This window comes from Anas platyrhynchos, chromosome 10, assembly GCF_047663525.1.
Source record: "Anas platyrhynchos isolate ZD024472 breed Pekin duck chromosome 10, IASCAAS_PekinDuck_T2T, whole genome shotgun sequence".
Classification (NCBI taxonomy): Eukaryota; Metazoa; Chordata; class Aves; order Anseriformes; family Anatidae; genus Anas; species Anas platyrhynchos.
Window position 1 is genome coordinate 883005 of NC_092596.1, and position 288358 is coordinate 1171362.

General features: G+C 41.2%; 5 long non-coding RNA genes across 11 annotated transcripts in view; 4 read left to right on the forward strand and 1 right to left on the reverse strand.

Moving 5' to 3' along the window:
- The first annotated feature begins 67102 nt into the window (after positions 1-67102).
- Positions 67103-79883, forward strand: LOC110353173 (uncharacterized). Of its 2 annotated transcripts, none has more exons than XR_011811809.1 (5): positions 67103-67192; positions 72800-72919; positions 75185-75243; positions 75947-76061; positions 78850-79883. It is a non-coding gene; the product is annotated as an uncharacterized lncRNA (long non-coding RNA). The 2 variants fall into 2 exon arrangements; XR_011811810.1 differs by having other exon boundaries at positions 67105-67187.
- Positions 79884-82053: 2170 nt separating this feature from the next.
- Positions 82054-84336, forward strand: LOC140003327 (uncharacterized). The gene is made up of 3 exons (XR_011811813.1): positions 82054-82265; positions 82970-83058; positions 84310-84336. It is a non-coding gene; the product is annotated as an uncharacterized lncRNA (long non-coding RNA).
- Positions 84337-94326: 9990 nt separating this feature from the next.
- Positions 94327-225233, forward strand: LOC110353177 (uncharacterized). 4 transcript variants are annotated; one of them, XR_011811811.1, is made up of 6 exons: positions 94362-94570; positions 128611-128928; positions 131098-131220; positions 172000-172110; positions 172339-172542; positions 224514-225233. It is a non-coding gene; the product is annotated as an uncharacterized lncRNA (long non-coding RNA). The 4 variants fall into 4 exon arrangements; XR_002403356.4 differs by lacking the exon at positions 224514-225233 and having other exon boundaries at positions 94327-94570; positions 128611-130772; positions 172339-172789; XR_011811812.1 differs by lacking the exon at positions 224514-225233 and having other exon boundaries at positions 128611-128951; positions 172339-172789.
- Positions 151121-154477, reverse strand: LOC140003322 (uncharacterized). The gene is made up of 2 exons (XR_011811793.1): positions 154276-154477; positions 151121-151311 (listed from the first exon to the last, which is right to left on the reverse strand). It is a non-coding gene; the product is annotated as an uncharacterized lncRNA (long non-coding RNA).
- A 56208-nt stretch (positions 225234-281441) lies between the features above and the next one.
- LOC106017882 (uncharacterized) overlaps positions 281442-288358 on the forward strand; it is a 14114-nt gene continuing 7197 nt past the window's right edge. Inside the window, exon 1 of one of the 3 annotated variants that reach the window (XR_002403354.4) lies at positions 281442-281563. This is a non-coding gene — a long non-coding RNA (uncharacterized lncRNA). Of the gene's footprint in view, positions 281564-282237; positions 282422-288358 lie in introns of those variants that run through there. The other 2 variants (XR_001191625.5, XR_001191626.5) reach the window with 2 other exon arrangements.

Sequence of the window (288358 nt, forward strand, 5' to 3'; positions counted from 1 at the left end):
ATCCTGAACAACTGTATCACAGCCAGCTCAAGGGTGGACTTGCCTTTACAGTAAAGATCCTCTTGGGAAGCATGAGGGTTCACTGCTAGGATGCTCCCAAGTGTTACTTGGAGTAAAGGTACAACCACAAAACTAATTTCTCATGGACCATTGAGCAACCATTAGATGTTAAACATTTTTCAGTCCCTACCCCCAGACTGAGTTTGAACCATTGACCTGGAGGTGAAATGTGCTGCTGCAATCCTTTGGAGCCTGCGGAGCATTTGTGTTCATTCTGCGGAGTACTTTGTCCATATCAAAAAGTAAATTAATCTGTCAGTGAAACTAATCCTGCTGGTTTTACAAGCCAACACAAATTTCAAATGTAGAAGGACTATGAGAATTTTTACATTGAGTTTCAAATGTCAGAATTTGTTTTATCTATTTGGTTATGCTTTTCTGTAGGTAAAGTCAATCAATACTTTTGATCTGAGTAATTCTTACTCAGTAATTCTGAGTGATATCAGTAAGAAGGCAGCCAATGGTACTTCTCTCTGACAATGCAGGAACCTTTCCATTCATACAGGCAGGCTTCTCTCTCTCTCTCTCTTTTTTTTTTTTTAATTTAAAGGTGGAGCAGACAGAAAAGTTATGCCCATAAGTGCCATGCACCTTTCATATTGTTTAGTTTCTGGTAGACTGGACCTGCAGATGGACCCACTGTCATCCTGATCACTGGGGGCTTTGCTTCTCTTTCAGAATCTGCTGTTCCTTTTTGAGCAAGGGAAGACATGAGTAGACAGGTAATTAGAGAGGCAACTGCAATACAGAAGTCTTTATATCACCAGAAATGCTGACAGTTTTCAGCTGTTTTGAATTGTTGGCACTGCAGTCAACGTAGACACAGTTTATTGCATCAGTAGATTTGGTCCCATACTGCTAAGACTCCACCATGTTCTGCGTGGACACCTTGCCTGGCACAGTCTGTGGCTGAGGAACCTTGTCTTGTGAACACGGCCACATTTCTGAGTAGAGCATTGGACAGAAGCTCACTGCTAAGGGAATTCATCTCGTGATGTCTCTGGGCAATATAGGATAGAGAAGGTGTTTGAATTCCTGCAGTTTATATCAAATGCCCGTGATGACATCTGCATAAAAATAATTAGTTAAATAAATACTCAGGTGTCAATGCTCTGGCAGGAGATTTCAAGGGAATTATCCCTATGCAAAAACATAATTTAAGCTGAGAGCATCTACAGGGATGATCAATGCCAAATCTACTATTGCCATTGATTTAGGCATAATTAGTTTGGATGAAGACAAAATACAGTCATCAAAAGTAATAAATTGAAGCACAGCAGCTAATTCAACAGGCAGAAGCCTCCATCAGAGATGTTTGAAGAAGGTATTTTGATCTACTGTACTGATTATGGGCCTCGATGTGCTGGCTCTGGCTGGATTTGCTAGTTGGCTTGCTCTGCATTTGGGCACGGGTGTTGTGTTGCAACAAATCTATTGTCTCTTCCAGGACGCCATTAACCTGCTGTCTTGTTTGTGGTGTTATATTTGAAGAGATCTGTAAACAACCTTTCTGTTCAGTTACTGTGTTAGGATTTCATGTTTCCTTTACAACTTGGTTCTTTGATATTTGGATCTGCAACTAGTTTTTAAAGTCTCCTGTAGTCACAGTCACTCCTGGACTGTTCCTGAGCTTTTGCAGCTGGCTGAGAGCTAACCTCAATTTCTTGCTGTTGCCCTTTCATCGGTATGTAGTTTGAAGCTCTTTCCCCTTTCCAAACGGACCAGCCTTTCCTTGAACTCTGTTCTCCACTTGCCCTGCTGCTTTTTTGTCATCTGTAAAGTGTAGCCCGATGTAGTCCTATGGTCCCCTAATCCTCTGGAGAATGCGTGTGCCATGTCTGGGTTCACAGATGATGTATGTGTTATAGACTCAGCTACAATGAAGTGTCAGGCTTGATTCTTTCTTGTGCTATAGCAGTTTATGTATTTAGTAACAGATCTCCAGTTCCTAATTCTCCTGGTTATCCCACTAACACTTGTCTATTAAGCATCCAGTGTATGTACCCTGCTGTAGCTGGCTCTGTAGGGTGCCAAGCAACCCTACAGCTGGTAAAGCAGTAACTACTCTTACTAGAGGAAAAAAAAACAACCCACACAGTAGAAAAAGTGGAAGAGTGGCTGTGTGAACTAATAACCTCTTTGTCAGCAGGAAGAGCACAGCCTGCCCAGACACCTCTGTGAAAAGATGGCTGCAGAGAGTTGATCCTGCATGCCCAGCAGCACATTGTTGTGATCCACCTCCTGATGGATGCTGCTGCAAACTGTGGGCAGTCCAGAGAAACAACATGTGTGTAACTTGTATCTGTGATGTGTTTGTTCAGAGGGGAGAGACAACTAACAACATGCTGGAAAACCAAGTGGGGTAAAAAAGTGTTTGGGAAATAAAGGTAAGAAAGTTAAAATCAAAACTGTTCCAAGTGTGACCTTCCACTCTAACCATCTTCATTCTGATTGAGTCTCTGGTTTACCTGAATTCATCAGCATTTTCCATGTTTTTCCATGAGTTGCTGGCCCTGCACTCAATAGAAAGCATACCAAAGAAGCAGCAGCCCACTGACTTCAGCAGATCTGTATTGGTTTCTTATAGTGGCAGACCTGCCCCTGTGCTGGTTAGATCTATTCAGAGGACAGGTCAACTACCCTGATGCTGGCTGACCTGGGAGGTTCAGGAGCCCCACTTCAGGAGCAGGTCTGGTACTGGAACAACAGCAGGGGAGTGGGATGCACCGAGTGAACGATCCGCTCTTTCACTGTCAGCTCTTTAAATGTGTCAGATGAGCAGCAGCGTGTTGAAAAAATGTCCTTCAGTACATTGGCAGGGTGACTTTCTGTCATAGTCCCTGGGGAACAGCATAGTGGACTGCCAAAAAGCAGCACAGACTATGTGGAAAATGGTAAACAGGGATGGAAACGGCCAGAGACGACTGTTTAGTTGGGCAGCCTCAGCTTTCCAGCCAATACAACTCTCCACGTGAGTGGAAATAAGTAGTTTCCACCCTTTCTATGGATATTTTCTTCACATAATAGAAAGCCACCAGTTAGTTTCTGGCAGAACTGCTTCTAGGCTCGATAAATGTAATGTAGCTTTTTATTCCTTCGCATGGCTACCTCTTCCAAGGAGCACCTCTTTGCTGAAGAATGCAAAGGGGAAGATGAATGTGAGCACAGATGATCTGCTTGGGATTTAGTAAGCAAAAGGCCAGAGAAGGTTGTTCAGAGTCTGGCATGGTAAATGAATTTAATCTCTAAACTCTTGATTGGGAACTGGTACTTCAAATGCAATGTATCTGTGTAACTCACTGGTACAAGGATGGATTTATGCTGATTGAGGAGTTGGCTTATGTATATTTTTGATTTTAATTTTCATCTTGCCTCACTGTCTTTGAATTACGAATTAAACCGATATGAGACCTTTTAGGAGAGAGTCTGCATGAGACTGAAGAAAAATCTATCTGGATAAATCTGCTAGTTCATTTTCATAGATGTACTGAGTTGCAATCAGATCTTTTAAACGTCTATGTTTATCCAAGCTGTCCCATTCCTCCAGCTTACCTCACAGAAATTGGTTTTGTCCTCTTCTGGCATCCTCATTTGTGCAGTGTGTATGGGCACAACCAGGTGCTCCTCTACACTGAGCAAAAAGGATATGGGGGGTTCATGCTGTCCTCACTCCCACATGGCTCAAGGTTTTCTAGATAAGCATTAAAAAATGATCAATTATGGCTGTGAGGGGAATAGAAAATGTGAGTGAATTGGCTTACCAACTCCAGGACAGCATCTCGTCTCTTGCTGAGACTGAAGCAGTCTGAGGAATCAGAGAATTACATGATATAATATAGGTCTGAGGATGGCTGTATGCAGTGATGCTGCTCTGCCTTCTCCCTTGTCTTGCAGCTGTATGTCTTGCATGCCTCCTACAAAGCCAATCCTTCTGAGGGACAAAGAGTTAAAGATTTAAAAAGCAAAGATTCTACGAAATGCAAACAATGTGGTTTTATAATAAGAAAGTATAAATTAACTATGGAGAAGGAAATAGCATGTTGAAAACAGATTAATAAGGAGCACGCCTGTGGATGCCTGGATAGCTTTACCAACTAGTCAATTAGAGCCAATTATCATCTTTAAACTCCTAGCACTGTGTTTAGTATGCTTGTAGTGTGTCCAATTTAGCTTGCACTGTTTCATAGGTTTACAATTTTCTCTCTGTGTCTGAAATGATCTAGCTGGAGACACCATGAAAGTGCCAATCATTAAGTATATAACAATTGTAATTCTTTTGACTGAAACCTGATTTGATTCAGTTGAAAATGACTTTAGTGTATTGGATTTACGGTTCATTTAACAAGCGCTGTAGATGTCAATACATTAGTGTAAACCTGATGCAGGTAGTAATTTGGTTTCTAATGAGGTTCCCCAGCAGTATCCAACTATGAAAAATGGGACATTCTTCAGTGGAGCACAAAGTGCACCTGCTTGGTCGCAGATGTTGTCTGAGGCCCTGCCACTTAACTTCCCAGGAACGGTGCAGCGTTATGCCTTGCAATGGGCTTTAAAAATGCCTCGAACTGATAGAAAGTTAGAAGCACAGATTGGGAAGTATAAAAGATAGCTCTTGAGAAGTTTTGTTTTAATTATTGACTTAAATTACAACTTTATATCCTATAGTCTTAATTCTGCAGTTGTTGCAGATGCAAAATTCCAGCCAGATTTAATGGAACCTGCAGCAGCTGAGATGAAGAGAAACCTTTTACCTTTATGGGGCTGTGTGATACCTTCTCTTTACCTCCCCACTGTCTTCTGAATGATTCACATAACAATCCTTCCTAGTGAAGGATCTGTTTTGTTGTAAAAGTATGGGCTATGGTAGTTGGGGAAGCACTGGAGAAAAGCCAGGACAGAGAAGTCCATGATGTTCCCCCTCTCCCTTGACCCACCTCTTGCCTTTCTGGACATGAGACACCTTCCAGAAAAGCAGCTGTGGAGGACATAAGTGAGAGGAATGAGATACTGGGTTGAGGACAACAAAGCCTGGAGGATAAAGTACTGGTGTTGGTACCAGCTTTACCTCAGAAGTAAGATGTGGTTTTGGAGAGGCACTTACTGTAATATGCTTTTGTTGCCTTAGGATTTAGCTTTTGGCCCTGGGGCTGTGACCCTTGGGTCCCTCCTTGTGCAGCGGCCCCTAGCCTTGCTGTTGTGCCTGGGGGCCTCCAGGGGTTTGGGGCTCCACACACATGTTCCTACAGCTTGTCATCCCCTTTCTGGGTGATGCAAGTGACTGAAAGCATTGCTGGTCCTGCTCTCAGTGGCTTTTTTTTTTCCTGTGGGAAAGGCCCTTCCAGGCTTCTGTCACTCTTCAGTGAGTTTTTTGTCCTCACAAAATATTTCTAAACTTTTATATGCTGTGACCCAGCAGCTGGATTCTGCTTTAGTGTTAAGCTGATTTTCCCAGGTTGAGACATTACTGACTAACAGGGGTATGGAATGGGGTATGCAAGAGCCTGACCCCAGCAGACTGCGTTGGTGTGATTAAGTGTATGGAGAATATGTTCAATCCGACATGAAGCAGCCTTTCACTGTCTCAATTCGCTTCACGTCTCAGCTGAAATACAGCACCTTTCTGTCCTCTATGCTTCTTAATTTCCTTCCTTTGCTGTTGTTTAGCTGTTAAGTACTACGTGCTGCAGTAGATAGTGGAAGAAGCTGTTCAGAATGAAAATGACGTGGCATTTTATGCCCTTTTGTAAACTATATGAAATAAGGACGAACTTCCCTGCTTGTTCCAGACAAGGTACACCTTGCATTTGTGTGTTGGCTCCTGTGAGTCTTTAAGAAAATTATTCCAAAATATCATTTAAACAAAATGATCCAATTCTTTGTAGACCTGTTTCTTCAGAACCTAAGTGGCTAACATTTCTGTAAGCTCACTTTTCTCTTGAAGATTAATTAACCTTAATTGAATTCAGGTTATTTTAATTTTGAATGAATGTCCACACAAGGACTTAATGCAGTTTAACTGAACCTTTCAAATTGCGTTTTCAGATCTGATTAGCTTCCTTAAGAGCGTACTGGTCTAGGCAAGTCCAGGTTTTGTGTTCCTCCATTTCAGAGGTAGTTTTTCTCCTCAGCCCTGGCACTAACTCAGAGGATGGCTGTGCCATACTTCTTCGTGGTATCTACTGCTCGACCTTAGCTTCAGCTCGGCCTTTAGGTTTGCTGGAGAGGGTAAGATGCTGGACAGCATGCTTTAAATGTTTAATATTAAATTTAGAACACAAAACTGCAAAACTGCTTTGACTTCGAGAGTGTATTAAATATTAAGCTTAACATATCCAAACTACTTAACACGTTTTTCTGCTACTACGAAATAGCACATGTATTTATAGGTCTCCCAGGTCAGCTGAAGCCAGCAGCCTGTTTTTACTCTGGCATCTTAGTTGAACAGTTGTTATCTAGAGCTATTTCCAAACAAATCAATTTGAAGCACCTGCGAAAGTCACTAGGAGACCAATATCATTCTAGGGAGAAGATTTGCCATGTAATAATTTCAATGCAAATTTTTATTTCTGTGCCTAATGCCATTAACAGCTACTAATGATGTGTAATGCCACAGTGAGATTCATTTCAGTTAAGGAACTCAGTCTATGTCAGCAGTCATTTGGGATTGATTGTTTTAGCTGGTGGAAACTGCTGCAAGCTTCTAGAAGTGACATCTCACAGTTGTCTTGGCCTTGAGCTGGGAGAAGGCATGGGCCATGTCTTCACTTGGACTCTGCAAACGTGGGACATCTGTTTTTTATGCTACTGCAGATGACTAAAATTCAGCTGCTGGTGGGCAGGACTAGTGAATTTTACAAATTATCCAGTTTTCATTTTAGAATAGCTTCTGTTCCTAATGAATGTTTCAATGCCTTGCCTTCAAAAGGTAGCATAGGCATCTCTTTTTTTTTCTTTTTTTTTTTTTTTTTTCCCCCAATCTGTGTGGAATGTAGTATCACAGGCAAATTTCAGTGGCCTTCTCTGTGGCAGCCTGGTGTAATTGCACAAGAGTACTTGTGCAGGTCAGTGTGTCTTTTCTCAAGGAACAAATATTTCCTAGAATTTGCAGGTTGTTCCTGTATGTTTGTTTTATTATCTTATTTCATTAAACATGAGTATATTCATCATGTAGCAGATGTACAGATGTAGCAAATAGTATGGACATATTCATCTGCTAAATTAAAATAAGAAAAACTTACCTGTTGGAAGTTTGAAAGTTAGAGTTGGTATTTTAACAGCTTTTGCAGCTCATCACTCCTGCCTGGGATAGAGAGAGACACAATCCTGCAGCAGAAGGCTGCTCTTCCTGTCCATATAATAGTTCCCTTCAGGATTTGCAGCAAACTGCTTCTTCCTATCATCACTGCATGGTATCTGTATGGCCACCAGATAACAGTAACACCTGTACGCTGTTTTGTAGCAGCTCTGTCTTTGAGTTTTTTGGATCCTCATTCCTTTTATCTAGGTCCAAGCTTGCAGAACTGTGAAGATAGGACAAAGCAGAAGGTTATCTCCTAATGCTCCAAAACCAAGACTGGAGTTAAGAACAATTACAAGATTACAATAAATACATTCAGATGAAGTTATTTTTCTTGTCTTTGCATTTCTACTTTCATGATTTCTGATTGCTAGGTTTTTGGGATGCTACAAGAAAGTTGAATAGTTTTGGTCTGTTGAATATTTTGGTCTTTAATGATGCTGTGGGTCTGACCCAGTGCAGGTGTTTTTTCAGCACTGGAAATTTGGAATAAAGAGCCTTTTTCATATCTGAGAGCTGGCAATCATGCTTCTGTCCACCTGGTCCCTTTAATCATGCAACTTGATGGAAATGTTTTGTTTGTTATTTAAAAAAAAGTGTGTTTGTTAAAAGTTTATATATATTTTTTTGTAAAGGCTCATCCTTCTTGGTATTACATTAGCAATTATACTTTGTGTTTCTGTGAAGCAAGTTTCAGTTTACAGGTACATCTGCTTTCTGTTCCATGGCTTAAAGTCATCAGGAAAATCTTAAAACCTACTTAATGAAGCCTTTTAAATGCTCATCCTGCACTTTCCAGTGAAGTGCAATTTATATTTCATAGAAGTAGAAGCTGAGCTGCAAGCTGTAAGTAATTATCATATAATTAAATGTCTTCTATGAAAGAAATGAAAACTTGGGCTTCTTGGGAGGCTTCCATGACTGGTTTACGCAATCACAAGTTAAATTATTTCTTCACCTTGTGAATGTTTTGGAGGTACATTAACCCAGTTTGGAGAGGCACCTCTGAGGCTGCTCAGCTGGTTGGAGAGGGGAAGGAAGTTGATCAAACCAGCAAGCTCTATGGACTGGGAAGAAAAATATGTAAATATCTGTGACAGGTTTTGCAAATGTGACTGTTTGCCTTCTTGTCTGGGAACACTTAGAGCTAATAATGAAGAAAGCAATTCTACGTGAGCAGTAGCTTAAGTGAACTGCCCTGGTATTTATTAGGTTACTGATGCACTGCTGTGTGCCATTGGATGCAGTCATTCTCCACAGGATAGAAAAATCCTGTCAGTTTGCTGGGCTGGGTTGGATATCAGGAAGTCTGGATAAAGGAGTAACTCTTCATGTATTCAGACTTCCTGTGTGTTTAGCTGGGAAACCTGTCCACTACATGAGCAGGGCAGCCAGTTCATGCAACACATCTGGCGGAGTTCGTGAGGAGGAACCCCAGCTCTGGGTGTGAACCCTTCCTTTCCTTTCACAGAAGAGTAACTTTCATGCTGTTATTCCTGCTTCCTGAAAGCAGGAAAAGCTGAATTATTTAAATACAGGAAGCCCTGACTTGAAGCTGTCCTAACTTAAGGAGTTGCTGCAATAATAGTCTGCAATGGCCTTATGTAAATGATGAATGAAATGTGTTTGTGTGCTGATGGAATTAAAGAGCGGTTTCTGTATTACTTAGCTTAAAGAACAGGAAGAATAAATGTTTCATTATATTTTTGTAGCATATTGATCTTGCATGAAACTTTACTTGCATGTTCCTTTACTGCAAAAAGAGCAGATACAGCTGAGACTATGAGAAGTTGTGGTACTGTGCTGCTAAAGGGGCTCTTTTAAGGTCAAATGTTTCTAGACCACAAGAGCATCATTTTTATCTCCTCAAAAGAAAGTAAAAATCCTGTTGCCCCCAGTGCACAGCACAGTGATAGTTAAATCTCTGTTTGCAACTGTATACAAGGGGGCGATGACAATGTAATGGAATCCTTCATGGCATGCCAAGGGAACATATAATTGGTGTTGGCTTTTCTTTCCCTCTCACTTTTTTTCCTAAGGTTAACAACTTAACCTTGACTTCAGGCTGTATTTTTTTCTCATTACACTTCTCCATTATACATTATTTGGTTTGGTTACAGTCACTAGACTTTAACTGCTCTGACATATTAATTTTTAAGGGCATAAATGACTTCATTAAAATAATGTCCTTCAGATAAGTGCACTTGGCACTGTGATTGGAAGTGGACAAAGAAATATGAAACATCAGCTCCTCTATATTAATAATATATCGCGGAAACCAAAAACAGTACAATATATGTATGTAAAAAGCTTTGTACTTAACTTTTAGAACTTCAGTATATAGCCTATATCCTTGCATTGGTTGTGATTGATCATTTGTACAATTGTCAGGATTTTCTTTTGTAATGTGCTTTTAATCAGTGTTGTTTTATGTTTGGAGTCTTCCTTCATTTAAATGCAACATTGATTTCTTAGTATCTCTGCTTATTCTGCATTATTTCTTTGCAATAAATACCTGTTTGTTATGAATCTGAAACAAAGAGGAACGCTGTCTGTTGCATCCTGATATAAGAAGATTATTGGAAGTAGATTGGAGTTAAATTAGGCATTTGGGAGCCACATCTGCTCTACTGTTGCCACTTTCTTCTGTCTCTAACACAGAAGTAGCGTTAAATTCTGTTAAAAGGGGAGATATAGGCTCTGCCAGTGGGTGAGGTCAAGAGAGGTGGGGAGAGCAGGTAGCCTCTCCAAACTGAGCACTGTGAGAAATGCTCCGTAGCCAATAACTTAGGCTCAGGCGAAGATCTCAGTGAAGTAGTAATTTATTTGCGATTGCAATGGCGGGCGCCCCACAAGCAGGAGAGAGCGCATCTACTAGTTCCAAAACACAGTTTATATACCTTTTGATGGCAGGACCCTCCTCTGTTTCCCCACTGAGTGGGTAATCCAGGTTCACAATCTATCTGATGCTTCACAAACAATGCATGGCCTTCAGTTGCCGGCCTGTTAAATTTCAAATTTCTTTTGACATTTTTACTGCTTGAAGTGGTAATGTTTCTTCACTTATCTGACTTGATTTGACACCGTGATTTTCACCTAATTGTCCTAAGGAGTCTGGTTGTCTGCATTTTACAAGGTCGCCTGCTTAATTTTCTTATCACTGTAAGCATATCTCATACCACATTCCCCCCTTCTAAACAATGTAACTCTGCAAAAACAACATTTCTATTCCTACAAGCACTGTTCTTTCTTTTACAGAAGACTATTACACGCCCAGCCCAGAAGCATGTTGGGAACACTAACACACCTCACAACCACCCTTTGAAGCAAGGTAAGGGGGCTGATGCACAGCAGTTAGGGTGACTGGGCCTGAGTCCTTTCTGCCAGGCGCTGCTCCTCCGCTGTGCTTTCTGAGTGCTCCTGGAGGTGTCACCCCAGCTGGGCCAGATCTCTGAAGCTGCCTGCAGCCTCTTAGCTGGCTTTGAGGTGACCTGAATCAAATGAGTCTGTGCTTGAAGTTGTATCAGATGTCCTAGCGCAGCTGAACACTTTTATAGCTGAGCGATGATTGCTGCTTGCCCTTCTCCAAGCCTGTCTTTAGCTCGTGGAAGGGCTCTTAGCTTCCTTCATCAATCACCAGGCTTGCACGTGTGAAATGCCCTGAGACAGTAACTAGTCCAGTGGGCTTATGGATGAGCATGTTCTAAAATTCTGCATTATAAAGCAGTATTTGCGCTTCACAGCAGGGCTGAGGAGTACCTAGGCTGAACTGGGCACCCCCCATTCCTGTCCCCATTCCTGTCCCCATTCCTCGGGGCCTCACAGTTGGCTGCTGCAGGGCCCTGAGGCCTGGGCCGCTTCCTTCGCTTCCGCAGGAGCTGCCCTTCAAAACGAGACTGCGAATGCTGGGCGGCTGCAGATTAAAAACCTTGCCAAAGAAATAAAGTCAAAACTGAAGCTGACCTGAGGTAAAAAGCAATTTTCTGAGGATGTGGAGACATGAAGGGAAGTGCTTGAATGTGGTGTTAAATGAAAGATGGGTGGTGGGGTGCTGCGGGAGCCCCCATGCAAGGAGTGAATCTTGGTTAGACCAGTAAGCTTCATGTAGCCATTGAATTCCCCCTGTATAAATGGATTTTAGAAGAATATATATATATATATATATATATGTATTCATTTTTTTTTCCTAAACCATGAAGTCACTTGATAAGGTAGTAATAAATCTGTCAGACTTTCTACTGTGACCCAAGCTCAGCTGTGATTCAGGATTCATTTCAACACCTAAAGCCATTTTTGGGTGGGAAGAGACATTCCCAGCTTTGGAATCAATTTCTCTGCAACGAGTATTATGTTCTTGACCCTGTATCATTGCCTTTGAGGAGCAGCAGTATTTAAAATCCACTGTAATGCAATAAGCCTGCACTCCAGCTATGTGTGTGCTGTGCTGTTATAATGCCACGCTGGTGGTGGCTGCTGTTATGGTGTTGAAAATACATGAGGTAAACACAGGGCTTTCTTCAGGAGTAATTAATAATTTAATCTCTGTGAAGTAGAGGTGGCACTTCATTTATCCCAACCATTCTTTGATTTTTCTCTCCAGCCCATTTCAGCTGGCATCTATCCCTTCCTCCCCTTTTCACCCACGCAGGTTGCCTTTATAATAAGCTTTTTCAGTAAAGTCCAGCTTTATTTCTTTCAGATTGCACTAAGCTTTTATTGCTGGCAAAAATAATTGTAACCTACTGTAAAAGACACCCTGTGGCTGTACAGACCACTGGTGCAATGGAGAACTTCAGTCCCGGCTGTGGCTGGTGTGCAGTGGTACCCATGCTGCTCCTGGGTGAGACCACGGAGGCTTGAGTGAACATGCTGATACATCTGCATTTGTGTGTCAAGCTGAAGAGAATTACAGAAAAATAATTTGCTATTTGCTCTGCTGCCTGCTTTCAGGTCTGCCATGAAGCCTTGGACCTGGCTGGTACTAGAAAAAACTTACAGAATCATACATGTATAATCATAAAACGGTTTGGGTAGGAAGGGACCTTAAAGCTCATCTAGTTCCACTCCCTGCTATGGGCAGGGACACCTCCTACTAGATTAGGTTGCTCAAAGCCCCATCCAGCCTGGCCTTGTGTCTGTTGTGTACAAATGCTTCACAGAATCATCTAGGTTGGAAGAGACCTCCAAGATCATGGAGTCCAACCTCTTACCTAACACTAACAAGTCTTCCACTAAACCATATCCCTAAGCTCTACATCTAAATGTCTTTTAAAAACCTCCAGGGATGGTGACTCAATCACTTTTCTGGGCAGCCCATTCCAATGCCAAACAACCCTTTCAGTAAAGAAGTTCTTCCTAACATCTCACCTAAACCTCACCTGGCACAACAGCCCATTCCCCCTCATCCTGTCACCAGGCATGTGGGAGAACAGACCAACCCTCACTTGCTACAGCCTCCTTTAAGTTACCTGCAGAGAGCGATAAGGTCACCCCAAGCCTCCTCTTCTCCAGACTGAACAAGCCCAGCTCCCTCAGCCGCTCCTCGTAAGCCTTGTTCTCCAGACCCCTCACCAGCTTTGTTGCCCTTCTCTGGACTTGCTCGAGCACCTCCATGTCCTTCTTGTAGCGAGGGGCCCAAAACTGAACACAGTACTCGAGGTGCGGCCTCACCAGAGCCGAGTACAGGGGGACGATCACCTCCCTAGCCCTGCTGGTCACAGTGTTTCTGATACAAGCCAGGATGCCGTTGGCCTTCTTGGCCACCTTGAGCACACTGCTGGCTCGTATTCAGCCGATTGTCAACCAATACTCCCAGGTACTTCTCTGCCAGGCAGCTTCCCAACCCCTCATCTCCCAGCCTGTAGCTCTGCTTGGGGTTGTTGTGCCCCAGGTGCAGGACCCGGCACTTGGCCTTGTTGAACTTCATACAGTTGACCTCAGCCCATCGGTCCAGGCTATCCAGATCCTCCTGCAGAGCCTTCCTACCCTTGAGCAGATTGACACACGCACCTAGCTTGGTGTCATCTGCAAACTTACTGAGGGTGCACTCGATCCCCTCATCCAGATTATCGATGAAGATATTAAAGAGGCCCCAGTACCGAGCCCTGGGGGACTCCACTAGTGACTGGCCTCCAACTGGATTTGACTCCATTTACCATGACTCTTTGGGCCCGGCTACCCAGCCAGTTTCTAACCCAACGAAGCATATGCCAGTCCAAGCCAAGAGCAGCCAGTTTCTTGAGGAGAATGCTGTGGGAAGCAGTGTCAAAAGCCTTACTGAAGTCAAGGTAGACCACATGTGCAATATGTGCACATGTGCAGCTTTGGCAATTCATCAACCTAATGTCTTTATGCAGGGCTAAGTCTTTCTGGTGGTGTAGCTTGTCTAGATCTGCCCTAAAGCAAGATGAACCAAATCAGCCAAGCACTTAGAGATTTCTTATCGGAATCTAAAATGTGGCTTTCACTACTGCAACCAATATTTTTCCATAAATAACTTTATTCACAAAGCCTTGTTTTAAGAATTTGTATTCTGTATTTGAATTTCCCTTGTATATATGTAATTTTCAAGCCTTTGCCATGATTTGGATATTTCTAGCATTGCCCTTGTATGGACTTTTTGGTATCTATAAGGGGCAAAGTTCATGGTATGCCTTTTCTCTTGATGAAGATATCAGTCTCTCTTCACAGCCACTTAGATTCAAATACTCTGTATTACTTAATTTTGACCTCCATCATCTAAGCTCACTTATTAGTGAGGATAAACAGAAAGACTTACAGAATAAACTAATTTTTCAGAATGTTTGTGATTACAGAATAATCATAAAGAAGTCTCAGTATAAACCACTGGAAAAATGTATCTAGAAAGAGCATGGCTTTCTCTTTTTTGCCTATGTATTTTAGTAGGAGCCAGTGTAGGCAATAGCTCATTGGTTTGAGGTAGTCCTTCTGGATTTCCTGTGCTATGTGTTTTGTCAGTGGAAGATGGGATTTGTGAAAATCTTCTTGTAACAAGCCTGACTCTGCTTCTTACTCTTTTGACATCTGACTGTGGCAGAGACAAGCTGGCTGATGAGTGATGACTCTCAAATAGCCCCCATGGCCTTTGTCTCTCCACAATTCCAGGTGCAAGGCTGGGTGAGGTGTGAACATTTTGCAGCGGACAAAGGTTGGAGGCTGAGAGCAGGGGGCATGTTGCCTGGCAGTCTGCTGCTGCCCTTTCAGTTGGTCATATTTGGAGTCACGTTGATTGTTTCCATTAGCAGAATTTGATGAAAAGGCTCATTAATTTTTGATGTACCTTTTTTTTTTCTTTTAAAAGAACACATAAGGTTCCATTTTATTAAGCATGGCAGGAGCTGAACAGTAGGAGACGGACTTTTTCTCCATTCCCTTTGCATTTTTTAAGTCCTTCTTAGGCAATACAAAAAAGCCTCTAAGTAGCTGTTGGTGTTCATCCAGGATGTGTTCAAGTTTTCTTGTGCTTTCTCCCCGTTACCCTGGTCTCTGCTGTGTGTTTCTTGGGCACACAAGTCACTGTAAAGAGCAGCTAACAAAAAAATCTCCCCAACTATACTGGCTTAGTGTGACTTCTTTGGGCTTCTCTGGAGCGTCACCGTTGTTTCAGATGCCTACATCCACATGCAAAGAATGACCCTGCTCCCCAGAGTGAATAGGCATTTATTGTCTCTGAATAAACTGTTATATATCCGATACATGTTTTATTATATTTATTTCCAACCTAACATAATGCTAAAGGTTATTTAACATTTTTTTTAGCATTTCCTGTAATGCTTACTCTTTAGTAATCCAGAAATCTATTTTCAGTCTGAAGCCCTGCTGACATTTCAAAGGGCCTGAGCGATGCTTTGCTGACAGCTCATTGTGTGCTGAGCGTGCTGCAGAGGTCTGCAGGAAGGACTGCTGTTCCCTGGGGCTGCTCTATGGATCCAGATGCCTGTACTCAGGGTAAGGGCTATAGGACACCTCTGCTTGGACAAGAGGTTGTGGGGACTCTAACAGGTCCCTTTGGCATGGTGATGGTGACATTCTCCCCCCCTCAGCTTTTCCCCAGAGCAGCGCAAGGCTGTTGGTATGTACACAGGGAAGCACATTCCCTGTAGGTGATGCACAGCTCAGGAGCTACACTAGTGCTTTGTTTCAGCTGTAGGGAAAGTCTGCACCAAGCAGGTATCCCTGGAGTTGAATGTTGGGACAACCCATGACAATAATTCAGCATATCACCAGGGAGGCAAGGTAGGGAGGTGCATCCCTACTTCAATTTTAAACCATGACATGCAGAAAACTTATAAGTTCTAGCAGGTTCTGATTTCAGAGCTGCTGATGATTTTCTTCCCCAAATTTAATTTGAGCAAAAAAATTCTTTAAGTACTGCAAACTAAATTGGTTGTGGCACTGTCAAGTTGGCTTTAAGTATTGCTTTCCCCATTCCTGGTGGCTAGAGCAGTTGTGCTTTTGTTTTACAATTAATATTTTGATGAAACCTTGTAATGTACTGTAGGCATAAATATTTAATATCTTCCTCTCCATGCGTCTTTATTGCTGATCTTCGTGATAAGTTAGTAATTCAGACTGAAATGCAGATAAAACAGTAATGTGAACAGTTTAAATCTGCATTTTTCCAAAGCTCCTGTGGTCAAGATGACTGTGCTGCAGTAAGACTATTGCTATTTAAAATTGTTTACCTCTATGCTTCAGCCAAATGCTGCTGTACATGATAAATGAGGTAAATAAAGGTGCCTTTCGGGTCCCAATAACTGCACAAGAAACGTAATCATTCTCACTAACATAAAATAATTTAACAAATGGAATGGTGCCATAGCAGCCTAATAAGAAATTTCTGAGTACTGCACCACATATGGCCAAAGCCTCTTCAGGCATAATTCAAGCTCCCTCCAGCTTTATGGTAGGTTTGTGTGTTATGTTTAATGTGGAATAAAACTTTGCATGTGGCATCCACAATAACCCCACATTTGGCTTTTCAGAACTTATTTAATTTTTCATCTGGGCATGAATCATTATTATTTATTTTTCTCCCATGATAACTGGCACCAACTTCACCTTATGGGTAGAAAAAAATGATGGAATTCATGGCTCTTTTCATAAAGAAAAAAAATTATGCTTAAAGCATTAAGCACAGATTTTGATCTGTTTACATACTTAACAATGTAATTTAAGCCAAACAGAACAATATCTTTAAAGGCAGATGTGAAAACCTCTGCCCTCCTCCCTCTGCTGCCTCCATTCCTTCCTTCCCTGGCTGCCCCAGAAGAAGTAATTTCTGAGCAGATGAAGTTATTACTATTTAATAAGAGTAATTTTTGTGGAACACTGATAGGCTTTTGCTAGCCAAGACAGTGTCATTGGCTTTGTATTTTTAAAATGATATTGTTCTTAATGGCATTACCATTTGAGAAAGAGAAGTTAATCCCCTGCCTTGTTAGTGTGATCTGGATTATCTCCCATGGAGAAGCATTTGCAAGACTTTGGTGCATGTCCTCAGAGAGCTGGTCTGGAATTCGACTACCTCTGCAGCTTGCTTAAGCAGGATAAACATCTTGTGTCTCTGTCTTGAGTACACACTGGCAGAGATCACCAAGCAGACACTTAATAAAACTTCAAATTCTTCTCCAAAGCACAGTTTAGTTGCAGTTTGTGTTTATCTAAAGAGTCAAATAGTTCCCTAATCTTCCGCTTCCAACCACTCTGTGAGCCTTTGTCTTGCAGATGCCAAGGTATCTCATGTAGCAATACAAATAAAATAGAGCTGAGGAGAAATGCAACTTTATTAGAGCCTTGGGATCTTGAAGAGATGTTCATCCCCAAGTCTGCTGGTTAAAACAAACATAAGAACCATCTGTAGAAGTGTCTCAATTCCAGCTGTTTGAATCCAACCATTGCTTCAGATCTATGGATACCAGCATCTCCTTGGCCTTGTTATGTTTTAATTGTGGACGAGGCTGGGTGTTGTGGATGGGTTTTGCAGAGCTGAGCCCAGGAAGCCCCCAGCAGCTGTGGAGATGGGGCTGCCTTCAGCATCTGAGCTACGGGTGCACTAAAATCACTGCTGTGCCTTCAAGAAACAAGAGCTGCGTTTCATTAACACCAGCCTGAGCATCATGGTGGAAGCACAGATGGTGTATTTAAAAAAAAAACAAAACAAACAAACAGGAAACACTTTAAAATAAATGAGGAACAGTTATTCTCTCCTTTGGTGCCTATTGTAACCGAGTGTTAATGGGGTTGGGCAGAGGATGTGCAGGGCTAGATGTTCCTGTCTTTGGTGTGATGGCACTAAATGAAGACAAAATGGGAATTAATTGCAGTACATCTACCCTTCCCACACACAAATACTCCCATCTGGGCTTTCCCCATAATGCCCCAGAAGGGCAGAGTGGGACAGGCGCCATAAATCCTGACTCTGAGCCTCATCAAACTGCTGATGAAAGATAGCTGGCAGTCCCCAGGTAGGTGGGCACTGTAGATACACTTTTTGAAGACCAGATTAGGAATATCCTTCCATTATGGACCCACTGTTCAGCAGTGGGTCCATACCAGCATAAATACCAGCATAAAACAGAGAATGTTTTATGCTGGTATTTTTCTGCCAAAACCAAGCCTGTTTATGGGAAAAGGTTAGTTTCCATGAATTTTCCATTTTTTAAACAAGTTATTTTGAAACGTATTTTAAGTTGAGTGCATTTTATCTTGACATTTAAGTTACTTCATTATAAATTAAATCAAACTTCTAGGTTTACTTAAAAATAAAAAGTCCAAAGCATTACTACAAGTTCGTTCTAAAGCCATAGAAACCATTTTTTTTTTTCTCAATAAGATTCTTTCTCTTCCTGTATTTTTTTTCACTCAGTAATATTTTTCAGACTTCAGGCTTCTAGTCGAATAGACAAATAGAGAATTTTCTTTATTTCTGAGCTCAAAGCCTTGCAGACTGGCAGAACGGTGCCTGGGCACAGTGTCTCCCTCCCATCTTCTGCTGTGCTGGGCTGTGTCCCTTTGCCCTGTTCTTCAGCATGGGTTCAGCGTAAGCGTGCCCATTCCTCTGCGGGGTGGCTGCAGGTAAGCTTCTCCAAATGTGAGAGACATCCATCTGTTGAGATCCTCTTGTAGCTACCCCACGGAGTGCCTGTTGCTGTTCACTGGCCAATTTATAGCAAAAGTAACAAATGTATTTAGGTACAACTTTGAATTGTAGTTTTTTTGGTGATTCCCAGATAAAACGCTGTTTAGGAGCCACACAAGCCTGGCTCTGTGTGCAATTGTAATTTGTGGCTCCGAGCAAGGTTGCTGATGATTTCTGTCTGTGTGAAGGAAGGGGCTTGGGGCTGCTCTGCCCACAGCTCCCTGCAAGTGCCTTGCAACAAGTGGGTGCCCTGGATGGCTTTGCTGTCTTGCTTTTCATCACTGCAAGCTTGCCCAATCTTCTGCATGCTCCTTGGCCCAAGACATCCCATATAGCCTAGTAAAGATGAACCAATGGGATTTTCCCCAGCCTGTAAACTGTTTCTTTTACTTCTTTTTACTTTTATTAGTTTGTTTGGAAAGTTGAAAAGCTGGTGTAATCAAAAATAATCATTGGTGTCAAAACTATTATGAATTATTAAAAGAGGCACAGCAACGGGAGCTGCAGATAATTCCTCATTCTGAAAATGAGCACGTCTTATGTTATTGCTGCAGTAATTACCTAAAAATACCTAATACTTAATTACTTCCAAGGTGTCAATCTTCATAACAGTTTATTAGGAAATTCTAATGGATGGAGCAGCTGCTTCCACAAGCAAATCTAGTTGTGGCTGAACCTGACATTCTGCTCTAAATATTATTCCACCTTGATCAACATTATTTCTCCATATCTATCTTGATACAGCTGTAGCAGGTTGGGAAAGGAACGTTTATCCAGCTGCAGTGGGAATTGCTCTGATCACTCATGACTTCCAATTTCCAGCTGTTGGAGCAGGTAGAAGTGTTCAGGACTGATTTAAAATGAGGAAGAAGCTGGAATGATCAGTTTGTGACTCTGCTCTTGGCTTCTTGGTGTTATTTCAGCCGTACCAATGCCTGGTTAAGAACACAAATGCTCCATGTTTGGGGATGGTGCAGAGGGATGATGCTTGTCTGTCCCTGGGGCAGCAGGATGTGGTCAGCAGTACGTGGAGTCCCCTGCTCTTTATTGCTGCTACTCACAGCCCAAAGCACACTTGGCATTTTGAGCAGGCAGCTGCAGTCTGGAGCACTCGTGAGGTTATCCTAAGGAAAATGCAGTGGAAAATGAGAGTGAACTAGGGCAGAATGTAGCCCAAAATTCTAAGATCTATCCCTTGTTTTGTACAGAAATGTTTAAGAAGCCCAGAATTAATAAATACGCCAAAAGAAGCCAGTGAACACAATAATGCCTAATAGCAAGCTCTGCCATAACCTGGTTAATATCGAATTCTATAAAGCTGTGACTTCAAACTCTATTGTGTTTGTGTTGCTTTTTTTCTGTGCTTTTTTTTTTTTTTTTTTTTCCTTTTGGAGAAAAAAAGAAGTGCTAGATCAGGTATCACTAAGGTAAGCCTGAGACCATCCCTTCCTCATTTCAGTGGCAGGAGCTTTGTGCCTTTGAAGCACAAGGGTTTGAGTTTCATCCTCCCCATCTCTGCAGTTCCTTTGGAGACCAAGACACAATTAACATTTACTGCTTTAGACCTCTCCGTCATGTTTCATCAATGCCCAAACCCTATGTTCCTCTTCTGAGCTGTCCTTCAAGTATCCCTGCACCGAGGCTGGGTTGGGATTTCTCCAGGGCTTCCTCCGCACATGTCCTGGGGACAGCAGCAGTGCTGCCACAGCCAGGGGCTACAGAGCCCGTACTGTGCGAGGCAGAGCACAAACTTACAAACAATCTGGTGAGGATGCCTGCACTTATTTCTGATAGTTTGCCACTAATTCAGAGAGTAAATAGCAGGTGTCTGGAGGCATGAGGTTTGTTTGAAACCTGTACTTTTCATTTAGTGCTGTGGATGCTCATCTGTATGGCCATACTAAATCTTCAGAGCTGCTACACTTTATTATGCATGTATTGCATGGTAGCTAACCGGTATTAATTTAACTAAGTGTTATTCTAAAAAATCTATTGCAAATCTTGCTGTAGCAGGTGCATTGCAAGAAACAAATCCACAAGCAGTGTCAGCAAACTGAGCTGATTTTTGTGCAAGTTTTTCTGTATTATCTAGCTCTTGTGTTTGCAGAAAATAACTAAACCAGCACAGTGGTCATTCATTGGAAGGAAAATGAGTTTTTGTTAAATACATGTGTAAGGTTTGAGCTGGGTCACCCTGAGAAAGAAGCTGATATCAGATGATAAAGTCAGCCAGGATTCAGCAACAGCAAGTGGGTGAGGAGTTCAACTGACTTCCATAGGCTGTGCTGCATCAGTCAACATGCAAATCCTCGAGGTATGGGTAAAGGTGTAAGTACAAAGGTCTCAGGCATTAATTTTCATTTTTAAGAGAAATCGCATTTCTGTGGATTAACTTTGACATCTGTAGGAAAGATATGACAGGAGACAAAGCTTATGTATGGCTGTAAAGTAAACATAATCCCCAGACTGATACCAGACCATGCACTTGTGCAGGCTAAGATAGAAATAATCTTGTTTTCTGATGAATTCTGCCACAAGGGACCCAGGCCCTTGGGCTTTTATCCCGACGGAAAACTACAGCAAGCAGAAAGCAAACGCTTATAGCAGGGGATGCTTATTGATAGACAATCTTCCTGATCTTCAGCATTTTTTATTTTCCTCTGTACAATGCACTTAGATGCTAAATTTGTACCCTTTTGTAATTTTTATGGATACCTATAGCTATGGTACAAATGAAAGTAAGAGCAGTCATCAGTGTTGATGTCTACAAAATGCGTAACCCCAATGCAAGGATTTGCCTGAGGAGCTCTCTGGCTGTTGAACCCCGAGCTTTTTTTCTCCCTTTTCTCCCATTAGTGACTGAATCAGGCTTTAAGATTGGTGTCTGAATTACTTTTATGAATTAATTGTGGATTTTTCATCTGTTAAGAGTTTAATTAAACAGACTATGACTACTCTTCAGAGTACTCCAGGCAGGAGGAAAAATATTCTAACCACCCCCATTCCCCAAATCCCCCCTTTTATTCTGTAAAAGATTCAAAGTGGAGATATACTTTTAAAAAAGAAAAGAAAACAAAACTGTTCTAATGAATAAATTTGCTACTGAAATACCTCTTGGCATCCTGATCTGTATCAAAAAGGTCTGCCTCTTTTTTTTTGAATTTGGAAAATATTAAAATAAGAAGGAAAACAAATACAAAACAAAGGGATATAAACAGAGGAGCTTATAGCTTAATTACAGTTTTCTGAAAATTAAATAAAGAAAATGCATTGTGATGATTTTCTGGCTTGTATCTTATCTTGAAAAAAGGGGTAGCTATCATGAATCCTGCAGAAGACCCAGTTTATTCTCTGTTACCCTGAATAATGAATATGCTTCAGAAAAGATGCAAATGTTTTTTCTTATTTCCTGTCTCTAAAATTGGGGCAGGGAGTTTGTTTAAAAGGTAACAAAAGGATTAAAATGGGATGGAAAGCCTGCAATTATCTGTGATAAACAATGCTTTATGTTTTGGTTTGTGGGCTGTAAGTCTGTCACTGAAATGTTCCTCACGTCATGTAATATTTTGTGCAACTGCATTGCTTTTCAATTATACAGCTCAAAGGAAAGTTTCCACTGACAAAAGCAGTGAAAGCACATAGCTTTTAGTATTGGCTTTTGTCATTTTTTTTTCCCTTTTCCTTTTATAGGTCTCAAGTGCCTCTTCAAATATAAGTTCCAATGACAGGAGTCCAGGAGTTTGGAAGTTATTAGAGAGATATGGATATATGCAGCTAATGAAATACGCTCACTTACAATATATCAAGACATGCAGAATGCTGAGGAAAACTCAGCAATTTCAATATTTAATATAAGCTGGAGTTAAAGTATTATTATTTATTTTTTTTTGCAAATGCAGCATATGTTAATCTATTCCTGAGCATTCGTCTAGCAGATTCAATTTCCACTCATAATTTTTCATTTATTAGTTTCTCTTTCACATAAACACAGCTGTGGTATTCTGATCAGTGCTGGTGAGAGCTGACATGGTGCGGCATGTGGGGAGCCCAAGTGGTTTGCTGTGGTGAGGCAGTGGGCAGAGCAGGGGGGGCTGCAGTGTGTTTTCAGATTTTAAATATAGGCTCTCATTTAAATCCCTCTTTGTCAGGTTTTCACCCCAAACTCACCTCCAGTACATGCTACTCATGGTGTATGAATGAGTGTTGGGTGCAGCTCAGGCAGAACTAGCAATTTCTGCTATATTGGGCCCCAAATATCAATGATATGTGAATAAATCCCGTTGTGGTGCTGCAATACGTTGAGGATGGTAACAACCCAGCTGCTGCTGCTCTCCTTGGCAGCAGAGCACCTCATAACATGAGGCTTTCTGAGGCTGAGGGCTCCTATCCTGTAATCAAGAAGCTTATGGCTTCGAAGGCACAATGAGAGATAATTATTTTATTTAAAATGTAATACTGAGTCTGCCACTTGTTCTGGAGTGGTTCTTGTCATAATCATTCAAAAAACAGACAAGAAAGAAAGAAAGAAAGAAAGAAAGAAAGAAAGAAAGAAAGAAAGAAAGAAAGAAAGAAAGAAAGCTTTCCACCTCCGATGGCTTCCTTGCTGTGAAATATGTCTGTAAATCGATGTATTCCACGCTGAATTATCACACCAGGGCACCTCCTGTGGGTGCAGCAGCTGCTTTGCAGGCGCTGCTGTTCACAGGGCACCAGGGCAGCTGTGTGGCTGCTCGGGGAGGGCTGTTGGAGCTTAAGCCCAAACCTGCCTGAAATTTCCAAATGAGTTTCCTTTGGCCCACATGCAGTGTGGTTTTCCCGTGGCTGGGGGCCAGATCTTGGCAAGGCTGTGCGTTTCCTTTCTTTTAACATATAGTGGTTGGTTTAATAGCATCCAGTGCCCGTCTGCCCCGCTTATTGCTGAGCCCAGCCTTGTACCCCCTTCCCATGGGCTTCAGAGGCAAGCTCTGGTCAGAGAAATGCCCCTGGGCCACCTGTGTGTGCCTGGAAGCTGCTTCCAGCTCAGGCAGCCATGGACCAGCTCAGGTTGGAAGGGACCTTAAACCTCTTCTGGTTCTACCTCTGCCATGGGCAGGGACAACACCCACTAGATCAGGTTTTCCAGGGCCTCATCCAGCCTGGCCTTGAGCACCTCCAGGGCAGGATCCCTGAGCTGCAAGGATTGTGGGCTGGAGGAGTGCTTGGGGAAAGCACCATGTCCCTAAGCACCAGGCCCAACCTTTCTTTGAACACCCCCAGGGACGGTGACTCCACCACCTCCCTGGGCAGCCCATCCTAATGCCCAACTATCTTTCTGAGAAGAAATGTCTCCTCATTTCCAACCTGAACCTCTCCTGGTGCAACTTGAGGCCGTTCACTCGAGTCCTATCACTAGTAACCTGTAAGAAGAGGCCGACCCCCAGCTCCCCACACCTTCCTTTCAGGTAGCTTCCCCTCAGCCACTCCTCACAGGGCTCATGTCCCAGGCCCCTCACCAGCCTTGTAGCCCTTCTCTGGATGCGAAATTGTTGAAAGCAAGGTGGTGGGTTAGCTAAATCTTTGGGCTGATCCAGTGTGTCACTGCTGTGTTTGTAAATAATAGGCATGCTAAACACTGTTGCTGTTAATTGCACTGGAAGTCGAAATGATTAATTCTAATTACTGTTCATTATTTCTGTAGCGTGTCAAATGTGCTAGAAACAATATCTGGTAGGTACTGAGGATTAAGATATGGTTACAGTGAGAGATAACTGCTTATTTTTGCCTCTTCTGTGCAGCAGTGGGTATTGTAACATACTAACATGGGGATGTTTGCCTGTGTGACGTGATGCAAAGGCTGCTGGATTTTGGGGTTGGTCCTCAAGGTAAATTGCTTTATTTTGTGGCTGGTGGAGCTTCACTGTTTTACTCCCAGGTTGAACCTAGCCCCTGGTGTTGGGTGACTACTCACTTAGCTTTGGAGCTGCAGGCCCAGGGAGCAGGTTTGCCCTCCCAGGGGAGGTGCTGGTGGCAGAAGGACCTTCCTACTAGAGGCCTCATTAGATCCACTCTTGTCTACTTCTTGTGCTGTCGTTCTTTTGAGGGACATAGGGGTCAGCCTCCAAACGGGAGTTCCCTGTTGGGATGCCTGGTAAACATTGCCTGTTACAGCAGTACTGGCTTCACCTTGCTTATATTGCAGTGCTGGGAAGGTGAGGTGCGGGTTCTGAACTGGATGATGGTAGGGGAAATGTGGCTGCACCTCAGTGCCTATGGGGTACCTTGCTCTTCGCTGCTTTACTTCTCATTTGCTGCAGAGCCAGCACGTGTGTGACGGCTCCGGCAGAGCAGCCAATACACTGGAGGCATGCATTTTGCAGCACCAACTTCCTTCTCTGCTTATTCCTTATGATTTTTAAAGTCCATTTTAATGGGCCTCTGATAGCCCTGTGGGGGCTTCCCGGGGCAGAGCCCTGCAGGGCCAGCAGAGGAGGCAGCTGGTGACGCAGCCACGGCTTTCGGGCAGCTGATAATTTTAGGACCCTTAATGGGCAATCAATACAGAGAATTTTAGTCCTCATGTAGATGTTTTATGTCTCTTTTTACTTCCTCTGGCAATCTTGTCTGAATTAATATATAGCTGAATAGCTGCCGTCTGGAGCCACACAGGCGTTGGTTACGATATAATACTTGGCCTCTGGGTAGACCCACAGCAATTTTTAAACATTAGTTCGGAGATGGGGTGGTGAAAAACGTAGTCACAACTCAGTTACAGGGAACGTCTGATTGCAGCAGAATTAAAAGGGTGGATGGGGTAAGGAGTGTTTTCTAAATCCAGTCTCGCTGAACAGAATTAGCAAGATCATTAAACCGCCTCATTATTACTATGGTAATTACAGGATTAACACACTTCATTTCAATATCTCTAATTTGTTTTGTAATATAAGCAAGATGGGGAGATGATCTTGCTATATTCGAGGTGTCGGGACAGCTAACATCAGAAAAGAGGGTTTCTGGTGGTCGCAGAGTGGTGGAGGTGAGGTGGCCAGCCCGTGTGTGGGGTCTGGTGCTCTGGCGGGAGGCCCCAGCTTGTCCTTGAGCAGACCTGGGCCATTCACCCACAAACCCTCTACCAGAAAGGCTGAGGAATTGGTAGGTGTGTATCTGTATACAACTACACAGAATAATGCATATCAAGTAGATGTCAAAAAGCTACATATGCTAATATGTGAGGTACATGTGAGCGGCAAAGATCATTTACTCCGGAGAGCAAGAAGTAGGTGCTAGGCTTGATCAGAATATCAAAGGTACTCTGGGGCCTGTCAAGCGCAACTCTCCTGTGTTCTTCTGAAAACTTTAACATGAAAAGATGAGGCAGAAATGGGCCTGACATCATTAATGATGACAAGATCCACAGATCCTTTCCAGGCACTCCTTGCTTATTTTCCCTTAATGAGCTTTGGCAGGCCGGCCTCTGCTGCGGCGGTGCAGGGTGATGCTCAGCCTGGGTGCTGCCCACTCGTTATCCATGTAGACTCATTAGCGGCAGGGTGGGCAGCTGCTGGCTGGGACCACAGGAACCTGAGAGTTGTAACTCAAGCTCAACAGCAGTGACAGTGATCCAAAAAAGGGGCATCACGCGAGACTTTGGAGATGGCCACACTGGTGGTTTAGTTCCTTTGACAGCAGTGCCAGAGGAAGGAGGAGGCCAAGCCCTGCTGCATCAGCTTCTGCCTCCCAATTTGTGCCGTAGCTTTGGTGTTGGGCTGTTTTGTTCTTCCCTTCGTGATCACACTCATCTTAAGTTCATCTGCAAATGGAACAGAGCAGCCTGTTGTACCTGCTTGTTGCTGCACAGCTGCTGGGTCTCCTACCTCCAGAATTCATAAACCTGCACTTTGACTTGAATCCCTCTTTTCTTCTCCTATTATTTATTGCAATGATTTGTCTAGTATCCATTTATGCCTAGTTCCATACAATAGCCCTGTTATTTTAGCCTGGTTAGAGGAGCATTTTTGGACTCCTGTTGAAAACAGCCTCTGGTTTTGTTGAGATGCCCAGTGGAAGATGGTCGGGCCTGTGCAGCACGAGGCTGGGACTGAATTTTACAGTCCCCACGCAGGAGAAGCATACATGCACAAAAATGTAGCTGTGCCATATGTTCCTTTTAAACAGAAATGGTAAATGCCCAGAGCTGCTTCTTCCTCTGAAGACCAAAGCAACATGCCCAAGACTTTTTCAGCAAGAACAGAGCTATGTTTTACACAAACCATGGTGAAGCCCAGGCCTGGGAATCAGGGTGCACGGTGCTAGAAAGGAAAAAGCAAATCCCTTCTGAAACACTCTGCTCCTGCTTCGTTTCCTCAATCAAGGAAGAAAATAAATGCATCCAAACTGGAAGGAAAAATCCATGTAAAATAAAATTTGCCACAGATTGTAACAAGTTCTAGAAAACTGGGAGATGGTAAAAAGAAATATTCACAAGTTTCCAAGTATTTTAATATTTAGCTTGCTGAACTGGCCTCAACTATTTCCCTCCAGCTTTGGCACATTTCCCCAGGCTCTTGTGCTTCTCATGAGCCTGTGCTGTGGCCACTGGTGTCCTGCTGCAGAGGTGATGGGAATGGGGTCAGGGCAGTGTCCTGGGGGAGGAAAGGTCGAGGTGGGCCCTGTGTGGGCACCCATTCTCACTGGGGGGTGGCGCCTGTCCTGTGTAGCTGTGGAGTAACACCCAAAATGGAAAAGGTTCCCCTCTCTCATAAGGAATCTGGATTTTTTTTGTTGTTGTTGTTTTGTCCAAACAGATGTGAGACAAAATCTTGAAAACCTGGACAACTCTGCCAAGCACCTCGCCTTCAGTTCAGGATGGAGATGCCAGTGAGAGCTGCAGCAGCAGCACACCCCAAGCAGCATCCTTGCTTCAGCCCAGGGGCTGTGGCTGTTCCTTATCTAACATTTGAGCAGCAGATGGAGCACAGGACCAGACAAAAGCTCACAGGATCACTGTGCTCATAAAGAAGGAGAAGGCGGGGAGCACAGCAATGGTTTTGCTGTTCAGTATCGCAGCCCAGAGAGGACCGTGTATTCTTAGCCCTGCCAGCTTCACGTGTCAGTGCTTCCCTTTGGTGTGTGAAGTGCCCTCTGAGTTCACCTCTCCTTTGGTCAAACATCCACATCAGAAGAAAATGAGCCAAAATGGGCACCAGGTGCTCATCTCTCCCACCCCCAAGAGCAGCAGAGTGGGACAGGGCAAATAGGAGAGATCACAGAATCACACAGAATCACAGAATCTCTAGGTTGGAAGAGACCTCAAGATCATCGAGTCCAACCTCTGAGATGGTCTGTGGCTGACAGGTGGTCATTCCTGTGTATTTATTTATTGGTAAAGTTAGTGATTTTTGGATCTTGACACATGACTTAAATGTTTCTGTTCGGCAAGCTGAGCTGGAGTTGTTGCCATAGCCTTAGAATGGGTTAGGTAGGGATTCTACATGCTGAAGGATTTGATTCATATTTTATTTATTTATTTATTTTATAATTTAGGCAACAGTGAATCAGCAATGGATCTGTTCTAGTTGGTTCTGTTTTGAGGGTATGGGCCAGACAAGACTGATTTCTTGACTTTTCTTCCAGTCCAAGTGCACCCTGTGTCCTTCCTGCTTTAAAGCAGCTTCTTTGTGCCAAGAGCTTCTGCAGAAGGAAAAAAATATTGCTTCGACTTTCAGGTATGTTTGTAAGAGGATTCACATAATTCAAATGTAAATTTTCCCTCAAAATGAAAGAGAACAATTGCTGGTGCATTGAAGGGCCAGTATGGTCTTTTATTTTATATGCACACTCTTGCTCGTTAGATAACTAAGCGGCATGAAAGGTTATGATTTATTTAGGATAATGAGTCTGAAATAAATGTGAAATTTGCCTGAGCCTATACAAAGTACTACTGCCTGTCAGGTGTTTTAGAAAATATCCATTACCTACTTCAAAACAACCGCAAAGCTATATATTTTAAAATTATCTCCCAAACAGTGACGACTTCTGTGAGTTATTGGTTCATATCACACTTATTGTGTTATCACAATAAGTTATTTTTGTCTGAGCACCTAGATGTTTCTCTTGTAGACCCAATTGCAGTTCTCTTTCAACCCATTTATATTCCTATTAAGTTTGGCTGAAAGGTGTCACATTTTTCGATTTGCTTGGATTCAGTGCTGACAGTTATACCAATGAATTGAAGCAGCTATTCTGTCTGCAGTCAGGCACCCATGATATCATTCCCTGCTAGTCAATAAATTAAAAATGCTAAAATCTCTGCTTTGCTTTGGCTTGATGCCTGTCCTTTGAAGACATTTATTGCCATCTTCTACCTGAAGATTGCATGGTGCTTTGTCTTTGATAGTTTTCCCAATGCCTTGGAAAGATAGATAAATAATTTTTCCTTAATATTGCAGATGTAGTTCAAAAAGATTGACTTCAATAGATATGTGGGCATAGAGGGTCCTTACAAACCTTGTCTTCTCAGAAAGCTGGTGTGTCACCTTCCTGTCTGCGCCAAGTCCTTGTCTTTGCGGCCTGACGTGCTGATTAAAAGGCCAGCCTATCCCCTGCTTTATCTGTCTCTTAATGCTCATCTTTCATATGTGATTCTTTTCTCTTAAATCTTATGCTGAATTGTGTGACAATTAAGCATCCGTTAACATTTTCATGGCTGTTTTAATCATGTCAGGGCTCTCGTTTATGGGTTTGATTTGATCAAGTTAATCATGGAAAGGGGAAAAGTTCTCAATATTCTTTTTGCCAGATCGTCTGCTTTGCCAGTGACTTCATACATTTTAATGCGGCCAATTTGCTTGTTGAGTGTCATCAAGTGCTGTCAGGTCAATGCAATCCTCTAATCATTCTTAAGATTCTGCGAATTTAGCCCTTTTCATTTTTGTGAGTTATAACCTCTTTAAAAATCATTTATTAGTTGATGAAATTATTTGTAGAAATGTATTTAGGGCTGTGGGTTGATGAATGAAGATGCTTGGACTATTCATACCATGTTACTGCTGATAGTGCAGTCCTGATAGCAGACCACTTGACTGCTCTGCCTAGTAGCACAGGACTCACTTCTTCGTCAAGATTGGCATTAAAAAAAAAAAAAAAGAGAATTTTAAAGACCCTATGCCATGACAGTTATGAAGCAGCTGACTGTTACAGTAAATGTCATGGCTGTGTTTCCATCATGCCCCTCTTTGCTCTGCCCCAACCATGGGGCACATCTCAACACACATGGTTGAGTGAGGACTGTTTCACAGCCCTGACATGGCAGCATCCTTGTCCTGGTGGAGGAACTGCATCTGTGCATCTCTCTGTTTGCTGTTTCCTACTTAGCAATAATAGGTGCTAATGAGCTGGAGAGGCTCTGATCTGTGCATAATGTTGCCTGGTTTTCATTCAAATGTGTCTGAAGAACAACCATTCCCTAGGCATCTGTGTGCATACAAATCTGCTTGTGGAAATGTTTCCAGGCTGCAGATAAAGCAGGGAGATAAGATGGTTGGGCCCAAGTCTGAATTCAAATGAACCTTAGGAGAATGTATTTTAGGCTCTTGCCCTCTCTCTGGCCATCTTTCCAGTGCTCCCTGTGGGAAGACCAGGATATAAGAGAAGCTCCCCAAGAGCTCACTGGATGTGAAGCCAATGAGAGTTAAGTTCCAGTTCCTGCCTTTGGCACCTAACCCCAATTATAAATTTGCCCATTGATTATATGTACCTGTACCTGCCAGAGGCAGAAAAGCTATTCCTGCCCACACATGACTTGGAAAAGGAAATAGCCCTGCAAATATGATACAGCTGAAGGACAATGATCCCTCAGCCTTTCTGGTAGGCAGATTTCATTAACTTTCCAAAGCACATCACGGACGCTCTTGTCCGAAGCTACTGATGACATTCAAATAAATCTCGCATGGGTCAGAAAAAGCCAAACAGAGCCATTGTTACAGGAGGTGTGGGCAAATCCTGGGGGAAGGATGAATGGAGGCTGGCATTTTGTTCCTATTCTGGGTGAGCTGGAACTGACACCTCCAGACTGATGCCCTTTGGGGTGAGATTTATTTTGGGGAAGTGCTTTTGTTGTCCTTTAAGTCCCTCACACAAACCATGCTGGGACTGGCTCTCTATCAGTGTGGGCTGATGAAGCTTCTTGGAAGTTCAGGAGCTCCCTTGGTTGTTTAGATGAGGACACTGGAAAGAAAAGCCCACCTAAGGATGCTCTGATCCTACACGTAGGCATTTAAATGTTATTCCCACCCTGTCACTGTGTGCACTGGGTTGATTACTTCAGAGGTCCGGGTGCGGTAATAAAAATGTGCAGCATTTAATTCTGTTGCTTGGCACATTTTCTGTAAAGAAGATTCAGAGTTTATTTCTCAGTGTCATCAGCGGCCCTAAATTATATGGCAAGTGTCAGAAATAATTAAGAGAAATGATGGTGAACACCACAACCTCAGAAATAGACATTATTCGCAAATAAATTTCAGCTAAATTCATGAGCCTCTCCATCAGCAACAAGAACTTGCTCAAGTGGATGGGCTGTCATTTAGTGTTCTTAGCAGTGCTTGCTATTCCCTGGCCTTTGGTGTTGTGGGGAATCCAGAGCAGCTTCAGATGACCCTTTTGAAATGGTGTCAGTGATCACAAGAAGCACATGCTGGCAGGGCCCTCGCCTCCCTGTGCTTTTCCTCAACGTACAGGGACCAGTTTGGGTTTGTGCCAGTGAGCAGTTGTGCTGTGGCAAAGCTGTAGCAGAAGTAAAGCCCTGGGAGCAGAGTCCTGTGGCTCTTGGAGGAGCAGCACAGAAATTATCCTGGTCAGTGCTGATGGGCTGCCTCACATGCTTGCAGAAACATGTGGTGATGCAACCGAGGGCACAGTAATGCAACTGGGCTGTAGGGGGTGCTCGCAGCTGGACATCTCTGCAGCTGGGAGAGCTGCCCCCAGCAGGTTTATGGTGTTTTAATTGTAGTTGTCTGTATAGCACTTATTTCCTGAGGATCTGGAGAGCTGCCTTTATTTTTAGCACTGATGATCGCTAGATGGTAACAGGACAGATGTGCAGAACAATAAAAGCTAAACAAGAGAAGTAGGGTTTGCTGAGTAATTAAGGAAATGATGGAAAATAGTTACAGTTTTTCTTACAATCTCTTCTCTGAAATTCGTTCTTTTTCCCTGAAATGAAAGGGTTTAGGAAATCCTACCCAGGAGGTAGCAAAACCATCCTGCAGAGGAAGGACTGATCGATGTCGCTGTTCTCTTGTAAGAGCATGAGAGAGTCGGTGCCTCGGCTGGGTGGAGGTGAAGGTGTTATTGGCATGATATATTATATTGGCATGATTAGGGTGGTCTTCATGTTGTTTGCTGAAAGCCAGGCATTCAGAAGTGCCTGGAAAGTCTTCACCATGGAAATGAAGAGGAGTTTCCTCTCTTGGAGGAATGCGACTTCTTTGCCTTCCTCCCAACACCTCTGTCTTGCTCAGCCCTCTTGGCAGTCACAGACTCTCTTACCCAACTGTTAGCAGAAGAAACATCTCATCTGCTTCTTCTGAGGTTTCCATAGCTAATTCTTCTGCCATGAGCAAATGATTTCTGAATTCAGAGATGGCTGAATTCAGCATGTATGAGGTGAGATCCTGCTAATGGCACTGGGAGTCTGCAAGGGCTGGGGCTCAGAGGAACCCAGCTTTCATTCGACTCTGCAAAATAGAGAGTTTGGTCTCTGGATTTCAATAGGAATCCAAAAATCTTGTCCTCGTTTTTCTTCCAGTGTTTTGAATGTCTGTTCAGGGATTGATCCAAAGCCTCTCCCATAGGACTCTACTGTATATTTGGTATGAAGTGGATGCATTATGAAATAGCAATAGGAAATCAGGACTAAGAAGTCCCACTTGATTTCATGGTTCAGCATCTTTCTGTTGAATGGCTGAAAAGTGTTAAATCTAGGACATTTAGGAAGCAAACATTTAAACTGGATATTAAGGTGTTAAGAGGTATTGAAACAGCCTGAATTCGTTGCTCTTTGGCAGAGTGGCTGTGAATCATTTAAACATTGAGTTTTTGTATTTGATGTATTTTTCTGATGGATCACAGAGGGCTTTTAAACAAGGGCATAGTAATGCTAGAAACAAACTAATTTTCCACGGTCTCTTGTTGAAGCTTCTTAGAGCTGCTGAAAGGTGCTGTATTTACACTGCCCAAATACACATTCAGCAGAGAGAGGGAAATGAAAAGGATTTATTGTATAGTAGTTTATCAAAGGTCAAGTATATAAAACAAATTCCTTTTTATTTCATGTAGAAAGAAATAATCTGGGTAGTAGTCTGAACTTTCTTGTACGGAAAGACACTTTTTCTTCATGTAAAAGAAATAAAAATGTCAACTACCGGCAGGTGAGGAGTTTTTTCTGAAAAAAATATTGCATCAGCCTAGTATCTAAACAAGTTTGATTGTTAACTTTGTAGAGCTTTTTCTTTAATATAATCTTATTTACTTCCACCTTGTTCTGCAGGCCAGGGAAAAGAATAAAATGTGCTGCTCCTGTATTAATGCTCCAGTGAAACATTCTGTGGCACAGAGCAGTTGCACGATGCTTGGCAGTTCAGAAGAGGAGTAAATACCCTCTTCTGCAAGACAAGATGGAGCATAGGAAGAGCCATGGAGAAATGGGAATGCTGGCTGCCCAGTCATGCTTTGTACATGCTGGGACACACATCCCAGGACCCACTGATGAGCTGGGGCTGCTGCATGGCTCATGCTGGTCACATCCCCAGCGAGTGGAAGCTTAAGTCCTTCTCTTAGCTGGCGCTTACATGTGAATGTTGCTGGTCTGTAATAATAATATATATATTTGTAAAGGCCTTATGACAGTAGTGTTGGCAGCAATGTGTGCTGAAGTGATTAGGACTCAAATCTAATGTTTCAAAGTGAAAACTAATCATATATAACCATGTATAATTATTGAGCCTGAAGTGTGGCAAAGCAGCATTTTGGTATTACACAGTTACATAGGCAAAGACAATATAACTTCAAGTTCTCTTACATATCTCCTGAAAATGCATGATGATGAGAAAAGTTTCTTACGTTTGTTCACGTAGATAAACATATTAATGACATGTACAGCCTATGTGTAGGCTGTAGGATGCATGTGAAGCATAATTTCACTCCTTGTGCTCTGGTGTGAGCTCCTGCAGGGAACAAAGGACTCTGTCTCACCAGTCCTTCCTCATGTGTGAGGGTCCCCCAGAAGGATGTATATTTTGGTGCCTTTCCCTGCAACCCTTAAGATTGCACAGATCAGCTTAGGTATTAATGGCAGAAATGTATCAAAACCCTCAGCCTAACATTCCCCCCCTTATAGTAAGGGAAAGCTTGGGATTTAGTGGGCATGTGAATGCTACCGTGGCTGAAGAATTCTGAAAAATATAAGAAAAGGCAAATGTTTGCGTGTGTGAGGCTCCTTCCCACATTAGATCATTGCTCAGTTTTGGGCTGGGTCAAGTTTTAAAATTTATTTTGTTGCTTTTGTCTTCATTGCTGATGCAGATTTCTTTTCCCATTATACGCATGGTGTTCAGTGCCATCATACTGCAAACCACAAAAGTCAGAAGCTGGCCAAGAAACAAGGGAGCTTAAATGAAATACCAGTCCCCAGAACCCCTTGCAGGTAATGGCTGGAGGGGAAGCAGTGCATGTTGCTTATTGAAGCCGACCTGACTTTCCTTTGCCTGATTATTTTTCTTCTCAGTGTATACGTGTTAGAGCTGCTTGGGGTCAGTGTTCTCTGTGTGGCTTGGATCAGTCTTCCAGCTCAGAAAGCAATTACTCCTTTCATTTTGTTTGGGGTCTCCCAGCTGCTGGCAGGAGATGAAGTTCAGAGCGGCTCTGTCGAACAACTTGAAGGTCCAGTCTCCAGCTGGAGTCTTACTGGCACTGGGTCCAGGAGCCTGGCGTAGCCAGCGGTGCTCCTTGCTGTGGGTGATGGCACTGGTGCCTGATCTGGGGCCATGGAGCCCCACCTGCACCATAAGCCTGCCTGAAATTGCAGCTGGAGGAAGTCAGCTGCTTGCAGCACTGCGCTAGGCTTCTTGGCAGAAACAGCTTCTGAAACGGTCTCCGGAAAGGGAAAGCCCGTTTTGCAGTCGGATGTTTTCTGCCAGAGGTGTGAGTGAATAGTTCTTTGTGTGAGAAGTTTTAATGCTGGTTTGATCCACTGCAGGGGAATATGGAAAAGCCCAGCATGGATGGATTGACAGCTATTTATTCCAGGAGCTAAAATACGCATCTCCAATGTTTGTCAGGCATTTTGCCCCCTTCTTGGTGAAGATGTACTGTTTAATCAATAAAAATGAATAATTTAAATTCAATATCTTCCTGTCACTATCAATAATACTTTTGTGAGTGATGTATTACTATCATAATTCAATTTGTCAGACACCACCAGTTTTACGTGACAGTTTGTTAAAGTTTTAAACTTAATTTACTATAGGCAGTTGAGTCAGGCTGTTTGAATTACATTGAAGTTTTATTTTAAAAACATTGATTTTCCCTGAAGCATCTTCTCTGCCTTTGTGCTTATTGCATTAATTACCAGTGAGAGCAAAACTTTGGTGGGCAGGCATGGGCAGAGCTCTTCTCCCACTGCCCAAGCTGGCTGTGTCAAAGCAAGTTTTCTAAATTGCCAGGCCATAGCAAGTTAATTCACAGGGATAATTACTTCACACAGAAATGTTTGGACCTCTGGCTTTCCCTGTTTCTTCTCACTGTGTTTTCAGTGTTTTAATTTTGACCCACCTTTCTCCAGCAGCTGGGTTCCTGGTGATGTTACTGGGTGCGAGGTGCCTGCTCCTGCTCTGTAAATCAGGTGTTGTAGGTGGCCCATTGTATTTTACAGAGCTGCCTGGATGAATACAGCCCACCGTGCATATAAAAAATAAAATAAAATGGGCGAATGCTGGAAGATGAAAGAGCTCTCAACTTGTGCTCAAGCGTTTGGGGAAAACAGATTCTGTTTAAAGCCATTATGAATAACAACATATTTCATGGAAATAGCCACCTTTGGAAAGCTAAACTTAACTTCCTAAAACATTTGGTTAAAATGATTGATGTTTTTGTCCACTGCACAGAAAGAAATAATCAGACGATTACAGTAATCCTGATCAGGAGGTAGGAGGGACGGAAAGCATGGCATTCGGCAGCGAGGTCCTCCTCGGAAAGCCAAAGGCACAGCATGATCCCCGAAGGCATCCTTTGAGGATTTGCAGCATGGGGTAGCTCCCGTTGACTTTTTTCTCCCCCCACTTTGTTCTGCAGCCATAATGCAATTGGAGTAATTGCATCCTGGAAAAAGAAAGCAGAGAGCAGTGGTTTGATGGCTGCAGTGGTGCTGTGGGGCAGGTGCTTTGGTAACAAGCAGCTTTGTCTCTTTGTATGAAATGGGCATGCTGGGGGAAGCTCAGGCCCTGCTGAGGGCCAGCACAAGCTCTGTGCACAACTCACATTACTCCAGGCTAATTTTGCCTGTGTGTAGGTGGTTCTTGCTACCTCTGTGTGGGGGTAAACTTCCTCGGCTGCGTTCTTGCAGAAATCACGTTCTCCCTGGGAAGCTGAGTGCTCCACGCTAGAAACAGTTTTGTGTCTTAGTTTTACCCAAGTACAAATGGACCAAGTCCCACAGATCTTATTTCACCAAATATATATATATATATATATATTTGTTTGGCATGATGTTTAGGGATTAAAGGCCAGCAGAAACAGTGAGAGGTGAGTTAAGCAATCATACGCCTGTGCTTTTCGTAGTTCATCCCTGCTTATTAGTTGTGAGTGCTGCTCCTGGTGCCAGAGTGGTGCACTCTGGAGTGTTGTTCATGTACCACAGCCCCAGGGGACCAAAACATGCTGCGTGGCCAGAAGACATCCCAGGGCAGGAAACAGCTGGTGGATGTGGCCCTGGCAGCACAGGGAGGTGTGGGGCAGCATTACCCAAGTTGGGTGCTCTCAACCTGCTTTTTTGGGCCCTCTGATGTCTCCGAGGAAACCAAAATGGGCTGGGTTGAGAGAAGGAGGCTCAGGAGTGGCATTCAGAGTGAGGCAGCATGCTTGCTAGGTGTTGGCAGCTGCCTGTTTGGTTTCTGTGCTGGCACCCAGACTTCCTCCTGAGGACTCGTTGGTGGCTGTATGTTCTTCTCTATGCTGCTGCCACGGTCATTTTCACAGCATCCCGCTGTAGCTGCACAAAGAGGATTATGAGTTCAAGTGCAAAGAAAAAAAATAGCAGAAGTGGGAGCGGATGAACTTTTTGAAGACTGAAGATGCTATTTTTCATGCAAATGTTGTTAGTAACAAAGAGTGAAGGGAAAGGAAAAACAGCACATACATCATGCAGAAGCAAAATTGTTTCAAACTAGGACATTTTTCACAGGTTGCCAGGAGGTGTCAGCTGCTCTTTAGAAGTGACTTGGTGATGTACTGGGTGTCACTGCACTGAGTGAAAGCATGGGATGGAGCAATATCATTGTCTAAATCAGGAGACTTAATTGCTGCATCCCAGTTTCTGAGGAGGATACATGGCTACTGTCAGGTGACTGACATGAAAAGCAATCAAATAATCAAATCTCCCATCGATGTAATGAAAACTGGAGTTTAATTTCTGTGTCTCAGCAGTAATAGAGGTTTTACTCTGAAATAGGATGAAGGCTATTCACCATCTGTAGTAAGAGTACATTAAGACAAGGGTGACTAAAGGCTTGACTAGCTCTGTAAGTAAGGGATAATAATTAATATTTCACTAATGCCTTGTCAGAGTTTGTTGGAGTGAGTTCATTGTCTTGCCTGTTATTTCAAAACTGTGACATTCTGGACTGGAAGGTGTTTGGGAATTGAGATGTCCTATGTGCTGAGGGTCTGGATTTTCCTTTAGCGGGGTGCAGGGGAAGTGCAAGGTCTGCCACCACCCAGACCCTTGGGCAGCCCAAGCACTGGGGCTGTCTCTGTTTCTCCTTGCATTGCCTTGTTGGGTTGAACCTGGACGGAGATGGGATTGCGAGATGCAAAGGCATATTGCCAGTAAGCAGTTTATCTAGTAACTGGTGCTCTACAAAAGCTTAATTAGATGACAATGCCAATTTTGGTGGATTTTTGTAGAGTGGACTTTAAGTGTATGATTATTTCACTTACAAATATCTCTGTGGAAGTAGGGATCTACCCAGTCAAGGAGCTTTTATAAAGCCTTGGAAGTGCCTACTACATATTTATGTCTAAATATCTTTGAGTCTGGCCCTGTTAGAAAAAGCACAGCTTCGTGGTAGGAGTAGTCAAATGGAAGAGAGGCTGTTTTGGATGCACTGGTAATCAGATTTTTTTCTGATGTCATTAGTGAATTTTAAATGTAAACACCGTAGCAGTTTTAATTACTTTGTAATTTAATATGGGCAGGATTTATTGCTGTGTTTCATGACCTGCAATTTATTTAGTGTATTGCAGCATGCCTAATAGAAGATCTCATGGTGGTGCAGGAAAGAACATATTTTGCTACAGTAATTATATGCCCAAACCTTTAAGTCTCCCTGTCTTATTCATTAACTTCTAAGGTTTCTACTACAGCCCTTAGTGATGCATACATGAAAGGCACTGCGTCAAATTCATTGCAAAATTGAGCGTGCCTCGGGGCTTCAGCAGCTTCATCTCTGCAGCCTTCTGGTGAAGTGCCAGAGATGAGGCAACTGAGAGGTTCCTTGCTTAGGGCTCGCACCAGCATTTGGAACAGGCCCTTCAAGCACCTCTTCAGATCAGCAGACCTCTCTGGCAAGTGCTGCATCTTGAAAGAGCCTTAGCAGCACTTCAGCTTCTGCCCAAGGAGGAGGCTTGGTCTGTATGCATGACAGTGGCCTGGCCCCACACAAATGGAAGTATCAGTGCCCAGTGCTGCAAGGCCTGTCACAAGCACTGGGTTTCTTCATCGCTCTTCTGTGTGCAGATGGCAGCTGCTGTATTCAGGGAGGAGCGATACGAGCTCTGAGCTGGTTTTAGGATTTCTGTAGGAAAGGGTGGTGTCAATGTAGGTGAGAAGTAGCCCAGGGACAGTCTGGGCTCTCAACATTTGTAGCCATCAGCTGTGACTACCTGGCTATGGAAACAGCTCTTAAGCAGTTATTAATCTTGCTTTTAAACAACACTAGGAGAACTGGGGTATAAAGTGAGGCTGAGGGGGGATTATTTGAATTCTGTTATGATCAGGCATCAAAGAAGCTGTTTGTATTGATCTTGAGGTCAAAAAGAGAGGGTTTGATATCTTGGAGTTATGAACTAGTACTACTGACATCACGAGCCCTGCGGTTCAAATTGCTGATGTTAAGTTTTGTGTAGAAATGAAAACTATTCCAGAAAATGTCTGTTGAAATGATGGCTGAATATACAAAGCTGAACGTGCAAGGGTACTTGCGGGTGTTCCGTCTTCATGGGTCAGCAGGCCTTGTGCTTTCTTGTCGTGTTTTACAATCTGAACACAAACTGATTGCCTGTCTCCTCTCTCCTATTTCCCCCAAGAACCTTTTACATGTAGCACAGCTCCTCCCAGCTAGCAGTGGCTTCCCAAAAAACAAAGCAGTAAATGTGGGGTGCAATAGCCTTGAGCATGCTGTATTTAGTAGCAGCTCTTGTAGTAAGCAGGGTCCAGACATTGAGAGGCGAACCAGTACCAGTGATGGGTGTTCTATCATGTTCTGGTTGTTCTCCAAAATTTCCACTCTTATGAGAAGAAAAAAAATAAATCAGGACCCATAATTATTTTCATGAACATGCTTGGTTTTGCACTGTTCTAATTTTCTTTCTAAAGACATTTTTGGTGCCTGTGATTTTAACACTTCCCTTTTCTGCATTTTTCTCTCCCCATGTAGAAGACACAAGTGAATGCCCCTGTGGTGCTGCCTGCCTCATGCTGTGCAAGCCACAGCACTCACAGGACGCTTTCAGGGGTGCTTCCAGCCAGGCTGTGGCATAGTAAGACCGGGTGGGAGGGAAGGACATGGACCCTGGCTGATGGGCAGTGATGCAACCCCAAATCTGCAGCTGTTCCCTGTCTCCCCAGGGCAGCCATAGGGCCCAGGCATGTCACAGCCAGAGCTTGTGCTGTCACGAAGGCTCAGGCATGGGTGCATGAGCTCTGTTTCCTAATTCCCTTTATAGCTGCAGATCTAACACCAAGCATCTAGGCTTCATTTTGCTTTGACTTCTTTCACTCTGTCCAGGAGGCAGCAGTCCGTTGCTGTTACAAAGTTCTCCTGTGCCAACACAAATGCTTTCCAAGTGTGTTACCTTTGTTTCAGCACCTGTGGAATAAAAATAAATACACTGAAAGACACTGCCCGTCTCATCCCACATCTGTGAGCAGCCCTTTGCAGAGGGGATATGGCAGAGAGCTGCTCAGAGCCACGTAATCCTAAAGCTGGCTTCTGCTTTATGTCTTGCTCCTTGTACATTGATGTAGCCAATTTAAAAAACCTGCCAAGCCTTGCCTGTGTTTGAAATGGGACAGCAGAGGAGCATGTTTTTTGGGACATCTGGGTGGCATTTTATTTGCTAGACTGCAAAGGCCAAAGAGGATGAGGAGCTAGTATCGTTCCTCCCCTCCTTTGTTCAGGATGTTACACCGAAAGGCAGTCGGTGTGTGAGACACAGACGTGAGGAAAAGCTTTCTCCAACACCTTTTCCTTAACGCCCGTCATGCCACTCTTTGTTTGGGAGGAACAATGCCAACAGATAATGAACTATTTTCTATTCTAGGCTGCAAGTCAAATATTCGTTTCTCATTAATAATTCAACGTGACAAATTTATTACCTTGAAGGTGCTGTGAGGCAATTAGACAATGGGAAATTGTGTCTTCCTTTCAGCCCACTTAATTGGCTTTCAAGTGTGACATTCATCAAAACCTTGACTTTTCATGTAAACTTTTTATTCTGCAAGGCTTGGTTCTGACGCTGGAACTATGGCAAAATTCACCTGGGGGAGGGAGAACTTCACTTTTTTTTTTTTTTTTTTTTTTTTTTTTAAATAACAAAGAAAGCAGAGAAGAGAGTGTGAGAGCAAGTCCACAAGAAGCTTAATTAAAGTCAGTGGAGAAATTACCATCACTTGGTACTATTCACATGACAAAATGGCCTGTGGTTACAATGTAATTTTGGAGTTAGGGCTGTTTGCTGTCTCTTGTGGAGTGTTAGAAAATTGTCAGTAAAATTAACATCTTTATCCTCTTCTCTCCATTTTTTTTAATGTATTGTTTGGGATGGTATAGAAGGAATTGGTTTTAAATATCATCTTTTGTACTCCGGCTATTTTAAAGCACTTCACAAAGTAATGATATGTTATTAAACAGTGATAGAGAAGAGATTACCTTTCTAATAAGGACCCCTGGGCAAACAAATCATTTGAACGCTGGATTTCATATTCTTGGACTTCTTTTCCAATGTGACTGACTTCAGTGTTGACCTTTAAAAGACTGCCATATAAGCTCTTGAGTCTGAGGAGCGGCTTTGACTATAGTAATTTATTTTGCAGCTGTTGCATGTATGTTTTTCAGTTGCTGACATTCACCCTGAGTTTTTTGTTATTCACGTGGCTTTCTTTTGTATCCCGTAACTTATTTGTATATGGCTGCAGTCTCTCAAGGACATGCTTGAAAATGAAATTGTTAGTTTCAAAGGTCTGATTTGTCCTTGTAAACTTAAGCACAATTGAAAACAGCACGACAAGTAGCTTTAAGAATGTGCAAGGTTCAACAATTTTTTTGATTCCCTTACTTGATGATAATGAATTTTGTTTATTGAAAATGCTTGTCTCTCCCACCTACAGTGTACTTTTAAAAATAATTCGGAAAACTTTCATCTGTCATCTTGTATAGTCCTGTATAGTTTGTGTGTGTTCACCTTCTTGTTTCTTATGCTTTCTCCCCTGAAAATACTGTGATACCGCAATGGATTTTTCAGTATGAGCTGCATCTTGTTTCCTGCTTTCACTCTCCTAGCTTTTTGCATGCAGTGGCATGGTGTAATGTTCTGTCAAACAGTGAATACTGGGGGACCTACATTAAAATATGCTCATGCACAATCCACAATTTATGCCACTATTCAGCCAAATTCATGAACATCAGGCAGTGAAAAACTTATTTTACACACCTGTTCAGGTCTTCTATTGACCTAACAGGTTCATTGCCTTTACTAAGGTTTATTGATTTATACAAATTGGCACTTGGTCCAAGTTCATGTAATATGTTTCATGCTATGAAGTTTTATCCTTCTTTGAAAAAGTCAAGAAATTTCATATATGAGTATAGCCACAGTAATTTAAATGTTGGGTGAACTTAGAAACTAAGAAGGTCAGGCCCACCACCATTTGAAAATTCCAGTTGCTGTGGGGTTGAGTGAATGGATTGTGGCTCAATGTCACAATCTCTGTTCCTGCTCCACAGTAGGAGAGAGAACTGGACTTACGAACAGAGGCTGTGTTCATGTTGCTATTGTCCTGGGCTTTGCCTTGATACCAATGGTCCTTCTCACCCTTCGCAGCTCCATTAACATTTTAAAATTATTATTATTTATTAGTTGTTTTTCTGTGTGTTAAAGCAAAGAATGTGCTTATTTGTGTGCCAGAATGCTCCTTGCTGACCTACAAGGCACTAACAGCCTGGCTGAAGCATGGGTTAAGTAAAACCCCATTTTATTTTAGGATTATGGTAAACTCTTTTTCATACAGAGCAGAGGAGGAAAAGAACCTATAACAGTTCTATGGTTTGATCCAACATACAATAGCATCAATACAACTCTACTTATGTCAAATTGTCATTGAAACCAAAATAGACCCGGCAATTTTAAGTGTGATCCTGCTGTATGAACACATCACTTGGAGAAGTTTAAACCACTGAGTTGTCTTATTTGCAATTACTTGGCTATGAAAAGAATTTCATAAAATTGAGGTGCATTTCCTCTTACAGTCTTTACAAACCATGCAAGTTTTTCAGGCTTCATAATCTTTCTGCATGCAAACTGCCCGCATTCAGTATGACCTGTTATTGTTTAGCCCTCTTGGTCTTTATGGATTACTCAACAAATATGCAAAGCTTTTTTGTGAGCAGCAAAAATCAGATAAATTGTGGTCCTAGAAGATGATTGTGCTTAGTTTGCATACATAACATTATTCATGTGAGGAAAATTATTAGTAACATCTGGCTAGAACAGGACATAATAGGAGTTGATAATTGAAAAACATGACTGGTTCTTTTTAAGGACTTTTATTTTTTTAATTTTTTTTTTGGATTGTAAGTAGGTTTAGAGAGGAGTAGAAGAGAACTTGCATTGTGATAAAACAACAAGAAATAAAGCTATCCATAAGGGCAATGTTGACTTTGGATGTAGTTTGATGTATGAGATGTTATTCTATTTAGAAATCTAATTTAGGCTCTAGTAAAGAAAACAGTTAAGACTTTCTTTAACTTGTATTACTTCTTTGGAACTGTTGAGTATTTGGTGGATCAGAACCTTACTGAGACAATGGCCTTGTTTAATTTGAATTCTAAGAGAATACAAAAAAAATCTTTAGCATATGGAGCTAGTGCACATGTATATCTGGCAGGTGTACAATAACACGTGAATTACTGGACCTCTGAGTACTGGCTGGTAATACGTTCCATTGGAGTGAAATGAAGTAGTACATTCCCAAGAGAAAAGCTGAATATTTATTACCAGCTTGACATACCATTTTATTGCTATGAAGCCAATTTTTTTCCTTAGTGATTCCAGTGAAAGTCTGGAGTAACTGCATTGTCTTTGATGGAGGTGCTACATGTCCAGAGACATTAAACAATTGCACTAACAGAAAAGATGGTAAAAATATTGCTACACTCAGCAGCAACTCTCCCAGCCCAGATTGGTTGGTAGATTTTTGTGCAGTGTTTTGCAGTTTGGGAGGTGGGTAGGGTCAGGCTTGATAGCATCAATACTGTGAGTTCAACTTTCTGACCTGGCAAAACTTCAGTTGAGTTTTAAGCACTGTGTCAAAATCCATTATATGTTTTTTTGAGATGGGCTGAACAGAAACTTCTAGACAACACAAGTACTTTGGCTATTATATTGAGGAGAGTAGTTATTTGACATGTGTATTTATATATTTTTGCAGAAATGTGGGTTTTGATGACTCTGATATTCATATCTCCTTGTGAACCTTTATATTCAACCTGACACATCTTATAGTGAAAGCTGGTAAAATGTTCCACCTGAATACCTGTTGGCTTAGCATCTGTCTGGATCTAACTCTATATGATTAGTCTACTAATGATTTGTGCTATATACTTTAGGTAGAGCTGTCAAGGAAGAATTCCTGCTTCTAAAAAGTTATCTTAACAATACCTTGTTTTTCCATTGCACTTTTATTGTGGAGACCTTGAAAATACTTCTTAATGAGGCAGGTGTCATTAACCTTACTTTAAGTTTGACAGTAAGCCTCAGAGTGGTAAGATAGTACTTACTATTGACTCCAAATGCTATGGAATTAAAATATTCATTAATATTTATACCTTGATGGGGGCTTGCATTGGTTTGGAAGCAGGCTTAAGGCATCCCTGGACTGTGCTGGATTGGAGCTAGGTCTTTGACTTGGTTGTGTTTGCCTGGGAGCCTAAGTCGTTTGCCCCCAATGATATAAAAAAAAAGTCTCTGCAAGAAACAGGATCTTTGTCTCCCACAGTCTTTGTTTCAAGCTATTCTTTCCTACATTTGTCAGAGTTTTCCATTTATTTACATGCTTTTGCTTAGCAAACCTATTATGGAGTCGATGAAGAGGGATTTAGGCAGTTAGAACATTTTGTGAATCAAAAATAAATATAACTCAGTTCTTAAACAGGAGCATGAAATTCAGCCCGTTAGAGAAGGAAAATGATGAGAAAAAAATATGTAATAATTTTTGTACTTAAAACAGCTTATTTTTCCTTTGTTAAAAAACATGTCTTACTAAACACTCATTTTCTAAAGCTTTTGTTGCATTAAACCATCATTAACATGTCAAAATCAATCTTCTTCCTTTTTTTTTCCTCTCAAGTCAATCAAAAATGTTCTATTGTCAACAAGAGAAGGGGGAAAATGAAGGTCAACATTGCATCAGTCTTTCCAAAAAGCTCTGCATTGTAAATTATTTAGGTGCTCAAATCAATCTATTTTTTCTTTTCAGTGGTTGGACAATAAAAGCAAGATTTACTGTGGCAAGTGAATAATAAAAAAAGAATTAGCAGAAAACAAACAAAAAGCTGCTTGCTTAGCAACCTTCTGCGTTAATCAAAACCTGAAGACTAGACTGAAAGATCAATATTTGGCTTCAAGATGAAACATAGCAAAGCTTCCATTTAAAAAAAAAAAAATCTGAATAAAAAGGAACATAGGCTGTGTTAATCGAAAAGAGGCAAATACAAAAATCCATATAGTCTTTTGGTTATCTGTGATAAAATGGCCCCATTGGAGTTTGACAAATTACAGTATTTTTATGCACATATCAAAGTTCAAATTGATTGTCTCATATGGGGGAAAAGACCATCTGTCTGTATTCTAGAAATAATCTGCATAATTGACTTTCAAACAAGCCTCAAAGAAACAGGCATTTATCACCTTAATTGTGACAGGCAGAATGTGTGTCCCTGCTATTTTATCAAGATAATAGTAATAGCACTGTGGATACCTGGTATCTTGTCTAGCCCTAACTTTTTTTTCTATTTGTGTGGGCGGGAACAGGATCCTTTGAGTTGCAACTACTTTGACAAATTACATAGGAGGCAGAATCACCTAGGACAAAAATAGCAGAGTGAGACGCCACCAAAGGCTGGGCTTGCTGTGCACGACTTAATATAGTGGCTTGCTGGAATTTGGAGGCTTTAGCAGGAGATTTGTAAGTGGGTAGCTTGAACATGGACTGCAGATATAACATGTACATACATTTTGATTCTCAAAATAAGTTTAACTTTCTCTTACTTACTGCATTTGTTTGTTTATTTATTTATTTATTTATTGGTAGTGAAATGAGTTTAGGTAAATCTGTATCTCATTTCAAGATGAGACCTTCTCATCTCAATTTAAGTTATGCTCTGGTGATTTAAGCTATACTGATTTAAAAAATGGTCTTAAGGTGAAATAAATATGAACTCACAAATGCTTATAGAAATTTAGCTGAGATGATTGTTGTTGCCTTGACATTTTGGTAACAGCCCTTTTGAACTGCTGTATAATATTGCTGCTTTGGATTTTCATTTTAAGACTAGTTTACTGTCTATATAGTCTGATCTTTTATGCGGAGCACAATCTGCAAAAGTTTCTTGGTTTTTCTACTCTGATTTGTGTTCTTTTTCCACTGAAATGGGTGCAAAGCCAAATTCAGTGCTATGGTGTGCTGACAGTCACCTCTGGTCTCCAAGCCATCCTGGTGAGTCTTACTTGGATCTCTCTGTGCCTGGAGATTTTGGCTTTTATAAGCCATCAGCAGATGTAGCTCTAGAATTTGAGACCAGTGAGTTGAAAGTAACTGAATGTACTTAAAATTGGCCAGTGGCTAGAAATCTTGGCATCAGTGCCTGAAAACACGAGGGCACAGTGGGTTGTTTATGTACCTCTCTCCTGCATGAGTACCTAAGCTCCTCACTCTATAAAATTTTGTAATAACAACCCCTTTATGACTTACACCTGGTTATAACATAAAGGATTGATTAGGTCTCGAATCTTACAAGGAGAGTAGACAGCATCTAAAATATATAGCCTGACAATATATTTTCCCAAGACGAGCCAACGCGCTCTCCTGTAAAGTCAAGCTGGCAAGCATGGCTGGGACTCAAAGCAGTAAATAAGGGGATGCTGGCCACGGCTGGGCATGCTCATGTCCTGCAGGCCGTGAGTCTCAGGGCAGAATGGCAAGAGCTAACAGTAACTCTTCCCACCACGCTCCATTTATATTTCTGCTTTGTTCTCCCGTTGAAGGATGGCAAGGAACATCACCCACTCTCCCCCCTGCCCTCCATTCAGCAAGTTTATGTTAACATGGCCTGGTATTTACAGGTGGGGCATAACTGACTAACAGTTCTACAGTGCTAATAAGCAAGCTTTTTTTTTTTTTTTTTTTTTTTTTTTTTTAATAAGCAAAATGTTCTTGCATTATATTCAGAAATCCAATTTGGAGAAATACACTTCCACATAGGAAGTACCAGTGGTGCTGTGTAAATTTGAGCTGAAATAACCCGAGTGCAAATGGTATCCAGTAAAGAAATTACTGAGAAAAATAAAATCAGCACATGTAAGCATGGCTGGAGGCAGTGTTTGCAGTTAGTGTGGACTGGTTAATGCAGGCTGCTGGAGGGAGATTGTAATGGGGTGGACAAAAGTATGGTGATATGATAAAAATTGGTTAGAAGACCTGGAGGCTGGTCTTCACCGTATCGCCAGGCTTTGTCTGAGGGGATGTTTCCCTGTACTAAATGCCGAGTTTAACTGTGCACATCACATTTCTTTGGAAAGATTTAATGTTTTAATTACTTTTTATGTATCACACTTCTGTAAACATAAATTATTTCTTTGTGAATTGTGTTTCAACACCAAGGTGGCAGGGAAAGTAGGTGAAGGGGGTGGGCTCTTCTGCTGGCGTGAATTGCTGGGAGTGGGATGTGGGTAATTGCACTGACGGACAGCCTCTGCCTGAGGGGTTCCTGCTACTTCTGAGGCTGTCCAGCTCTGGGGAAATCAAATTCCCTTTGGCTCTTGTAGCCATGGACCCTCTTGAAAATGGATTTGGTGGCTGCCATTGACAAAAGGAGTCTTTTCATGTTAGTAAAGTAACGTTCAATGTATAAAAATAACTGAAGAAGGTAGACTTCAATCTTAGCACACCAGTCACCGTGGTTAGAAGAGATGGGATCCCAACAGAGGAGCTACTCTTGCTCAGTTACCTGCCAAGTTACATGCACATTTTGAGCTGATGGTCCAGCTTTTAGCAGTTCTTACTGTTCACTAAGTGAACAATCCCACATTTCCTTAGCATTGGCAGTGAGTTTTAGTGTAAATTCTTCATAGGTCTGCTTGAATTTTTGCCCTTAGCCTTCAAAAAGGCTGCAGAAAATAACCTGAGGCGAATCCCTTCCTTGGTGTCATTTCATTCAGCTGCAGCAGAGCTGGTGAAAGAGAGAAGGGAGTCTTCTGACGCATGCTAAGAGCACTCCATTATGAACCTCTGGAAAAAAAAGGTTTTGATTTGACATGGGGACATAATGTTAGGTTCTTGTACTCAGCTCTTTTGTGAGCATTTCTGTCAGCTATGACACAGTTAGATGCTGTCACTACATCTGTATCCATTCTCTTTGTCAACAAAGAAAATCCATTAAATGCCAATACACTATTAAGCTTATTTAATAGATTGTTTTGTCTTGTAAATTTGATGATTAAAACATCTTACTTCACCTAGAAGGTACTGTCAGAGGTTGCAGTTGGAAAAGTACTGGGGAAAAAAAAAAGGATGCATAACAGAAGAGGAGTGTTTCAGTGTGCTGTTTTTGTTTCTGTATCTTTGTGCGTGTGTATGCATGCGTATATATATATATAAAATATGCAGCGGCACACAGATCTGCAAAGGTGTGCTGTGTCTGTAATTTTACCACACTTTCTTTCTAGCAGTCCATGTCCCTTTCTTCTTTCAGTAAAACAGTAGCACTTCTGTCCTTTCTGGATTTCCTTTATATTTTGTTCTGCCTTGGACCACCAGAAACTAATTTGTGTATATTTGGGAGGTCAGATATTTTCCATAACAAATGGAGATTTGGGACTTTTGCTTTTTTTTTTTTTTTAAAAAAAATAAATTAAATAAATTATTGATTTTATTTTCTTCAGAATCTGTGGTTCCTCGGGACTTTGTCATCAACAGGACAGGGGCCAGGTCTTGTTGGCAGGTATGAGGCAACCAATAGCCTGAGAACAGCCTGGGCAGGATTTGGTGCTTCTCACAGCACTAACTGACATGCTCAATAAAGTACTCCCTGCTAGGTTAACCATAGGGGATCATCTGTGACTTGCTTTATCTTGGAAACTCTGTCTCACTCCACGAGTTCCTTAGAAATACATGCATAGTGTGCTGTTGGCACCCAACAAATGAGAGCTGAGGTTTGTTCTGCTTTATGGGGCTTTTCTTTGTTTTATGTTGGCTCGGTAGAATAAGAGAGAGACCTGTGTTAGCTTCAGCTGTGTTAGTGGAGGAGCCTATCTGAACCCACTGCTGTAATAAAATGGAAAAATTATAGATTAGCCTTTCCCGTCATAGACAAAAATTTTGAAACATATTTTTGTTGTGACATTTTTCCTCACTGCAGAAACATTAAAGATGTTATCCATTGATTCTTCTACTTCAGCCTGTATGTTTTTCAGGGCAGGGATACATCAGTTTTCTATTTGTTTTTAAAGCACAGCCTACACCTTAAGTCTAGTTTAAATAGTGCTAATAATCAATACAAATATGCCATTTGACCCAGATGACTTTTCTTATTGCTGTTGCTACCTAAAGGGCTGTATATCCATTTTACACATTGAGCATATGGGAAGCGATGTTATTTTTTTCTCATTGTTTTGTGGTTTAATGTTGTTTTTGTTTTGCAATAAATCTGTAGAGCCCCTATAGGGTGTTTTTTTTTTTTGATTGCTTTAAAATAACTTCCATGTATGTAGTCATTTGTTACAAAATAATTTTCTCTTAATTTGTACATGTGGGTGCCTGAGGATTCCCATTTCTGCATATCAGTGGAAAAGTGAGACTATGAGGCACAAATTTTCACTTCAGTGCCACTTGAGTGTTCAGATGGGGACAGAATACCAGAATTTATGTACTCGTATTTGGAAGACAACATGCATGGGGCAAAATCTGTCTCAACTCTTGTCTTACAACATCTCTTACAACATCTCTTGCAACACTCTAATGGATGGCATGGCAAGCAATGTAGGTCAAGATGATGTTTTATTTCCTTTGTATGATATAACTCATATATAAGGGCCTAGATTCAGAGCTTCACACTGTGCTCTGAGATTCCTCTCCCCCCCCCCCCCCCCTTTTTTTTTTTTTGAGCTCATTTCAATCTGTTCAGTGGATGTCACTGCATTAGCAATGCGGTGCTTTGATTCTGTCTATCTTAATTTTGCTTTACCTTCCCAACCCAGCTGGAGTCATCTCCCTTGCTTCTTCAGGAAGCATACATCTTCAGCTGGCCTCAAAATTATAATGCATGTAGGTAAGATGCATGCTTATTCTTCTCTGTAGGGAATCCTATTTAATGAAGTTTATGGTTAAGATTCAGCAAGCCATACAAACAGCACATAACATGCACCTGCAGTGCTAAGTAGTACAGGTCTTTTTTGAAAGGCTATTTCAATTCTCATTTTGCTGAGTTGTCCTAACCCTTTCAAATGCAGAATGATTTTTGAGGCTTCCATGCATTTCACTGTCATTAATGAGAGACTGCTACACCGTGTAGTGAAAAACTTTGTCCATAATGGCTGGAGATACTGTGCATCGACTGCAGTGAAATGAGAGTAAAAATATACTGTGGTAACTAAGAATAAACATCTCTACTAAGCACCACATTGTCTTCAGAAATTTTCCCCAAAGTATCTGAAACAGAAAATCTTTTGTTACAACCTGAGTAAGACTTCAGCTTTGTTAAGGCAATTTTTTCAGCAGTGCTTTGAATCAAGTTGATCCTTGCTTGTAAATACTGGAGTCCCACATGATAGACAGTCTATTCCATTTTATTCTCATCTGCAGTGGATTCTTTGCTGTGTGCAGTTCATCCACTGACATTATGGTAATTTACTACTGAGTACCTTATTGAAACCTGCAGGATGTAGGTTAGAGAGGATGTCTTAGATGATTTCACATGTCAAATTATACCACGGGATCATATAATTAGAAATATTAGCGTTGTCTGTGTTCAGTGTCAGACTCCTGCTCCCATTTTACCCAGAACCAAAAACTTAAAAGGGAATAGGATTAAGCTGTTTCTATGGCCCCAGCAGTATTTCCTATGCATGTATTGACTCATGACTGCAAAATCCTGCATACTGCAAGCTGTGTAGGTTGCTTCTTCCATTGGTGGAAGTCTTCTTGGTACCTTCTAGCCAGTGTTTCTCTTCCCAGCTGTTTACTTATCATGCACATCTTACATAAAAATTCTTTTACCACAATTTTTAATTGCTGGCAACAAAATTAACCATATTAGCCTCCTTATCTCTACCAGAAGAGCTACTTCTCTTTCCCTTCTTTCATTTTGCTAGCAGATGCTACTCTGTTTTGGAATGCTGTCTTAGTTAACATGAAATATTTTTGATCTGTAGAGGTTTTCCATTCTGTAGTAAATCTGCAATTAAAATGGCAAGCAATGAGAGTTCAAAGCCCTATTATTTCAAGTTTATATACAGCAGTACATGTTTTTCATGTTTGGAAAGCTGTAGGATCTTGGATGTGAAATGCACAAAATAATTCACACTACTTGGTTGGGGTGTTCACAAAATGTCAAAGCCACCTTACAGGTCCATCCCAAACTGCAGGAAGCACACTTTCAAAGGAACAGGCTTGGAGACTAGGTTCTTCCTTAACCTGCATTTTCCAAAAAAAAAAACAAAACAAGTTGTTTTCCAATTTCTTTGCTGTGACAGGTCAATTGTGTTGCTTTCTTATACTTCAGTAACATAAAACAAAGCAATGTGACTCTGGGAACAAGATGTAATGCAACACTATTGTGATGTGCCAGCATGGGTATTTGGAGACCCACAAGTCCTGACAAGCGCTGTTGTTACCCCTGCAGTTAAAAATGATGAAACTTTATGATTATAAAATAAGGTTTTATAAACAATCACAGAAAATAGAGCTTGAATTGAATAGAGCTTGATGTTGTGAGTGCAGTGTACCGAGTGTATCTGTGATACTGAATGAGGTCAGTCACTGTACTCTCTGCAGAGATTTCCATGGGAGGTTTCACCTACTGCAAAGGGAACTGGATATTGAAATCCACGGGGTCAAGTGTTAGATTTTTCTCCTTAACAATGTGTCAGTGATTAATTAAAAAAGCAATAACAGCAGAATGAAAGTCTCGGAGTAAAATGGTAATGGCTACTTGTCAGCTGGTCTTGGAAGAAGCACATGGCTATTGGTATTGTACTTCAGAAACACCACAGGACTTTCCCTCTGTTGACTAAATATGGTGTGGCATATTAGGAAGGTGTAAAGGGGTTATTTGTAGAACTGTGGGAGAACTAGAGGGCTAGCTCCTTGGATAGTTACACTTGGGTAATAAAGGTAGAGCAAGTTTTGGTGTTGGTCGAATTGCTGCAGTGCTCTTCCTTTTCTCAGAAGTTTGGTCTTACATTGTGACTTTACCCTGACACAAGCTAGTGCCGTGTGTCAAATTATAGCCCTGTATGTCTTTAGTCACAGTATTCACTCCAACTAATGTTATTCTCAGCAGTGTTATTTTCCTGAATAAATGCCAAACACTTCATCTTGAATTCACCATTATGGGACAAACTGTGACTGGATTTAGGCAGAGGTTTGAGAGAAAGGGGAGCGCTGATCTGTAATGCACCGTTTCACCTCGGTGTGCCAGAAGGAAAAGGGTATTTTACCAGTTCTGCCTGTGTGTCCCTTTCCCAAGAAGACATATAGCAAATTTGTGCCATGCTAATGCAACTCCAGCTCAAGTAAAGGACAACCAAAATGGTCTGCAATGCTGAAGGTCAACTTCATTATGTGTTCACCCTCCTTCAGCACTATGTGGGCCTAACTTGGAGGTGAGACTGGTGGATGCCTAGGGAAGTAAACCCTCAGTTGCAGGTGAAGATATAAGATGACCCTTTGAAAACCTTAAGGAGTGTGAGCAGTGTCTTGCAGTTGACTTTATGCTGTCAAGGCCAGTATGATCCATTTGGTCTTTATAGCTCTTGACTGGTTGTTATTGTGTACAAAATGTAGATACTGCAGCCTTGCGATCCTACAGCAGAACTTCCTTGGGTGTACAGCAAGTCTTAATAACATGTTAAGGCCAATTAACATTTTCTTAATCAAAAATATTTGATCTGCTTTCATATACTTTTTATACACATTGATATAAAGTTTTTGTAGAGAATTTCTAGAACGGAGGTAATTGCAGAACAGTTTTTTTGGTCTAGCTGACAAGCAATTTGTGAAAATGATAATAAATTATTGCATGATGCTTAGAAAGCATAGGCACAGATCAAGCATTTCAAAGTGTTCTCTTGTTTAAATAGCTTATTAAATCGTTAATGACTCTGGAAGTTTTGCATATTATTATTTAAAAAGAAAAATCTGTATGTGTACAGTGTACTTAATGATGAATTAAAACTTACTGCATACAACTGCTATAATATGGCTTGGGATTATGCGAACATATTTGTTTTGTCCTAGATTGAAACTTGGATAAAATTGTTAAACACATTATGTTAGCCACATATCATAAATTTTGCACACATTGAGCAAGTGGTGTATTTTCCTTTGTCTTTTCACATCAGTTAAGTAAATATGATCCTGGTTAGCTGAGGAGAATTACTCAAGTCATGAGCCTACTCGTGTGACACATGGGATGGGAGAGCTGCACTTTGTGGAACAATGAAAGCACTTGATTTTGAAAAAGTCTTGCCTATGGGTTTGAATATAGATGCATTAAAAAAAAAAAAAAAAAAAAAAAAAAAAAAAAAGAATCCAAGACTGGATTAATTCCAGGGGCCTCAGTATCTGAATCTGCAGAAGATACTGAAAAAGGGAAGGGCAAAAGTTTGTGCATTGATTTCTGGTAAGTACACAGGTATATGCAGAGTTCCCATTACTGTCAAGCATGTACCAGCATATGTTCAAATTTAAACATGCACTTCTTCTGTGCTGAAAAGGAGTGCCTGAAGTCAAGAGAATGCTTAAATACAGGCTCAGCACTGGTTATGCAAGAGTCCAGCACCACAGGGACCTTGCTGTGGCAGGAATCCTTCTCTGCCTCATTAGGGCAGCCATGGAGACAGCCAAGGACCAGTCTTTTCACAAATACATTCAAGTTCATTCTATGAAGCACTTAGGATGTGGGAAAGGTCCTAACATAGTGAAAAATTACTTATTCGAAGGTAATTTTACCAAGTAGAGTAAAAATAATGTCTTTGAACTCAGAACGTGTCTTATTTTTATTTACATCATTGTTAAATGGATTTCTTAATTTTGAGTATATTATTTTACAGTCATTAGAGTAAGCTACCTGGCATTCTCCTGCTCACTCCACTGACACGTAAGAGGTATGCGCACACCAACTGTAGGCTGAATGGCAATGAGGGGTATTTCAGAGCCTTAGTATTAATATTTCAAATGTTTTTGTTTCGTTGTCTTACTTAATATTTTATTATCAGATTTCTACTCATTATGTGTATGGCCCTATTCCCTATGTGAATTGATGAAGTTATGTTGCAGTAAATTGAAAAAGAGAACTATACATACAGGATGATTTATTGTTAATGTGAAATTCAGCATAAACCTGCAAATGCACTAGCAGAAATCCCTAGCTATTTCAAAATTCATATTATGAGACAGACAATCAGATGCCCAACAAACAGAACATGTTGTACTCTATTAATCCTGCAATGACAGATCCCCTTGCATGCATTTAGTTTTTCAAATAATACAAACATATGTCACCATTTTGTTTTTATTGATTTTGGACTTTCAAAGTACAGCTACAGCACAAGGCATTATGAAGACATTTATTGCAGAGTTTGCTTTGATTTGTTGTAGTCAATTGAAATTGTGTCAAAGTAAAGTCTTTAATATTAAATATGATGAATTCCCTTCGGCCCTAATCCTGCAACATCATCCAACTCAAGGTGACTCCTGCCACTGGAGCACAGGAGTGTTGGGCTGGGAAGTGCTTCTCCGAGCACTGTTCCCCTGCTTGCCAGTGCAGGAAATTATCATTCATTTCACGTTATATGAAATATCCCCACTCACGAGTATATTAAACTCATTCTTAAACTAGTTTCCTTCCTGTTGCTGCCATTATTTGAAGACTGTTCTAGAATTTTCTTTTTCTTTGATACTCCCCACCTGCTTTTTTTTTTTTAATTTAATCAATTTTTGGTCAATATTAACCCATTTATTTTGGGGGTGAAAGTAGCAGTTAGCTGCAAGAGACTTTTGTTTGTGACAAATTTAAAGACAACAACCAATGTTATTCTCAGCTTTGAATTGTCTCTCATGCTTAGAGAGTTGCATTAGTGTTTGTGTCCTTGCTGGAGCTGGCTGGTCGATCCATACTAGCACTGTGTTTGCCTCGTCTTTAGCCACACAACTAAGCTTTTCTCCTCCTCAGTCTTCTGTAGCTGGTGAGTTCCCACTTTACAGCAAAAACCTTGTAGTTCTTAAATGCTTGGTGTCAGCTTTGATCTTGTAGTTCTTTGTGTGATACTCTATCCCTCCTTTGTATTGATCAGGCCTCGTAACCTGATATCATCAGCTAATGATTTTTCATTAGCACACTATTACTAGTAGCCTGAGTCATGAATAAATATAATAAATAAAGAAAAACAGTCTGTTATATTCTTGCAAAATTGTTTATTTTCCTTCTCTCCACCTTGACTGTCCTATCCAATTCTCCCTACATTAGTTTCTCACTCTTAACTAATATTTTTCATGTTGTCAGAGGTATGAGCTGTTGCATTCCCCTCTACCAGCACAGGCTACAGCTCCTTAGGCAAAAGACAGGATTTATATTGTTCTTTTTAGATTTCTGTAAGAGGGTTGGCTTTATCTGCATTGTTTGTCAATATGGGTGGGTGCTGCTCTTTCTTAATTCTGGTCTGCATCATGGAATGATGGAATGGCAACTATTTTCAAAATGTAATTGGTTGCTTCAGTTTTCAGCTTGTCATTCAGACTGGCAAGTGCAACCAGATAAATCAGTTTTGGGTTGGTTCCCAGTGGTCTCATGTACTAGCCCAACTGTTTGGTCACAAATGTTAAAGCAAAATACTGCAATATTTAAAATGTTCTTTTTTTTTTTTTTATTAGATTAGGAGATGGCTTCATGTACAACTGTTCATGTAAAAGCATTTTATTGGGTTTAGAAAGTCTGGTGTTTCTTTACGCAAGGGTTATCTTACTATTTGGAAGCTCTGGGAAGGATGCAAGTCTGCATTCTTGCAAGGAATGCAAGTCTGCATTTCTTGCAACTCCACTGTGGTCTTCAAAGCTGTGGTCATGCAGCAGCGAGTTGTGGGGCTTCTTGTGTGGAATGGGCTGCTTGCCATTGTTCCCTGCAGGCTGACAGTTTATCAGCTGACAATAAAGGAAACTTTTCAATAAAAGATATCTTCTACTGCCTAGATCTGTAGCTTTGATTTTATGTAGCCTATAGTGTGGACAGGGAGTAGTAAGGAGAAGAAAAAAAAAAAAAAAGGAGATCTTGGCAAGGGAAGAAGACATTGCATTGAGTTACAATAACATTTCATCAGCAGAGAATTAAAGGATTTTATCTCTTTAACTCAGAAAATGCAGCCAATGCCAAGCTAAATTTCACTGTTGCAATTGTTAGTGAACAAGGAGGTATAAAATGTAGGTTTCTGCTTTTAGAAATTGCTCTGACAGCTATGTTAAATAACAGAATTGTTTATCTATTGACCTGGGATGTGGCAATATTCATTAAAGTTTATTTGTGTCCTCCCAGTAACTACAGTGAGAGCAAACCTCTGCTGCTGACTGTAAATGTATTTAAGTGAGGTGAGGTGAAAATGACAGCAGCTTTTGATGCTGGTCCTATTCCCCTGGCCCTGGCAGCCCGGTGGCAGATTTCGATGAGAATTTACTTGGAGTGGGGAATGTGCCACTGAGCCTTTCATTTCTGAGTAACAAAAACTGATTTGAGCCATGCAAGGCCAACACATAAGCTTACTGCTTGCTGTTGGTGGGCTCTGCTGACCTGAGTGCTCTCTGTGAAGGTGAGGGAGCACAAGGACTGCTCCTTGGGCCTGCATTGGGGAAAAGGGCAGCAGGGCACTCATGCTTTGAGCTGATGGTGACTTTGCAGATGCTGTTGCTGCTGCTGACCCCTGAAGAGGGGTACAGGCTGCCTTCTCTTGAGGCAGTCACCAATTCTTGTCATTTCTCTGCCTCTCCTAAGCTCCTGCACCACCCCTCTCAGCATCAGGCTGCAGACTCACTCCCCTAGGGAAAGGCCTCACGGCTGTCCAGCAGGATGCCTGAGCTCAGGCATGCCATGACTGAGAGCAATTTATTCTGAATTGTGGGCTGACCGGGGGGTTTGCCTGTCCTGGTGCCCCCACCACCTTCCCTTCCCTTCATACAGGGGGAAGCAGGGCCCTGTCCTGGCAGCGGCCTGCTTCAGGCCTCATCATGTCTGTGGGTGGGAGCAAGGTGTAGGCCCAGCACTTCGGCCTGCGTCTTCCCCGAGCTGCCCCTGATACGTGAAACAAGTGAACTAATGAATTAAAGCATGTTCAGAGTTGTAGAGCTGGATTCCTGCCCGTGCTGACAGAGGTGAAGGTCACCTGAGCTATGCCAAATAGCACAAATCCATTAATCATTAATTGAACTTTTTTTTTTCTTTTTTTTTTTTTCTTCTTCAGAGATGGTTTAATGGTACTTCCAAGCAATAAGCACAATTGGTACTTTGATGATTACAGTGTTTTGGGGAATTTCCTGGGATCCTAAAGGGACGTTGTTCCTGGCAGAGAACCTTAATTCTCCTTTCTACAGTCTCTCGCGTATCTTTCACAGCTAGTGAATTATGCCTTGATCAGATGAAATAGCCTTCTGCTGCCAGCTACATGAATTCTGATTTTACTCATCTGGAAATGAGAGACCCTTTCAGGCAGTGCACAGTTGGCTTTTCCAAGACTCCTCTGTGCTTCTATCCAATCACTGGGAAAAAGACACAAAAACTGGGGAAAAACAAACAAAAAAACTTTATCTGTTATTTCTTAAAAAGCATATTCCCAAGTAAGTTGAGAAAGTGTATGATTTTTTAAAATTCTTCTGTATGATTTTAAAATTCTTAATCTCGTTTTCTTTTTCCGAGATGCGTGAGGGAGATTATTGAAAGGAGTGCTCCTCTATCTTATTCAAGTGGCTTAGGTTAAAAATAACAACTGTGTGAGCTTTTTTATGACAGATTTCAGGGTAGAGTAATGTGACTGAAAAAAACTCATTTACCTGGGACAACTGATTTCTTTTATCTGTGTTTGTTGGTTTACCATTTAATCTAGTCGTCCCCATTTTTTCCCCAGATTCAAAGAGAAAAATATACTAACCCTTCAAAATACTCTAATGGAAGATATTTAGAAAATCTAGCTGTCAGTTATTATTCACTTTGACGGAAAAATAGGCATGTCATTATTTGCCAGTTACAGATTACCTTCCTGACCTAAACAAAGGCTGTAAAATAATCCATTTTTCTTTACCCAAGATCCTACAGTGTAAATATTAATGGAAGATCTCTCTGAATTGTTCTGTTGGGATACTGAAACTCAGCATAATTTGAAGATGGTTTTGAAAGATGTCAGTAAAAAGCTAGGTATCTTATTTCAATTATTGAGAACAATATCAAAGTAGAAATCAAAGGTACACCAATAGAAAAAAAAATGCAAAAAAAAGGAAAATTTGTGATGGATCACTTGAAAAGGCCAACATTGTTCTCACTTCCCCAGCTGGAGAGACAGAACTGTAAGATGTTCAGAAGGTATAAAACATCCGGGTTGGTTTAGTGTGTCAGAAATATTTCTGCTGTCTAAGGTGTCAGCAACCAGAGAGAAAACCAGTTGGTAATTCAGGATGGGCTGATGAATAAAGGGGACAGTACTAGTTATTTTTTAATATCCATCTTCTGATTTATTAACACAGGTCAGAGCAGCAAAGGGAATGAATCTCTGTGAGTTAAGTACAGCCAGAGGAACATCAATTAAATTAAGTAATCAGGTAAAGGCTGTTGTGAGGTATTGGATAACAGCAACTGTAGCACTGAGGAGCAGCAAAAGGTGCAGATCCTGGTGTGGTGTGCTGGCTGTGGCTGGTGACTCCCCGCCTCTCTCTTCCCGCTTCAACAGGTCAAGGAAAAAATAAAATGGAAAAGCTGGTGGTGAGGAAGACAGGGAGATGGCTTAGCAGTTAGTGTCATGTGCAAATAGACTCAGCCTGGGGACAATTAGTTTACTGCCAATTAAAACCAGATGGGCCTGGCCATGGCCTACAGTGGTGCCACTGGAACCAGCTGTGACCAGCCTGAGGCAGCCCCAGCCTCTCCTCGCAGGGTCCTTGTAGTGGGTTTACGTGGCAAGGTTTTGGTAGCAGGGGGCCATAGGGGTGGTTTCTGTGAGAAAGATCTAGAAGCCGCCCCATGTTTGGGAAGGGCCCCGTTGTTTTCCAGATCTGAGCCAATAAGCGATGTTGTTTTGCGCCTCTGTGAGAGCATATTTAAGACAGGGAAAAAACGCTGCGCCACACAGCAGCCGGGAGAGTCAAGGGAGTGAGAAACAGCCTTGCAGGTGCCAAGGTCAGTGTAGAAGGAGGGGGAGAGGTGCTCCAGGCGCCGGAGCAGAGGTCCCCTGCGGCCTGTGGTGAGGCCCATGGTGAAGCAGGATGTCCCCCTGCAGCCCATGGAGTACCACGGTGGAGCAGGGTTTCACGCTGCAGCCCGTGGAGGAGACCACGGTGGAGCAGGTGGCCCTGCACCGACGGAGGCTGCCGCCTGTGGAAGACCCCTGCCGGAGCAGATTCCGGGCCGGACCTGTAGCCCGTGGAGAGGAGACCACGCAGGAGCAGGTGATCTGGCAGGAGCTACTGCCCATAGGGGAGCCAGGTTGGAGCAGTTTTCTCCTGAGGGATGGACCCCGTGGTACGGACCCATATCTGGAGCAGTTCTGGAAGAGCTGCTGCCTGTGGGAAGCCCACGCCGGATCAGTTCGTCAGTTGGACTTGGTGATCCTTAAGGGTCCCTTCCAACTCAGGATATTCTATGATTCTATGATTCTATGACTGCATCCCGTGGGTGGGACCCCACAGCACAGGGGATGAGAGTGACAGAGAAGGAGCGGCAGAGAAGAAATGCTGTAGACTGACCATAACCCCCATTCCCCCGTTCCCCTGCGCCGCTCGGGGGGAGGAGGTGGAAGAGGGTGGATGGGGGGGGAGGTGCTTTTGGTTTCTTTCCTTTGTTTCTCACTTCTCTAGCTTGTTAGTAATGAGCAATAAATCTTACTATCTGTCTTCTTATGCTGAGTCTGGTTTGCCCGTTACACTAATTATTGCGTGATTTTCTCGTCCTTATCTCAATCCTTGAGCCCCTTTCACATATTTTCTCCCCATTCCTCTTTGAGGAGGGGGAGTGAGAGAGCGGCTGTGGTGGAGCTCGGCTGCCCACTTGAGCGGAACCACGACAGTCCTGCAGGCCACTGGGCCTACCTTGGTTTACCTGAATAATCAAGTATATCGATGATTATACGCAAGGTTTGTGTAATGACCCCAAATAGTTCCTCACAGGCAGTTCCCAAGTGCTTTTCACACATCATGCCCTATAATAGCCACCTGTTTTTCCAGAGCTGTGTTTATTCACTTTGTGCATTCAGGCTCCACAGACATACAGGCCATGTAAGATCTCACTTAAAATTGGTCTGGTCTGCATCTCCTTTTTAGAGAACCAATGTAAAAAAAATAAAATAAATAAATAAAATAAATCAGTTCCATGGTACTGGTGGAATTAATTTTACCCAACTTAACCTAATTAATACACAGATGGAGTGTCCTAGGGCCTGGATTCAGTGAAGAGGAATGGGTGCTTCTGGGGTGCAGTTTATCTGACCTAGTTAGATGTCTGCTTTAGGACAAAATGAATCTCATCCCTGGGGTTTTAACTGCTATGAGCTCAGCTGGTGGACTGATTAGCCTTCTTGTTCATGGAAATCAGTTTTTGGAAAGTTGGGTGGTTGTTGTGGGGAGTCTGACAATATTGTTGAATTTCTCATCTGTTCTTGAAAAATATAATTTTCAAAATTTATTAAAATAAGTATAATCTGGTGCTTTACTGAGTACCAGATTTTGATCAAGCAAAATGTCACTTCTGATTTTAATGTTAATTAGAGGAAAACATTGGAAAAAGTCAGAAAACCTCACAAAAATTGGCTTGTTCTAAATACTATAAAAAAGAAACAACTTCAAAAAGTTGAACTTTTTATGAAACTGTGATTTTATTTCTCTTTAACTTCAATTTTGACCACGTGAATTCTAACATGAGTACCACTATTGGTATGATTTTAGATGGGGATCTCATGCTTGGAGGATGGTTAGATGGGTAACATGGTTGTAGAAAACTTTTGGAAGCTTTTGGTGAAATCACAGCAGGCCAGCCTCCCTTAACTTTGCTTCTTTCCTTCTCTTGACTTGACGTGTTATTCGTGTTTGTTTAGTAAAGCAGATCTTACACCAAGAGTTTGTTCCTTCTGAACCGATGAAGTGTGAGAAGCGCAGACGAACCTCACTTGGTGTGTAATGTTTATCATCTTCAAAGTGATGCTTCATTGTGATAGAATTGGAACAAAAAATGCCTAAAAAAAAAAAAAAAAAAAAAAAAGAGCTACTTTGATTATCTGTAAATGAGCAAAATGCAAGTGACTTAGCTACATTGGGAATGTATTTCAGAAGAGCTGCTTGGTGACAAAGCCATATAGCTCTTTGCTTTAGTCAGGCAGCTGAAGTCTTGGGAAACCTGTGGTAACAATGAAGACAACAATATCTGCATGGATTACATATATGGGTTTGTTGTTGTCCTGTAGATCTTGTCACTGTTATATGACATGGTCTAGGCTTTTTTTTTTTTTTAAGAGATGTTCATCCTTTAAAGATGTCTAATTTGTTTATGCCAATGTCATTAAAACAGATTAAAAACATGCACGTTTACTAGACTTAACAATGAGTCCACGGGATTGCACAAACATGGCTCAAAGGGGTAAGTCTGCATCTGTTCATGCACAGCTCTCAGTATTAAAGCATGTCTGTTGCTTTCAGTGGGATCAGAATAATTCACTTCTACCATTTGAAAGTTAGGTACTTCTTTTTTTATTCTCTGAATTTAAATTACCTCAATTTAAAAGATGCAAGTGCCTTTCCACCAGACATGTTCAGAAGGGCAGTGGAAGGTAGCCTGTTCTGGCATTTATATATCCTCTTTGACGTTACAAGCTCTCAGAGTATTTATGCGTGGCGTTCTAATCCCCTGGGGAAACATTCAAATTTAGAGTTTTAAACCACCACTCATCCAAATTTTGGCATTCAGTCAAACAGAAATTTGTCATAGTTTATAATGCTTGTTAACGAGGAACATCAAAAATTAATGCTCATTAGGATGCTCATTAATATGCATGGTAGTCTCAGTTTTGACTTAATTAAGTGAAGCACCACTTCATAGTGGTATTGTGTCACTGCAGTAAAAAAAAAAAAAAAAAAAAAAAAGGAAACCATGCTGCAGTAACAGGATGGAGAAACGCTCCCTTTGGACAACATTACCTCGTATTTTGTTGCGGGCTCACCTGTCAGTCTTCAGCTTCCTGACAGCTAACAAGATGAGCTGCTGCAGAGCTACCATTGATATTTGTTATTCAGCATTGTCACTACTTTCATTCCTCAGAGTTTTCTGAATACGGTGCACAGTGCAGGAGTGGTTACTAGTTAAATTCGTGGGTGTATGTGCATGCCCTGACATAACTTTGATAAAGATTATTTCAGGGGAAGTCTCAGGGGGTTTCTCTTCTTACAAGGGTCTTACAAGTCCCTGAAATCCATAACGTGGTTTTAAATCAGCAGTGTCAAAAGTATAGTTGCGACCATTGATCTGCCTGGCACGTGTAAGGAAATGTGCAGTAAGCAGCTACCTGGAGCCATACATCACTGCTGCTTTCCTGAGCTCAGTTGCATATATCAGTTTGAAACAGCCTGTAAGAAGTCCGTAGTCTGAGGCTCTTGCTTAGTTCCGTTACCTGACTGGAGCATGGTCAACACAAATAAATGCAGCTCAGAGCATGGCAGGACTTCTGCTTCCTTGCAGTATTAATTAATTAAACAACTGATGTTAGCTCTTTACCACTCAAGCCAGGGGAAATCCAAGAGTAATTAGGAAAAAAAATAAAAAGCAAATGTCCATTCAGAGATGTGAACTTGTCAAGAAGGCTTAGCGCTCACTCAGTGGCCTAGCAAAGAGGCCCTGGCTCCATGTCCACATCTCTGCCTGCCATGGAAGGATCTGTCCAGAAATTGTCCCTGGTTCTTGCCTGGCTCTCCTGGGGCAGGCAGTGCTGTGCAGAGCCACGTCCTCTGCTACAATAGGAGAGAGAGGGCTGAGAGGAGTCAGGGTGAGAGCTGGCAGGACGTGAGGAACAGCTATTGAGGCAGCTATTTTAATTTAATAAAAATATAGTACAACATGGGAAATATAAATAAATCTTGTTTAACTCTCTGCTCGCTTCACCTGCTTATGTGCCATAGCCTCTATCTGTGTTTCTCTTGTGCTTCAGTCTTTAAACTGCTGGTGAGGCAGAGCGGGGATGTCTGTGTGAACAGGGCACCAATTCACACAGGCGGCTTTGGGCATCACCTGTTGATACAGTTCTCACAGGTTTTGGTGGGATTTGGAAGATGAATGTATCCAAATTAAATGTCATGGGTCTTCATGGGAAGGGTTCAATGGCTTTAGTTGTTCCTGTAGCGTTTAATTGCCAGAACCTCTTGTTCTCTAGAGTTCTTGCTAAGTGCAGAAGGTTGAATGTTTTTCCACCTTAGGGGACTGATTCTTTACAGCCCAATCCAGTAGGCAGTTCTGAGTGAGTGCCAAATGCCATCTTGTTCCAACACAGAAGAATTTATCCTGGAAGTTTCATACTTGTTTTGCACATATGGTGTTTGTTCTATAACAGACAGGGCTACAAGTAACCACTACTGACATCTGATGAGTTATTTCCAACCTATGGCCATGTTAAATTAGATCAAGAAGAGGAGAGCTTTCAGAACCCCACAGAGTTATGGGGTCATCCTGCTGGGGAAACAGATGTGATGGGGGTAATTTAGATGGGCTGGATTCAAACCACAGGTTCACTTCAGGGACTTCTCAAATTCTAGAGTATGTGGCTGAAGGGCCCCATGCAGGTGAAGTCTGCTTGTCTATGTGAGCATCAGAGCATAACATCAGAGCATCCAACCTTATTTTATCCAATAGAGAAAAACAACAACAAAACAGATATGCCTGAAACCTGAATGCCAGCCATCACTTAGCGAGCGTGGGAGACCACAGACCTAATTGCTTTCCCATAAAGTCCTAGCTTTTTCTTGGACATTGCTCTGTTTCCTTTGCAATTAGTTTCAAAAGCAAAAAGTACTTTCCATACCAAACTGCTTTAGGTGATAAACAAGCTGAGTGGGGAACTGAGGCCATTTGCATTTTCAGAGCATGTCAGCACAATGTTATTTAACACAGGAGATTGTGTGATTTTGATTCACTGACAGAGCTCATGAAGTCCTCCAGCTGACTCTACCAGTGTGGTGCACTGGCATATTTTTGTTAGTTAGAACTATAATAAAAAAAATGTGCATGCAGGCACACCGACTAATTCAGGCTTTGACAGTGTGGTATTCCGCTTTATTCATCCAGATACTTTCACTTGCTTCTAAACTCCCTTTCATTGCATTTCAGGAAGGGATTAAACAGCGCTGGCATTAAAGGTGCTGGTGGAAATTACATGCTTCTGCAGAAGCTGTGGAAAGGCTGGCTAGAAAATATAGCTTAAAATGGCCCTGAAACCACGGAGGAACAAAAGCTAGAATGTGGTCTTTCAAGCTGAGGTGATCAAATACCCTTTACTATCTGGCCAACTGCAAAGCCAACAAACCACACTACTCAGGTGAAAATGTTATAGCAAATAGACTGCAGTTCCTACACAGGGTGCACACATCCTACGAAGCTTTGGAATACATGTGATCTGTAGAATTCAGTGCTTTTTCTTTTTACTGTCTTAAAGTCAGTTGGTTTCAAAGGAAGAGCATGGGGGGTGTGTGGGGGGGGAAGGATAGGAGTCAGGTAGCCTGAATGCTTCCACTCAGGAATATTATTCCTGAAAAAAGAGCAAGTGGATATGAGGTGGATGGAGTGAATGTCTTTTGCACAGGCTGAGCACCTTGATGGGGATGGCCTTGCTACACCAGGAGCCTATCTGTATGACACAGTTCACCCTCGATGCTGCAGTTCTGCTCCTTGAAATGTGGTCGTTTTGATCAAAAAGAAACCGAACAAGCCTCTCTTGATATTCTCTAGGCAACGTATTTATTTATTTTTTTCATCCATTTTTTTTCATTTCAAAGTGACAAACAAGGAAAGAGGGGTGCAAAACTGTGTTTAGGACTGCAGACTAAACCTTGCCCACTTCTGCCTGCAAGGTGTGTGACCTGTCCCCTCTGCTGGGTCTCTACTTTCCTAGTTCAGCAGGTCTGTGCCTCACTGACCGGCTCTCTGGAGCACACATTCCCAAAGAAGATTGGCCTTGGAGATGCATAGCAGCTCCACAGCTGATGCTTGCTGCTGTTTCCCACACTCAGCCATGACCCTGCTTAGAAACTCAGTGTTTGCAGCAGCCTGGGATTCAGTCCTGTGCAGGGAGCGTGGTGTGTACATGTACCCCAAATATGCCGAAGGGCTCTGTGCATGGAGACCCTCTATTATTAGAAAAGAGCTGAAATGTGTAAGAAGCAAGAACTTGAAACGTGGATATTTTTCCAGTTCTCAGAAAAGCCCTCTATCCTCAATCCAATGTGACCTTACAGATACAGAGCTGAGTAAATAACTAGGCTTCCTGGCCAGTTTTTCTAAATCCACAGTCTGAGCAGGCCAGAGAGGCATTACAATTTTCATCTCTTTGTTCCAATCAAATCAGATTTTGTGAGAAGAACTGGTCTTTCTATAGGTATTTGTGATTGTTTCCATTCTGACCTCCAGGCTGACAACCCAGTGTGTCCCCTAAGGTAACAGGGCATCCCTTTTCAGGAACTACATTTATTGAGTGCATACACAAGGGACTGTGTGTGACCACAGCAGAATGGGCTGACATGATTTATGCAGGCAGTTGTGATCGAGAGATTTGCAGCTTACTGAAGAAACTGAAAGTGCTGTTTTGCATGACTTCCACGGCTCTGCAGGTTCAGCTGCGAGATACGTGGCTATTACCTCTTCCTCCCAATCCACCCCTGCAAAAAAGCACTAAGAGCAGATATCTGAGCTCTTTGTTTTTCTGCCAATATAAGGAAACTCTTATTAGTTTTTCTCCCAGTGAAGGCATATGCAGCAGCTTTGCATGCAAACAGTAGTTACTGGCAGGATAAAGGACTTTGGTTAGTATTGATTTTAAGTCAGGGAGTTTTCTCTGGCTGAGTACTTGTAGGATTTTCTGAATACAATAATGTATAAGGAGTGGCATCACCTCCTGACATCTGATGCTGTCAGAATTCACTTTCAGCCCCTTTCCATTAAACGTGATCCCTCTAACAGGGTTTCTCTTCTACTAAGAAAGCAAAGGCATAGTTGTAAAGAGCAGGAAGGTGGCAAGGGGAGGGAGATTTGCATTTTCTTGAAACCCCATCACCTACTTGCAGTATCAAATTGAAGAAGGTGGACCTCTTAAAGTCTCAAACCATGAAAACAATGCTCAAAATATTCCTGAATACTGGCCTGTAAATATTTCTATGTGTTTCCATGTTTGTTTTTAGGTCTTTTAAAAATACTCTTTTATGTTAGTCCATTGTCTGCCTTCAGGGATCCTTACTCAGCTGAGCTTGTCAAAATGTCTCCTACAGGTTTTCCAATTTCTGTCTCCATTTCTATTAGCACTTTTGGATGAGTGTCACCTGGACTTGGTGCCTTGTCAATTGGAAGAATCTCTGACCTTTTAAAATAGCCCTTTTGAAATGTTGTCTGCTCTGGAGATATGCTGAACAGGAGAGTCACTTGGTATCCGCTTTGCATCTGCCTGCCACTTTTATTTAGGGAAGCAGGTATTGATACAGCTCTTGGGAAATACAGGGAAAGGAAATACTTCTGATGAAGTTAACAGACAATTTGATGTCAGTACTGATGTATACAGATGTAGCTGAAAGAGGAGATGTGCGGATTAATTAATTAGAAAATGGTTGCTACTTGTGACTTCCCAAGGGTATCCCTATGTGTTCAGCATATAGAAATGTCAACACGGAGAAGCCACGTTTCCCTATTAGTAAACCAATACTTTTGGCACTAAAATTCTGTCATTGGAAAAACCTGTCTGAAGAGATCAGCACGTTGAATGACATGATATAGCATCTCTTCTGAGAATGAGCAGCAGGGACAGATAAGCAATTTATTCTCCTCTCAGCACCTGCAGGCTGATGGGTTCCTGCCCAATTTCAAAAGCCATTGCTGTTAAAAAGCCAACGCTTGCCAACGATTATTATATAATGCCCTCTAAACTATTTCATGTCTTTCTCTTTCCATGTGTCTGCTTACATTAGTGCACGAATGCATTCCTTTCCTACAGATGAGCTACCTAAATGTAAAGTATGGTCTCTTTTTTTTTTTCTTTCTTTTTTTTTTTTTTTTTTTTATAAGCGTTGATGGGGTATGCTAGGTGGTGTCTACCATATTAAAAATATATCCTTAGTAACAGGGGGAATGGCTTTGTAATTCCTAGGAAATGCTGACTTGAAAAACTCTGCCCATGTAAGCCATTACAGTTCTTGATCCGTCTGACACCTGACGTTCCACGTTCCACAGTTGTTGCCCCAGGAGGGCAAGGCAATCTCCAAAATTACTAAATTGGGATGGTGACTGTAGAGTTTATTGTCAAGCTTCTGTGTTCCTAAGTCTTATCTGAAGTCAGTGTGTCTTCCAGTTTCTGTAGCAGGTGGGTCCCTGATCCACAGCAGAGAGCTTACCACTGGGGCCTTGCTGGCTCTCCAGATAGTGAGGGGTGCAGCATGGCTCTGGTTTTCCTTCAGGAATCTGTGGTGTTAGTGATGGGAATTGTGGGGGAATGGAAAGGTGCTCAGGCTATTTCTGTGCCCCTTTGCAGCGGGACAGCATCTTTGCTTTTGCAAACTGTGTCTTTAGAGAGGCTGCTCTAGCCTCGCTGTTGAAAGGAGAGATAGTAAAGCAGATTTTTGCCTTCAGTACAATGGTGGGTTTAGGAGTCTCTGCGAAATCACAGATCAAACATTCCCTTGCAATTTTTTTGAATTGTTTCTCTTTGCACTTGAACTGTGCTCATTCCACATAGTTCCCTTGGCTTCAGAAAGGTTATTCCTGGCTGATGGCAGGGTAGACCAGCAAAGAGTTTGGTTTGCATTATACATGTGGGGCAGCAGTGGACAGTCACTTGGAAGAACAGGGATATTTATAACTGGAATTTGACATTAGCCTCAGGTTGGTTGTGTTTATATTTTACAAAGCTAACAGATGTGGCCACAGAGCACGTAGCCCTGTGGCAGCTCTGCAGGAAGGTCTAGATAAGATGCTATTGAACAGATGAATAATGGGGGCTTTTATCACTGAATTTAAGTTCAGAACAGTAATTGAGATTTTCAAAACACACAGGAGGTTTACCTTTCATTCATTTGGATGGAACATGTGTACCTAAATCCCTTTGAGTAGCTCAGCCTCATTTCTGTAACCCATCTGCTCCCACAGCTTCCGCTGACTTGAAAGAAAGATCACCTGTGTAAGAAGATGGGGTTGGCTCTAGGTTAGTCTCAAAGAAACTGGGAAGCTATACCACAGAGCACAGAAAATATTTTAAATTACAGTAAATAATAGATGATTTTTTTGTGATGGATGGCCATCTAGGCATAGACAAAAGAAAGCTTAGTGTGTTTTTTTTTGAACAAAATGGAACTGTGTTCTGCTTTCTTCTCCCCCTGCTGCTGCTGCTCCCCTCCCCCCTCCCCCCCCGCCCTTGTTTTATGGTGCTCAGAAATACTTCTAAAGCAATGCTCATATTGTCCTAAATTGGTCATTTACTCCGAGTCTTCCACAGCATTTGGATGTATTTTGGAGCTCATTGGAAGCTCATGTATTTTCATAAGGTCTTAAAATATCTTTATTCAGGTAATAAGTAAATGTTGATTATTGTCTCGGGGAGCATGTTTTGATTTGTGATGTCTGTGCATTATTGGTGTTGGAAACACCATCTTTAAAGGATTTCACACTTTGGCCTCAGCACCTTCAGGTTTTAGAGAACTAGCTGTAATATTCATAACTGAAAACAAACATCATCCATATTAAAACCCAGCCCAGCCGAAGCATATGTGTCTAATTAAACAGAGGAGTGAGCTTTGGCATTTGCCTGCAGCTGAAACCGTTTCTTAGAGAGACTCATAGTCTGAATTTATCTTTATTAAGGCCTTGTCCAAATGATAAATATATGCTGCCTGCTTGGTATCTGCCACTTGGAAATAAATCACTTTAGGATTGATTTGCTAACAGCTTTCTTCACTCTGTGTCCTGCTGCCTGGGACATGCTGGAGTTCCTCACAAAAGCACACAGATAAGTCGAGCTGCTGTGAGAAGAGAGCTAACAACAGTGTGACAGAGCACCACGTATTTGCTGGCACAGATGTCTGCATGATTGTCATTATTTAAAAATTGTGGAAGTCACAGCTTACTCGAAATTTGTGAAGGGTTTACTGGCAACCTTTTTTTCGAGCTTGTTCTGCATGGGCATGAAGCTTGAACATTGCTTGGTATAGCTCCACTGCCTGCCTCCCACAAATTTTAAAATGGCATATGCAGAGGAGCCCAGTTTTGCAGTCCCTCGTGAGATGAACCATTGTGCTGTAAAATGGGCGAATCTGGATTGCTTGCTAGTTTTTGGGCAGCTTAACCTGGAGTTTTTGTTCTATGAAGCTACTTGAAGCAAAGACTGCTTTCTGAAGGGATGCTGTACTTTCAGAAATATTAATGCTTCCAAATGTTAAGAGTGATACTGTTTGCTCCTAAGCTCAGATTCATTTTTATTGCTGTGGTTCATCTCTCTCCATGCAGAAAGGCAGATGCAGGAAGACACAGCTGCAGTGTGTGTAACCAGGTAGGGGAAATGGTGAGCACAGCAGTGCCGAGGCTGACGGTGGCATCGCAGCCATTGGGAGGGAGCAGCCACTCCTGGGCTGGCCTGTCACAAATCTGCCTTCAGTGGCAGTTCTGGGACCTAAAGCAGCCTCTGTAGGGTTCATGGTCTCTTCCACCTAACAGCCGTGAGGATTTTCATTTTCTGTTGTGGGTGAAGGGCAGGCAGGGGGGCGCTATGATTATTGCTCCGTTAGCATAAGTGAAAGCCCCCCTGCCAAAGCCTGCAGAGGCACAGCTCTTACTGGCCTTAGGCACATGCTTAAAATTAACACGTGCAGAAGCACTCTGTGGGCTGGGCTGGTGCAAGGCAAATGTTTAAAGTTAGTTACTTGAGTAAGTGTTTGGATGACGCTAGGTCTGAAAAGCGTTTTATGGAAGTGATTCTGGAAGCAGATGGAATTTAACAGACTGAGATTGCTCTGAAATTTTTGAACCGTGTAGTACTAGTTAATAGAAAAATATTCTTGCTCTAAAACATCGTTTTTAAAAAGCCTATTATCTTTTATAAAATTCCTTAGAGGTTTTCCATAATGGTATTTAAACTGATGTATACGGTAGTGCTTGATGGGTCTGTGCTACTGCCTGACTTTCATGTTACTACCAGCCCTGCTTTACTGACATTGTATTTTGGAGAAGCAAGAATTACACTGAAGTGCAGCAATTTTCTATTATATACAAACAGAACTTCAGAAATCACCTCTTTAACCTGAAAAGCCCCGGGATCTTGATCTTGGAGTAAATCAAATAAAATGCTTTTGCATTTTGGTCTTCTATCTGGTACATGCAGCTGATCTAAAAAAGCTCTCCAGTGTTTCTGAGGGCAGGTATGTTGTTTAACTGTGTAATAGCTGAGGCTGAAAATGTTGTTTCATCTAAAGTATGTAAGGTGTGCTTTGAGTGAGATGTAGCTAAAAGCCTTTGTGGAAAAGACCAGGTTGTACACGATAGCTTCTTTCGGAGTCAGAGTCATGGCAGGTGACTTAGAGCCCTAGAAGGCTGGTAATGAACTCCACTGACATTGCCTGGGAAGGAACAGCTGCCTGTGTTTCACGTTAATCTAAGAGTAACAAGAAAAAATGCAAGTTTGGACAATATTTTTCTTTACAGCCACATTTGAGACCTGAGGAAAACCATCTAAAATATGTTTTTCACAAAAAAAAAAATAAATACCTTTAAGGCCTGTATGAGAAATTTTGTGTTTTGTATCTCTTTTACTTAAACATATCAATAAGAAAACTTGAGCTAAAGCAGTCTCATTAACAGAACTACCATTTTAAAACTGAGAAATATTTGATCTTTAAGTGTTTTACAAAATTAACAGTGAATGTGAAGACTGAGATGTTTGTTACTTTGTGCATGGCACCCATTTTTCCTCCAGGGTATTGACTACTGCATATTAGTAGCTATGCAACAAATGCTTCTTGTTGGGAGCAGAATGTTTCCAGCAGGTGCTGCCAGTTCAAACTCATCTAGTCTGATGAGGAAGAGAATTTCATAGAATTCACTTTTTGTTTGTTTATTTATTTATTTATGTTACTTCATGTTTGCCTAAGAGGGGTGTCGATATCGAAATGGAATTTCCAGATAGTGGTTGAATCTAGAGAGTTACAACAAATGAACAGTGATGGGCAATTGTCTCCAGCGTCCTTATGGGAAAGTGTGTGTGTTTCTTTCTAATTTCATTAAGTATTGGTTCCTGTAATAGATGCATCCCTAAAAGACAGCAGTGAAATCAATAATAATGATTGTTGCGATGGATTGTGGATGTGTGCATCTTTTCCTATCTTTTCCCCACTTCAGTTTCCTTTCACTTACTGGTACCAGAGGCTTGCTTGCAGCCTGGCCACTGCCTCTCTTGAGGCTGGCAGCTCTTCGGTTCAACAGAGTTTTCTGCTGGTTTGTCTGAAGGTTTTCTGCTGGTTTGCTCTGGTTTGAGCTGAATGCTCCGAGAGCTGAGGGAAACTCTGCCAGGCTCAGCATCTCCACGGAAAGGGATTCCTGGGGTTGGGGCACTGAGGAGTCTGTTGCTCTTCAGGGCCTCTCCTCCTTACCTGGCCACAGCACGTTGAGGTACCATGACTCCAGAGGGCAAAGGCTCACAGATATTTTTCTGATATCCCAGAAACTTGGGGCTTAAAGCAACCAGGATTTTCTGAGGGAGCAGGTACGTGGGCTGCTCAGGCTTTGCCCAAACGACCTCAGCCTTCCTTCAACTGCCAGCCTTTCCCAAACTTGTTCACTTTTCAGTGGGATCAATAAACAAAACGAGCAAAGTAGAGCAGATGGGATGTGCGTGCAGGGTTGGATGGAAAGAAGGCAGGGGCCTTTCCTTCTGGCTACAACACAGCCTTAGCCTGAGAAACCACATCCCAGAAACCTCAACACAGGAGCTGTTGGATTGGGACTGCTCTACTCACTTCTCGGCTGATCCCAGCATACCTCTTGCATGAAGGCAGTTTTCTGGCTGCTTTGTTCTGCCTGAATTGATGATAATTAGGTATCGGCATATATATTGTGCCATACAGTGCTGCTTGAGTAATTCCCGTATGGATTTAATTAATTAAGCTAAGTGCAAATGTGTAAATTCTGTATTTGTAAAAGTAAAGTGCTGGATTCCATTTTCAGAAAGATTTTATTCTCTGGAAACTGTTAATACATTTCCACTGCTATCACACTTTAAATGAACTCATGAGTTAAGAACAGTGACAGAGAATAAATTATCATACAGCTGGTAGGAGCAAGATAAATAAAAGGATATACATAAAAAATAAATGGATTCTGTCCCTGTATATGTGGAAGAACCAGCCCTTGATGATGAAAAGCTATTAACTAGCTTAGTGTAATTAACTGTTTTAGTGTTGCTTCAGGGAGAGGGGTTTGCAGTTCTTCCTTTGAAGCCAAGTGTCACAAGCATGTGCGAGTGCGGTAACAGCTCTTCTGCACTGAGAAACTGCTGAGGAAATGTACAGAGGAAGAAGGTGGGGGAATCTGGGGCAGAAGGGTTGTTTCACTCTTAATTCTTCTGCATCTTTTTTTCTGTAGCCAGCTGAAAGAGATTGCCAGTGAAACAGTGAACTTGAATCTGCATCTGAGGCTCTGAGCATCACCTTGCAATAATCTCCAGGACAGTGGGAAGGTCGCTCTCTGTGCATCTCACCCAAGGTCAGTCATAAGCACCCAACACAGGGAATACAGGCAGACCTCTTTGCAATTCTGGCAGTGCAAACTGGCTGGAAGAGGTACAGGAACACCCCATCTTGCTTTGGTGGCTGGGTATACCTAGTGACCACAGCCCCTGCAGTCTGAGGACATAGCTGTATTTACTGAGGACTCAGCACAGTTTTTTCTCATAAGAATACGAAGCATGTGGGATGACAGTATTTGCTGGCATGTCTGCTGCTTATCTGTGGCAGCAAAACTCTCAAATGTGCAGACTGGTTGTGACTCAGGGACAGCATTTCAGAGATGAGTGTGGACCTGCGAGCACCATCAGCAGAGGAGGAGCAAACAGCTCAGCGCCCCAGCATGGAGAAGCTCTTTTGCAGGGCCCCATCCTGCTGGCCAGCTCAGGTGGCCTTGTCAATGGCACCACAGTCAATGGTTCCTGCCACCTTGCTGGCCCTGGGACTACCAGCTGCAGGGCTGCCAGCCTTGCTCGTCCAGCTGAAATGTAACACCATAACAGTAACACCATAACAGCAAGCAAACAGGGTGGGAAAAAAAAAAAAAAAAAGATTAAAACTCAGCCCAATCATCTTGTGATGCAGGCTGGGACACGGGCATGAGAGCGGGACAGCCCTTCCCAGCATCCTTGCAGGCTTAATCCAGTTTTCCTGTGAAATTGGACCCTAAAATGTATGGATCTGTTGCTATAATGAAACACTGATGCAATAAGGTTTATTTTCTAATCCTTTCCGGAGGGTCCACGTATGTTTTGTTCTCTGGCAGAGCTGGTATGGGAGGCTCCCTTCCCCTGCTGGTCACCTCTCCCTGTCCCTGGGCTGCTGTTCACTGTTTCCTTTGCCATAAGAAAGGAGTGGATCTGGGGACTGCAATGTCTCAGGCCAAAACGAACATCATCTTGACAATTAACCTGATTTCTGCACTTCTTCCAGCAAAGCCTCCCCAGATAGTGAGGCAGCTCTGCATGGACCTGAGCCCCCAATCCCAAAGGAGACCAGGCCCTTCTCTCCCTCTGCTCCTCTTCCTTGCACCTCAGTTTCCTTCTCCACTCTCAGCAGTGTGAAGCACAGCACTGTGAACCTCTGCAGGCGAGCAGGCAGAAGAGCTTGCTAACAGAGATGCTATTTTGAGTCACCTGTGCTGATACTGGCTTTCAGGGTATGGTTGTGCCCCGGCAGGCTTGGGTTGCTTGCATCCTGGGGTTTCTGCTTTCTTTTTAAAGCTGTGTATCACCACGGAAATTGTCTGGGCTGCTCAGGGGGTGATGGGCTCAGGGAGGTGGCAGGAGGAAAGAGTGGGGTCAAGCTTGCCTCTCACCTGGGAACAGAGGTACCAGTCCAGGCTGTGAAAGCTGCACTGCAATGCAAGTGGGAACCAAAGATGCAGGTTGCGGGGGGGGGGGAAGGGAATAATAATAGTAATAAATATATATATATATATATATGGGGAACTATGAATAGTCTTGTAAGAAAGACCTGAATTTACTGCAATTTTGCTTCCCCCCGCCCAAGATATATAGGCACAGATCTTTGTGTAGCTTTTTTAGTTAGTTTGTTTAAATCCAGAAGATGTGCACGCAACTATCATTTCATTACTGAAGTTTAATAAATGGATATCTGAAAGCACTTCCTGATTTTCTGCTGGAAGGCCCTACGGTAATGAAAAGTATTATTTTATTATTCAGTGTCATTCTTGGTGTGGGCTCTGAGGCTGGCATTGTGCTGAGATTTTCCTACTGAACAAAGCACTGATCTTATCTTTCCTTCTGCTGGTTTTTCTGCACTAGAAATTCCTCTGTATGGAAAGGATGGACTCAAGATTTAGTGGGATCAATAGGGATTTAAATGTAACTTGAGTGTAATATATCCAAACCAGCTTCTTGTGGCTAATTTCCAGGTTAAAATGTTTCCCTGAATATGTGTTTCTCCAGTCACCTGGATTTTTTCCTATTCTACATTTTGAACTCCTTAAGAGCAAATGATTTATTTCACTGATGTTTACTCCTGTCACTTTTCTTCCCAGTGCTCTCAAAAAAAGGTTGTGCAGAAGGGCACAAAATCCGTCCATAGAGAAGTGCTGGTCTTTGCCTATGAGGTGACGCTATTGTCAGGGAACATGAATAATCCTCTTCTCTTTTCTACAAAGGTCTGATCTTTCTTCCCCCATCTAAGATAAAACAGTCTGTCTGTCCTATAAATGCATAGTGAAGTGTAATTTCACATCAAATCTTTGTCCCATGGTCAGGTAATGTGATGCTCATCTAAAGGATAAGAGAGCTTGACAAGCTTCAGCTCACCAAAAAGGTAATGTTCATCACTGCCTGAATCTAATTTGAGCTTCCTTTCTAGTTCACTGTCCAGGGAAGGAGACATGAGGGACTGAATATGTAGAGGCCAGGCTGTTGAGGGACTTTATTACAAAGGACTAGAAAAAGAGGGCTGCCCTCTGTGAGAGATGGGGAATTTTGAGTCTCTTGTTTGTTATAAGAAAATCAAATGACACCAAAACAGCCTTGAGACTCTACAATAACGGTTAAAATAATATATATTTTTTTGAGTTTAAAGACCCTTGCCCATACATGTGTGTTATGTTTTCTGTTGCCCTTCAGGGAACTATGGAGTTGTTAACCTGCTAGCATAGAGGAAAACTGATTAGTTAGTATGCCTACTAGGTTTTTTTATGTTTGGTTTTTCTAATATATAGATCAAACACATTTTGTTTTTTTTTCATTTTCACTCTGAAAATTTGTATGGATCAATCTTATTGACCTTTTTACACTTTGACAAACTTTAATTAAGTCTCCTACACAAAATCTCATGTAAAAGGAGAAAAGCTCAATATCATGAGTGGTTTTGTTTATAGCCCTCTGGACCAAGGACGCCCAAACATTGCCAAGACCTTATTGATCATTTATGAGTCATTTGTTCAAAGGTTATATCCTCCACAGATGGTGGATATTTTTTTCTTGGGGTCTGCAAAGGCAGTAAGTTTCCATTTTCTGCTTAGGTCAAGACGAGATGGCATCCTCTGACAATGGCAGTCACAGAACTCTGTGCTTCTTATTAAAGATGAAACAGGATTGAAGAAACCAGCAGGGCTCTGCTCATGATGCTTTCTAAAGGTAATGGGCTGAATCTTCTGTACATTGGCAAAGGTTTATTAGCTTCAGTGGAGCTACTTGTTTTGGCTGGGGATCTGATGTTTACCCTGTGCCTCATTTAGGGATATATATTAAAAAAAAATCACACACAAAAAGGGAAAAAAATAGAGAAAAAATACTCAGCAGTGAGAACATTTAAAAGCTGTTTCATCAGGCATCTATACAGTGCAGGTGTAAAACCTATGGTGAGGATGTTATTGCAGAATACTTTGCATTCAATAAACTTATGTCACGCACAGAGATGTTTGCTCACTAATTCTCCTTCCAGAGGGAAAGGCAAAATTTGACTCACTGATTATAATTCCTTAAAGTACATGGAGGCTTGTGAGCAAAGTGCTGTCTATAAATTAAACAATAACAGTAATTCATGTGGAGTATGGCAGCCAGGCTGTGACTGAAGGATGCTGTCTGATGTGCTCCCAGCACATGAACCTTTGATCCTTGCCAATCAGATTAGGAGCAGCTTTTAAAACAGTCACATAGCAGGATTGCCAGAAAGGTTTATCATAATGATTAGGGAGCACATAATTAAAGCCACTCCCAAACTCAAAACGCATTCTCAGCAGACTTCAGAAACTCTAAAATGCTTGTTTATTCAATAATTACAGAGCATAATTATGGTAATGAGGTTAGCTCAGATTTACATATTAGCAATGCATTTTAATGATCTGATTATACAAAAGTGAGATACAATAGATTAAATTTTATGTGGAAAATTTGTTGCCAGACTGGAATCAGGAAAAAAAAAAAACAACAAACAAAAAAAGCCCACACAACAAATAGATTTATAAGAGCTCAGGGAATTACCATGTAATAAATCCTATGGTTGTAATGAAATAACTAGAGCAGAAAAAAATTCAAACCATTGTATGAACAAAAATCCCCAGCTGCAGGACTACTGCTGAGTGACATTAAAGAATATAGGTTTTCTTTTCTTCAAACTATTTTTAAAAAAAATCACCAAATGGGCTACAGAGTCCTTGGAGACAATTTTGTGAAGAACAGTCACTGTTTTTGTTTCTGAACAGTGAAGTTAGCAAGTCTAGATAAAGGAAATGACCCTCCTGTTTTCTCACCCAGCTCTCATCTTTTCTTTCATCTGTCTCATCTTTTCTTCCTTTCATCCAGCTTTTGCTTCTCTTGCTTTCATTCAGTGGTGTTCTCTCAAAAAGCCCTGCTATGTTTTCTACCAATAAAATTTGTATTTCTGTCTGTGGTTGGAGTAATTATATTTTCTTTGTGTGGCTTTTTTTTTTTCTTTCTCAGGCTCTGTAAAGCTTTTTGAATTTTATTTTAAAGGAACAATTCAATTCCTTTAATCTTTGCTTTGGTAATACAGTATTGTCTTTGACTCATTAAATGTCCCTCTTTTGTTGTTTTAAGAGGTTAGTGATTTATTTTGTGCAGCATTGTAGCAAATTGGATGATCCTTAAGTCAGGGAAATCAAAGCATGTGATGCACTAACTGGCAAAGGGGGATAACATGCTGAAATATTCTGTTTGTGTATGATGGGCTTGATCTATTTTTTTATTTTTTTTGGTAAATGATTACAACGTTCAGAGGTATAGTGTGAATAATAGTGAAATTAAAATGTGAGAATTAAACAATCCTGAGGATGCTGAGACTGAGATGGTGATGTTCTCTCTCCACCAGGCAGAGCAATACATGCTGCTTTGTCAGCAGGATTCAGTCCATGTCCCAGTTTAGCTCTGCTGGATGTACCCTCAGCTCCAGCTCCTTGCTCTGGGTTCAAGGACTGCCTAACCACAGGAGCTTCTGTGCTGAACAAACTGCTGAGCAGACAGGAACAGAGGGATATGGCGCTGTGTAAGAAACAGTAGTTTTAGTAACACTGGTTTGATACCAGGTCCCAGTTGCATCCTGGGACACCCAGCCCTGTCCTGAGCTTATCACAGCAGCCATTAGAAGCTCCCATTTGCATTATAAATCAACAAATGCCAATCTGAACCATCGCTTTCAAAAATGTTTGCTCTGAAGTTGAGTGGCCAAGTCTGAAAAACAGAGCCCTTATGTTAAGTAAATTCTTGTACCTCACTTAAGAACGACAGCATCCTTGTACCTTCTGGGGTGCATTCATTTGTAGTGGTCTGGCTTGTTGGATGAAGAGGGAGAACCAGTAAACTCCTAGGAAGAAATGGAAAAGTAATTTTAACCAGGTTCAGGTTAATCTTATTTTTAAGCATCCATATTGTCAGTTCTCATTCTTTCCATCAGTAAATGGATACCACAGAAATGTTTTTTACTGGTGCTTGGTTCCACACAATACTACACACACATGCTAAACTTCTGTTTTATGCACATCTTTATAATTTCATGAAAAATCAGATCCCCATGAGGCAGTGTTTCCTAACTGGTCCTTTGCCGAGCCCTTATTACAGTATTTTTTAAATACACTTTTTTTTTTTTTTGAGTTGCACCAATAATGTTATTCGTTCTTTAATACACCAGCCTCTGAAAATCTATTCTTTGAAGTCCATAGGCAAGAAGACTTATGGTGTTTGTTTTGAATATAAGATTTTGTAATTTCTTTAGCTTGTTTACATTTTTTTTCCCCCAGGAAATCATTTCATCCTTGTGTATCAGCACACCAGGGATGGACTTGGCCAGATCTTGCATTTTCTTTTTGCGAGAGAGGGAAACATGCTTGCACTTTTCTTTATTTGTGTTCAGGTGTCCTGGTACAAAGCTAATTGCACTGCTTTCTGGGATTGTTTGCCCATGTTTTAGGGTTTGCTTGCTGTTTGCCCTGTGTCAAGGAAGAAGACTGAATTTGCTGTTTACACTGTTCTCTCACTGTGCTGGACAGGGAGCTCTCAGATGCAAGGTGCGATGCTTTGACTGGCATATTGTTGTATGGGACTGTATTAAATGAGCGAGTAGCTGCTTTAACTCGTTGCAGCAGCACTGTGAGAACTAAACCAGCTCTGCTCCAAAGGCCTCTCATCTTTCATGTGTTATAATATTTTATTCATTTGACAATAGTCCCATAAATTTCCCCATGAACACCTCTTCCTCTCCTTGGTATTGTTAATTTTAAAGAGTTGACTAACTTTGGGTTTAGCATTGGACGTTGCCCTCGATAAAACTCAATGCGAAGTATTATTTACATTAAAGGTTTCTGTTTCCTACTGAAATCAGTAGCAGATGACTCACAAAAGTGCAAAGATGGCAAAAAGCCCCTGCTTGTGAAGAGCAAGCTCTTTATTTTCCTTCTCCAGAGCTCCTTGCAGGAACAGCTCTGGTGGTTGTCCTGGAAGCAGCTTCATTGTCACGCATTCAATGCAACCTTCCCTTTAACAAAAGACGATACATTTCTTTCTCTCTCTAATTAAAGCTTAGACTTCAAAACATTGTATATTGTCTGGGGCTCCAACCATCTTCTAAAAGAAGAAGAATAACCCTTTCTTTTGGAGGAAAAGATCTCAATGCTATCTATACTTCATGGATTTTGAAGTCAGCACATGAGCATTGTGAGTTGCATAAATCCGATGGATATTCTGTGCTTCAACACAAAAACTTGTCACCCAGGACATTATTGCCTGAGGCTTGGAATAGAGAAGCTGCAAGCCCCTGCAAGACACGCTCCAGACATACTGATATATCTTTGCAATGTATTTTTACTGTCCAAATACTAGCTAGATAAGTTCATGTAAAAGTCACGCAATAAAAATATCTCCATGCCGGGCTGAGGATAGTCATATCCGTTCTTTTCGAAGTCAAATATAAATGATCCTGCTCATTAAAAAAACCTCCCTGCTGTGTTGCCCTAGCCTATTTCTCTTGTCCTATGACTCTAACAACGTTCATTCTTCTGTTCTATATTTGCCGTTTTGAGGACACTGAGGGTAGAGGAGAGCTTTCTGCTTCTTCATCTCCGTATCCTGCTTGTGGGAATGCTATGGCACGCATTTTTTCCGAGCCAGCTTGGCTGACTGGTTTCTTGTCAAGCCGTGTTTGTTGAGCTCCTCAGCTTCCAGATCCCCCTTCCTGGGAAGGATTTGATTATAAGGAAGATGGTGGGACTTCAGGCCATGAAAAGTAATTGAGCTTTCAGATCTTTCCTCTGTCCATGAACCGAGTTTTGTGAGTCCAGCACATTAGCTCTGCTGACTTTGAGTGAGGCTGGTTGATACCACCTGGTTAACTGTAATTGGCAGTGAAACATTTTTGTAATCATTTTGGTATGAAAGTTGCTAGACAAGCAATAAATTACACCATGTTGTGCTTTATGAAACACATGAAAAACTTAGTGAAAGTAAAACAATTCTATAAATCCAGCTCCTCCATATCCAAAGCATGTGCTTTCTTGCAAGGTGACTGGTGAAATGCGTGTGCCTCTCAGCATTGTTATTAGGAGGAATAGTTTCCCAATAACTCAAATATATGTGAGAAATACACACACACATATAGACAGAGTAATAGATCACTTCTCCGTACCTTCAGAAAATGTTACCTTTTTCTCTGCCCTGAGATTTTAGGTACTGCTCAAAGGGCATGCAGAGAAGGGGAAGACTTCTCAAGGTGAAAACTGGGCTTGTGGGGCTCTGCAGCACCTGCAGGTACAGGAACCTGACCCTTCCTCAGGCTGCAAGCTGTGTCCCCAGGTGAGCAGCACCTCTCCCTGCAGGCTCCCAGGTGGGCACTGGCACTAGTGGAGCTGCTGGTGGGTCCTGAACTGGCTGAGCTTCTTCCACTCTGCGTAACCAACCCACAGTTGCTCAAATGAAATAGTAATAAATATAATCTGTGATGAGGGCTTCCTTACAGCTCGGGCTGTGGTGATGGGGAACGCTTCCCAAGAAATGAAATTGCTGATCTAGGTGACTTTATATTTTAAAAGAAAGAAAATTCATTCAGTGAAGTTAGCAAACAGGGATGTGGTGGCTCTGTAGCCACAGGTGTCAAATGCTCACTGCCTTGGAACTGCCGAGCCTGTTCGGGGAAGATTGGCATGGACTTGCCTTTCTAGCTGAAGGCAGGAGGGTGGGAGAGCCTCATGGATGTGTGATGTTGAAAACCAGCGCCATGTAGATTTTGGGGTTTAAATGAATGATGATAACAAATTCACCAAGGATATATGTATGTGAATTTTTAATTGATTTGTGTTACTCAATATTAACATTTCTCAAAACACCAGAGAACCAACAAGGGGGAAGATTTCAGCCAGTCTGCATCAGATATGTTCCAGTTGTTGACAATAAATACATATTGTTTCTCTTGTAATATGACTTTTTCTGGGTTTCTGCTAGTTCTGTTTCTAGGTGTGTAATTTATCTGTCTTGCAGTGACTGTGAGGGGAGTGGCAGGATCTGGCTGGGTGAGGTGAGCTACCTCCTTTGTGAGCACTTTGTTTTCAGTCTGACTCAGTGCAAGCCGTAACCCTGGCACTGAGTGTAAGGTCACAGCTTTGGTGACTTCAGCACATCACCCCAGCTCTGGGGAAGACTGGATCCTCCTAGGGACGAGGGAGACTGGAAACCGCCTTGCTGAAAATGAGCAAAATTGCAAATGGATGATGCTCTGTAGGCATTCCTGCCCAGAAATCTCATCCAGCTGAGATTTCATGTTATTTCTGTCAATAACGGGGTATCACTGTGCGTACGGGTATCTCTGGTTTCTGTAGAGGGCATCTGAGGTGCAGGAGAGAAATGAGTTGCTGAAGGTCTCACGCAAGTCTTGCACTTAATCTGTGGAAGGAATCCAGCCACCCTTGTCCCCCATTTCCACAGTAACGTTCAAGCTTCAGGAAAGCTACAGAGTAGTAAACAACTGCTGGGAATAAATGAGCTTGTCATGCTAAGCGTACTCCTAAAGGGATGCTGTGCTACCTCTTTTTTCTTTATAAAAAACAGCTGGCCCACAGTGGCTGTAGTATCTAAGCCTAGGATAAAAGAGGATTGAAGTCTCCCAGTGCTAACAGGGTATCTCAAGCTGCCTTGTGGCCTGCAGGTGATTGAGAGCACATGTGGCTCTACTGCTAACAGCACACTAGCTGCTTGGTGAACTCTTTTTCCATTGGCAGCTTTTACTGCATAGGCAGGAGGTGTCTCTTCAACCAGTGCCTCTCAATCTGCCTTCTCCTCTCTTCTCTTCCATTGACTCAGGTTCAGAATCTGCAGAATGACACTGAAAGCACAGCCTAGGTAGGCCTTGCTGATCTGAGTAGTAACAGTGGGTTTATGGCAGAAACTCAGAGAAAGGAATTTCATTTCTTATTAACTCACTTTTTTTTTCTTTTTTTCTTTTTTTTTTTTTTCCTTCCTGCCAAAGATATGTGAAGAATAAGGCAGTAGTGGTAAGCAGCTGTGTGAAGAGAGGAAATAATGAAAGTTACTGCCCAATGAGAAAAGCTTTTTTGTTTGCTGAGTTGTTTGTGGCTTTCTTCTCGAGTTCTGTTGCTGTAATAATGGGTAACTGGTATAATAGTTTTTGTATTACACCTTGAAGCAAACAGTCATTAATTAGTCCTAAAATTTATATGCTGCTGTGTAGAGAGATTTTAATGTATTGTAAAGCAGAAGTAACTTTAACCAGCAGGGTATTTTCTATCTGAGCCAACACAACCTGTTCCATGCTAATGTTCAGTTTGCTGAATTCCTGGTTTTCCTAGATATTTCATTATCTTAGCACTATGTTTATAATCCCTACAATGTCTCATAAAGCAGGCAAATTGCATTAGCCTGCTTTCGTAGAAGAGCAGGGCCCAAGCTGAGGGTAGGTGCCTTGCGATGATTTGGGTGCCCTATCCGAAATGATGATCCTGAATGTCTGCTCAGCTGTCACTTAACCTTGAAGGTGGTTAATTCTTGTCATTAACTGATGTCTTTATTTTAATTTTGCTTTCCAGTACTAGGAGTTCTGCTTCGGTCCAGAGTGTCTCTGGAACTGCAACAGTATGATCTCTGCTTGCTTCTAAGAGAAATAAGGAGCTGTAAGGTAGGACATTCTCCTATCTGTGGCTTCTGATGCACTCCTGGCACGTGCCCACTACGCACTCAGTGAATGCCTTCTGCTACAAAATTCATGCTGGCCTTGTCGTGCTTCTTAAGTATTGCACAGGCGACGTGGAGAAAAAAAATGCAGCATTCAGAGTCCTGCACCAAGGCCTTATGGCATGAGGTTGCAATACATGAATTTAGGAACGAATTAGTTTGTGGCTGTGCTTGTAAGGGACCTGCCTGGAGTCAAAGGAGAGTCTTTGGAATTACAGTGAGCTTCCTGGATCACCAAAATGTGACTTAAACTGTAGATCCATTTGTTTTCTACTTTTACATTGTGGTGGGTGATTTTCTTCTGTTGAATTCTGACTCCAGAAGTCCTGCTATAATGCTGAAAATAATAATAAAAACAAGCAAACAAAAAGCTGTGTTTACAGGAAAGGCTTTGAAGGAAGGGACAGCCTACAGGTATAATCTCAATTCTGTCTCAGCAAAGCCTGCCCAGGAGGGCTGGCTGCTTCTGTCTGAGAAGAAGGTGGAGCAAGTAAGTTGTTCTCTCTGATGCCTTTCCCATGGCTTTTTCTAGAATTAGGTGGAAATTCTAGATTTGGCATTTTGACATTTTTCAAATTTGTGCTTTTGAGCACAAATTTGGCAATTTGACATTTCCAAATGAAAAAGTGATTTAAAATAGGGCAGGACAGGATGCTTTGAGGCTTTTCACCCTTCTTGCTCTCTCTCCTCACAAGTATCCGTCTGAGGTGAGGGGTATGCCTTATGAGGTATGGGCAAAGGTGTGTGTGTGCATGAGGGGGCTTGAATACATCTCATTTCCAGGTTTATTTAGACTCAGGTTCATTCCCAGTTTCATTCTCTGGGATTTTCCAGGCTGAAATCCTTTCTGTCCATTTGACTGTTCTGGAAATGCAGGCTCCAAGCCATTTGAAATATTTGTCTTTAATCTGGATAGTACTTCCAGCATGCTGGGAGGACCTTGGTGTGGAGATGTAACACCCAGGCTGTTGCACAAAGAAATGTGCTGTGGGGAGAAATACCCAGGCACAGATACATATACACATACACCTTCTAGTTGTCGCAGGCGTTAGGATGTGCTGTCCCCTGCTCAGATTGGTGGGGGGAAGTGCCAAACCCTTACTGATTAATTGTGATAGTTTGTAATGTGGGCAGTAAGATGACTTTATGGGATGTGGACCGAAGTTCACTTCGTGGTGTATCTTTGAACTTTTAGCACACTGTTAAGATCTTCAACAGAAAGGTACGTGCTGTTATCTATTTATTTATTTATTTATTTATTTTACTGATGGTGGGCCACGTGACATTCTACATTGTGTTGTTTTATTCTAACTCTGTTGCAGTAAGATCCATAATGGCACAAAATTATTCCCTCACTCATTTAAAAAAAAAAAAAGTTGATTTCTGTTCTTACTGTGTATATGTATTTTAAAGCTTTTTGTTATTCCCTATTACCTTGGGGCTGGTATTGTTTGCTCCATTTGCATCCTGCTGAAATACTTTTTTTGTTTTGTTTTTCCTGAAAATGCAGAAGAAGCAGTGAAAGAGATTTGCTGCAAAAGCTGTGCAAATATTCAAATAAATCAGCCAGCTTCCTTGGCAAATACACTCTTGGTATTATGCGTCCCTTTTAACATTTCAGACATTATCTTTCAGTTTAAAAAAAAAAAAAAAAGACTCCTTTCTGTGACATTCTAGAAGATTTTTCAGAGAACAAGTCTAATGGTGTTGAAATGTGGTACAATAGTTATTTGAGAACACAGCCTTAAGAAGGGGCACGTTCTGGCATTGCAACGTGTTTGAGATAAGAATGAAAACCCCGTGTCTTCAGCAAACAGAGACCGAGCTTAGTTTGAAGAAATGCCATGTGCAGCTTCTTTAAGAAACCACTAATTACACACCATTAGAAAATAAGGATGGGACTGCTAATCAGCTGCCGCTCCATATTCTAAAGTGTGTGTTGTGTTTGCAACTCTTGGAATTACTCTTTCAGCTATTTTCAGCGTTTTTCATTAACGAGATTGTCTACTCTTCCAGTTTGTTTACTTGAATAAAAAATAGTTTTGACTTCCATTTTATTTCATGAAGCTCCTGGGAAAACAGTTTATTTTGCAGTGATTTAAATAGTTACAATTAAATTGGGGCTTATCTAGCTGCATTTTCACTACCAATAGAGACTGGAGTGCCTCTTCTCCAGGGCAGAACTTGGCTTGAGACTCATGAGCAGAGCTATAAAAGGAAATGGGCTAAATGAGCAGCTTATCTTTTGTTACCTTCACAGACAGAATTAAACCTGTAAAGCTAAATCCCCCCTGGAATTAAGTAGTTTGGGAGAAAAAGAACAGAGAATTGCACAGTACCCTTGGTTATGGACTATTTAACAGCAGGGGCAGTTTATTTCTAGTTTGTAAAAGATTGTCTTTTTTTTTTTTTTTTCTTAATGCTCTCCTTTTTATAAATATGTTGTTCTTTTCTTATAAATGCTTAGTCACCCAGTCTCGCGGCAGCACCATGTGAAGAATAAAGTTCTGGTGCAGAGGGATGAGACAAGACACTAGCTGCTGCTTGGACCTGTAGGACTGTCAAAGTAGTCTTTGCTTCAGCTTCCCAGTCCCTAAGGTGGAGACAATTATGTGTTCCCATCTTTCTCTTCTGGGGCCCACAAACAGAGAAGACTTTCTGTGGTGTCTTTCACACTTTGCCTATAAAATGGTAGTATCTGGCAGCTTCAGTTCATCCCGGTTTGTTTGTGTGTTTTAGAAGTAGATTTAATAGGAAAACTACTGAAATTTTATCATGACAGAGCGTTCCTTGTGGTCAAGGATGGCAGTGCTTGAACTGCACAAGTCAGTTGCCTGAACGGAGTTAAAAGCAATAGCAATATCTTGTTGCACAGTTTGCAGGACCACTCAGCTCTGCTTGTATAATTGAGTTAACGATTCTCTTCCTTCACCTCTGACATGGCTCTGCCTTTATGAATGACAAACACCTTTGTGGAAGGGGTATCTCACAAAGCATCAAGTGTCACAACAAAGTTACAATAGCTTTCTCCGTGTTCTTTCATTTGTCACCTAGCCTAGGAATTGTTGACCATGGTGAATTAACTAGATGTTTCTGCTGTTTTACTCTTTGTTACTGGTTATATTAAAAAATAAATACAAGTTCTCCATAATGTTTGTTTTTCCCAGAAATCCTGGCAATTGCTGGCTGCCATACAGAGGTGCACTGTGATTGATACAGCTTTTGCTTTGGTGCAGTGAAGGTCAGACCAGAATTTGTGAAGCTTTGAACAAGTGGGAAGGAGGTTTGCAATGTTAGACAGTCCAAGCATGTGTGTTTATTCATCAGCAGCACTGGTATTACCTATACCTGAATAAATGTCAGTAGGTGCTGTAACATCTTTACTGAAAGACTTTGAGCATGTTAAGCTTTGCAGACTTTATGTTAATTGTCTCAAATGTGACCCTTACTAGGAATATCTTCTTGGAACTATGTAAAGGAATGGGAGAAAGGGGCCAATTGTTAGATACTTTTTGCAAATACATCTGAGAATTGCACTGCCATCTTTTTTTTTTTTTTTTTTTTTTTTTTTTTTTTTTTGACACGTTCAATCTGTTGCCCCATTCTTTCTGAGCAGATCAATGAGAGAATGAATTTAATTGTGCAGCTTTCCTTTCCCTTGCTGCAGGTCTGTGGAAGGGATGCTTATACACCCATCAGCCTTGCTGCTCCCTTTGTCCCTCTCCCCTGGCTGCTGCCTCGCCTTCTGGGTTTGCAGGCAGCATGGCAGATGTTGATAATGGACTCACCCCTCTGCCTGATGTGATTTTCACACAACATTTTCCCTATGACTTGCCTGACCACCCCGAGAATTAGCTGACCTGAGCAGAAAGTAAAGGGCAGCTAATTCCCTCTTTTTGACTTGTTAGAGAGCACAATTACACTAACTGTGTTCGTTTGGAGGGGCAAGGTGGCAAAGAGAAATGCCATACAAAGATTGTTAGGCAGGAATATAAAGTGGCAGAAGGCCAAGCAAGCTTTCCACAATTAATCTCTTTAGGGAAGATGCCAGCCTGAATGCTTGTGTACTCTCCTATGTTTGCTGATTCATGGCTGGAATAAGTATCAGCCTTTTTTTCTGGCTGAAGTTAATGAGAAGGAAAGGATACTGGCACTATCGAGAAAGTAAAATGGAGCCAGATTGAATCAACAATATAGAAATCCACGTGGGGTAGCCCTGATGCTTGCTTGTGTTTGGCTCTGACTTCCAGTTGTTACTTCCCCTGCTTGCAGTATTCAAATAGATAAAGATTATCCCTGACTTCTTGTTGGTGATTGGATGCACACCATGCCTTAGCATGTGAAACTCCGTGCTTGAGGTGAGGAGCTGGTTACCTGCTATGCACCGGAGTGAGGCACCACATAGGCTGGTGAGCACAGTCACACCCAGAACCTCTTCAAAATTAAATTAAAGATAAGTGGTACATTTGGGATGAACAGGGTGATACATTTTAAAGAATCCCCTGTGGCTTGCTGAAGAGGAGACTGTGCTGGATTTGGACTTCTGGAGGAGTGAAACACTGGCAAATATCCTTAAATCCCTAAAATATGTGAGACAACTAAATTGAGGGTTTGGGGAACCAACTAGCAAAAACCCACAAGAGCACTTCGCAGATCAGAACATGATAAAGGGCTTTTAATTTTTTTAACAAACTTTTCATGTTAACTCTAAAGAAAGAAGAAGGACTGCTGCACCGAAACTGTGGAAGTCACTGGCTGCAGTGGAACAGCAGAGAGATGATGCGGGCTTTGTCAGTCCAGGGGAAGGAGATTAAGGAATAAGGAGCTCCTGCCAATTCTTTAATGAGGATTTTTTACTTTAATTCCATTCCTCTAAACTGTAAAATTAAGAATAATAAGAGCCTTCAGTGTTCCCTTCAAAAGGTGGTTAAACAATGTAGATCTTTTTGGCTATGTGGGGTCTGCAGAGGGGTGGGAGCCTGTGCTGTCGTGCTACCTCCGCTTCCTCCCTCTGTGTCTGGGCCTCAGATGACACGGCAATGGCAGAGTGGGATGAAGCTGTTTACAACACTGCCAAACACTGTGCCACCAAAGGTACTTCACTTCTGCTCGGGTGCCTACTTGACTTTTTGAGCACATAAGGGACTATTATTTAACCAAAGAAAATGAAGTCCCATTTGCCTTATGTTCTTGAGGATTCAGAAGAGCATTTAGTACAATTATTGCTAGTACATTGACAAGCGGTTCTGAGTGATCTGGATAAAAACATCTGCAGTGCTTTCAGTCAATGTAATAGATTAAGATGATAAATCCAACAAGGCCTGCCTAGCAAAGCTAGCACTGAACTAGCATTCTTTTTTCTCCCTTAAGAATTGCTTCCATTGATGGATAATCTTCGTAGAACAGGAAGCTCTTAAATCTCCAGACAGTGGCTAATAGATGCAAATTTGGGACCGTCATATGCAGTGAACTAATAAGCTTGGCTGATCAGGGAACACGACAAGTGTGACACTTTATCAAGCAGTAAAAGCTGATTAGTTTGTGCATGTTTGGCTGTCCATATGCCTTGTTATTAGAAAGGTTTAAGATAGTTCTAATAATTGGAATGGATGTGAATTCATTTCCTTCAACATAGAAAAAGGAAGAAAGAAAAAAGAAAGTGAATGCAAAGCATTGATTTTTCACCCTTGGAGTGAAACAGATTGAGCAGAGTAATCCTGGAGGAGTCAGACTAACTGGATCTCTGGCTGCAAGTGTAAGCTGAGCAGCAAGAGCTGTTTCACCATGCTGCAGTTTGGGGTGGATCTGAGAGGAAAAGGTGGAGGAGATGGCATTATTGCAAAAGTTCCCCCAAGGCTCAGCTGTGATACATAAAGGGGTCAAGTGACTATGGTAGCAGCGTCAACCATCAGGAAGGAAAAAAGCCATGAGTTGCACTGATGTTGTTTATAGATAAACACTCTTAGAGCCAGAAATAAGTCATTTTATAGCAAACACCTTGGCCAATCGTGCAGCTTATCGTTATGCCTGGAAAGGAGTCCTTCATGCCATAAAATATCACTTGGGTACAATCAAGGTTGTGCTGTCCTTGTCTATCCTGGGCTGATTGAGGTTGTTACTTTTTGTATGTTTTTCATCCAAGTTCTGCCCTGTGGAGGAATTTTTGAGTACAAGGCAGTAAATAAAATAATCTCAGCCCACTGAACATTGCACATGATCCCAAGAGGGTTTAGGCATAAAAAAGATTCACAAAGTTCTAAAAATCTTTGTGAGGCACTGGAGAAGGAAACTGCCGTGTAGCAGGACCAGAGCACCTGGGAAGACAGAAAATAGCTCTGGAGAATCTCCTAGCATCATCTATGATGACCAGGGGAGTGAAAAACAGCCCTGTAGTTCATACAGCAATTTGGGTTAGGGAATTTCAGGTGAGGCCCAAAATTCACAGCTCTCTGCCCATAATAATTTAGAGCAAATATCCAGCTTCTTTGTTATATTTCCTTTTTTTTTTTTTTTTTTTTTTTTTTCCTGGTCTGTTACAGAGCAGTATGTGTCTTGTGGCAGATGGTATGGGCTTAAGATATAAGGGAACTACGCACTCTCAGAGAGGTTTCATCCAGGAGCCTATGAATAAGGTTGGAGGACATGGCTCTCCTTGAGCTGAACCAGTAACACCAGTGTGAGAAGCTGAAGAATGGTGCTTTGGTGTGACTCAGGCAGCAGATCCTACATTTCATTTATGGAAAGTTTTTAATTTTGGTGTCCCTTCTGACTGACTCTAGCTAGGAACTACTGTTTTCAACTCTGTTCGATGGAGATTGCAGCCTAGTTCAGAGAGTTTCATTGTGAACCTCGAGGAACCTGCAGAAGGATGTGGGAGGAATCTGGATTCCAACATGAGTGACTCCACTCTGCCTGCAGGTAAACGGAGCAGAAAGCAATTTTAAGCTTGGTGAATTTTGCTGTCCCTGTGGAAGTTTTCTTACTGCACAGATAGGATCCTGGTTTGTTCTATGAAAATTCATAAAGTCCTTGCTTAGGCCATGTCCTGAATAAAAGTGGTGGTGTCTGGAGGAAACCTGTTCTGTAATCATGGGGCATTCTTAAAAGTGCTTCTCTTTCTGAAATCAGCTTTGGCTGATTCAGCACGTTCTTTCTCTGAACCTCTGTGACACTGAAGTCAATAATGCATTCACCCCAAAGTGCGTTTCTGCACCTGTGTGCTATTTAGGCATCTTTCATTTGTAATAATAGACATGATTTGAACATGAGAACAGCCTTTTTCCTTCGGAGGCAAGCTGAGAAGTGTTACATCACGGATGATGAGGCTGGCTCATCAGTAGTACAAACAGTAAAAGCTTGCCACCTTCCCATGGCCCAGCAGTGAATGAGGACAAATTGGTTATCCAGTACTGCTTTTACTTTTGTTCAGAGCAGTGCATTCTCCAGGGGGCTACACCAAGGGCATGGGGCTACTCCGGGATCATCCATTTTATACCTTACACATTCTTGATTCTGTTGGATCTTTCTCCTGCAGTTCTGACCGTGGCTGCAGTGATGCAGGAGTGCTGGCCAACATGCCATACGGAGTAATGAATTCACGGGTCTGTTTCTTGGAAAACAATGTTTTGTTTTTGTTCCTGTTAATTCAGTGTTTGAAATGTCACAGGTTCACAGTTCCGGCTAGTTAATGTAGCCTTTATATCCACCAGGAAGAGAGGAGGAGCAGCTCTTGCTACTGAAGTGCACGTTTTGTCATTTCGTCTCTCACTGTGAGTCTTCACCACTTCACAGTAATTCTCAGAAACACTGTCAGCAAGGACACCAGAAAGCCACTCAGTTTGCTTGAGGGGCTCTGTGTTTTTCTGGATTTGATTACTTGTTCAATATGTACTACACTAAATCAGATCACTTGATTGTACAGATATCAGATGAAAACCCCCTCGTATACTCCACCAGCAAAGATGAGATTAGACTAGAATTCAGATACGTGCTCAGTGCTGGTCTAAATACATGCTGCTACTGTTTATCAATGCTAATAGTACACCCTTTCTGTCAAAGTTTTATTTCAGTGGAAAGTAACTTTCTGGTGATTTCCTTTTTATCTCCATAATGTTCTTTTGTTGAAACAAATGGAAATTTAAATTTATCTTTTTGACAAAAATGCTGACGTCCTAAAGAGAAAATTATCAAAGAGAGTTAAAAGTTTTTAGAGAAAGTTTTAGTCCCTTGGCCTAAGGCCAGAATCGGTCACTTGGATTCTCTGGCCTGACACACAGTGTTTTTAGTCTAACTCCTGCTTTGTAGTTTTGAAGCGATCTTATCCCATATTCTAGGATAACAGGTGGATGTAAAGAAGGACCAAGATGTAGCAGCAACATTTGCACAGCAAGTACACAAGCTAATGTTATACAGAGGGACCCAAAAGTACTGACAATATCTCACGTGTTATTTACCCAAGGTTACCAAATACCATTTTGAAATCTATTTTATTTGTGCCGTTAATCTCTAAGTCATTGATATTGCACTTGACAGAATATTGAAATACACTGTTATAATCAAAAGGTTTAAAATACATGTGACTGAATAGCAGCTTAAATTTCAGGAATAAAAGATCACACGGAGTTAGACATCTGAAACAATGCCAGGTGTCTGAACAATGTTACATGTTGCATGGGTCTGATGCCATGTTCTTACATAGTGTGGTATTTGATTGATGGCCTCTCTGGGAAAGTTCTCAAAGCAGACCCTTCAGTCCTCCCTTAATTGTTCCTTTATTTTTACTTTTGTTCAGACGCAGTTTTCCTGTACACCTGTGAGCTCCCATTACTCAGTCTATAGGTTTTTGTATAGCTCGTGAAACGTATTCATTTCTGTTGCGATAATTCAAGTCTTTAGGCATGTAACCTTTTCAAACCGCACAGGCCCTTGAGTCTTTGAAAACTGCTGGACTTTTTAAAGTATGGGTTTCTTTACAGCTTGGCTTTTGCTTCAGAATTAACAGGTAGGCTTCCTTCTGTGTTTTGCACAGAAGCTCCTTTCCTTGTTGCTAGGAATAACCTTGGTTTTGGGTTGCAGCCTGAGCAAGTACAGCTTTTTCTCTTAAGTCAGACCTGAGGTGTTGGTGTTGCTATGCAGAGAAGGAATTGGAGCCTTTCTGCATCACCACCCCAACTGCAAAGCTGGTGATGTGTGCACAGTCTGCTCTAGAGTCACGGGTGGGCTGGGGCAGGGCTGTGGAAAAGATAAAGACATCAGAAAGACAAAGTTTCTGCAGGCAAAACAGAAGTAACAAGTAATAAGCATAATAATAAGACTCTTGGCATCACTTTCCTTTAGGTTTGTTCTGGAGGTTCGTTTTGGCTTTGTTACTCACACTGGTGGAGTAACAACACAGAACTGTATTCCCTGCTGAGAGTGTGCATTTCCCAGTGTGTTTATATGTTCATGAAGTTTTTGGCACAACACGGGATCCTCCAAAGAGGAAGCAAAATTAGAAGTTGCATTGAGAGTAAGAAAAACCACTGACAGGTGTGAATACATGAGGTTAATTATGGAAAAGAACTGGTCACAGAGTGTGACATACTGCATAAAGCAAGGACTGAAATTATAAAGGACCTACAAAGATAGAAAGGAGTCATAAAATAAAGCATTACTAAAGAACTGAGGTGGCTGAGGGTAGCAGTGATTCAGGACACAGCTTTTTTTGCTAGATGTCTGAGATAAATTTGGCTCATGTATGAAAATTGACTGAAAACGGTAGCTGAAATGAATCACACGAGGGATTTTCTGATCTCATTTGTAGTGGCTTGTATTACTGCATTGTGTTGAAGATCTTTGTGGTAATTAAAGGAATGAAAATGAAGAGTGAATAAGCAATTGGGTGTGAACACAGCACTCATTTTGGATGTGTGTGGTTCACCTAGACTTGCTAGGAGTAGTTTTACAGAAGTAAGCTAGAAGAGGTTTTAATACTACCTCTTGTTTTATTTTTCAATTAAAAATGAAATGAAGCCCTTGGGTTACTTCATCCAAATTCTCTCTTCAAACTGTAGGTTGGCCCCCCATGGACCTAAAACATATGGTGGGTGTGGAAGTCTCAGGTAATGGCACATCCAGGGGGACCTTCTTAATGTCCCCTGGCAGTACCTCACCCCCTCAAAAAAAAAGTCTGTAAATTAGTGCTAATCTAAAGCTGCTGTTAAAAATGTATCTCCTCCTTTTTGCTGAAAGTTCCTTCAGTTCAGGGTAGTGTTAGGGACTGGAGGATTTTACTCAGCCTCCCTGTGGAATCTCCAAAATCCATTAGCTGCAAAAAATGTCACAATTTTGGAGGTCTCTGCCACAAGTATAAAAATGTCCTCTACCAAAATAAAGTGAGTCCCACAGCCCACTCAGGGCTTACAACTGCAACGAGTGCCAAGCGATAGCTTTCATGTGTGTATTTCTCATTTGAAGCTGATTCTCCAAAATGTCCCTTGTTTCAGCTGAAAAATTTCTTTAGTCTCTAAATTGTCCTTGACTCAACAGTGACATTTTCAAATCGGGTAAAATTCAAATCTAAAGGAGGACATTTACGGTTTTCTAAATATTTAACCTCCCCTTTCAGATTTCATATTCTCAGTTTAGGCCATTTGTCGCTACTCATTTATTTTATCCTTATTTCTGTATCATAAAGTTCAAGGCATGTGTAGGGAAAAAAGGGAGTCCCAGAATGGCCCTGAACGGTGCGTTTATTACAGACCATCGCTGCAGTTGTTTAAGTCATTGTATTTTAGGGAGCAATGATCAGGCACTTTTATCACCCTCTTTCCTTATACATCAATGTACCCTGCAGGGACACCGTCTGTCATATGCCATCGGATTGTGTGTAAAGATTCCCTCTGACTGCCTTACTTGGGGAGCTGCACTGGTTGCCCTTGGGTCTCTCAGTGGAGCTTCAGATGCTGGCTATGATCCCCGAAGCAGTAAATAGTCTGGCACTTCTCTGCCTGCACGATAGTGCTGCAGCTGCTGGTCAGCAGAGGGTACTTGAGCCAAGAGCCAATTGTCATAAAAGGGAAAAGCTGCTCTCTGATTTGGGGATGCACTCCCTCCTCTGGTCCCAGATTGCCAGATTCGGTGAAAGGTTTTTTTGGACACAGCATGTGCTTTCCAAATAATAAAGGATGAGGAAGGGAAGTCTGTAAGGGAGTGGCAGAGACCTCCTTGAAAACTTTCAGGTGTTTAAAGTCAGCAGTATATCACAGCACTTCTCAGCTGTCAGTGCTCCCCAGCTGCAGGCCATGGGGTGAGCTTGTGAGAAAACTGCTTACACCTGAGAATAAGCTCCCTCACATTGAAAGGTGTGGAAATGGGCAGTGAAGTGATGGCAAGAAGCCATCTTGCACCACTCCTTGTAAGTTGCTTGAAAATGGAGCCATTTGTCACCCACAAAACAGAGGAGACAGCAAAATGAGGTGGGTGAAAGCAGGGGCTGCAGCGTGGGTGAGCAGCAGCTGCCACGGGGATCCTGGGCATGCAGGGGGCATTGGCACGGGGATGTTGATGTGATCCTGGCCATGTAATGCTGCTGCTGCTGCAGGCTGATGTGTCACCCTGAAAAATACAATGCGTGGAAAGTGTCAGCTAGCCAGTGCCCTATTACTGCAGTGGGGTGCAGAGGGAAGCCAAGAGTTTGGAAGAAAAGGAGAGGGCTCTGCAGGGTTGCTGGCCAGCCTCTTGGTCTGGGCATAAGAGCTGCAAAGGAAAGTTTGCTGCTCTTCAGCAGCTATCCTCTGGGAATCAAAAATGCTTAACAAGAGTGCATGCTGCAAATATGTCCTGCTCTTCTCCTCGGGAGGAAATGCAAGCGCTGTGACCATTGCAATTGCTTGCTCAAGGTCAATATGGAGTAAAAATCTGGAATTGCAGTTCCATAACTGTTGTTGCATCTCTGGGAATTTGCTACACACACTAAGAGCTCGGTTCTATGAGTCGGTCATGATAATAGAATAAATACTGAATTGCAAAAAAATAATTAGTATTTAAAGAAAATCATGGCACTCTGGTTTATCCATGAGAATGTGACTGCAAAAAGCGTGTAAAAAAGAAAGCCCTAACCTTTTATCAAATGACACAGTGTGATTTGTAATTAGGTAATAGCTGTTGTCTCCTGACAACCTAAGATGATTTCCACCAGATTATTGTGGGATCAATACTAGCTGAATAATTAAAATTCAATACTGCTATGTCTTTATCAATAGCACTGTAGAAATGATATATGACAGATTTAATTGAATTTGTCAGACAGTTTGGCTACATGCATAGATCAAGGGGATATTTTTAGAGTTTTGTGTTTCATTTCTGATTATACTTACCTTGTACCTTTTAACATTCATCGTTACATCGAAGCATTAAGACTGCTTGCTCAGGGAGCACTGGCAAACTGTAAATAGTGACCCTGAGTTTATGCTGAACTTTAAGTCTAAATGTTAAGAGTCTTAATGCAGACTTCCGGTAATTACTTCAGGGTACATGTTAAAAGGCAAAACAGTGACAAAGTGGAGGCAACCAAGCGTTTTGTTTCTTTTTAATCATATCTGGTTTGTTAACTCCTTTATTACTAGCCCAACACCAGCTAGTCAGCTTGTATGTCATTCATCTACACCAGAAACTGGAGGTATGAATAGAGGATGGTGGAAGGTTATATGCATTCATTGGGCATCCGGCGTTAATGCTTTTCTTTTTTTTTTTTTTTTTTTTTTTTGGGGGGGGAGCATTTTACATTTGATAGCTATATGAAGCATGAATGGCAGTGTTTTGATTCTGAGCAGCCAAAGTAAATGTTGTATTCTTTATGAGTATTTGAACACTAACATCCGGTTATTACTCTCTGAAGAGCTGGCCATTACCGAGACGAAATAGCAAGGCACCTTTTATGTCGCAGCACCAAGACACACTGGAGAACAGAGAAGTAGCATTTCCACAAATTGGTCATAATTTCCTAGGATAAAGATGTGTATCTTTTATTGTTTATTTTGTGCTGATAAACCATACTGTGCTGTGAATTCTAACATGAGGTTTTACATAATTAGCAGTGAGGTGGCACAGAGCAGCTGCCACCACAAAGAAGCCACCTCCCTATCACGAAGGTTCACACACTGCGCAGTGTGAGACATCATGGTTAAGTTTTATTTGAAGAATTGGTGGTTATCTTTCCCTGTGGGGAAAAAAGGGGGAAGAAAATTAAGTTCAGGTGTACCTGGGTATTAATAATTGTCCTATTGGTTGTGATCAATTGCAATTTTAGTTTATGCTCTTGTTAATATTCATGCTGTTAATTACTTCCTATTCACCTGCTCTACCTGGTTTTATATGTATGGATGAGCTTTGTTTCTTGCTCCAACCCACCAGCAGTGAGGTGTGCTTACACCCTGTGCTGTACTCTGGCACAGTTAGCCATGCCAAGCTTTCAGGCTGAGTCTGCTTGATAATCAAAGATGCATTTTCCTGTCTTTTTTTAAGTTATTTTTTTTTTAGACTCATTTTCTACTTTGAGTTCACTTTAGTTACAGTTACATCTTTCTCCTAACGAACTCAAGGACTGGAGATTTAATTCATTAATTAAAACTGATGCTTCCATGAAATACTAAATGTTGAGACTTCAGGGAAAGCCTCTGCTTGAAGCTTTCAGGTAGTGAAGCCTCTCAAAAGTAACAAGGAATGGCAAGTACTTCTGTGAAACGGTTATGAGGTGGTCCACAAGGAGATGGGCTGAAGATATAAGATTCAGGTCTGAATGCTACAGACATAGATCTTTCGCAGCCATAGTAGAAAACATTTCACTTTTCCAAACTTTTAATGAGGAAACAAAAAACAGGCAGATACGGGAAGAAAATTGTGATGAATAATTCTGTTTATCAGGGCCTCCTGATGTTGTATGTACGGCAATGGCATTATCTCCTGGGCTAGAAACCTACCTTCAGCATGTGTGCTTGTGCCATGCCCATCATTTGCTACTTTTTTCTACTCTCTCTCTCTTTTTTTTTTTTTCTTCCCGAAGTAGCATGTATTTTCCCCCTGAGCAGAAGACTTTCATCTTTACAAATGTATGGCTTTTATCTTTCCTGATGTATTTTTTTTTTTCTTGCAAATACTCCAGACCAAATATCATAATCTTGTCTGGCTCTACAGCCTCCGCAGAAGGTTACATCTTTCCCTCACATAAACGCTGGGCTGGCTATTACAGGTCTTGTTGATCACCATGTGCAGGTTTAATCCCCTGCTATTGCATGTCTATAAAATACAGTTTCTTCCTTAAGCAGATCAAGCCCCAGTTTAAAAAGGGAAAGGAAAAATAGCATTTGCGTTGTGACTGCCTCCATGTTTCTCTGATTCAGAACTTTCTAGTAATTTTTAACCTGAGCTTTTTTTTTTTTTTTGGTTACTTATCAGTTCTCTTCATTATTACACATGATTTTGCTTCTATTCTGATGGTTGTCCCAGTGATATAGTGATGGAGACATTTTGTGTTCTCACTCATGTGAACAAGCCTAATTCTTTAATTTTGTTATTAAATCAGCCTTCTCTGTTAATGCTTCTTCTTTCCTTGTTAAATAGAGCTGCCCAGTCATTTTCTTGCTTATCTCAGAGCTGGAAAGAGCATTTCTGATGTATAAAAGATTTATTTATTTATTTATTTTTGCATTGGTGGTTTATGGTCAGGTCTTCTGGCCTTTTTACTTGTTTCCAGTTGTTGGGTATATTGCTTCAGGTGATGTGAGTTAAAAGGGGACACTTCTTGTTTTAATGAAGCAATTAAGAAGTAAATGAGAGAAGAGACAGGCCAGGTTAGATCAGAAGGTGTAAAGAGTAATTTGAGATAGTTGTAAGGCTACTTAGGAGAAGCAAATGAATAGTAGCTATTCTGTAGCCTGGAGGAAGAAAGGAGTTTAATATACAGGAGCAAATACTGGGGGGAGAGAGAAAGGGACAAAATGTTAAAACTTCTGTATGTCTATATATAAAAAATTGTGTGTTTGTAAGAGGAGAAGCAACTGGAGTGACCTTCAGTGGTCAGAATGGAGAAAAAAAAAACAAAAAACAAAACTGAAACCAATATTCTAATCATGTTACAGCTGTTTGACCTGGGGTCAGTACCTGTTACATGCAGTATCACTATGGAAAGTAAAAGGTCCTGCAGAGCCCTGAGATGAAAGGAAGCACCGTCTGGAGTGGAAGCACTTTTATTATTACCGGAGTGTTCACATATCCTGAGAATGTTATTAATTTGGTTTATTAAAGTTGTACCGTATCTATCAGAAGGGAGAAATTGAATAACGCTGTTTTCTCTCTGGGCTGGAGTTCAGTATCGTGGTTTCAGTTGAGTACAGGCTCTGCTGTAAAATACCTAAAACAGGACTGGTTAGAAATTAGGAAAAGAAATCAAGGCTATCTCAAAATAATGTTCACTGATAAAAATCAAGAGGAATCACTATGATATCTACAGTTGAACCCAAAGTCTTTCCTATCTGTGACTTCTTATCTGGAAGCTGTTCTCAGGCATGCTGAGATTTAGGGCCTTAAAGTGATGCTTACAGGGCCAGTGCCTAGTGAAGAAGTTACGTTAGCTTTGTGCAGGGTCAGGCAATTCACGTGTAAATATTTAAACAAAACAAATGGAGGGAGGGAAGTTGAGTCATGTATCAAACTGATCTCTGTTGGCATTCATAGGTTCTTCACCTATCCTTGGAACAATGCTGAATCTATCAAAACTGTTGTCTGTAGTAGTTTCATATCAGTCCATGCTGCATTAGTGAAAGTATTGAACTTGTACAGTCAAAAGATTTATGATCACACACCTGATCACTAGGGTGCCTGAAGGCCAGCCTCCAGCTGAGGTGACCCAGAAGGCATCATCCCCCTTGCAAGTTTGTGGTTTTATGTATGGATGTTTAAATATTCCTTCCTTTATATAGAATGTACATAAACAATGTGCTAATGAGATTGAAAAAAATGTGCAACATGTTTACATGCAACTAAAACCAAGTTCTGTGGTCAGCTGTTCATTTTTGTTTTCTACCATGGTTTGTTCTCGCATGTGATACAGCCTCAACATGACCTGACCAATGCCATGCTGTGCTGTGACTTATGCCCTAGTGTAAATTCCCTCCTCTTTCCTAAAAGAAAACCCAGCAAAGCAGCCTATGGAATAGAGCAGGCCTGATTTCTGCCAGACTTCTGGTTTCAGTTAGGTCACTTGGCTCAGTGCACTAGTAGATAGTGCAGTATTTGCACTGCTAAAATAGAAACAACAACAACAAGAAAGTCACCTGTTTATCCTTTTTGGATGGGGGTTATGCAACATAAAACACATTCAAGTGCCCAATTGTGAGGTTTTTATCAGATAAAGAAATCTGAAGCTTAATGCATTACAGGTAACAGTCACTAGACGTTTGGCATTGTGTGAAATGTAAGTGAAAATATTGCTGTGCTGTCTGTGAAAAAAGCTGCTATCAAGGAGCCTGTCAGGTGCCAAGGCTCACTCTGAAGTTTTCTAGAAATCAAAAAGGAGTGAAACAACTTGGGACCAATAAGTTGTTTGAGGTGATAACTGACTTAAAAGTCTGAGGTCAAGCATCAATCAGCCTTGAAGGCATTTATACATGGACTTTCCAAGATTGTTTACAGGAATGCTTGAAATACAAAACATGGCAACAATAACATGTTTCATTAGGATATGTAGGGGCAAAGCTGATCATCAAATTGAAATAGGAAAGGAAAGATCAAAAGGATGGGAAAATGGTTGATTTGTGTTTCCAGGGCTTATGAATGCCAGATTTTGTTGGGCCATATGGTCTCTTGTCTCTTCAATAACGCACTTAATGCTTCTACCATGCTAATATCCCTAATCTTTATTTTAATTGTTTTTAAATGTTCCTGTTTATAGAAGAGAGAAAATATTCCATACACGGAAGCCTGGAAAAGGCCAGTCTGCCATGCGGAACAGTGTGTGTGCAGATGGGAGCTTTATGGCAGGCAGCCTGGCTAACCCATAGGGTGGCTTGTGCTGCAAAACTCTCTCATGTAGACAGGGTGCTGGAGCCCCTTTCCTTTTACCGTATCTAGTCAATGCTTTTCATTTTGAAGTTCAATACATCTTAATTTTCTTCTTCCTTATATCAAATCCTGGGCTGTATGTTGCAATATAATTAGTCACCAAATTGAAAATCTAGTTTTACTCTTTATAGTATTATTGCTGGAGACTGACATTTAAATGCAGTCTTGGTTCATAACGGGTACAAACAGGAGGGGAATGATTTAAAAAATTTGCTGAGTCCTTGAGGATGCAAGGTTGAGTACTGTTTGCAGAAGTCAATAGGGTTGTTGTAAGCAGGCTTTGTGTGTGTGAGCATGGGAGGCTGAAACAAATCAATTTCCATTGACTTGTCTAGCAAAGGAGCCATTATTTAGAACTGAATAGCCATTGCTCCTGTAATATAATGTGAAAACTTATTGTAGTTTTACTGAGAAGTAGGTTATGATGAAAGTATATGTTTAAAAGCAAAGTGATGATGCATTCTGAATATAAATTTTGGAGGCATCGATCAAAACTTGTTGACAAATAAATCATGTTTATTTTTTTAAAGCTGTTATCAAAAGTCATATCAGTCTGATATTGACAATGGAGTTTATTGGTAAAAAGAACTTGCTGACAGTTATTCAAATAGCAGTAGTAATTACTGTCCTAAGGAAAGGAACACTGTTTAAGGAAATGCAGTGCTACTGTGTGAAGTACCAGCTCCTCCACCTTCAAAAAGCAGATGGACTCATAAATTCAATTCACCAGCAGATTTCTTATAACAGTGCCTGCCCTGAGCTCTGTGCTTTACATCAGCTTTCCTGCTTGGTCTGTTACTAGTAAACTGTTGAAATTCCCTGTAGCAATAACATGTAAGGCCTGAATCACTCAGGTTTTTATGTTTCCTCTTGTGTGTGTGTGGCTTACATTAACAGGGGAAGTTGTTTGAGTTCTGAAAAAGATTTATGCCCAAAAATTGGCTGATCACATCTTTTCGGTAGTTTCCATGCCCCTTTGTGTATTTTTTCCAAACCAACCCATGGTGCAGCTCAGAAGAATAAACAGTAGCTTGGTGGTGTCCACTTAAGGGAACTTCTGTGAAAGGAGTAATTATTGGCAAAAGCATGTTCTGCCCAGCAAGCCATACTAGTAGAGAAGAAGAATTTTAATAAAAAATCAGTGTAATATGTAAAAATTAACATTCGCAATAGAAAAATTTGGTTGAAAGGAATAATCTGCGCTTTAAGAAGCACAGTGTAAATACAATAATAACAGGGAAGTGACCTGCCTGTGTGCTGCATTTCTGTTCATTACTCATCATTTTTTTGATGGTGGTGGGAGGAAAAACCCCGAGATAAACTCATGCTATTTTTGCAGTAAAGCTATGCATTTCAATGGACTCTGCTGTTAAGTGGCACAGAACATTCCCAGCTTCAGCACAGCAAGATTCCCCATAGTATTAGTACAAAAATGCCATTCCATCCATTTTCATTTACTCCCAGAATGAATGTGCAGTAAAGGGAATTGCCTTGGACATTTGTGTGTTTGTGGCTGAAGCACTGCACGTGCCATCACATCTGTGACTTTCTGCTATAAATTATTATCAATGGGAATCACATCTTGACTTAAAGCTCTGCTGCTGCATGGTAATGGCATCAACAAGTTCTCATTTGGGTCTAAACCCCCTTTAATCTGAGATTTCTGTGTCATCTTGGGTTTACTGGACTAAGAAAAACAAAATATGAACGAATGTAAACTGAAACCGGAAGTAGTTATGAACAGTATTTATAATTTATTTATCTCCCCCCCTCCCCCCGTTAAAGAGTAAAACATTTTGTGTCTAGAAGCTCAGAAAAGCTCTCCTGAGTTTTAATTTTATAAAGCAAAAATGTTCTTCAGTGATCAGTTACCTTGAACCTCAGATGAGTGATGGATGACTTGGGTATTAGAAATATGGCAAAGGACATGGAAATGTAGAACGTTTCTCTCTCTCTGGTAGAAACTAAATTCAAGTTAGAAACAAAAATCCACAGTTTCAACTGCTGTAGGTCAAAGGAGCTTTCCTAAACTGTTCCAAGTAAGAATCTAGAAAGTAGTAATCACTTTGAATTTTAATTCCAGTCATTTTCTGACAAAACAGCTGAGGAGAGGGATAAGGAATGTACTGTCATTAATGATGAGCCAACTGTTCTGGTAACTAAGTGCGATGGATCCTCCAACTTAGGTTTTTTGTCTTCCGGTTTTGGGGCTCATCCACTGAGAGGGACTGAAAGAACTACTCTGACCATGTGAAAGCCAGGTGAGGAACCTGCAACTCTGTCCTGGTGCATGCAAAAGACTGTATATTGTAGCTGGCTTTCTGATGGGGAGGAAGCAAGGAGAGCAAAGCCTGGATGTTTTGGTAAGCTCTGCAGGTAGCTCATGGCCCTTTCCCCCTTGCTATTTTAGCATGGGGTTGCTATCACAATGTCCTGGTTTGGGCAACATCCTATGGTGAAACAAAATTCAGAGGTTTACATTACTTTCTAAATTATATTCTGTGGGATTCTGTGATGATGAGAAATGCATAAGTTTGAAGAGGAAATGCCTATACTTCCTTGAATGTCTTTGGCTATATCCTCTATATGGTTACAAAGACACAGAGTAACTGCTATTGGCAACTCCCCCAGCTTTGCACCATCACAGCTAAGAGCTGATCAAGCTGGCTTCTCTTACTTGTACTAGATTAACATATTCTTTTGACATTCTGTGTATGCAGCATGTGTTTTAAATTTTAATAATACACAGACCTTATGCTGCTTGTTTGTCAGCATTCTCCTTAAGAATTCTCTACACGGAAGAAAAACTCAGTGAAGTCTATTGCAAATCAAACAATGCCATTTGTAAGTCTCTGCTTTCAGATGTTGATTATTGTTTGTTTATACACTGAAGCCTCTGTAACAGCATCAAAAGTTACAGCGAGAAGAGCGAGTGAACTTCACACTGGTGAGAGGCTTTATGAACACACACTCAAAGCAGTGTTGGTGCAAAGGAGCTACAAACAATCTTGTCTCCCAAGTTCTTACTAGGACACTGAATCTGTGCTTGAAAGGTCAATGCTGGGCCTGATTTGGTTCTAATTTAAAGTAGTTTTACACTTGATTTTTACTCGTCCACTCTGGCAATGCAGCTGAATTACAGGAATGGTTGGTTCTCTGTCTTCCCCTGGATGCTCGTAACTCCTGCCTCCTTGCTGTAGCATCAGTTCTCATCTGATCCCTGAACTGTGAAAAAGATCAATTTTGGAAGTGAGGGAGCGAATAAAAGACCCACGTGAGTTGTCTCCTGTTAGTTCAGGTTCTTGAACATAAGCTCTGCAGGATCAGACAAGTGCAATGGGTGGGTGGTGGTGGTGTAGGATACGTGGCTGATAGCTGGGGAAGAGCAGGGATGGGGGACAGAAATAATTCTTCCTGTTGCAGCTGGCTATTCAATGGGTCAAACTTTAGGCTTGAAGTCTGCTTTTAAAGAACTAAAGAGTTCAGATTAATAGTAACTCCCTAGAGGATAGTTACAATAGAGCTTTGAAAACTTTGGCCACTTTATGTACACAAATCTGATTGTGATTGTGTTTTTACTTATATAAATGCCCTTCCTTGATACATACATACCAAAGGAGCACAAGCCTAGGTGAAATCATACAGCAGTTGTAAAAGTTGTAACTGAAAATGTTTTAGGGATTAGGTATGGGAGTGAAGTGCACAGTTTAATGTAGGGAATCTATCGAACAAAGAGGACAGGAGTTTTCTATGTGTTTTAAATTAATGAGGACATGTGCTCATGAATGTGCCAGTGCCAAATGTTAATACATTATTGAGTAATATTCAGTGTTCTCACTGATTCAGAGTTTGAAAGGACTGCCTTGTGGTACAATGCTCACAGATCTGGGCTCAGGCTTAGTTCAAATTCTGCTGAGCTACCCATGGCATGTCTGACCAGGGCATCGTCTCCCCCTTTGAGGAATCACAGAATCATTGAGGTTGGAAGAGACCTCCAAGATCACCGAGTCCAACCTCTGACCTAACTCTAACAAGTTCTCCATTAAACCGTATCACTGAGCTCTAAATCTTAATATCTTTTAAAGACCTCCAGGGATGGTGACCGAACCACTTCCCTGGGCAGCCCATTCCAATGCCTCACAACCCTTCTGGTAAAGTAGTTCTTCCTAATATCCAACCTAAACCTCCTGAGGAAGGCATTCTTTCTAGTCCAGCTTTGCTAGTTTTCTCTGTCTGTTATGCCCAAGCCTGCCATGGTCTCTGTTGCTCTGGTCAGTGTTCTTCTTGACAGAAACAAGAACAGAGTGAGTATCCTGGGTCTGCAGGGCCCTGTGTTTCTCTTAAAGGACTTTGTAACAGGGCAGTGTGGGATGGTACCATGAGCTAGTTGCCCTGAGCATCAAAACCTGAAAACCAAAAATGGACAATCGTGCTTTTACATGCATTAAAGGTGTACGTGACAGCATGACCAGTCACAATGAGCTGAAGAGAAAGATTTGATATTCTTGCTTTGCATATACCACCAGCTCCTGAACTCTTTTCTGTAGATAAAGTCAGGTTTTTGTTTTTAATGCATCAGATGTCAGCATAAGTACATAGGAAGGAAATAAAATAAAACAGAGATTTGCATGCTAAAGGATGCCATTAAGTGCCTGGAGCACAATGGGAATTAGTTGGCCACCAGGGAGCTGATGAGTGACTCTCCATGTCCATAGTCAATGGAGGCACGTAGATGCCATACTATGGATATGAATGCCCAGCTTAAGGCAAATTGTTAACACGAAGGTAGTTTTCACTGGCTTGTAGTGTTTCCAAGTTACCTACCATGTAGATTCACTGAAATTGCTATCTTGGTGGTAGTAAGCAGACAGGAGTACAAAGTATACAACAGCAAAGGAAAGGAGACCACACAGCCATGGCCCAGAGGAAGCATAAAAGCTTTTTTTCCTTGGTCATATAATCAGATCTCTGCCATTTGATCATTGAAACTGTATCACAGAGAGGCTTTCTATGGTTATTTAATACAAAACCCAGGACACCACGGTGTGTGCAGAACCCATTAAAAGAAACATTTGGAAAAATGAGTGTGGTACTGTGCAGCCTTTGAAATTGCCTTTCATAAGTTATCTCTTACTAATCAAATAGAACCTGGAAGGGAATAAAAAGAACCAAACAGGATGTGACATGTACTTAGCTTAAAAAGAAAATAGGCATATCTGTGTTATTGTTTTCTGCTACAGTAATAATCAGAAATATACCCCTGCAAGTGATTTTCTGCACTCTGCATTCAGGTGGGAAATCTGTAGTTACTATCTGAAGAAGTTTTGCTCCCCTCACCGTTCTCCCCTTAAAAAAGAAGCTAACATCAGGTGTAGCAGCTTCTTTGTCTTTTAGTTACTGGCTATTATATTGCAGTATTTGTTTGTGGCTTTGGGTGATTTTGTTTTAAGCCATACTGCATATTAGGTATGAGGCTGCACCGTGGCTCTAGATCGGAAATATACAGGGATGTGTCCGTAGCTTTTGTGACAGTTTCTCCGGGTGCAGGTACAGCATTCAACAAACACACCTGGTGCTTTCCTGCTTTTTCCTAGTGTTGGGGAGCATCACAAAGCTGTGTTCTGGGGTAAGGTGTAGCTATGAGGCAGGTTGCATCTTTCCTCAGTGGTAACTTCTGCAGTAAAGGCACAGGGTAGGGTGTGGAGCTGCCAGTTCTTAAACCTGCCTGAAAAAGGAGTGTGGAGCTCTGACACTGAGGCTGCCATGCAGGCTTCAGCTGCAGTCATCTTTTGTAGGAGTAAATGACCCAGCCAGTGAAATCACTGCCCAGCCTCTGGGTCCCTACATTGCAAGGTGGAGTAAACAAGCAGGCAGGTAGCAGTGTCTGAGATAAGGCACGTAGCCCCTGAGTTTTGCTTGCCCAGAGAGGGCCACGCAGAGCATAATTACAGCCTTTACTGGGTCTGTAGTCAGAACTGACATCCAATTAGGGAAGGGTCACATATGGTCACTGTTTCTCTTCACCTGGAAGACATTATATCTCAAACAGAAGCATGCCTGATGTGACAGAGATGAAAAGCTCTTCAACAGAAAAGCAACCTTAGCCCCCCATACAATATATATATATATATAAAGTCTAAACAAAACTTTATAGATGACATATTGGCAAAACACTGCCAGAATAAATTTTTATGTGGGTATAAAAATATGCTCAGTGGGTGTAAATTTTATATGCTTTTCAAAATCTAAACTTGACAAATTGATGGGTTTGTAGGGCATATCTATATATTTTTTTTTCTTTTAGGTGATAAAAAATTCAAGAGGGGTAGGCTCAGATAAAAATAAATGTGATCACATAATGTATTTGATTTAATTTATGAAGCACTACCTGTCCTCCTCCTTTAACAGGCTACTCAAGATATGTTAAAATGTGCTAATGCTATGAGTGTGTGAGCTTATCACCTGAGAATGTTAATGCATTTGTTAATGCTAAGTGCTGTCCTTGCTTATAAGCGTAGATGGCACTTTTGTACCACTATTTACCTGCGCTTGCTGTTATTCGCTGTTCTTTTGCTTCCTTCCTAGCTTTGATGCTGTCCAGTTACAGTTTCTTTACCTTGACAGTTCCTATTAGCAGCTGCTATTGTACAACTGTGGTGGGGTTGTAAAGAGAGCCTTTTCACAGCCCTTTCTTATCTTTCCACCCCTTTTTGCATTGTGGTTTGCTTTCCTTTCAGTTAAAGCCTTAATTCTGTAAGCAGCGTGTCAGAGTACTGCAGTATCTTCACTAATGCCTAGTGGTCTTTCTACACATTTCTGCTGTGCTGTCTGATGTGGGGAAAAATTGTCTCCTTACTAAACTTGGTATTGTGCACTGTCCTAGTGCAGTCCTATTTTGCACTGTCCTATTGCTCTCAAAAATGAGTCATACAGACTAGTCCTTTCTTGGCCAGCTCAAGTTCATAAACTTTCAAGTTTCAGATGTCAAAAATGCATGAAATCAGCATTCACCTTTCAGTGGGCCTGGAACCAGGTGTATTGGCAGGCTCACCAGGAGCTAGATCTTCCCTGCAGGAGGGGTGGAGCTAAGGGGTGGTCTTTTTATTTATTTTTTAACTGTCACCAGATGAAGGCCTGGTACTAGATTAAATATCAGTCATAGTAAGCAAAATGCTCCTGAATCCTGATAAGCTCTTGTGACCAATGTCAGCATCTCCAGTTGGACTATAGAATGGCCTGGAAATTGGTAACAAGTGCTTGCTTCTGGCTGTCGATGCCTCTTTTCTTACCTGGCACTGAAAAATTGGAAGAGGAGGCTACTAACGCAGGCATGTACTTCACGATCAGAACTGCAGATGCAGTATTAAGTGGACACACAAATTTTGTAGCATTTTGCAGAAGGTAATAATGTCTTGCACCCTTGTCCACGGATTTCTTGCTGTTTGACTGCTCTAAGATCATGTTGCCTGTAATTGTGTACCTGTTCCAGGAAATAATTATGATTGTTTGGATGGGAGATGACTGATGGCTGAGCAAACTTCAGACCTGTAGCTACACACCTGCAGCCTGGCAAGGCTTAGCTTTGACCTGGGGAGACAGAAAAATGTCAGGCTGTGCCTTGAACAGCGAAGGGGGAGGTTGGCGCAAACAGTTGTTTGCAGAAAGCACCCAGAGTATACGGCCTGCACGGCTGCAAGACGGTTTTACTGCTGAAAAGGTTGGCAGTGAGGAATTGAAAGCAGTGTGAACACATTGCTTATACCCTCCAGCTAGTACATGTCTTGAGACAGATGTTTGATGGAAAACATTTGCTGGAGAGAAGCTGAAATAAACAAACATTATTCATTCGGAAGGCAATGATGAGAATTATGAAGCTGGTGGAGGGAGTGAGGGTCAGTAAAAGTTAATTTGGAAAACTTGTCTTTGCCAAAATGAAACAATTAGAGTATCTAGAGAAAGCATGGCTCTGTTGGAACAAGGAAATGTTCTTGGCAGATGCATGATCATATTCTGCATGCTTCTATTTATGAGCAAATGCAGAATCTTGCTCTTTGTCTAATGTGATGTTGAATTATTGGATCTTTTCAGTTAACTTGCTTCTAAACAATCTATACATTTAAAAAAAATGGTGATTGGATAAGGTTTAATTTTGCATAGAGTCTCATTTGAGCAATTTAGCTGCTTATGTCTGAAGTGTGACTTTTTTCTAGCATATTTTTATTATGATCCTGATCTTAAGTTATTGACATCAGTGTGAATTGTAGAACTGATTTAAGACTATTAGATCGGGTCTTATATATTTCTCTTCAAGACAAATCTGTAGATTTTGTTAATACATTACTTTGCACTTGGGTAATCTGAACGCTGCAAACTCGATATAGCTTTGGGAGAGGGCGGTGAATTCTGTTCTGCTTCATGTACAAATGAAACCATGAGTTAAGTACTAATTCTTTATTATTGATTACTCAATACTCGTTGCTAGTGATTTTTGTGAAATAGGGAAGAAATACCACTTCATTTTGAGTTCCCAGGTTGCATTTCTAGTTGAAGCAAAACTAAAACTTCCACAACAAATTGGAGTTCGAAACTGAACACCTTTTACATAGAAGTTAAAGAAGGCATTCTTCCAATCCTAGCTCCTGAAATGTACCAGTATTTTAAGACTGAGATTTTTGTTATTCTGGAGAACTCAAATTTGGTATGAGAATGCAAACTTGTTATCATGCTTGTTGCTGAAATAGAGCATCAAATGCCTAATTCTCTCATCTACATCAGCGTGGTATCTGAAGATATTCTAGCAGTTTTGTGCTTGTTATTTTCTGTGCGTGTAAAGAACAAATATGTCTTAACTGTCTTGTTGGAGTACTTGCCTTAATTTTATGATATCGTTTGCAATTGTGCTACATATATTAACAACTTGTTATTTTTACATTTGTTGCTGTGCATTCTGGACTGTGAACTGATCAGGAGAATGCCTCCGTGTGAAAATCCTAGAACAAAAGCAAAGCTTGTTACAGGTTACAAAGATGGGGTGTATGAGAGAAGACTTTACCTTTTCCCTTTCATTTGGCCAAAATTCACTTTTGAGAGAGAGGGAAGAAAAAATGGGTATGAAAAGGCTGAAATATCAAGGTCAGCAAGTTACCAATGACATGCTAAATTTAGTTTTAGCGGAAGCAGAAATATTTCTATTTTGTCTGTTAAAAATAAGAAAATGTTGGAACCTTTAGAATAACCCTACTTGTAGGCATCGTGTGAGAGGAGCACTGAGTTTTTGGTCGCTGGAGTATTTAATGAGCTACCTAATCTGAAGACACTAGAATAGCGTGGAGCCCCTTACAGCACGGGGTTGTAGAGCTGGGATGGAGGCATATAGAATATAGATAACATAACCAGGATATTCCTTAGGTATAGGATATACTGCAGGCTGTTAAAACAGGAGGGGACCAATTTCAGGAGTGGAGGAAATGAGTGCTGCTTTCAAGACTTCACAATAAGTTATTTTTGGCACCAGGCTGCAGAAAGTGAAATTTTCAGAAAGGTGAAACTTTGAGATTGGCTGGGAAAGCTGATCAATGGAGATGGACACGCCTTTAAAACTGGGACATGAAGATCATCAGTCAGAAGGGCAGAAATGTGTTACCCCTCCTTTTGACCCAGTGCCACAGAAGAAAGCTCCCGGTGATGTGCAGAGATGGCTTGTCTCTTACCTCCAAGAGAGTAGGATTTCAAAAGACTGCTTGCTTGGGCTTAAAGTGCATTTTTCTGTGCGTTGAGTTCAAAGCAAGCCTGAAATTGCAAGCAGAACTTAAAGCCATTGTGGTTTCACCTCATTTTTACATGGAGCCCATTGAGGTTTGAGTGATTTAATTCTAAAGCTGTAAATCTGGGAAGGTTCACACCTAACTTAGTAAAAGGTTATTTGAAAAAATTGCAAACTCCAAAAGATGTCAGAGAACTTTGGCTAAGCTTGTTACTTGCAAGTAATGGAACAGGAGGTCAGGGGACTTTTCCAGGATTTTTCAAATTGCTGGGAATTTTTTTCATAGCTCTGCTTCTATTAATACCTGCAGCCAGGCTCCTACTGAGCGTAAGAACCTACTTGTGCTGAATTTAGAGTAGGGGGCATTTATGAATGTTGTCTAAAAGTGCACTCGATTTCAAAGAGAAGAATAAAAACAAGGCCTAATTGCAAAGCATTGAGTTGTTCTGATAGTGGTGGTTTTAAACTGAAACAAGGAGGAGAGGGAGAAGGGAGTGGGTGAGTATAGCACACAAAGCAGTGGAGGAAGAGTTTACCAGGAATCAGTGCCCATAGTTTCTGGCTGAGGCTGTAATGTCACCACCCTGATACGTTTCCCTGAGCTCTTCCACCCCTGCTTATGTAGTGGCAGCTGTTTTCCAGCATCTGTCAGCGTGGCTTGTGAGAAGCTTGTAAATGGCTGCACTGCTGAGCTCATGCTTAGCTCACGTGTTAAGTGACGCTTTCTCATGCTCCATGGTAGTTATTACAATTCTGTTTTCCAGGAGAAAAAAAAAAAAAAAAAAGAAGAAACTGTTAGATAATCAAATTCTTCTTGGGGTTCAAAGCATTTCCCTCTGACAAGCTCCCCTTCTCTCATACCTCCTATCAGTAGCAGCCCCCAAATTGCACTGTTGGCTTTGAGAACCTGCTGATCCACATGTCCCATCCCCTCTTTGAGAAAGGTTGAGAGCCCTGGCAGTGGTGGACAGAAGTATTCTCTCCCTCCGTGCCACTGGACTCAAAGCTGTCTCTAGCTACTTGCTTGCTTATGTTTATAGGGTATTTTGTAGTTGGAACAGATAATTCCTTACTGGTTAGGTGCATAGGTGTCCTAGGACCAGGTGAGGAAATGTCTACAATTGTACAAATGACTTTGGTCAATGGCTGGATTTTCCTCCCTCCTTTCAGCAAACCCTGAAAAATAAGGAGGAAATAACTGCAAGGCAAAATAATTCTTTTTAAAGTTTTTTTTTTTTTTCTTTTTCTTTAGAACAGCCCTGTTAAATACAGGTTTAATATTCTGTTTCAAGGTGCAAGTCACTTATATAGCTTACTCAATTTTAATAAATGTTTCTACCTCTTATCTTAATAAGCCTGTAGTGGTTTTAAGTCGTCAGTGTAAAACACTTACTAGGGGTATATCTGTTGGAAAATCAGGACAGATCTTAAGTAAACAGGCATAAAGATGAGATGTCAGAATTGATTACTGTTTCTGAAAGTCTTGGTCAAACCTGACCTGAGGCACAAAGTGTAACTTTCTTGGGGATAATTTTTGCTTTAATGACTAAAATAGCTGTTTCTGAAATTGTCACGTATTTAGGGTCATTATTTTTTAATCAAGCTAGTGTGCTACACCTCAGAAAACTATCACCTACTGAAATAGATCTACAGAAATATCTTTGGGGTTGTACTAAGTTCTTCCAGCCTTTTAAAGAAAAAAATAAGTTAAAGAACTTTTTAAAGATTGAGATTTTGCTCTCAATCGTGCTGGCATCAATCTCAGATAATACTGGTATCAATTATGTCAAAATCTGGCTTAAAATCCAAGACTTTCTTCTTCAAAAGGCAAATAGATTGTTTCAAAGTCTCAGATATAACTGCTGAATCCTACTTTGTGGAGAAAATCTTTCACTACCTTTTCAAATCTATGGGATATTGTTATAGTAATGGCAAGAGCCTTTCCTTTACGCTCATAATCAGTATTGATTATAATGTGAGATGAAGAGTCCTTTGGTAGAATAACATTACCGTCTGATTTAATAATATAATTGCTATCTTTATTCATAAGTATTGTGTTTTATTGCTTTCTGTTAGTGTGGCACATGTGGGATTCATAATTTATTTCAATTACAGCAGTCATCAGAGAAGCTAGTGAAATGTGATACTAGCAATCCTGCTTTTACTGTACCACCATAGATTTTCTGGAAATGGACAGACCCGTGCTCTATGGGACAAGAACTCTCTTTTCCCGTCTTTTAAAGCACCTGGTTTACGTGCTGCTCAGGTCTAAATAGTACAGGGAAATTAATCTAGTTTGCTTAGGGCACTTACCAGAAATTTGAGCTAAAAGGAAGCAGGGAAGGACAAAGGAGGGAGAGAGAAATTGGGAAATGAAAGGGAGTAGGTAGGAGAGAAGGACCAAGAAAGGTGAGAGGAGTCTGAGTAGAAGAGAAGCTAGGAAAGGGAGAGAGTGTAAAATGCTACAAAGAGACAGAAAACTAAAAAAGCATTTTCTTTTGCACAAAAAAAAATTGACTGGACAAGAGGACTGGTAGGCAATATTGAAGGGATGAGAAAGAAAAGCTGTTTTTCCTCAAGTTCTCACACTTGTGGGCTCACTGAAAATTTCCCATCATTTTCACTCCTCAAGAAACGCAATACTCCCAAGCTCTGTTCAGCTTTGCTTCACACCTTCGGATTGCAGCCCATAGTTTCTGAGTCGTACTCTCCCTCTAATCAGACCTCAGAGCTGCTGAAGCTCAGGCTGAATAACAGTGGGTGTACTTGTGCCTTTCTGATACTATTTTGGGGTCCTCTGGTTGCTGTACCTGTACTAACACCCTTTCCTTTGGCTTGGGCTTGCAGCAGGATCCTTTTTGGTATCTGTGGTGTGTGGGAAGGGTATGGAACACCGTGAGTTTGCAGGAGACTTCTTCAGGGGCTACTCTTGGAGGGGAAAAAAAAAAAAGGAAAATCAGGGTATTTCAAGGCAGAAAAGAGAGATAGTATTAGAATTGGTGTTTCTGATGTGTGCTCAGGGGGTGCTGCAGAGAACCAGCCACTCCAGCACTTCCCTCTCCTCCATCCAACTCTTCAGAGCTCCTGATCAACAGCACCTCAAAACACCAACAGGGAAGAACTGGTAGAAGCTGTAGTAACTTATTGTGAAACTGTAACATTATATTGATAAAAACATGTTTTCCAGGTGGAGTGTGAGGCACTCGTGACATGCAGCTTTTGAGTGGCCTAATGTAATGCCCCCTATCTTTTATTATTTATAAGAGATTTTTTATTTTTGTTGTGCTGGAAAAGACCATTCTGTTACTCGCTGAAGTTCAGACAGATCAGGAAAGAATACTGGAAATTGAACTCTACAACCTGGTGGCCCATGCTGTCATGGCAGGCAGCAGTCTGACAGGAACACAAGTTCAGCAATACAGAGTAATAATGAAAAATGTAGCTCTGCATCTTTTCTCTGTCAATAACAAAGCTCATCTTTTTGTGCCAGCAAGACATTGCATGCAGCACACATTTCAAATTCAGTTAATCTCAAAATAATTCAAAAATCAAAGAGCTTATTCAACCATCAAGACATACCAGATTGACTCGCTGTGTATTCATGGAGGGGATAGCAGAGAGAAAAAAGAATTCAATATCAGAATCAGTAAAAGCAGCACTAGTTTTTTGTTCAGTCTAAATTGTTTTTAGACCACACGAGCACACTATGAATACTAAAAGAGGTACCAAAAGAATATTTTATGATTGCATTGTTTGCATTACTCATCCAGGAATAAAATTCAGAGCTGGCAGTTGTATGTATGTGCACATGCTTTCTGCCTCACTTCAGAAACATGTATTTTAACATTATTCCGGGGCTGGGTATGCAGCTGCTGGCATTAGATGCGGGGTCACATCACACCTGACATCAAGATCTGGTGTCAAAGAACACTTGCAGCTGATGGGCCAACAGATTTTGCCATGGTATTGGTATTCACTTTCCTTGTTTCAGGGTTTCTTGTTTTGAACGTTGCAAGGAGAATAATTCAGACATCACTACAAGTGGAAGTGCTGCTACCAAATTAATATGTATTTCTGACAGGGCACCTGCCGGAGATCAACACCTGCTCTAGCTGGGGAAGGTATCTGTCTCGTTACGTGGGAGGAATGCATTTCCCTGTAAAGCAGGTGAGGATGCAGGACTGCTTTGTGCCACTCAGCAGGGAGCGAGAAGGGCCCGTGCCTTGCTATCCGTGTGGGTCAGGTAACTGAGATTAGGAACAAGAGCTGTGGGAATTGGAAGGTGACCCAGTAGTGGAGCCTGTCCTTGCAGCAGAGCACAGCCCCTGTAGGGCACCCTTGTACTGCTTGCCTAACGCTCAGGTTAGGCTGGGCTGTTGTAGGGTATTTGAATCAAAGGTTCCCCTCACTGTTCCACTGCACATTTCTTCTGAGCAAGAACAGATTATTTGGCAATAAACTACTCTCATCTGTTAGGCTCTAAATTTATGTCATTCCTCTTTCATCTTTTCTATACATTTTAGAAGTTTTCCAGACACTGAGCACTGAATTGCTGCAGACACGCTACCTAGTTCCACTGTGCTTCCGAATGAACTGTGAAGGACTTTTATTCTTGAAACTTGTAGACAGCTGAATAAACTAATTTCTTTCACCTGTTAGTCATCAAGGCTGTGTTTGTCTTTGCACAGCAGAGCGTAATCCAATATAAGTCAATTACAGATCCCTCTTTTAATTGTCAGTCAAACAGTGAAGATGGCAACAGTCATGAAACTCTTACCTTTGTTCAATAGGGAAGTGTGCCAGCACCAAGGTAAAAGGCACGATGAGATGACTTCAATTTCCATGGAGACTTCACTAGGGCGATGCTGCTGGGATTGGGGTCACATGTTTAACCAGCTAACAGCCAAATAATAGAGGAGAAAAACCCGCATGCACACCCCCCCATGTGATTTCTGACTAACTTGGGAAGATGATTTTTCTTCCTTCATATATCTCATGCAGTAACTCATTACTGAGTAGTGGATATGCAGGATAAAGAATATAAGCTTGTGTTCATGGTTCATGCAACTGTTTGAATCAATTTCAACTAATTTTTAGTCCACTCAGTATTGGGGGGGAGGGAGGAAGGAAGTTTTAAAATGCCACTTAATTGTACTTCTTAACAAGAATAGTATTTTAAGAACAGATGGATGGGATCATAAGGGGGAATCCAGTTCTCTGTCCTGTTTTTTGGGGGGTTCAAATAGCAAGTTAAAGACAATGTGGTTTTTTCTCTCCCAGTCTCCAGCAGTCAGACATTTTCACTAGTCTGTAGATATTTGGAAACTGCTCTGGGAGAGTAAAATTCCTTGTACTTCTCTGTGGTCATAATCTGTTTCTACTACTCTTGAGATACTTAGTTCCCCTGTGAATTGAGGTCAGCGATGGCAGGTCATGGCATGGGGCATCTTGAGGTAGGGCTACTACTGCAGGTGGCTGTGTGCAAGTGTTCCACTGGTGCATTTTAGCAAGATTTAACGACTGTCCCTGCTTGAAATACTATTTTTTTTTTTTCCCTTCCACACCTCATAATCTACAAAATCACTTAAAATTTCATTAGATTTGTGATGTCTTCCCAGGCAGCTCTTCTGGTGACTCCTCTGCTCCCTCACAGTCCATGGAGCTGTGATAAAATGGGTCATGCCCACAAGAGGAAGAACAAAAGATAAAAGGAGATTACAAGAGTGTTTTTGCTGTTGAACTTTAGGTTTAATTGTTCCCTGCCGATGCGAGTGCTGGTATATGTTCTTTATGTTTACATCAATTATTTAACTTCCTTTGGCAGCATGCCACTCTTCCACTCGCTTTCAGGTGACTGATGTGGAGAAGTAATGAGAGGTGGCATGCGACACACCAGCACTCCTCATCTTAACTAGGAGAGCGCGAACAAAGAATGTACGCTCTGGCTTTCACATGTATATTATTTTATTTTTTTTTTGCAACATAGATGGGGGCACTTGCACTGTGTGTTTCTTTACTTGCTCATGAAGAGACTGAGTCACAGAGCTGTTCAGCCCATTTGTTTGTCTACCCTACACAGGCTGCATGTGACATGGAGAAGGTGAACCAAGTAAGGATTGATGTCTCCACTAGTTGTACTTTCTCTTTGTTCCTGTTTTAAGTCTTCCTCAGCAAAGCAGAAAGAGGCTTCTAAACTTCTAGCCTTCTAAACCGCTTGCTCACACAGTAACAGGAGCTCCAGGAAGTATTGTCATGTCCCTGCCCCCCGACTACTAATAAAATAAAAGCCACCAAAACTCTTAACAACCTCTTGTGCTCTATGTGGACATTGATTTGTGAGGATTACAGTTGTTGCTACTGACAAAATGCATCAAATTAAAAACTGTTCTAGCTCTTTGGTGAGTGAAGAGGTCAAAGGCTGGTGCTTCACTTGCTTTCCAAAAGTAATGTGGGGGAGTAACCCCAATGAAGCAGGACAAAGCATTTATGGAATGGAAAAGAGCTCAAAGTTCATTCTGTGGTGATCAGCTCTGCAAAGTTGCATCTTTTCTGCTTCGAGTTCGAAGTTATAGGCTTTTTCTGTTTGATACTGTCAACTAAAATTGCTTGCAATCAAACCTTTTAGCTGTCTAGCTGGAACCATTTATTTTTAATGTAAAAGATATAGGCAATTTACAGCAAATAGTAATGGAAATGTATTATAAATGTTAGAGGTTTTGAGCAGGCAATATGTTATAAAACTTTATGTACCCATTTTACACATGCACAGCTCTCTTCCTTTGTAATGAAAAGGCCTAGTTAACATTATTTCTTACATCTTTATTCTCATTAATGCTATTTTTCACATCCCAGCACACTCTAGTTCATCAACTGCCACATTAGAAATACATACATAGTTTTATATAACATAAGGAGACATCTCCAGGTTCTGTGAAGATTTCTTACTTTGAAAGGCTACTGACTACCTTGTAGAACAGAAATTTGGTGTGCCAGCTTACAAAAATGCTGAGGAAGATGTGATCCATACCAAAGCCTTGAGCGTTTATCTAAATATCTTAATTTTTGTAGTCCAGGAAGAACGACACTGATAACTATAATAGTAAAAACATATTCAAATGTTCTGTATTTTACGGCTGATAATGTGTTTTGGTTTTGAAATCATGGCTATTACTCTTTCTGTAATATTAGGTCAGATAGTACAAATACTTTGTTTCATATGCCTTTGTGTCAAATTCCTAATTATTGTAAGGACCAAAGGAGATTTTACATCAGCTGTGGCAAGCCAGTCTGTTATGCCCACAATGGGGAATAGAGCTTGCTTTCTCCTGAAATGAAGGCTCAGATCAGTTTTTTGTTACTCTAGGTTCTGCTGAAAGTTTCAAGTTTGTAACAAAATCCATCATCCACTCCTTGCTGCTGGGTGTGATGGAAATCCCTTCCCTTCTGTAATGATCTGTGTAATTTGGAGTGCACAGGTGCATGTGATGCTCCTTATTGGCTTCATGGAAAGAGCAGACTGGAAGGATCCACTAATGTTGCTATTCAAATGCATTGTCCCTCAGGATAAGTGGCTGGAGTCTTAAGTATTTGACTAGAATTACTAACAAATCTGCAGAATATGGATTTGTTGTACTGCTTATTGTGTTTTGATATCTTGGTTTCTCGTTTTCATACACAGTACCTCCTACTTGTGCTAGGCAGGCCTGGGTGAATGACCTGGGCAGTTCCAGGTGTCTGTCCAAGGCGTACTGAGCTGCAGTTGACCTGTGTGAGCCTGAGTTTGGACTGAAGAGAAGCTGAATCTGAAAATGAGAGTGGAAAAGCTGATAATGAAGGGATGCTTAAAGTAGATTTTATATATAAAATATTTTTTTTCCTGCCAAAACACGTTACTCAGGTTTTCCTCTGCTCGTACCCCAGTACATGTAGATATCAACCTGAGTTAGTAATTGCAGTTTAAAGAGATTCTTGGAAGCTTTTCTCCTTCAAGGACAAGTAGGGTGTTTAAAGAAAATTGCTCACTTCTATTTTATTTAGGAATCTAAACATATTTACCCTCTTTATAGACCCCTGCTCAAGAACTGAATGGGCAGAGCTATGCTGGCTCTAAAATGTGCATACTAAAAGCACAGCCCCTTCCTGCTTGCATGAGAGATTAGATTTTTTTTTTCTGATACATATGAATGAATTAGCAGCATGGCTGGCTGATTTTCTGTGAGGTACGGGTACACAGGTTGCAGACAGACCCTTCTGAAAATGTCATTTAAATTGTGTTAAACTTGTGACCCATCTTTTTGTATATAGCTAGCCAGAATTTTTATTTGTTGATCTTTTTGAAAAGAATGATGACTTATACTGTATTATCACCAAAAAATAATAAATAAAATTAAAAGCTAAAACTTTAAAAAAAGTATGAGATTTCCTTCTTATTCCAAATAATTCTTACTTCTGGGGTAGTACCCATTGTTTTCCATTAGCAACCCCTTCTCCCCATCTGCCTCCCCCCCCCCCCCCCCCCCCCAAAATAATAATTAAAAATTCAAAAGACAGAGGAACTCCATTTATACAGAAATGAGCAGAGGGATATGGACTGTGTTTGTGTTTATGGAGGCACATAATTGGAACGAGTATCTGAGAATCCTTTCCCATTTAGAAATCACTCTAATACATATAAACCCCTTCTAGGAATGATTTTTATAATTAAAACTGAGTTTGTAATCGATAACTTTATCTGGCAAACAAGTTGGATAAATAATATTCCATGTGTTCTTTGATTGTGAGCACTTTTCCACAAACCAATTCCACTGAACACTAGAGGTTTGTTTTAATTGACTGAACAGATCTCATCATATTTTATTGCTACTCCTAGACTGGATCTAGTTATGGGGTCACATTTCCTTATGTCTGTATTTATTGGGGTGCCTACCAGAACTTTCAAGGGTATTGAGACCAAGGGAAAAAGGTTCACAGTGTCTTCTGAATCTTTTATCAACAAGTCAGTTAAGCACAAAATGGCTCCAATGTGACAGAGTTAAATGATAAAATACCTTTCTAGAAACTACCAAAAATGGTAAATATTATGTGAAAGGGACAGGAAGTGTTTCAAAGGGCAGTTGATAATAAAGGGTCTGCAAGTATTACTTGTAAGTGATTTATTGATTTGTTCAGTGTAGCATGCGAGACTGTACTGATTTATAAGGAGCATATACAAGAACCATGTCATTACAAACTGCAAACCGATCTTTAAAATTAGTTACTGCCCAATAACTTTTGGAAGGATATACCTGTCCTGCTGCCACCCAGCCCAGAGCACAGTGATTAGTTGCAGATGAAAGCTGATGTGAGTAGATCAAAGCTCAGTATATTAGGTCAAGTGTTTTAAACATAGATTTACGAACCACGATTCTGGTTCATTCTGTGTACTCTTGGGAAGAAAAATTGAAGAACTTCAAGGATTTTCCTTTTAAATATCTGGAACTTTCTTGCTCTTTTCTATGGGTTTTTCCTTTCTATCTGCTTTTGCTAGTTTATCCATCCCCTCTTCTATTTTTACATCTGCTCTTAGAGTGTAAGCACGCTATAAGCTATGTATTCTAAAGGTGTCTTTACTAGTCCCCAGGAATGGTTGTTATATAGTCTTTATGTGAAGATGCAAAACCTGCTTTTTGGTTCTGGGTGTCCCATATTTAGTCCTACCTGATAACCAAGATGGGCGTTGCTATAGATTTAACTAGTTTTCTAACAATAAATCTTGATCTTCATGATATGGTGTACATATAATAAACTATCTGGGCAAAAGATGGGAAATTGAGACCTGTAAAGAACTGATTTTGCAAGACATAAGGACCTTCAGCTCTAAAAGACAGTCTGTTGCCCTGGAAATGGTTGCTAGGGCAAAGAAGCACGGGGCTTTTGGCACAGATTTCTGATCTTTAAAAGCAAAACTCTCATGATATGAAATGAGATCTTGTGGCTTATGTGTTTCTTAAAAGAAGCCTAAGACCTCTGCCATTTCATATTTCTCCAATATAAAAGCTTTTACTTGTCAATACCTGATGCTCTGAAAATCCTTTGAGCCCATAGCACTCGCCAGTAAAATGACAAGAACCTGGGCTGCACTAGTAAATACGTGGCACTCCCAGATGTATATACTGGGATCCGTGCAAGCAATGCAGAATTGGAGCCCATCTTCAAATGATGCTATTCAGTGAGTAGCAACAGAGCCGAGGGCAGAGGAAAGGCAGCAGTTTTGTTCATAACTATTTGCATTGCCACAGTGCCCCGAAGCCCACCCTTGGGTTAGAAAGCATTGAAATGTCCTGTGTCCTGCACTAACAATGAATTGGTTTTGTAAGAGGAGACAGAAATGTTTCCAAAAGACAGAACACGAGGAAACAGAGTGGTGATAGCATGCGACATGCTAGGTCTCAGCATACAACTGTCCAAGGTTGGTCATTCCGTAGCCGTAACAGCAAGGACATGGAGAGAGCTGAGGGTGGGTAATAGGTGACTGTGGAGATGTTTAAAGTGAGTGGCTCCTGGCAAAAAGGTCACTGACAGAAAGGATGAAGCTGCTTCTCTATTTCTGTAGCAAGTATTTCTTCAGCAAGTGCAGCTGAAGCCTGAAGTCACTGGTTGAAGAGAGGTAACAGCCTGTTCTGCAGGGTGGAATGAGAGCTGACAAGGCAAGGACAGGCCAGGAAGGGCTTACAAAGTGAAGGTGGTTTTTGTTTGATACAACATAGAAGAAGGAGCCAAAAGGGAACGGATAGGGAGGGTTATGTGGTCTAAGTGACAGGGTAGGGAGGTCATATTTTCGGAAGCATTGCAAATAGATGTGAGCAGGGCAAGAATTACGTTTGTCAAGCCTGGAAGAAAAATGTTGCTTTAATAAAGGCAAAAGGTGTTAGGAGCCTGAAGAAAACCTTTCCAGTGTGACCTGTTTAGAAAAGCCATATCTGAATTCATTACGTAGAGAGCATCTGCAGGATTCGGACGTGCACTGGATTTAGTGACTGGGAAGCACCCGAGTCAAAGGTTATCCTGGGTTATGGACCACGGCAAGTGGCACTGCACTGACAGTGACTGAGGAAAGATAGGGAAAAAGATTTGAGGAGACTTGCTGGTTTAAGCTTAAAGTAATGACTAGATATCTCTGCAAAGATTTTAAGTCAGACGGGGCAGGTTGGAGCACAGAGATACTTATGTGAGTTGCTAGGATAAAAATATAAATTGAATTTATGATTTCATATCAGTTCTGGGCCGATAAAGTTGTCTGTTCCTCTCTCATAGGAGAAGGAGGAGAAAGCATTCGGCATGCAGCAGTGGAAAAATTGGGCTGGGAAACATCTCACAGTCCACAGCATTCATGGCAGGTCACTGAGTATAAGGTGGTTAGATGGGGCTCATGCAATAGAGAGAAAGGCAGCCGTGGAGCAGCTGTGGATAGATCCATGCTTTTGCAGTCACAAAGTGTAGTTAGTTAGTCTGTTGCTTCCTTAGTGAATATAGATGCTGTTTGTAGAAGCAATTCAAAGTCCTGTTTTATCCTCAGGAAGAGGAGAAGGCTCCCATGGCAGTGTATTTTTCTTGCTGTATCAATTTTTCATCTGCCTGTTGAATGTAGTTGCTGAGCCCGATGTGTATGTTATTTCCTCATTGGCTTTGTATATGTAATTTTAACTTCTGTCATAGACGCAGAATCCTAACGTTTTTGGTTTTCAGCATATTGATAGGAAACCAGAGGTCAGAGGAAACCAGAATATTTTGGTTCTAGTGCCTTTTTTAATATGCTGTGTGCACTTCATTGGCTTTAAGCTGTTTAATAAAGTTTTGTGTTTTTTTTTTTAATAAAGTCTGGATTCTGAAAAGTATGTGCTATATGCCCATGTAAAATACAGGCTGACCTTCAGTGACTTCTGTGCAGAAAAATTCCTGTTGCCTCCGCTGGAATAATGCTCTTAGGTTGTATGAGGTAGGGACAATGCAGGCTGGTGCAGTCGCTGATCACAGCCATGGCATTCAGAGAGGAGCACAGGTCATGCTTTCAGAATGGGCACCAGGATGGAGCGGGGCTGGTTCTGTGCTCCCCGGGGCTCCTGGCCAGCTGTTGGGTGCACCCACCAAAGCAGCCCAGCTGTGTCTGCTTGCACTGACATGGGGGAAATGAGGGGAAGAGCAGGGCTGGAAGGACATAATTAACTTTATTATGACATCCGTTGATGTTTTCCTCTAGGCTGACCTTGACAAGGCATTTTCGGGGTTGATAGATGATAGAATGGGACCAAGCTTTCAGAACCACAAGTGTTGGAAAAACAAATTCTGGTCATTGACCCCTGCTGCACTCTGGCCTCACTTTATCCTTTGCTCTTCTTTTTGATAGGAGAGGTATAAGCCTGCTGTTAAGCTATGCAAGGTTGGGGTCCACTGAGGTCAATTACCATTTTAGTTGCCTTACAAAATCCTCATTTGTTCTTCTCTGGGATGCTGCTAAGATAGGAGCAGAGCTGGTGTGGGAGGATGCTGTGCTGCTGATTTGTTTGTTGTGTGCCAGCTGGGTTACTGGAATCTGGGGCTTCTCCTCTCGTGTTAGAGCTCACCTGCAATCATGCTTCTGGCACTTGACCTGTAGCATATTTTCTCACTGCTTGGAAGATAATGCCTTGCAGTGTTTTGGGATGATTTTAAGATACCACTAAGCAGACTGAAGTTTCCAGGCTGTCTTTTGCCACATTGAAAGTATTTTCATGTGTTATAACGGTACATCTACGTTAGATGTGTAGTTCAGGTGTGTAGTTCAGGTCAGCTGCTGGCTTTTGAAAGTAGTCTCCCAGTAACTCCCAGTTACTGTAGGCTTTGATTCACTTCACTTGGAGCAAGCAGGCTACATTATTTTGTTGTGCAGCTGGACTAGAAGATGTGCTGCTGGAGCAGAATGTACTCCAGCTGCTACACGTCTTCTGTCCACTGGATTAAAGTAGAGATGATGTGAGTGATTCCCCCTCCCTGTCCCAAATGCACTCAGCTTGATGTTGTCCATCAAACCCAGCTGTTTTCTTTAGCAATGCCTTCTGCTGTGCTGCATTAACTGAATTGACCATTGTTCTGTGACACTGGTGTGGTTTGGCAGGTGTCATCTCTGAAGTAACTGCGCTTATAGGGTTTTTTTTTTTTTTTTTTTTTCCTTTTAAGTGAATGCAAACCTTACACAATGCTATCTTAGCTGTGCGGTATACTTAGGGACAAAGTTAGTCCCTTGTTAATTTTCTATCATATTCTTTTCAGTAGTTTGTCTCATCTTTATGCTACCCAACTGCAAGCGTATTTTGGCTGTGTTTTATACATGGTCTCCTAGCTTATGCTTAGAGCCGGTGCTAGGTTTCAGCCAGAAGCAGGTATTGCCTCTGAAAGCATTAGAAGGTGAAAGCAGGTAATGAACAAAGACGGTCTGCCAGGGGTACTACAGGTAACGAGTCAAGCAGTCTTGGAGCATCTGACAGCCATGGGAAAGAAGCTGGGATATCCAGGTTTTAGAATCAGAAAACACGGTACAGTGGGATCCTGGGACTTGTCCCTGGAGAAATGTAGAGAATTAAGTTTGAGCCCAAGACATTACTTTAAGCATTAGATCGTAGTTTCATTTTTCTTGTTTTCTCAATGGGAATGAACAAGGAGCAAAACAGAGAGGAAAACAAACACAAATCGCCATTTGTGCCCTCGTGTCACTGCATTTCATGTATCTGTAGCGTTATCCTGCAATTGCCTGCATCTGCCTCTGCCATAGCCATTTGCATAGCATTTAATTATGTAATTTTAAGGACTTTTACTCCGTATTAGGCTAAATTAAAATGCCGTGGCACCCAAACTGTCTGCTTGCTGTACCTCTCTGAGACAGCGTTCCCTGAGGGAAAGCTGCTCTGCAGTAAACATTTTCTGAAATGTGCTTACTGTTCTTTCTTAAATCCGAGTGGTATCAGAAAGCATTACCTTAATGTATAGCAAAAATATAGCAGCAAACTTTTTAAAAGAAGCCTTCAGTGCTGGAGTTGCCAGAACTCTTATTTTGTTGGGGTAGTATTTGTTTAAAGCTGACCACCTCAAATTATTTGCCACTGGCTTTGATGATTTTACCATTCACGGAATGAGATGTGCCTTATGTATCCAGTCTTTGTGTAGCTCTTGTTTTGCCTAACAGATTTAAAATCTGTGAAAAATGAAGTCCCTTATACAATTTAGCAGAGAAATAATTATTAGGGAGTAAATCCTTTTGGGATTTATAATTATACACTGACCAGTAAACATGTGAAAATTAACAGAATTTGACTGACTTCCATTTACCTGCTCCTTTTTGAAAAGACAAACACAGCCTCAGAAAGCATTATTGCAATTAGTGAGAATGGAGCATTGCTACATGCAGAAATGCCCACTCATCAGGATTTGTTCTGACCAGCTCCTCTTTGCTAGCAGGCAAAGAGTTTTCAGAGTTGTTATGAAGCTTATTTATGTGCTTCTATTTTCTCTGCATGAATTCAGAAAACAGATAGGAAAAAATCCTAATGTAAAGTATAATTTATGATAATTTTTTGGCACTGCAAAGGTTTATCACAGAAAAATTTAAATATCGGAGCTTCATTTCATACTCGTCTGCTGTCGCATTGGAGTTTAACTGCAGGACTTCTTTCTGAAAATGCTAATTGGATTTTCAACAGGATGTTCATGAGTAAAAGATGGTGCTACACAGTGAGACTTTTTTCTTTCCTTTTTTTTTTTTTTTTTTGCTTTAAGTAGTTTTGCTTAATGAAATGTATAAAAAGTCTTCTATTGTTCTGTCAAAATAGAAATAATGTGCTTACTCTGTTTCCTGCTGTGATCAACCAATCTGGTAATTTAAATAAATGTGCCATAATGTTGAACACCGGGAGGACTAGAAAAAATCATAAGGAAAACACCCACATTTACACTTAATAGATGGCCTTTTGAGCTCATTTTAAATTTAGTGCTGTCCTTCCTTGCTGAAAACAAAAACAAATTTCCTGAGGATAGTATCAAAACAGCAAAAGTACATCAATTAAGCCACAAGATACAACAGGGCATATTTTAATGGGCCATTAGTCCTGGGGTGTATTGTGAAGTATCAAAGTAAAGGACAGATTACTTAAAGTGCCACAAAATATATTAATGATTCATTAAAACATGCCATGTAAACAAATGGTCATGTTATAACTTAGTGGCCTGATGGTACAGTCATTTTGGTGGTGTATTAAAGGAGGAAACCTACAAACAGCAGGTTAAGAATTGGGTTCTGCCTATTAAACTGATGAGTAAAATTTTTTAAAAACACAAAATGCATAGTATGTACTTAGATTAACACAGTTCTCATTAACAGCTTCCCAGTAATATTCCTCCATGGGTGAGGGAAACGTATGTTTTATTGAGTGAGTAATTTTTGAAAGCAGCAATTTGGTTAAATTCCTGGTAATGTGGGTTTTTCAAACCACTTGGGACCACAGAGTCAGATCCTGATCTGAAATATAAAGGCTTGAAGGATAAGCAGAGCCCTGTGATCGTTGTGTCTGATGTCACAGCATTGCAAAGGACAATTTCCATGGCTCTGCTCCTTAGGCTGTGAGCCCAAGTAGCTCCCTGCAGCTTGTTTTCATTCAGCTCCTGGATGGTTTGTAACGTCCATGAGGACAGCTTATTTTGGAAATTGCTGAAATCTCAAAATGTTTTTGAAATGTCAGCACAAGGCATCAACAGAATGGCTCTTGGCATGGTGTTGTCATTGTGCAAGGCTGAGAGTGGTCTCGCAGGATGATGGTGGCTGACTGCTCTCCTCAAATGTGGAGCTGTGTCATTGACTTACAGCCTGCCTAACAGCACTGGTTCCTGGCAGGGCATAAATATAGGGTGGGCCTTCATCAATTAACTCCAAGACTTGAGGAGTTAGGCCAGTAACTCCAGGATACTCTTGAAGACAGGTTGTTCCAGGGCTTTAAAATGTGTGGTTGGTTCATTAATGTGTGACAATTGAGGAGAGACCCCCAGACTACATGCTCCTGACAAATGGGTCAGGCACATACTCATGCCACACTGGCGTTTGCCTGTTATGGGATGTTTCCTGTACGGCACTATTAATGGAGGGGCTGGAACCTCACAGACCTACAGGAAAATCTTGCTTGCTCTGGGTGTTTTCAAATATCCTCTTGGTTGTTTTCTGTAACCAGAACACTAAATGCCCTTTTCAATTTGAATAAAAGCCCAAATCAGCAAGTCCCTTGAGCACGTCCCTAACTGTTAATGAGACCCTGTTCAGTGAGAGGCATTGCAAACGAAGCCAGGAGAACATCTGGTGGAAATCCAGCCGCTAACAGCAGTGAGAGTTGGGTCAGGCTCGAAACACTTGAGCACAACTTCAGTGTGTGTTACAGCACTGGTTTTGATTTATGCTCTGTATTTCTGCAGTCAGATTGCTCTTTTGGCTTTTTGCTGCTATTCAATGCCTGCTCAGCTGAGGCTCTTCCCATCAAGAGCATTAAGTGACCCCCTGCAAACTAAGGAAATGCTTGGAAAATATAGATCCAGATCCATTTCTTTATTCTCAGTTTACGCAGTCTCTGTGTTTGTAGAGGAGTCTAGATTTAAAATTTTCAAGGGGTGGTTTTCATTTATCTTTAATAGACATTCAAACAGTATGAAAACAACTTCTAGGTGGGGTGACAGGAAACAAAATTTCTGTCCACAGTTGGTTCTTTAGTACAGGTGCAAGTGTCTAACCTAGCTCTAGTGGGTGTAGTTCAAAGGATGGCTCTTTCTGATTATTTCTTCTCATGGAAAGACTTGTAATAAACTTTTTCATTTGGCTGCATCAATTCACAGCAAATGGATTGCAGTGAAATTTAACATTGCAGCATTCTCCTGCGTAACACCCTCCCTTACACACTGGGAATCAACAGCATATAATGGGCATTATACCCATGTCTCCCAAGAAACCATTTGCACTCTGTAGTTGGTCCATCATTTATATGGATCAAGACGATAAAAAAGAGAAAATAAAAAAACACATTGAAAACAATGTGGGCTGCATGTAATTTCTTCTTGATGGCTTTTAATGTATTACTGATCTTAACATATGGTAAATAGCACAGGTTCTTTCTTTTTAGTAACGCTGCCTCTGTTAAGGCATTTTTACCCTATCTTTAAACGGTGTGTGTTCTTAAGCCTCCACCTACTGAATATCTATAATAGAAAGGTATAAAGAGAGCTATTTAATGTGTGGTACTTAGCGTGCATGCTTCAGCTACTCCAGAGCACAAAGAGATTTGTGAAACTGTTGTTTGTAAAAACATGCTAAATAAAAACTTTATTTTAAAAACAAGGGGCACCACCAGGAGTAATTGCTGGTGCTGGTGCCTGGGATATACAAATGGCTTGCTGGTAAATGTTGGTGCTGATAAGTGAGATGACCTTTCATTTGGTCACCTTTAAAACATAAGATCCTAAGGAAAAAGGTGAGCTGTATATTTTCAGACCCAGTTTCCTTTTGCAAAACCAGAAATTATCCAGTACATTTTTATTAAATCATAACTCCTTCCTCACCTTTGCTTTTGTATAGATGGCTTTCAGTTTCTTCTTATTTTTTTTCCCTCCTATTGGGGATGGAAAGTATTCACTGAAAAGTTAATTTTTTTTTTTTTTTTCCATACACTACCTCCATTTCCTCCTGGCTCTTCTGTTTCCCCTGAAAACGTTCAGCATTCCTCCTAAGTGCTTTGCTTCTTCAGAGCTCTGTACCAGTATTTTTTTCTCTTGCACTTCTGCTGCTCCTTTCCCCTTTGCAGAGCTCCGTTCATTACGTTTCTGTCTTTCCCCTTCTCTGAATTCAGTATTAAAATTCCCAGTGCCTCCTCTTGGAGCCGGGCTGACCCTGTCCTGCTGCTTGGGACGCAGCTCTCTCCCCTTTAAAAGGCTGTGAGCTGTGCTGCAGACTTCCCTGCTCTGAGCAGCCTCTTCTTTGACCTTCTAATGTGTTAAAGGTTGCATATAGCATGTAACGTAACATAAAATCTCACCTGCAAAGCAAACCAAGTAATTATTATCTAACCTTGGTGCTCGGCAGGGTCAGCAAGAGGCAGCTGTTACCATCGGTGTGTGAGGGTGATGCTGGAGTGCTGCTCTCGGTTAGCTCTGTAAAACAGTGGGAAAATAAACACTCTGGGCAGCAGCCACGTTTCTCTTTTTAAGCTGAGAAGTATGTGTGTACTGAAGAGAAGTGCAGCAGCACAGTGAAGGTGTTATCCAGCTTTGACAAACAACTTGCTCTGATGTGAGCACTGAACACTGGGAGGCTGCTGGATTGCTGTGTGGGGTTTCCAGGGTGGAAAACTGGTGTCTGGGTGTCTGTTGTTTTTTTTCTTATACCTCTTGACCTGAGAAATGACATCCAGCCTCACTTGCTAGCTAATTGCTGTCCATTGCCATCTTCTGAAATTGTTTTAAAAAAACAGCCAAACAAAAACCAGAGTCAGCTGCATCTTTTGTTTTGGTAAAGGCCAAAAATACATGGACTCAACATTTTCTCAACTTCTTTGAGAAGAGTGAACTCATTCCCATTCTTGCTTCTCTTTCTTTCCTCAGGACGTACAGCCCTCTGCTCCTCTGAAGCACGGCTGGATACAGCACACTGCGAACAGCACTCCAGCCAGCCCCCGCGTGCTACCAGCTGTGAGAGAGGGCAGCAGCTGCACCTCTCAGCCATACAGCAACTGCAGCAGGCCCTGAAAAATAAAATTTTATAACTCCCACTGACAAGAATTAATCCAGGACAGTTTCTGCTTCTAGCGTGCATAAATGTTCCTCTTCAAAACCAGCTTTTCGGCAAGCCTATCAGCCTGGAAGGTGTTCAAATGATTAATTTTTCGAAGACTGATGGTGCTAGGAATCCAGGAGATAGTGGTATGGGTATCATCTCATCTCAAGTATGAAGCTTGTACCTGTATTGTAAGAAGGGAGAGTTCTGGGAGACTATGGAAATTTTAATAGTTTTTTTTTTTTTTTTTTCCCTGCTCCTGTAGTTCCCTGAGCCAGATAAGCCTCTGAGGCTTTTCAAATCTCAGACAGCTTCTGGTGTTATAAGTACTTCTTAATCACATATTTTGGAGAGGCTATAATGGCCCAGTGATTTCCTAGGTTTGTAGGCCAGAAGGCATCGCTATGATCATCTACTCTGACCTCCCCTAGAGATGCAGGAATCGCAGGGTGAAATTCTATTAAATGGATTAAACAGTAAATGTAAAATTAAAATGATTATCAGTTTTGATATTTTTTTCTTGGTACTGGACCAGGACTTAAGGTAGTGAGGTTGCACGATGCAAAATTGCTCAATTTCCATGTTTTTTTCTTATACTGTGTTGCAGAAGAGAAGCCTTCTTCCTTACCATTTAGCAAGCATTAGCTTTTTTTTTTTTTTTTTTGGCTTCTACTTCGATATGGAAATGTAATCTTGTTGGTGGGTATTAGGATATCTGTGCTTTAGCAACAGCTCTGTGAGATCATCCCTCTCGTGGCCCTGCTTACAGCCTGGGATATCGCATGAACACAACACATCACTTACCAAAGATGACAGAGGGCACATGTACAGTTTCTTTAAGATCCCAGAGTATATCTGATGCCTACATTGTATCTGCCAGCTTGTGTAAGACTGATATTAACACCAGTGTAAAACTGAATGTGTCCCAGCATTGGGGCCAGGATCACTTAGGTTACCTGTGAGCCACAAAAACAGAGCAGTCCTGGAAGCACCTTGTCATGTCCCAGCATAATGATCACCTTTTTTGAGCCCCCTGGTTCTTTTCACCTACTGTTTACTCTGGAAAGGATCAGATATCATCACTCTTCCCATTACCTTTGTGGTAGGTTTTGTTTGTTTGTTTGTTTGTTTGGCAGTGCAATAGGTCATGCACAGCAGCTTAGGTGCAGCTGTTAAGCTGGTTGCTTTAAAGCAAATGGTACCAATCTAGTATTATGATAGTCATAAGGTAAAAGTAACTCTCAGATGAACATAGCCTGAATTCCAGTAAAAGTGAAGTCAATACCAGGGCAACTTAAAGTATAGTATTTGCTTCTCCTGCAATTGATTGTGCATTTTCTGCCCCTCCTGGCTTAGCAGAGGTGATTTACAGCCAACGATTCACGTTGCAGAGAGGATCCACTCTAATTCAGCAAAGAGATTCATCAGGAAAGATCTGAAGAGTGACCCCAGAGTTACTGGGTTTTGTGAATCTCTCTGAAACTGCTGTGGAAAAATGAGCTTCCTGATGGTGTTACTCCATGGATTCAGACAGCCTAGAAACAAAGATGACTTTGGTTTTGCCCTGGTTGATGGAGTAGCATGTGATATAGTGCAGAAGGAGTCTGTGCTGCTCTGGCTTCCCCTCAGGTGCCCGCTTCCAAAATACCCATGGGCTTCATCATCTGATTTAATACATTTCCTTCAGCAACACCAATATTGTGTGTATATCTACCAAGAGATGCAAAACGTGCTGGAATTGCAAGAGGTGCTCACTTGAATAATCACTTAGGCTAATGCAAAAAGGGTTATGAATTAACAGGCTGGAAGAGTAAACAAGATTAGAGCTAAGTGCTTTTTGGGGCTGTGTAAAAAATAATCAAAGGCTAATTGCAAAGGAGTGGGTGAGGCAAGCCCATAAATTAGCAGGGGTGAGAGTGGAAAATGGAGAGGCCAGGTAGTAGGGTGGTCAGGTAAAACAAGCAGTGAAGGACAGAGGGCGAAAGAGACGGTGGGTGTTTCAGTAGCTAGAAAACTCGCAAGAGCATAGCGTAGTGATTAAATAGTGTGTATAGCAGAGAGCATATCATAAGAAAGAATAAAAAGTAGACATGGGATAAAAGATTACACTGAGTAGGTAAGAGATCAGAAAGGCGGAGAAAGTGAAATCACAATATCTGAAGCTGAGAATTAATATCTACGGTAGTATTTAGGAAAGAATAGGGGAAAAATTAAAATGGAAGATACTCATAAATGAGTGAAAAAATGAAAAGAAAATAGGGGAGAAAAATTAGTACCTTGCTATGTAGAAACTAAAAGGATTTTGTGTTTTACAGGTGCTGAAGGGTCCAACAAGCAGGAAAGATATCAAACATCCTTCCACAGTCCTCAGACAGTTTGAGGAGCAGTGACTTTCATAAAGCTCTCTATAGTGCAAACTGGAGAGCCAATGACAAAAGGTATTTTCCACAAACAGCCTGAGCATCAGGCTGTGTTTTCCAACCTTGAGCATAAGTCATGGCTGCTGTCATTTTTGTAGTCTCCATTGTACTAGAAATCTGTAAGTCTCAACACAGCAAGTCACAGAACAATAGGAGCCCTGCATATGCACATATTACATCGTGCAGTGTACTTCATCCTGTTACATTTAACTGCCTTTCTGACAACAGTTTTTTAGCAGCATCACGTTTCCAGGAGAAAGGAGTTGAAAGCTGAGGAACAGGAAGGCTAAAGATACTGAAGCTGTTGGTTTAAGTGTAGACAGCTAGTTGGAAAGCTTTTATTTCTGGAGTGCCCTGGAAGGTGTATAGGGTCTGGCATTTTAAGCTTTCAAAAGCAAATCAGCTCTTCCAAATGAAGGCCATGAGCACCTACAGTATCCCAAATGAGAAGAAGCCAAAAAAAAAAAAAAAAAAAAGAAGCTGAGCATTTGTCTGCAAGTCCAGCCATATCTTTACCTGAAGAACTTCAACCTCCACTTAGGTGTTTGGTTTTTTGTTTTGTTTTGTTTTTTAATACAGTTTTCTGGACTTAACGGATAATATCCTGTTGCTATTAATGATTTATTGCTAAGATGAAAAGGGGTTGGAGAATGCATGAAATATGTGGTGAGAAAGAGAGAGAACTATAGAGAGATATAGGTCTTGCATCTGTAATAGCTGAAAAACAGACACATCCAAGGCTTACAGGGTTCTTGCTTCTGTCTACTGACAGCTTTGGTTCACGTCCTTCAGGTCAGTGTGTGATTTTTGTTCATGGTGAGAGAAGCAGGATTATTTTACAGTTTGTTTCCTCTGATGAAGTATGGAATAGCACTTCAGAGCTAACTCAAAACTCAAATAGTCTAGAAGTAGCAGAATTGTCACCTCTAAATCCCCAGTGATCTCTCCTCCTTTCCCCTCCCTGCCTTTTCATCTGCTCCCTCCCATTCCTTCCCTGTGCTCTGAGGTGTTTGCTCTGAATCTGAACAAATGTTACAAGTGATGTATGCTGTCTAAATACAAGTTTCTCTTCTGACTTTGGGCAATAGGTAGTAAAGCGATTAGGCTGAATAGTTATAAGCTTAATAGTGGATATAGTACCAACACACAGGAGCTGTTGTTGACTGAACAAGTATCAAAGCCTATTGATTAGCTGTTACATGGATCTTAATAAAACTATCATTATTAATTATGATGGAAAAAGTACATGTCTCCAGGTAGCAAGTTACCTTTTATTCTCAATTTGTTGCTGAGGCACAGTAGATAATTTGTAAGTCATGTTTGTGCTTTGAGACAGAAAAGAATCTAACTTTGCTGCATTATTTCAGACTGAAGGGGACATCTTATTGTCTTCCCAATTTCTACTGCAAGAAATCGTTACTAATATTTGTGAGCAGTTTTCCACATAGAAATCACTGATTTTATAACCTCTGTAATATAGGAGAGCAGTAATCTGTTTTTCAATATTAGGTCAAGTTGCTCTCATCTAATCTTGTGTGTTCCTTTCTTACAGTTTCTGTGCCAGAAATTGTAAAAGGAAATGCTCTTATAAAAGATACGTTTATTGAGGGAAGATTAGTTGTTTGGCTTTATTGACGGTGTTGGGGATATGAAACATGTTTTCTAAAGCCATTGGTTAGAGCTAACCCTTTCTTATGGCTACAGGTATAAAATACCAGATATATTATTCTATATTACACAATGTGAAAATGATAATGTGTATGTAATCTTAGACTTCTAAAAGTGATTCTCTGTGAGGTGAAATATGTATGACTTTTCTTATAATAAACCCGTGGGCTTAGGCTGCTTTTCTATATATTGCATAATTTAGATAAAGCACTGTTATGTGAATAAAATAAAATAAGCAATGGCACAAAATAAAATACTGGGGGGAGGGGACTATTTCTAATCATAAAGTGGATAAACTCCAATACCCCTCTGTAAGGTACATTGAACCTTTTTGTTCATGTGTCATATATACAAGAGATCTTCCAAATTAGTTCTCTTGTCCTCTGTGTCCTCAAACCGTGCCAACGGAGCTATTATTTTAGAAGGAGATTCAGCTGCCTTTTAAACTTGCAGCTCAGAATTCAAGATATTCTTACTTTACACTTTCTTTACTCTTCCCCTGTCCCCTCTCAACAGGGGCAATGCTGGAAGAAGTGAGTGTCTCTGTGGAGCAATACTGATTACTTTCTGTGAGAGTGCCAAGGAATGAAGGAGCTACAAATGCATATTGAGGTTCCTCAACAAGATATGATGCAAAATCAACGAATCTCAATGTATCTTTTTTAAGCTTATGGCACAGTTTTCCTTTTCTTTGGCATTTGGGAGATGTCCTTAGCTGAAATAAATCCTCAAAAGTGATTTGCAACAAGCATACTTATGTCAGCTTGGACCAGGAGACCCTCTGCCTTTTCCATCAGCCTGGTCTGCAGATCCAGTTACTGCTCCTGGTGGTCTTGGCTTGACTTTCCTTTTTTTTTTTGGTAATCTTTTCAGCCCTCTGACAATAGGGAAGCTTCCTACCTACCTGACTGGTCTTGTTACAGTACGTCCTGCACAAATACAGGTTGTTAAGCTGTGTTTGTGTTTTTCTATTTTTTGCCTCCAGGTATTGCCTCTGAACAGGGGTGGTGGTGGAAATACAGCTGTGGAGGCAACTGCAGTAGTTTTACTTCATGTTCAGAGTTTAATTTCAGGCTTGGAGCATGAATTAGGAGCATAACTGCTGTTAGTCTTGTTTTTAAGACAAACTGTTTAGTAGTTTGAAGTCAGGTTTATTGCTATCTCTGTTCCTAAAGGCCTGGTTGTGCTATTCTGACCTAGAGAAGTACGGATAGGAGAAGTGGAGTTGTAGTTGCCTTTTTTTTTTTTTTTTTTCCTGCCCTGTAAATTTTGCACAGAAAAAAAGTAGAAATTGAGGATCTGTGGACCTCATGCTCTCTCTCTTAATGTTGATAAGAAAACTATACTAGTATGGTAATTAAATAATCAACTATTTGTGATATTTTCTTTAAGTCATGGGCTTTAATGATAAGAAAATTCAAAGAAACTGTATAAACATGACTCTCTTCATAGTTTTTATTTCTTTTCTGGTTTCTACCTGCAGGCAATTTACCTGCCTTGTATTCAAACTGTAGTCTAAGAAGCTGCACTCTCTCCAGTCTCCTGCCAGTAATTGTGCTCTCCATGTTCCTGCTAACGAGAAGAATGGCAGTCTCTTGTCCTTCTGTTTTCCTCTTTCTTGCTGCACCTACAGCTCCACATGTGTTTTGTTGCATTTTTAATATAGATTAGTCCATCTACTCCATAAATGAGTATCCTTCCAAACTGTATTCTTCAACTTACTTCAATGAAGTTTGTTGACAAATAAAAACATTATTAGAGCAGAGAATGAAGGGTGGCTTAATGCAAGGTGTCTGAAGCTTAATTCTGTTATATTCATTCACTATAGTTCAATTACAGATACAATTTTACAAATCACTGCTTGATTGTGTAATATGAGTTCTCCTTTTCACTTTTGACCAGCCAGTATTAATTCTGTGGGTTTGCTTACTTTTTTTTTTTTTTTTTTCAATCTTCTTGATTCAGCTGTGCATTAAGTGGCTTTGAAAAGCTAGCTCAAATAATAAGCCTAGATAATCAAAGCCGTGCTAACATCGGCTTAATTCGCTCGTGCAGGGACCTAGCACGGAGAGCAGTGACTGAGAGCTGTGCGCTTCTGCCAAGCCCTGCTCACGTCGTCACTTCAGGAGGCTTATCTTCAGCTGCAGAGGGCCAGGCTGAGCCTTCCTTTCTCTGCAAGTTTTTGCTCATCCCATTTTTGGTTCAGATATGGCTTGCTTTGAACTACACATTCAGTTGATGGAGTCCTAGAGCTGATGGAATCAGGGGAAGGAAAAGAGGATGAATACATGTACATGCTGTAATTTTGTATTGTGTTTTGGGGAAGAAAGCATTTATCTCATTATTTGCTCAGATATTAGTGCTGGAATAGAAAATCACAATAGCAATACAGTTCCCTGTGCACCTGACAGCTGTAGCAAGGCATGTGCTGCTTGCCATGCTGAGGGTGCCTCTGACAATTAGACTTATTTTTAAAGGGGAGGAAATCACTCAGATTTTTGTTCTCATCTTAGGTAGATTCTAAGCCTCTGCTTCCATATCTTTTACAATCTTTTGTCATGTCTTCCCTTAGAAATCCGTCTCTGAAGGTAAACAATCTAAGGCTTTTCCATCTCTATTTCCGTGAGATCTCTGCTCTGCTACTCTCTGTAGGGCTTTTTTAGTGGTGCTTATCAGAACTGTGGTGGGCAACCGTAGGGTGTGAAGGAAAGATGTTATTCTGGTGAGTAGTTGGTGCTTTGTTTGTGATGGAGGTTTGCTGTTTTAAAGTACACAGTGAGCTTTTAGGGCATAGTTACATCACTGCAGTAGGATCCTTCTGTTAGGACTACTTTTGTGGGCAAGGGGTTTAAAAATTATCCCCTGACAGAAATATTTTCAAGAGAGAAAATGGGATTTTCTATGTATTTGAGATGTGCATGCAATACCATTAGTGTATATGCAGATGCTTTCATTAAAGATATATGTTAAAAAATGCAGCTCTAGGTCAAGAATTTGAGAACTGTGAAAATCTAAATTTACAGTTCTTTGTGCAATCTTAATTCTATGCATGCTGGATTTTTTCCAACACTTATCTTCCAATGCTGAGCTCTTATCTTGCTCAAAGCCCACTATTTGGAAAAGTAATTCAGCTCAAGGAATTCAAAAAATTTGTTATAAACCTGAAAGGGCAGAATAAAGGCTGCATAGCAGCATAAAAATCCGCCATTTCCTAAGTTGAAGTGTGTGATTTGCAATCGAAATATTTTATTGACATTTATTCTGGGTGATTTCCTAGTTGTTTTGTTAAAGGCAAAGGCTCTCAGGAAGAGGAGGAAGAGGAGGACTCTGAGTGAGTTGAGTTTCTCTGATTTTTTTGCAAGATGGGGCATTTCCTCCCCCTGGGGTGCTGCTGGAGATGGGAGGAAGAGATGAGGACTCTCAGAGTGTCTGGCTGTTTGCCCTTGGGCTGGCTGCAGCACTCAGCTGGTGCCTATCAGTGTCGGGGCTGCAGTGTCCCAAGAAAAGCAGGTAGCAAACGGTGACTGGGATTTTTGAGAACTCTAGAAAAGGGGAATCAGCTGACTGTCCTAACTTCTCTCTCATCACTGTATGTTTTTTGTTGCCGTACATTGAGGAAAAGGGAGATAATTAGTGGAGAGAATATTATATTTATGTTTAGATATGTTGAAATATTATTTCTCTTATAAAAGCACAAGCTTAGCACTTTCTTTTGTAGTAACATGCCTTTGATACAATTAAGAAACAAAGTTCCCAGAATTCAAGGTATTTCTATTTGCTTACATCCACCAACAAGATACCACTTTTTGAATGAAATCTTGTTCAGGCTCCTGTCATGTGATCTATAATTGTTATTAATGAAAAGTGTGTTATTCTTCCTAGTAGACCTGCCAGGCAGAAGAATAAAAGTCTAAGGAAGTAGAATTAATAACTCCATTGCAATGCATCATATAGATAAGCCAGTAATTGCAAGGTCAGATGGGCATACGTAGATAGATGGTTAACTGGTTATGCTTTAATGAAAGCACAGACCTTTTACATATGTTTATGAATAATGTTTCTCATAAAGACAATAGATTGATTGTATGCAAAGACATCTTCTGAACCAGAAATGATCAACAATCACAGTCATGAAATATTAAAGATAAATCTGTGAATCTATATTAGAAGTAAATTTCTAGACCTTATAACTTAGTCATTTCTTATTCCTGCAATGAGATAAAAGAAAAAATTTTTAAAAAGAATGCCCCATCTTTTCCTGTTAACATATTTACCAATATCTTTGTAACTGATGTGCCTTTTCTTTAGCCTAAATGAATCAAAAGAAAGCTTCAAATCACTGACAAAGGGGAGCTGAAAAATACATAGCGTTTCTCGGAGAGAATCACTGTATAATTATATTTTTGTGTTATAAGAGCCACAGGAATTAGATTTGTTGGTTTCCTAGCAACTAAGGGTCTCAGGGTTTTAAAGATGAAGATCAAACTTCTATCACCTGCTTAGAAATAGACAGATGTGTATTAATAAAAACAGTTCCTCAAATAATTTCAACTTAAGCCACCAAAGTACTTCATAGGAGGCTAAAAATAATAATATCTGGCTTTCTAGATCAATATCAACCCTAATCACAGGTTGGCAATAACTGATGTCTTTCTCGTGTTATTCAAGATATTTATCAAACTCTGTTAAATATGTCCTTTGAGCCTCTCCAGGGGAAAAATATGGTCATCTACTGGGAGAAAGGAAGTTGGAACTTCAGAAAGAAAGTTTTATTTTTTTTGTTTAAGTGTACATCCGATCATGTCATTTAAAACACTGGTCTGTTTTCAGTCCTTTCTTATGTTAGTTCCAATTTATACAAGCAAGTGTAGCGGCTTACTGGTAAACTCCGCTTTCAAGATGGGAAATGTAAATTCAGTGTTGCATAACTCTTCCTAAGTTGACTTCTGGGTTGATGAAGGTGGGTACTTGCACTTGGCGCTTTATTCTGGCAGTTTAAAACACAAGCTGTGCTGCTCTCAAAGAAAAAGTAGTTAACAGTAGGCCAGCAGAAAAATTTCATGGGAAACAATAATGAAATAATGCTAAATGACTGGAAATGATGGCATTTACACATAGAAAAGATAGCTAAATTTCATGTATACAGCTTTGGCCATAAATCAGTATTTTTGAAATCTACTTGTGAGGTATAAAACTTGTTCTTTAAGACACATTCTGCTACTTCCATTTTCCCTAAACACCTAACCAGCTTTTAGCAAATACTGAAAGAGCCTTTTTTTGTTGTTGTTGTTGTTGTTGTTTTTTTCATGAAAAATAGTAATATGTAAAGGTAAATAATTGGTGGTGATATATTTTAGGATCAATACTAAACTATGCTAGCAATTAGTTTAACCTTTCAAAGGGCTATGGACCAGGGCATAATAATAATAATAATAAGTAATTCCACAGGGATTTGTTCAGCTTTATTGTCCCTCTTCCTTCTGGGCCAGAAGAAGCAGATGTAGGATGTGGAGCATAGGACTTAAAATCTGACCCATCTGCAACACCTTTCTGTTCTCAGTGATGCAGCTCAGTCCTTTTTCTAGTTTTTGATTTTTATATAGCGTCTTTTCATCTGAACTTTATTCCAGCTTGATCAAAGCCACTTTCCTTGCCCTGAGAATACACCCCATTTTTGCAGGGATGCAGTGCTGAGCATGCAGTTCATGGCCTGTGGGGAAGGAGAGGGGAGCCTGAGGTTTGGTAGGCAGAACACTCTTCTCCTGCTAGGATGAGATTGCACTGGGACATGTTTGTACTGTCACAATACCTCTCATACTACACACAGCAGTATCTGGCACCGCACAGCATTGTACAAGACAAGACAAACTGACTTATTTCCACAGACCTTGTGCTAGCAGCTCCAGGGAGTTTTAAGCCACCTGGGCACTCACCAAACGTGGAAGGCACTGAGGAAGCGTGAACGTTCACTGCCCACAGCTCAGCTGGTGGCTCTACCCCCTGCCATGGAGTTGAAGAGAAATTCAGTGGGGTTTCTGCATGCTGTGTTTAAATGCACACTGTGCTACGTAGGGAGCAACAGCAGCTGCTGCCAGCGGTCCCCACTGTGCCGTGCCTCCTGCCACAGCAAAGGTGCACGGGGCTGTGCCATCAGGTGCTGGCCCTCAGTGTGGCCTCCTTCCTCTCTGTAGCTCTCTTTCCAGCAAGGAAGGATCAGGTCCACCTTCTGCTGCAATCAGCTCCCCTTTTGGTTTGGATCATGCTCCAGAAAGCTGATAGCTTGTCCCACTTGTTACCACTACATTGATCCGCTTCAGGTTCAGCTCCTCTGTTCAGCAGTTTCCTTCTGTTCCTTGCAATTCAAAATACCCTTCCTTTCTGTTTATTTATTTATTATGCACAGGTAATATCGATACCTCTTGCCAAAAGGATGCTGTCAACACGAGGCTGGCCAAGTCCATCTCTTCTATTCCTGCAATATTAGTGATACAAACACAGTGTCAAGAGAAGCTGTTTTCATGAGGAAACATGGGTACTTTGTGGCAACAGCAGAGTTGCCTTGATTTATTTGCCTCTGCATGTGCATAAATGCAGCTGAGATTTTTCTTGACTTCTACTCTAGCTAAGAAACCATCGTTTTGCCCAGACAATAAGGTTTTTGCTGTGCAGAAGCAGCAGTTATGTTGCCCTTGAAACTTTTAACAAACTGGGTGCCAGGAACTTGGCCTAAGGATGCAACACTCCCTACCCTGTAATGTGAACTATTAAGCAAATGGCACAGAGTAATGTTCTTTCACTGAGCAAAAACGCTCTCATTTAGGTAAAATTTCAGCCTGCTGTTGGCTGTTACAAGCCAGAATGGCAAAGAGAAATAAAATGCAAAAGCAATATGAGTTTGAATCAAATTATGATAAGAGTCAGATGGTGCCATTACCCAGATATTCCCATAGGCAAGCATTAGTAAAATTCGCCATAATGGTATACTGAAATATAATTCTCTGCTGGGATGGACACTCACACGCTAAAATCAACATTTAACTCTTTCACAAATTTCAAAAAAATCAGAGATGGACACAAGCGCGGAGGAATCCAACTGAAAGCAGTGTGTGTGTGCTCTGCTAGGTTGGAGCTACAGACTGCACCAGCCACGTGTGATATGTGCAATGTTATTACGGCTTATTTTTTGTCTAGTGCCACCAGGGCCCTTGGTGCTGGGTGCCTGAAAGAGCAGGCAGTGCTAGCCCTGGAGAGCTGTTGGTGCAAGGAGCTGGCTCCGGGTGCCTTGCAAAACAAGGAGGGACAAGGAGGGCAGCCAAGGGTGCAGCCTGTGCTTGGGAAGTTGTGCAAAGAAAATTTTTGCTGGAACCAGTTTTATCTGTGATGTTGCGAGAAGGTGGAATTATAGCGATAATTTGACTGAGGAGAAAAGCTTGATCACACAGGACTCCAAAAGAAACGTGAATGACAGAGCAAAGCCCTGCCAAAAGCAAAGAGTGAACCACTTAGGCTGTTGAGTTTTTACTGATGCAAACAGCCCCATTAAATGCAATCAGATTTCTTTTGTGAGTGTCTTGAAAAGTGAGGCCTTACAGTCTGAACCATAAGCACAAATACAGCAGGAATATTAGAGTTAAATGAGTGTGACTAATTCAAGTGTTCCAAAGTAGGGTATGCTTTTGCTAAGCTTTTTTTTTTCTTTTTTTTTTCTTTTTTTTTTTTCTTGAGTTTGGTTGGTGTTGTTTTAAGCGTTCAAAAGTATTTAATTAATTGAAAGAATTAATTGGTGCAGGTATGCTATACCTCATGTTTTACATAGTGCGGGAATGCTTGGTTGAATTCGATGCATTTTCAGGATGGATGAAGTTCCATAGATTTATGCAAAGGAAAATATATCCCGGTGCAGTCCTAGAGGCATTTGCATTTCACTTTGCAGGCACGGCTGTGACTTGAGGAGGCAATGAGATCTGAAGCACTGGTCACCAAGCAAATACTCGAGAGGTTTGACTTCTGAGCTGCATAGCTGCTCCATCAGCCACCGGCTTGGCTGCCTTTGAGCCTCTGCTCCTGCATTTGCCATCTGTCTTTTCTAAATACAGCCTGAGCTCCCTGGGGCAAATGGTGTTTTTCTCTTCTGTTTGTGCAGTGCATTGCACAATGAGACCTCGCTCCAAGCTGTATTGCTAGTATAAAAAGGGGAAATAATATTGAAAACAGGCCTCAGTTGGATGTGATAGAAGTATTGCCTTTGCAGACTTTACTCAGGCTACCTACTGCCTAAGCTGGTCATTCTTCTCTGTTGATGTTTGACTGTATCGTTTTGCATTTTTGCATCACTTCTGTTTAAGAAATGCTTTTTTCCCAGTTTTAAAGCTTATGATTACTTACTACTTGCTAGCAAATTGTTTGGGAGCTCCTGCCACTCTTGACATTGTTTATTGAAAAATCCAATAAACTGGGCAAAAAGATTTAGAGACAAGGAGTACTTTCTGCAGAAAATAGTGAGCCCCATAAAACAGGCCAGGAGAGTGCCTACCTAGAGAAAACCTCCCCGACAGCTTCTGCTATTTTGTCTCTGTTTTGTGCGAGAGGCAGAAGTGTTTTGTCACCATTCAGATCTCATCAGAGACTGGAGCATTTTATTCCTCAATCTTGTTCTTGTCTCCAGCCTAGGGTGGTTTACACGCTCATTGAGAATGCTGCGCCTGGACTGTGTCAGCTTGGGAGGATGTGGTTAGTTTTGCCTTTATTTGCTTGTCCTTTTGTTTCTAACAGGCCAAATGGCCTTTCCTGATTCTGTGCTGCTTGCGCAGCCACTGCACTCCGTAGATAAGCAAACCAGTCTATTAAGTTTGTTTTATTTGTTAATAAGATGTGCCTGAGCATTTCAGAAAAGCCAGGGTGAGAAGTGTCACTGCTGACACGGAGCTCTCAGCTCATCTCAGGCTCTGTGGGTCATCCTCCTTCCCAGCATGTCCAGGTTGTTGAGTATCCTGGACCTTTGGGGTATGATCTTGGCCGTAATTCTGATATACCAGGGAGGGCTGAGTTACCCGCTGTGATGGAGGGGGCTAGAAAGTATGTGAGCAAGTTGCACTGAAGTTGTTTCTCCTGGTTCCTCTCCAGACACAGAAGACTACCACCCTGCCCCACTGCACACCCTTCACACGTGATTCCCACAAGCTTAAGGTTTTTCTTTTGGTTTGAAGGGTCCTGTGAAGTGTGCCAGACTCCCCGTGCCTCTGCCAGAGGGAGAGAGGAATTGCCATTAAGCTGCTGTATCTGGCATGGTGATAGGACTTGGTGATCGGCCCGATTCCCATGCTCCAGATAGGTGCTTTTGGAAATACCTTTTTTCTGTTCACCCTACCAAAGTATCACTTTTAAGGGCTCTGGGAAGGAATCTGACGATGCCCAGTAGGGTTACATTCCCCGTGAACAGCATGCAAGTGTGGATATCCTTATGTATGTAGGGAACTTAGAAAGCCCTCTGTTAGGTGCTGAGGTCACCTTGAAAGCAGCAAGTCAAACTGTCTTTAATCTCCATGTGTGTCAGTATTCTGCTTCAGCTCTGTAGCTGTTACAGCTATGTCACTCGTACAAGGCTGTCTCACACGAATTTGTGCGAAGTAATTATGGAAAAAGACATATTTCAGGGTGGAAGTTCCAGAAAAGCATGTGACTGGGCCTTACTGTTCCATGGGATAGCAGGATGTTTAGGGGAAAGCAGCTAAGGAAAAGGTTTTCCTATATTTGAGCACCTTGGAGACAGGTATGAGAGCAACCTGCTGTCTAGCCAACCTGGAGTGTCCTCAGCCCAGAGTAGTTCACGCTAACTATGCTAAACCTTTCCTTTTAGGAGGGTTAGCAACAACAGAATGATGGAGACCTACTTTGAAACATAGCCTGTGTTAATAAAGGGATGGGCAGTCAGCGGTGTCAAGCTATATGCTTCTTACGCTTCTTGTTTTTTGGAATATTTATTCAGAAACACAAGGAAAGTAATTTTCCTTTTTTTTTTTTTTCTTTTTTTTTTTTTCAGAGTATCTATTAAATTAGGTTGAGTATTTGCACAGCAATAACTCAGGATTGACTGGTGGAAATCTTATAACACAGGAACGTGACCCAGCACAATATCATCCTAATTTCCTCTGTGAGGATTAATTCTGCTGTTTTCTTCTTTCATGACAGTGAATAGAGCATGCGGCAGGTAATGCACAGTAAACGCATCCTGATCTCCCTTAATCTTTGCAAACACTTTCAAGTGACCTTTTTGTTGAATGTCCTTTAAAAGCTTCTAGGATATTATCAAAAATAGCCAGTGAAATTACTGACAGAGCAAGCAGGACTCTGTTACTTTTCAAGCTTTGCTGTACAGCTCACATCTTTCCTATGCAAAGTTTTGTTGTCTTCACTGTTCTTGTTTTCTCTGGCTTAATCAGCTATTAGTTTTTACCTAAACCCAAGCTGAATGTTTTACCTAAACCCGGGCTGAATGAATGCTAGAGGAGGAATTCCTGAATGTGTACTGAAGCAGCCTGTCTGCTGTACTATTGCTTCACTTTCTACAAGGCACTGTTTCCAACACGAGCACTTCATTGGCCTCTTCACCTGTGTAAATGGACTTTATTTTTGCCTGACTAGACACGGTTTTTATTTTTGGCTAGGCAAGCCATTTACTAGAGTGCCCCATGTGCTTGCAGCATGTCAAACACACCAGGTCACTCTGGTATACACGTGAGGCACCTGAGTGTGCAACAAGAACACTTGTGTTGAGAAAATACTTCATCAAGTTCTTAAACACCTGTGATTGTGCCTAATAAAGTCTCTGTAGCACATAGCTTTTATACTAAAGTTAATGATGCTTCAAGGCAGTGTGGTAGGTCTGGGCTGTGGCTGAAAGAGCTGCCATCAATTTCCCGTTGTACTGTCAGTTTGTGTGTTTGACAGTCCATCCATTTGTTTCCTTGGCCTCATCCATCATTTGCTTAGGGTGCTTTCCAACAGTTGTTGTCTTCCTCACCTCTTTAAATTCATCACGCAGGTTGAATTTATCCTGATTGAGGATTCATCACAATTAATCCTGCAATGGAGATTAAGCTTAAAAAAAAAAAAAAAAAAGGGAAAAAAGGAAAAAAAATCCTTTGATGTGCTGTGTCTTTTCCAAAACCTGTCATCCCCATTGGATAGGCAAGGAAACCCAGAGAAAATGAGACTTTCTGTCCTTTCTGTCACTGGTGTTACAGCTCAATCTTTCCCCCAAACATTGCCAAAACCCTGTTTAATGCTTGTTACCCCAGGAGGGGCTCAGTTTGCTCAGGGTTGTGGCCATGCTGTCACCTGCTGGCTCCTGCTTCACTTGAGCTGCCTGCTTGAATCCAGTGCACATCTAGCCAATCTCCCAAGCTTTTATCACTGTGACAGCTGAATCCTGCTGTCCTTGATCCTACCTAGCTTTTTTCTTTCAATATATAGAGTTTGAAATGTTAGACGGGACAATTACAGGATGTGCTGGTGTCTGCAGACAGCTGACGGGGCAAGCACGGCGGGAGCTGCCTCTTGCACCAGCCCATTTCTGCCCACCAGCTCTGTCCTGGTTTTACACATTGACATGTGAGAAATGTATCTGTCCTCTCCTACTTTATCGGTTGTGTGGCTTTCCCAAGGGAATGCAGATTGGGTCTGAGCATTTGTGATGGTTGTCACGGTTTGGACATGTCTGCACTGGTCTCTGGCTGTAGTTCCTGGAAACATTTCTCAGTGAGCAACTTGGTGTTGGGGCATTGAAGGAAAAAGTGATGGGACCTGAAAGAAGGGACAGGGAGGGATCTGTCACCCCCTTGTAGAGCTGAAGGACCTGCTGAGCTTGGAGTGGTCAGCACATTGCTGCCTGGCACAGGATGCTCTTCTCCTGTGCCTGGCTGGTGGCTCTGCTTGGGGCTTTGGCAGCAGTAGCTTTGAGCCCCCTCCAAGGCCCCTCCTGATCCCACTCGTGCTCCCTGTGGCAGGAGGCTGTTCCACCTTCTCTCCCAGACATTTCTTCTTACCTATTTCTGGGAAGATTCTAGTGGACAAAACACCCCAACAAATTCCCATTGCATGCTGGGATTTGCTCATGCTGCAGAAAAAGGAGCTGAAAAGACAAAGGAGTTAAGTTACGTGTATTAGAGATACTGAGAAGCTGCCTCAGGTACTCATTGCAGTAAATACCACAGTCACCTGCTTTACCAGGTAATCTCAACTTCAAATTACTTGCACCTAGGCAGAAAAAGCAGTGACCTTGTTACCTCTGCTGTACCGGTGAGGAAGTGAAGTACAGAGTGATAAAGGGGCTGAAATTTCCATGAGTAGCCTGTGCCAGAAGCAAGACTTCTAGATGCTCCAGATGCTTTATTTTCTGTCTTACCAGAGGAATTTTCTTCTTCCTTGCTTTTCATAAGAAGTTTTTAGAGTTTAGTCCTTGCTTTGTTTTTCTTGATGAGATTATTGCGGTATTCAGGATGTAGTATTCTCTTCTGGGTCTCTCTGAGCAAGCTGGACAACCTACAGGGTGTTTTTGAAAGGGTTTCAAATAGGTTTTCTCTATCAAAAGTAAAAAACTGGTACCGTATGGTTAATGTACACTGACAGGTCTGTTCCTTGTCCAGTCATTATATGCAGATTTGTATTATACAAGTATGTAAAGCACTTTTCTAAAAAGTCAGTTTTACAGTGTCCAATCTAAAGCCTGTCCTTTGTCTTAAGCACCCCCAGAAACTTTCAAGTAGCTTTCCCTGACTTTGGCTTTTCTTTCATTGTCTCTCTCCCCCTCTTTTTTTTTTTTTTTTTTGGTTCACTTTGTGAGAGAAAGGAGGACACAGCTTTCACATTTTTCTTGGTCACTCCAAATCCCATCAATACCTTTCTGCCAAGCAGAGGGTTGAGGTGGTCCAGAACAATTTTCTATTCATCTTCCTTTCCTGTCCTAGCAGTTATTGACCTTCTTTCAATCCTTCTCTTTGATGATATTTAACCTTGTCCCTTGCATGTTTCTCTATCTGATTTCTGGCTTTTTAATAGGCACTTAGTTCTCAAGTGTGAGTTTGGCACTTCACTTCATTGGTGCAGCTTTCATCTTCTTTCTGATTGCAGACTGTAATAACTTCCCATTCTGATAGCAGAAATACTCTGATTTTACTGTGCCAAGCCTCTGTGCTTCACAGTTCTTACAGCTGGTCCCAGTTCTTCATTTCTAGAAGTGTTTTCCTTTCTTCTCAGGCCTCCTCCTTTCTCTGTGCTCTGCTATAGAAGGGCTCTTTGTTGTTGTGGGGTCACATCCTTAAATGGAGCAGAAGTTTGATCAAATTAGTATAAGCCTTCAATTAAGTCACTTCCAGAAGAGGAAGGGTGACAAAAACCTGCTTATCTGAACCAGGAGCCCCATTGATTCCTTTGTACTTGGCACAGTTTCTTACCCATGCCAACTAATTTTAAGTAGCACGGGGCTGGTGAGTTACATCCTATTCTGAGTTTCACTGGCAATTTTATTTCAACTAAGATGCGAGCCTTAAACACGGTCCATTTGTGTTGACGGGAGCTGGAGGAATGGAGCAGGGTGTTTGTCTGCAGGTGAGGCAGTGAGGCGCTACCTGGGGGCTGGAGGATGCTGCTGGGGGACCACAGGTTCCCAAGGGCCCTGCTGCCACTGCTCAGTGTCTCCTGCGATGTCACAGCTCTTGGCTGGCTTTCAGAGGCTTCCAACCTTGGTTTATGCTAAGAGCAGCCCCCTTTCTAGAACCCCTGCCTTAATTCTGTCTGAGCGCTGACATTTAAAATTGTTCCTTTTTTTTTATTTTTTTATTTATTTTTTTTTCCTAAATTCTAATTTCTTCATGCTTTTAATTTCAGAGCTTCCCGTAAAGCTCAGGAGGTCAGAGGGAACTGGAGGCCAAGGCAGCAATGCTACCATTTTGTTTGGCTTAATCTATAGATCTGGCTCCTTTAATGAACGCTAACACAATGGGCCTCCTGCAGAGCTGCTTTGTTAGATACTTCCAAGCTACAAAAGGCTTGTTAGCATGCAAAGTGGAATCGCTCTTGTATGCGGGTAGAGTGCATTGCTCTTTGTGTGCCACCAGTCCTAGAGTAATTTGCAGTCATCAGGGAAAATCTTGTATCTGCTGTGATGATGTACTCCGGAGTTAAAAGTTTCCTTGGCAGGTCACTTTTAACTGCCTTGCCTATTTACCTGGCAGGAGGATAATAGCAGATTGATGCTTTATAGCAAGCAGTCAGTCCAAACAAGTGGGAATAAATATTTTTATACATTGGGTTTCTTATCTTTTTCTTTCCACACACTACAGTTAGATTATAAAAGAAGTCTCCGGCTCCAAGACCCTCATTGAAACACCCTTACTGGGCTGTATTCTTCTTTTCTGAAAAGCACTCTGCAAGCCAGGCATGCCAGAAAGGCAGGTGAACACCTCATGTAATGGAGGCTCCTTTCCACCCTTTGGTTGGCTTTCTCTCTCCTTTCAGCAAAAGCAGGCTTTGTCCGGCAAAAGCAGCTCACATGCTCCATTGCTAAGTGTTCTTGTTAAAAATAGCAGCTATATTGCAAGTTTCATTGAAGGGGCATTGCAGCATCACCCGAAATGCCTACACCTCCATGTCTCAGGAGGCAACAGGGACTTGAATAATGCAGGTCTTCTATGAAAACTTAATGAGGCTGTATATCAAGAGTAAAGAAGTACATTTGCTTACTCGCCGAAACAATAATTCTCACAAATCAGCTCGTGGAGGTGCTTTATAATGATTTAGCTTCCAAGCCCGTGTCACAGAGAGGAGGAACTGAGGGACCTCCATGGGGAAGCCCAGCTGGTGAGTAGGTTTCTTCCAAGTTTCCCAAGTATGTGCCCTACTCGCAAATGTTGTGAGATTAAAGCAAGATAGAAAAGCTCTGTAGTTTGCACAGTGTGAGCAAAAATGGATGCATTTCTAAAAGTAGCAGAACTAAAGAAAATCTCACTCTTCACAGCTGTCTAAAGTTTCGCTTTCCCTGTCATGTCTTTTACCAAACTTCTGCCTTTGCTAAAAGCTTGAACCCCATGACCTGCCTATAAATAGATCCCTCAGCTGTACTCATTGCAGGCCTGTGACAGATTTTCCTAAAGCTCCTGGGTTTTTGGCACACAGGTAGCAGGCCGTTCGGAGGGACCTGTTGAAATGGCAGCTTTACAGCCCACAGAAATATGATGCCATATGCCAGATGAGAGTGTAACCTCTTTGGCTCAGGCTTTTAGAAACGTAGCTCTGGTTTGATTGGCTTCCAAAATATTGTCAATGGGCCTCGATGCGGAAACTGGCTGAAGCACAAAGCAAGTGTGTTGTCATAGAAGAGGTCTTGTCACAGTTTCTAATCACCTTTCAAAGGCAAATTTTTTTTTCAGTGTTGCAACAGAATTTAACGATGTAAAATATTTCTTGCTGCTCCAATCCAAATCTTCCACTTGTCCTGTGGGCAGAGGTCTGGCTGAGCCAGCCCAAGTGCTGGGGACAGGGCCACACGGCGTGGCTCTTTGCTGGCTGGAGTGGCAGCGATCAGGACACAGTCATCATCAGAAAATAGAGCCCCAAATAAGGGGATGTTCCTTCCCAGTTGCAGCCTGCACTTATTGTTCAGTAGTTTGGAGGCTTCCCGGCATTCCCAGAGGACCAAGGCTGCTGTGACCTAATTTACATTGCCAGCAGAGGTCTTTGCCTGGGGATTGTGAGTGCCAATGAATACAGATGGCAAAGCCAACACAGAAGTCTAAATATTATTCCAAATATATATAAATTCTTCACTGCCTGTCTTTGGAGGGAACTCTCTCAAATCTGTCAACAAGTGTAAATCTCTCAACACGTATAACTAATTACTGTCATGCTGTCTTCTTTGGAGATAAGCGATTGAGCTTCAAAAGTGGGGAACTGCAGAAAGTTCAAGAGAGATTTCTGAGATTTTGAACATTTGGACTCTTTGGCTGGTGGCAGATCTGAGGTTTGAAGCTGAGTGAGTTATGGAGGGTGGCAATCTGTGTGGGGAAATCAGTGGCAGTGCAAACACCCTGCTAACATATCCCTGTGGGAGGGGCGCAGAGCAAGGGACTGTTGCAGGGGACTTGTAGGACATTTCTCTAACTTGGCTTAGAAACACAACTGAGAGAGCAGTTACCCTACTAGGATGGTAAGACACCAAGCCACGCTTGCATACTCAGCTGTCATCTTAGTTATTTGTTAGGCACAACAGCATAATCCCATCAAATGCAATTGGAATAGCATAGGTCAAACTACCAAGGAAAAAGAGAGGAAAAAAAAATCAGCTTGCTCTTAGGAGTTCAGATTTAGCTTCAAATTACTGCTATAGTGTTTTTCTAAAAAGAGGTTGGTCTATAGCCATTGAAAAACAAAACAAAAAAATCTGAAGTACTAACGATGCTGGTAATTTTTTTTTTAGAAAATCAGTACAAGAAAGAAGTTGTTTGAAATGTTTGATTTTCATAGGAGGCACCTATGGAGCTGTTTGTCTCAGCAAATAGCACCACGCACACTGGGAACACAGAAAATGTAGCCTCTCTTGTCACCTTTCTTTTTAAGAATTAATAAATGTGACCACTTAGTGCCATCACCATTTTAAATTCAGCAGATTGAATTTCACAGCAGGTTTGGTGTAAGCCTTTAATCTTAATAATGATCCCTTGATCTACCATGGTCCGTCCAACTTGGAGGTTGTTAGAGGTCCCTTCTGGGAACTTTCCAGCTGTTTCTGTTTAGTTCATGTATATTTATTTACATGACTTTTTAACCCCATTTGATACCAGAAGAATATGATGCAGTTAGGCTGTGACTATTGTTGATCATTTTCCAGAGAACTAAGTAGAGCAGGGAAAGAGGAACATATGGCACCATTTTCTTTATTGAATGTTTATTATGTACTGTTGTGACCTCATCAGTGCCTTTGACTGTACTGCTACAGGTTAAAGAAAAAGATTTGTGTATTTTTCCCCTTAAGCTTTCAGACAAAAGCAAATGCGACCTGAGGGTAATTTGTGCATACAGCATACCTCACACAAAAGAGCATAAATTCTGCCTGGGAAAATTAAATAGACTTCTTAGTATTGTGTTTCTAATTAGGGTTTTATTTTTTTTTTTGTTTTTAACAAGTTGGGTTTCTGTGTCACTCTTTGCATTTGTGATGGGAGCTCACATCATGACAAACAAACAACAACAACCCCTCCACCACCACCTGAACTCAGCTAGCAACCTTTGAGTTTAGTGCTAATATTGTGCCTCTAAGACTATACCAGGACCCTATGTCATTTCTAAGGTTGTAAACATTTTTAGAATAGTTCTGCTATTCTAACGCAGAATGGAATAACATAGGATAGAAAAACACAAGTATATAGAGATAAAGCTCACAAAGTTGCTTGGTCCTAAGTGATGTAGCTTGTCCATCATTACACCATTTAAACAAACATACCCTCAAAATGAAACACACAGATGGCCAGACAACTATTTCCATGTTCCTATGGTAGTAAGGAGTGAAATGAAAGTTGAAGGGGAGACGGGACAGGACTCCCCACTTCTGGAATTGCCCCTTCAGAGAGGATCCCTGGGCAGCGCTGGTCTCCCCTGAGGCATTTCGGTGGGGTCCAAATTAACAGCCTGTGTTTCATATCAGTGTGGGTGTCTGGCTGAAAAGATTACCTATTTAGATACTTATGTTATTTTTTTAGCATGCTTTAAATATGAAAAGATTTACAAACTATACTGTACATGCTCTGGCATTTGAGTTGCCTAGGGAAGGTTGAAGGTTGTATTCTTTTTCTTTCTTTCTCCATCTCTCTCATGCAGATTATTATTATTATTAGCACTGATACTTTATGTTGTTCCCTTTTTTGTTATGGCAGCATGTGTTTTTGCTGTATGTATGCTCCTTACCATGGCAAACAGACCTTAGTTTTGATATTAAAATTACACTGTCAGATTCCTGCACAGCTCTGTGTCACTCCATTTGCCAGTGAAAACCCAAATGTTAGCACTGAAGCTTTAGGGCCTTAAGAAAACAGGGGAGAAAGAAGTGATAAAGGAAGTTCAAGCCTTTAACTCAGCAAATGGAGGCTGTGATGCAAAGGAGCTCATCTCTCTGAGAAGGGGAAAGTCAAAGTGGCTGGGTAGGTGTCAGCAGAGGGTCGTTCAATGTGAGCTGGAACGGATGGTTCTGACAACAGGCCAATGAAAAGTCATAGATTATAATAATTTGCACCACAGTGCTGAAGGAAATGAGGAGAAGTTTCAGAAGAAATGCAGTGGATACAAGGCAAATACTCCTCTCAGTTATGGCAGAGTGGCTTTGTTGCCTGCCCAGTCCATCAGTGCCACGCTGCTGAGCTGCCGGTGGTAATTTGTCCCATGAAGATTAACGACCTGGGAAGAACAGCAGAAATTAGTTGGGTTTGATTTTTCAGGCTGCCCAGTTCAACTTATTTCTGTGCAGAATTTTGGAAGCACTGGACCAGCACTTCCAAACAGTATCATGGGCATTGGAGGTAATTCATGACTGTGTATGAAATTTTTAAAATGTGCTGTTATGATAAGCACATTAATTTCTGTGCTATTGATCATGAAAATGTTATGTAGCCAAAAGGTCAGGGCCCTGTTATGTGATCACATCCTGAATTATTCCAGGAAAAAACCTGGATTGTTAGTTGTGAAGCAACGTTAACTCAAGTGGCACAAAAAGAAAAAATAGGGAATTTAGCTGCTCATGTCTGATGGGCTGGAGTGGGGGCAGCTTGTGCGTCTGTCAGCCTTGGCTTCCACCTCTCTCAGCTGCGGCTACAATGCAATTTCTAATTGAATTATTAGAAATCAACTTAGTTTTGGGCAGACAGCGTGGTACCTGATCCCTATGTTAATTTTTTTACACTGACATATGAGCAGTGATGTATATACACAAGTGCTTACTCTCATTTGATAAGAAAAATATATGTTTTTTCTGGCATATCCGGAAAATAAAAACTTTTGCTGGTATAAAATTAATCACAAAAAAAAAAAAAAAAAAAAAATACCTATGAAATCTGCATGGAGAAAATGATTCATAATTCTTCAAAATCCAGTTTGATATTCTGCTGGCTGCTGACCGTTGTTGCATTATTAAAGATGCTTTGACTAATATTGCACGGGGTCTCTGGCAGATGGTGATGGTAACATGCTCTGGAGAGTTTTCCTATTTTCCGTAGACAGAGCTTGCTAGCAGCACTAGGACAGGGGAGTTTCAAAAGGCTGGGTTTGAAAGACATCACTAAAATTATACATTCTATGTATTCAGGTGTAAGCACAGGGAGCAATTTAAGTCTTGTAAAAAGAACCCCAGAGTATGGAGACGGTTATGGAAATAACAGAAAGAAAACCTGAAACTGTGCTAATTACTTCAGCGTTGCTAGCTATGCATTTGGTATCCATAGAAAAATAAAGTGGATAAACTGAAAATACTCTGTTATATTGTTCTTGTAATTGTGGTATGGTATTACCTGTGACAAGATAGAATGCTATGGCTACCCAGAACATAACAAAAAAAAAAAAAAATCAAGTCCAGAGGGAAGACGAGATTTGGAGGTTTGGATTTAATTGTATTCATGTATTGGAAGCTGTCTTCTTGCTGCATATGACTGAAGCAGTCAGTCACTTTGTTAGTTACCTGAAAGGTAAGAAGAACTTGAATTCTTACAAGATCCACCTGTTTTGTGGTTGTGGCTACAGGTTTAGAGCTGGGATATTGAATTTCTTGGAGTCTCAATGATTCTTTGTCCTAAAAAGCTCCATTCCAGAATTGCTGTGCAGGCAGCTGCAGAGCTGATGGTGCACTGCTGCCAAGCTGGCAGAAGAGGCTGATGCCAAAACAAGTCGGTTGAAGCACAGAGGAATAAACATGGTAAATAACCTTATCTGATCCATGTAAAGATTGTTTTAAAGACCTGCCTACAGGTGTGATCTACCAAATCGGGTGTACAGGTAGAGCCAAAAAGATCTGGTAAATAATAACCTCTTTAAATATGCTGGGAAGCATGCTGGAGAGGCAATTTGTTTGGGCTTGAAAAAGCATCCAGAACTACAACCATGTGAGTCCTGCCATCAGGTGCATGGAGCAAAGGGATTAAAGCTCTGCTGCAGAGGCCAGAGAATAGATGGCTCTGCAGGTGAGCAGCTTAACGGGATGTTAATTGGATAGTGGGTTAACGTGAACAGGAAATGCAGAGAATATGGGTTAGGGATTTTGTTGCTAAAGGAACAGTGTGAATGCTATTGCTGAGCTTTGTAATAAAGAGTAGTTGAACTTTATGGTTCCCCCTTGCAGATGCAGTTGCCAGTTTCTTACACAATATATATAATTTTATAGATGAACATGTGAGTTGGTGGATAAGCGGTGTGTTAGTATTCCACCCCAAATCATGCAAATAAGCACCTAAAAAAATAATAAAAAATATATTTTACCAATTTGAATCATGGATAATTATTAATAAATTTGGTTAACTGTTGGAGAGAGATGAATCTATTTTGTAGCATGCTTACAAACCATTTTAGACTGTTTATTTGAGATTATTACAGTGCCGCGGTGCTGTGTTTGTTTCAGGAATGCAAAGCAGTGCAGCATGAGGGGCTTTATAATCCCTTATTTCAGCCCTGGCACATTCCTCTGTAAGTGCCCGTTGCTGTTTGAGACAATAGCCCCAGCTAACTTAGCAGGTGCACCCACCATATGTCAGAGCCTTGTAACTGATCACAGACATACATGCAAAAATTATCAATAAAGCAACATGAAGGCTGTAGTTTGATATCCTACTGGTGACTATAGTTGAGATTTAATCCTCTGCTGTGCTGGGCTTATTGTCGCTGCTGTGCCAGAGCATCTAAACGTGTGTTTAGTTTCAAGCCTGTCATCAGTCCTGGGGAAGTCAGTGCAAAACTCAAGCCTTAAATACCCTGAACAGTAAACAGTAGGCACTGGGAAAGAAAAAATATAATGTTAATAGTGGTGGTTTTTTGTTTTGTTTTGTTTTCCCCCCCAATGTATTCAGCCACCTCATTTGCCCTAGGTATTATCCCTGTTCTTTACATTGTATGGGGAAAAAAGGCATTTATCTTCATTGTGCTGAGAAAGTTATAAAGAAGAAAGGAGGATCCTTGCCCTGAAATATTAAGACTAAAAAGATTTTAACCTGGCCAGTCACCTCCCTTATAATGCTGTTGGCTAAACTGGCTAAGAGCACCAAACACAGGCCATGCAACTTCAACCTCTCTTGTTATTTGGAGGACTGCTTGAAATTTCCCCTCTGCCACAGCAGCAGAGGAGGACAGCCTCTCTTTCCTCTCCTTCCCCCGTTTCCCTACCACAGCTCTCCACTTTCTGGGCTTTGACGTCTTGGTGCTTCTTCCACTCCATATAGATCCAGGCCAAGGATTCTCCTTGACTCTCTCCCTTTCCTCATGACGGTTATTTCCGTTTTGGAGGTCACCAGAATTGTAGTTTTACAGGGAAGATGGGTGAAGTTGAGGTGGGACTTTTATTATCTTGACTATACAAAGGAGTCCTTGGCTGTGTAGGGCATTACACATGTAGCTGGGGCTTCACATGCTAAGGTGTTTGCAAGGACACCATGCATCTGACTAAACTGCTTGGGGTTTTCTGATTTATTTATTTATTTTTCCTGAGTTTTCTGTAAAAGTCAAATCAATTCTTTTCCACCATGGCTGCGCTATTCACAAAAATACAGGATTTCATCAGGTGTGGGGAGTAAAGCTTCTATGTGAGGTGTAAGAGAAGTGCAGTAAAAGGGAGCCTGAGACCTCCAAGTGTATGGACCATTTGTGGTGTTCCTGCATTTAATCTCCTTCCAGAGCTCTCTTGAAATGTTTCAGAGGGGAAAAAAAGAGGAAATCCCAGTGAAGTCATTTTTACTCTTCTTTAGAAAGGCTGTAAAGTTTGCTGAATTTCTGGGTACATCTGCTGTGATATGTACAAGGGTAGGAATTTAAATTTAAGTTGATGACAAAAGGCTTGGTTTTATTCCCTTGCTGGTAGAAGACTTTAAGCTATTGCATGACAAGGAAAGTCTGTCCACTTAAATTCAAGGTATTTTGTGTTGAGCCCGTAATTCATAACTGACTGAACCAATTAAGAGTCTTTAAAGAAGTCAACCAAAAAGACCTTACTGCTAGAGTGCAATATTAGCTATATTAATCTGAATTTGAATCAATGGAAATGACAAGCAGAAAAAGGTAGTGGGAACGAAGACCACTTATCTTACTGTTAACAAAGCAGAGGACTTGTAACTCTGGAGAACCGTGTAACTCTGAAGCAGAGGCTTGGTGTGAAAGAACTTCAACAGACACTGAGCGCGTCTGTCTCAGGCAACGCTAGTGTTTACTGCAGGTCTCTCTTAATTATTTTATAATTTTTGAGACCAGTTGGCATGGACTACCAGGGTCCATTGTTAAAAGCCTGCACAATTATAGATGCTGCAAATGCAATGGTCAGACCATTGTCCTCATAATTAAGCACGTATGATGGCAATCAATGAGTGATAATAATGTGTAAAGTCAATAGATGGACTACTATTAGAGCTTTTTAATTTGCTGTTTTTGTATGTATTTGTGGTGGGGAGGGTGTTGTAGGACTTCCCATTAGAGAGTGGTGTCATTATTTAAGCCATTTTACTGGACCATCCCTATCTGATGTTAATTGCACTTGGCATAAATGATAAAACCAGTATTATGCTGTTAGATGATGGATTAATTTATCAGTTCTGGAATAGATATGCATTTTTCTTTTCAGTTCAATGGGAACCTAAAGGTTATATTTCTCTCCAGGTTACTTGTATTCCTTTTTAGCCCCTGATGGCACACAAACCTTGACATCAAAATATTTTGGAAAATCGGTGTTCTCAGTGTTTCTGCCTTCTGCTCCAAACAGTGTATTTTCATTTGTCTTTTAAGCCTGTCTCAGCAATGATTGATTAGTAAAAGCTGTGGATGAGAACAGAAAATTCTGAGCAAAATTTGTCATGCAGCACTCATTTGAAAAGGCTTTTTGGAACATGTATAATGTTTCTGTCGGTGTGCCTAATCTAATGTCACTGAAGTCAATGGAAAATAAACCATAAAACTTGTGTGGGCATGGGAGTGAGCCTGACATCCTTGCTCCTAGGACATGAATTTATAACTTCCTTTGGGGCAATCAGTGAACCTGGTACACCTTCTCTAAAAAAGAGCCCCAGTGTGTGTGTGGTTGCAGTAGGGTGCTGCTGGTTTGATATTGCTACTAAAAAAAAATTATTTGAAACCTAGCTTTGGGCAGTTTCACTGTATAGTTAAGATGTGTATATATTTAAATAAAACAAACCACACACAGAAAAAATGACTAAAATGCATGCATCAGTTCATTCACTTGTGTGCTATGATGCAGATGGGAAAAGTATTTAGTGTTATGAACTCAGTAGGTTTTCCTAGTAAGTGAAATTCTATCTGAGTAATGAATGCAATTAACCTGACAATGTGTGTGATATTCCAGCTGTGGATGGAAAAAGACTGGGTTATGTTATTCCTTATCTCCTATCATGAAAGGAAAGAGCTACTTGGTATTTATCTGATACTTAAAGGGTGTAATAAAAAAAGTCTAAGTGGGACAGAACATGAAAACCTCTGTGGATAAAATATTTTGTGAGTATGACGAGGAGGCTAGTGCATTTAGTAGCTCATCATTTGAAAACTATTTCTTATGGGTTAGTAAACCAGGAAAATTGGAACATTATTTTGTAAAAAGTATCTGTCAGTCAGATACAGGATGTGAAAGAGTCAAATTGTAGCTCCTCCTCTTCTATAATTCGAGAGCTAGTGCATGTGAAACATCCCAGCATAGCTCCTCTTCCTCCTAACACTGATTTTCAGTGAGATGCAAACAGTACATCAACCAACTCTTGTGTCAAGAACAAAAATCTTACAAGGGCAAACTTTTTCCTCTGGGGAAGTGTTCTAGTGGCTGAGGTTTGAACCCATTGCCCACAGTAACACCTGCTTTTCCAGGCATTATGAGAAATACACAATTCTTCCAAAAACTTTTTAACATTCTTGGATGAAAAGTTCTCACTAACAAGAAAGCAGAAGAAATACTTTTTTTCTTGCCTCCTTCCAGAATATTTGCCTGTCTCATTTTGTTTAGGGTGACAGCTGCTCAAAAAAAGGAATGTTTTTTTTTTTTTTTTTTTTTTTCTTCCATATAACCCTTTTCTTACTATTTTTACGTTTAATTCAATAGCAAATGTAGATCAGATTTTTTCAAGGTATAAATACTGTTTTTTAAAGTAAGTTCCAGAAACTTGGATTTTTGGAAATGTTGAAATGAACTCTTTAGAACTTTTGTCAAATTTTCTGTTATTGTCAAGATATTTAGGCAGTTTTAACAATTTATTCATAGCATAACTACCATTAGAGATAGATTCTGGACTGGATCTGCAGCTAAAAAGGGGACTTTCTCTGCAGGGTTTCCCAAGCACTTACACAGTACTAGCAGCTCAGGAACAGTACGCCTACCTACTGCACCTTCCAATTTAACCCAGAAACTTGTCCAAAATGCCTTGCAATTCTTCAAGAGAAAATGAAATTGTCTTACACTACCTGAAGAAATAGAAGAAAAGCAGCAGGAGCAGGTAACTGATATTTGAAGGGATGTTATAGATACTGTTATTGCAAATGCTTGAAATCAAGTATTGAAATAAATATACTTTCCTCAGAAAAATATAAGCAATTGATTAGTCAAGAAGGTTAGGTTATGACTATAAAATGAGAAGTGGGGTCATATGGGATAGTGGAATAAATAAATTTCATAATGGATTTACAAAACAATATACTAACAACGTACAGACTGTCATCTGGTATTTCCACATCATCACATAGGACTTCAGTGTCAGTGAAGCAGTGGGTTTATGTAAACCAAGGAGACTCAAAACAACAGACTCTGAGACCAGCTGGTATTAATCCTGAATTCCCTTGAACAGCCACCAACACTTTTTGAGACCATGCCAAATGCTGTGTTATGTGAAGTGGCAGCACTTTATGGATGCATGCTGCTTCCATACATTTATCAACCAGAAGCTGCCTGTCTGGAAAACAGCAAATGCAACATGAACATTAAGACTGGGATAAAATAAATTACAAACATAGCAGACCAACTCCTTATATTGTATTAGATATATTTCTTCCTGATGAGTTGACAATCTGAGAAGTGACAGGAGGTATAGGAGGGTAGAAAAAGAGAGAAGGAGAGAGAGAAAGAGAAAAAAATACCTTCCTGGGTATTAACAGGGAAAAACAGAAAAAGAAAACAAAGCTAAAAAGGTGCATATGTGTGTGATAAGAAAGGAAGTACTATGAGAAAAAAGCCTTACACAAGCCAGGGACTTTTTTCGGACATAGGACAGTGCTTGAATCCATGGCTTTTGTCAGTGTCTTACAAAGAACAGTTAACTTTGGACTGGTTAAAATGTACAGTGATGACAAATCTGGAAGGCTGAATGGAAAGATGGCATGCAAAAGGCAAAATACAGTCTTAGTTCTGTAATTTAAAGTAGTTGGTTGTATTGTCACAAGGCAGATGATATCCCATCATACCAAAGTAAGACAGCATACTCTGAGTGCAGAAATTTATGAACCACCCTATGGAGATCGATAAATTAGACCAGGTAAGTACAGGAAAACTTCTTGTGCTAATTCTTAGCATCAACACTTACACTTAGCTGGGGGCAACACAAAAGAGTGACAAATCAAAGGAATCCCAGGTCCTGGGCTGTAACTTCTTATGGGCTATCTGAGCAATACAGAAAGGGAGTGAACATTGCCATCATGAGTCAGAGGTGAGATAATAGCTAGAGGTGCTTTTTTTTTTTTTCCTTTTTTTTTTTTTTTTCTTTTTTCTTCCCTGTGGAGCTGAAGAGATGTCTTGGCATGTGAGACGCCAAAGCAAAAGTTAGTACTAACATTTAATATAAACATATATAAACCTGTTAAAAAAACATGGCCAGCCTTGCTGTTGTACAGACATGCCAATTTTTGTCTGCATAGCTTCCTTCTGTGCTCTCATTGGTACGGAGAACTGTTAAAGTGAGAAATACAAAAATAAGAGAGATAGCAAATACTAGAGGAGACTTCTGCTAACTCTGCCTGAAGGAGATTTCCACCAGGCTTGCCAGGGAGAGGTTGCCTGCAGTAAGGTACAAAGTATGTAGGAGAAATGAAGCAGTAGGATAGTGTTCTCAGGGATGACTATATCAAGGTGAGTGCATCTGTGCTGTCATTTTGTAATGGCTGACACTTCTACACGAGGTGCTGACTCTCTACAGCTTTATCGTGCTGCTTGGCTGCATAGCATTCAGCTCGAGCAGCAACTCCCTGCTTTCCAGGTGGGACGGTGCTACAGACCAAAGATGGGGCAGACCAAGAAGGAGCCTGGGGTAGCTCGTGTCCCTCTACCCACTTCAGTTCCCGCTGCTCCAGGACATCTTGTATCCCTGAAACCCTCATACCTCATGAGTAATAGCATGGTAGAAAGGCCCAAGTCTTATAAACCACCTATTTCAATATTCGGCATTCAGTCTTGTTGAGCATTTGGTGTTACACCTTTTTGATTTCACTTTTCCATCTCACTGCTCCTTCTCTTCAAAAATAAGACACAAAGAAGGCTGTCCTGTGCTTAATCTGAATGTCTCTGGGAGGCAATTTGGAGAAAGCCACCATGCGACATGCTAAAACCAATGATGTTTTGATTTTTTTTTAATTATTATTTTTAAGCAGATTTCTTTATACCTACCACCAAACAGCTTGACCCCTCAAGAAATGAAGAAATGTTTGGGCTTCCTGCTCTGCAATTCATTTCTTGGGCAGCTGTCTTGATAGGGAGATCCCGGGATGCCCATAAACTGTTCTGTATTCAACTGTGCTCCTCCCAGATGCTAGGCTCTAGATCTCATCCCAAATCTTCATGACTCAGGAGACAGAGATAACCCCAGAGTCCACATGATTCATTTTTTTTGTTACCTGATCTGCAGACAGTATTACTTTTTACTGTTCTCCAGCCACAATACCGCAGTCCATACAGGCACCCATGCTTAGGCAGTGTGTGGGAAAATACTCGAGGAGCTGCCACAGATGTAGCAGGCAGCTGGTTTCAGACAGTGAGCCAAGCAGCAAGTTAGCAGAACTTGGAGAGCTGAACTCTTGCACAGTGGGTGCTGGGGTGGTAATTTGTTCATCAAAGGCAAACAGCTGAGAGTGTGACGAGTGGCAGATGCACACCACAGCGTGGAGGCAAAGACTTGCAGGGTATCAGTTAGGTCAGCGAGTCTTCCTACATGTAGATGGTGTTTCAGAGTGTGGTGGCTCTCAGTGAGCAGTGAATGTTTCAGCACCATCAGGCTCAGGCCACAGGTTTGATTTACAGCATGAAAGGACCTTGTAGCATAGATGCAGCCTGATGGTTTCTGGCTCCCTTTTGCCAGCTGGATCTTGAGATAGCAAAGGAAAAGATAGCAGCTATAGAAAAACAAGGTAGAAATAAGTTTTTAGAAAGGCATAGGGGAGATAGTTTAGGGTTATTTTTTTTTTTTCTTGTTTATGAGCTATGTCAGTGGACTGAAAAGGGAAGGAGTCAGGGGTATCGTGGTGTCCTCCTGTTGGACTGCAGACTGGAATTGAGGAAGTTCTGGAAATTTGGCTTTTAGAGTCTGCCACCCTTCAGTGGTGGAACTACCAGTTTGTACAGAACTGGGCTGATTCCCTGCAGTATTAAATTTACAGCATGCATCTGTCTAGAAATTGAGGCACTCTTCTATGTGCAGTTCTGCTCTAGTTTCTGGCAAGAGGAGCCTCTATTTAGCAAGCATGGTAATGAATGAAAAGATCACGTCTCCTGAACTACAGGCAGAATAACTATACACTCGCTCTCTGAGAGGTTTACTCAGAGTTTTATCTGCTAACTAATTTGTATTAATGTTGCATTCAACCCCGGAGTCCAGCAAACTAGGAGTTCAACCCCTTATTTTTATGCACAACCAGGAACAGAGAAGTAGAGAATGGTCTTCATACAAGTAAGAAAATAAAGAGATTGCCATGGTGAGAAAATGCTGCAGGAGCTGGAATAGCTGTGTCATTGAAGCTAGCATTGATCTACCCCTTTTTATTTATTTTTTTTTTTTCTAAAGCACTAACTGAAAGTGAGTTGCAAAAGAAAATCAATTCTGAGAATCATTAGGGTTGGAAGGAACCTCTCCAGGGTCGCACAGTCCATCACTCCTATGATTGTTCCTAAACCAGCCCTAACAACTGGGTATCTACTCATATCTTTTATGATGGCTGTACATTTTTCTTTGACTGGTTGCAACAATAATGTTAAAACAAACATTCTTTAAAAAAGAAACATTGCAAAGCAAGCCCTTGGGTACATTTTTGCTGACAGATTATCTTCAAGGCTCATTTACTTTTAAAAAGTTACAGTACTCAGACATCAATGTGTATTCACCTTTGCAGGTGCCAGGAAAATTAGAAATACTACCACCCCTTTTGTTTGCTGTGAGCGGATCTCTCTCAGGCTCCCCTGCTGGTGTCCTGGTTTGTTAAATGAATGTAAAATGTTCTCAAAAGTGTTAGAGCATAAGGAAGACTTTGTGGTTGTTGTCAAGGACAGAAAAACCTTGCTTTGAGTCAGAACTGCAAGCTAATATAACAAGGACATAGTGGCACAGAGAGGATAGTTCCAGGAAGGTGTCACTGGTCAGGCTTTGTGGGACACCTCATTTCAGTCTCATAGCAGATGCACGCTAATTGTAGCATTAGGTCACTCTGGTCTCTTGGGCTGCCTGGTGCCTCCTATTGTGTCTCCAGCCTACCCCCTCAGCCTATCAGTGCTTTGCTTTGTTTTGGGAAAGGCAGCTGGCAATTGCATTAAAATGTCTCTCCAGCACGGAATGCAAAGATGTTTTATTTGAAAGCTCAGGTGAGAGAAATCTATCTATCTCATTCTTCTGTTACGCACCGTTCTTCTAAAACAAGGCAGATATAATATTGCAGTAGGAAAATGCTGCAGTAGTGTAACTTCTACTAATCTTTGCCAAAATAAGACCTTTTCTGAACATAAACAAGATTATCGTGTCTACACAGGAGCTGTGACTTTTGGCTGATGTATATTGCAATGGCTGAAATGCTTTGCAGCAAAGTCTGGTTCTCCCATTTTTAACGTGGAGATATCTACAGTCTTCATAGTATAGATATTATTTATATATTTATTTAACCAAGGAGAGTCTGTCTAATTCAAAATGATGTTTTAGAATTTTTATATGGAGAAATATTGCTTTCTAGCCAGGAAACTTCTCTTTGCTACCTTGTAACCCAATGAGGCTGACTTCAAGGGTCTCTCCGGGGTTGCCATGGGTGGCTTAGCACTGTCAGTTACAGGAGGCATGGTCCACAAGTCTTTGTTTTCCTCAGTGGCTAATAAGAAACACCTAAAAGTGTTTCTAATATCAGTATGTTTAACTATTCCTGTCTGTTGGTGCATCCTTATATGTGGTCCTACCTGTGGGGAACTAAGAGAGCGTGGCTGGTTCACCCTCCTCTCCTAAACCTGGAATTGACCCTTTTCAAGCAGTGGGAGGTGAGCCCAGGGAAGACGCTGGGGGTGTTGGCATGCAGCAGCCCCCTGGTCTGTGGGTTTGTCTTTGCCTCTCACTACCTACTCCCAGGCATAAAACATGAAATAATTCAGTAATAAGCTAAGGCTTTGCCCTAATCTGGTATCTCCCACTTTTATGATTTAGAAAAGAGGCAGTTAAATTATAATATCAAGAAAGCTGCAGCATAAAGCTTTACTTTGGTTGCATAATTTTGCAGCAGCAATTACCTCAGCTACAAATTTAATTTAAAAACTCTTTGAAAGCACAGTCTGTGTTATCACAGAATATACTTGAAATCAATGAAGGATGATTTCATTCCAAGTCTGAAGATACTATTTAATAGCCAGGAGAGAAACCTGCACACAGGCACACCTTCTTACTTATTAATAAATTCTGCTGAAGCAATTACAAATCTTGACTTCCACAAATTCATTTACTCTTGGCAAAATATGAATTATAAACAATGTTTGCCAACTTAATGCAGTTGTGTTCTTGCACCTAGCTGGAAAATAGATGGGAACTATTGAAAATGATCCTAATCGTGATGCTATTAAGAAAGATGCAGAGAAAATACTCTGATAAACATCACAGTGTCTGACTGCCATTATCGTATATTTTCCTTCATGATTCATGGTCTCTTAGCAACCATATAGGCCTGATAACCTTTAATGGCTCCAAAAATGATGCACTCGGAAATCTATCACTTAAGGCCTAGTGCTCAAGTACTGACAGCCTTTCCTTTGATGGCAGATCTCAAGGCAAATAAATACACAAGAATTAGAGCAGCTTTCTTTGTCTGGATATTCATATTTTGTATGGTTATTCAGACTGGGTGAGGAAAGGGGTTTGTAATCCAGGCTTAATCTGTATAGATTTAGGATATGCATATGTACCTTAATTATCTGTATAGATTCAAAAGGATGTCAAAAGAGCACTGGGTTATTGACTGATAGAGAGTTGTGTTTGTGCATTGACTGGGGGAATGGAAAGGTGAGTCTCCTATCAGGACAAGGGGAAAGTTATGGATTTATCATCTGGGCATGAGAATCTGGGTATCACCAGCTTGGCTGTGAGCTCTTAACTGCTTGATTGCTGCTGGCCAGCCCTGGGATGCTGATTGAAGCTCTTGAATGCTGAGAGAGAATATTGACTGTATTACTGCCCCCGTGTTGTTAGGAGCAGAGGCCAGAAAGGCACACAGCACCTGCTATAGCATGAGGCAAGGCATCACTGTTAGTGTGCTTCAAATTCCTGCCAGTGACGTGCTTGTTTGAAGAAATAAGAAACAATTAAGAATAGTTCCTGTTTCCCTCTGGATTGTTGGTATTTTTGAAGTTAGGTACCACTGCATGAATGTAGTGCTGCAGTTAGTGCTTTGGGCTTGCGGCAGGGGATCTCCCTGGCAGGTGGCTGTGACAAGGGCTCAGGCAGCTCGGCATCAGTCAGAGGTAGCATGACACCATCCACTTACTGGTTGGGAAGAAAACTGGTGAGAGTAACAATATTTTACAACTTACAGTACTTTCAGAAGATGTTTCATGGCCTGTGACCCTCTCCTCAGAGGAGAGGAGGACTAGCTGATGGGTCTAAGTGCTGCTGAACCAGAACCTGAATTGCCATTGTTAGGAGAAGATGGAGCTAGGGACGTGCCCACATAGTGCCACCAGTGCCGTGCCACAAGTAGCACCCTCTCTAAAGAGTTCAGTGTCTGGGGAAATCTGAAAACCTGAGAAGCAGAACCTGCTGGATTTTGGAGTAGTTTTGTGTTTGCCTGATGAATATTATCCCAATAAAGCCTGCAGAATCAGATGTAGTGCAATACTTCAGACCAGTGAATTGAATGTCAATGATGTTTACTAACTGCTGCGGGCATAATTCTATTAGATGCTGAGCAGACTGCATTTACATTTAAAAATACAAGTAATCAATGTATGTTAATGTATGCCCTTCATGTATTCCGTGCCAAAGTGTTTTACCAGCCATTTGCAATGGCCATGCTATTGCCGGAAAAAAAGTCTTTCAGGAACTTATCAGCAGATGTGCTTTGTGTTAGCTGCTTTTTGTCAGGTGTGTATCAATAAGCGTGCATAGGAAAAGGCACAAGCAGCACACACAAAAGCTGGCCAGCACACAGCCATGCAGATATTCCCAACAGGGGTGTATCTGTACTTGTTTGTAAGCCGTGGGAGTGCTTACACTTTGCAAATATGATTAGCAAAATGCTGATGAAGAGCTCATTACCATAATTCCAAATTAAAGTGACACCTGCCATGATCCTGTTAGTGAAATTTGACATGCGTCTGTGTTCCTTTAAGGTACATTGGCAGATGATGCTGTTACTGCAGGAGAAGGTAGGGTGTGAATCTGTAAGAACACAGAACAGCTGTTTGTGTTTTTACCTTACTGTAAGTGCAAATTAAATGAAGAGCACTGAACTGATTGCCCTAGGAAAGATGCATCACCTATGTCATGTTTAACCCAGGGTGGGTTACTGTAATGGCACACACCTGGAGGTGGTGTGTAGGTCACTCTCATCTGTTTGTTCCAGAGCTCATTCTGCAGCATCTCCGTGAGCCCTAACTCCACGAGAATTAAAAAACTCAGAACTCTGTCAATGTATGGTATGAAACACATTGCTACAGGCTGTGTCTGAGTTTATTGCTGTCTCCAGTTGATTCCCAATATCTCAGTTTTTTCTCTCCCTTCCAGAGCTTACTGGCAAGTACATAATGGATAGCACCCGTTCTTCCTTGGCAGGCCCTCTTGGTGAAGAAATCATTGGGAGTTTAAACCTAAAGGCAAAATCTGCATTGTTACAAACCGTGGGAGGTAGGATCTTGTTGTTGATCCCAGTTAACCTAGTATTTGCTTGCTCCCCAGCCAGTGACAGCACCTCTTGTTTACATTGCAGTCCCTGTGGAGCAGAACCAAGCAATCTTTGTGTTAGTCTGGATTTTCATTTTCTGAAAAATTCCCAAAAGGCAGATTATTTTATAAAACATTAAAAAATATTTGCTGATTTTGATCAACTTCAGTGTGGTCTTTACAGTCCTACGGTCCTGTAAAAGGATGCTGAGGCTTGATAGTGTCCCAGACTAAATGTGGTTTACAAAATCCCACAGAAATGCTTGGAACAGACCTATATCACACTTCGGCTTAGCCCTTCCTGACTGGGCTTGTAGAGTTGATGCAATTTTCTGGGACCTCCTCCTGTTTTATTTTCAAAAACTCTGCCGACAAAACCACCTTTGTTGAGCAGTTACATATGGACAACCAGCGAATGTTTCAGATGGCATGTGAAAGAAGGCTAATTTTGCACATGATTCCTGGAATATTTGAGCTATCATGCAATTATGATATAAAGTTTGGAGACTATGTTACAAGGTGCCTTTTAAAAAAAACAGGCTTACTGTCAAAAATTCATCAGCAGTTCCTCCTGTGTAATGTACTTTTCCAGAGACAAGTGAAAAAATGTCAAAACCAAATAAAGAATAGCTACATTACAACAGCTATTCGAGATCCAATTTAGCCTTTCTTATAAGTTTCCCTTCCAGTAAGCCACTCTTCTCATGTTTTCTTCCAGTAAATGAGATGTGCATAATTCAGTCCTATTAGGGAATTGATCCCTTAAAAAAACAAAACAAAACAAAAAACCCCTTTTGTATGTTAGGGGAGGAAAAAAAAATCCAAACAACAACTGTACCAATTTAGTAACACGTTTGCTCCCATTCCTAGCTTTTCCAGCTTTCCCTTGATCTGCAGAAGGACCTGCAGAGTTGCATTGATAAGAATTCAGGTCACACGAAATTTCTAGTATTGGTCTAGATTAAATCTATCCATACATTCATCTTTCTCTACACTAGATGCAAGTCCCAGATATATAATCTACAGATCCTCTATTTTTCATTTCTAAATATATCAGTTGGAGTGATTTTTCTCTTTCTTACACTGGTATATATTGGGAGTAACTTCTTTTAAGTAAATAGTATTATGCTGGCAATTATGGTGGCAAGGGGAGAGCAATAGAGCAGAGATTGAGTTTTGTGATATATTTTAAAATGACACATTTGTCTGTGATGGGGTGACTGAAATGCAGATTCGAGACTGAATAGAAATATTTTTGTTTATACTTCGGCATTTCTGCAACAAATCTTCTGTTGGTATAAGGAGATGAAGTGCTCCTGATTTCAGCAGCCCCCTGAGGCACTGATCTGAGGTTTTTATTTCCAATCCATTCTGGGCTTTGTGACCCTGCCTGCCTCGTTTACCTGTTACAAGTACTCCTCGCAGACTGCGGATTGTACAGGGGGTGTGAGGTCAAGCTTAGGCAAGTTGGCAAGTGTGCCATGCAGGAGTGTGCTTTACTGAAGGGGGGAAAAAAATACAGTTTTTGTACAACATTGTTCATCACCTTCTCCACTGGGGTTAAGGAGGCAAGTCCAGACAAAGTTGTATAGCTCTGGGAACCAAATATATTTGTAGGACCCCCTAAGCATTGTGATGGAGTTTAACGTGAGTGGCGTGGTGAAAAAAGTCAGGGATCAGCAAGAACGAGAGGAATTAAGGATTTGGTTATATCTCTTAAGCTGCTTTGGGAATCTGACAGCATTTTGGGTTGGTATCGATATATTTATAATATAGAAGATTAATATTTGCACCACTGAGCTCTTTAATTGTATTGACTTTAGAAATGGGGATTTTGGCATTAAGAAGAACCAAAAATGTAGTGGGGACTGTACAGCTTCACACCAACGTTGTTAACACTCACAAGACTCAGAGAAATAGGACGTTTCACAGCAAGCGAAGCTTATAATACGTGCTGAGGCTGTAGGATATCGGGATGCTGGAAGAACAGTCCTGCCCTTCTGCAGGGAGCAGGAGGTGGCAACACAGGGAAGAGAGCCTGAAGTGCTGGGAGCGGGGCTGGCTCTGCAGGAGCTCCAGGCCCTGTGGTCACCGTGGCCTGGCAGAACTGACCTGTAGCCCTCCCCTGCGGAAAGCCTTTGCCATGATGGGCCTTCAAAAGCGAGAAACAAGACTGCAAAGTTTCCATTTGGTTCTTTTGAAGGAGGCCGGTACTTCGTGGGGTGCCTAGGAATTGGCTATTGCTGGTACCTGAGCTGTTGCTGCTTTTCACAGCCTGCTGGAGCTGTAAAAGCACTTTTCTGCTCACATCAGGTTCTGCAAGCTCAGGACTGCATTCATGTAGGCTTTGCTTTAGGGAGATCAGCAGTGGTGGAGTCTCTAATGAAAAACAGAAACAACAACAGAAATGAAGTAAATGAAGCTTTTCAGACTACATGTCTTTTATCCGTGCCTCTGTTGAGCTAGGTGTATGCTTTTATTCTGACTCTTTTAGCTGAAGTCACAGCTATATGTACAGGGAACTGCTGGGAAGCTATTCTCATTAAAAATAGCTCTTATTTATGGAATTCAGGACACTGGGAGGAAGCTGTCCTTGATGATTAAAATACTAGCTGAACATTAGGTTGAGACCCATTACTGATACTTTTCCAGGATATGATATTGTCTGCGTTTTTTTGTAGCTGTTGTTTGTTTGCTGGCTTTCTGCCTTCTGCAGCTTTGGAAAATTACATTGTCTGAACACTTTGTCTTTAGCAAAAGATCAGTCTCACCACTGAAGATGCTTGAAGAAGTTACCTTGCAATTGCCAACAGTTTTTCTTACTGTCTTCTTTCTGGAAAAAAAAAGAAAGAAAATCATCCTTGAACCTTCTGCCTGTTTGTGTGTGACTGTAGCAATTAATTTCTGTATGAGGAGCAAGAAGAAACATGACAAGAAATGTTAGAATTGGGTTTGTTTCTTTGTTGTTAAAACCACTTTCCTGTGTCATGTGCATGGTTTGAAGCTTTTCCCAGGCCTCTTCCTGTCCATTCTAAAGGCAAGGTGGCAGCCTCGACATGGCAGGTGGGACCCTGTGGCAGCCTGATGGCAGCTCCTGACTCACCCTCACTAACCCATGGCCTTCCTTTTCCTTTTTCCTTCATCTTCTAGCATCACCAAGATTTAAGGCACTACTCCTTCGTCTGGAGTACAGCTTGGAAACTGTGCTGAGGGCATTTCCCACCTCATAGGATCCTTCCACCCACCCCCTCTCAATTATTTCCTTAGCCTTTTTTTTTTTTTTTTTTTCCCCTTTCTCTGTCCCGTGACTTCCCTCAACAGCATCTCAAATATAATTTCTGGTGTTCAAGCAGGTGAATCTCAAATGGATGTCCTGAAGGGCTATAATAGGTACCATACCATATCTGCTACAGAATAGAGCTGGAGCTCAGCAATAAAATTCATTTGAAGTATTGTCTTTAAGTTATTGCCTTAAAGATCAAATTCTAAATTTAAATGACGAATAACTGTTTAGCACCTATGCGAGAGAGATTTTATTTGTTGTGATAAATCATTTTTGGGAAAAATAATTTGTCTCTGATGTAAGTGGATACATTCACTTTTGTCAGCAGCAGGTCAGTAAATATTTTTATACAAGATGCACCAATGGCTTTAAGCTCCATTGTTTTGGACATGGTAGACCTTTACTGATACATCTCAAGCTTCCTGCTTGCCAAGCAGCCCCTGCATCTCTGCTTCACTAAAGTTTCCACTCAGAATTTGCAAACTCCCTTGTTTAAACAAAACTTAGACTTTTCATGAATTATAGATAATTTGTGTGTTAAGTGCTTCTCTATGTGGGAAGCACTTCCCTAGCTAGTCCCCTTTCTGGTGGGTAAGTCTGGGTCACAAGTTCCAGCTCTTTCCTTCACTCCTGCCCCTTGCTGCAGGTTATAACCCCACATTTTCTGTCCTTGGGAGATTCTGCAGAGCCATGGAAATGATCTGGATTAAAAAATCCAATGCAACAACCCACCACTACCCCGACACAAAATCCGAAGGCTTATTATTTATTTATTTATTTATTCATTCATTCATTTATTTATTTTTCCTATGTGATTTACTGATGTGCAGTTCCCCACGTCACTGCAGGATGCTGATTTTGTTCATACTTGCTATTAATGCATGCTTGGCCAAAAATAAGAGTAGATTCTACTTTTTCTTTCTCTCCTCCTAGGGAAAGATTACCCAAACAGTAAATTCACCAGACTTTTGTTCAGCTCCACTGTTTTCTTGTGTGGGAAATCTCCTGAAACTTCTCTTGCTTTCTTTGTCAGAGCAGCACAGACAGCCAGAACTGGTGGGGAGAAGAGTGTCTGGATTTGTGTGAAACAACATATTTAGTTATGCCAAGTGATGGCATTCAAGCAATTACACAATATGTACACCTGCACACAAAGATGTAAAAGTGGAAATTTACTGAACCAGCATTGGAGTCAATACCCTACCCCCTGTAAGGGAGCCCCAAACGTGCAGTTGTCATCCACTTTGCTGGAGGGAGCTGGTGCCAGCTAGGAGCTGGCAGCACGGCTGAGTTCAAGAAGTGTTTTTAATCTCTTAATAAATTTCACAGCTAGATGGCTTCTTCATTTGTAAATTATAGATAGACTCAGTTATACGTCTCCAGCTTCACTTTTGGCTTATTTGGGAATTCTCAAAGGATGGCAAATATGTTGCAGCGTTTTTATTTTGGATGGAGTCTGGATGAAATTCTTTAGGCAGTCCAGAAGTTTCTGGAAAACACCAAGTTTTCTCATGGTTTGGAAGGCTTTCTCTTACTTTCTACTACCCTGGCATGAGCAGTATAGTTACAATAGGGGGAGTATACATTAGGTATGATGCTGGGAGAAAAATCTTCCATACTGCTGGTGAGGCTGTGTAAAGTGGTGCCATCCTCCCGGCACTTCTATTCTACCCTGTCTCCTATCTGAACAAATCCTACAATCCTACAGCAGCTTCCTCCTGCCCGCACCCCCACCTCCCCCTCCCCCGAAGGAAGAGATTGGATTCAGTGGGAATAAAATTCACAGATTCCCATAAGAGTGAAAAATATAAGGTCTAATTGCATCTATTTCCTTGTGGTGGTGATCCTCATCCTGGAAAGCTTCTCTTTTACTCGCCTGAGTGGAACAAGATGGTTGGAGTTGGCAATTATCAGAAGATGATAAATGAAACTGTGCCTACCACCTGGGAGAGAATGTTTCCTGAATAATGATCCTCTCCTTCAGGGATGTTTGCAAAATTAGATCACCTGGGTCGGTCTGAAATACTCTTGGTGATGATGTGCACAGGGCTCATCGCTGCAGGAAGCGTCCTGGGTGGCTAAGCCAACACCAGTGCTCTCTGCCCTCCTGCTTAAAGGAAGGGGATAGCTAATTAATTCTTCTTAATTTATGAGGATTTGTGACAAAACTGAACGGGCTTAAATGTACCCTTAGTTTTAACAGGGCCTGTTACTTCTATGGCCTTGATGTCTGAGGCATCTGTCATGGTCTGCAGGGCCACCGAGGTGTGGGGACGTTTTTCTAAGTATGTGTGGACATGGTTGGCTCAAGTGGCTTTGCAAACAGGACACATTTTGTTTTTCATTCTTATTTACAGGAATTTTTTCTCTTTTAATTCTCGCTGGATATAAATATATTTAGAAAGATGTGATTTAAAACAGCATTCAATTTCCCATCTACTTGGTCCACAGACAGTGGCATTTTTTAGTGCTGCTTCTGTGTAAACGCTTACCAACTGCTCATAAATAGTCACAGGAAGAAATTGCTTTAGCTTTGTATGGTAATAGGTAGTGGGTTTTATTAGTAAGGCTTGTTAATTAGTTTGGCATCTTATTTAATTAAATCGGTGTGCCAGTGAGAGGAAAAATAAATCCTTGTTAGGCCAGTGGACCCCTTATTGTATGTTGCAGTATTTTTCATGGTCAGAAATCTTTAGAAGCAGTGACCGAGGACACTTCAAGCAGCATCACATCCTTTGATGATGGTTCCTGCCAGTAGTAACTTTTCAAGAGTAACAACTGTTATGTGTCTAACTGATGATACATATGCACCCTGGGAGTTAAGATGCCCCCTGTATCAGGAGTTATCTGCATCTCTGATAAATCAGTTTTGACATGTTATTGCCTACATTTTTTTTTCCTTTCTTCCTTTGCCTCCTTTAAAAAATAATAAAATGCAAACTGTGCAGTTCTGCTGCAATGTAAGCCAAAAGCATAATTAATGCTGTACACATAATATGATTTGAAAAGATTATCTCTAGTACTGGCAAAACATCAGCAAGTCAGCCTGTACCGAAGTACGAAAATCACATGTCTGAAGTATCTGGGATGTTTGGGTCAAGTCAGCACAAATCTTCTCATGTCAATTCTCGCTGCTGGGGTGGTTTTGCTGGTGCTGGTGTTTTTTTGTTTGTTTTTGTGTGTGTGTGGTTTTTTTTTAATATAAAAATTATTTTTATATTTTTATATTGCTCTTATTTTTCATTGTAGCATTGATGTTCTGTATTTTCCTGCTCCTGGTACTCAGCTTCCTGTGGTGTCAGCAGAAGGTGTACAGAGAGAGGAACAACCCAGCAGGGCCAGCCCAGCGCATGGATGGAGGTCAGTCTTCTCCTTCCTCTTCTCTGTCTCCTCCCCTCCACTAGCACAAGGGCTTCTTCTGTCACTTTTACATTTGAAGAATCTCATAGCCCGAGTTTCAGGCTGTGAAGGCTTTGACCAGACCATTGGGCATATATCCTATATAACATATATCCTGGCTTTACATAGGAGGCTGTGTGATGCTTCAGAGGGGAAAATTAGCAGGATCTTTCATTTTGTGTCATGCAGGATGATGGAAGAAGTGCATGAACCTCCCTTTTAATTGTTATTTTATTGAAAGACGCAATATACTGTATTGGCGGTGGAGAAAAAGTGAAGTAAAAAAGGTGTCCGTTCTTGCAAAAGCATCTCTTAACCTTGATCAAATGGGATCCTTTGACACCCGCACTGCCGAACCCAGAACCTTTCATGCCAGCAAGAGAAGCCACCAAGGTGACAACAGAGTGGACTGATAACAACGGGAGTGCCACCTCAGCACCATTCAAAGGTAGCATAGTCTGTGCTAAAAGGTTTGCGGTCTCACTAAGACCTTTGCTCACTCCTCATTCCAATGTGCGGATGCGACTCATGAAATGGCTGAACCTCTAGCAAAAACTCAGAGATACAGCCATATTCTGGACAATTTATTACAGTCTTTGCTTGATTCCTGATTAAAATGAAGTGGTGGGGTCCTAACGGACACGAAGCCCTTAGTCTCTTTCATTCTGCCTTTCACTTCATATTGGAGTTTGAAAGAAATGTTGTTTGTCAGGTTTTGAATCTGCAGCTTGCAGCTGTAGCAAAACATTTGGATAGAAAACCCATTTTCTAAAATCTACTTAGGGTAAAATGGCCTTTTTTATTGTTTACTTCCTGCATTTGAAAGAACTTTTGTTAAAGCCCAGCTTCTGCACCTGCGTTCCTCCAGAAAACTGTCTCTTCAAATTCTCCAGACTGATTTGTCATTTTCTTACGTGCCAGGACCAGTTGTATCTCTTATTGCATTACATCGCTGACATAACATAATGCCTCATGGCAGATGCAGCTGCACATCACCGTGGCTGAGGAGCTGAGGGGGAACAGAGGCCCAGGTCTGGGGAAGGGTTGATATCTCCCGCACACAGGCTTTCCTTACGGAACTTTAAGTCTAGCGGCCAGTCATGTTGGTTATCTTTTTTTGATTTTTTTTTTTCTGAAGTGTGAAGGAAAGTCAAAGTCTGGGGAAGGCTGAGTGATAGGAATCTTTCTACCTTCTTTCCTGTCTGTGCACGTATCTACCTCATATCACAGCTTCCTATGGAGGAGGGTTGAACAGAAGGTCTCCTTGAAATCCGTTTTGCGTGTTGACCAGAAACAGTGTTAAGAATTCATTCAGAGTCCCCCTCTGCCCTCACTAGCCTGATTTAATCACATCAAAGAGCTCTTACTAGTCCTATCAGATGAGAGGTTTAGACAGAAAACTTTTTCTGGATAAAAGGGTTTGTGTGTCATCCAAAATTCCTTCACTTTACTATTTTGGGATTTGTGCTTTAGAAAAAAAAGGCGAAGTGATGTTTCTGCTTTATGATCTGGTCTGATTCTGTTGTGCAGTGGAAGGGGTACAGTGTCATCTGGGATTTCATAGCAAATAGGGAGTTTGGGGCCCACACCAAACTAAATAAATGGGGCTCAGTGGAGAACATCCTTTACAAAAACATTGGCATTCATTTAAATACTCCATATCTTGGAAAATTTGCAATATCACTGCCTATAAATTAGTGGATTAATTCCCTCTTAGGTAACAGTTCTTTAGTTCTGCTTTGTAATTAAAAACTTTCAATTTTCACCCCTTGGTCCTCATGTCTGTAAAAGCATACAGCAAAAGTCATCTTTTTTGAACAAGAGCAAAATCCTAGTTTACATGGACTGGGTTACCATTTACTTTTTTTTTTTTTTCCTTTTTTCTGTCTTCTGCATCATGAATCAAGCAAGATGCAGAAGAAGATGTGTGCCCTCCCAAATTTAGAAATGTGTGTGTCTGTGATGCCTTTCACAGTCTGTTAGATAAATCCTAGCAGTGCTGTAATGACAGATAAGTGCCTGTCCTACACGTGGCTTGCTCTGCAACTGTGCCTTGGACACTGCCAAACCTCTGCCAGGTGAAGTCAAGTACAGCTTTCCTTTTAAATGTTGTATAGGAGCAGCTATAAACCTTTCCAGCCTGAACCTTTCCTCACAAGCTGACATTTGCCTAATGTTTGTGTTTTGCTTAAACCCTTGGCTCTGCACCCTTGGCTGACCATGGGCCTTGGTATGGGTTGGCCATGGGTGTGGGTGGGTGATGGCCACGGGTGTTACTACAGGCAGCTAGATTTTCCCTTCCAGTCTAGGGTAGCTGAGTTGTTCTACTTTTAGGAAAATGATTGCATTTTAACGCTGTGTGGATTGGGCCTGACATTTCCTGGTAAAAAATGGCATGGGGAAGACCATGGATAGTAATGATAACAGCAGTGTGGGAGGGAAATGGAAAACACAATGCTACACCACTGGCTAATATTATGGAGAAGCAGTTCTCAGAAAGGAGGGTCTGGCTGGTTGTTTAGTAAGCTCTTTGCTTTAGGGGATAACCTTGAAAGCATCTGCTGCTGAAGCATATGAACGGTTGCATTTGAGGACAAGATCTTGTCAAAATTCTCTTTGAAAGTCTTGGTTGCAGCCACTGCCTGCGGCTTGCCACAGTGCCATGAGCAGCCTTGCTGCCTCTTTTCCTGGGGTTGTTCTTGGGTGAGCAGTGAAAGCCAGAACAAAGCGAGGGATGCATAGGAGGAGCTGGAGCAGGTCTGCGCTGTGTGATGCCAGCCCCAAGCCCACCCATGTTCCATGTCATGGCAGAGCTGGGCACCCACTGCAGTAACGTGGTCCCACAGCTCTGGGTCAGGGAAAGGTCTGATCCTGCAGGCTAGAAGCAGGAGCAGGGAGAGCAGAGCCATCTACTAAGCACTTGTAAGAAGTCCTCACACAGCCATGGTGCTAATTTTCCAGCTCAGCAAAGGACTGAGCGCTATGCTAGATTTTGTATTGTGAAAAGGCTTGAAAAAATAAACAGAACTTACTGCTTATTTGTAATAAGCAAAGATCATAAAGGGCAATGTGCTCAGACAGATTTGGAAGAAGAGCCTAAGGAAGTTTGGGTGGCCATTCACCCTATTCCACTATTTTTCCTTAATAACATCTCATTCTTCAGTAGCTGTACCTGTGTATGGTCCAGCACTATTCAGACAGCTCAGAGCTCATCTCCATTCTTCCTGAACCTAGGATGATCACATCCTCGTGTTTCTCCCTGCACTTTGTGCCTGCCTCTGGTCTTCCTTCCATGATGCATTAAGTAACTTCAACAGCTTGACATATTAGGGCTGGTTTAGCTTTTGCCATTTCTTATCTTCAATCAAATATGTAATGCCCCAGCAGGATAATTTTTCTTAGGTTTCCATTCCTTATGTTTTTGTCTTTTCATAATTTATTTCCTCCTGTTGCTGCAGTGGTTTTCCTAACTGGCTCCTAGTTTTAGAAAATGGTCTTCAATTGCTTTGATTTTATAGCACGTAAAGGATACCAGTGTACTCAGAAAACAACCAACCAACCAAAAAAAAAAACCCAACCCCAACAACCCAAACCTAACCCCCTGCCACACTCACCTCTTTACCTTCCAAGGGAGTTTCTTATAGGTTTGCAGAAGCTGGGAGGGAGACTCTCAGAGCTCTGCTTGGCACGGCTAACAGAAGGCTCAGACTTAGAGGGATAGTTTAAGCTGAACAACATATACGTTGGTTTTATTATGTTGTATTCCACAACACACAGTTCTCTTATAGCTGAAAATTGTTTTGAGATTTGATGAGAGCTGAAGTAGCTTTCTGTTTTTCTGTAGAGCCTCAAGTTTATATCAGAGAGAAAGAAAAAGAGAATTGAGAACAAAATGCTTGTTCATACCCTTTTGCCCAACGGATATGTCTGAGCTAGATCTGCAGTAGCATTATAAATAGGTATTTGCTTGGACTTTCTTCCCTTCATGCCTCAGATGCATTTCTTCTTTTGCATTTGATTTTCCTGAGTTGGTAAGCAATGCTAGCACTGTGTGTGAGAGCAGAATGCTTTTGCCAACTGTCTTCTAATGAACCAGGGGAAAGGCTGCTCATCAGCTAGGTGGTCAGTCTCACCCCTTTGCTCTTGTGTGCTCCCAGTGGGGTCTAATCACTGTAAAAAATAAATTAGTGCACCGAGTTCAGGAACACTAACTCAATAAATGCGTTAATGTCAGAGCAAGTGGCAGTCTTGCCTACCCTGCTGATAGAAGTGATTATTCTATTTATGCTCAAATACACTGTGCTGTTAGTGCTTCCAGAAAGCCTGTTATGGCCTGCCCCTCACTTCTCCAAAAACTATACAAATCTTTACCTGTCAGCATACAGCTCCTCTTAGCCTTCCAAAACATGCATGTGGTAACTTCTGTATTGTAGTCATCAAGAGTGAGACTTCTGTGAGACCTGAAGCCCTAGGATGGAGCCAAAACCAGGTAGCAAAATGCTGAGTACATGACCAGCATGCGTGTGTTACCGGGGCAAGTTGCTACTCTGTAGCTTTAAAACTACAGCTTTTTAATAAAAACATTTTATTTGTTTGTTTGTTTGTTTATATTTTAGTGCTGCTGGAGTGTGTATTAATTAGTCTTCACAAATGAGCTGGCTAGCTGGATTGCAGCAATATGTCAAGGCAAAGCCGTAGCTCTCACTTCCAACTGGGTGACAACTGTGACTAATCCACCATTTTATGATGAATTTTTAGGACAGCATTAAAAGAAGCTGCTGGTTTTAGCTAGGTGAAACAAGAGGGATCTGTCTGAAAACATCTGAAAGAATATCATGTGTCACCATTTTTAATGAAGCCCACTTTTATTTACACGTGCACTTGTTTGTCTGTAGCAATAGTTTGTCTGCATGCCCAGGTGCTCTGCCTCAGCCACAGAGCGGAATAAACCAACCTTTCTCACACTTTCACACAAAGGCAACAGATAAAATATAGGTTCCATTATACCTGGTAGGGCAGAAGCAGGCATCCTATTTCCTGAAGACAGCAGAGCAAATGAATTTTAGGAAAATAGACTCCTCTGGCAACCTGCTGTCTCTTGCTGCAGATGCAGCTGGATGTGCAGAGAGTGCCTCAGCACGCTGAGGGTACAGAGAAGTGCGCTGAGGACTTGGACCATGATGAACACCAAGAGGCAGATGATGTTCATTACAGAAGTCTCAGGATGGTGTGCTGTCATTGCACTCTTGGTCCCTGGTGAGAAACGTTTTGCAGGGTGTTAAAAAGGCTGAGACTGAGAACAGCAGCTCACCGGTTTTGCATCTTGGCTCTGAGTTGTGCTAGGCAGAAAATTCTCCTGCCTTATTTACCAACACAGCACGTGTTTGCCTTTAGCAGGCAGCCTCCATGATGATGGTGATGGGCATCACCTGCAGGAGAAACAGCCCCAGTGATTCACTGCACTTAGCTCCTCGGTTACAAGTGCAAAATGGAAATAGGGGAAACGCAGGACTGGTGCTGCTGCTGTTTTCTGTGTGCCTGGAACCAGGAAGGAAAGGAAGCGTGTGATGGAAGCATGGTGAGGGGTGGCTGGGGAGGACAGACCCCGGGGTAGTGCCATGTGTTCACTGCCCTCATAGCAGAAACACAGAGCCTGGCTTTGAGCATTTGTATGGAAAATGGATGGGGATGGGAAAGATGAGGAAAAAAGCACATTGTCAATATGTGTTGGGGGTGTGCAGTGGATTTATGCTAATGGAAGCCTTGCTCTTCATGTAATCCTCTTTGGCCCTCACTGGGAGGTGGCAACTGGAACACCATGAAGTCTGTGAACAAAAAGCACTCTGAGCTTTTATCTGAGCTCAAGTGAATGGGTTCGTTGTGGGATTTGTTTAATTTTGTTTTGGCTTATGCATTTCACTGTTTAGACTGTTGAACCGTCTAACAACGTACCTTGCAGGAATACTTTCAAACACTTGCTGTGTACAGCTGTGTTTGAAACAAAGTTTAATTTGAATTTCCAAGTCTAATCATACAAGTTGATGACAGTATGGCTTTAGGGCCAGGGGTAGCTATTCAGAAAGCTGAGTGGTTCACAAGGTTATGTGCCACAGGACTAACATGATGCTGAGAAATAATAGGCTCATACGGGGCTGGTTTCAGTTTGCAGAGTGTATAGCACAGAGATTTAACACAGTTTAGATGTGCTTGAAGATCATCCCTGTTTTTTTTTTGTGTGTTTTTTTTTTTTTTTTTTTTTCAGCCAGTGTTCTTCCTGACCTTGAAAATACCTTATGGGTGGTTTGCAAATAAATATCTAACATCACTGTAACCAGAAGAAATACACATTGATGTTCTATTTGTCATTATATTCTACCAATCTTTTCCATTATTTGAAGTCTTATATGATTTCAGTGATAGGCATATAGGCTAGCATCAGCACAGCAGATTTTTCAAAGAGATTAGATGAGATTTGGGCTACCTTTTAGAGAGCATTTTGCTTTATGTTTCTGGCTCTTCTCCTTCTTTTTATTTTATTTTATTTTATTTTTTTTAAAGATATCTTTTTATCAAGTGTGAATGCTAACAATGCTGATATGGGGTGACAGTTTGACCAAACAACCATAGCAACAGTAACTGTTTTCCTTTTGATAACAGCTAAGCTAAAGGTTATGCGTATTGCTGCATCTCTCAATCTATCTGCTCCACGGCACAGTGCCAGACAAAAGTAAGAATATAGAAAGCTATAACCAAAATATGCAGTTGTCGAAATGAGGCATGAGCTACAGAGCATGGGTTAAAGAATAACATTTCTATTCTGAAGCCTTCTTTTTAAAAAGAAATATGAAATCTATGTTAAATAATATTTTGCTGCCCAAAAAGTTAATTTGAAAACTGTTTAAATAATATCTGCTTAACCATCTTCCCTTAGGAAAGGGGAAAATAAAAGCCTAGAGGCTGTTTTAAGGAAAACATTTTTATTTTTTTTCCTTTTCAGGAACAATGTTGGACTTGCACAGTTGACCTAGACAATATTTAGTATTGACCTCAAGTCTTCAGCATGTGTCCCCAAAGCTCAGATGGCTTGAAGGACGCAAACAAATAAAAGTCTTTGAGCTGTGGGAGCTTCTTATTTTTCCCAGCACAGAGTTGAATGAAGCAGATGTGTGACATATTGTCTGGTTGGTTTTTGGCTATTTCCAAGAGCAATCCTCATACCGAGTTGGATCTATCACAGCTTTTATAACAGTGCCTCATACCTGATAATCTGTGGTATTTTCATATTTCTAGTTTTTTGTTTGTTTTAATCAGGATAACTATATACAGAATTATTTATATTTTCATTAATAGGAAGATAATCTTACCTCTGAGACAGTAAGGTCTGTGTGTGATCCAACTGAGACAGTCATGAGCCATTTAATAACTAAGGCTTCTCAATGAAACAAATAATACACAGTGATGATAATTTACCAAAGCAGGATGGATTTTAGGCTAGAGAGTCACATTGCACTGGGTTTCTATGGCACTGAATCAAACTCACAGTTTTGTATTTGTTGTTGGAATAAGTTTCCTGGTGGAAGAAATTATATTTCAGAGTGACTTAGTCCTTGTTTTGGAGGACTTTCTCTTTTCTTATTGGACTTACTTAGGTTTGAGTGTTGATGAAAGGGCAAGAACAGCCTCTGGTGACTCCTGAGCTGTATGGGCAAAGCAGAGCAGTGCTCTGCCGATGATATACTGATTATGGGAGCAAATGACTGGCATGGAGTATCATGGTAACAAGTCAAAACTTTTCCTAGCGATCCATTTGCTAGACAAAAGACAGAATTAATGAAATAGTGATCCTGAAAATTTTGAATCCCTTGTGGATATGCAGCTGACTTTTCATTTCTAATGAATTCTTTTAGCCATGTGGTCTTGAGCATTGCTTTTTTTTTCAGAAGAAAAGCAAAATACATGGATCCCCTGAAGGATCTTCTTGATTTAATAGAATTGTTGTTCTATTTAATAGCACAACATTTGTATCAAAATCAGGAGTTGCATGGCTTTCATAGTCCCAGATTGATTAGTTGTGTATATTTTTTGCTTCATAATGTAAGAGTCTCTTTGCAGCTTATAGGGCCTGTTGTACTCTCTTCTAAAGTGTTCTCCATGTCTGTGTGGTATTAGTGGGGAAGGCATATGCTCATTAACGCACATTATTTAAAACATTTCACAGGAATGCTTGTTGTGTACTTGTACTTGAAGCTGCTGGTAAGGTCTGCTTCCTGAACGTAGATTTAGGTCAAATAAGCACATGTCCATCTTGCTGGAAATGTTCAGTATATGTTGCGTTATGCTGCTAAGTGAGGCTTGGTTTTCATCTGATCTATCAGTGAGACAGTAAGTATCCCTCTATTAATGAGTTTGTTTTTTGTAAGTTATTAAAACCAATGTAAACCAATTATTTTATCAGAGAGGATAAAATCCTTCTCATACACCTTTTATCCTCTTCTGAACGTAATGGTGTTTAGCAAATACAGCTGAGGTCAATGTTACCTTCTGTGCTCTCCTACGTGCTCTGGGGAACGCGGTTCACATACCTATCAGTATTTGCGTGATGGAAAGTAACTGCAGTGTGTACCTGCAGGGACACACAGGCTGTGTGTCCCAGGGGAAGAACTCACTGGGTAAGATTAATTTTTGCAGTAGCAAAACGCAAAACCAAATTGTGATTTGTACGGATGCAACTCCATCACAGCCCAGCTTGTGTCACTGCGGTGAGTTCACGTGATCTAAAATAGCAAACAGTTTGTGTCAGGACAGAAACTTGGGGTTTTTAAAATCTGTCTCTTTTTTTTTTTTTTTTCCCATGTGAACCTTGAATAACAAAGAGCCACTTCCAGAATTTCATAAGTCTCTGTAATTACAGTAGCGATTATGAGAATGATAGATATCTAATTAAAATCTGTGAAAACTGCAGTCAGCGAGAAATGAGAATTAGCTCTGCAAATTGCAATTTTCTCCTGAGTTTAAGCACATTTCAAAGCTGCTTTTTGACAATGTGGAATTTTTCTCTTGTCTGTCACAATGAGTCACCTCAATAGGTCAAGGCTAATTTTAACAGATACCGAAAGAACACAGGAGGATCTTGGTTGGAGATGAAGGAAGGCTTTCTGTTAGTCATTTTTACCTTAACAATACTGGCATTAAGAGACTGTCACTGGTTTCAACTGATCTCAAGCAGTGAAACAACAAACAAACTGTTACTAAATTTTGGGCTAACCTCAGATTTCTTGTCAAAGAGAGTCAGAGAAGATGTGGAGAATGAAATTGATGCGTCCCTAAGCAGTGCTGGTTTGTGCTTGGGTTTTCATGTCCTTGTTTGCTTCCTCTCCCCATTTACCTACCCCGTGCCAGTGCTGTACATGTGTTCCCTCAGTAGCTAATTACATCAGGTTCCCCATGACAGTGACTAACAGTTTTGATGCCTACTACAGACAGCTTTGTGCCAGCAGAGGTGCCCAGGAGCCTAATACACAAATCTGTTAGCTCTTCTGCAGCAGGATGGCTCCGGTAGCTCTTCCAGCCACCGATCGGAGGAACATACTGCTTCCAGCACTGAACAACTACCTACGATGGGCTGATTTCCTTCTGCCAGAGACAACAAGTGTTTTAAACTCCATGTGCCCAGAAAGACTGGACGTCTGGGGGGCTTCCCTCCTGGGATTGGGGCTGTGTCGGGCAGTGTGGCTGAGGTGTGGAGAGCTTTGGGCATGCAGTAGGCTGGGGTGAAGCACTTGCAGGTACTCTGCCCCTCCGGCAAAGAAAAGGGTGAAATCACGGTCATATCCTGCTCTGGAATATTTTATTCCCAGCAGGCACTTGTATCATTTTCTGAACTTGTGTGCTTTTTAGTTCTTGGCACAAAGCCTCTTCTGCTCATGTTATTTGGGCTTTGGGTCAGGGGAAGTGCCAGTTTAAAGGAAAAACCTCAGCTGTGAAGTAACCTAATCAGAAGCAATGACACAAACAATATCACCGTCAATACCCAGCTCTGGCAGGTGTCAGATCCTGGTGCTTCAGAGCTTATTATGCAGCCTTCTCAGGGGATTTTCTCTTCCAGTTCCTGTGGTGATCACCTGCCACCCAGAGCTGCCACGTGAGCGCCTGCTCCAACTGAGAGCTGCCGAGGGCACGTTAATTCCTGCCTCTCACTGCTTCCACAGCTGCCTGTGCCCTGCTCTGAGAATGCCACACACTGATTATGCTCTGTCTGAAGAAATACCACCCTGCACTCTTATTCTTCTGCTGTAAATACGGCCTGCTCTTACAATGATGCAGAAGGAAGGGTCTCCCTTAATCTTAGGTACCTTCACTAGAGCTCTTCTAACTTGTATTCTTTTAAGGTCAGGTTAACCAGGTTTTAGTAGCCTTTTCTTCAATGGAAATTTCACTGCTGATTTCCTTTTTGATTTCCTTTTCTCAATTATTCTGTCACTCGTCTTTGAACCCCACTAAGTGGCTGTTATATGTGGGTAGAATGACACAGAACAAAAGGATATTTGTTATGTATGAGCACTGGAGTCAAATGGTGAGCCTTTGAACAATCCTTTGGACCCCTGTTTACAGTCCAAATGTATTTGCTTTTTGAAGATGTGCTTATATTTTGCCTCCTGTAATGAAACCGCTGTCTTTCTGGGAAACATTTTACTTATCATTTATGGCATCCACTTTCATGTCTTCCCATTATTTGAAAGCCATTTCACACTGTGGTAACGACATCACGTTTTAGCCTGTTATTTCACTTAAAGTGTAAAAGATGCTGCTTTAACGTGGTTTCTTTTCTTTTTTTTTTTTTTTTCTTCATCCCTCCATAATTTTTATTTCTTGTAGGGAGAGAAAGAATGAGCAGAAGTTTAAGCTTTCCAGCTATTGTATGAAGAACACAGTGCAGTCGTTTGATTGTTCATAAGGAGAGAATAGCACTCGAGGCCTGGAGCCCTATACTTATTCACCACCTAATCATAGCAATAAAGGCAACTCGGCGAGTGGGAGTGAAACACGGGTTATTTCAGAGATAGCAGCCTAAGCAGGGAGGACAATTACTGATACTCTATGTGAAAGCTTGGATACATGGAAAAGCGCAGGTGACTTCTGGCATTATTTTGTTTGGGAAAATGTCAGTATTTCTCTTCAGATAAGCAGGCAGAATAAGGCTTTTTGCTGTATTTCTTGCGTGTTAAAATTGAGGCTAGCAGCAGTATTGGGGGCTGGCTGTGGTTTCCTTGCTTTCTCCTGCCCAGGACGTCTATCTGAGAGAGCTAAAGCTGTTCAAGCTTCAGAGTATTTTGCTACAATTAGGTCAAATGTTGATGGCAATTCAAAGATCAATTCGTAATATAACTTCTAATAGAATAGGTTCAATTTTCTAATGTGCAGTTCAGAAAATGTCCAACTGAACACTTTGATAGGCATTTGTTAACATTTTCTTCCTTATCTCTTTTTATTTAGTTTCCAGCTTTAACTGAGATCTCAAATCCAGATTTGTTTTTCTTTGAAGGAGTTCTGACCTGAGTATGAATGTCTCGTCCTGAATTTGTCTCTGCAGATTCAGAGGCATTTTAAACTTCAGATTTCCAAGCATCAGGTTTTAACATGGCTGTAGCTACATGATTAAGATGCGGGTAACATGAATGCCAGGGCCATGAATCCTGTGTTACACCATGTTTGTGTTTTCAGGGCTTTGATATCACACTCACGTTAATGAATTTGTTCCTGATTTGTACTTTGCTCCTGATGTGAGATCTGTGTCGGGACTCCATGTGCAAATCTTTAAATCCATCCCCCTCCAACAATACTGACATTTTGCAATTTTACCAAATCATTCTGAACAAAATAGTTTTAAGAGTGGAAATTGTTATTAATTGAACTGCTCCCTTATACTAAAATGCCTTCAAATTATAATGAGAGCTAGGAAGTACTGTAACATCAGAAGGAGCCATCCAGGGTCTGTCTTATAGTAATGAAAAGTCCATAATAACCTGTTCTCTGATTATGTTACCTTCTTCCAGCTTCCCATTTAAATCAGAATTACAATAGGTACATCTCCAATAGTGAGGACATTAAAAGAAGTACTGAAAAAATAAATATACTTTTATTGTCACATGTATAGCCTGTGGATTATATAGTTTGGATTCCCCTTACCCTCTCATAAATTGAGCTCAGTGGCTCAGCTGTGGACTGATATTCAAAAGGGAATTTTTATTCCTATATTCCCTTTCCCAGATCTGTTCCCAGATGGTAAGGTCACTGGCTGCCTGAAGTTGAGTTTTTGTGCATGTAATCTCTGCAAGAACATACTCGTGGAAAACAGCACTTAATAAATAAATAACATGGTTTGCATATGTGCAAACACAGTACTTTTTGAAACTACTGCTAATCTTGCAGGTCCAAGACCTGGTCTCTCTAACTTCTCTGGTTTGCTTTTTGTGGAGCCATGGAGCCTGACAGTCCCTGTTGGCTGCTGGAGGAAAGGGAGATGGTGAAGGGTGGGGGTAGGTTGTGGTGGGCTGCCCAGGAGAAGAGCTGAATATCTTGCTTCAATACTTCAGGTTGTTAATCTGGGGAATTAAACTTGATGTGTTCTTGTAGTGCACAATGCCATCCTGACAACATGTCTCAGCCTAGATGAGAGAATCCATGCTGGACTCAGCCTCTCGGTTCTTGGATACTTCAGTGGGTTTTGAGCCTTAGTGACTCTCTGAAAGGAGCACTAGGAGCTGATCTATGATGGGGTTTGGCAGTTACTATGTTCCCAGTTTGTGTTTTTGACTTATTTCCAGTTGACAGCTTGTTTTATTTCCCGACTTTGATGCCTCCTTCTCAGGAAGAATGAAGCGTTCAGTGAAGGATGATGGGTTGCTGCAGGATTTCCCCAAACCTGGCTCTCGCCTGTTAATCTCTCCAGGTTTTCCATAATTGCTCTGTTCAAACCAGATACAGGCTCTGGTGAATCTCTGGTACTTAAGCAACTGTCCTCCATAGAAATCCACAGCCTGAGTGAGTACAAGAGCTTGGATCCTCACAGGACACATCCCAAAAGTGTTGTAAAGGGGGGTGCTTTTATGGCAGGTCTGCAGAAACTCAGATCTAGTCAAATTTGAAGGGCAGGCAGTTTAGGTATTGATATTGTCTTAGGCTCTGTCAAGGTTTACCATAAGCAAGGGGCCCAGCAGCTGTTCAAGATCTAACCCTGCAAGGCAAAGAGGGTGCATTTTATGTTATAGGTTTGTCATATTGATTCTTCAATTTATATAACCCTGATTATAACCAATATGGGAAAGTTTCTCCTGTCTAGTCAGATATGACCCAGCTATGGAAGAGTTAAATTTTTGTTGAGCTCAGCATCAATTTCTGGAAGCTTTTAACAGAGACTTGACATTTCTAATTAGGAAATTTTACATACAGGCAAGTGAATTTACCCCCAGCTGGGAAAACATGGCTTAGCAAGAGTTTTACATCCGCCCTCATTGATCTACAGATTATCTCACATTTGAGACTGTGGAGCCATAGGGATTTGCAAAGATGAGAAAGAAATGTGGGAAAGTGCATATAATTTCCTACTCTTCAGGGTTAGATAACAAAAACCTGTTAAGTTAGAAATGGAGAGGTAAGTTTATTTTCTTTCTTTTTCATGCACTATCATTGCAGAGGTCAAAAAAAAAAAAAATCCCCAGAAAAGCCAATAACTTGTTGGCACTGGCAAGCAGCTGTCATCTTGGTCAAGCTCTCAAAGCAACGTACTGGAAATTAGACTTAAGACGGCAAAGAGCTATAGATTTTTTTTTAAAACTGTTTTAACAGTTAAACAGTTGAGGAAGAAAATGTCTGAATGTGAGCTCACTTACACAGGCGTGTATCATGTGTCTTGTGCTGCAATGCCTGACTCTTAAGAGAACCCCCCCAGGCTTTTGGTGTTGTTAGGCATGTTTTATATTTTTGAGCCCCTTTTGTCTCTAGATGGGAATAACTACAAAAGTTAAAAAAAAAAAAAAAAAAAAAAAAAAAGTAAATGAACTGGACATTATGCTAGTTGAAAATGTTGTAATAACATAGGGTTGTAGTATGTTTGTGCAGTAAAATCAGAATGGAAGTCAGATGCAGCAAAACTGGCTAAGAGTTTTCTCTAATTTCTTTTGATACGAAAGTGCTGTATAGCTCATCTCACTTCTGTGTTCGGATGGATTTTATTATGAAGACATACAACATATTCTGCAGATTTCTAAGACTGGTTTAAATGTAAAAATGATTTTTGTCCTGTATATGTTTTCCTACATTTGAAATTATTCTAATGAAGGAGAAGTTATTTCTGTGTTGGGAGGAAAAAGAAATGCAAACAAAATGTGAAATACGGTCTATGAGCTACTATGAAAATACAGATGTGCATATTGCTTACTGTAGCTGAATTACTGGTGATCATCCTCAGGAAAGTATATACCACTTATGTGATAAAGGATGTAAAAACAAGTTATCAAAATAAGCATATGAGTACCAACTGTATACTGCTACAAGCTGACACACTAAAATGGATGTAAACAAGTTCCATTGGATCCATAACAAGGTCATGGATTTTAATGATTTGCATATTAATAAAAAGCAATGAGAAAGTTTCAATATCATTCAGTTCTACTCTCTTTCAGTGCTAGGCAGAGACTCTTGGGAGAAGGTATCTCAAGTATTGAACTGATATTGACCTTGATCTTAGCAACAGGGTTGGGGATGATCAAAGAAAATAGGAGTACATTTTAGACTTCTTTTAGTACTGTGTGCATGTCCAAAAAAATACTGCCAGAAGTTACAGCCTTAGACTTTTTCAGTCATAGAAAAATGTGTAAAACAAAATTCCAGATATTAGATCAGATGTGCTAGCTAAAGTACAACTAGATCAGAGATCTGTACAAAAAGGCAGCTCACCATGTGCTATACTTTCACCACCTACTTGGTTTACAAGCAAATCGTATAAGCCTATATATTTGGTAGTATACATTTCAAACTATTTACTATATAGCTAGTGCAGATACTTGAGTGTCATTGTGTGCTTGACACTTACATTGTTTATTTAAGGAATTACCCCCAAAGCCAGGAAAAATCTGTAGGTTTCAATTTTCTTTGATCTCTGCTTCATTCAGGGTGTGAACACGCAGAACCTGTAAATTCCTTGGGTTAAGCTGATGTGAAGACCTTAACCCATTGCTCTAGGTGCAATTGATTCAATTTGGAAGAGATCTATTTCTAAATAAAGGAAGTTAATTTTTTTCCCTTTTTTTTTTTTTTTCCTTAAAAAAAGACATTTTACTTCCTTTGTCTAAGCTAGCTTTCATGTGCTGACTCTCCATGCCCATTTTAAATTTATTTCTGTCTTTATAACTGTGGCGCTACAACAAGGCAAGAAAGCCCTATAATCTGTCTTCTGCTTCCAGAGTTAAGTATTCGTTTCTTCACTGAGTAATCCAATATATAACTAAACACTTTGGTCACTTACTTCCATAATGGCTTTGACAGAGAGTCACTGGTGCAGAGTCCATCTGTTTCAGAGGAATAAATTTAATAGATTTTATGACAAATACCAGCAAAATATGACAGACTGACCTTTTTCTTCTTGGTCACTTTTAAGAACTGTTCTTTTTCCATGCACTGTGCAGAGTATGTATTCCATATATATATGCTCTATGTGTCTTAGTATTGCAGAATTTGGAAGCTTTTTGTTATGAATGATCTTTGAGGTGAGTGATTCTATAACTTACCTTTTGATAAGACCGACGATGCCCTGGTTCCATCCTTAGTGAAGACATAGAAAGGTCACTTTTTCTTTGTCATTTCTCTGTGTTGTTGCTGACTTGTGTTAATCTTTTAATTAAAAGATCAGATCACTCCTCCTCTTCTTCTTAAACCTAGTGTCACTTTAATTATTTTCTCTGCAAATAAGCTGATTTAGTGTTATTTAATAATAATAGGTTTAAATAACAATCCTCAGAAGAAGTGGAAATTCTCTTTGAAGGCATGTGAGCTTTGAAGGTTAGAATAAATTGAAAATAGCTGGATATTTTGAAAGTATTTTCTCCATTAAATATCATTAAAATTGTAGGGAGTTTTTAATGAGAGCATCTTAGTGCTTGCCTATGGTGCCTTTTGCTGATTGTTTAGTGGGACTTAGAGTGCTATTAATTGCTAAAGCCAGCAAAACCCACACTTACTTAAGTATGAGGATTTGTAGGACTGGTAAATGGGCTGGTGCTGATGCTTGGCAGTCGGGGCCAGAAGCAGCAGCATCTTCCCCTAGCAGGTCCTAGACCCAAGGAGCACAGGCTGACTGCTGCCGGGCTCAGCGGGGATTGCTCTCACACAGCTCTCTGAGCTGCAGAACACCTCTGGTCGCCTCAAGAGACTGCTGCCGAGGGTCTGCAGAGATCCTCCATTGCCTTTCTCTCAAAAATAGCCATATGCTCTGTAAATAGAACAGCCGCATGGTGTGCTATTTCTTACACCTCCCTGCAGGACGTGGGCTTTCCCACGGAGAGAGGTTTCTCATCTCCTCTGTTTACTCTCTGAGCAACCTTATTCTCACACCCACCGCATTCCACCTGGTTTAAATTTTTAATGGAAAATCTCTTCTGCTCATTCGTATCTCCAAAGAGCAGAGAGACAGAGTATCAGAAAATAAGTGCATCCCCTGATCTGTCTTTATAGCGCAGCGGTGCTCCTCGAGCTGCTCTCAGACTGCAAATGGAAGTTTTAAGCCAAGCTGTCGATCTCTAGCCAGGCATCTTGCAGGATGTGCCCGAGTTCTCAGAAACTTTCATGCATCAACTTGTGACACCGGCTTTAATGAGTGATGAATATTTGTAGAAAGCAGTATCAAGTGGGAGAATGAGCTGTGATCTGGGTCACCTGAACACTAGGCTGTATTGAACTTTGCAAGAATCCCCCAATGTGATGCTGTCTGGGTTTAACTGAAAGAGCTGATGTGATTAAGTGTGGGGCTGTGATTAGCTGGACTTTGACAAGATGCATTTGATTGTGTCAGACTGGGCTTTCCAGAGGAATTGCCTCTCTCAGAACTGAACCACAACCTGACATATGGGGGAGCTTGGGATTTACAGGCTGTGAACCTTTAAGCAATAATTTTAATTGCCAGAATTAAAAATGGGGAAATGCAGAGCATGATTACAAGGAACCTGAGTTGGTATATTAGGGTTTTGTTTTGTTTTGTTTTTAAGCATGCATCAGTGCACAGCAGCTGAGAAATTCCAGGCAATCTGAGCTATCATGGGCTGATTGTAGGGATGATCTGGTTTTCAGTTAGTTGTTCCTAAATGGCTTCTAACTAAGCATCCAGCAACAAGGAAGGCCAGGGATACATTTGCAATTTACTGAGCATGCAGCTAATTATTAATTTCCCTAAATACAGGAATACCTTATCCTTTATGCAGTGCAAAAAATCTCTCAGTCCTGAAGTTATAGTTCAGCAGGTACTTAATAATTGCCAAATTACATTGTATTAGGTGCTCCTCTGTTCTAATTTAGCATTATTTTACATGTGGCCTGTGTTGTAAACTATAATTTCTTTTTAGTTGCAACAGGAAGAATACCAAATGCCTTTATTGCCTTTAAAAACTATACTGGAAGAAGAACTAGACTTGGGACTGGCATTTTATCATTATTATTATTTTTAATTATTATGATTTTTAAACTCCATTTTCATATCTGGAGAAGCTGTATTATGTCTATGGCTCATGGTGACCTTCATCTGCTTCTACTAGTGATGAAGCAGGAAGTTTGGGGACAGCGGGAACTTTTTGCTGCTCTCACTCCATGTATTCAAAGACTGACAGCAGTACAGAACAGTTTTCTCCTGTTAGCATCTTTCAGACAGTAACAAGACGGACCTTATTTTTTTCCTTTTCCATAATCAGGAATGGTGGTTAAGAACCTTTAATTTGTGAGCAAGACACTTTGAACACACTCATTATAGCAACAGGATGACTCCAGAATCTGCCAGGGCAAGGCTAGTTAAATTATCAATTACACCCCAGTACAGCTGAATGGTAGTGATAGATGGCTAAGCCTGCATGTTCTAGTCTTATGTAGAAAAATACCTCTTTCTTGAGTATTGCACTTGTTAAAAGCAATCCATAAGGAACAATCATCGTTCACCCCTTGTTCACTGGTAGTGCATTTGAATAATTGCTTTGGACTGTTGTATGTAGTAACTTCAAGATTTCCTCCATTCAGGATAAAAACATGTTTCTGTTTCCCTAATTTTTCAAGTTTACATTCTCATTCATTCTGTTCCAGTGTGTGTGTTTGTCAATGTTAAAGTGAAAAGAGTGATATTTGCTATTTTTCCATGCTTCTGGTAAGTCGCAGCAAGTCCCCTGATTCACCTCTAAGAACTGCTTGGCATTTTATACGGTTTTCACCCACATCTCAAAGAAAATCCTGCTGGAAATGTGCCATTTCTATAGAGAAACTTGCCTGTCCTGTAACTGATTATCAAGTCCCCACTGTTACCTCTGGGGCAGCACCAGAGGCAGGAGAAGGGCTGTGGGGATGCTGCAGGACTTTTACAGCCTCTGTGGGTCTGTGTTGGGTTCAACTGCTCATCCCCATCTTTGGAGGGGTTGCCTTTTCCTTTTTCTCCCTTTGGGGAAAGTTGTCATTGTTTGCCAGCCACTGGGTCCTGCTGGTGTATTCCTTGCTGCTTTTCACTTATTGCAGTTCTTGTTCCAGAGGAAAGTTCTGCATTAGAATGAAGGGAAATTTAAAAATGAGCTGTTAATGAGAGCAATTAATCAGAGCAGTCTGCAGCCTCGACAGTACTACCCAGTTTGCTGGAATGAGAGGGACAGCGAGGGCTGATGAGGAATGAGAAACATGAATTATTTGGGGCCCTGATGTGGCAACCTTTTGCAGGAGGCACAGGAGAAGGGTGTTAGGGGACACTCCCCCTCCTTTTAGTTGCATGCAAGGGGCTGTCCTGCGGGAATCCCGACTTGCTCATGAATACAGCAATTACTCCCTGCTAGCATTGCAGGGCAGTTTCAGTGACCCTGGAAGCGTCTCCGTTTCAGTGGGAAGCAAGCTTATTTGCACATCCAAAGTGGCTGTGTTATTAATTGTGTGATCACTGCGTTGCTCCCCATAGCATAGCAAGTCTTGCAGTCATGCCAGATCTGTGCTGTCTGTAGTGCCGAATCTTGAATTAAAGATTCATCTCAGAGATGAGAACCATGTGCTCTGGTTTGATCCCCTTGTTTTTGCAAGCCTTATCCATGTTTTGCAAAGATCCAGAGCCACATTCTGTGCAGGCTGAGTTTTATAGCTTTTGTAGTATCTTTTGAAAGCTGAGTAGTAGGTTTTGTTGTTGGTGTTTTTTTTCTTTTTCTTTTCTTCCTCTCCTGAGCATACCCAGTGAGTTTTTAGTATGTCTCCAGTTGTTCTTCTAAGTTCCCAGATAGTTCAGATGTATTCTGTTTGTGTACCCAAATAAAAGAAGAAGTTACTTGAACCCCACAGCACACTGTAGTGTTATAGTCAGGCACCTACAGCATGTGCTGTCCTTTGAGAGCACTGTGCTGGTCCCATCTCCTGAATGAAACACAATGTCAGATGTTCCCAAGCAAATTTTGATGCTGTCTCTCTGAGCTCCCTTCCAAACTGCAATGCAGAGCCAAAACTGTCAGGCCAGGCTCTCCTCTCTGTGAATTAGTAGCAGCCAAGATTAATTAGCACCCAAAGCATTTCCAGCTGTACCGCTTGCGTGCTGCTGCTGCGATGCATGTAGTCACCACTCCCCAGGTCTGTGATTCATTGCTCTGTCAGTGGTTTGAGATACAGTGTAGAAAATGCCATATAAATGCAAATATAAATACAAACACTGAATTTCTCCTGTTGGCTAGTGATAAGGTGCTCATCCAGATGACACACTGCGATCTAAAAGTGGAAAGTAATATTTGGAAGGAGGGGAAACTCAATGATTATTCTCAAACTCGGTTTTCTCTTTCTTAAATAAGCTTTAGCCAAAGAAGAAAAAGGCAGCTTTGGCCTCCTCCTTGGCTACCTGGGTGGCAGACTGAGATGATATCTTTCTGATTAATTAAATTAGGGTGAGGATAAATTTTGAAGAAGGTTTGGGTGGTGTTGTGACTTGCTGTGCGTGAGAGCATGTGTTCCTGGGGGCTGAACTGAATGAGGTCTGGTTGTGGTCTGAATTTGTTTGAGCACTGGCTCTGTAACAAGGGTGGAGGGATGTTGATTCTGCTTTATTCCCTGATCACCTGCACTGTCTTGTGATGTAGGAGATGTGTCCTGTCTAAGGGAACCGAGACAGCTTGGGCTGTACTTGCTTGGCCAGCCAAAAAGGAATGGAGGCTGCTGCTCTGGGGAGCACAGGCGAAGGAGATGTGTATGAAGAGAAGGCTGCTCCTGTCCTGGTATAGCAGATGGTTTAATTTGAATTGCTTACTCTTTTCTTTAGGTACATATACTTAATGGAAAAGTAATATTTCTTGTCTGAAAATAATTTCATCCTGAAAGTGCCTATGTAAGCAGCTCAATTCTATTTATGTCCCTAATGCTATAAGGATCGGGGGCACAGACTTTTTAATCTTCTGTATTACTGTGCTAGTACTGCTGTGTGTCTGAAGTTCTCATGCAAATACCAAGATCAGTCTTCCATGCAGGTAATATGAAAGGAGAGTTTGCAGTGCAAGGCTGACATATTTTTGTCCTGGTGCTGTGCTGCTGCAGGTGGCAATGTGGGGATTGTTCTCACCTTGGTGCAGGAGGATTTTAATCACTGTGAGTGGACTTGTGGACTGGAAATTTGGAGGGGACCAACATGTATTGCTGTAGCTCCAGGAGTGGGACTCTGATGGATAAGCTTCTACCTCAACCTCTAGATTCTGAAGTAGTTAAATAATCATTTGGAGTCTCTGTTAGCAATCATCAGCTTCTTTTCCTCAAGTACTCTTGCTGTCACAAAGCATGAGGTTGCTGTATTGCGTTCATGGCTGTCAGAGCCAGTCCTTTAAATGTGTATGACAACTATGAACATTTTAAATGCTAACTCACTTCTAAGTGTTGAGCACCAACCAGACTCAACCTGAATTATTAAGACTGATTTTCCTGAAATACATCCAGTTTATGCAAACCAAAGATGTTGGAAAGACAGCAGACACACCGAAGGACACTAGATTACTTGCTAATTCCCCTGTTTAGCAGCAAGGTTACTTTTTCATGTTCTTTTAGAAGAGAAATTGGGAAGAACTAGGGTGCTTTTCTAGCTGGAACTAGATCTGCAAAACATCAGAGGGCTTTGCTCATTATTACAAACTCTTTTCTGGAAAGGAGGTCAGTGTTATAAATGAGGTCTCAAGTCAATCTGAATTTTATAATATTTATAAAACAAATATTTCTAAAAGGTATAAAAGGCAAGTAAACAGCGCTGGGTGTGCAGGGAGTCTACGCTCCACCAACATACACACACGAACATCAAACATTCTAAATATACAGAACATTGCTTTACATAATAAGCCAAGTATGCCTATATATACATACAATCAGGATAGGTAACAAACAATCCTTTAAGTTCCATAACTTAACAGTCTCCATTTTCCATTCCTTTTCTTGCTTCAGGCCTTACGTATCCTGTTCTTCCCAGATTGAAGAAAATTATGTCCATCTCCGCGTGAAGGCCAATAGGCCTGGGTCAAAAGGCACGTCCAGGTCAGCAGGGGGCGTAACAGCAAAAGCCTTCGATGGCTGTAGCAGCAGAGGGGCCAATGCGATGGCGTAGCAGTCAGATCAGTAAAGGAGCCTGCAGCTCCCTCACTGTCTGCCAAGCCACACGTTTGTGATTGTGGCTCCACGTGGCTCTTTAAGGCCTCAGAGATTGCTCACCAGGTGCCGAGCAATCCCACTGCAACCTTGTCATTTTTAGTTGCAGAGTCCCACACCTTGACCTCAGTTTGGTCCCATATTTCAGGCTCATAAACTGTCAAATTGTTAAGAAGGAGAATGAGCTGTAAGGTTACCAGCACAGTCTTTGTTCCTAAGGACGTATGATTCCCCATAATGTGCAACTGCTTACCAGCAAGAGGCAGTTGTGTGCACAGGTCCGCTTCTCTCAGCTCGAGCTTCTCTCCAGCTCCATTGCGCATATTTCCAGCAACTTTCCGTACGAGCTTCTCTGAGCAGTTTGCTGAGTTTGGCCGAACCTATCTTCATGAGGTGATCAATGTGCCTGTTCCTGTCCTGGTCTCCATTCTGCCAGCCTGTTCCTCTTCACTTCTTTTTCCTGCTTCTTTATTGATGTAACTTCATCGTGTTGCCTTTTTTTTCCTTTTTTTTTTTCTGCTTTTTTTTTTTTTTTTCTTGAGGGCAGGCTCCCCTCTTATACCCTTCTCTCCACAGCAGTTCTTTTCCAAACAACTTTTCATTGGTCAAACAACTTTGAATGTAACAACAACAGCAAACACCCAGAAACATCCATGCCTTAATGGCTGGAGAACAAGAGAACCATCTGGAGAACAAGAAACCTGGAGACTGCATGGAGTCTCCTGAATCACCCTTCTTTGTTCCCTCTAAACTCTTTTATATTCCTGATGGCCTCATCGTTAAGAGTCTAATGTTATCTCAACCACGGGGCTTTCCAACCCTCACTGGGAGTGGCCTTTGGGCCACACTCCCAAATCTCCCCCTTCTTTATTAATATCAACCATTTTCTCAACACGAATTACCACTCCATATATAACAGTCAGTATTGCTGTATCTGTTAGAAGAATGTGTTAAGGGGAGGGGAGACTTGAAGAAGAGGTGGGATGGGTGAATAGCGTTGCAAGGATAGCAGGTTTTGTGGGAAAAGCTGGAGAGAGATGGTGGCCTGGAGAGAGGGGAGTAGTAGAGGAGAGACAGAAGATTGGGAGTGAATAGGAAGATGCAGAGATGCTTGGCAGTTGGAAAAGAGGCCAGGTAAGGTTCAGGAGACAGCAAGAACAAGAAGTTAGTCTGATTTGGACTGAGCAGTGCAGAGTGTTGTCAGAGCAGCAGGAGATGCTTTTATTAGTAATATTTTGAAAAGGCTATTGTAAGAAAAATAGTTCATAAGTCGATTCAAACAGTAATGGAGACTTTTGCATGAGTCTTGGCACCAGCACTGTGCAGAGTATACCTTATTCTGTGCTGTAGAAAGACATCCTGACCACATGGATAGTTGGGTATTTTCTATTGTTATCCAGTTTGTGACATGTAGATGGACAGCATCTGTCTTGCCATTTCTGAAGTGATTCCCTTCCTTCTTGGTTCAATTTCACTCCACGTGCTACCCACTGTCAAATCTAACCTGTGACAAAAACAAGGCTCCACCATCACTGCCTGCCCTGTTTCTAATGTTAGATCTCCTCAATTTCTCCAGCTGGATTGTCCTTCACTGTGTTCCCCCAGCAATTTGGTGGCAGGTCTTCCATGACTGACGTGTTGTCTTCACATTTGGTATAGGTGCCAAATAATCCCTCATTGTCTGCCTCTTCTCCTGCTCTTCTTTGCCCCCCTCCCACGATTTCTGTTTTGTTTTGTAAATTAAAGCTTGAGATGGTGTTTGTGACTAGACTACATGAACCCTGAAGCTCAAGTTGTTTGTCTCCTCAGCAACCCAACAGGGGGGAAGATTTCAAATGCAAATACCTTCAGGTGTGTTACACTATAATGTCTGCATGCTCTCTGTATAGACAGACTTCTTGGGCATTTTCATAACTGCTTTCCCTCTCTCTCCATTTGCTCTACAGGTTATTTATATTGAGGGTTTCTTCTCTGAGTTTTTGACTTCATTACATAGCCTGTTGTTAATAGTAAAATGTGATAACATAAGATAACATGCAGAGGTGCTTTTGCTTGGTGGTGAATGCAATAATCAACTGCAAAATAAAACAGGACATTTGTTAACTGCATAATCTGAATAGAAAGGGTAACTTGGAGAACTAGAACTGGGCAGCAAAATTTCAGTGCTGAATCAGTTTGTAACTAAAGCTCTCAGCCCCAGAAATATAAAGTTCAGTTTTAAGCTTGTCAGTTTTAGGTTGTGTTATCTTCACAACTTTGAAACGAATCCTCATTTACCCTAGCACGTACTGAAAAAGGATCATGTTTCCAGTGCATGTGTGAATGAAAGAGAGATGTACAGAAATAGGACTCCCTTAGCTGAATAATCATGGGTTGTGTTGCGCTTCTAAGATAATAAGACTAAGACTAAGATAAATAATATTGTAGTTGACATAGCTTGTGCCCTGAAAATGCCATGGGTGAAAAACGCCATTCTTTGGTGACACTGAGAGTGAAGTGTAAAGTCTAAAAAGGAAGAAAAATTTTAAAACGGGTTGGAATCAAGGCTGTGCTGTGCTGGCTGTGCCCTCTGATCCATCCTTCACTGTCATCAGCTGAGTATTGTCATTGAGATTTCCTCCCCGGAGGGGAGGGAGTGGCAGTAGGTTGTGACTGGTTGACCTGACACTAAGTTAATATTCAGCAATGTTCATAAAGGATTTTTTTTCTTTTTTTTTTTTTTTGGGGGGGGGGGAGGGGGGGGGGCAGAGGGACAAGGGGGGCAGAGGGCAGGGACACAATGTTTAATTCTGTTCTAGCATTGCTCCCACTGAAACAGTCTCGTTTTAGAGGGTATTTAGGTGCTTTGGCTGCTGCTGTAACCCTTACAACTCATTAGCAGCACCAGGATGCCAGACTGGGGGGAGGACTCCTTTCCCTTTATCTTCATTAGACTCCCAATGTGAGAGCAATTTATTGTGCCCTTGGACAGGATAGCAGGGATTTGAAGCTGTATTTCACTGTGAATCCCCACATCCTGAAAATTCCCAAACTTCAGAGGTTTTCTTATGTAAAAACCAAAAACCTCCAGGATCAGGTCTGTTATCTGCAACAGGAAGTTGCAGGCTTGAACTTTGGTTTTGACAGGTTAAATGCCTTCTGTTTCATCTCTAAACCAAACTTTATAATTGTATTACACAAAATTCTTCAAGTTTAGTAAGGCTGCAAATCAAGGGTATATTATACAGTGTTAATGAGGAAAGAAAATCTGGCAACTCAGTTGGAGGGAGAAAAGTAAGTTTATTTTATTAACTTTCTGTATTTAAGGCTTTGGAAGAACTAGGTAGAAAAGCTATACATTATGTAAAAAAGGACTTTGCTGTGGGTATATGCCTGTCTAGTAAATACATTAGGAGTATTCTCCTTGACAAAGTCCTTGAGAAAACAAATGAGAAAATACAGGAGAACAATCTGAAAGTCTTCTCCAGGGACAGACGTTAGTCTGTTCAATGCTAGTGAATGGCAAAGAAATTCCTCAAGACTTCATTTGAGGGGCCTCCACTGATCTGCTTGTTCTCAGTCACCCAGAGGTGTTGCAGCACAGGATATGGCAGACACTGTTTTCAGTTCCCAGGACCTGGTGTTAGGAAGGGGACCTCTGAGCAAGGGTCTGGTGTGTGTTTTATATCGTGGTTAGCTAGCCTTGAGCTAGCTGCATGATTCTTGCCTACCAACTCACTGCAAACCTGGCTGAAATGCAACAAGTTCCTTATATTGGCCCTCGTGTGGTGGGAATAACATCACATCAATGTATTTGTGGGGAAATGAATCAAACAAGCCAGGCTTCAGCAGGACTAAAATAACTCCTTATTTTAGGAGTTAAAATAACAAAACTGCTTCAGGAGTGTGTCACTGTAGAATGCAAGCCTCTTTTCCTTGCAGAAAAGGAAATTTTCACATATCAAAACTTGTCAAAATCTGTTTTCAGAGCCCACCTTGCAGGCAAACTCATCTTCTCCTCCTCAGTCCCTCTCTCCCAGCTCCCCTTTCTCTCCATGAAGGTCTGTCAGTGCAGCACTCTCCTGAACCCTTCTCCAGCTGCCTTCCTGGCCCTCGGCAGCCTCTTGACCCCCTTCCCTGTGGTGTGAGAGATGCTATGGTAGGGCTGTCTGCAGTGCAGTACGATGTGTGTGCATCTTACAAGAGCAAGACAGAAGCTCAGGTAGAGACAGGGGCCCAGCTGGGTGCAGAGCTGCTTGCTGTGCTGCTCTAACCACACTTGTAACACTGCTGAAGATGATTCAGGAATTGCTATGCGTCAATCTCAGAAATGAAGACAGATCTTTCAAGTTTGGGAGATTTCAGTCATTTGGAGGTAAAAATGCAGGCTGCTAAAGACCAACACAACTATTTATCAGTCCATGTACTGGAACCCAGGGAGCTTATTCTTTTCTTATTTGAATCAGAGGAGGTTTTTGCAAACTAAATACAAATGGAGAGAAAAAATCTGCTTACTTAGGGCAAGCTGCATATCAAGAATAAATATATCTGTTCCGTTAATGTGATCTACTTGTCTCCTCTCTTCTGTCTCAATATCTTTTTTTTTATTCCATTTCTCAAAGCGTGTAATCCAATACTGCTATCAAGATCCCACTACATTGTGCTCCTATTTTTCCTCTGCTACACAGTAAGATGGCCTCAGGCTCTCTGCATGCTGAACTGTAATACACTACCATTCAGTAGGTGATGAGGATGCAGAGACCTTACTATAGATGGAGCAGTCTCTTGCGAGGCCAATGAACACGGGTGTCCACCAGGAGCACATGGGTTGAGCAGAACAGGAACCTGGAAACAATTCCTGTGCTCCAGGCCCATCAGTCAGAGTTTAATTGCATACGACTCCTGAGGATCTGGGTTCAAAATAAGTCATTATGCATCAGTGAAGGAAACGATCAGCTGGCTGTGGTACAGCACACAGATGGCTGTAGTAAAGAAACCACCTGCCGAGACAGGCTGGACCAACTAAAGGCTGCCTCTTTCCTCACCAGCAAGATCAAAGACTCAAGCGTGGGAGAGAAAGAAGCAACTATCAAGGAGTGGGTGTAAGACACAGTGAGAGTTCAGTGAGAGGCAGGGCTGCCCTGGGGAAAATAACTGTTTTGTGGGAAACGTGCTTTGGAAGAACCTGGCTTGATGTTTTAATGAATCCATTTGTAGCACATTTTAGGTCTACTCTTGGCTGCTTTTGTCTACAGTATTCCAGAAACTGAGGATTTAGTTCTGGACCAGTGAAACACTACATTCTCAGATTAACAGAAAGAAATTGTCATTGAAAATTATTAAAATCTATGCAACAATAATATTTGCATTGACTGAGCATTAGACCAGCAAGGTACAAGGTAAGATATGCTTTGAAGTCTTTAGACTGGACAAAGATGTGACCCACAGGAAAGAACAGACATGAAATAGAAATGCATAATTCCAGGATTTGGAGAGATTAAGGTTTTAGGAATAAAGTACTGCTGTCACCAAGGTTGCCAACACAGTAGCATGGTAGAGAACATGTAGACTACTCAATGGCAAAAGTTGGTTGAGAGGGGTTGAATATTAAAGACATTATATTTTTGAAGGAAATCGTTGAGGCTCAGAGACTGTATTTTCAAGCTTTGTTGAAACCTGTTTAGAGCATTTTGAGGTGACAGAAGAACACGATACAAGTCAAAAGGAAAGGCCACAAAGGGCAAAGATGACACTGAATGGTGTCAGAGAATAAGGCAGATATGTCAAGATGGGCAAAGTATGACTTTCTGGCAGCAACATGTCCTTTCCTGCCAATGACTTTGGGAAAAGATGGAGAATGCCTGAGACGATGGACTGCAATCTAACACAGTGAATCAGGAGAAGCTGAGACGGTGCACATTGGTTTTTTTTTTTTTTTTTTTTTTTCCTGCCTGAACTGACAGTACAGAAAGAAAAGGATTTCTTTAGGGTGACAAAAATCACTGCCTATTCTGTGCTGCTCTTTTTAGGCTCCTTTCTCATGTAAGTTCTTGCTATGAGGAGGGGGAAATGAAGTACCTGAATATTTGTGTGAAGCACCTAGATACAGAAATGTGGTGACAGGCTCCCAGCAGTGGGTTTGATGTACTTTCTCTAGTGATGATTTTTTTTCCTTTTTTCACTAAATGGGGTGAGGTGAGTGATTTCTCCTTCCCTTTTCCATAGATATTGCTATGTAACCTCCTGACACAGAGGTAATTTTTCCTCCAAGTTTGTGTAGTACTTTTGAAGAACATCAGTGGGTGTTCCCAAGAGATATTCCAAAAATCTGTAAAAGTTTTAAAAAACGCTCTCGTACTGAGCACTCTGCTTTGTGATCTGCAGTGTTTCAGCTGAGCGGGAACCCAAAGGGGCCACACTTTGCATGTGGTTTTGCTCTACACACCCCAGTAAAACCCAGTTGTTCCTGTCAGGTACTTTGGAACCTCTGTGACAGAGATTACAACTGGCTGTGGAGGATGTTGTGGTGAAAGTGGATGAGCAAGTGCTTGTCCCTTTTCTCAACCAGAGAGGCAATACATCCCCCAAATCAGTCAAATAGGATTTCTCTTACAAGTCCTACTTAAAGAATGAGGTGAAAATGCTTTCTGACCTGGTGGAAAGCCAGGAATGAAAAGAGCACAGTGTTTTGTGCTCTAAACAAGAAAGCTGTTTGAAAGAAAACTCTAGAGATGATATCAGGATAAGAACATAAGCTCTGGGAGGAACACAATACTTAGCAAGCCTGAATTTGTGTATGCAGACTGCAGGAAGAGAAACCAGCTTGAAATATGCACAAGGTTGTTGTCATGATAAATTAATGTTCTCCATTCTTATGGTAGATACAAGAGGTAAGTGACCTAACCCAACATGCTATTCCTAAAACAGAAAGGGAGTGTTTTCCAGACAAAATCATTGTAGTGTATGTTCCTAGCTGGTTGAAAACTGTAGGGAAATAAGTCTTCAATGTCAATGGCCAAGTCATGCATGGGCATATATTAAATGAACTCTAGTTGTTGGTCTGGTCCACTTCTATATTTTCATTGAGGTCTCAGCTTCTGGATTTGAGCATGAGTATACTGCAGGGACTTTGCAGAAAAGGATCAGAATTCTCCAGAAATTTGGGAACTTTTTGCTGATCAAGAAGGTCAAGTTTTCAAATATTCCTGTAAAGTATGTTTAGGAAGGAAACACCCCAAAGTGCAACGCTTAAACAGGGAGTAATTAATTAGGCATTATTAGTTGACTGAACCCAATGTTTTTCCATCACAAACTAAGTAAGAGTTAATATTTCTTATTTGCCATAGCAAAGGCAAACGTAACTCTGTGAAGAATCCAAGAACTGTATTTAAGGTGCATGATTTCTTCATCTTCTGTGGCAATTTGGGGGCCTTATCTGTTTTCTGTCTAAGATGAGTAATGGATGAGAATGGCAAGAGGCTTTGTTTTCTTGCTTACAAGATGTTAAATTCTGGAAGAACTACTGTAATTTAATTTTCCTAATTTAATTCAGGAAAGAAGAAACTGAGGATTTACATCATCTTAGTATATATAGATAGGTGCCATTAAGGAAAAAGTGCTCACTGTGAGAAGCTGTAATAGACTTGTATCTATGCATGCCTGCAGCCAGGAGTGTTTAGTTTGGACCTCAGAAGACTTTTCTAATGCTAAGTGCAATTAAGTACTGTGCTGCCCTAGAGAGATTCTTTGCTTGATCTTAAGGGCAGCTTAGATAAATGCCTGTTAAGGGTGGTTTATGTATAGCTCAGCGTGCTTTGGGATGAACCAAGTAACTACCTGGTGTCCCTGCCAAACAGATCTTTCACAAGTGACCACAAGAAAACCCGTTTTGTCCTGTGAAGGCTTGAGAGCCTGAAGAAGTGTAAGGCATGCTCTGCTCTGCTGCCTCGTTGCCCTGTTTGTATGGCTAGAGACAGCCACTTCAATGAAGCGTGCCCATTACAGCACCCTTGTGACATGTTCTGGGGCGGAAGGGAAGCAGAATAGCAAATGGAACAAACAGGGAGGCTTCAAAAATAATGTGAAGTGATGGCAGTGTTCCCTCTGCAGGTATCTAAATATTGCAGAATTACAATTAAGCAAGCCAATAACATGTGCGGATGCATAGCTAAGGGCCATAGATTGATGCCTGAGGAAGTGTGGGAAGAAATGAGTTGCCTAACTTTCAAACCAGTGTGTGGGAGGGACTTTCATAAATCCTGTCAACAAATAATAGGATTTGAAATTGTGTGGCTGTATCTCCTGAGCACTACTTTAACCCCCCTTGAAGAAATTTACAGCACCTGCATCAAATCTAAGTATGTGGCTTGCATACACAAGGGTTGGGGTGATTAAATCCAAGCTCCCACAGTCCTTCTTTCTGGGGAGAGCATCTTGGGTGCTTGTCAGTAATTTCAGAAAGACCTAGATAAATCAAAGGAAAAAGCCAGTCTCTGAGAGCTGTACAGTGACTTCCACATCTGAAGTGAGCTATTACTTGAGCACATGGACCAGTGCATATTCCTTGTCTATTATTCATGATATTTATTAAAATACCTGTGTAAATTGTATAGCCCACGGGTGTCCTCCCTGGAGTAATGTTATTAGATAATACTATCCTCTTGGTTAAATAAATGTTCTTGTTGAGTGAAACCCTTTCTTCCAGGGAGAGCAAGGAGGTCCCCTCTGCAGCCTGGCCCCATGAACTGCTGAACAAGGGACTGGCAGGATAAAAGATCTTCTTCGTGTCTAACCCTCATCCTGAAACCTTCCGTTTTTTAGTTGGTTTTGTGCATTTATATTTTCAGCTCTGATTAGAGGCTGGAGCAATTCTTCTGAATCCTTCTGTTTTTTATATAACCTTTATACACTATTTCTAATATTCATATTGCCTTTCTGACTCAAGTCTCCTCACTTCAGTCTAGAGCAAAGCCAGCCCTGTGAAGCTAAACTAAAATAACAAAGCTAACTTGCTCCTAGAGCAACCTGAGGATTTTAAGCCAATGTAATTCTTGAAAGATGAACGTAATTTTGATGGATCTGAAAAGCTCACTGGAGCCCATTGTAGAGAAATACCTTACTACTTTTTTCAGTGGAAATGAAATCTTTGCTCTGGCACGAACATTGGGTTGATCAAGCCCCAGCGCGTTCACAAATACATCTTATTACTGCAGTTTATTATTTTCATAGCACCAGCACTGTTCTTAGTAATTTGCAGGTAGGTATGAATACAAAAGTTGTTCACTAAAGGAAGTGTAATATATACCTTTTTTTTAGATTAAAGAATGTCATATATGGTAGGTAGCATACAGTATCCTGAATAGGTACACGCTCTAGTAATGAACCTAGATATGGGGCGGGCACCAAGAGGGTGAAAATCATTATGTTTCTCTACTGCTGTATTTTTTTTTTAAGAGTTCCTAGCATATGTTTTCCTTACTGTTTCTTTGTACTAGCGTCTATATATAACAAAGTACCTTTTACTATGAGCAAAGGTAATGGAATCAATAGATTTATTCTAGGGATCAGCTTGTCTGCAGTGGCTGCAAGTAGGCTGAAGGGAGGCCAATGCGTCAGGAGAGGTGGCAGCCACATGCATTGGTGTGTTTAGCTTTAATCTACTGTGATGATGGACAGCATTGTGGTATGTGCCATGTGGGTATGGCCAGAGCCTGTATTGGCTCTGGATGTGCTGGAAAGGTTCTTACAGTCCTTCAGGACTTGGTTTGGAGAAAGGAGGAGGGACCATGGGCTTGCATGTTAGGTCAGCCTGCGCAGAGTTGGCTGAAACCTTGCTGCTATAAATGGACTTCAGGAACAGTTACTCCATCAACAAATGTGGTGGTAGAAACTTCTGTTTTACCTTTGGAAAATGTTTGGCTCTAGTAACGGGCATTTTCCAGTGGCAATGCAGGTAGAGGGAAGAGAGGCATTTGTGCTGTTTGAAAAGGATATCAAATGGGTTTAACACGAAGAAACAGCAATTCGTGTATTACCTTCTGTGCTGGGAAACTAAAGCGAGTTCTGCTTATGATAATGGCACCTCCTAGAAACTGGGCTCAGCTTATCTGCTCTTTTCATGTGCACCCCATGCAGCCCCCAGCAAGCTGGGGATAATGTCTTTGTCATTGTGTTTACTACTGTGCATAGGTAGGTACGAGCTGAAGCCTCAGAAAATGAAAAGGCTGATAAACCATTAGCAATCCTTTATACCACTGCACTATTTTTTCTTCATTGTCATTGTTCTTCTCTCTTCTGAGTCAGATAACACTGCTGAATGAAACAGGCTTTGGAAACCAAACCCGAGCACATGTCTGTTGCCATGTTCCCCCTGCCACTGTAGCAGGTGAAAATTGTTTCTGAGGGTGACTGGAATTGTCATATTGAACAAGCTCCTTTTTTTTCTTGAGTTGGTTTTCTTTGGCCTTTTGCTGTATTGGCTCTGGGTTTTGCTTTCTTTTGTTTTACCTGCTGACTGTCTGCAATCCGTAGCTGTTTACAGAGCCAGATAAAAAGGAAAGAGCGTGAATTAATGGGCTGATGTGCAGCAAGAGATTGCATGTGATGGTTTACATAGACATCTTGGGTCTTTCTTTTCTGACAAGCTGCAAAAGCTCCTGCATCCTTTATCTTTATGTTATTGGGATACTGAATTAGCCTATGTATTGAGCTGAGCCTGTTCCTTTGATGGAAGTTTAGACTTCTGGACAAATACAGACTACGTTCACATCTGTGATTTTTTTTCTTTCTACATATTCTGTAGAAATAGACCTTCAGACCTTCAGGGCTGGGAGGGTTTGCTATGATACCTAATTTGAAAGGAATATTTTAGAGTAAGGCCATAAAGCAAATTTTGCATTTTTAATCATGAAGTACTAGAAATGGAAATCCAGTTTTGAACGTTTTCTTTGGTAAAACCAGAAATGATCATGTGAGCAATAGATAGTCCTATTACTGTTTATGGATAAAGATTTCTGCATTTACAAGGAGCTCAATAAGCACTGGTGACTGAGTTTACAGGAATAGTAATTAATATGTGGAAGTGTTAATGTTTGAACAAGAAGAGAGATATTTGACAAAGTATTCACTGTCTAGGTAAGAGGAATTGCATTTATTTTTTATCACTGTGATCTTTTGGTCTGACCTCCTTTATAATATAGTTGATGGGACTTAGATTAATTAATTCTTAATTGAAGCATAGCAGAGCCTTTGGAAAGATGTCATGTCCTGCTTTAAAAATGATCATGATGGAGATCCCAGCACAAAATGCCACAAAGGATGCCAGTGGCTATTTGTCATCTTTGTTAGATTTGTGTCTTACTTCTAACCTGGATTGCACTGGTTTTAGTGTTATATCATTGTATCTCAATTTGTAATTGTTTGTAACATTGAAGAACCTATTGTAGATAGCTTTTCACTCTTGTCAGTATTCTAGTCATTTCGCTTTGCAATTTGTTGTCCCTTTATTTTACAAACTGAGCATGAAAAATATTTTGCAAATCCAAGCTGGTATGGCTCAGATTCTCATAAATATTATATATTATTTGTTATTATTACTATTATTTTCATTGGTAAAACTATTTTAACAAGGAAGAATCTTTATAATAATTTTTAATTGCTTAATGCATAATACATGTTTTGTGTTTAAAATTTAAGAAATACATTAGAACTCGTGACCAGAAGGGTCTTCCTCAGGAATGGTTTTTCATTTTGCTCTTTCTCCCATAAGGGCCAGTCAGGATAGTGGAAGGTTTCCCCTGTGGCACTGGTCCATACAGGGGCTCCTTATTGTCCTTGTGCCTCCCAGCAGCCATCCAGTGCATCCCAGTTAGGAGCAGGGTGACTCTCAGCTGGTTAAATATAAAAGCCCAAACTTAGAAGCTGAGTTAGAGGTCTAAATGTAGGTGGTGAATGCCCCTGTTGAGCAACCAGCTGGTAGTTTCTACACCTATAGCCACTTGCTGAGCTATATTAGCTTTCCAATTGATTTATTAGTTGATCTTTTGTTGCACAAAATTGTCATTATGATGGATCCAAGCCTTTATTTTTTACATTGGATAAACATTAACAACCACATGCCCCCTGCTCACTCCCAAATGACAGTGTATATTGGTTTATTTAAAACTAACAAACAAACAAAACACAATCTCTTTTCAATAATTTCAGGCTTTTGTAGGCCTCCACATCCTATACCTTTTCCACAAATTTGGAACTTGGTGATGATGGAGGAAAAGAGCTTCATGGTTTCTTACTTATTTCTGTACATGAGTATTAAGCTTAATTTGAAATCTGCACTTGGTAATTTATGTTATGCTGTCCTGAGTTACTTTTCACTAGTAGGCTTTAATCAATTTTCTTCCTGAGTCATGTGAGAACTTAATTGTTTGTTTGTTTGTTTTGTCTCTTTTGCATTGAAATATTCTGACATTGATCTTCAACACTGTGAAAAGATTTCACTGTTGTTTACAGTTCTTGTGCCACCTTTAGGTGATTCCCAAGTTCTTCCCTTAGATGGTGCTAATAGGGTACAAAAAGTACAACGAGATTACAGTGTTTTAGAAAGAACATGAAGTACAATAAAGGCTTCTTTGGATTCTCTGAGCAATTTCTTTCTTCCTCTGTGTGCTACAGTTCTGCCTTATTTGCTCTTGTTCAAGCTCCAGAATGGAGCATGAAATATAAAAGTATCGGATTTGGTAAACAATTAGGTATGATGACTATATGCTCATTTTGAAAAATAGAGGAACAAATGTTGTCTGTATGTGAGCTGCAAAATGAACAGGCTTTTCATCAGCTTTGTGCTTGCAAAGAGAAGGCATACTGCTAGTATCTGAACTCTGGGAAAATGGTATCCAGTATCACTCTCCATTAATTAGGGGCCCTTGCAAACAACTTTTTCTTTAGATTGTAACAGTAATTAGCAATCCTCTGTGCATAGAGGCGTAGAAGGATTTGCACAGTGGACAATGAGGGTGAAGAGAATCTCCAGCTGTTTTCCCTCTTGATGCAAGTATCAAGGAGGTGCTGACCATCATGGGTAACTATGTTTATGTATTTTTTCCTGAATGTAATTCTGAGTGTTCAGAAGTAAAAGAGCACTTGTTTGATTACATTTCACGTTAGGGTTAAGGCCTGAAAAGAAATCTCGACACCTGATGATTTTACCCTTTCTCTGGGGAATTTAAAATACAAGCTGTGTATCTTGCTGTTTCACATGTCCAATATAAAGGTTATGGCTTTCAGAAGTGCATTCATGCCCCGGAGACCAGCATCAGCAGCATCTGTGAGACATGTAACAGTTCATCAGAGTCATCTCAGCTTGTCTGTACATTTGACAGCAGAATTATCCTTTCCTTCTTTTCTCCCCACCTTCGCCCCTCTTGGTTCATCATTACTTTGCAGGCAATGAGAGTTCTCAGTCTGCCGAGTTGGTTGGGATGTCTGTTCAGCACGTAATTGATCATGACTGCCCATCACTGCTCATGAAGAAACAGAGGGCTTGTGAGGGCAGGGGTGCACGGGTCCAGACCACAACACACTGGGAAGCTGAGTGCCTGAGGAAACAGTGTCAACCCTGTTATGCTTGGGGATTCTGCCAGGATGTAATTAGCACTTCACTCTCAGGAGCAATGTAATTAACTAAGTTCACCTAAAATAGAGGGAGGAGAGAGGCTTCACTGTTTATCAAATCTAGTTAGTTTGATTTAAACCGTCTAGGTTAGGCCAGTAGTGGGTCTGTTTCTTTCCTGACCCTTCCATCATATTCATTATTGATTTTTCCTGAAGGATGTCAAGGCAATTACCGCATGCCACTTTATTTTATCCTTTGCAGAAGAACCTTGAATGAAGTTTTAGGACACTATGAAATAAATCAAGGAATGTTCACTCCAATCAGACACAGCCTACACTTTTTGTTGCCTTTGAGATAGAAGTTTAAAGTGCAGTCCTGATTAGAGTGCCTCTGTGATTGCTAATGTATGGTGAGTCCTGCATTTCTATAGCTCATCTACCTCACAGGGCTCACTTTGACAGGCCAAAGTACATTTATATTGGCTTTTTGAGTTTAGGCATCTTGCTCAGGGATGAATCCATTGTCTGTCTTCACCTCGTTCTATTGAAGAACCAATTTACGGTGCTCGTAGCAAGCAGACCTAAAATCTAAACATCAAAGCTTTACTTTACCCTTCCATTACCTAATCTTAGCTTTTAGATGAAATCAGTGGCATGGATGGTTTTATAGGAAGATGTAAAACTAAGCTTTTCTTTGGTGAAGGTGGTGACATTCAAGCTTTGAGAAGATTTGCTTTTGCTGCTTCCACAGCTTAGGCTTTCTCCTACAGCACAAGGATTTGTTTATAATAATTACACACTGAAGTATACTCATAGAACTACTAGTTTCCAAAGACAAGCCCACAGTATGTTTTTATTTGTTTGTTTTTAAATGAGGAAGTTGGGGGTTGTGCAAAGTTGTGTATCTGATGATGAGATTTTAATTAAATAAGCATATTCTGACACTGAGCCCCAGCCTCATTTGGTGGACATGATGGACAGGGACCAGTTAATGAGCAGATGTTCAGTTTTGCTTTTCCTCAGTGTGTGGCCTTGGGCCCCATTTGTCAGGTTTCCTGCACATGTCTGCTGAAAATTTCTAATTTTCTCTTGAGTTATTATGTGACACTTGTCATAGCATTAGGGCAAATTCCAGTTACATGTCCAGCGAGTGACCTTCAGGGTCCTTGTTCAGTTTTCTAGACCACACTTGGGATTATTTCTAATTCCTAATGTTGTCATTTATTCATCAACTTTTCCTCAAAATCTTTTTCAGAAGTTATGTAAAATTCTCCTTTTTTTTTTGTTTCTTGTACTATTATAAATTGATGATCTTTATTAGCATGATGAATGATACTAGCATTTTCTCAACCTCTCATTTGACAGAACAGCATATCTACTGCAGAGCAGTCTGGTTTTAAGTCTTGCCTTTAGGTCATAATTTGGGTGGTGAAGATATGAAGTAACTGAAAAGGTTATTGTTGTCATCTGTAAATACTCTTATGTTGCTGCTTTCACATACATTCATCAATTTAGAGAAGCTTGATTTTGCTGGGGTGTTGAATTTCATGGTTGTGTTTTAGTTGCAAGGCTCAAGGGAAAAAATCCCTCTGGGAACCCGCATCCTGGTCAAAGGAATGTCAGCACCAATGTCCTCTTTACAGGGTGTATTTCACATTGTTGTACATACAGACTGGCATTTTTTGACAGATAGTGCTAGGTAATTACAAATGGGATCAGCATACCATTTTTTGATTTTCCCAGATACATCCTATTCCAAGTTTCAGTTTTCAGATTTTAATTGTTGTTGTTGTTGTTGTTGTTGTTGTTGTTATTATTATTATTATTATTATTATTATTATTTTGCATGGGAAAGTTCCCAGATCAAGTGAATATTGTGGACAGATTAGATGAGAAGGCTTTTGCTAGGAATCAATAACAAAATCAGTGTCATTTCCAGCTTTTTGGTGCTTGATTTGCAGTTGTTAATGTAGTGTTCTTCAAGAAACTCATGCTTTTGTGTAGCTTGTTAACAGTTGCTCTCCGTGTAAAGAACACACCAAATTAGGATCATCAGGGTGTAGTGGTTACACCTTGTATCAGTTCAAAAAAGTCCCTGTCGTGGCTTCAAGATCTGTACCACGGCTTGTTCAAGTGAAACTTTGAACTCAGGTTCTCTTAACAAATGGTTTCCTTGTAATAGTTTTAATTCCTAATAGTGTTAACATAGAGAGTAAATATATATTAAAAAACAAAACAAAACAAAACAAAAACTTAAAGCATTTTCATTTGCTTACTTCACAAGGTTTAACAGTGTTGTTAAATTATGCAAGATGGCAATCCTCTTGTGAAGCTGTTGTAATAACCAGTCAAGAATAGCTATTTCTGCAAAGACTCATTAGTGTATTTTTAAGTGCTCTGAACTATTACCATGTTTACCAAGTTTTTCTTTCCATGTAAATTTTCTAAGCATTTGAAACAATAGCTGCCGCACTTAAAAGAATGTTGTATGTCATCCGGCCTGTTATATTAACGACACTTAAATGCAGTGGCTTAAGAATACTTTTATGAACAAAAATGATCTTGTTCGTTGTGATTTGTGAGGCTATATTAATTATGACTTCTTAATTCTTGGACTCCCACCAACTCTGAGTCAAGGATTCTGATAAGTGTTTTTTGACTTGATAATTGTCATTTGGATTCTTTATTATTTACACTATTTGTAATAGGATGCATTATTCTCCTCTTTAAATAGTTTTCCAATAAAAATGACCAGTCATACGACATCAGTAATGAATAACAAATATTCATAGCTATCAATTGTTTACAACTAAGAGGTTGAAAATTATTCATTGAAACTAATTGGGGAATATTTATGAACAACAAATAAATTCAGGGTAATCAAGGTTAGTTCACAAATGATTTGCCAACCCCAAAAGGGGTGAAGTTTGTCAAGGATATTATTCTGTGCAATTTGTTTTGCTGTCATTAACTCTAAATGCACCTTGAAATATGTGACTGGTGCCGCCTAGATGCATTCTGCATTGAGCATAATTATCTGCATTTCTGCCGGGCTGGACAAGCATGAAATTCAGTGCAAACAACATGCAGCGTGCGCTGTCTGGGGCTCCAAAATGGAACTTGACTTTCCTTAATGTAGAAAGCTAGGGTGCATTAGGCTTTCTCTGGCTTTTGGATACTAAAAATAAAATCAAGGTCAATGTCTAATTAGGGGGGAACTGGTCTGAATATAAATAATTCAGTTTCCACATACAGTAATGTGACCTGCAAGGGAGAAACAGACACACAAAGGTGTTTTTGTGACTTGGCTGCATCCCCAGCTTGAGCTGGTCTCTTTTTTTGAGCTCTTTTGATAGTAGAGAAACTTTGGGCATTTTAATTCTGCCTAGGCAGGGCACATTGGAAAGCAGCATCAAAACCCTTCCTCGGACATGTCTGTTGACCTTCTTTGTGCTGGATTTTCTCCCCTTGTGGGAGTGAAAACTGCCATCAACAAGGTAGTTATGGTGTTCCCATCTATATTTGTCTCTCCCAGAAAAAACTGAGAGAGTTCAGTTTGTTACTCAAGACGAGTTTTACAAATGTCCTTTTGTTGCCTAATGCATAAATGTGAATTACCAAAGACAAAGCAGTAGTGTAAAGGGTCTGTCAACCAGACAGGGCAGCTACACCTTTGGTTGAGGTGCCAGGACAGGGTTGAAGAGCCACATTTTTAATTTGATGCTTTCCCAGTGAGAAAAATATCTTCCCTGCTAACAGGGCAGAGAGAAATGCACAGCAACAAGTGGAAGTATCCATGGGGGGCCCTGAAAGTAACTATGTAATGATTATTTGACAAGGCTTCCTGGATGCTAACAATCCCATTAAAATAAGCTGGCAAAAACATTAGGATCCTGCACTGACTGAAAATGAAACAAGAGAAATGAGGAGGGATTAAAGTAAAGCTCAGAAATAAAGAACTACCACTGAGTGTGTCCACTGTGGGAGTGTGTCAACCTGATGGGAAGCTCTTGGTAATTAACCAGAGTCGACTTCTTTCTTAAGTTCTAAAGGGCTCTTTTTATTTATTTATTTATTTTAGATTGTATAGCATCCATGTATAGCATGGATGCTGGGAGGGCAAAGTCAGCACCAGGACTGCCAGCTTTAGGCATTGTACCATATGTATTATTAGAGACAATTCTTGCCCAAAGAACTTTAAATGCATATGCCCAAGGCAGAGGAGGGAAGTGGTGGGATCACACATTCGCAAACGGGGAAGTGAGGAGGTGGTTTCAGAGCTGTTCACTTTCCACTTGGGCTCCCATGGCAGGTCTCTTCAAAAATGCTGACTCCTAGTGATTTGGTTGGCCAAAGCAGGGAGTGAATGGAGACACATGGGGCAGCATCGCTCTCTCCTGTGCACTGCCTAAGCCTTACGAATTATAGCCCTGAGCTCATGCTGCATAAACCAGTCCTTCTCCCAGTGGTGTCTTCCCTCATGATCTGATACTTTATAATTACCCTACAGCGATTCTCTTTTAAATGTATAGACAGGCATATGATGTACACAGCTCCCCCTTGATCTAATTGATAGAAAAACCAAGAACGACTTTTATGCTGACTGCAGCAAAAAATAATTGGAGTCAAGGATTGTTATGTAACACATATGCAGCTACATGTTAAAAAAAAACACTTATATAACAACTATTATTGAAAGATCTGGGAGAAGATTTAGGCTTGGGTTGTCCTCCCAGATGTGGCTGCCAGGGAGCCACGAGCAAGGGCTGTGCCCAGGGCAGGCAGTGGATGGCTGTAGGCACCTGGCCCCATGTTTCCCACATCTGGGACAGGTCTGTATGCAGGTGGATGTGTTGGTAGAGCTTTGCAGTCACTGCTGCTGGGAGAGGAAGAGACACTGTGGTATATAAGGAGAGAAGAATGTTTACTTCATCAGGAAAAATTCTTGTGATGTGCTGATGTACTGCAGTGTCTAGCCTTACGTTAGCCCTTTCCTGGTATCTACTGAACATCAAATCTTGTGGAATTTTTTTTTTGGTGAGTTTTATTGGAAATAAAGGGAAAAAAATAGACTTGTCATGTTGAAAATATTCTCAAAATAGATGTTGTGATAGAGACTTGAGCATTATAAGAAGCCTTTGTATCTTTGCATTGCAATTTGCTATTGTATGTGTTCTCTAGAAAAAGTCATTTGAAAGGGAGAAAATGTACAAAGCAGACCAGCTGTTTGGTAAAGCTGTGTGACAAGGCTGTGAATAAGGCTTGACGAGGCCCTGAGAAAAGTTGGCTGGCTTTTGGAGAGGGGTTGCATGAGATAACCTCCACAGATTCCACCCAACATAAATTATTCTATGATTCTATGATTAACTGTAATTTTGTTCCCAAAACCCACAGTCCTGAAATATTGCAGGTTTTTCTTCAAAATTTATGAGTCATGGAAAAAAAAGGCTTTTCGTCTTTGCCATCGTCATGTTCCTCACATGACTAACTGCAAAAGACGAATTGGCAGTTGGGCCTGATTTGTTACTTCATTCTCTATGGAACAGTTGTTCTGTGGGCAAGCAGAAGGGCTTCTTTAATTAAGGAGCAGCAGAGTGTTTTCGGGGCTATTAATGCAACCTGAGAGAGGATTCAAATGGCTGCACGCGACAGGCAGCTTGTGGGCCCGGGGGCTGACGGGTGCAGGCCCGGCCTCGTAAAGCAGGCCTTCCTCTGCAGATGGGCTGCCACGAATCTCAGCTGCCAAGCTCTGCTGTACCCACTGTGAGACTTGCTTGTGCACCTTGTCTGAGCGTGTATCAGGTTTGCACAGCCAGGATGGAAGCTGACAGCATGCTGTGGAATTTTACTGTCAGGACAGGTCAGTGGTATTTTTTCTGTTTTGTGTCCATGGTGCATTAGACCATAGACCTGGCCTTAAAAGCACTCACAGGTTACCCCTAGAGCAAAACCAAAATCTTGCAGTGATCTACCCAGGCAAAAAGAACATTTATGGCAGTATTAATGACTCGTCACGTCTTGCTGGCTCCCATGTGTATCTTTCATTGGTATCAGGCCCTAAAATAAGCCGAGTAATGGAACATGGACATGAAAGAACTGTGCTTGCAGTGTCAGGAAGAGATAGAGTAAAATAGGTACATCTCAGTTATACTTACCAGTCTAGCCAAAGTGTTGAGGAGGAGCTGGGATTCATGTATGTGCCATCACAAGGTGTTAAATTAGAGAGTAACAGTAAGAGGAACAGGTAGATAAGGAGACAAGTCAGCTCCAAGCTTTTGCCATGTAACCCCAGTGGAAGTGCAGTGGGGTTGAACAAAACAAGCGATTGTGCATTTGATTTGGTATTTGGTCTCTAGATGCCTGCTGCCTGACAGAAAATGTTCTCCATAGCAATTTTCCCATTTAGAAAAGTAAAGTGAAAGTGGTAGTGTAAAGGAGCTTATTAGAAAGAGTATTATACTAAGAATCAGAATAGCAAATTCTTGTTCTGTCTCTAATTTCCTGGGCCACCTTGGGACCTCTGTGCCATTTCTCTGTACCTAATTTCCAAACTGGCAGATGGATAATTATCTACTGATATCAGAGGATTGTGCTTAGGGTGGGGTTGATAAACAAACTCCTTTACAGACCAACCTTGCCTCATTTTGGATGCCTTCCCACGTGCGTAAACACAAATTTGCTGTTTTTATAGCTCTTCTGGCTTAATAAAATCAGAACTTTCTTCTAATTGAAGTGACATTAAAGTTGTGGTTCATCTCACAGCCACATTTACATCATCATACCTGTGTGGTCAGGATGCTGGTGTTGTTCCCAGATACTGGTGTTTGCTGGGGTGGGTGTGCAGGGAGCAGTAATTCCCCCAGTCCCAGTCAAATAACAGATTTCCTCCAGGATCAGCAGCTGGAGCAGGTGATGCACTTGTTTGTGTCTCAAGTTATGTAACCATTAAATCTCTCTTCTCATCTCTCGACCTACTCCCTCCAGAAATCTGTTATTGAAAGGAAGGAAAAGGGAAAATGTTTTTAAATGGGCAAATTGAGAAATTCACAGTGTTGCAAATAGTCTGCTTGCAGACTAGAGTTGCCTAGGGCTGTTTTATGAGTCTCACATGGAGTTGTAAATCAATTTAGAGTCGTAGAAGTAAGGCATAAACCAGAAAACTCTGTGTGTGTGTCAGCTGTGTTCTGTACAAATGGCTGATATTGTATATAGTGTTTATTGCAAATCCTGTTGTGACCCATTTTCTAATGTAACTTGGTTAATTTTTCTTGTGACACAAAAAACCCCCAACAAAATAAAGTCCAGTGTTCGCTATATAGAGAGTATTGGTTCTTGGTGGTTTTGAACACTGAATGCATTATTGAGTACCTTCAAGCAGAACTACTTTTAATCAAAAACAATTTAAAACCGGGATCATTTTTTAGTGTAATAAAACCCAAGTAATTTCAAAAACTTCTGTTACTGCTTCTATACAAATAACTGTAAAGTACTGAGGCTTATGCCTTTGTTTCTCTGACACTCAAGCCTATATGTTTTCCAAGGCATCTTTAAGGTAAATGGAGGATTTCTGACCACCTACAGTTTGGAGGATTTGGGGTGCTGCCTGTTGGGGAGTTCAAGCATCTCTTTAAACCTGTGCTTCCTACAGTGCCTTCTTTCCTTTCCTTTCCTTTCCTTTTTTTTTTTTTTTTTTTTTTTTTAATCTGAAAGAATAGATTTAGGCTATTATTTGCTTGAGTATCTTCCAGTAAGAAGACCATTTCAGAGAGATCTTCCATGAAACAACATCCCTGAGTGCAGTGGGAGCATGGATTTTGCTGCTCAATTTCCCTTTGGTTTCTTCCTGCAGGGCAGTTCAGTGTTTGCGTAAACTGTTTCCCATATCCTAGATGTACAGTGTGTAACCATCCACAGCAGCAAAACAAAGTCCGTGGATCAGAACCAGCACAGTCTGCTGCTGTGAAATGCCAGCAGTGTTTGGTCACATTTTGAACAGTTTTAAGACATTCCAATGTAATGAGTAGGTCTCATCTACAGAGACCATGACAGATTGGGAACCTCTGAATGAGGAGAATTCATTGATGTTGCAACGTACTGCTGTCTTGTTTTCATTTGTTTTGCCTCAGATCTTGACCAAACCAGAAATCCTGAAATGTAATCAAACTGAAATGGAATCTGTAATAGTGCACCCTCCTTAATATCTCAGGTAGTTTCTCTTCAAAGGACTGGGGAGAAGGAACAAAACTGCAGTCTGTGCATTGTGGAGACATCCTCAGTGGCCTCTCCGCATGGACTGGGCAGCAGCTCTTCCCCTGATGAAAGCAGCAGAGCCCAGCTCCAATGTGCCAGGGCTCAAGAGGGACAAAAGTTCCTCTCGTAGTGGGGAATGATCAGTTCCACCACAGGGCGTTCATGAGAGGAGGGAATTCTCGGCCTGCCCATCGCCACGACCAGCTTCTGGTGGTATTGACCACAGTTTTGTGAGCACAAATATAGTTGCCTGCATTAATCATACTTTGCACTGAAAGCTTAATTTAATGGGCTTTGAAGCAAAATGTTTCCAACAGCTCTATGTGTTTCTCTGTCTAGGCAAAAAGTTTGAGCACACTTTTTTCTCCTTGCGGAGAGTGCTTTCTCTTTTCCAGCTGTCAGAACACAAGGGTCATTTGAGTATTCTTGTCAAGTTTTCCAGATGCTTGTTTTGAATTGATGGGTTTGAACAGGAGCAATTTGTTATACTGGCACTTCCCCCCCTCCAACACCAAAGAGTCAGCCCTTTGCAGATACATTATCATCTCGTTCCCTGAAGAAGCCGCTCGTCTTAAGATAGAGCGAATGGGTTGGAAGATTTTAGGTCTGAACCAAAGGTCAAACCTGACTGATGGCTGCAAAAGGGAGTGGAGATGTGTAGACTTGCCTGGGTGGTAGATATTTCTTGCATGCATATGTGTGCAGATAATGCTAGATGGATTATTTGGCACTTTGGCTCAAGTATATTTCTTCCTCTGGTTTGGAAATAATTTTTAAGTGGTTGGAAGGAAGCTTTAATATCAAAGCATAAGCAGTGCAGTGAGGTATAAAGTGTTTGTTCAAGTCTTCTATTATTTTTGGTTGCAACTTGCAAAAGTCCCAGCTTGTAAAGTAGAGGATGTACATGGTCTGTTCTGAAAGTAGTAGGACTGGCTTTTTTCTGGGCGAATGGGCAGACGAGAGGCGGTCTGCGCGCACAGGATCAGTGGAGGGGGATATTGGGAATGCTGGGAAAAATCGGCAGTCAGCTGTCAGCCGTTGAAGAGAGCAGGTCGCTTGTACTGTGAACACCTGTCGAAACGCCTCGTCATGGGGAATCATGGAGCGTTTACTGGAACAGCGATACGCGATCAAATTTTGTGTAAAGCTTGGTAAAACAGGCAAAGAGACTCACGACATGATTAAGGAGGCCTACGGTGATGCTGCCATGGGTAGATCGTGTGTTTTTGAGTGGCACAAGCTGTTCCGAGAAGGTAGGGAAAGAGTGGAAGACGACGACCGCTCTGGACACCCTTCAACCAGCAAGACCAACGAAAATGTGTCGTGAGTGAAAAATTTACTGAACCGTGATCGCAGGATGAGTATCAGAATGATTGCTGATGACTTGAGCATTCCTCAAACCCAAGTTTTTGAGATGGTGAAAGAAAACTTAGCCACGAGGAAAGTGTGCGCGAAGCTTGTGCCGCGAGTGTTGTCAGAGGAGCAAAAGACCAACCAGAAAGCGATTTGCCAGGATCTTCTTCATCATGTGAATGAGGAGCCCGACTTTTTGGACAATGTAGTGACTGGTGACGAGACGTGGGTGTTTGAATACGACCCGGAGAGTAAGCGGCAGAGCACAGAATGGCACACCCCTGCTTCCCCATGCCCCAAGAAAGCATGAATGAGCAAATCCAAGCAAAAGTCCATGCTCATTTGCTTTTTTGATCGACATGGAGTCATCCACAAAGAGTTTGTACCACCTGGACAAACAGTTAATGCTGTTTTTTACGTGGAAGTCCTCACAAGACTGCAAAAACGCAATGCTCGTGTCCGCCCAGCCATCGTCAATAATTGGCGGCTGCACCATGACAATGCACCGAGCCACACAGTGTTCTGCGTAGTGGAGTATCTTGCCCAGCACAAGGTGGCAACGCTGCCTCAGCCCCCCTACAGCCCTGACTTGGCCCCACCAGGCTTTTTTCTATTCCCGAGAATAAAATCAATGCTCAAGGGGAAGCATCACGCATCAGTAGAAGCACTTCAAGAGGCCATGACGAGGAAGCTAAGCAGCATTCCGGTCCAGGCGTTCCTGGAGGCGTACGAAAACTGGAAAACTCGTTGGCAGCAGTGTGTAGATGCGGAAGGGTGCTACTTCTAAAAATTCTAATAGTTTGTTCTATTCTCATGAATATATATTTTTTTTTTTTTTTTAAAATGAGTCCTACTACTTTCAGAATGTAAATCTGTTTTCCACATATGCTTTCATTCAGCATCTTATGGGATTACTCCCCAGCATTCACTGAGTTTAACTCTGCTACTCGTGGAGAAGTGAAGGGTATGTTCAGAGCTGCTGGCCAGGCATCACTGTGGTGGAGGAAGGACCACAGTGGCTGAGGAGAAGGGAAGGGGTGGCAGGACATGAGGAGAGCTACGTACTGAAATGACTCTTTCATGGGAAGCTTGTCTGGTCTAGAGGATTTCCATGTGTGGAGAAAAAGGAGCTCCGTTAGTATGGAAGCCGGCATGCAGATGTAAAAGATACACAGTTGCAGCAGAGCTGCTATTTAGACCCAAAGGGAAATAAATAGAAAAAAAAAATTTAGGCCTCATTCCAAAGAGTCATACCAGGTACATGACCTGTGCTGGGACTGAGCCTTCAGACTCATATAAGTAATGCATTAACTAACTGAGGAGTCTGCAAACTCCTGCTGAGAAATTTGGTGTCAGACTTGTTGGTGATTATACAGATAATTAAGGCATTATACAAATGTTTCAAGTGATTATTAGGTCTGCTACACTGCAAGAAGGTTCATTGCAGCTGAGGGTAAAAGGAAATGCTGTGTATGGCATTTCCATCCTGCTTCACCTTTTTTTGACCAGAGTTTTTTGACTAACGCCTAGTACATTCAAGTGGAAGCAGTTTTACAGGCATAACAGTAGAATAAAAACTTGGAAATGAATGATACGCTTATATTCCAAATGTGTTACAGGTCACATCGCTTAAGGAGGAGTCAGAGCCTCTGTCACTCAAACAAGTGACAAATTCAATTGCATCTCTGTCTTCATAGCAAGGCTCATGCTTGCTATCTACAAGGATTTACTCCTGGCATCTCATCAGTTTGTGATATTTTCCATGAGGGTCAGGGTATATGTGTATTTTCCAATAAATAAACATAGGTAAAGGTCAGAGTATATGGTCCAGAAGCTGTGAATTCACTGGATTAGCTCTTCTGAAAGCTGACAAAGCCATACTACAGAGAATCTGTAGCAGTGCTTATGGTTTTTGGCTAAGTTTCCTGATGTCACGAAGCCAGCTCTTTTCATTAATGTTTATACACCCTGAAATGCAGCAGGATGGGCTGGGCCAAGACCTGCAGTAGGACAAGAAAGCAGCTACCGAGCAGCAACCACGGGGTAGATTTCCAGTTGCATGCAAGGTGGAAACAAGTTTCCAGCTTCCCTTGGAGGCAACCTCTGCATTTTTCTTCTGTTTGATCATTTTCTGTACTAATTTACATCTCTCATACAAAGTCTGATTCAGAGCCTGTGGAAACCTTTCTGGTACTTGTGGTGACCTTAGATTAGACATCACTTCCATGTGTTAATCAGGAAAAAAGCTTATGAAGATTAAATTGGTGCCAAGATTATCTGATTAGCTGAACTGGACTGTGCATTTCTATTCTTCTTTCCTGCATATGGGGATTTTTCTGCTCCATTGTTACCTTATCACTAAATATGTGTTCATACTGTTCATTATATTTGTGTTGCAGTCTGATCTTGGGTAATAATTTTTCAGTTGCATTTGAAACGAGAGGTAACTGACCTACCAGGCCTGGAAATGACTGTGGACATGAAAAGGATTGTTTTTCCAAACAGTCCGAACTGAACAGACTTAACCTAGCTACAAGGAATGCGACAGCCCTTTAATTCTGGTGCTTGTAATGAGCTGGCTCTCTGACATCTACTCAATTGGATAGATATACTAAAAAATGAAAGTAGCTTTCCTCAGGTCACGATGACTTATTTAAAGATGGTCCTGCTAAAGAAGGTTGTAAAAGTGGCCTGGGAGGTGATAACATTAGCTCTTTTGGACTATTACACAGTCACATTTATCCTGTAATGATTCCTGTGTTTTCCAAACCTGTGTGCAATTAATATTATTTAACAGATATAGGAGTGTTCGCCAGACATTTATTCAGCAAATAAAATATTTTTAATAGCTGTGGTATAAAACTTAAAGCAAATGAGTTTCCCCAACAATATTCTCTTCTACAAAGTAGATATTCTCAAATGGTGCACATTAAATTTTTGACTACAGATATCACCTTTAATGTATGCTTCGGTGGCTGCTGGGGGCTGAAAAAAATCATTACTAATTGATATGCCTTAATGGCCTGAGAGCTTTCAGAGTTGGATGAGCCCAAGAGAAACGCTGAGAGGTAGATATTTGATTCTAATTATGCCTGAGTAGGTACAAGCAAAAAGTAGAACCATCATGACAGTTATATCATTGTCAAATTGCTATACCTCGGGTTTTCTACTAATTTGATACAATTACAAAACATTGCTTCAATGAACCCATGAAAGGCAAAGTTAGATAAAGGATGGAAGCATAGAAAAAGAAGTCTGTGCTGGTATCTGTATTTGCTAAGACAGCCACGGGAGAGAAGAGGGGTCTAGGCTTTGTAAACGATCTGCTAATTAGCTAGTGGCTATATTTTATTCCATCCCATGTCTTGAATATCTAGTATGTTTTTAAGAATACAGCAGCTATGAAATTTTAATCTAGCTGTGATGCTATAGCAGGTGTGCAGTGGGTGCATTTATTTCCCATCCTGGTTGCACTGATCCCTGTCACCTAACACTGCACTTCACACACTGAACATGAGTGATGGTGAACAATTAACCAGATATTTCTGGTTACTTTTTTCGTGTGTGAACCATTGTTACTTGTAGCCTAGACTAGATCCCAAGTTATCATAGTTCTCTCATTTACTGCAGAGTTTCTAATAGTCATCAAAGGTAGGTTCTGCTTATTTGCCCCCTGCTGAGAGGGGAATAGGAGTGGCATTTTCAGGGAGAAGTGGGTTTTAATTGGGGGTCTGCTTTGGCATCGGGGTTCAGGATGTGTTGCTTTCATCCTATTTTCCACCTTTAGTAATATCTTTGATGAGACTTAAGGGGGGAAAAAAAGAATATCATTTCTAGTAAATGCATATCCTGTATATGTATATGAGTGAAACAGGATCAATAAATAACCTTCTTTCCTACCTATATTTACTGTTTGCAAAATATAATTGTATTTTATTCAACAGTAAATGCTGCTTTCCCTTAGGAATTTCTTCAGATGACTCGGAGACTCATTATACAGAGCTAACAAGTCCTGCTTATGCTGTGAAACTGCTGGATCCTGGAAAGGTCTTTTGTAGGCAGCAGTGATGGTGATTAAGAAAAGGATTAAGAAAATTTAGGAAGCAGTATGCAAAAAAAAAAAAATCAGATAGGAAAGAAGAGTCAGAATATATTTTCTTAACTATTGTTTTAATAGTAGGATAAGCAAAGACCAAAGGAAGGGGCCTGAGGCAGAAAGAGAGAGAGAAATGGATATTCAGAGACGATACTGAATGTGCTAGAGGATTATATAACTCAGGGCAAGAAGAATACAGATTATTTTTGTCTGGATCTGGTAATACTCATGCTTCCTAAATCCAAAGGTTTATGTAACTATCTAAATCCAGATTAATTGTGTTCAGAATTCTTCACAAAACAACGAAAACATTGTCTGTTTAATGTCTGTTTGCTCTCACTTGTAAGAATAGAGATTTTATCTTATGGAATGTATAGTTGAAGGACATAATCAGTAGGTTAGTTTTGTAAACTTAAATCTGATTTATGTACAGTACATTCATGAGAAAACCCAGAAGGCCAATTTCCTTGTAGATTTAGGAAGTCGCACTATGAGAAATGGTGAAACTCTTTGAAATTTGTCTTGAAATGCCACTTTATGCGGGAATCAATTTCCCCAGCTGAGGTAGAGGAAACTTGGAATTCTAGGAAATTTCTCCCCTGCTGTGACTTGGGTGTTATGGATTGCCAGAGAAGAGGAATCTGCCACTGAAGGCGACTTTATGGGGTTTTGCAATGAAATTGGGCACCTCAAAAGAGGAAAGAGTGAGTAGGTAGACCCTGGTGGTGGACCTTGCACCTGTGTGCTTGGGAAGCAAAAAATGAGTGTTTCTGTGGGCTCTCCTGATATTTGATCATGAGAGGAAAGCTGCATTTACAAGGATGGTATCACACAGTGAGCATCTATGGTTGTTCACCTTAAAAAGTATCTGCAAGGGATCCAAACTGGTGTACAGGAGAGTTTAATACGGTGATAGGTGTGGATTTGTAGACCACTCTGTGTGTTTCTGCAACAGCTTTAGTACCTTCTTTTAAATTCTGTATCGTGAATGATCAAAAGTATACTTCTGATAAATTAATGACAGTGGTGATAGATCTCAGTTCTATCATATTCTTTGTGGAGAAAGATGGGATGAATAAGACAAGCAATGTTCTCTACAGGGTGAGTGGGAAGAGGCTTCTCTGCTGGTGTAGACTTACCTACATGCCTGAGAAGCTGATGTTGTCCTATTTGTTGACTTAGTACAATTTACACTTGTCCTGGGTGTAAATATAAGGGGAAAAAAAAAAAAAAAAAAGAAAATGCAGAAAATCAGGGTTGCTGCTTTCTGGTTAAGATACTTTGCAGTGATTTTTAATGTTTTGGTGTGGATTTACTGATATCTTGTCCTGTTTCTGGCATTTATTGACTCGCTTGTGTTCACTGAATCCAATTTACAGCACTTCATGTGGCCAGAACACAGCAGTAAATCTAGTGCATTAAATCAGTGTGTTGGATTTTGTTCTTTATTAAACCAACAAATCTGGATTAATTCCGGTTTTTGAAAGTGTTTCTATTAAACAAAAGACCAGTTAGCCCCGTATCTAGAAAATGTCTTTTGATTGCTTGTATAAATGGAGACATTTTCTCTCCCAAAGGCCAGCTAGAATGTCTCCTGCAGAATATGTATGTATGTCTATGTGTGTGTATGTATACATTTCTCTCCCTCTCCCAGATGGATGTTATTATAACTGTTCTAGCCAGATTCTTTCAGTAACTGCCCTAGATTTTTTTTTTTTGATTTTTTTTTTATGGTCTACATGGATTAGAAAGTGATGGAAAGCTTCATTTTAATAGCACCACATTGATATGTGGCCATCCCTCTGTTTTTCAAATCACAGAAGCTATTTTTTTTTTCCTCACGTACAGTCTAGTTTGAGGTATTACCATTAAAAAAAAAGGGGGGGGGGGTATTTATAAGGTTGTTGTGGATAGCAGTTGTGCTTGGTGGTGTGGGTGGAGGTGTTTGAAGTGCTGTTTTTTTTCCGTGGGATGCTGGTGTGGCAGAGAAGGTGTCAAATTTTTAATAACTGGGAACTTCAAAGCAAATGCAAATTTCAGTTTGTGTTTGGGTTAATTGTATCATTTTTACTATCATTCCAGATTCTTCTCTTTCTTTCTTCATTCTGGCATTCAGATGGTTTGCCAACAATTTACATTACGTGCCCTTTTGGGAGGGTGTCAGTTTTTGTTAAGATAGCTGCAGAGTGTGTATAATGTGCTGATTTTCCTCTTTAAATTACATGCCCACCGCAAAACTAATTTCTGTTAATTGAGGCTATTTTTCAGTCGCAGTTTATTTTTGTAATGTAGGGAGAAACAAAACCTGTCTTTTATGGCTTGAAAAGTGCTTTGTATTTGTCAAATGTTGCTCTGTCACATATTTGCTCTGTCAAATGTTATGTGTATGTAGCTACTCTGTTTACAATAATCTTCTAAATCACTTCTTCAATGTTCAACTCATGTTGATCTTATTTCCCAAAATATTTGCTAAATGAAACATACTGTTTATAGAGAGTTGCTCCAAAACATGTGGATTCAATTTATTTCTGGGCAATTTGGGGCTTTGTTGCTTTCAGGAAACATAAAGTATATAAAGCTCCCAAAGCCTGGGTGTGAATCAGCTGTTCCTATGATCACTGTCCATATCAGCAGGTCAAGGTGGAAAATCTGTTACTAAAAGATATATCCATGTGATCTTTCCCAAGGAGCTATATGTAGAAAACCCTGTTTCAATCACCTAGGTACCATTAAGATCATAAATACGGAGGTTACCTTAATGACACTGCACATTTTCTAGGGGAGATGGAGTAAGCCATTCATAGAAATATCTTGTCAACCATCTTGAACAGATCATCAGCCCATAATTTGGTTTGTCTATCAGAGAGGAAAAATATGAAGAAGGACAACGGGAAAAACCTTTTTTGTATCATAAGAACCTGTCTTAAATTCTACCAGTCTCTTTTCTTGTCTTTAATCCTGCATTGCTTGACTGCCTGGGAAGTGAAATTCTGCATGTTGTGAAAGGGACCTGTTGGCTTAGTATTTGGCTGATGTAGGTAGCTAACCTCTCCACAGATCCAGGGAAGAATGGAGGAGATACGTGTTAGCCCATTTTAAAATAATTCTCATTGGGTGTATATGAAATATATGCATGAATTCTCACCAGGTATATATGAAATGTATGCATGTAAGTGGGTAATACACAGCCTTTTCCCAGGATACCAAAGAAACTGAACTAAGACAACAAATAAAATTTCCTTGCCAAGGAGAAGTCTCCTTCCATAGAAGAGTAACTTCTAAACTGAGCATTACTCCTGATGAGAAAACAGTACTGAATACAGACTTGTGTCACCACACCAAACCGCAGCAGGGACAATACCATCTCCTGGTGAGTTAAAACATTGATTTCCTTGGCAGGAACCCGTTACTGCCTTGTCTGGGATGTGAAATCTGTGCCAAATATTGCCCCTGGAAAACTGTAAAAATAATTGGCATTTTGTCTTGTGGACAACAACACAGTGCATTGAGGTCACTGGCAAGATCAGTCCAGTGAAGGCAGACCAGGCACCCCAGAGGGTGGCAAACCTTCACCTGCTTTTGTGGGCTCTGCCCTATCGCTGCCTCACCTGCCAGCAACCTGTGGACCAGGCAAGGAGCTGGACCAAGGAGCTGCCACAGGGGGACTGCCTCTCCCTGAAAACAGAGGAACTAATGGTATGGAGCTGCACATGGGGTGTTACATCAACAGGTAGGTAACGTGTTTTGAGCCATGCAGACAGAAAGATCTTTTACAGTTTTTTTTTTAAAGTTTTCAGCAGAACATGTTTAATGTATACTATGGGATGGATTTTCCTGATACTGCGTTCTTTTCCTAAGAACTGAGCATTAAATTCTACGTAAGGATGCTTGTCATTGCATGCGGCAAATACATACAGAAAGTCATAAATGTCATCACACTGTTTTTTGCTTCAGTTGTGTACATTCTGGACATGTCTGCAGAATGTCCACTAATTAGGGTAGAAAATGTTAACTTGATTATGATCATTATAGATGAAAATGTCATCTTCTGTCAGCTGCAGAAAAGATTAACTTCTTTTTAATAAATTTATTAAAGTTCTGCACAATTTCTTATGCTATTTACTTAATTATACATAACAATTAGGTAATTACATGTCATAACGTTGTGATTATGTGTATTTGCTCGAAATGTACAATTAGATGCAATTATACACTAAGAAAATGGGAAAAAGAAAAAAAAAAAGCTAAGCTAGATAACTTGGAAAATTTGGAACCCATTAGCACTGAAACATTTACTCCATCTTGCTGAGCAGGGAGGACAGATGTAGATGGCTGTGATTCAAGGTGCACTGACATGCACTGACATGAAAATGTCTTGGCAAAAAAAAAAAATCCATTTACAAAGATATTCTGGAGACTGTGATTTGATTGTTTCATTATCTGCGTGTGAAAATTTAGGTATGATTTGAACAAGTCTTATCTTGCCCAGGAAAAAGAAAATATCACTATGTACTTGTGGTGTTAGTAACATCACGCAGAGCCAGGATTGCAGAAACCACGTGACATTTTAAAACAATGTTAGTTTTTTCTTTCTTTAGTTCCACTTCTGTATCCTAACAGCCCCAAGGCTAGATGAGTCACGTTTTCCACAGCTCTGTGCAGCCCCGAACAACAGAGATGCATTTTGTTCTTTTCTCCACTGAAGCCTGGGATTTTCCCACAGGTACAAGCCTTCAGCTACTGGACGTTAGAGAAAAACATCCAGCATGATGCAGTTTGCACTAAACTCATAAGGACTGGCTACTTGGTAGCTGCGTTGATAAATCATCCAAGTGAAACTTGGTTTATATTTTCATGTACTCACTAGTCTCTAGTCTCCTCCAGTTTTCTTGCTGTATTTTTTTCCCCTTTATGGCAGCAGGACTGAGTCAAGAGCTATGGGATTAATAAAATGGTATTCACGTTGTTTGGTGTCAACCTGCAATCCTTCTACTCATGCTCTTATTGCCGATATGCTTTAACCCTGTCACGGAAGGACCCACTGTACCAGCTGGGTGGTAGCTCTTCAGTCCCTGCTTTTCCTGCAGATATATCATTTGTGCAGCAACATGTAGGGAGGCTTTTAAACACCATGCATGGCCTTAATAATAGAAATAGTTAAGGAAAAGCTCAGCCACAGACCTGTTTACTTTCTCCTGCGAAACTTTCCCCTTCCACAAGCCCTGGTGCCTTCTCTCGCAGGTGCAGAAGATGTGGACCTCAGGTCCAAACTGTTGTATTATGGTGATCCTTTTGGTCATGGGGGGCTTTGCTTTAACTGTGGTCTGTAGATGAAGGTTATATCAAACAGAGTCAGGCTTTCCAGAGGGTTTTTAAAACCATTCACAGGACTTTCAGAAATAATCAAGAGAAGTGAAAAGCCAAGAAAAGAGTAAACCGTTATTTATGTCTGTTTTCTTACTGCTTTTTGAACGTCCCATGGGTAGTGTCTTTTACACACTATAGGCCCCTTTACTTCTCTCTGCATCCACAGTTGGTGGATTTTTCTTTCAATTTGATGGAAATCTGCAAATACCATTCTTCTAGTTTGTGTATTCTTACCAAGTTCCTTTTCCTTCAGGAAATGATTCCCTCCTTGTTATCCCATCTCTGTCATGATCTTTTCCCTCCCCCACATGCCACTGCTACTTGAGGAGTACTTGGATCAATACATTGCTTTCTCCATTTTCTTACTCTTTTCTGTTGACCAAGAACAAATTTTCCTGGGGTTGTCCCTGTTGTTTCCACAGAATAGGTCTGGAACAGGCAGGATACCAATCCCTGGAATAAAATTAAAACAAAACAAAACAAAAAACAACAACAACAAAAATTCTAACCAAAACACCATGTTAAAAACTACTTGCATTCACAGACCTCACATGCTGCCACTGCTATCAGCAATCTATTTATTATGATGAAATAAGTAGTATAAAAATTATTCTGCAAGAAAAATCTGTATTATTTTAATTATTTTCTAGGTTATTTTTGATTACATTTGATCAGTGCTAGTTGCTTTGTAGTTGAATAATGTATTCCACAATTACATCCTCATTTTCTGTTTTCTAAAGGACTGAAACTGCCTTTTAAATCAACAGGAGACTAGAGAGAACAAAAAAATAAAGGACTGAACCCAACATCTGGAAAGTTTTCTGCTATCTTGCCTTCATAAATAGGAAGCTCAGCTACATATTCTTCTGATGGTTCCCATGGTGAGCACATCAATGTTTGTATCAAGCAAATCATCAACAGTTTTGAGCTGATGGATGTTCGAAACTTCAGTAGTTCAAAGCCTACCCAAACTTGCTAGATATGTCACAGCAGAAAACCTGCACACAAAGTAATAAGCATTAAAGAGCTTTTTCAAGCCAGCTTTTATTGCCTTGCAACAACAAGAGTCTTAGAAATACTCTAGGACATGGCAGACATGTTCTAGTAAAAAACAATGCATTTTATTAATATTGTGGAGTCCCCCCAAAATGAATTTCAGCTGCAGTGGCTGTGTAGCAGAAGTGGGGAGGAGCTGTATAATGTGCCTGGTGCTTAAAATATTAGAAGGAGATGCCTGTCCCCAATCCCTTCAATGCTTAAAAATTATCTAAAGATGCCCTCGGCATCTCATTGAAGTGGAGGTGCTGGGAAATGCCTGAATGTGACATTTTACAATATTTTGCACAAACTGAACATGTGGTGCTGTTAATGACTCAGACTTGTATGTGTGCTTGGTATATGGATAAAGGAATTAACTGTGTTGTCAACTACATGGTAGAAGATGATTGTCAGTAGGAAAATGAATGATTTAATCCAGAAGGAACTAGCTGAATGTTTATAAAGGTGTAAGGTCCTCTTTGAAGAGCAACATAATACATTTACTGATGCACAGTGCAGTTTTTAATATACCTCTGGTACTTCCCAGAATAAGGAAACTTGCATGGCAATGCAGTGCAAAGCCTTGGGTTTTGAATGAGTGTGGCCCCTGGTGCTGGAGGCAGGTTTTGGGGCCAGCAGGTATGGTCAGTTGTGAGGCATGTGGGATTTGGAGTGGGACTTGGTTCCTGGAGACCTGGTGTGCTCCTGGGACAGAGATGCCTTGAGGTGATGCAGACCCTCATGGAAGCAACTGGCAATGGGCAGAAAAGCCACATGGATAAAACAGATTTTGCCTGGGTTGAGAATAGAGCACTTCTAGCTTCTGAGACAAGGGATACTCCTTTTACCATCTACCTTGTGACTTTATAATTGTTTTACCCTTTGTCCTTTATTTTCTGAGCAACAGTGTTTTTCCCCATTTGTTTTCCAGCTCCTTTAGTGCCTCACTTAGGCTGACCATCAATGTTCTTATTGTTATAAAGACAGAAATCAAGGTAGCTTTTTAGAACATTGTCAGGATGCTCTTGCTTTGCTCTTCCAGAACAAGTCACAGGCTAGGTATGCTTCCAGCAACGGGGAGAAAGCAAAGTTATTCATCTCCAAGCCAAGCATATCTCCACTTCAGAAGGACTGGAGGATGAAACAATTCATGATTTCCTTTCCTCTTCAGTGTTCTTCAAAGAACTTGGAAGACTGTGATTTCTCAAACCTTTATATTTAAGACAAAGAAATCTTGTCTACAGCACAAATTTAAAGTCTTCTTTTCATCTCTCACAATTATTATTATTATTTTTAAGATCTATTCCCTTCTTCAGATCTGAGAAACTAATAGCTGAGAATTCTTGTCTTGGCAAGACAAGATGCTACAGGTGCCTCAGATCCCAAGATCATGGATGGAGTATTAAATGTTCAGCATCTGTGAAAAGTCAGGCATCATGGAGAATTTTGACCTTCTGACCTTCTGAGTAAGTATTTGAAACAAAAATGGGAGGTTGAAAAAACATCTTCTTTTTTTTTTCTTTTTTTTTTTTTTTTCTTTTTAAAGTAGATTTTAGAGATTCCAGATAATCCTGTGGTGGTTTATATGAAGCAGATATTCATTCATCACTTTATGCATTATAGAAATAACAACAGTGGAAATAACAATGAATTTTATCCTGGTGCTGTCTTGCAATAATATCGAGAATTATATTTATTACTTCTGGCAAATGGCTGCATTCTGCATTTGTTTGGCTGACACAGGTATGCAAGAAAAAAGGAAAGGACTCTTTCATTATTCTAGGACATTAGTTGGAAATCTCTTTTCCTAAGAGCTTGTAATGTACTTTTAAATAATCTATGCACAGCTATTGTGAGTCAATCAGAAAATCTTACGTTGTCCTGCTAAGTCCTGCACAACAAGATTTGTGCATCTTGAAGTCTAAATCAAAGGTTAATCCATACTTGGTTATTTGAGAGAGCTAAAACACAGTAATTCATTTTCATCGTGGATTAAACCCGCTGAGCAGAGCAAACAGTATGTTACTGAAATCTGGTTTTTCTTTTCCATTAGCTCTGACAACACAAGGACCAGTGTGAGGTGTCGGATTTTTTCAGCCGATTCTGGTTTGTGACATAAATGTTAAATAGGGCTCAGCAAGCACCTACGGGTCATTAGCACAAAGTCCAGTGTCAAGAATGGTGGGGTCTGTGCTCACTTAATTTACATGAGGATATTCAGGACCTATTTGCTGTCAGATTGCACTTCCATTTTCCCAAGAAATGCATGTTTGTGTTTAACACTTGTCTATAGGTGGCAGCAACTCCAATGCTTTTATAGGCTGCAATTAAACCCAGAAAGTTGTGCAAGGAAAGTTTAGTGGTTTGGGTGCTCTGATTTCATTGCTGCCCCACCTCGGAGGCTGCAGTGGAGAGGTAGGGAAGCTGTGCAAAAATTGAGTGATCTTTCAATTAACCGGAAAGCTTTTGTATCCTGAGCCAAAAGGCAATGACTTCTCTCTCTTCCATGACTTCTGATTAGCCTCAGCTGATAGGAGCATTTAAGTGTCTATTTATAACTTTATTCTCACTTGTGTTTGGAGTTAGATGGTAAAACTGTTAGCATGATAATATCAAGTGAATGCTGTTCAAATCTGAATTTTGAGGTACTTGAGTATTTCTGCAAGTAATGCTCTGTCTTGACTTTAGTTTGGACTTGAAGCTAAGTAACCGAGAAGCAAAAATTAATGATCCCCCGCTGCCCTAAGCAGGATTGCCGAAGGTCTGCTGCTGGGAGGTGAGTGAGCACGTGTAGCTCTGGAGCATAATAGGAAATGGGGCACAGTTCCTTTCTGCTTTTGAAACATATATGTGGGTAATGTTGAAAGCTGAAAGAAACTTTGGGGGATTGTAGCTGCTGTCGTCTTTATTGTCTAAAGAACTTAATTTAGCATCTGGATTCCATTGTGCCCAGCACTGAACAACCAGGGGCACGTTCAGGCTCAGCAGTCTTGTGCTCAGCTGTTGGTGACCCAGTTCTGGTTGCTTCAGTCCTTTGAGTTTTTTCCTGCAAACCTCCTGCTCTGCAAGGGGGGAGTATCGCTGCTGCCCAGCTTCAGTCGGCTGCCGTAAGGGGATGCCTACATAGTCAGTGGAGGAAGATGCTGTGGCTGTTTGGTTAACTTACTCTGTTCTTAACCTCTCTAAAACCTGTTAACTTCCTCCCTCCCCAGCCTTGCAACCTCCTCCGGAGCAGCATTGGGTGCTACAAGCACTCTTGTGTGAATGGAACTGAAATCCTGCACTGCTTTTATCTAAAAAAAAAAGCATGTCGTGGTCATGTTAAAATCCATCCTGACACTGGAAAAACCCAAATCCTCACGCTGCCCCTCCCAAAATGAATCATTAGGGAAATCAAAATAGTTTCTGTTTGTCTGTGTTTAACTGTGCATCAGCTGGCAGCTATTTTCTCATCTGCCTGCCCAAAACATTAAGTGCCTTCCACGTGGTAAGAGCTCTGTAGGGCGGTGAGGAACAGCTTGGTGCAGGCATGGGCATAAGCAAAGGGCATCCGAGACCCCAGGAGCTTGCTGTGCCCATTGCTGGCTGGGGACACTGCTTGCTGACTGGGGGCTGTGATCCTTGTGTACTCTGAGGGTGATGTTGAAGATAGTGCACAACGTGAAGGGCATGAGAGAAGGAGGCATCCTATATAGATTTATTTTAAAACTCCTCGCGGTTGCCTGAAGTTGCTAGGAAAACAGATGGATAATGATAGCCCTGGGGACTTCTTTCCTGATTTTTCAATGAGATATTTTTTGACTGAAAGAGTTTAATATAGCATAGAAAATGTCACTTAACTACAACTTGTTGTTAGTACCCAATGAGACAGACCCAGGCTCTTAAATTAGCCAGCTAAAGGAGGTGCCAAAAGCTGTTACACAGTGGAAAAGGCAGTTATGGGTGGCAGAGGCACGTTCTGTGGGGAAGGACAGAGCAGTGGCAGAGCTGATGAGGGAAACACATCTGCTCCGAGTGCCTCCCCAGTGCCCCAGCCCCATTGCCTCCTCTTCCTTACTCTTCTGGGATGGAGAAGCTTGTGCACATCTCCTGCTGCCCCTTCCTCTGGGCTCTGTCAGCAGCATGGTGGCACTGTGCATGTGGCAGAGGGAAGGAAATACCGTTACCAAATGGTGAAGTGAGCAGGGGTAGGCAGTGAGCAGGGACTTGCAGAGGCCCCACTGAACTCTCCTGGGCAGGCAGGAGCCCATACGCTGCACTGGGGCCATAGCACATTGCCCCCCGACCTCTGCCGCCTGCCATGCATGCAGAGCAAGGCACAGATGGTCACGCAGGGTGTTATTTGAAGCTCCCACTGCTAAACCCCCATTAACCCATCTGGATGGTGGTGCTAGGAACATCCAGTCCTCCAAATTGCCTAATTATGAGACAGGACAGATATTAGACCTAAAAAATTCCCTGTGTCGTCAGTGTGACAGCAAAAGAGTGTGTTCAGACACTTAAAAGCATCATAAAGAATGGCAGACAGAGCTGACCAAGCTCCTTTCAGCCCTGCATGTGTTGATTTGTGTGCTGGCACTTTGGTTTGCAAGCCCAATCACCTTGAAGAGAGGTCTCTTTCTTTGAAGAGAGCTTGTCCAGCACCTTCCTCACTTGATTTTCAACTATCTCAGCTCTACCACATCAGATGTTTAGTAATGGCAAGGTAGGATCCCTTTAGTCAAGATCATAAAGTTCACAGTTGCAGATAGCTGCGGGAAGTTTAAGCCCCATGCTGCACTAATTCATATTTCAGATAAAGCACAGATGTTTTTGTGTGTGATGCACATACACCCTGAAGCCCCACAGCTGCATGTATATATATGTTTAAGGGGGTTGTTACAAGCTGTATCAATGGTTGATGATGACAACTTGTTCCCCACGGTGACAGGATCCTGGGTTTTGGGGCCTGGAGCTGCCCCGGCTGCAGGTTGGAGGCTGGAGCACACAAGCAGACCTCAGGTCCTTGCCCCATGCTTGGTGCCAGTGGTTGCATCTGCTCCCGAGCAAACACAATTTCCCCTGTTCTGTCTCCTTCCCAGGTGTGGGATGGTTTGACACAGTCATACTTTCACCTTGGTTTTGCTCAGCTGTTTGCCTTTATATTTGGCTATTTTCTGATTGCTTGTATTTCATAGGTTACACGGAATATGAACAGGTTGAAGAGAATGGCAGGTGGTTTTGTTTGTTTGCAAGTTTTCTCCTTTCTTCTTTCCAGGTTAAGCTGTAAACTTTTTGCCAGAAATGCCATCTTTTAGAAACCCCATGTATTATTAGTACCATTTTTTCCCTGATAAACAAGAGCCACCCTGCCTCAGTGAAGGAACAGGCCTGTTCCTCAGGAGCAGAATTGTTGCTAGTTGTGTTTCAGAGGGCATTAAAGCACAGCTGGGAATGGCACACAGCCTGGCAGTGAGTAAACAAAGGATCCTCCTGACGCTGCATGAAAAGCATCCATTCACCAGAGCAGCAGCCTGCTTGCCACATAAAGCATGCTTGCTGATGGCCCTAGAAAGTATTTCCCCAGGGCTTGTTAACAGGACCTCTACACTTGGTGCCACAGCCCAATTTCCATTCATTTCCTCACCTGCTTGTGGAAAAACAAACTAAAAATGTCAGAAGTTTTCCTCCAGGGCTGTCACGCTCAGTCCTTCTGCAGGGACGCCTTTCTGATTCAGAGGTTAGGTCAATTAACGTTCGTATTGCCACTAATTGCATCGCCCCGAGAGCTACAAGAAAAATCAAGCGGGACATAGCCACAATTATTCCAGGAGCTCCGTGTGACTCAGACAATTTGGAGCATCACAGCTGAGCAAGTTGCTTACCAGCCTTTCTGAGCACACATCCCTCAGACGTTGTGCTCAGAAGGAAGGTCATTTTGGTGTCCAGGGCTTGCACAGAGCAGCCCGCTGCTTTTCTGAACATCCAACCTAGAGAAACCCCATTCATTAGCAGTGCAGCCAGCCCCAAGTAACAATAAGGAAGAATTTACGTGCCAGAATGGGCAAAATGGGAAGCATCGAAAGAGTGGCATGGGCTAATCCTGCTGCCATGCTGGTTATTAGCTATATCAAGGCTGCAGTCATTAAAGCTTTGGGCTTCTCTTTCCAATTAGCTCCGAGTGCACTGGGCCTCATTAGTGCCCATGTCCAATAGATAATTGAGCTGTTTTCTTGCACCCAATCACACGATGTAGGAAAACCAAAGGAGAGTTATGAAAGCCGGATGAGTGCGCAGCATGTGAGATTTTTATAGGGAGGAATAATAGCTTCAGTTTTATTTTCCAGTTCATTGCTCAGGGGGAATGTATAGAAATACAGAATGAGCATCAACAAAATAGTGCAGGGAGCAGCAAGCCCTTGCTGTGGGTAATAACCTGTCTGTTGTGGTTTTCTTTTCCTTTTTTTTTTTTTTTTTTTTTTAATGGTGAAATATCAGGACAGTCTAGTGCAAACTGGCCTTCTGATAATGCACAGTTACGAGATAATAACATCTATTGGCGAAGAGAAGCCAAGGGCCCAGGACAACTTCTCTCCAGTGCAAGCGATTTGTCTGAGGCACCAGTGCAGTCAGAGATAAACAGGATGATCGGGATAAAGGATGAAAGACTAGAATTGAGAAGAAGAAGAAGGAAAAAAAAAGTGATACTATGGGCCTGAAATAAAGAAACTGTTGATAGGAAAAAAAAAATAAATTTTTTTTTTTTTTTTTCTCCTTAAGATCAGGCAATCTTTACTTGCAGTGTTGTAAAGCAAGGAGTTGTCATCTACGTGGCAAAGGGTTATTATGATCTGACTGAAGACAAATTTGTCTGGGGACAAACAGGGATGCACATGAATATAAAGCAGAGGGAAACATTTTCAGACTTTCCTATTAAGAAAAACTTCCAACTTGAAATACAGAGAGTGCTGTAGGGACTTCCATAATCTTGTACTATTCGTAATCTCACCTTTGAATCGCTCACTGGAAGATTTTTAGTGACTTTATAATACAGTTTCTCTCCATTTCTCTCTTGTACAGAGACAGCTGGATGTGCACACACTCTTTCCCATCCACCTAAATACTCCAGACCTGTTTCCTGACTCCTTTCCCGGAGAGGTAAGTGTACAAGCAGGGGAAGGATATTTATGGTCATTGTCAAACTTGGAACCAATTTGGAAACTGAGATACCTTCAGTGGAGTGCAAACATGAAAATGTGAGTTGCAGACACTGCTTTGCTGGATATGTCTCATAACTCATGGCCATTCACCAAATGCCAAGGCCATTAGCCAAAGGCAGCTATTTGAGCATTTCAGTTCCTCCACGTAAAAGGATCACGGTCATTTTCCTAATAGTAAAATGTGCAAATGTAGACTTAGATGATCATTTGAAAGAATGAACATTTTTTAAAAGCTAGAAATAAATTTCATCAATCTAATTGTTCTTTGTAAGAAAAGAATCTGTAGTAAAAGATCAGGGTAGCCATCAGCTCAGTAAGGTATGAATTACTGGTCTGCTTTAGCATCTCTTATTCTCATAACAACTTCACTGAAAATGTCCTTGAGGTTTGCAGTTTTAAGCCACGGGCCCAGGAGAACCTGAAGCATGCTGTGAGCAAACAGCCCAATGCTGCAGGCATCCCTGGAGCGTTGTTTGTACCTCAGCCTGGATTGGGGGCTCCTGATCATCCCAACAGAGGCAGGTGGCTCAGATGTGTCTTGGAAGGTGAGTCAGAAGATGAAAAGGTTCTCAAAGATTTGGCTGTTCTAAATTTCAGTTAGAGGGTGAGCCATCCCCCTGTTATAAATGAGGTCTCAACTCAATCTGAATTCTGTAATATTTATAAAACAAATATTTCTAAAAGGTATAAAAGGCAAGTAAACAGCGCTGGGTGTGCGGGGAGTCTACGCTCCACCAACACGCACACACAAACATCAAACATTCTAAATATACAGAACATTGCTTTACATACTAAACCCGAGTATGCCTATACATACGTACAATCAGGAAAGGTAACAAACAATCCTTTAAGTTCCATAACTTAACAGTCTCCATTTTCCATTCCTTTTCTTGATTACAAACAAGTCTCCATTTTCCATTCCTTCTGAATAATATGTCTTGCTTTAAGTCGTCAAGCAACTCGGTCTTCAGGCCTTATGTATCCCGTTCTTCACAGATCTAAGAAAAAGCAGATCCATCTCCTTTTCAAGGCCAATAGGCCTGGGTCAAAAGGCACGTCCAGGTCAGCAGGGGGCAAAACAGCAAAAGCCTTCGATGGCTGTAGCAGCAGAGGGGCCCCCATGGTGTAGCAGTCGGATCAGTAAAGGAGCCTGCAGCTCCCTCACTATCTGGCAAACCACACGTTTCTGACTGTGGTCCCACATGGCTCTTTAAGGCCTCAGAGGTTGCTTGCCAGGTGCCGAGCAATCCCACTGCAACCTTGTCAGTTTTAGTTGCAGAGTCCCACACCTTGTCCTCAGTTTGGTCCCATATTTCAGGCTCATAAACTGGCCAATTGTTAAGAAGGAGAATGAGCTGTAAGGTTACCAGGACAGTCTTTGTTCCTAAGGACGTATGATTCCCCATAATGTGCAACTGCTTACCAGCAAGAGGCAGTTGTGTGCACAGGTCCGCTTCTCTCAGCTCGAGCTTCTCTCCAGCTCCAGTGCGCCTATTTCCAGCGACTTTCAGTACAAGCTTCTCTGAGCAGATTGCTGAGTCTGGCCGAACCTATCTTCATGAGGTGATCAATGTGCCTGTTCCTGTCCTGGTCTCCATTCTGCCAGCCTGTTCCTCTTCACTTCTTTTTCCTGCTTCTTTATTGATGTAACTTCATCGTGTGGCCTTTTTTTTTCCTTTTTTTTTTTTTTTTTTCTTTTTTTATCTTGAGGGCAGGCTCCCCTCTTATACCCTTCTCTCCACAGCAGTTCTTTTCCAAACAACTTTTCATTGGTCAGACAACTTTGAATGTAACAACAACAGCAAACACCCAGAAACATCCATGCCTTAATGGCTGGAGAACAAGAGAACCATCTGGAGAACAAGAAACCTGGAGACTGCATGGAGTCTCCTGAATCACCCTTCTTTGTTCCCTCTAAACTCTTTTATATTCCTGATGGCCTCATCGTTAAGAGTCTAATGTTATCTCAACCACGGGGCTTTCCAACCCTCACTGGGAGTGGCCTTTGTGCCACACTCCCAAATCTCCCCCTTCTTTATTAATATCAACCATTTTCTCAACACGAATTACCACTCCATATATAACACCCCTTATTGCTGCTGCTGGAGGTGCTGAAGACTGCAGGATTCTTGCAGGCCCATGTCCTTCTGCAGAGGCCAGGGCACTTTGTACAGTAATCTATTTGTAGATCAGGATTAAATAAGAATCTTGGCTATAGCCTGAGTAGATTTAGCTTTATTTTTATTTTTTTTTCTTATATCATTTCCTAGTATTTCAAAGAGGAAAATATAGTTATATTCTATATCTGAAAATTCGAGATGAAATTGTGCAAATGGCTCCTCACACTTGACAAAAGACCTACAGGGTAATGCAGCAAAGCTTAATATTAACAAAATTACCACAGATTGTGCTAAGAGCATTGTAACTTCAACTAATGTAAAAATAAGTGAGGGATTTCTGGAAAGAAGTATATCAATTTAATGCTTATCTGGAAAAACTAAATGTACGGATTATGTAAGGAAATAAAAACAAAGGGCTTCTTCTGACATTGTCTCAGCCTTTTCACTTGATATGACTTTATTATGCATTACAGATAATAAAAGTCTTTTCTATTCCAAAGTGTGTTTTTAAAAATACAAATTAAAAAAATAAAAACGTGTGGTTCAAAAAAACACTGCATTATCTTTTTATCCTTGTGAATTGTAAACTCTTTTATGGCTTTGGTCTAGGTTTCTGTTTCACAGGGCTCTGAAACCCAGAAGTGAGTTCATGCTAGCTCCAGTGTTAGCCTGCTTGGTAGTAAAAAAGGGAAATGAGACTTTTAAAATCTGTTATGGCAATGTAAATCCAGAGGCATAGGATTAAAATCAGTGATATTGTTCAAGGCTTAAAATAGCCTAAATAAGGCCAGAATTTTCCTGCTCGCTTTCATGTACAAGTGAAACACAAGTCCCTCCTGGAGTCCTTACTGCTGCCTGCCTTCTGTCCTAAAAGTTGCTGTTGTGAATAGCCATAAAGAGTGAGTAGCTCGTTGTTTAATTATTTAATGATCTAAGGCATAAAATTAGAGAGAAAAACTAAAATAAAAAGGCCAGTTGGAGCTTTGCTGCACTGACTGTAGTGTAACAGTCATACATCCATACATGCCTCAGTGAAAATATTTCTCTGGCTTGCGTAAGTACATTGAAGTGTTTTGTTTGGATCAGTCCTGAGAAGAGGAAAACCCAAATAACCCCAAACAAGTTTAGAAGTAGTCTGAAACCACACCACAGAAGGGTGGCCCAGAGAAGCCTCTCATTACTTTTTAATGTTCCTGAGTTAAAAATTAATAACTAATCTTTAAGAACTGTTTACTTCAATACACACACAACTTGAGAACGTAAACTTCTAATTTGAGTTAGAAGATGTCCTTAGAGTGTAATAGGAACTCGGTACTAGCATTAAAGGGAAATATATGAAAGACAGGAAAAAGCTTTGGATTTATTAGTCGTGAAGCTAAGAAAAGAGTTGCTCTGTAAGACGTGCTGAGAATGAGGTGAAATAGGTATTAATTATGTGTAGTACTGTAAAATTCACTGGTTCTCTTCTACCTTTCCGTGGAAGGAATAGCCTTCACCTCTGCTTGTCAGAATGAGTTTCATGCAGCAGGGAAAAGGTCTTCTCTCCTTGAGAAAAGGAACATTTCCCACCATCTAGTGAGGGCAATACTGGAGGTGCAGCACAGATACAACAAGTCTGTTTGTTTGTGTCGTGGTTTAACCTGGCCGGCAGCTAAACACCACACAGCCGTTCGCTCACCCTTCCCCCTCCCTCTCTGGGATGGGGGAGAGAAACGGGAAAGTGAAGCCTGTGAGTTGAGATAAAGACAGTTTATTAAGACAGGAAAATAATAATAGTAATAACAATAATATTGATAATAGTACTACTACTACTAATGTGGATGAAACAAGTGATGCACAATGCAATTGCCCACCACTCGCTGACTGATGAGCAGACTATCCCTGAGCAGCTGCCCCCCCCCCAGCTAGCCACCCCTATATATTGTTCAGCATGACCCCAGATGGGATGGAATACCCCTTTGGCTAGTTTGGGTCACCTGTCCTGGGTCTGTCCCCTCCCAGCTCCTGCTGCACCCCCAGCCTGCCCGCTGGCAGGACAAAGTGAGAAGCTGAGATGTCCTTGGCTTGGTGTAAGCACTGCTCTGCAACAGTTAAAACATCAGCATGTTATCAGCACTCTTCTCATCCTAATCCAAAACATAGCACCCTACCAGCTTCTAGGAGGAAAATTAACTCTATCCTAACTCAAACCAGGACAATTTGCCCCAGAGTTTGTGGGAGACGACCTTGCACTGGCTGCTGGGCACCTTTAGATGCAGGCAGAAAGAATATTAAAAATAAAACAATCACTCCTGACAGATGTTTTGTCTAGTGATAGCTCTGGTTTTTATGCCATGCAATACATATACATTTGGTATTAGCAATTCAAATAGGAATTGGCTCTTACATTACAGACAGGTGCTGGCATATAAGAGGAGAGGATGTACTTGCTTAGAAATGAGTATGCAGCATCTTTTGAAGGAGGTGGCTTTGGTAACATGATTCCTGCATGGCCCTGAAATCCTAGAATTTTTGTCTTTAGAGAAATTTACCACTGGTATGCGCAAAATGGATCACAATATCTTAGATTTTTTTTCTGCACATTGGAGACCAAACTGAGAGGTTGGCTATGGACTATCTCCGCACTGAACCATTTAAAATTCACTTTAATAATCAAAACAAGCACTTCCTTCACCAGTCGTAAGATGAAGTCTCATCTTTTTAAATCACAAGGAACACTTCAATAGTAGGATCAGGCCCTGCTAAATTGTTGACATCTGTGAATTTAAGGCACAGATTTTTAAGCATTTAAAGTTTTATCTCCTAACAGGAGCTTATCTTGCACCCCTTGTACACTGAGCATTTTCACTGAAAACCATGTCACAATTGAGGTATAAAACACAGCAAGTCACGTATCTGGATTACCAGATAAATCTTTTTGGCTTGTGTTGACTAATACTACTTAGTCATAGCAATGAGGCAAAGGGACACCAATAATTGAAAACTTGAAAGTTTTCCATTTTGAAAAGGCATTTCTATCAGACAAGCTGGTAGAAAAATATTAATCAGTTAGGACCTTCCCAGGAATTTATTAAGTTTTACATAAGCTGTTATTTCTGCCTAATTATATTATGAATAAACAGCTGCAATGGAGGGATTCAGTCTTCTGAATAAGCACATAACTACATTATTCACTGTTTTCTGGTCTTTGACAGCTTAGTAGTTAAACTAGATGAACACGGAGTACAGTACATGAAAATGGATTAGAAAGAAATTGACAATACAGCACATTTTCTCCACTTCCTTCTAAAATGCTTAGAGAAAAACAATCAGTTCTAAAAAACTCTGCCCATGTATTAGTTAATCAATATGAATGTTCAGCCTGCTCCAAGATATTTTAACACCTGTCAAAGCTAACTCACCAGTGATTGTTCAAATCTTACATGGAAGTGAAAACCACTATAGAAAACCTTTCCCATCTCCAGGGTATTAATTCTGGGGAGGAAAAAAAAAAAAAAAAAAAGTGAATGTGATTCTGGTTACTAGAAATGAGAGGGGGAAGAAAGCTCCAATTCTCAGCTGATACAATTATTAGAAAAACTATGTAGAAAAAAAAAAAAAAAAGTTGGGAGAGTGAGGAATTGAATCATGATTATGTCCCTCTTGTGAGGCAGTGTGAAAATCCCCTTTTGCTTGGTTACTCCCGAGGTGCGAGAGGGAAGAAGTCAATGTAAAATGATGCACCGGAGAGGTGCTGGGATGGAGTGCTGCGAGGGAACTCTTCTTGCACTGGGAAAACATCCCTTTCAAGTCCTCTGGTGTTATTAATGGACTGTGAAACCCTCGTAAGAACTTGGGTCCACATGTTGCCATTTTTGCTGCTTGACAGAGCAGCATAGAGCTACGTTTGCTGAGGGGTTAACAAAACATCTCTGACATGTATATGCCGTTCCCCTCTTCCCATCAAATAGTGAGTTCAATATCTCGTCTCTATAATTCTCTCTGTTTATAATGCCTATCATATATTATCTCCTCATAATGTCTATCTTTAATATTTCCTCTCTATAACAATAAATATATTAGTTGGCAGGTTTCATATCTTCTCTCATTCAAACCATATTTTGTTCGAGCATGACAAACAAGTGCAAGGAGTATTTTTCTGAGGTTTTAAAACACAGCTATCAGAAATCCATACAGCTCTGTAGATAGAATTTGAAATCAAATGTACCAGCTCTGATACTTTCCCTTCAGAAAGAGAAGTAGGGGGTATTGACACCAGCCTTGACACTGTTGATTTGAATTAATATACTACAGTGCTTTTATGCATGAATTAACAACTTACATGTGACTAAATGAATTTGTGTTCACATTTACCTTGACTTATTACAGCTGAGAGGAAGGTGAGGTCTGTGCTCTGCCCTTCCCCAAGCTCTCTGGGGACATGGGTAGCCTGTCCTTGTGGTGGCTCCTCTGGGCAGACTGCTGTTCTGTTCCCGGTATGCTCCCTGGTGAGGATGATTATTGCTGAATCCTGTGAAAGCAATGGCTAACTGAGAAGTATGTGTGTCTGCCTGCTCCCTGGGAGGTTGCAAATCCAGGATAGTGTGGACTGTGAAAACCATTTAATGTTCTGAAAGAAACTATCCAGGCAGGAATACTTACAGGTGATGGAGTGCTCTCAGGGCTGACATCCTGACCACCTGCATTGACATTCTTCACCACCTGCATGGTCCTAATCCTCATCCATTAGATTTTAAAAAAAATATTATTATTAAATAATAAATTATTCTAATAAAATGTATTATTATTAATTTATTTCTATATGTGCATGTGCAAATGTGTGTGTGTGTAGATATGTATATCTATCTATCTATCTATCTATATTTCCCCTAGTGGCTGACAACTCCAAGAAGAAGGGAATCAGGCCAGTTGGGTAGCTGCATCCTGGTAGCTGGTTGGAGCTATGTGGTCATGGTAGATGTGTAGCATCGCATCTTGCTAATAGGTCTGCTCCAATGCTTACTTTTTGTTCAAGTCTTTGCGAGACTATGGATTAATTGTTTTATTTATAAATAGATGTATAGTGATGAAAAATGTCATATAGACAGTACTGAAAACTGATGCATAACTGCCTTCCCTCAAGCACAGCACAAGCAATGCAGACTGCAACCCTGCAGGCATTTTATTGTAAAGACAAAGATTTCCTTACAGGGATGGAAGGGACTTTTCCCTGTGGGGATTTGTTTTGCATGCTGGGTGAGGCTTAGATTACATGGACTTGAAGAAGTACAAACCAGAAGAGCTTTGTTTTCTTGCACAGCGTAGGCATAAATGATTTTCTGACCTCCTCATCAGGACCTCAGCTCCTCTTCCTCATCTGATGAATCTGATAATCAAACCTATACCTATAGTCATAGATTAAAAAATAAAGGGGGAGAGGAGAGGGAAGGGGACAAAAACTCTACAGGATCACAGTAATTCCTTTCTAATGTAGAATAATTTGATTGCTGTTTCTGAGACTAAGAGAACAAAGTGTGTATTATATTTCTGGATAAATCAGCAATAAATATGTATATTGCATGTAATCCTACTTACCCTATCTCCATAAGGCTGTAGGATACCTAGAAAAGACAGTGAGAAGGCCACAAGGATGACCATAAAAATGAAACAGCATCTGCTTGTAGTAAACCCTGACTGGACTAGAGCTTTCTGAAATGGAAAAGGGATGGCTGCAGGTAGGATGTAACAGGAGCCAACAAAACTATGGAAGTGAATTGTGAGTAATGAATTGTTTGCTGTCTGTAAAGCAGAGATTTTAAGAGAACTCTAGCTGGAGAAATACATTTCCCAATGAAAACATTAGGCAACAGTTTTTACAAGAAGGGGCCGTTCTCCCCAACAGGTAATGAAATTGCAGATCTGATTGACCCCAGGGGGTTATTGTGCTGACAAAAAATAATAAATGGGTTCAAAAGGGAATTAATTCAAGCCAGTAAACAGTGTTATTTGGATGGGAGCTGTATCATATATACATGTCTATATATGAAGCATTTTCAGAGTGAGGAGAGATTTTTAGTTATGGTGTATTAAAACTATTTCCACCTCTGGGCATGAATAAAGTAAAAGAACCATTTATAAGGTATGGGAAATTAAGTTTCTCCAGCACAGACAAAGAACTTGCATTTTTCCTACTAGGACATTTGCCTGACTGCTACATGCTGCTCACTAGCATAAAGCACTCACTGCTTTGAAGAAAATCTGAGAGCACTGGGAATTAGGGTCTGCATTAGTTATGCAGGTAAAAAGTAGTCCAGAAAATGTACAGGGCTGCCAACACAGTGGGTGCCTGTTCATCCTTTCTCGAGATAAGATATACTCGTATAGATCTTCATCTCCACAAAATGACAGGATAGCCCCGCTTGCCAACGTTAAGCTATGATCGTTTCCTGCAACTTTACTGTGGCATTCAAGTGGTTTTATTCAGTAACAGTAACATGGAAGTTGTCTCTGTGTGCAGCTGCTGTCAAAGTGACATTTTTCTGATCTGGGCAAACAGTTTTAGTGATTTCCTTAAACAGGACTAAAAGAGGGGAGATTTAGATGAAATGTTAGGAAGAAATTTTCACCCCGAGGGTGGTGAGGCAATGGACAGTCTGCCCAGAGACGCTGTGATCAGGTTGGATGGGGCCCTGGGCAACCTGATCTAGTGGGAGGTGTCCCTGCTCATGGTAGTGGGTTGGAACCAGGTGATCTTTGAGGTCCCTTCCAACCTGAGCCATTCTGTGACACCCTGACTGCCAGGTGGGCTGAGTACTGAGCCCCAGTAAAACTGCCTGAGGCTGCTGTTCCTTTGGCCCCTCCAGACCCCAGTTTGGGACAGAGCACAGGTCTGGTGACACCGGTAGGACTGCTCCCTCTTAGCGCTTCTGGGGCTCTGCCTGACCACCGTGGGTGTCGTGGCTGGAGATGCTCCTGCACGGGGAGGCGGTGGGAGCAGGAGGCTACGTCCAGGGTTTCCCTCGAGGCTGGTGTACGTGGTCAGACCATCCCCAGGGCCCTGCGGCAGTATTCGGGGACCTGCTTTGGTGGTGCTGATGAAGATGGCTTCTTCCAGGATCCTCAGGCAAGCTGCTGAAAATGTCCAAGAGTAAATATCAACCGTTTGCTCCTGCCTATACTCTTGCCTTGCTGTATGGCTTGATGGGGACTCCCAGAGGGGGCCTGCCTGCTCAGGTTGTGTTTGAAAGCACAGCCTCGCGATTGGTGTGGTTAGCTGTGTACCTCCAGCATGGGCAACCTCCATGTGCCCATGGGAGACACCATCCATGGTAAAATATCCATGGGGGTAAAAATATCCCGCCATGGGGGTAAGAATATGGCAGGGAAAGTGCTTAAAACTATCAGAAAAACTACTTTCATGAGCACTTTCATGTTGGAGTTGGGAGACTGGTAAGGAGGCATGTAGGGAGTCCTCACAACAGAACAAAACGTTTTCACTTTGAGGACAGGTTCCCCAGATTTTCCACACAGCCTCACTGCGGGTATGGGAAACAGGCACACTCTGCCAGGATCATAGAGCATCAAGTGTTTAATAGGAGCATGGAGACAATGGAGAACATTGTTAAATTATACTTTTTCTTCAAGCATCATCTGTGCTGATACCAGGCAGGTCTCAGCTCCCTCTTGGTCACCTGCTGGAGTCCAGCCAGCTGTATGATGTGATGAAGAGGAGCAGCTCTAAAAAAGCCAAACAGCAAAGCCATGCTAAACTGTCCATGATAAACCTGGTGACAGAAGTCTGAGGAATAAACCGGTGAGATACTTGCCCTTGTTCGTACAGTAATGATAGAAAGAATATTAATTGGAAAAGTTTTGCTAAAATGGAAAAATAGCTTGGGGCTCCTGGCCAGCAACTAATCAGAATGGATGCTTTAGCACAAACTGATGTTGCTGCAGGTTTTCTCCTGCTAACCTGCTGCTGTGTTTATTGTTGTTGAAAAGTCTCCTTTTTGGAGGGGTCTTTATATAGAGATCTGAGAGCAGGCTGCAGCTAAAGCTGTGCCAGCTAATGAAACTCATTGAAGGAGGTGACCTAGGCTTGGAAGTTGCTTCGGTAACAAATATTCTCTTAGAAATGTGCTGAACTTGTGCTATGAAGAGCTTCTGGCCTTGAGCAGATTTTGCGTGTTTAGATACTGTGAAGCATAAATTCAGTATTTAACATTTAATCCAATTATCCTAGTTTCTTATATTAATAATGAACTTTGGGGCACTCTCTAATTAAGTAACCATTAATAAACTTTCCCATCAGTGTTGCATTAGAATAAGCCATTATGGAGTCAGCTTCAGCAGGTGTAGAAATCTCAGAATAAATAAACAAAGATGTTAGAAAATAAAGAAAAAGCAAGCTATTCCATGTGTTTCTGCTTAGTTCTTAGGGAAGGGCTTTATAATCGACCTACATATCACCATTAGAGATTCAATTACCTGTAATTGCTACCTTTAAAAGCACTCCTTTGTTTAGAAAACAATATATAGATGGATTTTGTCATGGTGCACAGGTTGTGAATTGATTTGAGTTTTGTAATCTCAAGTGGCACATGAAATACACCTTGTGCTCCTAAATCTTCAAGGCAGAGTGGCCAAACTGCTCCCAGTTAAACCAGAGTGAGTCAAAAGCAGTCCACCAAGATTCGTTACATTATTTTTGGATTTCTAGGCTTGCAATTCATCACAGAATTTGTGCCATAACACATAATAGGTAATAACAATTATTTTGCATAGAAAGCAAACGGAAAGCAGGGCTCTTAATCAATTTAGATGCTAAAAGCTTCAAAGTTCTTCCCATGATTACTCTAGATTTACATTTCATTTTTTGTGCAGAGGGATGAGATCCTTCTTATTTATTGGCACGACAAAACTTTCCTTAATGATGCTTAAGGCTGCTATGTTACATACCTCATCTGTGAAGTCAATGGGAAAGTCTTCATCAATAATCATCAGCTTAGTATCACCTCTATCCCAGACAAAAATGCACTCTGATTTCCCAGCTTTACTGAGTTCCTCTATAACGTGATTTTGTGTTAATACTACTGGGTCACCATGAAAGTTTTGCAATAAATTGCAACTTTATTAGAATATATTTAAGAATGGCAATAAATAACAGGAAAATATAAGGATCAGAAGTCAGCACTTCTTCAAGTAGATGAAGAAATGACTTGTACTGACATGCCCACATAGAATACACATCATTACATTTCCCAGCCAGGAAAAAAAAAAAAAAAAAAAAAAAAGATACGGTAAAGATTAAGCCTCCAATATAAATTCTTTTATTATTTTTGTAAAAGTTACAAACAGCCAAAAATATGACTTGGTAATGAAATTGCTGACGGGCCTTAACTACAGCACAAGAATGCAATGATATAATACAGTTGTGCTGAGCTACATTACATTGCTGCAGTGATTAATTCACTGCTGGTTTTGCTGAAGCTGTGCTCTGCAGAAACATCCACAGGTCTGCTTAATCCATATCTGAGAGTGTGAGGGGGATAAGCACTGAGTAAGCACCGAGCAGAACTGCAGCACAGTATAGGACCCCTTTTGTAACACTGCACCACTTAATAACATAAACAGGAATGGAAGTCATTAAGAGGCTTGTATATAATTATTTATGGACTAAAGGGGAATGGTTCTTGCTAAGGCTCATTTCTGCAGCTCCCAGACTGCTCCAACCCAACAGTCGGGGATACTTTTGCTAGCTGGTAATCCTGAGCCAATACAGTGAGCTCTAAATGCTCCCTTTTGTACTTCAGTTGTTGGGGTAGCAATTACAGCATAACCGCATAGTTGTGGCATGATTTTCTGGGGCAAAAGCACCTCAGAACAGGCCAGAAGATGCTCCCTGCAATGAAGCCCAAACTGACTTCCAATGGACACCAAGAGCAGAGTCGAACGAGAGCCTAGCACTGCCTCCTGCCCACCCAGCCCATTTAAAGCAAATATAGCCAAGGGTTTAACTTACAGCCTGTGCAGGCTTTATACCTGTTAAAAATAGTTGATTCACACATCTACGGCCAAATGAAATTGTAGGTTATTACCAGTGCTTGTTAAAATGTAATCCCTTGGAAAAAGTCTTTTATTATTATTGTGATTTTTGTCATTTGTTTCTGTTGTTACCTGCTCTAATGTACATTTTTCATGTGTTCCCTTTCAGCATTGTATTAGATATCTACTTAGGTATACACCAGTTTTTGCAAACTATGGAGATTTTCACCTTTGTTCAGTTCCAAGAGATGACCAATTTTCTAAATCTGTTCAAAAAAAAAATCCTGATTCCAGACCTGGCAATATTACTTGGCTCATTACATGAACTAGCTTCATTAGCAAAAATCCAAAGGAGCTGAACCTTTTCAATACCATTCTAAGTGTGAATAGAACAGTGATGATGCAATTAGCTTAATTATAGTTAATTAATACACATATTCAAGGTAAAAAGGCATGTGACAATGGGAGAATACAATGGAGACATGAGGAAACAAAAGTTCAGTCCCTCTTGGCTTGTGTACACTGCTATAACTGCCTTCAAGTCACCTGAGTTTTGCTGATAGCTGCACACTGAGGCTGAGGTTTGGGTCTGTTACAGGAGGACCTGGAGGGTTTGCTTCACAATTCACTAATATTTGTGTGAGGAGTTTACTGGTCTTTCACAAATTAGTATTTATTTGAATGAATTATTTTTTTTTTTCTATTCTAAAAAGTCGTACTGATGCAATTAAAATGGAAGCAGTGTCCTATGACTAGCTGACCAACTACAGAGTACAGGCAATTAGCCAACGTGGAAGGCCTGAAGCTAATATATTGACATGAAAGCATTTACCTGTGCCCTTGTCAGACAGTACAATTATGAATACGTATGTCAAAACCGGGATCAGCTCAGAAGCAGAAATGTGCATTACATGTACAGGAAAGAGTTTGTAAAAGTAGCTACACAGAACTGATGTGTATGTGAATATATCTGCTGATAACTTTCTCTTCGTGTTGGCAAATGAAAGCACATTTGATTTGAAACTGCTCAAAGTGGAGGAATTTCAAGAGACCGCTTGATTTTATAAAGGGTTTCTGCACACATGTGCATGCACACACATTTTTTTGGCAAGTTCTCCTGAGCTGTCTCCATATTCCATCTGGCAGGGTTCAAGCCACAAGCCTTTTTTTTTGTGTGTGTGTGCTGCTGCATTGTGGTTTGTTAACTCAAACTTTGAAAAAAAAATAAACTGTGCTAATGATGCCAATCTGGCTGCTGCCCTGCCAGCTTTTTGCAATTTTCCCATAACCCTGAGCTGCATGCCATGTGTGAGGGATGGCTATGCATCAACTCTCCTGCGAAACACTGGGAAATCTGTTAATTACTTTGCTCCTTAATGAAGTGATGCGCTAGAGCTGAGTGTGGTTACAGTAAAGCAGCTCAACATAGCAAGATGAGTTTAAGATGCATTTGCAACAAATACCTTGAAAATATGCTGAGCACGTGAAAAAGCAGGAATATGACAGAGGAGAGATCATGTTGAACTGGAGAGCCTTTGGGAAAATACCTGACACGTCATACTGCCTGGCCCATTCCAAAACCCAAGAGTTTGTCCTGGGACTGCATTCATCAGCCTTGTTTTCATCTGACACAAACAATTTAACAGGATCCAGAGAGGTACGTGGAAATGCAGGTACTTGGAAGCTACTTGTTTACTGTGGGTCATCCCACAGCCATAGCCATCTCCTGAGAGTTTCTGGGGTACCTGCCCAAAAGCAAAGCCACTGCTGCTGATGTTTAAACACTTTCCAAAAAAACTCAGTGGAATTAGGGTTTGATGGTCTTTAAGGCCAGGAACATTGCAAAGTATATTTTCAGGTGAGGCTGGCTTGGAAATCACAGCTTGGCAACAAGTAAAAAAAAAAAAACAAAAAACAGAAAAAAACAAACAGAATGGTGCCCTATGTAGGCATCTATTTGCTAGTAAACTAGCAAACTATTTGCCTATATACTAGGCATATATTTGCTAGTAAACTAGCAAACTACTTGCTAGTAAACTGTAATAAAACTACACATACAGAGGTCACCATTTTTTCCACGTAAATGGGTAAGCTTAAACAAAACCACTGGAGAATGATTTCATCTTCTATACACATTTACTGAAATGATCAGAATAGGAAGGATCCAGGCAATGGGACCAGAATAACGTTTATGTAGTGAAGCATGCACCTCCTTTCAGAGATGCCAGTACCCAGGGAAGTGATGAAATCTGCAGCATCTCTCTGGGGCTGGTGCAGAGTGGAGCTCACACCTGTAGCCCCGCAGCTTGCTGCAATGGGGGCTTGCCCTGTGAACACAATTAGTCTCTGCTGGTACTGTGCACTTAATTACTGAAATAAAGGTGTTACAGGTTGATCCTGGGATTACCATGGGCTAGCCACGGGAAACTTAAGTTACTGGATGCGACTCTGCCTTGTCGACTTCTAACATGCTTTCTCAATTAAGCTGTGCATGCCCCCAAATTAAATAGCAATTCATAGCTGCTACAAATTGATTTCCACCCAGGCTGTGGTTAGAGCTGCCAAATGAAATGTCAAAGAGGAATGTGTTCTTAATTTAGAATATTATACTGTTTTTCCGAGGAGAAAAAAAAATAAAAAAGTCTTAGCATTTATAAACATTCAGTAAGTAAACTCAAGCCCTTTATCCAATCTTTTCTTTCTGACATATGGAAGAGGCTCAGTGATTTATCATACTGTGAGTTTTATTGTACTGCCTTTTTTTGTGTGTATTTAGGACCAGTTAATATGATTTGTACAGCAGACTAGAGGGTAATTTAAATTTTAATATATTGCAGTCCAGCAGTGCCAGTGCGTTATTCCTGCCTGTGGAAAGGTACCCGTTCTCTGATTGACTGATTATGGCAAAAAGGAAAAATCATATCCACCAGATGCATCAGAAGAAGACATAAAACATACATAAAAATGTCAGTTTATTATGTCATCACAGACACCAGCAGGATTTGCCAAGCAGCCACATGTCACAGGTACCTGCAGGATTAGCGATTCTGGATCACTCACCCAGAAATAATGTGGAAAGCCCTCACCTGACTTCTGAGTTCAGCACAATTACCGTGCAGAGCAACCTGGAGTGGTTTGGAAATCCTCGGTTTAGGAACCAAAGGGAGAGGAGGGCATTTTGCTCACACTTCAGGATGTTCAGCTTTACTTCTTCACCTTCCCACAGCCACCCTGGCCCCTCGCACACCATCTCCCCCTCCTTTGCTTCCTGGCTGCAGCAGTTAAAAGTTATTATGACAAGGACATTGCTCCAAGTGACTCCGGAGGTTGTAAAATAGACTAATTGCTAAGTATGTAAACATCAATGACTGACTATTAACCCCCCCATTAAAGACAGAAAACAATTTATACAATGCAAAAAAGAGTAATGCAGGATGGATTTTCCTTCTGTGCTGAGTTAGTCAGCAATCGCAGTGTAAGTTGACTTTTGTTGTCCCTTATGCAGTAAAGTTCAGCCTTTGATAACTTAAAAAAGTGTGAAGTGTTTTTGTTGCTTTTTTTTTCCTTTGAGCACATGCAGTTGATGAGTGAGATGTATTTATAGGGATAGAGTACATCTATAAATGGTACATATGATGAAGCTTTTAAAGTTTTACTGATTTATACCAGCTGGAGATATTATTATGATTTTTTTTTTTTTTTACTTTATTTTTTTAATAAAAGGCAAGTGGCTGAATGACAGCTTTGTTAATACCTGGTAATAATAATTTGAAATTGGGCCCTGGTTCCAAATCTTATAGATGTATGCAAATGCAGTGTCTTCTTGTTCCCATTTTACGCAATGTATAGCGTTTCAAACCAGCATTATGGTTTTGGGGCTCATTAATTATATAGGATATTTTGTGCCAGTTCTACTTAAATTTCATATGCTGTGTATTGGTACTTACAGCATTTGAACAAAATATTCAGGGTAACAGAACCTGTGTTATTTATTCATGAAGTCCAGAAGCCATCTGCAGCAGCAAGCAATAACTGAGAAGGAGGCAATCATCTTCCATAAGCACAACTAACCAAGTGTACATCCGTGCCTACTGTTTGCTATAAAACTCTCACTTTATTGTCACAAATAAACATAGGTGCCAAACTCTACCTTAAAAATGGGAGTAAAGTAGATTTGAAGCTTCGGTCACAGGGAGCTGTGAGCACTGCCATGTCCCCAAACACCCTGGCCCATCCTTTTGGGCAGGATTACCACCCAATGAAAATCCTCATTTTGCAATATTAAGTACAGGGAATTAAATACAGAAATTCAGTAGGTTTTTGACACTGCCTGGGAATGTTCTGTACAATTAAAATCTATAGCAGCATATGGTGCATAGAGTTAAATAAAAAATTCAAATGGCTGGATCTGAAAACTTTGAAAGGCTACCTGTAACCTCTGAAGGTTACAGGTAGGTTAAATTCAGAGGTTAAAGTACCTGTAACCTCTGAATGTGTAACATCTCTAAACACCTCAAGAAGTTTACTTTAAACTTCTGCTGCTTTGTAAAGGATGGTGCAGGAACATCTATGTAAAAATATAACAGCACATTGATCTGACTGAAGGCAAAAAAAAATGCCAAGAATACAATCCGCAGCAGCTCTGGGTCCCAAATCCATGTGTCCATCTGCATCACAGGAAGGGAAGGGGACCAGTAAAACCGCTGTATTGGACTTCCGGAGGGCTGACTTTGTGCTGCTGAGGACACTGGTTGGTAGAGTCCCTTGGGAGGCGGTTCTGAAGGGCAGAGGAGTCCAGGAAGGCTGGGAGCTCTTCAAGAGGGAAATCTTAATGGCACAGGAACGGTCTGTCCCCACGTGCCCAAAGACGAGCTGGCGGGGAAGAAGACCAGCCTGGCTGAACAGAGAATTGTGGCTTGAGCTTAGGAGAAAAAAGAGGGTTTATAATCTTTGGAAAAGAGGGCAGGCCAGTAGGAAGGGCTATAAGGATCTTGCAAGGCTGTGCAGGGACAAAATTAGAAAGGCCAAAGCTCATCTGGAGCTCAATCTGGCTACTGCCGTTAAAGATAACAAAAAATGTTTTTATAAATACATCAACACAAAAAGGAGGACTAAGGAGAATCTCCATCCTTTACTGGATGCGGGGGGAAACTTAGTTAAAAGAGATGAGGAAAAGGTGGAGGTGCTTAATGCCTTCTTCGCCTCAGTCTTTAGCAGCAATACCGGTTGTTCTCTGGATACCCAGTACCCTGAGCTGGTGGAAGGGGATAGGGAGCAGGATGTGGCCCTCACTATCCATGAAGAACTTGTTGGTGACCTGGTACGGCACTTGGATGTGCACAAGTCGATGGGGCCGGATGGGATCCACCCAAGGGTACTGAGAGAACTGGCAGAGGAGCTGGCCAAGCCACTATCCATCCTTTATCAGCAGTCCTGGCTATCGGGGGAGGTCCCAGTTGACTGGCAGCTAGCAAACGTGACGCCCATCTACAAGAAGGGCCGGAGGGCAGACCCGGGGAACTATAGGCCTGTCAGTTTGACCTCAGTGCCAGGGAAGCTCATGGAGCAGATCCTCTTGGGAGTCATCATGTGGCACTTGCAGGGCAAGCAGGCGATCAGGCCCAGTCAGCATGGGTTTATGGAAGGCAGATCCTGCTTGACGAACCTGATCTCCTTCTATGACAAAGTGATGCGCTGGGTGGTTGAGGGAAAGGCTGTGGATATGGTCTACCTTGACTTCAGCAAGGCTTTTGACACCGTTTCCCACAGCATTCTCCTCAAGAAACTGGCTGCTCGTGGCTTGGACTGGAGCATGCTTCGTTGGGTTAGAAACTGGCTGGGTAGCTGGGCCCAAAGAGTCGTGGTAAATGGAGTCAAATCCAGTTGGAGGCCAGTTACTAGTGGTGTTCCCGAGGGCTCGGTGCTGGGGCCGGTCCTCTTTAATATCTTCATCGATGATCTGGACGAGGGCATTGAGCGCACCCTCAGTAAGTTTGCAGATGACACCGAGTTAGGTGTGTGTGTTGATCTGCTCAAGGGTAGGAAGGCTCTGCAGGAGGATCTGGATAGGCTGGACCAATGGGCTGAGGTCAACTGTATGAAGTTCAACAAGGCCAAGTGCCGGGTCCTGCACCTGGGGCGCAGTAACCCCAAGCAGAGCTACAGGCTGGGAGATGAGTGGTTGAAGAGCTGCCTGGCAGAGAAGGACCTGAGAGTGATGGTGGACAGTCGGCTGAATATGAGCCAGCAGTGTGCTCAGGTGGCCAAGAAGGCCAACGGCATCCTGGCTTGTATCAGAAACAGTGTGACCAGCAGATCTAGGGAGGTGATCGTCCCCCTGTACTCGGCTCTGGTGAGGCCGCACCTCGAGTACTGTGTTCAGTTTTGGGCCCCTCGCTACAAGAAGGACATGGAGGTACTCGAGCGAGTCCAGAGAAGGGCGACGAAGCTGGTGAGGGACCTGGAGAACAAATCCTATGAGGAGCGGCTGAGGGAGCTGGGCTTGTTCAGCCTGGAGAAAAGGAGGCTCGGGGCGCCCTTATTGCTCTTTACAGGTACCTTAAAGGAGGCTGTAGAGAGGTGGGGGTTGGCCTGTTCTCCCATGTGCCTGGTGACAGGACGAGGGGGAATGGGCTTAAGTTGTGCCAGGGGAGTTTTAGGTTAGATGTTAGGAAGAATTTCTTTACTGAAAGGGTTGTGAGGCATTGGAACAGGCTGCCCAGGGAGGTGGTGGAGTCACCATCCCTGGAAGTCTTCAAAAGACGTTTAGATGTAGAGCTTAGGGATATGGTTTAGTGGGGACTGTTAGTGTTAGGTCAGAGGTTGGACTCGATGATCTTGAGGTCTCTTCCAACCTAGAAATTCTGTGATTCTGTGATTCTGTGATCACGAAGCCATTCTGCTTCACCTGCCAAGGTCAGGAGTGCACCATTTGCCACCCACACTGCCACATGGTGAATGCAGGTGCTGCTCACTGTCATTCCTTGTAGTGGTGAAAACAAACAAACAAACAAACAACATTATTTTTGCCCAATAAGTAAAGCTGTCTGGGAAAAATGCAGTGCCAAGGCCAGCATTGCTCCCTGATGGCTCTGATGGCCATTGAGGCTTTTTTACTCCTCTTGGTGGCTTCCTGGCCACAGGCCTGGTTTTCATTCTCTACTTCTGAAAGAAGTCTGACAAAGAAATTTCTTCCAGGGCCAACTTAAAAACCAATTAGTCCTTTTAAAATGTTGCCTTCAAGACGGCTGCATGATCCTTATCGCATCTCACTGTCTTCAGACCCAGTTACCTCCCCTGAAAGCGAGCAACTGATCCAAGCAGATGTTTTCTTATCAAGAATTCATACCAGACCTATTTATTTTGAATTAGCATATCTCATTAACTGTCTCAAGGACACTGGCTGAATTCGTCTTTTAATGAGTATCTCGAAAATCTAACTTTCCCGAAGCAAAATGTAATTGCAGAGAGCCACACGTTTAACCCCTTCACTTCCAGCGCTGCCTTGGGAAGGTAATTGGGGCTGGTCCCTGTCCACTAAGTGCTCACTGCAAAGCACCTCATTGTGACTGTGGGTCACAATGGGCAGGCTCTGCCCCCCGGTGCATCCCCCAGTGGGTTTTTGGGGTTCCCTGCAGTGGGAGGTGAGCACAACAAGGGGCAGGAGTGCCTCCGTTGCTGTCTGCTATGCAGCCTCTGGGTGCGTCCATTCCCTCTGCTTCTCATATTTCCCCCCTTAAATAGTGCTACTAAAATTCCTTTGTTACAATGTCTCATCATTCAATAGGAAACCACCAACTGATGGGATGTTTCAGCTGGATATCATCCAAAAAATCCACATTTGTTTGTTCTCATATGTGAGTATTACCAAGTCAGGATGCTTCTGAGGCTTCCCAGTTTGCATTTTTTTTGTACTTAAGGAAAGGCCTCAGCAAGTGTGTATGGTGCTGTCTATACATCTTCCACAGAAAAATGCATTCAAGTGTAGTGCTTACTGATGGGAACATAATCACATTAGAAGCGGTAAAATATCACACCGACCATGAGCTCTGCAGAAGGGGGCTCCTCTGAAGGTATGGGCACACCACGACTTCATTTTGGGTTGAGCTGCCCTGTAAGCAGGGCCTGCAGCCCCTGCTCAGGTGGGAGGTGCAAGACATGGGGGCTGACGTGTCTGTAGTGCTGGTGAAGGAGCTCTGGGGACCCAGCTTCTGCCCATGGTGGCCACGCTGGGGACAAAAACCAGTGGCATGAGGGGCGGCTGGATGGGCCATGGTGCCTTGGAGGAACACATTGAGGGAGGACAGAAAACAGGAATAAAGGAGCTGTGGGGATCAGGAAGATGTTCAGAGGAGACGGAAAGCTCAAGGGTGAGGGTGCTACAAATGGAGAGATTTCAATTTCAAAGAAACCCGCAAAAATAAAATATGTAGGAAACCAACCTGGAAATTCTGTTCACACCTGGGCTGATTGATTTGTGAGCCATTCCCAGCACCACAGCTGTACTTATCCCCTCCAATGGCTCATTTGAATTTCATAGAATTTATTTTGAATCTGAGCAGTGTATCACCCCATAACTGTGTTGCTGAAATTATATTTCAAGGCATTCGGACCTTTATTCTGCAGGGTCAGTGTGGCTGAATCTATTTAGCGCAGCATCACAGCTCACGGCAGCAGCGTTCAGGATGTGCCAGCACTTCCATTACGCACCCCATTTTCAAGGGTTTAAATCTGCAGAGGCCTTTAGCAATACACAGTACCAAACAGCAGTGCTGGGCGAAGAATAGGTATTATAATTTGAAAAGTAAGTAAAAAGTACTCTTTGCTAATGAATGCAAGGACAGCTGTGCTGGCTGGAAGAAAATGAATAACGCCTAAGCAACAGGCAATACATATACTAATTCAAACGTATTCATATTTATAAATAGCTCACCTAAATTTAACAGGATTGAAGCAGATGGAGGTAACACATAAAAACATTAACATTTCTGCACGCGGGATATTCACAACAGCAAAGGAACAGGCTCAGAGATCGCTCCCTCTTCATGTCCCTTTAAATGCTAATGGCCGTTTCATGGATGCGCTTGGAAAGGAACCTGGAGTCTCCAAAGGAGTTATTATTTGCTCAGCTGTATATGGATTTTCTTTCTCAAGAGACAGATGTTTAGGTCTGCTTCTAGATAAAAACAACAAAACGTCTTAAGGTATGGTGTTAGTATGCAGAATACATCACTATGTTTAAATCATAATCCCATTAGGATTTGAAGCATCCAACCCCTGGAGATTTCACGAGAACAAAATCACAAATGTTCTAGTGTTTGCGTGAGAAATGATTTGGTGGGCAAGGGGAGCTTTGCTGAAAGTAAAGGTTTTGGTCCTTGTTACCAAGGCCTGCCTGCCAGCATGTGTTTTGTGGTTCTCCAGCCATCGCCATCCTTTGAAATGCCTTGTTGCAGGACTGTAAGTACAGATTCTCTATGCAAGGCAAGCTCCAGCCCCTAGTTAAATATATGACTTCAGTGGCTGGTGCAGCGATGTACACAAGAACAGGTTTTGACTTATTTTCACTGCCTGTGCACAAGCAGCACGTATAAATCTAGAAGCAGCACCTCTTCAAGGTGTGTGCATTGTCTCAAGCCTCGTGCAAATGAGATGAATTTCCATTCAGTCTGAAAAGCCTTTCCAACAAACCACCACTTCACAATTCTTCCACACTAAGTGAAAGTTGCAGCAGTTTGGCTCCCAGAGGAGCTCAGAGGCTGAGCAGGCTGCCCAGAGAAGCTGTGGGTGCCCCATCCTTGGAGGTGTCCAAGGTCAGGCAGGAATGGGCTTTGGGCAGTCTGATCTAGTGGGTGGTGTCCCTGCCTGTAGCAGGGGGTTGGAACCAGATGAGCTTTGAGGTCCCTTCCAACCCGAGCCATTCTGTGATAGCTGGCTGCAAACATTTTGCGCAGCACCGGCCAATACAGGACATACATAAGGTCCCAAGCGCAGCTTCCTCTGGAAACACTACAGCAAGAGCTGATGTCCTCTGGCTCAGTGTTTCCGTCTCTAAAGCAGGATCTGTCACACTCACTGGAGAGAATCACAGAGAACCAGTTAATAAACATAGCTTTTTTTAATCGCAGACCTTCTGCAATAATTTTTAATCAAACATTTTGAATTCAATCCCCATTCCAGCAAGGACAACAAAGCAACCTGAATTTCCCCAATTCCACTCTCACCTGCTTGCAATCTGTTGCACATCAGTGCGACACTAAGCATGTAATTATAGTTCTCTTATTTTGACAAATTATTGGGGATAAAAAAAAAGAATTAAGAATATGTTTCTTGAAAGAGAACCTAACATTTATCTGTTTACCAGGAGCCAATTAGCCAAAGTTCGCGTTTAAACAGAATTTTATTTAATCCTACAAAAGTGAAGAAAACCAGGCAAATCAGTCTCAACAAAGTACAGTTCGAAAATGGAAGAAATATCCACCTGCCACCAATTAAGGCTCCATTTTTTTCACGAGGAAGTGATGGTTGATTATACTAATTTTACCCTTGTGGTAATTGTCACTAATCTTCAGCATATTGTATGTGTCTTGCTCTTATGAATCCCATATCCCCTTCTGCCATAAATATTTCATAAAATATTCAAAGCCAGTCCACAGCCAAGTAATAACAAATGTCAAATGACACATTAGGAAGATTCATAGCTATTTTAAGTATGAATTTTATATGAAAGCCTAACTCATTTATTGTGGTCAGTGTTAAGGATTGATTTTAGCAAAGAAATGCTCAGCAATTAGTATCAGCACCTTTACTGCCAGCTTGTTACTAAAGTAGAATTAATAGAGATTAGTCAGAGTGCTTAGTAGAGGGCTGTGCACACAGGGGTCTGCTCAGCTGTGGGGGGGAGCTTCATTTCCAAAGGACTCATTCAAGACCCCTGTAGTAAACAGGAAGATGTCTGATGATTTTTGCATCCTTTAACAGGTTTTCAGTGTCTCCTTGTTCCTGAAGTTGGAACAATTTTTGTTGGTGATCCTTTTGCTGCTATTAGCTTAAAGCCTTTCTTTCTCGCTCTTCCTGTGAAAAATTAAGGTTTTGTGTAAAGCACAACTTCAGACTTCCTCTACTTTATCTATACAGCAAAAACGAAGTACTAGGAAGAATGAGGCTCCCATTTCCCCATCTGTGAAATTTTTAGTGAACTTGACTGCTGGTGGCTGGCCTGAAAAAGTTAGGGTGCCTGGGTGCGGGTGCAGGGACGTGATGGAATGAGGACTATGTGCAAAGCATGAATGTGAGTGTCTTGCCTGAGGAGCTTATAAAGGCTTCTCCTGGTGGTGAGTGGGTTGCTGAAGGTGTGGGGCTTGCTTGTGAGGAGTGTGTGGGTGTCAGGAGTTGGCTGTGTGTTGCACATATTGAGGTTAGCTTCTCTGGGGAGTGTTAATCACAGGTAAGATGAATGAGGGAGGGAAAAGCAATAGCCAGAGTGGTGCTGGATGCATGTTTTGGTCCATATTCTCCTGCTTTGTGTTACAGCACCTTCTCTGAGGCAGGCAGTGGTAAATGTAATGAGCCTAAAGCAAAAGGCAACTCATTTCTAGGCTTTACAATAGGGCAGCCTTGCCAGGGGAGGCGGCTTTTCTCTCACTGTGATCTTGATTAATCAATGCAAGAACCTGCCCCAGCTCAGGAATGGTGCATCATAGGAGGTTCCTATAGCTGATGTCACTTTCTTTTGAGATGTATATCTACTGTATCTTTCACTTCACAAGTATACTTTTTTTTTTTTTTTCTTTTATTTTCTGTGGGGGAGAGGAACTCTGATTTATGAATAATACAAATCTTGGTTAAAGTTATGTTTGTGATTAGAAATTAGAAGGAATGGAGCTAATGAGGTTACCATAAGGGCAAACAAGCGCTGCTATCTGCTTTGGGTAGGATGGCTTGTTCCCATAGTGACCTCTTCTTTGCTGCTTCAGTTCCTAATTCTCTCTCTGTTCAATATCACACTTGCTTGCCTTACGATTACACAAACCAAACACCCTAGGAACATTATGAATTTCCGGCTTTATTTTATCTTAGCTACATATTTATAGACTTCTAAACACTTGTCTATTCTTCTTCATGTACCCTGAGCAGCATCATATCCCTGTTGCTCTGCCTGTCACTTTACTCTTTCTTCTACCTTGAAAGTACGCAGGGTGACTCTCTAAATGTGTGCAAAAACTTGTACTTAATTGCTTCGACTTCATTACGCATTGTATCCTAGATTCCTTCTATAATTAATAATGCATCAAATGTCTTGCTAGAATAATAGACAACATTCTACTCTGAGTTATCTATTATTGTTATTATAAAAATGATATTATACTATCATTTAGAAAAGAAAGCTGTCCCTGGTGTCACTTGGGCAAGGATTCCCCCCTAAGTTCAGGAGAGCTGCTGCTGCCTCCTGCCTTGGGGCAGGCGGAGGTGGTTGGGGACCAGCAGGGACATGGGAGCACTGCCTCAAGCCACTGTCACATGTGGGGTGGATCTAGGCCAAACAACGAGGGCAGCCACCCCCATCCGGAGCCTGCAGAGCTCTTCTAATGAACTCCCCTTGCACATGCGAGCAAATTAATTCATTTCTGAGCTCTGTGAGGCTCTCCAAGCTGGTGGCATCCTTTGTTCCCACCAGCCTGGGGGATCTCCCTAATGCTTCACTGTCCTCAGAGAGGATCCATTATTAATGTGAGGTGCTCTGGAGATCGGATAACCGAAAGCGTATTGAGAATGCAATGCAAATTATCTGGAAACTAGTAAAACAGTGTGGGGGAGCGGGGCTGTCTGCAACTCTGAGATGGTGATAACTGCACATAGCCCCAGTGCAACTTGGCCAGTGCCTTCTGCTTTAGGAGCCTGCCTCAAGGATCTTTGTGGAGTAATGTTTAAGCCAAATATGACAACGGCTTGGGGACCCCTGCTAACCCTGAACAGATGCACATTTGTACAAATATATTCCTATTAGAAAATTTAACAAAATATTTTGGCCTGTAATTTTGTGTAATTGTTGCTCCAAATGCTTACTGCTCAGCAAGTAGCAAAGGGTTGTGGCCACAACAACTGGTCATTCATTTAAATACCAGAATTTGTGCTCACACGAGGTGTACCACTGAGACTCCTTTACTGATCAGCCTGTCCAGCTTGTGAGGGTAGTATCTATAGTGAAGTGTGAGAAACCAGGGGGTTCCTGCTTCTCCCTTAAAGGTCCTGTTTGCAGTCCCTGGTAGCTCTGGCGGACATAAATCATCCTGACTGGCATTCTCTTGGCTGGCTATTTACTGAATCACATGTTCCTCTTTTAGAGTATTTAATAAAAATATTTCAGCCATTTCTGGGAATTAATTCAGGAGAAATTATAACTTGGCCTGTGTTGGTACATCCTTAAATGATGGTTTCCTGCTTGCTTTGGAAGGGAGATGGGAGCCTGGCAGCTCAATGTCACCTCTCAGGTGACAATGTCACCTCTCAGGTGAGATTTTGTACTCTTGGGAACAGGTCTGGGTTGGGGTGCTGAAGAATCTGTCCCCAAAATAGCTGACAGTTTAGTGGGTAATTTTTGCTAATGCCACACTTTTTCACAATCTGACTAGGGAAATAGCTGTTCTGGAACAGTAAAAGACAAAGTAAGTATGCTTAAACCCTAATGTATTACTACGTGTCCTGAGAGGGGTGAGCTGAGGTTGCAGAACTGATTTCTAACACTCCTCAGTACATCAGGGCTTTGCTTTACCACTTTTAATGCTATTAGCCTTCCTGTTAATACAATTGAGATGACTGCCGTAGCTTGTGCTTGAGTGATAGAGACAGTTTTTTTATGAAGCTTTATGAGGAATAGCTAGGAAAGCACAGCCAGAAACCCCACATCATCCCTCTGTGCTCTGCTAACAGGGGCTGGAGGAGGACCTGGAGCTCTGTGGGGCATGAGCATCATCTGGTAAAGCAACTCAGCTGTGCATCCAGAAGCAGTAGGAGAATGACCTCACTGAGGACACCATGGTAGGGTTTGTGGGTGCAGTTCTGTTATTAGCCAAGAAGATAAAGTTCTTCTCTGAAAATTTCTTGGGTAAAGAGATTGCACTTTATTTCTGCGATAAAGCAATATTTTGTTAGCTTTAACTGCAACATCCAACACGTTTCTGGAAGTAATAAAGTTCAGCTTGGCTGATAGAGCACATCTTAGGCTAGAAATACCTTAGTGATGCTTCAGAGGGACAAAGTGCTCTGGTCTGGGATTTTTCACTATTCTATCATCTCTCACAGCAAAACATTAAATTCTTCCTTTTACCGAAATAATCTCAATTTTCTGGCTATTTCTGGTATCTGCTTCTCAGCTCCCATTCTCTGCCCTTGACAAGGTGATTTTTTCTGATCTTCCTGCTGCCTTTGATTCACCTATTGTTCCAGCCTCCTACAGGGCAAGAGGCGTTCAATAGATGGTATTCTGGAAGGCACGAATTTCAAGCAGTTTTTCTTGAATTATATGCCCGGGGTTGCATAGAGCAACAAAGCATGGTACGAAGATATCACTCTTGCTGTCCCTTCCTCACGTGGGCAGGTTTTTACGCCGTGACATCTCCTGATTGGCAGGATCTGAATCACGTTCATTTTACATGAAAGGCAAATGAAGGGATGGGTCCAAGACAGCTTCATCCATGGGTCCAAGGACTTCATTCTCATGGCCTGAGTTCAGCTGGGGTTTAAAATGTTCCCAACCTTTTTTTTTTTGCTTGCTCTCTTTTGGGCTGATAACAATTAGCCATTTCAATCTACTGCTTAATTTAAATACTAGACTAATATTCAGTTTGAAGCACTATTTGAAATCAACTTTATAATTAATTCTTTGGCTATTTCTTGGGGGTGGGGGAGAAATGATGTTTAATGGTATATGGGGAAAAAAAGTTATGGTATAGCAGTATTGTGGGGATTAATGTTATCACTGGCTAATGCCAGGTGTACAGATGATATTACAACCTCCTTGCCTTCTTCAGATGTGTGCTATTGATTGTTTCATCGATGACTGGTTCCTTGCTGAGTTTCATTATGCTGCGCAGCAGAGGGTTGTTTGTGTTGTGTCGGATACATTTGACCTGTGATTGCCCTATGATAAGTAGTAGAGAAAGTGATGATTTTTATTTTATTTTTTTAAAAAAAAGGAAGCACAGATGTTCTTATAAATGAAAATAAGTAGAGAAACTCTAGCAGAACTTAATCATTTATCCCCCTATGCTGAAACTTCCTTCTGAACAGATTTGATAATTCTTAAAGCAAGGCATACATGGGCAGTTTCCTTCTCTTCAATAAATTAAAATCACTCTGTGTGGCAGTGTTTTGGGCGATGTGTTATCTGACTTGTACCCAGGTGATGTTGTGATAACAAGCAGCGCAGCTTTCAGAGGAGTTCCTTACTGCACCCCAGCCTGGCAGCCTGCAGTGACATTATTTATATGCCACTGAGCAGGAAAATGGTCAATGTAAGTATGTAGTGCTTCCTGAAAAGACAGTACCTACTCCTACCGTGAGCACTTTTAATCATTTATCTCCCTCATTCAAACTGCTATTGCTTATCCTATTGCTTATGAGTGTCCCAGTTTTGCTGTAACCTCAATGGTTCTTGAGTAAATGTTGAAATAAGGGCAGCTTTGATGTTGGAAAGCTGTAGCAGAAGGCGGGCAATGCTGCTGACTTTGGGATATATTTGAGAGGTGCCTCCCATGCGGCCAGGGCCGCAGCACTGTGCAGCTCTCCCTGGGGTGACTGCAGTGCAGGGAGAGGGGAGGCTGGCAGCGCTGCTCTGTGGGGAGCACGGGAGCAGCAATAGTTTAATTATCCCCCTGAGTCAGAATTTAGAGAAATAGCTGCTGATATTAACAGGGATGGCAATGCACACAGAACTGATGCAGACTTGTTCCCTCTCTCCTCATCCTTTTCTTGTTTGGATTTGCACAGGAGCACTGGAACAGCGGTGCCTTCTGCAGGCATTGTTTTGCCTTTTGTTTGTTTTTGTATTTGTCATTTTCCCTGTGATTACAGTGGCATTTTCTTTTCAATGAGTTCTCATGTAGTAAATATACGGAATGGCTGGCAGGCTGTAATGAAAGCCCATCACATTCCTTAAGCGGAGGGGAGCTCTGTGGTGGCGGAGCTGGGCACCAGACCGTGGTGTGGTGGGGACCCTGAGCAGCAGCATGGGCAGCAGGACCATGCCATCCTCTTGTCTAAGGTGGCTATGTATGACTTTCGAACCCTCTGCAAGGGAATAATGCACTTCTCCTGCTGGCAAAGGGCAGAGCACAGCATGCAGGCTGGACCAGTTTTGGGGGAAACCCTAACATCTCTTTCCTCTTGGAGCCTAGTGGGTATGTTGCCTCCAGCTCATGTTGAACAGGTTTTGCATTTGCATTTTATTGCCCCATTCATAACTTTCATTCCACTCTAACATAACTGTTAAGTGAATCTCCCAATTTACCAGCTACAATGCATAAGATAATTCTCTTTCTGCTTTTTACTTTTGATGTAATAATGATTGTACTTTAAAAATGTTGCCTAAGAAACAGAGACGACTTCCTTGGAAGCAAGCTGAGGTGTGGCCACTGTCCAGATGGAGCTAAGAAGGCCCGTTAACCGGTAATAGTGAAACAGTTGGTGGTTCCCAAAGAATTATTTCTCCACTTGTTAGTGGAATGCTAATTCCTCTAATGCCACGCTGAAAAAGCTCACACTGAACTACAAATTATCTGAGATGAATATTTTTTTCCTGCTTTCAGATTGCTTGTGCCAAGTTACCAATTATCAAAGATAGGTCTCTTTTCCTTCTCATGTATACTGATGCACAGCATCGTCTCTGAAACGAAAACATCATTTTACCATTACTCCTGGAGTACTTGGTCGTTTCCTGGGGAAATAATGATTTTGTTGATTCCATCTTGCTTCAGAGGACAGCCGAGATTTGGGTCTTTGAAGCAGGGTGGCGAGGAATTGGCAGAGTCTGCTGCAGGCTAAGCTCCTTGCACCTGTGCTATTGCATCTGTCCCCAGCTCCCATCTGGAATCAGACAGCCTGAGAGCTGGAAGAACTTGCTGTTGCAACAGCCCTATGTGCCCAACTTGCCAGTCTGTCATTAAAATGACTCACCAATTTAGCTGTTTTTCAAGTTCACTCTTACTCTCCTAGGTCCTTGGGCTTCAATCCATAATGTGAAGCACCCTAATTGGTTTGAGTTTTGTTGTATTATTTCTTTGGTTACTTTGTTCCCACAACTAGGCAATTAACGTCTCCTTGGAGATGACTGTGGTTGTTTTATGTGACCCATTGTGGGTTGTCTTTGTAATTTGTCTTACCTTCAGCAGAAAAAAATACCTAATCACTAAGAGTATAGGCAATATATAAATCATTAAATGAAATCTATGAGAACATCTAATAAAATCAAAGAACTCATTAGAGTATTGAAGATGAAGTGAGGCTCCACGCAGTCTTGCAGGGAGATGAACAGGAGATGGGCTCCAGACAGAAACTTCAGTCTCTATCAGTCTTTTGAAGAGATGGCACTTAGAGGACCTGGGATTTGCTTCTGACAAGTCTCTCATGTTAAATATTTTCTTCTGTTTTCAACACAGCTGTGCATGTTGTGTCAACTCATTTAGGTGTGGCAAAGTTTCAGCCCAGCAGAAAGCTCCAGGAGAGCATTCACTTGAGCTGAGAGATGCAGAACTTATGAAGTAGCTTAATGAGCTCCTCTGCTGTCCCAGTCTTTTGCAATATTGAGGTTCTGCTCTGTGTATTTACATATTTTCCTGGTTTCCAGCCATGTAAGTAATAAATACATTAAATGAGACTGTGGTCAGGCTTTAAAAAAAGACAAGTTTAATTTCAAGCATCCTCAGGTTGAATTTACATAGTCTACCTACTGGCATACAACTCAGTGAAGTTGATTTTTATAAGCCTGACAGTGGTAATTTTCAGGCATCTAGTTTCTTCTGAAGTCACCTGTAAACCTCTGAACATAATCCCTAAATCCTCACCCAAACACCAACAAAATCTTACTGAATCTCTAAGGGGGGAAGGAGGGTGGTGGAAGGAACCACTTGCTTGTCTTGCTGGGTGGGGTTGCATTTTTGTTCATTCTTTCATGTGGCATACATATTCCTAAAGTCAGGTCTTAATTTTGGAGCTTACTCATCCATATTTATTCTTGAATTCAAAAAGACTACTAGTGTAAGTACATAATCTTACTTTAAGCTTTCTGTATTTTGTTGTTATGATTCGGATGCACTTAATCTACCTTTTTTTCCCCATAGCAGGCATGAATAGTAGTAATATCACTGATACCACATTGGTATGAGACCAGGGAAGGGAGAGAAACAATCACATTCTTCTTTTAAGGCATAATGCACTGTACCTTTCCTTACTCTACATTTTTGATTACTGTATTCATAGTCATCTCGTGTTCCTGTGCAGCTTGAGCTGGATATCAGCCAAGCTCAGACTGAACTACTTCGGGCTTTGGGAAAATGCAAAGCGAGCACACGCATTCATTAAGGAAGAACAGCCTTTCCTCGGGAAGAGATGGACCTGGAGCACATGGTGTTAAATATCTGACCTGAATAGATGTAAATGTCAAGTCTACCTCATGCTCACCTCAAGTCAGAAGTTTAATGCAAGGTGATGCCATTTATAGATTTTTTAAAATTGTATCACTACTGTATATAGCTGTCATTATGCACATCGGTAGTATATCCTTGACTTGACACCATGCAAAAAGCAGCCTTTGTAGGGAGGAATATGGGGGTACTTTGAGAGGGAGCAGCAGGAGTAGGGCTGCTCCATGAAGGAAGGCAATCCAGGAGCCAAGGCTGGCCATGCACAGGTAGGGGCAGTGACCTTACCCATGAGGGCACAATCCCACAGCACCAGTCAGAACAGGGCTGGGGATAGTGGCATGTCCTGTTAACAGCCTGGTGATTGTCAGAGAAATAAGGTGATGGGCTGGGTCCCAGGTCAAGCCAGGAAGTCCAGTTATCCAGCCAGGATCAGAGCTGAGCAGACACCGGTCTGCATGCAGCATGGCTCGGGTGAGGATTGTTATAGAAGCCCCATCCAAGGCTGCTCAAGGTTTTTAGGAACTGCTGGTACTCTCAGGGCCATGAGTATATGTGGCAATAAGAGGCCAGGAGGACTATTTCCTGATCAGGTAGTGGGGTCACCAGCTGGCATCAGTTTTGCTTTGGTAGCATCATATAGCTAACGCGCGGGACTGAACTATCAATGCTTACAAAAAATAGTTGTGGCAACAGATTTGTAAGTACATTTAATAAATGAAGGGAGAAATAATTAAAATGAGCATATGATACAGTGGCCCAATCTGAGAGAGTTTAAATACTGTTGAAAATAAGCTCTGGTTTTTGTCTTCTGCAGTACCAATCAAAATCCCAGCAGCATGTGTCCTGATTTACATCTAAGCTGTGGGTTATCAATTCAGTGTGCATCTGTCTCTTACAGCAAATGCCTCTTTCTGTTCTATTTTTTCCCCCGAATAGAGAGATTGTATTCCCTAAATACTGGCCCTTCAGTAGGGGTTTCCCAACTGTCCCCAGTAACCCGGTGTGAAGGTAAGCATGGGTAGCTTAGACCAGGAGGTACTGGTGGGGGTATAAGGAAAAGGCATCCATTGAACAACCTTGGTTCTTGGCCAAGTATGTAGAGCATAGAGACAGTATTGGTGTCCAAATCACTCTTACAATTTGGGGTAATTTCTAAACAATTACAGGTCTGAATTCCCCAGCATACATACTGCCATTCTGTACATCTGTCATGCTTGGGCTCAAGGTGTCTCCTTTCCAGTGCTGTAGCTGCCCTCACCAAACAGTGCTTTAGAAACGACATCGCTTAACCTTCTGTCAGTTTATCTTTGCCGGAGAGCTGTAAATCCTAGGCTCTCCTTTGGGGATTTTCAATACTTTTCACATTCTCTTGCTTGAAGCCAAATGGTGCTCTGTTCTACCAGCAAAACATTGCTGAAGTCAATAGTGTTATGCTTGCTTTTTTTCTTTTTTTAAATGCATATCTGAAATTCCCTGCAGGCAAAAGAGACAAGGAGATGCTGTGGTTCACAGCTGAATACAGGCTGCTGCTTTGGAGCTGCAATGGCTCATCTCCAAAGCACAATAAAGTTGAAGGACAGGAAAGGATAAGCAGATCATATACTTGCTTAAGCATCTCTTGCATCATTTCTATCTCTGTCTTCAAATGTTGTTTTCCTTTTTGACCTCAGATGAACATTTCTATGTGAAAGAGGTAAAGGCACAAACACTTTTCACCCTGTCCACTTATCTTGAATATAGCTTATGAATATCCCACAGCTTTTACTGTAAAGAAATTACTAAATCAAGGCCACCTGAAGTAGATTACTTAAACATGAATGATGCAGCCAGTTCAGACCATATACAACACCTTTAATGAAACTAGCCTCCTTCAGATGCTGTAGATGCTGTTAGAGAGAAGAAATGCATTACTGAGAAATGTGGTCAATATTTCTATGACTTGAGATTTTTGAAGTACAACTTCAAATAATCTGCAGAGTAGAATCTTTGTACTACATACAAAGACTCCCTAAATCTCTCTATACAAACTCTTATTTAAACAGAATATTAAATAATCATCCAGCACTTGTACCATTTTTTTTTAGCAAAACTTCAGAAAATCTTTGTGGAGATGCTGCTTGTTTAACTATTTCCAGACTATTTCATGACAGAGCCTGTTGGGTAGACTGTCCTAATTGCTGTGTGACAACCCAAAATGCTGGGTGGTATGAGCAACTGTAGTCACTGATGCTAAAAAGCTTTAATCTCTAGTATTCCTTTATGATCTTCCAATAAATGCAGTTTCTTCTAGTCTACAGATATCTGCCTACTTTTAAAATAGTCTCTACAGTGACAGCAGTGTTCGGAAAAGTTTAAATGACTGATGAAGTAAAGATATCTAGCAGTTTCACAAATACTTTCTGGATTTTTTCAGTTCTTGACTACCTGAAATGATAACATTTCCAATATCAAACTTTTTTATTTTTTTTTTTTTTTTTTGGGGGGGGGGATACAGGATGGGTTTTAAAACTATGCCTGTGATGCTGAAAACGCAAACTTAGTTCAAGCAGCAAAGAAGGATGTTTGTGTACTATCTACAGAAAAATAATTCTTCTCTAATGTCAAGTATTTGTGAAAGATGGGCAAAGACCCCTCACAGGTGTCACCAGGGAAAATGAGCCTGTAGTTACTAATGAGCTGGAAGGTATTGCTCTGAAAGCAAATCCAGCTCAGACCCTGAGCAGGCAAACTGCTAGCAGTGGAAAAGACTTTAAAAAACCAACAAACAAAAAGCAAAGGCTGTGTTCCTCATGGTCCCACCGGACTATGGTGATTCTTCCATCCTGTCACTTGAAAAGCCTACACACTTTGTCATCCCACATAGCACTGCTCTGAAGTGAGTAAACAAAGTAATTTCTTACCTTTTCTCCATCTTATACCAGATCAGATTTGTTTATGCATTCTTGTTGTCTGCATCAAATGAGGAAATCTAAATATCATTTAGAAGTGTCAATTGTTCTGTCACCTTGTTTTTTTCCCACGTGTCTCTCTAAGGTGTTATTTGTCCTTTGGAAAAGATGAGGTTCTGTCCTTTCAGTGTTATTTGATGTGAGGGAAGTTTGGTGTTAACTAAATAGACATCATAATGCATCTTGAAAATAAAAGTAACAGGTGAAATGTAAATTGTGCAATTAGTATGCAGCCAGAGACGCAGCAGAGAAGCAACTGCCTTTACTTTGATTGCTCTAATTGCATGCAAGTTTAGTCATATCTTTGATGCCCCTGAACAATAGCAATGAATAACTGTGGTCCTTTTTTCAAGTGGACTCTCTAGTTGACAAAGTTTTAGTATTATAGTCTTCACACTGAAGGGAAATCAATACCTGAAGAGGAAGTGCTGAGTATATTCTGTTAAGGCTGTCCCTAGCTTTGATCAAAGGTCCCCAAGTATTAGGAAAGTCTACTATTAAAAATCAGGTTTATTCACTATAATTAAGGTTTTCACTTGCCTTATCTTGATAGGTAAAATAGATTTTTTTTTTTTTTCTTCCAACATAAGACTCTGAACTTCCTGTAATTATTTAACAGTGGGAATTGGTCTCCAGCAATAGATCAGGAAATATCCTGGGACACCTAGTTAGTCCTTAAGCAATGGGTAGTTTGCAAGGAGGAAATAACATGCTGATTTGCAGTTATAATTGAGGAAAATTGCTCAAGAGGATTCTGACAGTACAGAAAATAGGCCAATTAGTTAACCAGCTCTGATCCTCCTATGATTCATGATTGCTTCCATTTAATTTTGCTGTCACTTATGAAGCAAGGTTAAGAATAGATTAGCTTCTTCTAGCTATCTCTTAGCTTACCTCTGCCTGGATTTTGGTGGTGGGGTAGGGTAGGATTGTGTTTTTTGTGATTGTGTGACTTGAGTCAAAAATCAGAATTTCTCAACATTGTGTTTAACACTGACTCATTGTAGTTGTATAGATGATGATTAAAACTTTCACATACAAATGTTTATTTTCCAAAGATAAAATGAATCCCAACAGTATGTTAATCACACTTTCACACTGTTACCTTACAGTGCTCTACCATAATCAATATTAAACAAGAAGGACTTAATAAAACCACTCAGGCAATATCCTGCAGCTCACCCTTGGCAGGGCTCAGTGGTGATGTGGATTTGGAGGCTTTAAAATGTCAGTGAAGCCACCCACCGGGCAGCCCAAAGATGCTGCTCCCTATTTAATTTAGGTCTGTGCCCCTCTTTTGGGTCTGTCCCATTGTCCCTTCAGTGCAGGGAGTTAATTTGGACACGGGCATAACCTTGGAGATGCTCATTGCCTTGCCTGCTTCTTCAGCTGCCCCAGGGAGCTCGTTTTATCCTATGGGAGAGGAATTTTAAGAGACAGGCCAAACACTTCCAAGTTTCTAAATACTTGGTAGGAGTGGAGGTCTCACACCTGCCCAGTGCTGGTATCTGCTGGCCTCAGTGGTGGTGCTGGCCTGAGCCTGAGCTGGGCCTGGGCCCTGCCTGAGGCCTCCGGGTGATTCGCTACCCAGGCCCTGCCCTGCAGCTAGCTGGGGCCTGCTTTACATGTCAGCTCTTCCAAAACTGCAAATTAGTCACTGCTTGATAGATGTTCTGTCATTCTTAAGAACACAACAGCTGGAACTATTGCCATCCCATTTATTTCATGATTTTTATTTCATGATTTTCTTATCACAAATTGGATACCTCCGAAGGAGAATAATGAATCACCCTATTACCATTTACATTAAGTAGAACAGCACCATCACAATAATGTTATTTTTACAGGAAGCAGATGTATCAGAACAACCAATCCAGCCCACTCTTTTTACCTCAAAAATCCATGTTGTGAGGTAAATACACAAATGTCTGGGCAGCTTGCTTCTTCCTGTGAACTCTGGACAAGCAGGCAAACGGAAGGGATGATTAGAAGTTATATTCAGTAAGAAGGGTTGTGATGCACATCTAACATTCAAAGAAAGCTCCTTTCATACAGATGCAAAAGCAGAGCAGCTATCTTGTGAAGCTCCATGTCTGTGTTTTTTCTTTCCCTGGATACAGAACCCAACCCTCCCTTTCTAGCAGGAGGTCCGACTCAGGTTGTTTGCTGCTGTGTCCTGTCTATCCTTGCAGTGCAGGATAGACAGGACACAAATACAGTGGCAGAAAACTATATTTTATACCGCTGGCAGATGAAATGCATCTCTTGCTTTGTGTGGCAACACAAATGGGTTGCACGCACAGGCAGTTTTTCCTAAATTTCAAGAGCACTTCAAGAGTTCTATTGAGTTATTTTAAAGAAAGGCGTACATGCATAATTTTTGGGGTGGGAAAATTCTATTTCTTAAGTGTAAACATTTTAGCTACTAATGTCAGAGAGCTGTAGCCATTATCTCACACAGAAAAGTTTTTAATTCAGGCTGAGCCAAGCTTCCCACATTCACATCTCAAATGCCATTTTTCCAGGAACTCGTGGGAGTGGTGTCCCCCCTTAATGGGAAGCACAGTCTGGGAGTGGGCAAGTGCAAATGAATGCAATGTGTGCTTGTAATAAGAGGTATCAAAGTAGAGAATACTAGTATGAGCTTTATATAGTTGAAAATGTGTTTTGAATTGACAGCACAGGTTTTTTTTTTTGTAACAAGTACTGTTGTTGCTTACAGCCTATGTGATTTTCATTGACTTATTCTATATACTCTATATAATAAAAGTTAAGGAGTAGAACAAAAACAACTTGCAGTTTGAAGCAAGTTAATAGTGTTTCATTAACAAACTGTAAATAGTAACAGCATAAGCTAGATGTGAAACTGCTTTCACAGACCATAAATGCTTAATGTTTATTACCAATAAAAGTCAAAGGAGCATTTAGCAAAGCAGTTTACCAAACAAACATTAAATACTTTAATGCATTAGATTCAGTGGACAGAATCAGGTTATTTAATTAACAATGAGTAATCTATTAGGGCTTTATTCACCACAAAGGATCTGCAGCTTCACATGTTAAGAGCTCACAAAAGGTGTATGGAGGTGGAAGAACAACGTGGAGGTGCCAAATATAGAAAGCCCCAGTAGGCTACGCATTTGCTCTTTCAAGACTGATATTGCATGGCCTTTGCATGTGCCTGTCTAGACTTGAAATCTCTTTCTGGTTAGTGCAAAGATTCTGGATAAATCACTATAGAAGCCTTTTAGACACTATCTCAATCCTCTCAGTCATGATCTTCTGCTGCATGATATTTAGACCACCTTAAAAAAAACAAAAAAACAACAACAACAACAAAAAACCAAACACACACACACACAAAACAGAGAAAACATGAAACAAATGACTAATAAGAATAATTTCACATTTAAATTGTGAACCTCAGTAGCAGAATCTTCCTGGATAGAAAAAAATTACATAAAATCAAAATTAGCACTTGATATGAAACCAGGAAGCCCTCAGAAGCTGAGCTAACAGTCTCTTTGGCCTTGGTGACCTTGTTTGAATTGCAGCAAATGTAGGAAGCTATAGAAGATAACTACCTTTGTACACTGATACGATGGGCAAAAAATGCTAAGACTTCTATGTCCCAGTAAGGGAAGCTAAGGATGAATGCATGGCCTAATGAAGGCAATGAACACTTAATTTCACTGAGAAAATCTTCACTACAGGTCTCCTGTGAAGAAGTGAGTCCTGCTTCAAGAGACTTTTCTCCTCCTTGATTCAGTGGTCAGGAAGATGGGGATTTAATTAAAAACATGCACCTGAAAAACTTCCAAGGAGAATCTGCTTGCAGGATCTCAAACACCTTCCTTTGAATGTGAGGAATTCTTCCTTGGTAATGCCTTATTCTCTTCTGATGGAAACTGTACATCTGCCAAAATTGGGCTCAAAGTGTACTGACAGCTGACCATGGATCACATGAATCCCACTAGATCTGTGAGGAAGTCTCCAGTTTAACAACTCAAATGGCATCTGCTCAGTTTCTTGAGAAGGTAGTCTAATTCAAATAAGTGTCTTAACATTTTTGCCAAGATTGCAAACTTGGTCAACTTAGCTAGCTGTGATGGTCGCATTAAAATCAAGCAGAGCATATGAATAAAGGAACAGTTTGTACGCAATTGGTTGTGCGCTGAACTTTTAAAGGTGAAAAGTCAGGACAGCAGCAAGGATTAAACAAGTCTCTCTAAAAAGCGGGGTAGTTCAATATGAACTTTGTAACTTCAGTGTTTGGAGCCTTATTTCAGTCTTCCATTTGATAGCAGTTTATGATTATAATAATCATGTGGCTAATGTTCTGTAATTCAATTACTGCACTGTTGTGAACATTAACAATTATGTAGCAGAACTGAAACACAGTGGGACAAACTGGCAGTATTCATATATCAGTTAGTTACAGCCTATTGCATAATTACTGCAGATAAGTTACTGTTTAATCCATAGCAACATAAGGAATGAATTACAACAATAATTATGTGGTTAATACTGCCTCTTAAAATGAATAAAACATACAAAATCAAATTTATAGCAAGGCTACAGAGGACCTACTCTAAAAACTGTGTGCTGATTCTTCAAAAGAGTATCGACTCTTGGAAACTCAAGATTTACTGCTATCTATTTTGGATCTGTCTTTACATATCCAAAATTGTTTTCAAAGCCTCTTTTGAAATATTAGAATGTTCCAGCTTTATCGTAATATTTATTTTCAATTTAAAATAATGTTTTAAAATTGCTACCATGTTTTATGTAAATGCTGAAGTGATTCATTTAATGGAATCCTGCTTAGGACCTTGTGTACTGCTTTGGTCACTGGTGACCATCACTTTTTGGCTTGCAATGAAAACAGCACTGATTTGAGGTAGGTTGGCCACTGTTTCACTCATACACTGTGATGTCATTGGTGTTAATCAACAAGTTACCACCTTCAGAAATCACTACTTTTTTCATCCTTCAAGTATTTGTATCTCACTCAATGTCAGAGCAAATTGCATGATTGACGTTCTAGTCTGCTTATCAAGGATCTCATGCATTCCCTTTTTAAAATCAATATTTAAGAATAAAATAGCCCTGCAACAATTTATTTTATCGGTATAAGTAAAAATGGTGTCTAATGTTTCACCTGGAGAAATCTCTTGAAGATTAAATAAATGGCAAAGCTGATGTAATTGAAGACAGGTTTGGCTGGTTCAGCATTCCTTGTGTTGGCTGCCTTTGTGCAAGAAACAGGGCAGAACTAGAACTAATTCCAGATGAGTAGCATGCAAAAAGAATTGTAAAATGTTCCAAAAGCAGTGAATTTACTGTGGAGACCGTGAAATGTAGCTGTTTCATTTGGTTTTCTAACCTACAGTGATTCAAGTCATGGAAGTGTATCTTGTTGGGAAGAGCTAAAAGTATACTTAACAAAAACTGGCTTTAATGCTAAAGAAAGAAGATGAAATAGTTATTACAGGTCAAATTGCAGTGTGCCTACAACTTGTGAGTAAGACTTGAATTTATATTTGGACCGATGCTCCATCAGCCCTAGGATACTGAAAGGTCAAAGTACATTAGAACTATTACAGATCTCTTGTCTGGTCAGAAGTGTCAGCCATGTCAGTTAAATTTGTTCCAGGTATTTGTATTTCTGTCAGGCTTTATTATCTGAAAAAATAGATTCCCTGTAAGTTTATGGAAACTTATGGTGGAAGGTGTGAAGCTAAGTACTCCAACAGACCTACACCTAGTGCCTTGCTTGTGTTTGTTCTGCTCTTGGATTTGTGCAGAGCAGAACTGTGAGGTTTCTGTGTCTGATAATGGTTTAAGTACTTTCATTGACATAAATTTCTTCCCGAGAAAGGTTCAGTACTTGTGCTGCATTTTTCTGATTTTCTGGATGTAATAAAAAATTGAAACCATCTAATGATAGGATGTTGCTATAACCTCACTTTAAGGAAGGTATAATTTTGTTAGAGCTCATTATTACTGTCTTTACTTTTTAATTCCTGCCTGAATGATGTAAATTGAAAGCACTCTTTTAATTTTCTCCCAGTCATAAGACAGATCCTGTGATTAAACATTATTTAAGTGCAAATGTAACTGCTGAAGACACAAGATCATTTTCAGGCCCAGTGTGAAAGCATTGGCATGTTCAAGTAGCAATACACTCCCTGTGCAAAAATCTCTTCAGGTTCTCTTATTTTCTTTATGGTGGTGTCCTCAGCTTTCTTCCATTCTCACTTCTGGCTTTGGTAAAGCTGTCCCAAAATACCAAGTGCAAAATACAAACTTCTCTTCAAACATGCTTCCAAGTCAAAACTCAGTGCTGAGTGTAGGAAGAACCAGAACTGCTCCTCAGATCAGGCTCTGAAGTCTGTTTTTGTTTGGTAGGTTGTCTTACCCATTAATTTTTTTTTAATCATATAAACCAGTTTTCATTATTTTCAGACTGTAGAAACTGTTAGCTGTCAAGATACAGCCAAAATAAGCCTGATTATTCTAATGCCTTTCAGTATGTATGTACATGTGTGTTTGTATAACCAGAAATAAATCAGTTATATACATGAGAAGCCAAGTCCATGTTTTTCTGTAGGAAAAATGTTCAAGGGAAGCTGCCTGATATCATCAAAACTTACATCTTACATATCTTGCACCTATGTACTCATTACACCTGTCTCCTCCCTGGGTCTGAAAAGGCAGTTTTACTATTGGCTGAGTTGTCTTGCAGGATCCTCTGGTAGTGTCAGTAATTGCTTCAAATCAGTTTAAGTTCTGACCTGCAGTTCTGTTCTGCCACGCAATAATTAATGGCTGCAGTGAGTTACCAGAAAGATTCCTACATGCAGAAGACATCTTACAGAGAAAATTTGTCTTAGAACAAGCAGTCAAGCTGCATGATACCAGTTTACCCCGTATCTGGTCGCAGTCAATATTGAAATGTTCAGGTATCCACATTTCTTGTTGACTTCTTCCGGCCTATGTACATCCAGGTGCATTGTCTTCAGAGTTTATGTACTGGGTTTCTGGAGAAACCTAAGAGTGATAATGTTCTTCAGGTCTGTCTTCTCTGAACTCGAGTATATAGGTTCGTGGTAAAGCTGTTTTCCCTGTATACACTTGTATCACTAAGCATTTTAACTGCTTATCAGTGCATACATACAGAGTACATTACTAACTCATCACAATTGTAAAGTAACTTTACCTCACTTGTTAGAAGAGATATGGGAAGCATGTTTGTCATTGATAAATTATTAGTATGTAACAAGCACCTAAGTTACAAATGGTAAGGAATTTTGTATAAGCTGAGTTTTATTTCTGCAAAAGAAATAAACTTTATAAGTTTTGGCACTTCTAACAAGAGACTGGCAGTTCATAGACTGAGTCAATTTGTGATAATATTAACAAGAAAACTTTTATTGAACAAAACCTTTGAGAAAGTGTATGGTGCGAATCTGGTCAACTTTTTATAAGCTTCTTCGGAGAGCAGGTTGTAATACTGTACATGCATCTGACATTCCAGAGACTTTATCACTGCCTCATCAGGTGAGAAGTTTGGCAATGCAGGTTCAACTCCTTCCAGGATGAGAATCCTCCTCCTTTACATTTTTGCAGAATATGTTTCCTTTTTTTTTATCAAGATAAATTGTTTACTGTGTACAATTCCCCTTAAGATCATTACGATGATGACAGCATGATCACCTCCCATGCTGAACACCTGGCAGTGGGTGTTAGGTGTTCATCACATGTGTATCTGATACAACACTAATTTTCATGCTAACAAGAAGAATGCTACATAAGGAGTATCTCCCTGTGCCTGTATATATATATATATATATATATATACATATATATATATATTTTTTTACAGATATCAGAGCTGAATAAAGCTAACCTTTGAGTAATATTTTTGAGGCTGTAACATTTTTCATGATGTCTATTCAGTATTATTAACTGTGAACTGAAAATATTTCATTGTAAGCTTCATTAATAAGGTCTCAGTTAATATTTGGCTGCTTTCTTCAGAGATGTCTCTATTTGGGAGCCATTTTCATTGAAAAATCTAAAGTAGCCTTTACTCATGAGTGCTCAGACAAGCTTTGTGTTCAGTTTGCATGCTGAGTTGCAGATCAGCACATAAAACTCTGTTAGAAAACGCTAGATATGCACCAAGTAGATATGCAAAGTTTTAGAACGAGCATTTAGACTCTTTGAAATCTTAGCCTCGTTTTAAGTTGCAAAGTGTAGTTAAATACTTATGTCAGTCACCAAACCAAAATCATCAAAGTTTGACATGCAATCAGGATTATATTGTTAAAAGCTTATCCTGTGTGCTAGGAAGAATCATTTTACTATTCCCTTTGTCAGGACTTGTGTGATTAAAAGTTGGATGCACATACATTGTTCTGCTGGCAATGTGTGCAGTGCCTTCTGAGCAACAGATTAAAGAATCCCTGTATTTTAAATACATTTCCTTTCTTTACAATGTGAATCACATAATCCCCTTCTTATCCATTTTAATAAGCTGTGCTTTACGCTGATCTAGTGACTGAACGTTTGATAAGGATTATAAAAATGTGTTACGTTTATGTTAAATCACCAACATTGCTCTTTGAATCAGACTTCAATAAAGTATATGGAGATAGATGTATTTCCTTTCCTTGGCCATTTTCGAAAGCACTGATCACTCATCTAAGGCTATTGTACCATGGCTTCCAATTATAATATAACTTGTTATGATTGTGCCTATTATGACTGCTTCCCTGGCAAAGGGCTCCAAATGTTTGGCTTCCTGGTTGTGATGGGAGGATGGAGTATTTGCATACAGACCACTTGCTGTTGGCAGTAGGATCATCTTTTGCAGCTAGCGCTAATGACGAGCCTCCAAATAATTTGCAGAGCATAATGAGCATGCCCTCCTCCCTCTTCATCTTTTCAGCTCAAGCACCTTCAGCTTGCAAATGTCTGCAGGTTTCCTGATCTTGGTACTTTGGAAAAAGTGGTAACTTCATAACTTCACTCCTCATATCAGCGGTAGGTGTGGATGGGAGTTCAGAGGTGTTTGGGGGTAGCATCATCTACCACAGTGAGGTCGGATCCAGAAATTTGTTATGTAGAAAAGTGAATCAGGTAAACTGAAGCTGTGCAAACCCCTTAAGTTTTATTGAGTTTCTGCCATGCTTTACTTGTGGCTGTGATGTATTATTGAAACTATTAGCAAACTTGGAGCAACTTGGACTTAGCTCTTCCTCACAGTCTTGCTCCCCTCTGCTCCCCACCACTGCCCCGAGTGTGCTGGTTGGGTGCCACCTGCTACAGGGACCCTGCAGGTGAGCATTAAAGACTGAGCTATGGCTTGGCACTTCTGACAAGAAAATTGTCCCTGAAAAGGAGCTTCATCAGCATTGCTCTTAGCTGTCCTGGAAGCATTCCTACCTCACTTTTTGCCTCCTTCACTCCCTCTGGAGCAGACCCAGGTACTCTGTCCATCCCCCTGCTGCAGGTCTGGGTGTAGGCACCAGAAGTGGAAGTGTAACTCTGGGCTGAATCTCACTGAGATTTGAGACTTCATTGAGAATATGTTCACCTCCATCATAACAAATACACTGCTGCATAAGTGGCATCATCTCTATGTTACTGTAGTACCTTCCCCACTGGTCCTCCACCTAGTGACTGCTGAGGAAGGCAGGATGTCTTGAGATACCACCTCACCCCACAATAGGTGAGGATTTCTAGGATCGTACATGTGCTGCTGTCTGATCATCTTACCTTGAGATGGTTTTGCAGATAAGAAGAGGAGATTTCTAGCCTCACGTAATCTCAGTAGACCAGACATTAGTGCAGCAAGACAGCTAGGGCACATCAAGCTTAGAGGGGCGTGCTCAGAGCTGCTGTATTTCTAACCCTAGCCTGGAGATGGCATGAGTGGGTGACAAAACCAAGCTGTGCCAGTTCCTCCACGAGCTTTTGTTCATGGTGCAGTCATGCAATGAAAGGCCCTGACTCACTTCCTGGGCAGGCATTTCGGGACTGGAGAGCCCTCCAGCAGCTCCTGCCCATGCTGTGTCCAAGCATATTTTCTCCTTGACAGATGTATTGTATCTCTGTCCTGATATTTAGGGTCTTCTCATTTTTATGGGGTTATGCCAATATATATTGCCCCACAGTCTCTCTAGAAGAATCTAATTATAGCCATCTGGGATGAACTCAGATGAGAAATTAGAGTTAAAGAACTTCCCTGCCATAGCCAGCTGCTTTGTTTCTGCTCTCTGCAGACCCGTATCTCTCTAAGGTTCAATTTACAAGTTTCTTGCCAGGTTTTGTTGTGGATGCTTTGTACTGCTGTTCTTCAAGTGGAGAATTAAAAGTGAAGCTTGAAGAATCCACAAATGTCTTCCAAGTGAACTTGAACACTGTCAGGGAGGGAATTCACACATGGAGAAGCCAAATAATCCATTGCTTTCAGTGACAGTGATCCCAGTAGCCCAGAAGCTCTTCCTGGAATAATAGGATGTTGTAACACCATCCTTTATACAAATGGGTTATAAATAGAATAGCTATAGAGAAATGTCTCAACAGTGCTTTAAACATCAAATAACCACAAGTCTGCATAAATAAAACATGAAAAAGAAAGTCTGGATCTGCATTCTTTTATCCGTGTATATAGCCTTGGCTCGAGTACATTGGCCTGTTACAGTCAGCAAAGAAATGCAAGTGATTGACATGTGTGAGTAAAGGGTTTGGTAGGAGAGTCTGAGTTTGTTTAAATAATGTGTTTATATCGCAAATGACTGTGTGGAACCAGAATTTAGACTGAAGACCTACAGAAACTGTAACTAATAATGAATAAACCAGCCATATAACCCTTGCCAGTCAGTCAAAAATAATGATTATTAGGTTGTCTTAATTTGTATGTGATTGCTCAGTAAGACTGAGCACTTAATTCTGTTAAAGAGATAAAGCTGTTACAGGAATATAGGACCCAAAGGATATTCATTAAAAGATATTTCCACTGTAATGCAGTAAGCAAAAATCACTGTATTCAGAGTAGCCCTGTCTCGTGACCTAATGCCTCTAGGGAAACGGCTGGCTCCTGTTCACCTTGGTGTTCATAAATGGTGATGCTGCAGTCTCTTAGGGCTCAAACCAGTTAGAAAAATACAACCCCAGATGTTGTGTAGGATGCAAAGAGAGGAAGCAGAGCTGAATTCTCATTCATTGTCAGAGAGAGAGGTGGAAACTTGTGGAAATTTTACATGTGTATGTTGTCTTGGGGGGAAAAAAAGTCTTTGCGCGCTTGGGCACAATATCAAGGTAAACCTTTCATGGGAAAATCTAGGCAAGTCCATTGAATCCTAGTTAGGAAGCACTTGACAGTTAATTGTCATGTTGACAGGAATGAATCTGTAAGAGAGCAAGTCCTTCCAAATCAACTCTCCTTGCCTCAGTGTGTGTGGTGTGAGCTGTGCATCCCAGCTCTGGGCAGGGTTCGATCACGGAGCTGTCAGCTACCTGGGCTTTTGCTTTTCTACAGGAATAACCCTTCCTGGGCTTTGGGTTAGGTCTTTATTAATGACATATCCTGGTTTCATACTGGGAAACAGTGTCTTAAAATGCTAGACCATAGCACTGTAGTCTTGTTATCTATAGAAAAACTAATTTAAGTAACTTTACTGGTTTCTTGATGAGTATAAAAAATATTTTCTTTGTCCGCTCAGAGCATTTGCAGTCAGATTTAAGGCTATGAATGATACTTGTTTGATTCAAAAGATGGTGTTGTTAACATTGTAAAGCACTCCTGAGCATGTCTGAGTTTTTATTATAAAATAATATAAACAGTACGTGTATACAGTACACCTGATGGTATGGAGTAACAAACCAGCACTGGCAGCACTCATCTGCAGTGTCTTCACCCGTTGTCAAATTCTAGCAGTTGAAAACCTGCTTTTAGGGCCTTAAAAGTTCTGAGTTTGGCTTAAAAATAATATTTTAATATTACTTTCTGCCTTTTTTTTAATGCAAATAATATGTAGCTGCATATGCTTTCTTTAGGTGCATGTGGATGAATGAACGTTAATGCATGAATGTGAGTTCAGAAAAGCCGTTGGAATAGGTGCACATCTTGGCTACACAGTAAAGAATGTAAGAACATCAGTGGTATAATTAGTAAAGCAATAATATTGTGAAGAACATCCTTATTTCACTTACTTTCTTCGTGAATAGTGCTTTGCTTTCTTTTCTGCTATGAGAATTATCTTAAGACTCTTGCTGAATTTTCCTTGCTGTGTTGCTGAGTTTTTTTTTTTTTTTTTTTTTCCTGCAATGACTAATAAAAGACATCCTTGAAGTTCATGGGAGAGGGGGAAAAAAAGGAAGCAAAATGAGGCTGTTACTGCCTGGGAAATCATTTTGCAATGGATAAAAGGTCACGGTATTTTTTTGTCAGTGGATTTTCCTGTTGGGAGTATTTATCATCTATAAAGTGCTGCATCTGCGACCTTTGTGAGTATTTTATCAATAACAAAGAACTGAATAATTCTACCATTTTTGAAAAACCACTCATCTATATTTAAACAGTACAGAGGAAAAACTCTTTGGGATGAGAGCTCTGTAAGCAAGTTGCATGCAGTAAATGCTGCTGCTTATTGCCATTAATAACTTAACTTGCTGCATTTGGTCGAAGAGGCAGCAAGGTGCAAATGATCTCTTTGTTTTATTAGCTAATTAATTCAGGTTTATGTAAGCTGTTTTATGAGTGTTTGTCAGTCATCAGGACACAGGCTCAGGGAGCACTGCAGAGCCGGGGTGGGACGCAGGACACCTCCTGTGGGCTGTGTGGTGCGGTTCCTGCCTGTGGGATTGCCTCGTGCCCCATGTCCTCCCTCTGACTTCAGCAAAGGTGAAGGAGATTGAATCCAACTGGTGTCACATCCTCAGGGAAAAAACCCTTATTCAGGCCAAATGCTGCTTCCACTGCTGCGTATATTTTGGTGGATCATTTCCACAGAAAGTGTTTTATTTTTCCTAATTGTATTTTATTTTTTTATTCAGTGCAGTTCATTCAGATGATGCACGTTTGCTATGTTGTCTTCTCCCCTGGGGCATCAAGACAATTTGAATCTGGATGGAAAGCCTGAGTGTTTTTGCTCATACCATTAAGTAATGGCATTGCACACCAGAACTTAAATTTCAAAAAGAAAAACTTCAGTGAATCTGAAAGGGTCTGCATGAGATACAGAACATGTTAGGAGCATCCAGTGGGATTTGATTTGAGACATGTCACTAGTCAGAGCAGGCAATTGACAGGGTTACTTGACTTTACTTTGGGGGAAAATAACTTGGTCCTAATAAGTGTGTTTTGAAAGTCAAAACATGTTTGTATAAGGGGAGGACTACTGTGGAAGAATAATTAAAAGACTGCTTGTATTATTAATAATCTGATTAAACAGCAATGAACACTCAACTGGTTTCTAATTCTAAGATTAATTGCACTGGGTTAGCTAATTAGCAGGCATTGAATAAACCTGTGAGAATGACTTGTTTTTTGAAACTTTTATCAGAGGCAAAGCTGAGGCAGGATCCCAGGCTCATTAGCAGTGTAAATAGACCCAGCCGCTGTGCTTCAGCCAGCCGGGCAGCAGCACTCAGCTGCTCTTCAGTTATCACAGGAATTGTCATAAATGTAAGAGAAGCCCATTTTTCTTAATGAGATAATGTAGTCTAACAGTATGTGCTGTGGTATTTAATGGTAAGGCAGGTAGGTGTGATAGTAGGAATTAATGGCACGGCAGTTTGGGGGGAAGGGGGTATTGCTCACACTAGTGTATGCACAGGGACTTGGTGATGATTAAAGGCTGTGCAGTCTTAATTTTTTTTTTTTTTTTTTTTTTTTTTTTTTTTTTGTGGTTTCTTGAAGTGCTTTTTCTTCCTCCTACCTGCTATTGTCTGTTTTGGTATTTGGGTTGTTGAGATGCAATGCTGTAGGATGGGACTTGTATGGGAGCAAACTGGGAAGGGGAGCTGCTGTGCAGGGGGCTGATGTGCAGGGGGTACAGGAGTGTATGAGGGGATTTTTTTATTTGATGTGACTTGTATTGTGAGGGGAATGTCAATATGTCCATAAGCGTGTTCTAGTGTTATGTGTATAATGGTACGTGCCTGGAGCTGTTACCTTTAGCACAGTTTTTTTTGGAGTTTTCTTTCTCTGTGCAATAAATGCCCATATATATGCTTTATCTATAGAATCAGTATAACTAAGAGAAAAGATGAGACTAGTATTTAAAACATCAGATTTCTTGGTTTTCTAGGTTGTGTTGAGGAAAAAAAAGTGTTTTCTTGGCTTGGGTAGCAGACTTTGATCTCAAGTGGGTTTCATAGCTGTGTAAGGTGGCACAGGGAGGTGGCCCTGCATAAGGACTCTCTAGGGGAAAAAGACTGTTGTAGAAGCTGGAGGAAGAGAGAAGGTAGGGCAGTTGAAGATAAAGTCCCATTGTGAGGGGTGTAGGGAGCTCTGTGGAGATGAGACTAAGGCTCTAGAGATGGATAAGGCTCATCTGCTAATGAAAAATGTTTCTGGATGGTATCTTGCTGTGACAGCTTGTGCTCAGTTACTCCCTTCCAACAGCTCTGACACCCTCATGTGGGTGCTGAAGCTGGACTGGATCCTGCACCTAGTATCTCTTCACACGGGCTTTGAAGATAGGTGAAATGAACATGTGAGGGTGGCTTTGGGGACCCAGCAGGGGCAGCATAGCTCAGCTTGTTCTCAGGGAAACATCAGCTTCAAAGAGGAACTGCAGCCTTCCTAAACCTGGGCTGCAGGCATGAAGACAGAACACACGTATTAAACAACAACAACAACAAAAGTCTAAAGAACTGTTATTGTTTAATCTTATTCTGTAGAAACAGAGACTACAACTTGATTAATTTTTCAATGTGCCTATAAAAAAAAGTTCTTAACCATTTTGGTGGAATCCTAAAATTTAAGCCTTATCCGTCTTTGGAGTCTGTGTCATCTCCATAAAGCTCTCTACACCCCTCACCATGTGATTTTAGTTACAACTTCCCTAAGACCTCTCTTTCTCAAGTTCTTTTAGATATTTGCTATTGCAGGTGAGAAAATACAGCAAAATAACCTTTGGCATGTGTGCTGAAATAAACAAAACAAAAAGTTGCTAACCTTCTGTCATTTCCGCTTCTGTATTCCTCTAGCACTTTTGTGACTGAGTTTCAAATGATTAACGCTTCCAGAAAAATCAAGGTTATGTGAATGAGCAATATTTTTGTGGCAGTATCTGTAAGAGCACTGTTTTGTTGGTATAGTGTGTTTCTGTGTGCATTTAAGCAACTTAATATCCTAACAGAAAGATATCCAAGCAACCCTTGTTCATTCAGTGCTCTTTATATTTGAATTTTGTCTTTAATTTTAAGCCCTTTATGAAAAGAACAGTTAACTCCTCTGACTGTGCAGTGCCTGAAGTCACAGATGTCTGCTTTTTGGGTCACAGAGGTGTCCCTGTGACGTCTGTATTGCTGTTGTTTTGGAAGGACCTGCACAGTTGCTAATTTGGGAACATAAACACTGTCGTGTGACTTATGGATAATGACAGTTAATGTGCATTAAACTCTGAAATTTTTATATTTTATTTACTGATTTAAAATAGCATGATTCAGACAGATTTGAGGGTGAGTTAGAAGCCAAGGTTCACCCAATACAGATATGAAATGGACATTCTGGTCTGCAAAGGCTGGTGAGTCTGAATTGTCCCTTCTCACCCTGTCATTGAATTGACTCTGTTATATAAAATTATAAGTGATTTTGTGATGCCTGGAATTTAGCTGGATGCTCTATAGGAACTATGGTACAGGCGATGTGGTTGAAATAGCTGCAGAATGGGAAATAATGAAATAAAATTGCTGTAGTCAAAAAGAAAGACACATTTCATAGCATTCTAGTGACAGTGGAGTGCAAACAAGAAAAAAAAAAAGAGCGATTTGAGATAAAATGTCAGAAACTGAAAGTCAAAAAGTGACCCTCCCAAACCTGTTTAGTACTGTTTGACACAACCTATTGTTTAATCTCACTTGTCAGTGTTGCAAAACACATTTTCAGGCATCTTGAGATGCTTGTCATCTTGAAGCAGCATCTCTTGCAATGTTTTGTTTTTTTTTTTTGGCAAATGAGTCACAGAAGTAATTAAGAAAATGAGTCAGTTCTATTACTAGCCAAACAGAAAATTGTCAAGGAAACAGTATGAACTTAAACTTTTAAGAAATAATTTCGGAATTCTCAGGCTGTCATTAAGGCCCCACCATCTGACTGCTTTTGATGGTAGACTTCCACTGGTAGTGATTGCTCTGGCTTTGGGTTACTTTATATTAGATATTTGAAAGATTCTGTGTCTAAAATAAATCAGAAAACTTAACACAAGTATCTAACTGTGGAAGCACAGCAATCTGAAGAGGCCAGAAGTGACTTTGTCTTCATCTGACCGGTGATGGCAATCGAGGTTAATGCAATAGTTACCTGGGTAAATAAGAGCTCACTTCTCTGCCATAAGTAACTTTGGATGTTTTCTCTTTCTTTACTACTACTTCCATGAAATAGTACTGAGCTTCCCCTTTCTTGGACCTGCCCCTCCATCACTTCTCAGCTATCCTGATTTTTTTTTTTTCCTCCTCGTACCCACGTGCTTCAGGTGAAGCAACGTCTGAGCACGTATAGGATGAATCAAAATTGTACAGCTCTTAATTTCTACCCGAGTGTAGAAGAAAAGAAATGGAACATATAGATAGAACAGCAGTTGCTGCTGTATCTATGTTGAATTCTTTGCATTTGTGGACTCATGAAGTCTGGGTAGATGGCTGTTTTTTAGACAAAATGATTTGCATTGCATCTAATCAGTGTTAACTGTTTTGAATGAAAATGGGATTGTAGTATTGTTTACTTGAAAACTCTGGAGACAGCCCAGCTACAAGGAAGTACTTAAATTCCCTCCTCTCCTCTCCCCATGGGATTATTTAGTGCTTAGTGTCTCAGAAGCATAACAGAATATTTCTTACCATAAATTTTAATGGGGCGGTACAGTAAAATATGAAAATGTCAATACATGTTTTCTAAATATTTAACATAATTCTCTTGCTTAATTTAGATCACATCCACAGTTCCCTTGAAACAAATTTAAAGTTTTACAAAGTACAATGTAAACTGTACAAACAGGTTTGTGTACTGACACTACTGAATAAGGAAAAATTAGTCAGTTTCCAAATTAAAATTCAAGGATTTTTTTCATGTGCCAAACCAGATAAAAGAACTAAAAAGTTACAGAGGAGCTGTAAATGTTTTATTAATGTTTTGGCTTTGCTTTACCAATAATGTTTTTATTGTTTTCTTCTCTTCATTCTGTATACATTATTTTTCTTTTGTAGTTTTGTTGACAGCTCTTAAAATTAAAACAGAAAATTTAATCTGGGTCTGCATACACTGGGAATTTTAGTTCACAGGCTTTAATCTCACAATTTTTCCTCCTTTGCAAATTATTTCTTTAGGTGGGAGCCAACATATGACTTTGCTATAATGGGAAGAGCTGTGCAATAAGAGATTGGAAGGAGAGAGGAGAAGGCAGGTGTTGAGGTCTTCTCTTCAGTCAGGTTAGAAGAGTTGAGGCAGTATAAGAACGAGGAAATTGTACTTTTTTTCTCCTGCTAATATGTCTGTAGGAGTGTTGGGACTGCTTCCTACCTCTGCATGCCTGTTGGGATTCTGGGCATCTCAAAATCCAACAGTTCCTCCAGCCCTTCCCAATGTTCCCGTTCAGCCAGGTTTGTGCTGCTTAAGAGCTCTGCAGTTCCTGTGGAGGAGGGCTCTGTTTAGGGCCATCTAGTTTATGAATCCTGTTTTGCCGTGCTCAGTTTTGCTCCTTTTACCTGGTGTGTTAAACAATCAGTGGGTTGTAATGCCAAAAAGGTTCTGTGAGTCTTAGTTTTCTCCAAAAACTGCAATAATCACTGACAGTTCACAGGGGTTGTTACTTTTATCCTTCCCAAAGGTAATAAAATCTACCAAAATGTGGTGCTAATCCTGTGAGTTTTGCATTAATTACATAAATAAAAAGAGGATTGATTGACGTCCCTTATTTATTCAATAATAAGCAATAGGGGATAGGGTTATCCTGTGGTAATGAGACCCTGTGGTGTTATACAATTCATCATATAGATTAGTTCCTTGAATTCCAGAATAAAATTAACTAGAGCCCTTCCCAATGCTTCCCACTTTAGGATTTTGCTGCAGCAAAACGTCTATTGCATGGCTTGGTCTTTGGGGTCTTTCTCCACATGTTTATAGAGATAGCATACTTTATACACAGGCATGTTTGTATTCCTTCTATTTTTTTCATCATAGCAGGAACACTGAGTTTGGTTTGTATCCTATTTACTTTAAATTTTCAGTTGTAACTTTGCCTGGAGCCTCAGTGCATTAAGCTCTCCTTGCCAAAGAGATCATGAGAGCGTTGAGTCAGATTTTAAAATAGCAAGCACCAGAACCCCGTCCGTGCTCCTCTTTTTCTTGGTTTCATCTTCTTCCCTTACACTCCCAGTTACTCTGCCTTATTCTGGATGCCTGTCAGACTGATATACCTGCAAAAAGCAGAATTTCCTCCACCGTGCTTTTATTTTGAGGTGCCTAAACTGCAGAAGTACAAAATGTCCTCAGTCAGCTCCTTTGATCTCCCAAACGCTCTGGGCGCTGGGAGCTTTCAGCTGCGCTCTGCACCACCTCTTCTCTGCAGTGCAGTTCACAACCAAGTGGTAAATTCCACTTAATACGAAACAATAATCTAAGACCTTAAAAATACAATGCACTTGATTTTTTTTTTTAGTATTTTAAATAAGAATTTTTGCACTAGGTATTCACTATTCATACGCTGCAGCTTGAGGCTTACTTACTATTTACTATGCAGTCATTTCTTTTCCTGGTTTATTTAAGAAACATTAAACCCCCCTAGATCAGCACCTATCCACCAACAGTTTAACTTGTTAGAAATAAATTTGCCCTCCCTAACAGCCTGTCCCTTAGAAAACTTTGGGAGGATGCATATCCCTTAAACATCCACAAGTCTGGCTCTCCTTAGCAGGGAGGATTACAGTGGTGAAAATTCCCTGCCTCCTCCATCCCAGGCAAATACTGTCCAGAGGAGCCCTTGGGAGATGAGGTCCCAGTGATCAGGACTAGTTACAAAGCATGTTTAAGTGATCCCAGTGTGAAACCTGATCTCAAGATGGAAATCATCATAATTCCTTCTGCCCTCTAACATGGAGGCAAGTATGGCTCGCTATTTTTACCTTCTCCCCAGCACTCCGCTGCAGCCCTCAAGGGCAGAGTTTAATGGCAATCTTTATGACCCTTGTCAAAACTCATACTTTTAAAACAATGGGAGGAGAATTACCGGGGGAATGTAGGTCTGGTGTGGGGCAATTTAACTTTCTGGCTAGAAGGAAAATCCAGGACACTTAAAAATATAAACCAATTTCTACCGGTTATTTTTCACTTTAAGACAGTAAGGCAGCTTGTAAAGCCTATCAAATGCCTGATGTGAGCTCTAATGAGTTTTAACCTTGCTTTTTGCACAAAAAGCTTTGCAGACTTCCTGTGCTTGTTGAAAAATGTGGTATTTATGGATGCACAGATTGTTTC